The following is a 250728-nucleotide window of genomic DNA, read 5'->3' as shown; positions in this document are numbered from 1 at the left end:
GAAACCAGGCTGCACAGCTGGAGGTGAACAGCGAGTGAATCTGCACATACAGGGATCTAGGTTGCATGCTCCTGTGCCCCCCAGCCCCATGGAAAAAGTCCATGAAACATTCCTGGTGCCAAAAATGTTGGGTATTGGGGATGTAAAGTTACTAGAACCTCTCAAACAAATTACCACTTCCATTTTTTAAATGCTATGTTCACATAGCATGTAACTTGTGTAACTGAATCATTTCTTCAACCCAATATTCTGGATATGCATGGGATATTGAATTACCTATACTGAGTTCACACAACTAAGCTAAAATGTAATTGGCCAGTGTTCTATAGTCAGGCAACCATATAAATTGAAGGGAAACACAGTTCTTTGTTGTTGCTAAATGACATGTCAGTGTCAGGGATGGGAAGAGATTGAGAATTCTAGAAAATCAAAATTTCTCACAACTGAAGAAATTTTGAATCAGCAATGTAAACTAGCCATTTCCACTAGATGGAAGCCGAGGGATAAAAAAAAGCTCTACTATGTCTGGCAGTTGTGGGAATGTTTGCAGTCCATATAGAGTAGCCTACAAAAGCATTGCTTGTTCTGGGAATTTAGTCAATTTTAGACATGAAACAAACCTCATTTAAGACCGCAAGAATACTCGATATTATTAGGAAACTATCATCTTGCGGTACAAATAGTTCACTTTAGGGGAAAAGTGCTTCTCCGGAAATAAATTCAATAATTGAATTGGAAAGGTGGAAAAGCTCTACAGAGTTAACGCCACTTTGTGGTGGGTTTTTCTTTTCTTTTTTTGGATATTATAATTTTTCAAACGCTTCCAGCTCAACTCCTTTCCTTCGTGGCAAAACGGAACAGAAACGACCCTTTTCACAGTTGCTGGCCAGCTGAAAGCAAGGCAGACTCGCTGTAAATTCCTTTTCTGAATGGCTTCAGTAATTCTTTGGTTCCCCGTTTACGAATAAAACAAGCTCCAGGCGAGCGGCGCAACCAAGCCAAGTGGTTTTTAAGAGCCCGGTGAACAGCTAACGCCGAGCTCTTTTGTGAGAGGCTTCGAGTTTCCTGTGGGAAACGCTGACGGCCAACATGAAGGGTTTTCTCACTTCCTGTGGGCGAACTACTTAGGGGACCGACGGCTGCCTTGCGGGGGCGACTCCCTGCCCTCGCCTGTGATATTGATGGAGGAAGGGGGTCTCCATTTCCTGAGCGGGCTTCTGATGAGGTTTCCTGTGTGGATCATCAAAGAAGTGGGCGAAGACCGAGGCTTTTTGCGCGTGCATTAGGCGGGGTACGCTTCCCCCGAGTGGCGGAACAGCAGATCATAAAACGCCGAGCATTTGCTGCTTCCTGCAGGGATCCCCAAGAGGAGGCAGTGAGGTCGGAAGCGGCTCGAGCGCGTTCTGGGGTGGGAAGCCCGCCGTCGGGGCGCTTGTGCCCGCTTGTTTCCGCGGCGATGCTGCAGTTGCAAGAAAGGGGCATCTCGCCGTTTCGCGCCTGAAAAAAATTAATGTGGAAATTCAGCGGTCCTAGAGGCGGCCCTGGAGCTCGGCTCATTGTTCTCCGCGAACATCAGTCGCCTCTCGACGGAGCCCTTCAAGCCGCGCCTGCCCTGCCCTTTTAAATCCGCCCAGCTCCTCCTCGCGGATTCACGGGACGAGCCCAGAGCCACCTGGGGCGTTGAGAGTTTCCCTCCCCCGCCCGTCCCTTTCCACGCCCCCTTTTGAACTGACGCCCAATCCCCAGGGACTGGGGAAATCTGTCCGTGCCGCGCCGGACCGGACCGGCACAGTCAGTTGGAGAAGATGTGGGGGGAGGGGTGCATCTTCTTCCATTGGCTCAGGGTCACAACCAATGGCGCGGCAAGGGAAAAGTGCCGTCAGGGAAAAGGAAAACCCTGAGACTGTGACGTAAAGAAACGGAGAGGAACAACGGGGTCGGGGGAAATGGAATCCCGGGAGAAGAAAGACTAGCGCTCAGCAATAGGTGTGTGTAAAGAACGGAAACGGGGCAGGCAGGATGCCCTTAGGGCTGTGGAGGCTCGAGAGTTTCCAGACAAGAAAAGACGCGCGACAGCGATGCCGCGTGTGTGTGTGTGTGTGTAGGTGGGAAGGGAGCTGTGTTTGGATGTGTCAAAGGAACCTGGGACAGCGGAAGTTAGGAGGGGCCGTTTTGGTGGGGGGGGGGGTCTAAGGGAGAACATGAAAGTGGGGGGAGCATTTGCGAGCCACCCGGAGATTTCAACCGAAGTGGGGGGACGTGGCAGACGGCGATCTCTGTGTATCTGGAAGGGTTCTAGGTGTAGAAAAAAGCCTTACAGGCTTAATGGGAGAAGGAAGGAACGACTTGTTCTCATTTCAACCTGTTTTTTTGCAGATTAAAAAATTCTTTCTTATTTAAAGCAAAGACTCGTTATCTGTCATCGGGAAGTCTTTACTTACGTTTCCAGAAACTCTTCCCAAAGAGAACCTGTTTTTCAAGAATGAGCCATTTTATTTCGCTAGCATCGGATAATTTTGTTTTGTTCCTCCTACGTCCTTGAATTAGTCACTGTGGTATAAATGAAATCTGAATCTTAAGTTGAAGAAGCTATTACAATTCCATATTTGTATTCAACACGGGCACGCAAACTCTACAAAACTTGTATTTAGGACTACTGGCAAGTTGCACAAGCATTTGCATTGTTCAAGATTTTGCAATGAGCTCGAGTGATTCACTGAGGATCTTTTCAACTTGGTAAAGCCTCCATCTTCAGGAAGTTTGTATGTCACAACCCTAAGCTAGTTTTCAGACTAGTTCCAGCAAAGTACTTCTTACTCATGCTTACGCTTCCTGAAACATGCTATTCCATTATCTATAAAAGAATCTTAAGTAGTCTAAATATGCATGAAGAATAAGGATATTGCTTAACATTCTGCACAAAGGATTCTGAAATACTATTTCAGAACTATTTAGCAGTGAAAAATTCACATTGAATTATGTATGCTGGTTTCCTAAACACAAGGAAATGCAGAACTGACAGGTTTCTATCGCAAGCTTGTGTGCTGCCCTGACACATGTTAGTGACATTACAAAAACACTGAAGACAGCTTCTCATCCTGTTCTATAAGTACCTTATATGTTAATCACTTAGGCAGTGATTAAACCAAATTGCCCATGAACAAACTTACCTTGTTTCTATTACCTTGCTTTTCTATTTTGTAAAAAAGTGGATCTATTGTTTTCAGGGTTATGAATGCTGTATTTTTGGAATTTAAGTGAGACTACTGTATGTTTGATTTCTATCCTTAATAAAGATCTGTCACTAACACTGAAATAGTAAGTCCACCTTAATAAAGTGTTGTTCAATTAAAATCCTTTTTCTTGATTCATATTTTAACTGGAACATTATGCCTTTTGAGACCTCTCACTCTTCCCACTTGCGTTCCCTTCTTTTTTTGACATGGGAATGTATTCCCTTTTCCTTTGTAAAAGTCTCTCAGAATATCTCATCATGAATCATGCCTCAATTCTGGTTGTATTTATCTCTTCTATTTTTCAAGATAATATTATTTTTTTAAGAAATTGAATGAAAAAGGAGGCCTCTCTCTCTCTCTGTGTGTGTGTGTGTCACACACACACACATTAATTTGAAGTCAAGACAATCAACTATTAAGAATACAGTTCTGAACAACCTGCCATAGTATATAAAAATATAGACTATGCTAAAGATTTTTTCCAAATTAATTAAAATGAAAAAACGATCAGGATCAAAAGAATATGGGATTAATTTTGTTGCTAAGTATTAGTGTTTGTCCTCCCTTTCCCCATATCTGCTTAATTAACAAATTTATGTATGCATTTAATGGGCATAATTCATTTCTAGTATAAATCTCAGAAGTATGTAGGCTAATATCTAAAACCTCACAAAGCCATAGCTAAGCACTTTATGTACTGATAAACACTTAAATTCAGTTGGCATTTAGTGATACTATCAATATATTTTTTATTTTTATTTTATTTATTTTATTTTGAATTTGTATACCGCCCTTCTCCCTGAGGACTCAGGGCGGTGAACAGCCAAGTAAAAACATCAAGTACAAATATTAAAATACAGTTAAAATATACATATATAAATTTGGCCCCATTAATTAAAAACAATAAACAAAACACTTAAAAACACTTAAAAAATTAGGCCAGCCCGGCTTGCTGGAAAAGGAAGGTTTTAAGGGCACGGCGGAAGGCACCGAGGTCTTGGATTCTCCTTATCTCTGGAGGCAATTGATTCCAGAGGGTAGGTGCCCCCACAGAGAAGGCCCTCCCCCTGGGGGTCACCAGCCTGCACTGTTTGGCTGATGGCACCCCGAGGAGGCCCTCTCTGTGGGAGCGCACGGGTCGATGGGAGATTGTCGGTGGCAGCAGGCGGTCTCGAAGATAGCTAGGCCCTATGCCATTGACAGCTGGGCAAGATAATATTTCTCCTGGTCTTAAATAATCTTAAACCTTTTCTCTTGAACAATAAGCTCTTAGATTGTATTATATTTGATACCTTGGTCTGAACCTCTATGATTTAATTCTTATTTTTCTAGAAGCAGGTCTCAGTGAACTCATATGTTTACAATTGTGTTCTGTTACATTGAAACAAATTAATTACTCATTAGTAATGTCATGATTGAAAAATATTTATTTGAGACTTGTATGATCTTAGGGAACAACTTGTGAGTGGTTCACGATATAAGAGGCTTTTAATCAATCTTTAAGACAACATTTATTGCTGATATATGACTTATCACCTATTGAAAGTCCAGAGTTCTGAATTCAGCTGAAATGTAAGAGAGGGTGAAAAGTGTTGAATTAAGAGGAAATATCATCCAACAGATCCTAAGTGATAATGTAGCAGACAATGAAATTATACACTTTCAGTTTAATGCCAACATTCTCTAATATAACTTTATATTCATGCAGTTATTTCATATAATTCTCAGAACATACAGTATGTTATTGAATATTATGGGAAAATAGGTAATCTTGCATCCTTTCAATGGACAATACTGTGGGTGGTATAGGTTTATGGCCAATCCATTCTGTTATATTTAAGAAATGACATAAAAAGTTTTGTGTTACTATGGAAGCAAGTGTGTTAGATAAGAAATTGCCTCCTACTTTTGTTCTGGTTGCAGTCATCTTTTTCTTTATTATTAATTGTAAAAAAAATTGCCCGCTTTGTTCCAAGTAAAATTAATAGAATGAACAATATTCCACTATTTTATTTAAATGGACCAACTGTAACAATGTAGCTTTTCTAATGGATGAACAATGAAGGTTGGTTGCTTTAGTTGTGAAATCAGAGTTTAAATATAAATATGTTAAATATGCTTCAAAATAGTCTCAAAATCCATACAGAAACCCTTGTCTGATTTTAGATTGTACAATGATTCCATCAGTTGTGATTTCTTGCTAAGGGCATGTATACCACAAATAAGTATATATGTGTGTGAGTGAATGAGTGATATTATAAGGAATGTGAATAAACAGACATCTGTATTTGTAACATAAATCAATTTAAATGCCTCTAAAACCTTCTTTCCTTCAGATCCAAATTATAGTTTGCAGAGGGCCGTAATTGATCAAATGACTGGTACAATAATATATATATATATATATATATATATATATATATATATATATATATATATATATATATATACACATTACAGATTCATCTTTTTGAAAATCATTTTTTTTTAATTTTATAATACGTAATCCACTGCAGTATCTGTGGTCCATTAAGAAATTGTGTTTCATGAAGTGCTTTATTCCAAAACAGCAGATCAATCTGGCAACCTCTTACTACTTCATCCCTAAAGAAGTTTCTGCTATTCATTCAAAAGAGTCTGTTTTATTAAGTGCTGGCTACCAGTGAATGCTGGAATTCCTGAACAGCATGCATCTGAAGACTAAACCAAAATATCAGTATCGTTGTATACTTACCACAAGAGAAATGTGGATTCATGCCCATTTCTGGTCATCCGTATGTATAGTATTATGTTAGAAATTAGAAGCTACTTTGGGGTAGGGAGAGGTTATATATTAACTCTCTGAATGTATGGACGTGTATCATAACCTGCTGTAAAGCATATCCAGTGCCTGCTCTGAGAAAATCTGAAATGCATGGATCATAATAATAACTTGCACTAAGGAATTTCTGATGGCAGTGTAGAATGGCAAAAAAACTTGAAAATACTTATTTGAAAATGACACCTGTAAACTGCAAGAAATGAAAGAAAGAGGTGAGTGGAATAGTACAGATTGAATTGTGACATGTTCTTAAAAGACTGACATGTTAGTGTGAACTGGGGCAATAGATGTGGAATTCACAGCATGGAAATATGTGTTCAACAGATGTGGGATACCCATGTTTAGCAAAAACTATAGCCAATATACTCTCAGACATAATAACCCAAAAGCTATCTTATATGACCATTGAAAGAAGCACATACTAAAATATGTATTCATGCTGATATATATGAATATTACATGATGTATCTGTATACATATTAGTTAAGCATCTTAATCTATTAGAAATCAATGAACTTAGGCACTTAATTGAAAAAAATTGCTGGACATATTTATCTTATAATTAGCTAGTGTGACTTAACAGGAATTTTTTGTAACTAAATAAAAGTGTAACTAATGCTTAAAACACTGTTATATACTACTGCATTGTAGAATAGATTTTATATATATGCATTATCTTAGTCCTAGATTGAGGGGCCCTACACATCACTCATTCCCAGGTGATCTCCTGATTGGACTATTGCAATGAACTCTATGTGGGGCTGCCTTTGAAGATTATTTGGAAACTTCAGCTAGTACAAAAGTGCAGCGGCACAGGCAGTTATGTGTGTTTTGCTAGAACACATTACACTTCTGCTCTGTGAGCTTCATTGGTTACCATTTGTCTCAGGATCCAAGTCAAGATGCTGGTGTTCACCTTTATATTCCTAAATGGCATGTGACTGGGTTATTTGAGGGTCTATATTTTGTTATCTTCTGCAGTTCTTTCTCTTCTACTCTGAGGTCTCCAGGTATTGCCACGTCTACAATCCAGCCTTTTTTGTCTTTCTTATTAACAATTGTTAAGTCACGGGTGCCTATTATGTGGCAGATGCTTGTTTGTTTGAATTCTAAAGTCCCAGAGCACTTTAGCTCCTTCATTTTCTATTTCTTTCTCTATTTCATGTTCCCATCAGTTCTTGCTTTCTGACAAATAGTATTTCTTGTAGATCTTTTAAAGCACCACTGTTGCTACTTTGTCATGCTATTGTTTGTATGAGTCTGTGCAATCTTCTTGCAGCAGCTAACCAGGTAATCCACTGTTTCTTTAGCTTCTTTGCAGAGGTGGCACTTGCTATCTGTTGCTGTTTTCTCAACAGTTTTCTCTCTGGTTTTGTATGAATTTGTTCTTAAGGCTTGATCTTGTGCAGCCAGAATAACTCTCTCTTTCTTCAACTTTATTGCTCTTAGCCATTGTTGGATCTTGCTATTATCTGTTTCCCCCTACTTTTTTTTAAATATACTGGTTATGTAATGCTTTGCCTTCTAGTGCCTCTTTTCTGTTCTTCATTTGGTCTTTTTTTGTAGGCCAGTTTGGTCTCTCCAGTACTGAGTCGGCCTTCTTGGTATTCTACCATAGCTTCAGTGCACCTTCTTCACTGTTGTTTAGGTATCCTTCCAATGGTCTATTTTTTTTCTTCAACAATCTGATGTACTTACAACATTCCATGCCCACTTATTTTCCTTGACAGTAGAGTCAAGGATGCTTCATGGATGAAGGGCATGATTCAGAATAAGAGAATAACAGAGTTGGAAGGGACATTGGAGGTCTTCTAGTCCAACCCCCTGATTAGGCAGGAAACCCTACACCACTTCAGACAAATGGTTATCCAATATCTTTTAAAAAATTTCCAGTGTTGTAGCATTCACAACTTCTGGAGGCAAGTTGTTCCACTGATTAATTGTTCAAACTGTCAGGAAATTTCTCCTTAGTTCTAGGTTGCTTCTCTCCTTTATTAATTTCCACCCATTGCTTCTTGTCCTGCCCTCAGGTGCTTTGGAGAATAGATTGACTCCCTCTTCTTTGTGGCAGCCCCTGAGATATTGGAACACAGCTGTCATGTCCCTTCTTTTCATTAAACTAGACATACCCAGTTCCTGCAGCCATTCTTCATATGTTTTTTTTAATCATCATCATCATCATCATCATCATCATCATCATCATCATCATTTCATTATTATTATTTTCCTGGTTATCCTATCCAGGGCTTTTAGTTATGCTTGAATCCATTTCACTATTCCAGATGTGTATCTAATGACTGGAATTGCCCAGGTGTTAATTGTCTTGAAGGTATTGGTTCCATTAGTTTGGACTTTAATATCCTTCTCACTCTCTTGGTGTATTCATTTCTAACCTTGTTCTTGACTTCAGTATGCTTGGTTTTGTCACCTTGAAGGATGCCCACATATTTGTAATGATTTCATCCAGACCCTTAATGTGATTTCCATAGGGCATCTGGACATCACTATTTTTCCCCATTGGATGGTAAACATGCATGTTTGTCCAGTCCAAACTCCATTGCAATATCTTGACTGTATATATGGACAGTGTTGAACAGTAATTCTATTTCAGGTGGTGTTTATGGTTTGTTGCACAGTCAGCCAGAAATTGAGACTGAAATTGGCATTTTTATCCATCTATCGAGTCCTTCCCAAGGATCTGGATTAGGCAGATGTTTATGTTTGATAATGTTAGTGGTATCATTGTATGGTATAAACTATTCTAAGCAAATCTGCCTTTTGCAATTATTATTAACTATTTTTTAGATTTTTGTACATTTCCCAGAGTAGTTTGTTTTGTGAAATGAGCAGCCATGTACATTTGAGAAATAAATAAATAAATAAAATAAAATTATGCTGTACTGTATTGCACTGCACTACAGTATATACAGGTAGTCCTCGATTTACATCCATTCATTTAGTGATTGTTCAAGGTTACAATGGCATTAAAAAAAGTGACTTATGACCATTTTCACACTTACGACTGTTGCAGAATTCCCATGGTCATGTGATCAAAATTTGGATGCTTGGCAACTGGCATGTATTTATGACAGTTGCGGTGTCCTGTGGTCATGTAATCACCTTTTGTAACCCTCTGTCAAACAAAGTCAATGGGTAGCCAGGTTCACTTAATAACCATGTTACTAACTTAATAACTGCAGTGAGTCATTTAACAATTGTAGCAAGAAAGTTCATAAAATGGGACAAAATTCACTTATAACTGTCTTGCTTAGTAACAGAAATTTTGGGTTCAATTGTGATCATAAGTTGATGAATATCTGTATCGCATTGAGATTCCTAACTCATTGTTTACTACATTTGTCTTGCTTTTCTATCAGGAAGAAAAAAGTTAGTGTGCTGTTCCTCCCACTATTTACTAGTGGCCTAATGCCTAGTGCAAGAGCCAGTTTGGTTAGTGGTTAAGGCATCAGGCTAGAAACCAGGTGACTCTTCTGCTTTAGGCATGAAGACAATTAGGTAACCTTGGGCCAGTAACTTTCTTTTAGTCCTATGAAGAAAGCAATGGCAAACCATTTCTGAAAAACCTTGTCAAGAAAACTGCAGGGACTTGCTCAGACAGTCTTTGAGACTCAGATATTATTGATTGAAAGAAAAAACATGGCTTGTCTTTCATACTCAAGGTAATAAATTGTAGCTTGAACACTTAAAATGTATTCACCATTGTTTGTTACACTTGTTTGAATGTTTGTACTTAAACACTACTTTGCTAACTATTTTTGCCTGTTTATAGCTTACAGCCATCTTAGGTTTAGGTATTCAGTGAATAGGGTTGTAAGACTTTAATATGAAATCCATATCCATGACAAATTGCCTATACAAGTAGTTCTTATTTAACAATAATTTTTTAACTGACCATTTGAAGTTATGGTAGCAATGAAAAATTAACTTTATGACTAATTCTCACTTTTATAGCCTTTGCAGGCCTGTAAAGCAAAGGAAAACTGAAGTAAGATCATAGCTACAGTCATAGTTTCACTTACCATAGTAACTGCTTCATTTAACAATTTGCTGGTCCCAAATGTAATTGTTAAATGAGGACTATCTATAGTTTAGTTGCCTTTATCTTACATATGTACTGGTCTCAGCTCACAACCTTCTAACAGGCCATAACACAAAATTAAATCCTGCTTCCTATACAAAATTGCATGTATATCAATTATTCACCAATACTTGTCCAATGGAACTTAGATGTTCTAATAATTTCAAGTTGACTTAATTTTTTTCTTGTATGTTAAGTAAAACTTTTTCAATTCTTGTTGGAGACTTTTGTCTCTAACTTGCAAGAAATTCTATAAGATTAAAGTGAGTCTTTTGTCTGGAGATATAAAATATATGTTCTTCAGTGGTGAAATGCAAATGTTTTTACTACCGGTTCTGTGGGCATGGCTTAGTGGGCGTGGTGTGGCTTGGTGGGTGTGCAAAATCTCCATTCCCACCCCACTCCAGGGGGAAAGATATTGCAAAATCTCCATTCCCACCCTTCTCTGGGACCAGCCACAGGTGGTATTTGACAGTTCTCCAAACTACTCAAAATTTTCTTTGAACTACTCAAAATTTCTGCTACTGATTCTCCAGAACTTGTCAGAACCTGCTGGATTTCACCCCTGATGTTCTTGTTGTATAACATTTAGAGAAAATAAAAGGATTTGATTGTTTTAAGATTCATAAGTATGTTTCCAACTTTATATTACGTTTCTTGAAAACTGTGAAATCTTACCAGATGCCTCCTTAAACTGGAATCTATGTTTGCTACAAGATTGGTGGTAAATAAATAAATTCAATCAATCAGTCAATAAAAACGTACACTTTTTTACCTATTTTTGAAGAATGTTATATCTCTCTTGTTATCCTTTCTCAAGGCTAAACATGCAGCTTCTTCAATTTCTCTTTATAGGTTTTAGTTTCTAGTCTCTGATCATTTTTGTTGCACTTCTCTGATTACGTTCTAGTTTGTCTGAATGTTTCTTAAGTGCAGTACCCAGAAATGGAATTAGTAGTGATGGGATCTGATCAGTGCAGAATAAAGTTGATCTATGTGGTATACAGTATTTGTTTCTAATCTGAAGACAGGTTATTTCTGTCTTCTAGAGTATTAACTGTACCAATAAAGGACAATATTTGTAGCTCAGGATTGAAATTTTGATACTTTGAGCTTGCTTATTTTCTTGTAGACATTTCATTACCCAAACTGCATTACATCATCAGTGCTCTGCAAGAAAGCAACCAAACTCAGAAAGCCCCAAGGACCCCTCAGTATTAGCTGCTCCATTCAATTTTGTGTTATCCAAAATGTGATAAGGATTCCCCCATTTCTTAGTCCAACTCATAATAAAAAATATTTAAATAAGGTATTTGAACCTTCTTGTATTTCTCTAATTTGATGAATAACCATTGATGAACATACTTTGAATATTTTATAATAGTTATTCCTTTCATCATGCACCTAGTCTATATTTAACTAACTTGCTGCTCAAAATTCAATGGATACTTTTTAAATGCTTTGCTGAAATAAAGATATATTAAATGTATATCATTTCCACAATGATCATTTTCACAAAGCTTCCACAAAGCTTCTTTTCAGCAAATATATAATTATGGTAATTACCACATTGTTTTTAAGATGTTCATGGCACTGCTTTATAATTTGTATGAAAACTTTTCAGGTATTGATGTCAAATTGGTTAGTAATTCCATGTAGCTTCCTTTTCTCCATTTTTGAAAATAGAAATGATCTGACAAATAACTAGTCAATAACTAGTAGTCAATACCTTCAATACTCATATGGTCTGGACATCTAAGCAGTCAAGAGATAGTCCCAGACAATGTTTCTGACTCCCATGCTTTAATTCTGTCTCTTTCCTCATCCTACTTTTCACAAATTCTTGGTGATTTGCATACTTTTTTTGTTAGAGAGATTGAAGCAAATAGAACAGGAAGTTGGGTATGTTTAGCTGCTTTATTATTAGCATTTTGCCATTTTACTGAGCATTTTTACTCTGAATGTATCTTAAAATCTTAAAGTTACATGTGGACCATGCAACAGCTAAACTGGTAAACTTCAACATTCAATGCCTCAGCCACATAGTCAATCTGTGTTATTGGTTTATATTAAAAAGAAGCTTCCTATATTTTCATGCAAAAGTAAATTGAAAAATGTATGGAAATCCTGCAGGCCAGCTCAACTTGAGTTAGGTGGACCAATATTCCAATTTGATATCAGACACCATCTTCAGTGCATTACTCACTGAGCAGGTGCTTCTAATAATTGAGAAAGATATTTTAAATGTGCACCTGTTACTCTGTCAGTTTCACATATAAAAAACAGTGAACTAAATCATGAACTAAACTCTACCAGAAAAATAAGAGATGGTAGGAATGACAGCTAGCAAACATGGATTTTGGCGATTCAGACACAAGGAACTTGGAAGAAAATGGTCAATGACCTAACCACAGTATTCACCTGGACTTCAGGTCTGTTAACTTGTGTAGCCTATTTCACTCTAACTTCTGAAGGCGTATTGTAATACTTTCCAATTGAACTCTTTAAAAATGTTAAGTTTTGCCCTGTATAATTATAACCACATTCAGACACCTCACAAAAATATATTAAGAGGGCTCTCTTTTAGTGTTTTTAATTTGGGAATAGTGGGCACCCCGGCAATGCTTGTGCTTCTCTAATTCAGTCCACATACTAACAAGAGTTTAACATTTCATAGTCTTTACAATTCAGGGGGTATATAGAATTTCTCCCCCTGTATGTTATACTCAGGGATCTCTTGGGAGCCATAATGGAAAAAGAAGATGTCCTTCAGCACGAGACCATTTGTATTATGGAATTCACTTAGGGTATTTGGGCAAGACTCCCATGATTATTTCTGACAGATCCACATCACCCTGCATCCTGTCCTCTAGTATTTATTGCACATGCTGTACCACTGAGGCAGCCTTAATGTAACTTGGAAAGAGCATATCCAAGACCTCGTGTTTCTTGAAAAAAAAATCCACTAGGTTTGGTAGACTACAATCCCTATGAACATGGTCACGATGGCCCAAATATCGCGAAGGGATCAGACGGGGGAGAAATCGCCGTCCCGTGTTGAGGGATCCTGCAACTCCGCTGTTTTAACAGACGGATTCCCAGAAACCGGCTCCTCGCTGAAGCGGAAAATTCAAGATTTGCGAGAGGCTCTTATTTGCAGGTGCCTTTTTTTATTCTTTCCCAAACTCGATAACCGACAAACAAGTTTCCCTGCTCGTGAAGGTCGAAAAACTTTTCCAAGCCAAGAAGAGCAGCCTCAGCAGGAGCAAACTGCCGGCCAAGGCGGGTTCTGTGTTGGGCAGCTTAATGCTGCGTCTGCGGGAGGCCACGAGGACTCCGGCAAATGCCGCCTTTCCTTTCGGGGTTCTCGGGCAATAGCCCTTGAGGCAAGTAGACAAGGAAGGGCGCCGCTGCCGCTTCTGTAGCGGCACGTTAAACTCGACCTCCTCTTTCCTCTCCTCGATGGGCGGGAGGGAAGGAGGGAGCGATAGGAGAGCCGAGAGCCGGGTGTTGACTTGTCTGAGCGCTTGTGTCCCCAGCGCCCTGTCAACATTTGACGTCCCCTCCCCCACTACACATCTTCCCTGCGTCCTCCTTTCCCGGGAGAGGATGGGAGGAGCTTCCTCTCGGACTGAAAAGGCCACCGCGAGGGGGGGGGAGGTTAGTGACCTGACCCCTTCCCCCTCCGCTTTTTAGGAGGTCTGGATTCTTGCATAAATTATGCCAGCAGTTGATGACGTTAGGGGGCGGGGCCTGGGGAGTGCGCGCTCTTTCCTCCCTCCCGCTCGCCCACGGGAAGGAGGGTGGATAGTGGCGTCGGGGGCGCGCCTCGTGGCGGGCGGAGGGAGCCAGCGAGCGGACAGGCAGGGGGCGGTAGCAGCGGCAGCCGCCTGGCTGGCTGGTGTGTCGCTCGGCTTCTGCGGACGCGCTCGGGAACTATCGGATTAAACTTGAATCGAGTGAAATTACACAAAGGAGGGAAGCGGATCCGGGACCCAGTGGAAACCTCGAGGACCCTCAGTGACCCCCTGGCCGGCCCGGATCAGGGGTATCCGCCCGCCTCGCTTTGATTGCCCGGCCGAAACCAACTCCCGGTGCGTGTGCGCCTGTGTGGGTCTCTTCTCTCCGCGCTTGCTTGCTTGTTTGTTTGTTTGCGGGGAAGAGGTGCTCCCGGGCGCCCCGGCTCTCCTCACCCCCTGCTCCGTTTCCGAAGACGGCGCTCAGCCTATCCCGACTCGGTAAGTGACCTCGCCTTGAGAATCGGGGAGAGCCGGAGGGCAACGGCGCACCGGCTCTGGAGCTGCTGCCCGGCTGGCCGGGCCCCACAGCAGGTCGGGGGAGGGGTAAGGAGAGCAATGGAGCCAGTGTGTGCGTGCGCGGATCCTCGCCCGGTTTCCGCCGGTGCTGCTCTCTGGTCCATGTGCATCCCCGGCCGAGGAGCTTTCCAGGATGTGGGGGTTGGGTGGGGGGGAGGCGAGAGAAAGGAAGGAGGAGGAGAAGCGAGCACACCGGAGAGCGGGAGCCGGAGCGACTCCGGCGGCGCTTCTCTTTCTGACCTCTTCTCCCCTTCCCCCCCCCCTCCCCGGTTCTTTCCTCGAGCGCAAGTTTGGAGGGCGATTAAAATAGGAGGAAAAGTTGGACGAAAGTCTCCTTGAAGGCAGGGGGAGAAGCGGGGCTGGCTGTGGAATCGAAGGGGGCGCGGAGGGAGGGGGGGCGCGTTGGGTTGGTGGAGGCGGAGGACTGAGGGACTCCCGGGAACGCTCTCCCTCCGCCCTGCTGGCCATGCCGAGCGCTCCTGGCCCTGGCAGCACAACAAGCGCTAACAAAAGTGCGGGGGCCGGCCCTCCCCGCCTCCCGCTAGCCTGATCCGGGGGCTCATCGCGCGGACACATGGAGCCGTTGGAGGCGGAGGGGAGAAGTGAAGGAGAGAAAGAGGAGAGGGAGCCGAAGGAAATGGAAATGGAGGTGATGGCGGGGGGGGGGGGTGGCTGGGTGGGTGGGGGAGAGGCACGAGGTTGCGCCGGGGTTATTTGTCTTCCCTGAAGAGGAGCGGGGAGGTTGGCGGTGGGAGTGAAACGGGAGTCACACGCGGGGGACGGTGCGGGGAGGGGTTCCCTACTGTTTCCTAACAACCCAAGAAGAAAACTGAGGGGGGGGGGGAGAGAAGAAGGGGGGGAGAGAGAGAGAGAGAGAGAGAGACGCTGTCTAAGCGGGCTGGCGGCGGCAGCAACAACAACATAATAGAGACTTAACCCCGCGGACCAAGTCTGCTTCCCTTTCTCTCTCTCCGTGTATGTCTTTCTCTCCACCCCCGCCACCCCATCGCCACCTTTCGCCTGCGCGCTTCTGTCTCTTCTTCCCTGGTCAGAAGCGGGTCGCCGAGAAGCTTTCTCCGGTGTCCATAGTTTCCCCCTCCCTTCCCGAAACCAAGGCCATTTTGAGGGTGAGCGGAAAAGGTGGTTTGAGGCCAGGCGGTCAGGGAGTGTGTCTGTTTAGGTTTGATTCAGCCGAGGACGCGGGGCTTGCCAGGGATTTGGTTTCTGTCGGGCTGGGGTGGGTGGGTGCGTTGGTGCGGGGCGCTGGGCTGGTGGAAGTGAGAAGCGGACGCTGGAGGGGTGGATGTTGGCGGGGGGAGTTGATGAGGGGGGTGGGGAGAGTGTTGTGAGTGGGTCTCGGGGAGAAGGAGCAGCCATCATTATACTGCATTCATTTTTTTTCCCCTTGATGGTATTGCATAAGGGGCACTTTCTCTCTCCTGGAGCGTTTGACACCCTCTTAAACTGAGAATGGGGGCAGTCCTGGGGAGACATCAGGCTGATGGGACGGGTCTGGGTAGGCAGTAAATTGGAGAGTTTTTCCAAAGCACTTTTGAATATTGCTCACGCTTTGCTTGAAAGTAGTTTCTTTAAGGAGACAATAGACAAAAGAAAAGTAGCAGGACACGGGGAGTTTCCTTTGAAATATTAAGGGAATGTTAGGTGCAACAGCCTACTCTTTCTAGTTTGCCTTTGTTTTTGTTTGGTGATGTGTTCAGTATGCTTTTTAGTAGGCTTAGGTTAAAAATAAAGTGATTTCCCCCCCACTACTTGGTCCTTGTATATTTCAGTTTGGAAAGTTAAAATCTCAAACCACTAATTGCCCCTGTCCTGCAAAAGAAATGAGTTCCTTAATTTTATTTCCTGAGCAGTACCGGTAACTCATCTTTTTAATTGAAGAATATCTATTTTTATATATCATAATATGCACAATAAATACAAAAATAAAAGTTGAATGAAATATTTCTCTTTTCTCACAGATCATCCTGTGTAACGGAGACAAAAAATCATAGTGACTATGACTCTAGCAGCATGGGTAGCTGATTTATCCCAATTATAAAACCAGTTAGTTTGCAGTAATGTGTGAGTATTATTAATTTTAAAAATCAGTGTTGTTAATTATTTTTGTAGAAACCATGATTTATAATTTCCCAGTTAGAATACTACATCTGTTGCTTGAAGTGTGCTTGTTTTACTGCTGAACAGCAGAGGCTCTCAGTCTTTAACCTAAAATGGCAGCTTAATTTGACTAGGGCCCCATTCATTGACAATGATAATAAAAAGGCTGAAAGCTAAATGTAGCTGAATACATTGTTTAGAATACAACTGAGAATTCTGCCTTCCCTTATAGGATATGCAGAGACCACAACTTGTATCAAGACTATGAAAGTTCCCCCCAAAAAACTATGGTAAATGTGGGATTGATTTATGAAGAACACATGGTTAATAATTGGCAAATAATGAAGTGATCATGAAATAACCAGTTCTAAAATAGAAAAGGAAAAAAGTGATCTCTTTCAAACCCCTTTTCACTGGGTTTGAAGTTGTGAGATATATTTATATGTTAAGCATTAAACAGGTGAACTGTCACTCATATTTAAAAACAAAATTGCTTTTTTGGCCATCATTTTAATAATAATTCAAAATGTAACTTTTTTTGACAAATTTGTTCTTTTAAACATAAGAAAAGCAATCATTGCAAATTGACTGTAATTCTTACTGCAAGCGTATCGTTTCAAAAAAAATTTTTTTTACTCTTCCTGAACTCAACATTTTTAGAACATCTGTATACTTAAAGATACACAAATAACATATTTTTACTATTATATTTTACTATGTTACTACTTTTAGGGAAGCCCATTTTGTAAATGTTATCAATTTCCTAAGTTTAATTAGAAATATACAAGTTTTACAAACTCTTGCTACCTTTTTCATGCAATTTTTAAATAGGTTATTGTTGAAAATGTTTTTATTGATTTTTTCAAATAAATGGTTGTTGAAATAAGATACAGGACATATTTAAGATCTGTAAATAAATGAGTCTTCAAACGCAATGCATCACATCTAAAAACTTTCTATGAGTGAAGAGATATTTTAATCATCTCTATTGTAGCAAATAACTCACAGTAACTTGAGAATTTTATGACATTATTATTCTAAAACTCTTCCAAGGCAAGAAGATTGTATTGATTGCTGATTTTGAAGATTGATAGAAAAATTCTCGAAGATTCAGACTGCACTGTTATAACATAAAGCATTTATTTGTTAATTTTGTTTGAATCTGGAAGTTGAACAGAAACTCTTTCAGCTTATGTAGAAAAAGAACCTTGCAGTTTCCCACAGTTCACATTGCAGATTTAGGAAAGTTGAAAAATCTACAGTTTCTAAATGGGAAATATTCTTTCACATATAAAACAATAACCATTAGGGAAAAAACCCATGATATTAGATATATGTTATGTGGCTGAAGATTCACAGATGTAAAGCTAAAAGCATCTTTCAGTTGCTGAAAGTTCAGGTGGAGGTAGATTCTTGAGAGGCGTTTTAAGGTTTTCTGCAGCACAGGACAGGGAAATACCCTTAACCATTTTGAATGTCTGCCTTATCTTTACAGTTATGCTCAGCCTTTGAACTTAGCATAATATTCGAAAATAAAACAATATCTTTCCCTCTAAGAGACAGTGATAGATGTAAATTTTGGCTGATTTCTAAAGGTAATAGAATTTGAAGCTCTGTGGTATTACTTGCTGGGGAGGGCTTTTGTAAGCTATTTTGGGGAGATGTGAAAAATGGAGATCAACAAAGCATTTTGTAGGGATTTACCTTCAAGTTTTGATCTATGAATCTAGTCATTTCAGTCATGTTGGGTTGTAGAAACTTCATATCTACCTCAATATGGCTCTAGATTTTATGTGGACATTCTATTTGCCACATTTTGAGCAACCGTGCAAATTATGCACAATCTTAGACATCTGTACATAGCTCCTGAAACTAAAGTTCAATAGGAGATTCCAGTTGTATGTGGGTGTTTTGAAATTGCATATCAGATTTCATGTTCTTTTGAGGAAACACAGTTGAACCCACAACAAGCATGATTACCACATAGTGCAGAACAATTCTTGCTGTGGAACATACCAGATACCCTCAATTTAGGAACTTTTATTCAGTGATATGTCTGGCAGCAATTTTAATGTTTTGAGGTGATTAGAACAAGTACTGATCCCATGCATTACAATCAACCATATCTGAATGGTCTATTTGTTTTTAGTTTATTTCAGAGAGATAGTCAACATTTTTTGAAGCAACCATTACGTTTTATACATAATGATTTAGGGGCAAAAGAAATATTGTATCCCAGAAATGTTCTTTTGGATAATCATACTGTATTGATGCTTTATCATATTTGTCTATTACTATAAGATTCAATTACAACTATATACATTCAGTGATAACTGAGATAACAAGTACAAAATATACATAATATTCAGAAAGCCATCACTAGAATACATGCTTGCCTCTTTTATTGTAAGTCCCCCCCCCCCTCCCCATTGTAATGGAAGTGTATATATGCTTTTTCAGTACTTATTTCTGGGTAAGTATTTTTAGGATTACAGCCTGAAATATTTAGGTACAGTATTTGATTGGAAAGATTATGTAGTTTTTCTCACCAGCACATCTTGTAGCATGACCTTATCATCTTATGTTCAAAGCAGATTAGTTGTTAACAATGTATTATGGTTTCTTAAATAAGCTACAACTGTCTATTTATCCAACTGCAGACCCAAACTAATTAGATCATATTATAGAATATAATAAATTATGAGTCCATCCACTGTTTTCACATTAAAATAGAAGTAAAATACAATATTCTTTTATCCTGAGGATCAATGATTTGTATAATTGCTAATATCTACAAAGTTTTCTGAATTAAATATTCTAAAGTTTGAAATACATTCCAAAATTCTTAAGCACTTATGTAGTGATTCATTTCTGGGTTTCAGTACTATCTTTTTGATTCTGTAAATGTAAATTTAGGTGAATACTTGAAAATTTTAGACTGTTAAAAAGTATAATTGTGATCTTTTAAAATCCTAAATTAAGAATAAAGACTAGGTAGTGTCCACCATATATTAAAATGGAATTGGTTTGGTTATTTTCTGTAGGCTATATGCTATATAAGATTTATTTGTTCATTTGGGACTTTTTAATTCATTTTTTAACATTTATAGTTTTCGTAACAACCATATGAATCAGAATTTCTGATATTGTGGTAAATCAGTTTGAAATTAGATCAAATCAGTTGAATTATAAAGCTGATTCTACCAATATAGTACAGATAGTCCTCAGCTTATAACCACAGTTGTGTGCAAAATTTATCTTGCTAAGCAAGACAGTTGTTAAGTGAGTTTTGTCCCATTTTACTCTCTTTCTTGCTACATTTGTTAAGTGAATCGCTGCAGTTATTAAGTTAGTAATATGGTTGTTAAGTCTGGCTTCCTTATTGACTTTGCTTGTCAGAAAATTGCAAAAAGTGATCACCTGACCCAGGGAAATTGCAACTGTCATGTTTGTTGCCAAACGTTTAAATTTTGATCACATGACTGTGAAGGTGCTACAATAGTCATAAGTGTGAAAAATGGTCATAAGTCACCTTTTTCAGTGTTGTAACTTCAAACGGTCACTAAATGAATGGTTGTAAATCGAGAGCTACCTGTATTTTGATGTTCGCTAAGCCAAAATATAGTGTTTGACCTCATGAGATCCTTGAATTTAAACCTAATTGCCAGTATTTCATGCTTGTCTAATTGTTGGCAAAGTTTCCCTGTTTGGGCTTCAAGTATTCCAAGATAGAGTGTATGGAATTATAATGTGTACATAGAAGGAACAATATCTATCCATAACTCCTAAGCAAGTGAATCTGGCTTATATAACATACCCAAAAAACTATGATATATGTTCAGATAAAAGACGTAGTCCTGAATTAGAAAACAGAGGTTTGAAATTAACACACTAAGGCAGGGCTGTCAAACTCATGGGCCGGATGAGTCACGCCTGGCCACGCCCAAGTACAGTTTAGCGAAGAGGGGAAAAGTCCCGATACGTCACATGATGCTGCTGTGATGATGTGAGTTTGACACCCCTGCACTAGGGAATATCAGTTCAGCAGGAACTTGAAAAATAGTAATGGCAAAAATAGTACTTATCCTAGAGATTTCCATGGTCCCAAAACCCAAGTCCAAAGTTAAGAGCACTGAATTTCAAATTAGAAAATAGGAATATGATAGACTGAACAGTGAAAAGCGCATTTGAATATTGAAATTTGTATTTATTCTATCTCAGACATAGAATGAATATTCAGAATGAGTAAACCTGTAAGAGTATTTGATGAGATCTTTCTGCAGACATGGAAGAATTTTCACTATAGATGTTAACTTGATCAAGCTTGTAAAAATTTGATCTTAGTGCTTATGTCTGAAATGATAGCAGTGTTCCAATATTTGAGGGGCTGCCACAGAGAAGAAGGGGTCAAGCTATTTCCAAGGCATCTGAAGGCCAGACATGGAATAATCGATGGAAACTGATCAAGGAGTGGTTCCACCTAGAAACAAGGAGAAATTTTCTGACAGTGAGAACAATCAACCAATGGAACAGCTTGCCTTTGGAAGTTGTGGGAGCTTCATCACTAGAGGCTTTCAAGAAGAGATTGGACTGCCATTTATCGGAAATGGTGTAGAGTCTCCTGCTTGGGTGGGGGATTGGACTAGATGACCTACAAGGTCCCTTCCAACTCTGTTAATCTAAAAATATGTGGAAAGTGGTATACGTGTACAGAAATTTTGGAATTTGAGTTTCTCTGTTTTACATAGCTCAGTATCATTAACTATGGACAGTTTATTGAAACTGTACTGACACTGAATATCTTTTTGACATAGTGCATTCTCACTGTAGAAATTCGTATAGTATCTGTGAGAGAAATCTATCTACCCTCTTTTTGAATACATACACTGAAGGAAAACTTGCTACCTTGATTGCTCCTAAATTTTGCCTACAATTTGCTTTTCTATAACAAGACATTGTTCTCTATTCTGCATTCTGGAATTATTTAATAGGTCTTGATCTCCCTGCTGCCTTTTCTCTTAGTTTCTTCTCATATGAAATTTCCAGTATTCTTCTTGTAGTTTATCTCTGCAGCTTTTGGGGGTTTTCTGATTTGTTTTTAAAATTTAGTTCCCATTAGGGATAACAGAACTTGAGCTGAGTTAAGCAATGAAAGATATAATAAAGTGGTTCTTTTGATTTGAAAATATACTTTTCTTGCAGCTTAACATTACTCCATGTAGTTATTTCAGACCATTTTAACCATCAAGAATATTTTCTTTTATTTCTTCCTGCTAGATAGATAGAATCTATCTTGTCCGGTTTTGTGCACTGCAAATTTAATTTACTTCATTTCTTAATTCAATTCATTAATAAAATAATAGGAAGAATATATTGCCCTGATTGAGAGGCACACCACTTGATACTTTAGTTTATGAAGAACAGCTGATTAACAATAATTGATTGTTATGGTCAAGTCAATTGTGCTTTTACCTACTAGACATGATATCTAGCTCATATGTAAGTAGAATGCTAATCAGAATATCTTAAAAGTTTTTGTCAGATACTTTACTCAGTTAAGATTCAGTTGAGCATTCCCATAATCTACTAAGGAATTCAAAGTAAGATTAATATGATGATATATATTCTTACAAATTCATGCTGGTGTCTGGTAATTACTGGTTACAGATTTTAGGATCTGCTGTACAATCTTCAGTTATTTATTTATCTGTTTATTTATCTATTTTCTCACGTTTATTATTTTTATACATGTTTACAAATAACTCAAGGTGGCACACATTCAGCACACCTTCCTTTTCTTATTTTCCCCACAACAACAACTCTTTGAGATTGGTTCGGCTGAATGAGTGACTGGCCCTAAGTTAACCAGCTGGCTTTAATATCTAACGCAGGATTTGAACTTATGGTCTCCTGCTTTCAAGCCTGGTGCCTTAACCACTAGACCAAATATTGATGTCAGACTGACTGGTCTGTAGTGTTCTGAACCTTCCTTTTCTTTCTTTTTGTAGACAAGACCACACTTGTTATCTTCCAATATTTTGCAGAATAGGCAATTGATTATTCCTCTCTCCCTCATTTATAGTAGTAATATTTGTGTACCAAAGGCTATGAGTGACCAACAATCAGAACCATATTAGAAACTCTTAATACAAATAAATAAAATCACCAAGGGTTTTTTATATTTATATAAAAATATTATATAATATTTAATATGCAATATAAATAATATAATATAATAAAATATATAATATAAAATTTAAAAAATATGATTATAACAGCATCATAAGATTAAAAAAAAAACCCAAAGTCATATGTTCACTAATACACAACAATATTAAAAGCATACCTTTCTCTTGGACTAGAGTGGAAAGGCAGCTCTTCTGAAACTCGGGACAAAAGAATAGACTCTGTCTCAAAAGGGAAGAATTCTAGAGCATGTGGTCAGCGATTGAAAATGCTCATTTTCTAGGACCTGAATGAAGTTGATCGTGGTCAATCTGTTTGAACAGGCAGATGAATATGGGAAAAAACAGTCACTCATATAACCCAGTCAGGAGCCATTTTGAACTTTAAAGGTGATAACCAGCATGTTGAATCGCACCTGGAATCCAACTGGAAGCCAGTTATGCTACCTTGGATTCACTTGATCCATAGTCTCAAAACTGCTGTTTTGGAGAGATTAAATCCCAGTCTGTACTGATAGAATATCCTCTTTTCAGAAAAGATGTTTTGATAGTGGTTTTCTAGCTTTTCTAAGAATAAAAAAAAAACACGGGAACATAATGTTTTTTTTTATTATTATTTTGATTGAACAAAAAGTTTGATGTTAAAGTATGATAGAAACAAGTATATGAAGCCACATGCAGAATCCTAAGTATGTTTTCACACACTTATCTGTTGTAAGATTTATTAGAACATCTGCTAAATGAACAATGATGTTTTCAGGACTACTAATTATATGTATATGTATGGAAACTTAATTGACTACAATTTAATAGTTTTTAAAATTATGTAAGAGTTCTCATTGGTACATTTTTTATATTTTTCTTCAAATGTCCTCTCTAGTATACTTAGGTCAAGTTTTCCCTTTTTGATGCTGAGCCTCATTAATATGCAACTAATTTTAATTGGCAATCTGTAGGGAATTGGTCTGCTCATAATACATAGGCGTGAATCATCACATAACAGTGACAGTATTCATCACTGAGTAGCACTGCATTCCTAAAACTCATGTCTGTGGTCAGGTCTGTCTTATCATAAAGTAGACCCCACTGACCACATCCATTGGGTTAGGTCATTTTTAATGTATTAATTTTTTTTAGAAAAGCGCATAAACACAAATAGAAAATAGAAAACATAAACACAAATAGAAAATAGAAAACAGATAAAAAGTACAAACAAAGCATAAATAAGTAAACAAGGGAACTAAAAAATCAATGAGGTTGTGACTTTCTAGTATCATTACTGTAATAAATTATGAAAATTGTAAATAGCTTAAAACATGGTTGAGGTATAAGCAAAGGTAAATAGAACCATAGTCAACATAATATACATCACCACCCCACACAAAAGCTACAATACAAAGTCAAAACTGAAAGTATGTTTGGATTTAAATATCCCATAAAAGAAAGCAGCATGAACACTCTATATAATCCCTTCTTCCTTCCAAAATATTGGTTGAGGTCAGTGGTGAAATCTAAAATTTGTTACTATCGGTTCTGTGGGCGTGCTTGGGGGGGGGTAATGTGACTGGGCGTGGCCAATTTTTTTTTTTTTACTTTTAAAACCATTTTTTCTACAACCTCTTCGGTGAAGAGGTTGTAAAAAATGCTTTCAAAAGGCTCTGACAATCCCAGCTGAGTTGCCTGATCGGCAGAGGCTTTTTTTCTTTTAAAAGCCTCTGCTGATCAGGCAACTCAGCTGGGATCGTCAGAGGCTTTTAAAACCATTTTTTCTACAACCTCTGAAGAGGTTGTAGAAAAAATGCTTTTAAAAGCCTTTGATGATCCCAGCTGAGCTGCGCGATCATCAGAAGCTTTTTTTTTTTACTTTTAAAAACATTTTTTCGGCCCAAGAGGTTGTAGAAAAAATGCTTTTAAAATAATAAAAAAAAGCCTCTGATGATTGCGTGGCTCAGCTGGGCATGGGGGGGGCAGGGAATTTTGCTACCGGTTCTCCGAACCACCAGTAGCCTCCATTGCTACTGGATCGGGTGATCTGGTCCGAATCGGGAGCATTTCACCCCTGGTTGAGGTAGATATCAATATATCAGATTATTGTCCAGTAATGATTTCTACTTTGGATTAATTTTGATGTGAGATTTAAAGTGCAAAAAATCATATTCTCACAATTTAGTGGGAGAATTAAATGATCTTTCCAGTAAGAAGCAGAAAATAACCTTGTGGCAATTAATGTGTATAAAGGTAATTTCATTATACCTAGATTAAATATGTAGTTTAGCAAAATTTAATAAGTGTGTCAGTTTGGAATAGGATTTCTATTTCTACAACTTGTTTCATTCTAATATGAACAACGGTTGACAACAAATATTGTTTCAAAAGTTTTGCTATTTGAAAAACATTTGGTGATTATGATAGACCACCTTCAAGCTGAATACAAATATAATTTCAGAATAATTCTATTATGTAGGAATCTTGAGAAATAATGAAATAAACTTTTAATAACTGTAATATATTTAATTGCATAATGTTTTCGACGCTGCATGAGTTCAACAGGAATAAAAGAGTATTTTTGTTGATTTCATTTGTATTTGGTGCAGTGTCCAATAATATAGCCAGCCAGCAATGAAGAATTTTAGTTGCTGTGATGCTGTTTTTCCATTGTGACAGTGTGCTGGTGAAACCTTTCACCATTTTCATCACTGACTGCACTTAGATTATAGGGAAAGAAATTCAAGTGTGAATGCAGAAAATGGATCTTCAGTGACATTTCATAGTCTCCTATGGTGTAAGAAGTTTGTCAACCAGTGGAATGTACCGTATTTTTCGGAGTATAAGAAGCACTTTCCCCCCCCCCCCCCAAAAGAAGGTGAAAATTTGGGTGCGTCTTATACATTGAATGTAACTCAATTCCACCCGCTAGCGCCCACCCTTTTGGAGCTTTTGGAGGCTGCAAATGCAGCCTCCCAAACAGAGAGCCTCTCAAACAGCCTCCAAAAGGTCCATTTGAGAAGCTCCCTTTGCAAAGAGAAGCTTCTTTAGCTTTTGGAGCTTTTGGAGGCTGCCCCTCAAAAGGAGAGCCTCTCAAGCAGAATTTTTTTTTCTTTTTTTCCTCCCCCAAAATAAGGTACCGTATTTTTTGGAGTATAAGATGCACCAGAGTATAAAACGCATCTACCTTTTTTGGTGAGGAAAAGAAGAAAAAGAAATCTCCCTCTGCCTCTGAGCAATTTTGCCTTGTTGCAGCAAACAGCCTGCTTTACTTTCATTTTCGTTTTCAGCATAGTTTGGTTAGCACAAGGGGGAAAAAATCTGCTCCAGCAATTTACCTCTTTGCAGCAAGGAGCAGAGCCCTGCGCAAAACAGCTGAGAGCAAATCAACTGAGAGTCGGGAGGCCGATTCAATCAACTTGTGCTAATTAGGTTATGCTGACGCTGAAAGGAGCAGTTTTTTCTTGCTGTTTGCTTGCAAGGAGGTTGCAAGGAGCAGCTTGCAACTGCTGTGAGGCAGAGCCAAAGGATGGGGGCCAGTGGGTGGGCGGGCTACATTCAGTGTATAAGACTCACCTAAATTTTCACCCCCTTTTAGGGGGAGAAAAGGTGCGTCTTATACTCCGAAAAATACGGTATGTTTTATACTCTGAAAAATACAGTAGTTGGTGTTCTGTAATTGTCAAGAAAATTTTCAACTACATCCATGAATGGTTTCTAGGCAAATTTCTCTGGCCCTACTAACAAATCTTTGAACTGCTAGTCATTGATGATATATATGATTTATGGATCAACAAAAATGCCTTTTTTAATCTTGGCATCAATTATTCTTCGAAACTTCAATCTCAAATAGTTTAAACTTCACTTTCCTTGTTCATCACTTTAACAAAATTTTTCATCATTGCAAGTGGATGCAAAATATCTTTGTCAGGTCAACAGGTTCATGAGCCACATATTTCTATTCTGGAATCAAATTGTTTCAAAATGGCCATTTTACAGTTTAATGTAATGTGATTCTCTTGCATGACTTCCACATTTGCATATGTAACATTATTTGGTATATCCGAGATGCATTCCAAGCAGTACAGCCACGACTTATCTCCAGTATCTGGTATACTAGATGTACTTCAACAACAGTACCATGTTTTTATATGTTTCTTTCATATGTGCCAATAGGTATTGAAGGATGTACATTGCCAAGGTACAAAGACGGAAGATTTCTATAAAACAGTATTTGATAAGCTAAGTTACAAGTGATTTTCACGATTAGCAGCCAAAAATCTGTAAGATACAAAATCTTTGTTATTCAGTGTAATTTTCAGTGTAATTGTTGAGCTTTAGAACGTTGCCACCAGATATGGAAAAAACGATCTGACTTGCTCATTATATTTCCAACAATTTTTAGAGAAGAAATTATCCAATTTCACAATCTATTCAAAATAAATTTAATATTCTTTTTACCCTGAAATTATTATTTTCCCATTTCTGTTAATGCTTTCGGGCTCTGCATTCATTTGATCATGCAGGTTCAGATTCTGAGATTCAGATTCTTCAGATTCTTGTTCAGATTCTGACTTTATAGTTCACCAATATACAATAAAGCAGGATAAATTGCATGCTATAAGACTGTGATGGCGAACCTATGGCATGCGTGCCAGAGGTGGCACACAGAACCTTCTCTGGGCACGCACCCCATCGCCAGCTGCTCTTTTGGTTTCCAGCGCTGGTCTTTGTGCACGCTGGAGCACCAGAAACCTGAAGACCAGCTAGCCGGTGCAAATGCGTGCACCTGCCAGGTGGTCTTCGAGTTTCTGGCACGCGCACACATTCCATTTTGGGCACTCAGTGCCAAAAAGGTTCACCATCACTGCTAAAAGATTTTAAAATTAAATCTTTTACCCTTATTTCTACAATTTTAGCGCTGTGTTGTACAATTCTAATGTTGTGCTATAGTGCTATGCTACTTCTTTGAAGATAAAATGTCAGGTAAACTAGACTATTTTGAAACAAGAGTATCAAAAGGTTGTATCTTATGGTAACGAAACTTCAGCAAATATATGTATGATTACAAAATTATCTCTTTAAAAAATTGATTACAAAAAAATATTCACTTTTTTCCAGTATCCAGTTTTTTTTCTAATCATTAAAACCACAAGTCATAAGTGCATTTTTTTCCATTTCATGCAAATCGTCTATAAGGGGTTTCCAGGCAGCTCTAAATGTAGATACTGTCTTTTCTCTGATCAAGGAAGTTAAATTAGCTGTCTTTGCAAGTTACTTCATCATTTTCACCAATCAATCCTCCATTGTGGGTGGTGTTGAATCTTTCCACTTTTGAGGATATAATAGTCTCATTGCAGTTATCATATATAAATATTGAGTTCCAATGACTGTTTGTAGTTGTCTGTCACCATTGAACAAATTTCTTAACACATTTTTTAATAAATGGACATTTAATAGGAAGTGAAAAGAGAGAAATCTGGACTTACTATTTTTCTATGTTCGTACCATCAATATATTATTTATTATTGCATGATCTCTTATAAATCGTTTATTTCTGTTTGTATCAACCAGAGATATTTATGCAGACCATCTGGAAATCTTACACCTTCTATAGAATTAGCTGAGCCATAAGGAGATATAATCCACTCTGAGACCCATGTTAAACAAATTAGCATGGTAATACAGTTTAAAGTTCAGAACTGCTAATCCACCCTCTATTTTGAATAATTTTGGATTTCCAGTGGGTTGTATAGAAATGAAGACTTGATTTGGTTGGTTGCTCCAAAGTTTACAAATTCCATTATAAAATGTAGTATTCCCAGTATAAAGAATTTCTATCATTTATGTTCTTGATAAAGAGTTCAGAAATCATCCCTCTAACTAGCAAACAATGAAAATTTTGAGCATATTAAATAGACTAGTTATTTTATTTTCACTATGTTTGCTTTGCATCACATTTATTCTAACTTTGCAATTAATTTGGTTGATAGAACTCCATCTTATTTACCACATAATGTATGGTAAGTGAAAAACTATTTTATCATTTCCTCTTCTATAACTATGCTATATGATTTATATATTAGTAGAATAATAAAATTTCATAGTGTGTCAACATTTGTGTAAAGTTTATTTTAACTCAAACTGAAGGAGAAAGTTTCTAAAATAAATTAGAAAACAATTCGTGCATGGAGTTCTGAATATTTTAAAATTAGCTTTGAATGAACTAACGGAATAATGGAACTATGATGAATTATGGAATGTTTCTCTAGCTTTGACTTAGTTCATTTACTAATTGTATGACTTTAAAACTGGTTATGTATCTAATTGTAACATGACTTATACTAATGAAAAATATCCAAAAAATGCTGAAAAAATGAAATATTTACATCTGAATAATCTACCTCTGAGGCATTGCCAATTTTAACTAAAAATTTAGGATGCTTGAACAGTTATATACAACTGTCATGCTCTTGTTTATAGGGGGTAAGTACATTTTTGAATAGAAAAAGATATAACTTTCAATGAATAGCATCTGAAATTGGATAAGGACATTTCTGAGAAATATTTGGAGAACCACTGCATTTTAAGTTGAGACAGAGCTAAGCTATATAGACGAATAGTTCAACTTTATATAAGACAGCTTTTTAAAAGTACGTTTGCCTGCCCCATTTGTATGCAGGTTAACTTGATATAGGTACTAAATATAGCTAGGACCAATTTATAAAACCTTTTTCTCACAGGGAAAGACTGTGAATGGTTAAAATGTGCATAGTATTCAGATTGCTTGATGACAAGTATGCACGTGGAAGGATGAGGTTAATTATACACTGAAGTTACTGTCAGGTGAAATGTTATGGTTCCTAAATTATAGTAGGTTTTTTTTTTTAACAGTACCTCTTCAGATTTAATCTGAATCTGAAAGACTCCAAGGTTTCCTTAAAAGTAGTCACTTGAAAATTTTGTATATGAATCTTGGTGTTCAGACCAAGTGGGAAATCCATTCTTTCCCATACTTAACCCTAGCCTTTTCTATTTCTTCCCTTTCTATTCTATTTCTTCTACAGCAAATGGTAGCTATAAATTATGCTTTCTTACTGAATGCAAAGTTTAGAGATTGAGCAGAGTCACTCTTTGAGGGAGATGGGCAGTTCAGAAGTGTGAAAAATAAATAAATATGTATTTCCAGTGGAATATTTAATATCTCCAAGAAAAGTTTGAAAGAGTGTGATTCAGCTGCCAATCAGAGTGGACGACATTAAAAATAATAATAGTTTTATTTAAGTTAAGAGGTTTCTTTTGTTAATAAATAACGGCTACTATAAGCAAACTTTGGCCTAGATGTGTAAATCATACAATGATTTGCATGCAATCAGAAAGATGTAATAAAATAATTTTATATAAGTAATCCTCAAGTTATAACCACAGTTGGCACCAGAATTTACTTTGCAATAAGTCTCTGAGCTGCAATGCAGTGTAATGCCACAGCTGCCCCTCAGAGTGTCTGCTGCTCCAGTCTAACCCAGCAAGCTGGCACAAAGCCACAGCTTCCTGGGAAGCACAATGCCCTAGGACCGTGATGGCGAACCATAGGTGGCACGCAGAGCCCTCTCTGCAGGCACGTGAACCGTCGGCCAGCTCAGCTCCACTGCGCATGTGCACGCGCCTCCCATCGGGCAGCTGATTTTTCTGCAGCGGGTCTCTGCAGCGGGAGGCGGGGTGCATGTGGGAGATGTGCATGCATGCGTGGGGGGCGGGGCGGGTAGTGTGCATGTGCAGGGGGTGGGGGGAGTGCAGGGGGAGTGGCGCACCCTTCCCCACACCAGAGGTGAGATCGAGGGACATCCGCAGCACTCCATCCCACTGTCTCTCAGTTTGTCTGTGGCCACGCTGAACAAGCACTAGCACAGGGCGTCGGGATTGCCTGCCTCCCCCATGCTTCTGCGTTGACCTGCTGTCGGTGCCTACAAGCAGAAGCCCCATGCCCAGAAAAAGACGAGTGAAAGTCATGCTGCCAGCTGCGCGCGGTTTGCTCCATTGCCCGGCTAGGAAGGCAGAAGGTGGAGCTGCGCGTAATGCCCACAAAACCTTTCCCACTCCTGCTGGGTTAACACACAGCTCCTTGCCTTCACTCTCACTCCCCCTCGCTTCCCCCTCACAGAGCCCTCACCCCCCCCACCTGGCCCTCTTTTGACTCATTGAGGGGCGTAGCAGGCAGCGCTTTCCCCAGCAAGGCTTGTGCGCCAGGCAAGCTGATCCACCAACTCGCAGAACTGGCAGTAGCAGCACGTTTCACTTCCTCAAGTAGCGGCATTTTTGGGACATGGCAGGATTCTGAGGAGCTTCCTCCTCTTCTGCACAGAGAGCTTATTACTGGTAGTGAGGGCTTGCGGAAACGTGCCAGTTTCCTTTTCATGGCAACTGGCTTAAGAGTGCTGGGTGTGGGAGAAGACAGAGAGAAAACCTCTTAATTCCTGTGCATGTCTTTTCACTTTTCACTAAGTTTAAAGGTGTGTCTCTCTGTGTGTGGTGGGTAGTGGAGCTCTTTCGGAGAAGAGACACAACGATTGCTGTGTATTTTCAGGGCAGTGAGAAGACTCAGAAAGAGCTCTGCTACACACACACACACACACACACACACACACACACACACACACACTTAAACTTAGTGAAAAGGCTTTCTCTCTCTTCTCCCACACCCAGCGCTCTTAAGCTAGTTGCTGTCTCATGAGGATCCGGGCAGGCATGCCTTGTCAACAGTGGGAAGAATGTAGTGAAAGTCAGCTGGGTTGGAGGGGAATGTGGAGTGCAGCAGACCAAATGTCATAGATGGCGGCAGTTGAAGCACCCCTACAGTTGTAAGTATGGGTATGTAAGTATGCCTGAATTTTGATCACGTGACTGCAGGGACGCTGCAATAGCTGTAACTTCGGGGATCGGTCACTGAAAGAATAGTAAGTAGCAAATTGAGGACTACCTACATAACCTGGCCTTTTAAAATAGGCTATTTTTAGTTGGTTTACTACAGATAATTATAATCCTAATCCATATGATTTATGTACTAATGGATAGATCAAGAATTTTGAAAGAAGTGTCATTCTAGCTTTATTAGTTAACATTTCTATAATAAGTGATATAAAATGTGAAACTTGCATTCTTTTTAATCTGATAAGTTTTTTCAGTATGAAATTATCTAAAAGAAGAGCGATTTCGTAAATTGAACGCATCAGAGAGATAACCAAAATAATTTTTGTTAGTTGCATTTACAGCCTCTTCTTCCTGAATTTTGCAGTAAGACCTAGAAGGATCACAGCTTTGTAAGCTTAATGGCCAACAGATGGAGCTGGGTTTGCATCTCACTGCTACTTCAGGATGCAGGAATAGTAAAATTCATAGTAAAATTTATAAATGGATTTCCAACAAATTGTAGAGAATTGAAAATGCAATACAGAACTGTATATCTGTCAAGTTATATGTAAGTGACAGAACAAAGCAACTTAACTCAGTGAGTTATATAGGTAGTCTCTCGACTTACGCCACAATTGAGGTCAAAGGTTTAGTTGCTAATCAAGAAAGTTGTTAACTGAATTGTGCCCCATTCAGTTGTTAAGTGAATCACTGCAGCTGTTAGATTAGTAACATGGTTGTTAAGTGAATCTAGCTTCCCCCTTGGCTTTGCTTGTCAGAAGGTCACAAAAGGTGGACACTGCAATCGCCATAAACATGAACCCAAACAGATGTTTGGCAACAGATGTTGCCAAACATCTGAATTTTGATCATGTGACTGCGGGATGTGGCAACAGTCATAAGTGTGAAAAATGTTCATAAGTCACTTTTTTCAGTCCCATTGTAACTTAGAATGGTTACTAAATGAATAGTTGTAAGTCGAGGACTACCTGTACTTTTTCCATTTTTATTAGAGCAAACAGAGAACTCTTTGTACCGCAATAAGAAATATTATTGCCTTTGTAAAGTATACCACCAATTCACTTTACTACTGATGATGGTCTATAAAGCATTCTTTATTTAAAAGCAATATTAATTCCCATGGACAGCATTCCAGTTAGAGAACTCCCATTTACCAAAAGATGAACTCATGAGTTACATTTCCAGGTTATTTTTCCTGACATGATGCTATGATACTGTTCTCCACACCAACTTACTTTTTGTCTTTTTTGATAATGTGGACACACTTTAAACAAACCATTGGTTATAGCCTCAAATCATTATTTTGGAATCCATGTGAAATATATATGATACTGATGGCTGGTAACACACCTTTCCTTGCAGACCATTTCTGTCATGTTTCTTTGTAGAAAAGATCTGTAAAATATAAAAAAACGAAGCAGAGTATCCCACCTGTTATTAGGAGCACACTATCCATCTGGAAGCTGTGCATATAAGATTAATCAAGCCATTCAGGATGGATACCACAAACAACCAGAACTGAAAATCTGATGGAATCGCCTTTTAAAATACCAAGTTGTACAAACCTCAAAATGGGCAGGGAATTCGAAAGCATAATGTCACAACAGAACACCTATCATTTAGTCCAGTTTGCCTTAATTTCACATGGAGGGGGGAACTCTCAGGACCTTCTTTAGATGTTTTTAACTATATAGCTTTGATAAGGTGATATCTGATTTATTTTCATTGCTACACTATAAAGCTTTACATTCATGGCAATGCTTTGTATTTGATCCAGAAGCCCCTTGGTAGTTAGAACAGTGCTTTCCTAAGCAATAATACATTCAATAGTGGGCTTAACCTGCCAGCCACCTAGACACTTTGGATTTGCTGTAGATTCCTTGTCATCTCCGAAGACTCCCCTTATAGTGTACATTATGAAAATCTAAAGTAGTTTTGATCAAAACATGGATTAGTCGTTTGCAGGATGATCATCTTAGTTCAGGTATGATCACAACCTGACTATCATAACTAATGCACCAGCCAAAGCTGAGCAAAAGCCAACCTCATTGTAGCTTCCGTCTACTCTTTTAAGCAATAGACATTGACCAAGAGAATCAACAGATCATGAGCCAACTCCTTCAGGAGGAACATAACCAGAATAACTACCAAAACGTATGTTTCTTGATATTTAATAATATACAGCAATCCAGTTTTGAAGGATTAAATATGAGCTTACTTCACCCTTTCCGCACCACTACAGATACAGGCTTAACCTTAGATAGATCCTTGGCTCGATATGGGGTGATGATATGCAGTTGAATTCATACTGTTGAATTCTTACCTAAACATATGGAAGACTTCTTCCTGCTGCTTCATATAGAAGTTAAATAATATAGGGAAGAATATTGAACCTTATGGCATACTAGAGCAACCATATCTTTGAGCACTCCTGACTAAAAAGTTACACTGGGCCCCTTTCTCAGGGCATGGAAATATCTTGTGGAACTTCAATCTTGTGAGTTCTATCACAAGCAGCAGCTTGTGGAGGATCATTAAATGTTTATTAGTTGTAGGAATTTTAATTATATTCTGAGGCTGTATGCCTTTTAATAATGGATTCTAAAGGGATAGTACTGTTGTGTTCCTACTTTGTTAAGAGTTCCTGGACAGGTGTTGTCATGATTGGAAATTATCTCATTCATCAAGAACCCAGTGATTTTATATTAAAATAATTCCCACTTACAGTAACAAAAAGTATACCATCAGAACATTTTATTTATGAAAAGTTTAATCAGAATAGTTGTTTTTACTTTGAAGGAATACTCTATTCACATTTGTTTATCCAAGTGCTAGAAGCCATAACAATATCTCTTTCCATTTATGTTCTTTCAGTAGGACATGCTAAAAATATACTTAGAAATGCTGATTATTAAAATTTTAATGATTAAAACAGCAATATATACCAATAAGGGAGAATATTCATAGCTCAGAATTGACATGATAAGTCCTTGGTGTTGTCTGAGCTTGAGTGCCAAGCTTGGAGTGCATCAAGGACCCCAGCAATATACACATAAATACAAAACACTTGATCCAAACAAATAAACTTGCAGGTTGAAACTAAAAATCTCAGAGTAATAACAGTTCCTGGCCCCATCCATGGGCAAAGATTGGGATCAATCTAATCTCCAGTGGTAAAATGCTTCACAGAGCAAGCTCCATGACTGGTGCTACTATTCATATTGCTCACTTTTGTCGTTGGACTTGAGAAAAATATCAGGCAGGAAGGCATTATTTCTACCACAGGAGGATGCTTTTGAGTCTGTTTCTGAAAGTAATACTATATTATTATCAGATACCTGTCCTTTCTTCCTATCATCATTTTATAAAAGACATTACAACAAATCCTAGAAGTATACGCAAAGAAGTCGAAAGAGGCTTTTCTTTTGTAAGAAGGAAAACATACAAAAAGAAGCCCACTTCCTAATGAGAATCGTAGTAATGTTACTCAAATATATTTAGTAATGGTGTACAGTTCTTCAAATGTAAATGATGCTGTGCAGTTTTTCAATAAAAAGAGAATAATATTATTATCCATACATAGACTTGCATATTCGTATGACTTTTTTTTCTTGAAAGAAAGCATAGAATTAGTCCTGCAACCTCTACATAGTGACATTATTTTAACTGCATATGAAAACCAAAGTGGAAAAATTCTGTAAAGTTATTTCATATAAATGTTGACTTCAGGTTTTTGAGATAACTTATTATTAAATACTTAAACTTCATTAATGCCAGTTAATCCACCCGGACTATAAATCCTCTTAATTCTTTTCAAGTTTTCTTGTCTCAACATCATAGGTTATATAAAACAATTATTGTATCATGGAGGCAAGCTGTAAAGGCTGCAATTAGGCTGATATTAGTCAATGGACATCAAGCTGCAGCTGGATTGTTGTCAACTGGGTTCCTTTGCTGAGATATTTTTAAGCTTACGGTTCTTGAATTAGATGAAATATCTGGGCTTGGAAAATATTTTAGTTTTGTAATGTTGTAATCTACATTCAGAGGTTTTTAAAAATATATAATTTGTTCTACATTATTATACATTATAAAATATGCTTTTTTTCTGGGTTCCTGGAGATGATGGCTTTAAGACAATAAATTGACAAAGCACAAAATTGTATTTTCTAACATTGCTAGCATATGCCCGTGAAACCCACCTGTCCCTTTGTTCTGTCTGATTTTTAAAATTATTAGGAAGCAATAAATAAAACTTTACTAAATGCTTGTTTTGTGATTGAGCATCCTCAGTGTAACAGCTGATTTTTAAATAAGATTCTTTGCCTAGCTAATAGCTGCTTTGTGACACAGTCTTCGGACTGATCTGAAATTTTAAATTTGCCATTGGTCCAAAAAGTATTTTATAAAGTCTAGATGATAGTTTGTTCAATTTAAATTGAAGTTACTTGGCAACTATTGTACAAAAACCAGAATAATAGCAAGAACTGTAAATGCAAGCAAGTTTTAAGTTATTTAATTACGTTGTTCGTTCCAAATCTTTGTGATCCAATGGACCACAGTGTGTTAGAACTATTGTATTTATGAATATTCTTGTTTTGATCAAATTCATCTGTCAAATATTTTGAGCAAGGCATTTTTCTAATACATACCAGACAACGGTAAGGAATCAATATGCATGCTTTGCATCCATTTTTGCTCTTAGAGGGCAAAAAGAGGCTGTGGTGAGTGACCATGTCTTGAAGTGGAACTAGCCAGCCAGTATAGAACTATATGAGCTGAGCCTAGTGTTTATCTATGTAAAAATTTTACTTATTGGCTGCTTAAAGAATATTGAGAACTGATCACTACCTAGTTGGTAACAAGTATGAATGAGCTTCAGTGATTTCATTTATTGTATAGCCTAATCATTACTTTTTAAAATTCTATCAATACCACAGTAATAAACAGTTTCTATTTCTGCTCAAGATATTTTTTTGAAGTAACATTTTTGTACCGTCATAAAACAAACTCAGTGCAAGAGTATTTATGGTTTGTTTAAGTAGCAGAGTAGTAGGTGTATATTTATGGAATTACTTGGTACACTGTAAATGTAGCACTATTACCCACTACTGTCTTGGAAATATGTGCGAGGTGCCACAGGAGTCAGTGCTCTCTCCAGTCCTACTTAATATATACATGAGTCCACTTGGTGAGCTCAGCTGTCATATGCTGACAATACCCAACTATACATCTCTGCCCCTGCTGAACTAAACAAAGCAGTGGATGCTTTTCTCAGTTCCTGGAGGCTGTGAGGATCTGAATAGGGTTGGGGGGTGGGCAGATTTCAGCTGAACCCTGGTAGGACTGAACGTCTTTGGATTTTGAGGTCCTCTGGTTCTAGTATTATTCCATCTTTGGTGCTGGATGGAGTTGCACTGCCCCAAAGAGATCCTCTGCTTAATCCTAAATTCATGATTCATACTTCAGCAGCAGGTGGCAGTCATGGTTAAGAGGGTCTTTGCTCAGCTTAGTGTTGTGTGCCAGTTGCATTCCTTCCTAGATCAAGGAACCCTATTCAGTCACTTATATCCGAGTCACCTCTTGATTGGACTACAGATACTGGACTACAGGTATCTGTAAGCTTCAGCCAAGGCCGAATGCAGCAGCGTGAGCAGTTATATGTTGCCAGAAGAGCACATTAACATCTGTGTTCCACAAGGTGCATTTGTTACCAGTTTGTTTCAGGTCCACTTTAAAATACTGTTCTTGACCTTTAAATCCCTAAATAGCATGGGACTGGGTTATTTGTGTAACTATCTTTCCCTGATTAAATCTGCCCATCAGACCAGATTTCAGTGCAAAGGGCATGTTGCAAGTCCTGTTGACAAGGGAGTTTCATTTAATGGGTCCTAGGTGGTGGGTCCTTTCTGCTGTGGACCCCAATTTATAGAACATCTTTCTCCCGAATTGAAGCTGGCTTCATCCCCCAAAGCTGATTGTGTCAGCAAGCATGGGGACTGGTGAAATATTGAGATGGCTCTTGGGTAGTTAACACCTCCTTTTCCATGGCGATGCTATGCAATTCATCATTGGGATCCTCTCATTCCTGTCTGATAGGGGCTGAGAGTGTACTGTGCCTTTAAATCTTTCCTCTGGCCACTCCTCCCTGCTCTGTGGCTCATCAGTTATTTCTCTCAGCCTTAGTATAGGGACGTGAGTATAGTTCTCTCACACTTGTGAGATTTTGCCTTGTAGTTTTTTTTTGTTAATATTGTAGATAGTCTTGTATATTTTTGTAGATATTTTTGTATATATTTGTAAATAGTTTAAATTTAGAATTGGGAGCGTGAATGTGAGAGGCTGCTGCTCAGGCAGCTAGCCTTTAGCTGCTAACGTGGGCGTCGCTGGGAAGCCGGCTTGACTGTCCCGTTCTTAATTGCAGCTATCGGAGCATCTTTTGAAGTTCCGAACAGCTTGACAGCTGAGTTTCTTGGCCGCCGGCGTGCGCTTCGGGATTGCTGGTCCTCTGGTTGTTCCTTCGCCGCCATTTCGCTCCCTCTTTAGTTGGCGGCTGCAGAGTTCCTGCTCGGGGACCCGAGTTCAAACTCTGCTTTGGAAATTGCCTCGCAGCGCTTAGGGGACTGCTGTCTCTCGCGCCTTGGTTACCAAGCCTTGAAGAGTCTTTTTTAATGCTGGCTGTTTGAGGAAAGGAGCTGCTGGAGTTTCGCGTGCTTTTTCTGAACGCCATTTTCTCTGCTGAGAGGTTGCTGAGCCGTTTGAAATTTGGTGCCATTTTGAGGACTCCTTAAAGCGAGACTGCGCTTTCAGGGACTGTCTGCCCCTGGTGCCTTTACTCTACACTTACCAACAGTGACTTCTTTGTCGTGAGTACAGACTTGGTTTTGGGACTTGGTGGACTTTTAAAAACAATTTTTTATTGCCAGTTTAACTGTTGGGGCTGCAATCTTAAAGGACCTTGGTAATCTTATTGCAAGGTTTGGCTACCTTCTAGCACCTGGTGTTGTGCCTGGGACCTGGCCATAGCTGATCAGGAATTTTCATCAGATCCTGAAAAGGTGCCTGTTACCCCTAGGCCTAAGAAGACTTCCAAGAAGAAATCTAGGTGTCATTCCACCACTACAGGACATTCTTCCAATGGTTCTTCTACCACAGGCAGGGAAGAGCAGAGAAGGCACAAAGCTCTGGAAAAACAATTTACCAGAGCTCAGAAACAGGCTCAGCAACGGGGGGAGATAGTTGAGGAATCCTCCCAGCAGATAGTGGAGGAGCAGGATTTGGATTTGCCCTCCCCAGACCTCCCAGATGACAACTTCTGATCCCAGGGGTCCTTTCCCTGGTTCCTCTCAAGAAGCCATACCAGAGGGTAGACCAGGACCTTCGGCTACCTTTACACCCACTGCAGCTGGCCTCCGTCCTCCAGAGGGTCTGGTTTAGCCCCCTCAGTTGGACTTTCAAGCTCTGTTTACAGATGCTTTGGCCAAGGCCATTACTTCCGGCCTTCAACAGGGGAGGCTTCCTCAGGTGGATTTGCCTGCCTGGCAGATGCCTTTGCCACCTCCTCCAGTCTCAGCTCCTTTACCTCTTCCTCCCATGCCTCCTCCTCCTCCTCCCATTCCACCTCCTCCAGTGCTAGCTCAAGTACCTCAGGTCCCAGCTCAATCACCTAGTGAGGACTCTTACACTGCTGAAGGAGATCAGGTTGAATCTGAATTTTCAGATGATGATGAGGCTCCCCCGGAGAGACTGGCATTTACCACGTTGTTCAGGCCTGCTGTATTTAAAACATTGCTTAGGAAGGCTAAGGCTGCAACGAACATGGGCACGATTGTTAATCCGTCTGCCCAGGGGTCAGCAGAGTCACACCCTCATGGCGAACTTTTTGCCATACCCTCCCCTGATCAGGACTTTATTCCATGTCCTGATCTGTTTAAGGAAGTGATTAAGAGACAATGGGATTCACCAGGGGTATTCACCAGTGGGCATGACAAAAAGCTCTATTGTACTGACCCGTCTCTGGAAGATCTTCTCAGTTTGCCTTCTGTAGATCCACCAGTCGTTAGTCTCTCCTCATCTGCTGTGCTGTCATCGAACGCTGTGGAGGTCTTGAAGTCCGACGAACGTAAGACTGAAATTGCCTTCCGGAAAGCGCATCAGGCTGCAGCTTGGGCGGTGAAAGCCGCGACCTCCGCATCTTTCTTTAACAGAGCTATATTGATTTGGCTCCGGCAGTTGCAGGAAAGGTTGCCTCCTGAGGACACCAGGCTTAACCAAGACCTGAACAAGTTAGTGGCCGTTACTGAATATTCTGCGGACACATCTTTGGATGCGGCCAGATTTGCGGACAGAGCAATGGCATCATCTGTCACCTCACGCAGGCTTCTATGGCTTAAGCCCTGGAAGGCCGATTCCAAATCAAAATGGAAGCTGGCATCTGCCCCTTACCAGGGTCCTCTCTCTTTGGAGCAGCTCTAGAGCCAATATTAGTAGAGGGGAAAGACAAAAAGAAGGTGTTACCTGTAACACTTAATAGACAAGAGCGCAGGTTTACCCCCTATAGCCAGAGGCACCCCTTTCGTGGGGACTCAGGACCCAGGGGGTCCTATTACAATAGAGCATCTCCACAAGGGTATGACCGCTTCGCCAACAGACAGGGCGTAGTGACAGAGGAAGATTCCAGTCCACCTCAAGACAGCCTTTTAGAGGTTCTGGTCCTCGCTCCGCTAGACGGGGCAAATGACTCTCTTCCTCTCACTCCCATTGGGGGGCGGCTCCTTCATTTTCTGCCCCAGTGGGAGGCATCCACGTCCGATCCCTGGGTTCATCGGACTGTGGGAGTTGGACTAACACTGGAATTTCATACAGTGCCCCAAAATTTTTTCATTCGTTCCCCAGTGTCCCGACACAAGGTCAAGCAGGACAATCTCAGGACAGAAATACAACACTTACTGGGAATAGGGGCAATAGAGAAGGTCCCGACTTCTCAGGAAGGGAAGGGAGTCTATTCGATCCTATTTTTGGTACCAAAGTGCTTTGGGGGGGGTGGAGGGCCATCTTGAATCTCAGACATCTCAACAAATTCATCCGATACAAGAGATTCAAGATGCAGTCCCTCAAAACCATCTTGGGTTGTATTCGGAAAGGGGACGTAATGACTTTGATTGATTTGCAGGAAGCGTACCTACATGTCCCGATATACCCTCATCATCGCAAGTACCTCAGATTTGTGTACACCGGGCAGCATTACCAATACCGAGCGATGCCGTTCGGTCTCTCATCCGCCCCGAGAGTTTTCACCAAACTGTTAGCAGCAATGGCGGCCACCATTCGGCAGATTCCCATCCACATATTATGTTACCTAGACAACATTTTAATTTTGTCCAATTCTCTTCTCCAAGCCCAGCAGGACATGAGGACCATGTGCCGGGTCCTGGAACTCCATGGCTTTTCCATAAATCGCAGGAAGAGTCACTTTCTTCCTTCCAGGTCCATCATCCATCTGGGTGTTCGGATTGACTCGGAGGCGCTCCAAGTGTTTCTTTCGGAGGAGCGACAGGAGAACATCAGGGACTTGGTCCAGCATACCCTGGCTTTGAGGCGAGTGTCTCTGATAAACTTATCTCGGTTGCTTGGCAAGTTTATTCCTTGTTTAGAGATCGTGCCATGGGCTCACCGTCACTCGAGACCACTCCAGTGGTTCCTTCTGCCATTTCAGAGACTGGGCCAGGGCTCATACAGGACTACAGTATCGCTTCCAATTCAGGTACGTGTGTCCCTCAGGTGGTGGGCGTCGGGGGCCCTGACAAAAGGTTGTTACTTTCATGTGCCAACCAGGATAGTTCTCACCACGGACACGAGCCTCTCCGGCTGGGGGGGGTCACCTGGAAAATCAGGTGGTCCAAGGAACCTGGACGCAGAAGGACTCTCAGGACAATATCAATGTTCTAGAGTTGAGAGCTGTGTGTCTGGCCCTACTTCATTTTCAGCAGTCCCTGTATCACCGCCATGTCCTTGTCCTCATGGACAACATGTCAGCAAAGGCCCACATAAACCGGGAGGGGGGCACCCAATCTCTCCCTCTTATGCGGGAGGCAGAAGCACTATTGGACTGGGCGGAGATTCATCTGTTGACTCTGAGGGTGGAGCATATTTCGGGAAAGGCGAATGTCAGGGCAGACTGGCTCAGCAGACAATGCCTGGATCCATCGGAGTGGATGTTACATCCAAAGTTGTTTCGAGAGATGACTCACCGCCTCGGCTAGCCTCTGGTGGATCTCTTCGCCCATCAGGACAACGCTCAGTTGCCCAGGTTTGTCACACGGTTCCCTTGCCAGGGAGCCGAGGCCTACGATGCTCTGCGATGCCCGTGGCCGCCGGGCCTGCTTTATGCATTTCCCCCCATCCCACTCATTCCGGGGGTGATCCGCAAGCTGTTGCTGGAGAAGGCGGAGCTGCTTCTGATCGCACCTCACTGGCCTTGGCGCCCCTGGTTCGCCGACCTGATGAATCTCTCCGTGGAACCACCATGGCGCATTCCTCAGGCCCGACTATCGCTCAGCCAGGGGGCTGTACTCCATCCAAACCCCCAGTGGCTACAATTAGCCGTTTGGCGCTTGAGCGGATCCGCCTGAGAAAGGATAACATCTCAGGGGATGCCATTCGCACTATCCAGGCGGCTAGACGTCCATCAACGACTCGGATTTACGATGCCTCATGGAAGGCTTCCTGCCTATGGTGTGGCTCTCACCATATTGACCCTATGTCGGCAGAAGTTCCTGTCGTTATAGATTTCTTACAGGTGGGTTTAACGAGGGGTCTCGCTCCATCCACCCTCAAAAGACAAGTGGCTGCCTTAGCAACGGTCCTGGGCCCAGGGGACTTGCGGTCTCTCACCCATGATCCCAGAATCAGGAGTTTTTTACGTGGTGCCACGAATCTTCGTCCTCCACCCAATCACAGATATCCCACCTGGGACTTGTCCCTTGTTTTGAGGGCCCTCACTGTTTCTCCATTCGAGGCCCTGGCATCAGTTAGCCTTCAGTTTTTGACCCTGAAATTGGCTTTCCTCCTTGCCATTACATCAGCAAGGAAGGTTTCGGAACTAGCTGCCCTATCTATCCGCAGCGACCTATGTATATTTAAACCCAATATGGTTATCCTCAGACTGGACCCTTCCTTTGTCCCCAAAGTAAATTCCGTTTTTCATAGACAACAGGAAATTATCTTCCCTGATTTTTGTCCCCATCCTTGTCATCCATTAGAGACTCAGTGGCATACGCTAGATGTACGGAGGGCCTTACGCAGATATATTGCCAGGACCGCTTCCTTCCGTAAGTCAGAGGCTCTCTTGGTTTCCTTCCATCCGGCATCCATGGGCCAAAAGGTGTCATCTCAGACTGTGGCCAGGTGGATTAAGGCGTGCATCTCCTCGGCCTATGGGACTCAGGGCAGGCAGCTACCTGGGCGAATTTGGGCACATTCAACCCGTAGCGCTGCCACGTCGGCTGCTTGGTCCACGTAAGCTTCCATTCTTGACATCTGTCGGGCGGCTACATGGACATTGCTCTCTCCATTCATCCGGCATTACAAGCTCGACACCTTTGCTTCGGCAGAGGCCTCATTCGGCCGAAGGGTTCTTGGGCATATCCCAATGATGAATTGCGTAGCATCGCCATGGAAAAAGGACGTTGACTCACCTGAACGTTCCTTTTCTTGGCGATGCGAAGCAATTCATCCCACCTCTCAGGCTGTCTGGGATGGGGAGAGGGTTTCTTCTGTTTTGGCTTTAGATCACAACTTCTGTCGACCGACTTCGAGAAATAACTGATGAGCCACAGAGCAGGGAGGAGTGGCCAGAGGAAAGATTTAAAGGCACAGTACACTCTCAGCCCCTATCAGACAGGAATGAGAGGATCCCAATGATGAATTGCTTCGCATCCCAAGAAAAGGAACGTTCAGGTGAGTCAACGTCCTTTTTCTTCTAATCTCTTTTTATGCTGTTTTTTGTGACATAATTTTAAATTGTTTTTAACCTCCTTGTGCACTGCCCAGAGTTACTTGATTGTGTGATAAGAATTTATATGACTTATAAATAAACAACTAAAAATGAACCTACCCGGATTGTTTTTTTTTTCTTATTTTTGTCTTTATTGATGTTTCTTAATGGAAGACTTTCCTTTCATTCCCTTCCCAATATAAATACAGTTGGTATGCATTTAACAAAAACAATTATTAAATGCATACGAAATAATCAGAGATATTTTTCTTCTTCTGATAGCTCTTATTTATGCTCTATAATTGTCCATGACATAACTAAAAGTTGTTAGGGAATGCCTTTACTTCTCTTTTATTGTGTTGGTGAGCTACCAGCCAATAACCTTGTTTAGGGTAGCCAATTCCCTGTTGGGGAAAGGCTATAAATTAAATGGCCTGCATAACCACTGGGACCAATTTGGATCGCATAAAATTGCTCAGATTTGCCAGTTTCTTGACATTTCTTGACATTTCATGAATGAAATCCTAGGACAACTGGAACAACATGTGTTATCTGGAATTCATTTTGCACTGGATAGGATGTTCTCCTATTTCTCTTCAACTACCTGTGTTTTAGATTTATGTCCCTCTTTGTTTCTTCATGGATTAAGGGGAGCTATGTAGAGTTGGTTCTCAGTGTATATTATGTTAATCCCTTGCTTTAGGAAGTGGTACTGTAGTTCTAGAGCCTGAAAGGTGATGTACTTCCTGCCTAATATGCCACCCTTAACTTCACCATCTTTGATTATTACTTCCATCTCAAACCTCTTCTTCTGGAAAATTATTGAGATTCTCCTGCAAGCTCCCAGGAGTGGCCAAGAATGGGTTGAATCGTCTGTTTCCTGTTGAGACTGAGCTGTCTGTTTCTTTTAGCCATGCCTCCTTCCACCTTCCTGCCCCAGTTTTGGCTTGGTCTTAACCTGAACGAGACGTTTCAAAGGCCACTCCTGGCCACTTCTGAACTGCAGGATCGTGAGAATTCTATTTCTTTATTATTCTTAGATGTTTTGTCTTTGAAGGTGATGGCTGCTTTTTATAGCAGGGGCTTGATGCTCCGTGTTTTGCAATCGGCCTTTTAAACCAAGGGCTGAGCAACTGTGGGCTCGCAGTTGCCAGCAGCCGATCGCTTCCAGCAGGAAACCGGCAGGATCGTCGGATTTCCTTCTTTCAGGCCATTAGTGGCCTGGATTGAAGCGGCGCTGCGAGAGAGGCCAGGGAGCTGGCGGGACCATTGGCCCCCTTTGTTAATCAGTTGGGCTGAGCGAGCCGTTGGAGGCCCCAAAATTAATCACAGCAGCGCGATAAGAGTCCCTGCCTATCTTTAGCTAGCCACACTTGTACTGAAGGCCCCCAGGTGCCCAAATTTGAGGGGATTGCTTGCCTGGCCCACAAATCGAACAGAGGAGTCGGGTGAGTCGTTGCAGGCCTATTTTCCTTGCTGGAGTGAGAAGGAGTCCCTGCCTAATTTTGGCTAGGCACACTCAGTAGCTGAGACCTCAGGAGAAGTGTGGAGTCCCTGCCCAGTGGCTGCTGAGCATACCCAGGAGCCACAGCCTCAGTGGAAGCCATTGGAATCCCTGCCTAGTTTCGGCTAGGCATACTCAGATTTGCCCCTGCTAGCCTGGTAGGCTTTAAGTCCCTGCCTAGTCTCGACTAGGCATACTGATTGCAGGAGGCCTTTGGGCTGTAGGAGTTTGCAAGGAGTTTCTGCATCGGTTGCATTTTTTAAACTGCAAAAATGGCGGGAAGAGCTGCTGGGCATAGATCCAAGAAGCAATGCTCCAGCAATTCAGCTCTGGATACAAATGTTGCAACCCTTCAGGAGGTCACTCCCCAATCTGGCGCCCAAGGGAAGCAAAAGCATTCTAAAGCTTCTGAAAAAGATGCCAGCAGGAGACATAAAGCTCTGGAAAAACAGATTCACAGAGCAGAAAAGGTCAGTCCCAGCAAGCCCCTAACAGGGCTGAAAGGGGAAATTCCAGCTCTGGTTCTGCTGACAGAATTGCCCAACATTTGTCACCAGAGGGGGCAAATGAGCATTCCTTTAACTTGTCTCCTAATACTGATACCGCCTTTGTGCGAGATTCCGTTTTCTGCCCAGCAGCTCCTCCTCCTGCATCACAGCCCTCCACCTCTGAAAAGGAAGTTTCAGCGACATTTACACCGACAGCAGCTGGCTTGAGGCAAGGTGAGGACTGTGTTTCTGATTTACCTGCTGATCTTAAATTGCTCATTGTGCAAACAGTCTCTCAAGCAATTGATGATAAATTGCGCAGTATCCCTAGGCCTGCAGCCCCTCCAGTGGAGGCTTCCACTAGTCTCCCTCAGGGAGGGCATTTAATGAGGGACCAGTCCTACTGGCAGGAATCCCAATCACAGGATGAATCTTCTGATGGAGAGGATTCATTAATTCAAGAGGGGAGTCAAGGAGAAGTAGAGTTGTCAGAGGATGAAGGATTAATGCCCGATGTGCCGGCCTTTTTCAGCCTTTTTCCTCCTGCCATATTTAAATCGATTCTACACAAGGCACGGGTGACTGCAGGGACGAGGTTAGACCCCTCAGTCAGCTCACCGGGACCTACGAGCCCCAGTGACCATCTTTTCTCTAAATCGGCCACTGTGCAGGAGGATGTTCCAGCTCCACAATTGTTCATTGATGTGGTGCAACAACAATGGCCTCAGCCAGGGTCCTTCTCTACTCCAAGCAGCCTTGACTGCTGTTTTTACCATCTAGCTCCAGCATTGGAGGACCATCTACAATTGCCCAAGGTTGATTTGCCAGTGGTATAGCTTGTCTCTCCCTCATTAGTATCAGGCGATATAGAGGAGGGACTGAAGCCGTAGGATAAGAAGGTGGAGCTGACATTGTGCAAGACGCACCAATCCTCAGCCTGGGCAATTAAGGCTGCATCTGCAGCCTTATTTTTTAATCACACTTCGTTACTGTGGTTGCAACAGATGCAACAGAGGGTTCCAACCAGGGAAACTGGGCTCTACCAGGACCTAAATAAACTGATTGCCGCCACACAATTTTCTGTGGATGCAACCTTATCGGCAGCTAAGTATGCTTCTAGAGCACTGACCTCCTCCGTAAATCGAGGAGGATGCTTTGGCTCCGCAATTGGCAAGCAGATGCCAAATGCAAATGGTGGCTGGCCTTGGCCCCTTATAAGGCAGGCACCCTCTTTGGGGAGGCCCTAGAACCAGTCCTGATAGAAGATAGGGACAAACGAAAGGTCCTTCAATCCTCCTTTAAAAAGGGGGAGAGGTGCACTACTCCATATTATCGCAGGTCCTCATATCGATCTGTTTCCAGTCCTTCATTTCAGCAAACTCAACATTTTTTTCCTCAGTGAGTAGAACGCCAACAGGATAGGGCAGGGTTCTGTGCCCAGCCCAGGCAAAACCCCCAGAGCAAATGGCCCTTTCAAGGGGCAGGAGGTCGCGCCTTTCGTAGACCACGATGACTCCGTGTCCAGAGTCCCCATTGGCTGATTGGCTCTTTTTGCGACCCAATGGGAGATGATAACGAGCAACCACTGGATCCTCAATACAGTGAGGCTCGGCCTCAGCTTGGACTTTCTCTCCACTCCCCCGAACCACTTTGTGAGCTGCCCTGTTCCACAAACCAGCAAAAAGGAAGGTCTGGAAACCGCCATCCAGTACCTGTTGGAGATTCAGGCAATCGAGGTGGTCCCGGAGTGCCAGAGGGGTCAGGGATTTTACTCCACTCTTTTCATGGTTCCAAAGTCTTCAGGGGGTGAGTGGGTGGAGAGCAATTCTAAATCTAAAAAAAAAAAAAATTGTATCTGGTCTACAAAAGGTGAACTTCCTCGCCACCATCCTAGAGGGGGTTGAGGAGGGCAACTTCCTGGCATCAATAGATCTTATGGAGGCTTACCTCCATGAGCCAATCCTCCTGGCAAATCGCCAGTATCTTAGCTTCTGCTTCAAACAGACTGACTACCAATACAGGGCCTTTCCCTTCAGACTAGCGTCAGTGCCCTGGGCCTTCACCAAGGTTCTGGCGATGCTAGCAGTTTACCTTCGATCAATCTCTATTTGTCTACAATGCTACTTAGATGACATTCTTGTGCAAGTGTCCTCCTTTGACGAGGCCAAGGAGGCATTGCAGACAATGATCACCGTTTTGCGACGGTGTTCTCTGTGAACTCCCCAAAGAGTCAGCTGGTTCTGGCCATGAGACTCTTACACTTGGGGATGGAAATCGACACCAGGCTGGGACAGGTCTTCCTCTTCCAAGACAGCAAGAACAATCTGACTGCCCTGCTTCAACAAGTAAGCTCAGAACATTGGGTTCCCATTGCCCTACTAGCCAGGCTGTTGCGGATGTTTGTGTCATGTATCTCAATAGTGCCAGGGGCGAGGCTGTACGCCAGGATCCTTCACTGGTTCCTGCTCCCATACCAATGGTCAGGCAACAGCAGCTCACGGGCCAAGGTGAGTGTTCCCCCAAATGTGTTACACTCCCTCCACTGGTGGAAGTCTCCAGCACTGGACAAGGGCTGTCTCTTCAAGGAGCCCAGTTGCATCATAATAACATCAGATGCCAGCCTTTTTGGCTGGGGAGCCCACCTTCAGGGCCACATGGCTCAGGGCCGCTGGACTCCAGTGGACCTGACCCACAACATCAATTGGCTGGAGCTTCAGGTGGCACACCTTACCCTTCGCCATTTCAACACCAACACATTCTCATTCTCACGGACAACATAACGGCCAATGTGGACCAATCTTTTTCAGGAGCTGACAGTCAAATTCAGTCAGCCACTAATGGACCTGTTTGCCTCCCAGCAAAATGCTCAGCTTCCTCGATATTTCACCAGGTTCCTGTCACAAGGGGCAGAGGGGACCAATGCCTTATGCAGCCCTTGTCCCAAAGGCCTACTTTATGCTTTTCCACCTCTTCCACTCATTCAAGGAGTCATATGGAAGGTAATACAGGAGTGGGCGGAGATCCTTTTAGTTGCTCCCCACTGGCCCAGATGCCCGTGGTTTGTGGACCTAGTGGGCCTCTCAGTGTCTCGGTCCTGGAGAATTCCTCAGGAAAGGATCTCCCTCAGCCAGGAGGTCTTACAACATCCGGAGCCTCAGTGGCTCAACTTGACCGTCTGGCACTTGAAGGGAGATTCCTGAAGAAATGTGGGTTTTCCTCCAGGGTCATTAGAACCATCCAGGCTTCCCTTAGGTCATCTACAAATCATATTTACGATTCAACATGGTCAGCATTTACCAAATGGTGTGGGGTACAAACAGGACCTAGAAAAATGGGAAAACTTCAGATATCATTTCTAGGTAGGATCGCAGCAATAAAGATGAGTATTTTGCCCAAGCTGATGTATCTGTTCCAAACCATCCCAGTCAAACTAGACAAAAAATTTTTCCTAGAACTTAATGCTATTATCAGAAAATTTATTTGGGGGGCAGGGGAAGAAACCAAGGATAGCGATTAGAACCTTGCAAGATAAAAAGAATAGGGGTGGGTTTTGGCTCCCAATATGGGAAATCTACTATAAAGCAGCAAATTTGGTATGGTTGAAAGAATGGGCAACCCTGGAAAATAAAAGGCTCCTGGCTTTGGAAGGGTATGATCTCCAGAAGAGCTGGTATGCCTATCTCTGGGATACAGGAAATAGAACAAGAACTTACTTCCATAGGCACAAAATAAGGGACACACTAATGCAGACATGGGGAGAAATAAGATGGAAACAATATACGAAAGTTCCAAGATGGCTCTCCACAATGGAGGCCATGATCTACCCTAATATGCTGGAAATGGGGAAAATGTTCAAGTATAAAGAAATATTAGATGGGGGAGGGAACCTCAAAACAATTGAAGAATTGAGAGAACAGGGTATTCTTATTGATTGGTGGCCCTACGCACAAATAAAATCCAGATATAAAAAGGACAAGGAGGAGTTTGGCATAGAAATAGGCATTAACGGATTTGATAAGATTTGGATGGGAACCAACAATAAATTAATAGCCAAATTATACAATTATCTGCTGGAATATGATATGCCAGAGGAGGTGGCCAAAAATTCAATGACAGCATGGGCTAAAAACATTGGGCACAACATAAATCTAAACGGATGGGATACAATTTGGAACAGTAACCTTAAAATGACTAGGGTGGTAGCTTACAAGGAAAATCAATATAAGATGCTACATAGGTGGCATCTAGCCCCCGCCAAGATTGCCAAAATTTACCCTAATATGAGCCCAAAGTGCTGGAAATGCGACCACCATCAAGGCACCTTCTACCACTGTTGGCTCCAAAGCCAAAAAATTTTGGAGAACAATTTGGAAATGGATCTTGGAAACGATAGAAGAAAACATAAAATTTTGAACCAGAAATTTTTCTCCTGGGAATCCTGAAAAAAGAATATGAGAAGAAAAAGAGGTATCTAATCATACACATAACAACAGCGGCTAGAATAACGTATGCTCAGTATTGGAAAGAGGAAAAAATACCACCGGAAGAACATGTAATCAGTAAGATATTAGAGTGCGCCGAAATGAATAAACTAACACTTGAGATTAACGAAAGAGAGAATACGGAATATTACACTGTGTGGGAAATGTGGTATAAGTGGATGGAGAAAAGAAACAAAATGCATAGCATGAGGGGCACAAGGAATAATCAATAATGATTAAATAGAATTGAGCATTACCATTTGTACTATCTTTTAAACTATAACCAATGCAAAGATGCAATTTTATGTAAATAATATGTAAATAACATGTAAATAATGTATATATATGTGTTAACACCACGGAACCAAAAAACGTTGAATTGTGCTATTATATATTACAATATATAATAAAAAAAAGAAATAAAAAAAAAGAAAAATTCAAATACGCCCCAGGGAAGGTCATGATTCAGGTTCCGTAGAATAGAGCTGTAATCTCCCATTCATACTTCACTCGAAACAGCCAGTCAAATAGGAGCCAAACCACTGTAAAACAGTGAACTGAACTGAGAAGATTTTCATGATGTATGGAATAAATAGGTTAATGAGTGAACCTGTTAAATGCTATATATTTGAGCCTGTCTCCCTCTGGCTTCATTGGTTTTGTTTCTGAGATCTCTAGATGTTGTTTTTAAGCCTCTATAACAGGGGTGTCAAACTCCGGCCTGTGGGCTGGATGTGTCATGTGCTGGCCACCCCCATCCCCCTTTTAACAAAGGGGAAAAAAGTTGTGATATGTCACATGATGATGTGTCATTGCGAATTTGATACCCCTGCTCTATAAGCTACCCAGAGATGCTTGGCAAGTGGTACCTTGGAAACTGAATAAACAGAGAAATGAAGAATTCGATTGCATGTTGTCTCACACATAGCTAAGATCTTGCTATCCCAAAGGGGTCTTTGAGAGTTTATCCTCTTTTTGAAACATTTCTCATGACCAATATGTTTTACAGATAAGATATTTTATTAGGCCAATTGAAGGTTATTAAATAATATGCACACATTTGAGCTTCTGTAAAAACATCCAGGCAAGTTGATTTAAAATCCCAAACTCAACTGGAGGAGAAAATGGTAGCACACCTTCATCAGTTTCAAATACGGTAATGGCTTTGAGTTGCACCAAGGACTCTCCCATGTTATTTGGAGAGTTAAATCTATGTTCATTATAAAAAAGTTTCAATGGAACAAAATTGGATAAGATTACTTTGTAATGGAAGAGATTACATGTAATTATTTCACCCATAAGTAGTCTCTCAAAGTTATTTTAGGGCTGTGCATTGGATTTGGCCAAACCTCAGACTTTAGATGGAATAGGCTAGTCTAAACCTGCTCCATTCCAGTTTCAGACTCATCTTCTGATCTGTATCTGCAGTTTAGAGATATTGTAGGAGTAGATTGAAAAGACTGTATTTTATATTTTTGCTTCAGCTCCATTGAACTCTGGAAAAAAACCACCATTTTCATACGAACAACTTTTCATTGTACACTCATCCCTCAATCAGACATTTGGCATGGAACTATAACTGCAATAAACTTTTTCACTGTCTGTCTCAAAGGCACAGAGACATTCATTTAAAAAATTGACTTTTTTTCAGAGAGAGAATAGGTCAAAACTCATGTTCCAATTTCTATACAATTTGGCATGCTTCATTGTTTCATAAACTTCTAGCCAATTTGCAAACTTCCTGCCATTCTGCTGAAAAAACAAAAGTGACCATTCAAGTTTTTCTATTTTAGATTATGGGATAGTGAACACTTATTTTCCCTGTATTGTGCTCTGGAGCCAGACAGTGAGTCAGATGAAACTATTCTGGATTGTCCTGAACTGGGCTGTTTTCATAGTTCCAAATTAAGTGGTAATTTTCCATACATAATTTATTCATATAACTAAATTTACTAGCAGTTCAGTAGATTGACTTAAAACTCTTTTTCAGGTTTTATAAGATGAAAATTGAATTCATATACACTTATTAGTAAATAGTTAGCACTTGATCTTAAATCTTCCCACAAAGTTACTGTTTTCAAATTCAGATTCTAGTTTGGCCTGTCTTATTTTTAGTTAGTAATTGGGCTATATTTACTTTTTCCTTTACTTTTGCACACATAGTGCATATGCTTTATGTGCCAAGATTTTCTGGTTTATACAGTGGTTTGCAGTATTGTTGTTGTATATAGCCTTTTTTTGAAATATTATATTGTATGAATGGGCATTTGTGAAATAAAACAATAAACATTGCACTGTATTTTTCTATTATCTTGGCTAAAGCAGAGCATCAAAATGAAATAGCATATATTTTGTATTCAGGAGCCACAAGAAGCCACTTGTTTGGGCACCTACAGAAATTGAATGAATGAATGAATTTATTTTGGAATTTAAATTTTTGGTTGAGGAGAAATACTTCAATGCTCCATAAATACTTTCATGTAATATTGTAGCCAGGGGTGGGTTCTACCTACCTTTACTACCGGTTCACAACGGGATCACTCGCTCGCAGATCGCATATGACGACATCCGAGGCGGTGGGTGGAGCCTCCCTCCGGTTTTACTACCGGTCCTTGTGAACCGGTCGGAACCGGGGGCAACCCACCACTGATTGTAGCTGATCAATTTGTTCCCCATATAGTCAGTATATGTTTTACTAGCCATCTTCTACACTTTCTATTTTAGGTATATGGTTTAGTACATTGCATTCAGGAAGTGTACATTTTGGGGCAAGTTGATAAAATTACAAGCTGCCTCAATTTCTATAAAAATAATCAGAAATATTTAATAGTTATATTTTACAACATAGTGCTTCTGGATTGATGAATATTATATTAACGTGGTTCTGCATTGCAAAGAAAAGATTTTATATAAAAAAATATAGGTTGGAATCTTGAAGCCTTGCTGTTGATTTTCAAAGGCCATTTAAATTTTCCAGTAATTAAAGAACACTAGGTAATAAGACTCTGACTATAACTGTCCTATCCAGTGGTGAAATCTAAAATTCTTTACTACCAGTTCTGTGGGTGCGACTTGGTGGGCATGTGACTAGGTGGGCGTGGCCAACTTGACATCATTCACTGTTAGAGCCAGGAGCTGCACATTCTGAAGCACTTTCTGCCCTTCTGAAGCCCCCATTGCTTTGAGTTTCCCTCCGCCATCTGGCTTGACTGCCCAAGTGAACCTCGGAGCCTTCTCTTGCCCCACTCTCCATCCCGAAGGGACCCACATTCCCCCCGCCAATCCTCTGTACAAACCGCCCTTCCTATTTCTGCAAAGGCAGAGACTCCCCTTGCAGGGCAATCCAAAGAGGGGAGGGGGATGCTGCAGAAAAGGCTGCCTTCCACCCATGCCTCCCGTGCCGGCTCCGCGGGGCTTCAGGCTCCGAAGCAGCCCACTGGATTCCCACCCGGCCAGCTGCCTGCCAGTGCCACTCCAGGAACTCGGCCTCATTTCGTGGCGAAAGAAGGAAGAAAAAGAATGGTGGCTGTGCAGCGGTGCTCCGGGAGAGCAGCTGGGCCACAGACGTCCTGGGGCTGCTGCGCATGTGCAGCAGCCCCGGGACGTCTGCGGCCCGCCTGCCCTCCCAGAGCACCGCCACTGTTCACTTTCGTCCTTCTCCCGCTGCAAAACAAAAGCAAATGACATTGGGGTTGCTTTGGGAGATTGCTTTGGGCAGGCAGATGTCTGCAGCCAGGCAGGGAGGGAGGGTGGTGAGAGCAGCAGCGCCCCCTTCTACGCACAGCGCACGGATGTGGCGGGCAAAGGAGCGCCAAGAAGAAGGTAAGCGCCACTGCCCCGGCCGAAGGGATACCTATATAGGGATGTTCTATAACTATATCTGTTTAATAAATATTAGAGCTATTCTTTTATGTACAATTATCAACAAGTTACATTAATATTTATTTATTTATTTATTTATTTATTTATTTATTTATTTATTTATTTATTTATTTATTTAAATTTTTATACCGCCCTTCTCCTACTGGACTCAGGGCGGTCAACAGCCAAGAATAAAAACATCACATACAAAATTTAAATTCTTTTTTAAAAGAATTAGACAAATTTTGACCCAATAAATTTAAAACACCCCAACTAAAATCAATTTACAATTAAAAATATCTAAAAATATCTAAGGGGGGAGGTTACGCCAGCCCAGCTTGATGAAATAAAAAAGTTTTAAGGACACGGCGAAAAGCATGGAGATCTGGTATCTTACATATCTCCGGGAGCAGGTCGTTCCAGAGGGCAAGTGCTGCCACAGAGAAGGCCCTCCCCTTGGGGGTTGCCAGCCGACATGTCTGGCCGACGGCACCCTGAGGAGTTCCTCTCTGGGAACATACAGGCCGGTGGGAGGTTATCGGTGGCAGAAGGCAGTCCCGTAAGTACCCAGGCCCTAAGCCATGGAGCGCTTTAAAGGTGGTGACCAACACCTTGAAGCGCACCCGGAAGACCACCGGAAGCCAATGCAACTCGCGCAGGAGCAGTGTCACATGGGAGTGCCCCATCACTCCCATAATCCCCCGCGCGGCCGCCTTCTGCACCAGAACTTTACAAGATAATTTAGTTAAATTCTTACATTTCTAATATTTAGGAGTCTTAGTGTGTGTTACATAGCAGATTGTAACCTGCTTATGTTACTTATGATTATGTTACTTTTATAAATTAAAACAAGCAACATTAAGCAAGAGTTTAAATATTTGGTTTTATATGCCAGAAAATAGATTAACATTAACAGCCACTACTTAGTACAAAATCTCCAGCTCACTGTTGTAACCTTTACCTTTTTGTGTCCTGTGACACTCATTTTATCTTTGTGCTCCAGTTTATTCATGATGGTTATGTTTTTCTCCCAATCACATATGTGGTGTTGTTACAGAGAGAATAGATAAATTATTTTCAGCAATGCCAAATTTGAAAGAAAAAATGTTAATTGTGTACAAGAAAAGCTTGTTTAAGATGGGACTTTTCTCTTGTATGCTGAGGACAAGAAGAAATCCTCTACAAAATTAAAGAAGTTGGTTTTCAGGTAGTTTTTAAATGCTGTACAAGTAGGTAGTCATCAGATGACTTAGTTAATGAAGATAATGCAGTAAGCTAGTTTGTGTGCCTTGGATACCATGTTTTCCCCAAAATAAGACCCTGTCTTATATATATTTTTTGCCACCAAAAAAGGCACCAGGTCTTATTTTTGGAGTGGTGTTGGTGTCATCCACTGACTCACGTGTGCATCGCCCCCGGTCTCCTTTTCATTGTCAGAGACCTTCAGGAAATTCTGAGGCCCGCAAGGCTTTTCTGAGGACCTCTGCAGCCAATAACAGAGCTCTGGATCGGTCCACTCAGAATATAGCTTGTATCTGAATTTTTTTTCTAATTTAAATAAGCAAAAAGAAAGTAGAATAAGATAATAATGAATTGAATATTTTACTGCATTCAGTAACTGTATAATAGTTTATCTGTAAGTTTCCTTTTAAAATCATCCTACATACAGGCTATAGTCTAAACTTCAGTTTAGAGTATGAACAACCATGGCAAAACTTTAGAATAATTACAATGGCTGAAAATGTAAAAGGTACTTTGAAACTTCAGCTGCTGCCATAATTATAAACAAGCATTGTGGCAAGGCATAATGTCAAACTGTTAATCTCTTATTTTTCAGGAGAAGTGGGTAACCACAGGTCCTGTTACATAGTTTAAAGTCTTAAAATATGATTGATTAGGTAAAAGTCTTTCTAAATAGGATTGATTAAAACATCAGTTTCATGGAAAATGGAAAATACACAAAAATACCCAAAAATTACCGTATTTTTTGGACTATAAAATGCTCCTGACTATAAGACGCACCTAGCTTTTTTGGAAAAAAAAAAAAATTATCTGCCTCTGCCTTCCAGGAATTTGCCTCCTTGCAACAAACAGCAAATAGCCTGGTCAGCTTCAGCATAGTCTGATTTAGAAGGAGCAGCTGATTGGTGGTTGGATCGGCCTCCCAGAATACTGCCAGTCAGCTATTCCAGGCTGCAGTGATTGCTGCCGTCACTGCCCACCACTGTCACCACCTAATTGCCCCGTTTTCAGTTTCTGCGGGCCCCATTTTTGGCCTCCTGCATCCCATATTTGGCCTGTTTCAGGTGGTGGGGATTGCCGCTGTCACCTATCCCCACCTCCTGGAACGGGCCAAAAATGGGATGCGCGGAGGCCAAAAATGGGGCGTGCAGAGGTGGCAATGAGTTGCAGCAATCCCTACAGCCTGGAACAGCTGATCAGCAGTATTTTGGGAGATAGATCCAACTGCCAATCAGCTGCTTGTGCTAAATCAGGCTGTGCTGAAGCTGACCAGACTGTTTGCTGTTTGCTCCAAGGAGGCAAATTGCTGGGAGGCAGAGGCCGAAGGGTGGGGGCCGGTGGGTGGGCGGAACTTCGGCAACATTCACTCTAAGACGCACAGACATTTCCACCCATTTTTTTTGGGGGGGGGGAAGTGCGTCTTATAGACCGAAAAATACAGTGTATGCTACCTTTATAAACAAAGCCCACAATTCTGCCTATACATTTGATGTGGTCTGCACAGTTTATAGACCCTATCAATCCCTCTAAAGTGTTAATTGTGGTACTTGGCCAACACATATACAAACAAAATAAAAATTTACCCACCTCTCTTTTAGGAGTAAACATCATTCCCAGATAAACTGTGGCAGATAGTTCATCCTGCAACATTATTTCTGTCTTCTTTTGATTAAATTTGCCTTATTTTAATTCTATCAAATACCTCATAATTCCATCTAAATTCTAATATTAACTTAAATCTGGGAGTCAAAATGAAGCTTCTAGACCAGGGGTGGGCAATTAGTTTTTCCCAAGAAGCCATATAAGAAACTAGGATTATTGTGTAGAGCTGCCACTGACCCACCCCTGCTGCTTTCCTGCCTCTACCCCACCCGCCACTCTCCTGACATGGTTCTCCACCGTTGCCACTTCGCCCCCCACTGTTGCTGCCATGGGCCAGACAGGGACAACCAAAGGGCTAGATGTGGTCCATGGGCCCTAAAATGCCTGTTCTAGACAAGATAGTATAAGAATCGCACCTCCAGTCTGCAAGTATGTTTTTTTCTTCTCTGTTGGTAAGATACAAATAAACTGCTGTAGAGTATGAAGTGGGATTTGTGGGTAGCTCCTACCCAGATGGAACGAGATAAAATGCCTACAGGGCCTTTATGCTGTTATCTATCCTATTATTGCAAGAAATATCCTTTGAGAATGTTCCAAAACTTCAGCTAGTGCAAAGAATGGGCAGGCTGCTTTCTAATACAAACTTCATTGACCATAGAACATCTGTCTTGCATTATCTGGGTAGTTCCTATTTTGTTTTCAGTTAGGCAGAATTACACATGTGGTTTCTTTCCTATAATTCCTCAAATTGCTTGAAACCATAACATTAAAATGCTGTTTCCTTCTATACAGTCATCTCTTAATTAAAGATGAGCTTATCTACTTATCACAAGAAGTATCTGAACTAGATGGCAAAGTCCACCATAGATAAAAGTAGCAAATGTATTTCCCTCATTCAGCCAGAAATGAAAGACATGAAGTTTCATAGAAGTATTGAAGCAGCCTGACTCTTCCACAAGCATGAAACATTCATGGAGTACATATAAAAGTATAAGGGGTTGGGGGGCAGAACCAACATCAAATAATGTTCCCTGGGAAGCAAACCTTAAATACTCATGTCATACTTAGTGACAAGAATTGGAAGTAAAGAAATTGAATGCAGTAGTTTTGATCCTTCAAAAATTGCTTACTATATACTATGATGCTTATGAAATGGTGAATTAGAGAGATGGGAAAGAAAAGTTCCCATTGTTTTTTTTAATGTTTAAGATCTTTATTTTCTTCCTAAAAGCTATGCAAGTTATTGACATATTATTAGGAGTGTGCAAAGACGATACATAGGAGCCTTTTCTTAATTTGTTTACACAGGAACCTTTATTTTTACTTTTAGTTTTCTGGTTTTTATAATTCTGAAGTTTTTAATATTAATATCTGGCCTCCAGCTGCTTTTATTCAGGCCAGATCAGTCTGCAATAAGGGCTCTCTTATGACAGGGCTACCTAGCGTGTATTACCAAAATCTGGCTGGGTCTGGTAAAGTGGTAGCCATTTTGGAAATATGTAGAGTGGGGTTTGGGGTGTGGTATTAGCTGAAAGTCTGTGGCAGGGGAGTGAGTGAGGCCTTTGTTATCCAGGAAATCTTTACTTTTTCAGGAACACTGCATTGCAGGTCATTAAGTTGGGTTATAGAGATCAGTTGGGACTGTTGACATTGTACCAGCCTCTCTCCCCCACTCATAGTCACCTTCCTGCTGGAGCGCCTTGACACCATTTTGGGGTTGGCAATAGAATTACCCAAACTTACGGTTTTAGGGGACTTTACTATGCCTTCTCAAATCTAAGGTGATTTGGGAGTTTATGGCCACCATGATGGCCATGAACCTATCCTAGTTCATTCAGAGCCTGAGACAGGACAGGCATTACATTCTGGCTATGTGATCTGAAATTGGGGAAGCTGTTGGTGTCTCTCTTGCCATGGTCTCCATGGGATCCTCTTGTGCCTCTATTCACTGCACGAAGGCTAAACCTGTTAGATTGATCCATGCACTGGTGATTGATGGATAGGTATCAGAGGAGGCTGGGGATTGTTCCTGTGGGTCTGTTGCATGATCCATCAGAAGCCTTGGTTGCCTAAAATACAATAAGAGGGTGGCTTAAAGTGGTTGGATCATGCTTTCGTGCTTGTGAAAAATAGAAGTAATCATGGGATGTGAGAATTGTAATTCAAACAGTATTGTATGTCATTAGATTAAGCATTGCTAGTACTAGTATAAATATTGCAGCAAGGTTTCCCTGCTTGGACACAAGACAATTAGTTATCAGAAAATACTGTGATTGCTCCCTGGTGATTGTGTACAAAGGCACTTTTTGGAACAGTTGCTTTTTCTTCTAGAAGATGATGATTTGGTCATTTCAGGAATGGTTGGTGACTTTCTGTAAGTAAATCTACAACAGGAGGTGCCTTGTGTTCCAGACACAATTTGTGTTGCTAATTCTTGACTTAAGTAATAGTCTTCAAAAGTTTTAATTGATGATACACAGGTAGTCTTCAATGTAAGACTTGTTCTTAAGTTAAATTGCCGCATGCCCACCATGATAATTTGATTGCATTTTGGTTGCTTGGCATTTATGGTTGTAGCAATCCACAGTCACATAATAACATTGTGATGTTTTTTGCCATTTTCCAACATTCACTGGACAAAATGGATTCTCTTAAGGGCCACATGATTCACTTAACAATCAACACTTAATGACTTTTGTAAAAACTAAACTTAAGACCTTAATGATTTATGCCCCAAATTCCAGGCTCAATTGTCATTGTAAATTAAAGACTACCTGTAGAGAAAGGTTTAGCAGTGCTACAATACCAGAAGAAAAATACTGTCTTTTTCCCTGTCTCCTCCTCCTGATAGCATAATATTGAATGTCTGTCTGTCTGTCTGTCCATCTGTATCTATCTATCTATCTATCTATCTATCTATCTATCTATCTATCTATCTATCTATCATCTATCTATCTATTGTGTTTTCCTGAAAATAAGACCCTGTCTTATATTTTTTGAAACCTGAAATAAGCGCTTGGCCTTATTGCCATGCACTCAGAAGCCCGATTGGGCTTATTATCAGGGAATGTCTTATTTTGGGAGAAAACAGGGTATCTAATTTTTTTATATCTCAGCAGGTGGCAACACCTGGCCCTGCCTTATCTACACATAATTTACTTAGAGTTTAGATGTAGGAATTCCTAGAAATGTTCTATGTATGAAGTTGAAAAGAACAGTTGAAAGATTACAATACAATAATGAGGTTTTATATTGTAGGCCAGACAGGAAACACAACCAGATGATCTAATTCTACTTTATGGTAAGACTACATCAAGAGACTCTTGCAAGCCTGGAAGTACAAATCTCCCACTATCTTTTTTTCAGCATGAGAATTTGGGGAATCTCTTTATACGCCTATTATACAGCTATGGTCTACATCCTCTCTTACCAGGAAGCATCACTCCCCCCCAAGGTCATTCCCACATACTATTACATTTGTTGTCAATATAACTGCATGGCTATATCCATGTAATTATCTGGAGATAGACCTGAATTAAAGACATCTGTCCCTTAGAACACAAATAAAATTATTTGATTTAATTAGTTTTCAAGAGTTATAGCCTGCTTGTTCTTTCACATAAGACAACAATTCAGACTCCAGGTCTATTTGTCTGTCTTTCTATCTTTCTATCTTGTATGCTGTCTGACACCCAATGACTTTCACTGACAATGAAAATAAGAGAAGTACAATAATAACCCACAAAAAGAATAGATAGTGAGAATGATAAACCAGATAGGAACAATTAAAGGGTTTTTAACTCTCCCGTATCAAAGGCCTGGGCAAAGATCCCAGCTTTATGCATTACATTAACAGGTATATTTAAATTAAAACAGGTTTTAATTTTTGTTTTGGCTTTTTTGTTTAAATTATGCATGTATTGTACAAAACTTAGGGATATAAAAATTGTTTGCACCAAAAAATTTCTCAGATAACTTGAATGTTTGCATAATATATTATTTTGAACAGATTTTGTGTTTGCTACATATGCAAGAGAGTTGTTCATCAGTTAAAGTGTCTCTTATAAATAGCTACAAAAACAAATAAAAAATAATATACATATATCCAATATTTTAATGAAGTTGCAATATCAAAACAAAAATAAAATAAAAATAAAATAAAATAAGATAGATGCATAGATTTTTTTTTAAAAAATGAACATGCTAAATTGAAATAAATGACCTAAATTCATATTTATTTAATCATTTATAATCATGAATTAAATTATTCATTAAATATAGATAATATTGACTTATAAAATATATGCCAAAAGGAAGCATGTTATGACATTCTTTGATTAGTAGAAAAAAAATACTATATTCAGTAATTATTAAATGAAAAATGGAAAAACACCACAAGATGAAAAAATAATTAAGAAAATACTAGAGTATTTGGAGAGACTGACATTAAAAATGAAACAGAAAGAAGATATGGAATATTATCAAACATGGAATCTATTTTATCAATGGTTAGAAAAAAGGGGTGGATATTAAGAACGTAATATGTATTGTTAAGCAAATTGAATACCCAGACAACACAATATTTATTAAGCACTTAGAAATGTAATTAATTAAAAATTAATTAAAAATTAATTGAAAAAGAAATTATTAAACAAATCTATAATTATATTATATTTATATATTTATATATATATTACATTTATAATATATAATATAGATTATATAATATATAGATTATATATAATATCTAAATATAACCTAATTATATTATACATTTCTTGCATCCAGTGTTCGGTATTTGGAGAATAATACTTTTCTATTAATATAATTGATTGTCTCTTCTCCATTCCCTGTATAACCAATATTTCTAAGAAAGTGTAATATTCCATAATTTTGGCATATAATTCAAGATGCCATTAACTTGGACAACATTTACCCATACATCTCTTAAATGTTACAAAAAGAAATCAGCAGCATACATGACTAAATCATGAGTTTATGGACCTTCACATTTCTTATGCCACCACAAACAAAATTTATAATCCAGTCCATATTTTCTGAAAGATTAATTTGGATGTATTGAGGTTCAATTATTTGGTATGCCAGCTTGTTATTCTATAAATCATAAGTGTCAATAATTTTGACATTAATGTTTTCCAATTTCTGATATAATTTTAGTCAGTTGTTTTCAGACATAGACTCTACTAAAAATGATAAGCTTTTTATATCTTGAGGCTGCTGACACATGTAGTTTAATCCTAATTGAGAAATTAAAAGTTATTTATATTGCCACTGATTTGTGTATTGGACAAATAAAATTCTAATTGCAGTAGTTGAAAATCAAAATAATCATTACAAAGTAATTGATTTAAAATAGCTATTCCAGATTCTGCCTTGTTTCCAATAAAACACTTATGTTTAACACTTATGTTTAAAACCTTTTTTTCCATAATGTTAAATGTTCATGAGACTCAGAGTTAGAACCCTGTCTGTGTCCTAATAGGGTCCAAATATATCTAGCTGCACATAAACCAGAAAATGAAAGACCATTTTTTTCAAAATGTTGCCCTGGGTAATTGCCATGATTTTAACAGAGATGTGTAATAACGTTCCAAAAGAGCCCATACATGTTGATAATCAGTTAAATGTGATCTGTTCTTGTTGAAATTTTGTTTTCTTAAATTGTGTTTGGACTAAATAATTTATTTAAATTGACATTCCTTTCATGAAAACCATTTTATTTATTTTGATATTTTAAAACTTACTAACTGAAATTCTGGAATTTATTATGTTCAAAATAAATCATTTTATCTATGTAGAATGAATTTCTGCATACTAGGATGCTAAAGTTTTGAAAGGCTTGATTTGAAGGAAATTAGATCATATCAGTCCTTTGAGTTGAATCTGCAAATCAATGTAAAGGTTCAAATCACATGCTGCAAATCACTTCAGGGACATTTGAAGGAGGCTCAGTGATTCAGTTTTCCAATTTCTTGGTCATTATTAAAGTTTCTTTCCATATGTGAATAAAGGGAGAGTCATGGCCTCTTTGATGCTGACATTGATGCTGACGTGCATAATGAGCCAAATCTCATTATGCACCTCAGCCTCATGTAAACAATGTCATGCAAGCAAGCCTGTCTGTTCAGGAAACAAAATGGTCAAGAGTGGTTTCTCCTTGATGTTTTGGATATAAATGTGAACTTTACACATTTTTATTTTTAAAATAAAGAACTTCCTGCACTGGATCATAGTTTCTCTGTAGGGTCTTTGCGTCATAATTTGGAAACCCCCCCCCCCCATCATCTCTGGTGTCTTAGAGATACATGGGGAATATTTCACAAATTTGTGGTGGAAAAACCCAATTTCTATTTCTATCCTGCCAAAAAAATGAAATACTTGAAGGCATTTTGATAGACTAGGAAGTGAATATTTTACTGAATCCCAAATTAGCTTGAAATTTAATCTTGTTACCATCGTGTTTCAGATTTGAATATTGCTATATCAGATCTCAAAACTGAACTGTGTTTTGACCAATTCATACATATGTATTATATATGTGTTCCATAATTTTCACATGTTTCCACTACCATTCAATTTCTTATTTTCAAGGAATAGTGAAGAGAAGATATAGCCTAAAAATGATTGACAGAGCAGTCAGATGTTAGTCCCAAACAGTTTATTTTTACCAGATGCCATTTTAGTGGAAGATTTTAAAGGCATTGGAGAGGCACCTGGTATTAGGTAATGTAAGTAATGTTTTAGTTTTAGAAACATTTTAGAATTTAAATACTGTAATGTATAACTGTAGAACCATAAAATTGTTAGGAGGTATTTAGCACAAAGTAGGCCCTAATAGTGGCTTTAATCCATGTAATCTCAATAAACCAGGGGGAGTTTTGAAAACCTTGCATAATCCAGTCCAAAGCCCTGTCTGCTCCCTTATCCTAGTGACTACCAATCTTGTTTAAACCATACAGAAGACCCTCTGGAATAACCCCAAGTTACTTCTGGAATCTAATCAGACACTACTAGTCACCTAATTAACTAAGTGATTAACTAATTATTTTAACTAACATTAGCCTAGCAAGATTTATCTTTGATAAATTCAATTCTGATAATTAGCCCATTGTTTTCAAGATATTTAACAGACTGTTCTCTGCTCTAGACAGCAGCATCCAAGCGGGTACTGGATCCTCCTTTATAGTTTTTAAAAATTAGAATCATCATCTATCTTCAAATCATTTATCACTTCTGTAGGATTTGCAATATTACATCCACTTATCCAACATCCTAATATATTCATGTGATAATGGAGTTTAAAACATTTAAAGTTGTGTTTCCTGACCATGTTTATATCAGTCTCAAGCATTGGTCCTGCCCCCTGATTCTGTTTTCACTTTTCTTATTATAGTTGAAAATTGAACCAAAAAAAGAAGTAATCATGCCTTTTCTTTTTTACTTATTAGCATTTGTCATTTCTATAGAGCATTTCTTTTTCTTTTTTGTTGTTCTTAGTATCCTTTGCTACTCTTGGCTCATTTTGAGCTTTTGTTTTTATTGAATTATCACCCGGCAACATATCATGAAACTGCAAACTCCTTGAACAAACATATTGATAATAATACAAAAAATAACTGTATCTGCAGCAGGTTATACCAAAAGGAATAACAGCAACCCTACCTGAGTTTAAGAGTAGTAATCTTGTTAAAGCACAATCTTAATTTCTTCCAGCCTGTAATTCCCAACAACTCTTCTTGTGATAACATAATCTTAATTTGTCTTGCAATACACAGCAGCCCAATCTCAACCCCCTTTGAATGATCAATCATCCATTTGGAAAACTCCAGGTTTTTTTGGGGGGGGTCATAGAATGACAATCACTCTCAGCAGAGCCACAGGGGATGACACTGTTGATAATTCATTGTTGAGTGTTTCCTATATACTTCCTTCTTTGGAACTAGTTGTGCAGATGACACAGGGCTGCTTGAAGTAACAGGATCAGGTTGGCAGACTGCCTGCCCAGCTGTTCCACATGTCACTTTTAAACCTGCCCATCTGCCAACTGCACAATATAGGAAGCAGGTTCTGGAACCCTCACTATAGTAGATGGAATCCATTGTGATAAGCATGCACAAAGTCCGGTGGATGAAACAAGAGTAACTTAAGTTCAAGAATCCCTGAAGTCCTTCAAGAACTGAATCTACTTCTTCTCTTGAATTGTGAATCTCTGACTTGTTTGCACTTATGCTTTTAATATTTTCTTTAGGAGCCCCACCAATTTTTACTTCCTGTTCCTATTACTCTTCTACCATGGGGTCCTGCTTATCCAAAATTTTATTTATTTATGTATTAATACTATAAGGTACAGAAATACAAAAGAAAATAATAGGAAAGATAGGGAATATGAAGGATAGAACCTACATACGCATACAGTCCTCAGTCGTCTTATGACAATTTAATGATGGCTAAAAATTTCTACAAATCTACAAAAAGTGACTAACAACCTGTACTCTTATTTATGACCATTATGTCACCCCTTGCAATCATGTGATTGCAATTAGGACGCTTGACAGCCGGCTTGCATTCATGACTGCTTGCAGTGTCCTCTGGTCACATGATCAAAATCTGTGACATTTCTTTGCAGATTTCTGGCAAAAAGCATTGGGAAAGCTCCATTTGCCTGATGACTGTGATTTGCATGGTGTTTTGCTTAACAACTGTCATAAAAATTGTCATAAAATTGGGTCTGACTCAACTTACAATCACAACAACTTAATGATGGAAATTCTGGTCCCAATTTTGGTTGTAAGTTGAGGACTACTTTTACATACATTGTGATGTGCAATAAAATGTAGCAGTGTTTATTAGCTGTTTATTAGCTGAATTCTGAGCAAAAAATACTTTTAATTTAATGGGAAGAAAAAAAAACCATAAATATTTTTAGGCCTTTCCCTGTTATGCTTTTATAGCAGTATAGGGCTTAAGTTTGGGACTGCTGTCAAGCCTGTGCCTGATAATTCAATTCTGATAATCCTTTGTTTAAATATAATTTTTATTAAAAGAAATGTTTACATAAGATTAAAAAACTATGGAACAGAAAAGTAGAAAACATATTAAAGAATAAAAGAAAAGTGAATAGTAACAAAATAAAAAAGAGAAAAAGAAAGATATATAAAGAAGTTACTTCTGACTTTCTTTGGAGCAGCTACAAAAATAGTATATTTAGACTTTTGGTCTAAATCTTGTCCTTGAAAAGGACTAGCACCCTATAATATATTTCTTGTCTCCTTTATTTTCAAACTATAAGTTTTTGCCTCTTTTGGTCCTCCTATCCAATAGTTTTCTTTTACTCAAGTGAATTATTTGATCAGGTAGGTAACATTTTCCTAGTTATATAGAGGTGGAATTGCAAATCAGAAGATTTACAGTTTAAATGTTTCCTTTGCTGAAAATGTTAAACAATCTTGAATCCTCTGATGTGAACTTTGATAGATGACCAAAGACAAGGTGCAGTTTCTCACTCTCAGTTCTCTCTATCTATAATGTGGAAATAATAATTCTGATTAATTGGTAGGATTATGCATGGGAATACTTGAAGGTACTAAACTAGTAGTATTAAACTTTAGTACTATATTACTCAAACCAGTATTTGTTTGCAATTTAGTTATTTATCAGATCGGATTTACATGTTAGTCAAATGATCAATAAATTGAGGGAAAAATATATTGGGGGAATCTAACCATAAGTACTTGCCAGATCACTTTTTAGTTTTTTGTAACATTTACTTAGGCTTTCTCTTTTACCAGATTACATAGTTTGGGAATATACGGTTAAGGACATGTTGTTAGTAACTAGAGCATTTTCAGGATTTTGTTCAGCAGATGGGCTGTTTGCTTATATTCATGTATTATACTGCCTGCTGTGCAGCTGCTTCAGCTGTCTGTTGTGTTCTTTTGTTCTGTCCAGGAATGGAAGATAAGAAAGTATAGGTAGTGGATTAACGTAAGATTACTGTTTCCTGCCTTTTGAATTTTTTATATAATATATTTTCCTACCTGGGTAAATAAAAATATTAAACGCTTCCATGTGACATAAATATAAAGCTCTGATATCTATAATAATGACTTGGCTTTTTATTTTCAACCGATTTTTGTATTTTTTTTTTTTAGGATTGGTAACAAGCTGCCTGACACTCCATGATCCACAAAATTAAGGAAATATGGAATGACATTAAGGCATTTGGTTGATGACTAAGGCTCTGAAGACAAACATCTTGGTGAGGTGAAGCACAAACTAGTATTCTAGTTATAAGGCACTGCATGCTGCAACAAAGATGGCAGATCCAGGAATGATGAGTCTTTTTGGAGAAGATGGGAATATTTTCAGTGAAGGACTGGAAAGCCTAGGTGATTGCGGATATCCTGAAAATTCAGTAAACTCTATGGGGCAACAAATGCCTATTGATCAAGGATTTTCCTCACTACAGTCATCCCTTCATCATCCTACAACCAGTCAAAATCAAGCAAAGTTGACCCACTTCGATCACTATAATCAGTATGAGCAACAGAAAATGCATTTAATGGATCAGCCCAACAGAATGATGAGCAGTGCGCCTGGCAATGGCATAGCATCTCCTCATTCACAATATCACAATCCTCCAGTTCCTCATGGTGGAGGTACTGGTAGTCAGATGGGAGTCTATTCTGGTATGCAAAATGAAAGACACGGACAACCCTTTGTAGATGGCAGCTCTATGTGGGGGCCAAGGGCAGTACATGTGCCAGACCAGATACGGGCACCATACCAGCAGCAGCAACCACCACCTGCCCAGCCGCCATCAACACCATCGGGACCACAGGGACAGGGACATCCTCAGCATATGCAGCAGTTGGGAAATTACATGGCTCGTGGTGACTTTTCAATACAGCAGCACGGTCAACCCCAGCAACAGAGGATAAATCAGTTTTCTCAAAGCCAGGAAGGTCTTAATCAGGGAAATCCTTTTATTACCACCTCAGGACCTGGCCACATGTCTCATGTGTCCCAACAGAATCCAAGCATTGGGCCTTCTTTACGACACTCAGTGCAACAGTTTCATCATCATCCCCCCACAGCTCTCCATGGAGAATCAGTAGCCCACAGTCCCAGATTCTCTTCCAACCCTCCTCAACAGGGTGCCGTTAGGCCACAAACACTTAATTTTAGTTCTCGGGGCCAGACAGTACCTTCACCTACTATAAACAGCTCAGGGCAGTATTCTCGTTATCCTTACAGCAACATAAATCAGGGATTAGTAAACAATACAGGGATGAATCAAAATTTAGGCCTTACAAATAACACTCCAATGAATCAGTCTGTACCAAGGTACCCAAATGCTGTAGGGTTTCCATCTAACAGTAGTCAAGGACTAATACACCAGCAGCCCCTTCACCCTAGTGGCTCACTTAACCAAATGAACACTCAAGCTATGCACCCATCACAGCCTCAGGGAACTTATGCTTCTCCACCTCCCATGTCACCTATGAAAGCAATGAGTAACCCAGCAGGTACTCCTCCACCACAGGTCAGACCTGGTAGTGCTGGAATACCAATGGAAGTTGGCAGTTATCCAAATATACCACATCCTCAGCCATCTCACCAGCCATCTAGTGCCATGGGAATTGGACAGAGGAGTATGGGCCCTCGGAATATACAACAGAATCGTCCATTCATGGGTATGTCTTCAGCACCACGGGAAATGGGTGGTCACATGAGACCAAATGGTTGTCCAGGTGTTAGCCTTGCTGATCCACAAGCAATACAAGAACGATTAATATCTGGTCAGCAGCATCCCAGTCAGTCATCTTTTCAACAGCAAATGCCAACATGTCCTCCCATGCAGCCTCATACAGGAATTCATCATCAGTCTTCACCACCACCACCACATTCTCACCATCAGCCTTGGGCACAGCTTCACCAATCACCACAGAACACACCGCAAAAAGTGCCTGTCCTTCAGGTAGGGAATGTATTGAATAAAATTTAACTTAGTGGACCATTTTCAAAATAATCCTATTAATTTGTGGTGATGCACCTGTTTTGTTTGTCTTGTAAGCGCTTTTATGGGGAATTGCATATACATTAGTGAATTCAATGATGTATTTTGATTGTGAACAAAATTAAGTTATAGTCATATGTATTTAACAATCACATATTTTTAGCCAAATGATTTTTTGTATATTGTTTCTAAATATTTTACTTTTTGTGCAGGGCTGTAATATAAATATGCATTTCAACCTGCAAAGTCAAGAAAAAGTTGCCAAGGAACAGTTAATTTAATAGTCTCCTATAAATTCAAGTGTATTATGATAGGGCCATAAATTTAAGAGTATTTCATGTTGGAGTTCATTTGCCATCAGTAGTTTTTAGTTGCCCTTCCTTGTACTTGTCTTTTTTAAAAACTGAAACAACCAACTGATACTTGAACTTTTTTTCTACTTAATTTTTATCCTTTGTGTTAAAAAGCCTAAGTGAAAACACTATCTTCTATGTTTTTTTAAGTCATTGTTTTGGCTGAAAATGGTCCAATCATATTTCATACATCTGACGGTGAAGGGGTAACAGAATAAATGATAAGGGGAAACATCAGATATGAGGGGAAAAGGAGAATCATACATTGAATAGGGAAGGGAATGATAACAAGCCACATTAAGACTGAAAAGAAATCTATTCCCTGCATCAAGACATGCAAGATTTCTAACATTGTCTAATATTTGGGATATGATATATAATGCAAAACTTTAGAAAATGTAAGCTTGCTCAAGACCTGTAAAAAAGAAGGAAAGTTCCACACCTTCTGAGTCTAACTAAAAAAGCTACTCAGATTCAAACCTGCTTTTATTCTGAGACTATAATTTAATGTCACTAACGATATTAATTTGATTATTTATTTGAAACATTTATCCTTTGCCTTCAGCCTGGAAGATCTATAAATATTTTGTAATATAATAATAGTGAAAGATCTCCATAGTTTACAAACTAAAAATGCATGCCATGATTCTCTGAAAATAAGACCCTGTCTTATTTTCTTTTGGGCCCCAAAATAAGCACCAGGTCTTATTTTCAGGGGATGTCTTACCTGCTTACCTTAGGACCATCATAGCGACACCTCCCATGCCACGACACCTGTTGTACTGCTGCCCAACTTATTCGGCCACTTGCGGCCAGATGCCACATGGCTCGTTGCACAGCCCGTGCAAGCTGTCTCCGAGCTGTAAAGCTGTCTCCCAGCTGTTTTTCAGCTGATTAAAACGGTTTTAACTTCTGGAGGTTTTTTTTTTTTTTTTTTTTTTGAGGAAATAATGTTTTAAAAAGCTACCATCAGCTATCCTTTTCTTTTTGGATAAACTCCTCTAAGTCCACTCCAACCATTTCCACTTGATTGCACTTTCTTTCAATCTTGCTTCCCTTCTGAGAGGGCAAAAAAGAATGCGAGCCAAGTATGCATATGGTATGCTGCCACTTGTGGCAAGAGGCTGTGTGGCACATCACGCCGGTGCCGCTGGTGAAGGCAGAAGGCTGCATGGCACATTGTGCTGCTGCTGCTGCTCGTGGCAGGACACCACGAGGCTCATCATGTCAGTGCCGCTGCTCGCGGCAGGATGCAGCATAGCATGTTGTGTTGTTGCGCACATGAGCGGCGGCCCCGGCGCCTCTTAGTCTCCTGCCACGAGTGGCAGCATACCATACACATTCTTGGCTCACATTCTTTTCTGCCCTCTCAGAAGGGAAGCAAGAGTGAAAGAAAGTGCAGTCAAGAGGCAATGGTTGGAGTGCACTTAGAGAAGTTTAGCCAAAAGGAAAAGGATAGCTGATGGTAGCTTTTTAAAACATTATTTCCTCAAAAAAACAAAAAAAATCCTATAGAAGTTAAAATTGTTTTAATCAACTGAAAAACAGCTGGAAGACAGTTTTACAACTCGGAGACAGCTTGCATGGGCTGCGCGACGAGTCATGTGGCATCTGGCCATGAGAGCAGCGCAACAGTTGTCAGGGCATGGGAGGCCTGGCTGCAGGAGTCCTAAGGTAAGTGGGTGCAGGGCACGTGGGGCAGCTTCCCCCTGTCCTAGCTCGATTTTTACGCATGTGCCTCACCCAAGGCACATACGTAAAAATCTTGTTAAGGTGGGGCTTAACAAGAGCTTAATTTTGGGGTAGGGCTTATATTAGGCACATGCATGAAAACCGGGCTAGGGCATATTTTCAGGGAAACACGGTAACACAGGAAAGGTGAGGAAAGACTGTGAAAAAAAGTTGAAATACTAAGGTTTCATTATTTTTATTATAGAAATGGGCCACTCAGAATTAACAGCCCCACAGCCCAGCCTTCCCCAAAAACCCACCAGGCAACAGAATCACCTTAATGCCTCTGCTGCTTTTCGTCATGTTGGCCAGTCCTGATGTCTTATGATATGTTGAAAATTTCAGGTTATTTCTCTATAATCAGTGGCTATATTTGGAGCTCTGTTTAAGAAAGTTGTCTCAAATTCTACATCTCATGGGACTAATTATAAAACTTATTTGTTAACCACAAAAATTGCTTTCTAAAACAGGAAAATTATGCATGGACTAAAATGAATTTCTCATAGTTATTTCAGATACATGATTTATATAAATGAAACAGAGATATATTTATCTTAAGAATTATATCTGTTTAAAGATTTCTAGTAAAGGTCTACTATCTCCTAAAGCGATCTGTTCCACTATTGAATAGCTCTTACAATCAGATAACAGCAAACTGAAAGCTGCCTCCTTATAATTCAGCTCATTATGTCTTGTCTTTTCCTCTGGAATACCTCTGAATATTTCTTCTCTCATTTTTTCATGTTATAGATCTTCAGATTCTTGAATATCATTATTACGCCTCCTTGCAGATCTTCTCCAGGCTAAGCATTCCCAGTCCTTCCTATTCCTCATATGGTTTTCCTTTATATCCCTCATCAGCTTGGTCATTTTTTTCTAGAATTTCTACAATTTGAGTATGTTTAGAAAAAATGACCAAGCTGATGAGGGGTATAAAGGAAAACCATATGAGGAATGCAGTGCCTAGAACTAGGCGCAGTATTCTAGCTGTAGTAAGACCAATGTGAGAGAAAGAGGAATTAAGATTTTTCTTGATCTTGAGCTATACATCTGTTTATTCCATTTAAGATGACTTTTTTTTTGTAGTTACAGCTGCCCATTATAATGACCATGCCTCCTGTTCAATCTTTGTTGTAAGGCTTTGTATTTGTGTCTCTTGAAATTAATCTTGCTGGTTTTTATTTCTTATTTCAACTTTTCCAAGATGTTTTTGTATCTTGACTGTCTTCTAAATTCTTTGCAATCCACCTATGTTTGTGTTATTTGCAAACTCGATAAACCAGTATGATTGTTCAGCCAACTCTGTATCCCTCTAACAACAGCATAATCCATTACTTTACTATAATCTCATTGTAAGTTTCTTGAATGCTTTGCTGAAGACATGGCGTTCCTATCGTTAAGTAAACTGGTCAGTCTATCAGGAAAGAAAATAGGGTTAGTTTGGCATGATTTATTCTTAATAAATCCATGCTGGCTCCTGCCAAACATTGGATTTTTTTCTAAATGCTCACAAACTGGCTACAAGTAGTCTTCACTTAATGGCCAGTCACTTAACAACCGTACAAAGTTACCAGGGACTTTAAAAAAGCTTCTTACGACCCATTCTCAAAGCTAATACTGCTGTAGAACCCCACCCCACCCCCACACACAGAGTCATGATCACATGATCATCTTTTAGGTGCTTGGCAAATGTCTTGTCCTTGTCCATGCACGCATAACACCAAGAGAGTTTGAAGTTTTTATTGAGATTTTACAAGCCCCTTAATGTTATTCCGCAGGTCCCACTCACACGGAAACACAAGTCCCAATGAATCAAAGTCACAAGCAACACAAAGTCTGAGGGCAAGGCATAAGTCTGCAAATCCACATGCAAGGTCCAAGGTCCAGATCAACAATATTCACTGAAGAAACTTACAGGCTTGGCCAAATTGTTTTTCCAACAGATGTTCAAGTTGTTGAAGTCTCCTATTATTATTATAACACTATATCTATATATATCTATATCTATCTATCTATCTATCTATATATATATGTATGTATGTATGTATGTATGTATGTATGTATGTATGTATGTATGTATGTATGAGGGGTATAATTCTTAGGCAAATCTGGAAAGAAAAATCTGATCTACAGTAATTTAGAAATACGCTTTCCAATTAAAGACTTTGGATAGGAATTGTACAGTATTTAATCTTGCCAAAACTCTGCTTTCTTTTTTACTTCATTTGATTAAAAGGAAGAAAATCTATTAAAAGCAATAATGGGCACAAGGTTAGGATCAGGAGTCTCACCCTTTTTTGACATAGAATTTTGAACACATACATGGCAATTCGCAAAAGGTAGCTGCTATGGGGAATAAGGCAAGTCATAACACTCCCATTTACCAGAAGGTAAACAATTGAAGTTATTCCCAACCACCTCTTTTAGGTTTGCAGGCTATTCTTTACTATTCCAGCAGGGCTTTGTTTCTGAGGAAGCATGCATGCTTCTAAACATTGACTTACAGCTCTCTTTAATTTGGATTTTGAGTAAATTCCTGTGAGATATACAAGATCCAGCAGTATTCTTGGAAATAAAGGTTATATTTAAGGCTGGGACTGACCAAAAATCTTAATGGAAAATGATATTTCTTGAGTTCAATTTCAACCTACTTTGTCCCATCCAGACTCCTACAGCTTCCAGACTATAGGAGCAAGACTTCTAATGCATCACTGGGCGGGATAGTGTGGGGGGAAGTAAAGTATAAGTGGATATTGATGTTACTACATTCCAAATTGACAGGAAATCTATCATCTTCACATTGGTGACAGCATCGGCAAAGGACCGAACCATGAGGCACTTCACATATTAAGGGCCAGGGACCAGCTTTTCTTCCCTTCTATATCACCACCAGTTATAACTGCCCACTAAGAGAGTGTTTCCCACTTCCAGTCCCTACTAGTGGCCTGAAGGATACCATGATTGATGGTATAAAAGCTGTTGAGAGTTCTAATAATGTAGAAAACCAGGCAGATAACCTTGAAGCAAATATTTAGGAACCATTAGTAAGCAAAAAGGACAAAACTGATTTCTTAAGTCCTGGGAACAGAGATAAGTATTAACAAGATACTCAGTTTGGCCTCTTCCTCATTCACAGGAGTGCAAGAGGGAGGGGATGAAAAGCACAATCAGTGTTGTAAGATTATGCTGTTATAAGCTATTAATTACATATAAGAGCCAGTTTCAGGTAGTGGCTAAGGCAAAAGTTTAGAATCCAGGAGCCTGTTAATTCTACTCCTGCCTTAAGCACAAAACCAGCTGTGTAACCTAGGACCAGTCACTGTTTCAGCCTAGGAAAAAGGCAAGGGAAAATTACTTCTGAAAATCTTTCTAGGATTTAACACTAATTTGAAGGGACAAAAAACAATTTTAAAAAATATATATAATTCTGGTTTTCCTGAGAAGTTGATTTTTGGGTCCGCTCTTTTGGGGGTTGAAAAATAGGACTGGGATTAGTGTACTATTATGTCTTGATCTTGACATGATCTTCTACCATCAATGTCCATGCTTTTTCTATCCCAGGCTAAGTCTTGATTTACAAAGGTTTAGATAATCTGTTTCTTTCCAAGTCATTTTTCATCTATTTTGCCATCCTCTCAACAACTTTTCCCAAAAGAGAGGGTTTGGAAGTTGGACAATTGTATTCAAATCTGGCTGAATGCAAGGAAGGTATAAAATAAGAGGGAGCGTACCTCAAATTCTTTCAAGGCTGCAAGTACCACTCCCTCTTCTAAAGAGGTATTGATAGTCTCCCAGATCCTAGACAATTACATATGTGCCTCTATTCTAAAGAAGCTGCAAGGATGGGAGTCCAGAGCACAGGCAGCAGACCTCTACCTAGAAAACATGCTAGCCACTTCATCAGAGTCTTCAGGTCAAAAGGAATGTAAAAGATAACATGGTAACACATCAACTATTGTCCTTGAGGAATCAAGGTTTGGACAAATCTGAGTTATGCATCCCTAAAAAAGTATTACTTTTGTCAGGGCAACAATGGAGAAGTTGAAATCCTTTGCCTCCCTTAACACTATCATGTAGGCCCAAACCTAGGCTCATATCTGTGGTCACTCAAATCTACTTTTTATCTTCTGTATTGGTGTTCCAGGGATTACATCTGCAGCTTCATCTCCCAAGGTTCCTTAGTAAACCAAAAAGCCTATAAGCTCACCAAGTAAAGAGAGGCCACTTAGGGATGATCATATTGAAAGCCTGGGTTGCTTCTTCATCTCTGATACACAGAAGACCCAGATTTCAACTTCTAGGGCTAAAGGAATATTTTAGGGGGGAACTACCCATTCCTGTCTGCAAGCCATGGATGCAATTCCCTCTATTTTTTTCAGCTTATTGTGTCCTGTTATAGATCTCTTTTGCTAGGAATATATGTACAGTGAAAATATTTTCTTAGAAAAAAAGAAATTACAAACCTGAAGAAGGTGCAAATCTGAAAGTAGTTCAGAGTATTAAAAATATTTATGTTATAACTTTGCTTTACAAAAGAAAATTCAAGAGCAAACCCAAGAAAATAAATAATGAATTAAATAAAAGACAGGTTTTTGAAATAAAGGACTGTTCTTTATAATAAAGGATATATGTTCACTAATTATATATGCCAGTTTCCCAAAAAGATAACTTGCCTCCCACTTTTTAAAAAAGGAATAATGTCATTCAACAAATCCAGTACTTTCGCAGGATTTTGTATAATAAAGCACCTTTGATCTGATCTAACTACAATACAAATTGGCATAACAAGGTACTATCCAAATACTTTGTTTTTTATTTTTATAATAACTTTATTAGAATTTTAAATAAGATAAAAAATTAATAAAAATCAATGTTTAGAGTAAAAGAAAGAAAAGTAAAGAAAGAAAAAAGAACAGGCAAAACTGTAGAAAAAGAAAAAAATGAAGTAACTTCTTATTTTTTTGTAGCAGTTATAAGTACAACTGTAAATAACTTTCCTTATGATTACAACATAAATTTTTTTTCTGTAATTTCTTTTAGTTATCAAAACCACGTATCATAAGTTCATTAAACTTAAATCTCTTCTCTGATCAAAGCTTTAAATTTAGCCATGTCAACAAGTTCCATCACCTTCACCATCCATTCTTCTATTGTGGTTAATACCAGTTCTTTCTATTGTGCATATAGTCTTGCTGCAGTTATATATAAAGACAAAGTTCTGTGAGTTTTTCTCAACTTTTTGTCAAAAGAAACACACTTCACTTCAATTGTACGTTGATCTTTAAAATCTTCTTAATGTATATAATTGAAACCATTTTTTAAAAAACATTTTTTATACCTCCACCCAAGCTTGGTAAAATGTCACCTCTTGTTGTTCACACTTTGAGCATAAATTCAAAGTAACCTTTATACATTCTAGACCGAGTATTGGCAATCCATGGCTCCGGAGCCGCATGCGACTCTTTGGGCCCTCTGCTGCAGCTTCCTGTCCCATCACTGGCTGGCCCTGCCCCTCACCCTCCCCTACCCTCCCTTGCCTGGCCTGAGAAGGTAAGAGCGACGGCGGGGGATGGAGAAGCGGCCGGGGCTGATTCTCTGGCACCTCACTCTTGTGGAGCTTCTTCTGGCCCTTGTTGGTGCTGGGTTTGCCTCAATTGCTTGGGGAGACGCGCAATCTGCTCTCCGCCCTGAGACACTGGCCTGGCCTGGCCTGGCCGCAACTGATGCCGGCCTCGCTAACATGAGGGCTGGCGCGGTGGGAATGGGATCCAGGAGGATGGGATGTCGGAAAGGGGGCTGGGCCAGCAACGCCCAGCCACAGCTTTAAGAGGTTCAGGGAAAAGGGAGCTGGCCCTGCTGAACCTCGCACACCCAACCGGGGGGTCAGGCTCGGAGAAAGCCCTTGCCAAAGACGCTCTCCAGTCAGTTGATCTCCCCCGCCCTTTCTCTATGTCTCTATGTGTGGATCTTTCTTTCTGTGTCTGTGTCTCTTTTCTCTCTCTCTTGAAAAGCTGCGGCTGGGCCAAGTCAGCAAGCTCTCCTTGGGGCCCTTCGCTACTCCTTTTATTTCTTATTTTTAGAAATCTGGGCTGGCTGAGGAATGATCGCCAGCGGCTTCCCTTTGGGCTTCCCTTTGGGCGACCTTCCTTCTCCTCTTGCGACCCCCTGGCCGGCTGTGATGGGACCAGGAGGGTGCGCACACGTGGGGAGACCCTCCTCAAGCGAGTGCCAAAGTGCAACAAAGGTGTGAGTGGGTGGCCGGCTGCTCGCTTAAGGAGCATCTCCCCGCACGTGCCACCCTCCCGGCCCCACCACAGCTGGCCAGGGGGTCACGAGCAGAGGAGGGGGGAGGAGGAGAAGGGTCGCTCGAGCCTTAGTGCAGGAGGAAGCGGTCCTGTACCTGCCTTCACTCCACATTTGCGCGTAAGGTAGCCTTCGCTTCCTGGTGCTTCGGGCTGGAGCTCGTGCCCTCCACACTCGGCTGAAGAGCTGCCGGGGGGACGGCGATGGCTGGAGTCTTAGTGCAGGAGAGAAGCCACGACCTGTTGAAAGGGGCAGAGAGATAGAGAGATACTGTCTAGTGATGCATCCCAGAATTTTGTTTTATTATTTTATTCCTTGGCCATTTTGAAAGCTTGAATAATCTCTTTCCATGTGGATTTCCAATCTGTGCTTTGTTTTGCTAGTATCTGAAATTAAGGACACTAATTTGAATATTCTGCTAAATCTCTGTTCTTTGATTTTGCTAAGTAGACTAACTTCTTCCAATACATTGGCTACTGTGTCATTCTCCAGATTTGCTGGCATGTTTTAGTTAGAACCTTTACAGATTTTTTTCTTGGTTGCAAGCTTGCTGTTTCTGTACAGTCGATATTCCATCTATTCCTATAGTCTTCTGACTGGGTAATAATCAGAATTTTATTAATAAGTTTTATATTTTTGACTTATGTGTAGAATTGTGCTATTTTTATCTAGTTTTAGGACTTGTATAGAGAACTGATCACACTAAGTCATATTTATGCAGAAATATTGAAAATTGAAAAGCATTCAAAAACTTTTAGGCACCACCAAATATCTTTCCTAATTATGAAAGCAGTGCAGTTTCCTCTTTGTTTTTCATGTCTTGCATAGTAAATGCTCATCCCTCCCAGAAACCTAAATCCTAAATCCAACCATGGTTTTCCTCACTGAACAGATGAAGAAATTATTCCAAATTTATCTATATATTGAGAGTCATAAGACTCAAGGATTTTTATGACATAATACATTAGCTCACTTTAGTTGATAATGTAATTGGCATTTAGTAGCATTTGCATTGAGGGGAAAGGGGGCATTATCAGAAATATCACATCATTTCAGCCTTTTTCTATGTGCATTGTAATGTTGCATGCATTCTCAAAATGCACAAGGAGTTACAGCATGAGGTTTACTCCCATCATTCCCATCATGTTTGCATTTTTTTTGCTTCCCCCATCAGCTGATATTTATGTTACCTAGTTCTATTAGAGGTTTTCAGATTCATGTTTTTTTGTTTCTTGTTTATATGTGATCATCTGTGAGATATAACATATTGATTCACATCTCCCACAACTAAAGCTGTCCCATGTTATAAGCTCTACTGCAGCAACTTTTTTTATATCTTTGTACTTTAAAATGGAGCGTTTGAGAAGAGATGAGATGTATGTGTGCAGTGCATTTTATGTTTTTCATCATTTTTCTGCTACAGCACAATGATCAATAACACAAGTTATTAATAGCTTTGCCAATTAGCTCATTATTTGCCAAAACAAGCCATTCTTTCAGCTCCATTGCCATGCGTTCTTCTATAATAGTGACTTACTAAGGAGTAATTATAAGAAAACCCACTTAAAATGCTTATAAGTTGAGGAAATATTTCTAATTATTACTTTCCCTGTTCTTTCTGTCTCTTCCCAGAAAGAGAATTCACATTTTCTTCCTGCAAAAACAATAATTTAATTACAGTAATTAAAATATTTGATGACTTCACAATTCAGAAGCACAATTTCACTGATATGAATTATTATCCATGTATTTGGGTCTCTCTTTTCTTAGTCTCTGCTTCTCTAATGTACCTCCTTAGCCCAGTAGTCAGTATTATGAATCTCTTTTAGCAGTCTCTAGGGCTTCAGATAGTCATACTCTTATATTTTTTGAGTAATCTAGTCTTACCCTTAATCTCCCCACACCATTCTGTAGGTCAATCTCCACCATCTGACTAACTTCTCTCCAAATTGTCTTGATCTTGGTGTCCAATTTTCCAGGGGAGGCATATGTATTGCTGTTCTTTTTGAACATGCAGCCAAACATTTCCAGGATTACAGTGGTTATACTATATACCAGTTCATTGACTTGAATTGTGATCGTAGTAGGTATTGTCATGAGGGCAATCTTTCTTCTGTCATACCATCAGATGATATTTTTCCACTGAGCCTTGGTAATTGGTATTGAGAATTTATTATATCTACTTTATCCTTGATCAAATGTTTCATTTCAAGTGCTGTGCTCTGTAATAGAGGAAGTGGCAGTGATGTTCCAGCTTCAGATGTTAGCTACATATTCAATTGATCTTCTGGGTCTTCTTGAGTCCAGGATGTAATGTGTAATCGGTCTGCCTCAAATTATTAAAACAGCTTTTTCTTCACGATGTGAAGAATTGAGTAATTAGATGTTTCCAGCTATTATTCGCATGGATGTAAGTCTTTTGCCAATCCATAGTTCCCTCATAGTTTTCATTTAACCCATCTCATTAAGTCTACTGTTACAGTAGCATTCCATCAATTCCAGGTTCTATTGTCTTGTCCAAGTTGGCATGATTCTCTTAGTTCATGTCACTCTTGCATCCGAGGTAGGCAATGAAATGTTAGAAGGGGTCCAAGAACCCCTACTGGTAGGCACCAGCTGGGATTTGAAACCTAGTCTTTCATATCAAAGGGCAGCATTCTAACTGCTATGCTATCCAACAATTTATTGGACATATTCATTACAAGTAGTTTTGATTAACAATCCTAATTGGGACCGGAATTTCCATTGTTAAATGAAGCGATCATTAGGCAACACATTACATGACCTCACTATTTAGCCATGGCAGTTCTAGCACTCCTGTTTGCAGTTGTTAGCCAGAACCTCACTGTAATTAGGTGAGTATCTCATGCTTCTCCTACCCTGCCCTGCTCTGCTTGCCTCCACTTCAACTTCTCCCACCTGCCTCTCCCCCCTCCTTTTTGGGCTGCTCTGCACTCAGGCTGGCTACCCTTGCAAAGCCCAGCTGAACTTTACCATATTTGTCCTCCTTGGTATTGAGAGTTTGTAGCGCTGGGCTCATCACCACTATTGTCATTCCAACTGCCAGGCTCCTGGCAAACTTGCATCACTTCAGCAGCCTCAGCTAGCCGCAAATTCCCATATGCACATGTGATGTGCCTGCTGGAGCTCTGTGCAACAGAGGCAGCTTGCTGTCTCCTCCCAGCTACTGGCCATAGTCTTGCAAAGTAGCCCCTCATTCACAATCGTCTACCCTTAGTTACTTAGTCTCTTTTGTTCAGTGTCAGCCTGCTTCTCCATTGTGGTGGAGATAGCATCCAGGAATGGGTTGACTTCATCTCTTAGTTGATTGGACTGAGTTTATCAGAGCTGTGAGGACATGCCTCCATTACCAACGGTCCCCAGATTTTGACTCAGTCCCTCAGTAGGACAGACATGTCAAAAATTACTCCATTCCTTTGAGGTGGAATTCTTGGATTTTTACAGCGGAACAACTGAACTATCTTACTCAGCTGGCTCCCAGTCTGACTGGTAGAGCCGCCGGACCTTTCCAGCGTGAAGAGCTTTGGCTTGAGCCCACTGAAGGCCAACAGATCAGGCATTTGAAGGTACAGTGCAGCAGTAGCGTGAATGAGCCTAGCTCCACGCTGCTAACTGCCAGGGTCTCAAAAATGCGAAAGGAGTCTTCATCTCCTTTAACGCGTCGCCCAGCCTGAAGGGCTTTTGCCCGGCCTGCTGGAAGTCACAGGAGCCGGAGCTGACAGAAAAGCTGAGCATTTTGAAAAGGGTGTGAAACGGCTGTCAGTCTTCCCTTCGAAAGAGCGATCCGACAAGACCCCCTAGCTCTTCCCTGACGCTCCTGCAGCCATCAGAGCCCCTACCCGTTTCCCCGGCATACTCTAAAACTTCTGAGACTGTGCTGGCAGCAGAGCTCTTCAATGAGCGAGTCTGCCTGTCAGATTGTCAAAAAGATGGCGGACGCGACGGTGGCTCACAGCTGCGAAGGGGTGAATGCCGATGAGGTCAGTGAGTCACCGGCCATTTCCTGCACTCCCGGGCTGAGTCCTTTAACCAGATCGGCAGCGCAGGGCACTTCACAGAATCGAGCCGCAGTTGCTCGCAAGAGCTCCAAGGCAGCCAAGAAGGATACACACAAATGGGAGAAAGCCCTAGAGAAGCTGTGTTCCAAAAGGCAAAAAGAGGCTGCCAAGGGAAGCCTGCAAACACCACCCAAGGGGAGAATGACAGGTTCCTGCCATAACAGTGATCAACCGTTAGAACTGCAGAACGAACCAAGCCAAACAAGGAGGCTATACTCATAAGACTTGCCACCAGGAGGAGCTGGAGAGCAGACTTCCCTGCCAGACACTTGAATGCCTGTCAGCAAGGCAGGTTACTGGAGCTCCCTGTCAGATCTGCCTGCGGCTGCAGGAACTTGCGAACAACCCTGCAAAGAGACTAGGCCTGAAGCAACATTCACCCCCACAGTAGTGGGGTTGTGCCCAGAGGAGGCGCCAGAGCCTGTGCTTTCCTCAAGTATGCAATTGATCATTGTAGATGCCATCAGACAGGGCATAGCTGCTGGATTAGAGCAGAGCAGGTGGGCTCCTCCTGTAGCATCTGGATTCTCTCTAGATCCAGGATTAGGCCAGGCAGCCCAGCTCCCGGGGGAGCTTTCAGCCTTTCCAGAGCCCTACTCCCTTGCTACCTCCCAGTGGAGCCAGTCATCGCTCTCAGGGGAGGAGGGGCAAAGGGAAATGGAGCTCTCTGAAGATGAGGGACTGACACTGGACCAGCCGGTTTTTACAGGGCTATTCCGTCCTGCCCTGTTCAAGTCCCTCCTCTTTAAACCTAGAAATTTGACCTGCCTGGGGACAGATCATTCAGCTCCAGATACAGCTGTGGGCTTAGCTGATCCCACTGACCCCCTCTTCTCTGAACAGACGACAGAGGCAGAGGTCAACCCCTCCCCGAAAATGTTTATTGATGTCCAGAGACAATTGACTTCACCTGGGTCAGGTCCCAACCCATCCTCTTCTGACAGGAGATTGTACAATGTGGGTCCAGATCTCATTAGGGTGCTCCAGATACCAGCAGTGGATGTCCCTGTGGTTGCTATGCAATTCTCTTCTGCCATACCTGGCAATCCTAAGAAAACCCTTAAGGCAGAGGACAAAAGAGCGGAATAAATGCTCCAAAGGACCCATCAGGCTGCAGCCTGGGCGGTCAAAGCCTCCACGGCCACCTCATTTTTCAACAGGGCCTCATTGATCTGGTTTCGCCAGCTACAAGGGAGGATCCCAGTAGGTAACGTGAGGACGCATCAGGACATTAACAAACTTGTGGAAGCAGCGGAGGTCTCTGCTAATGCCACACTTAATGGAGCCAAGTTTGCCTCCAGGGCCATGGCTTCTTCCATAGCATCGTGCCACCTGCCCTGGCTATGTCAATGGCAGGCGGACACCCGACATAAGTGGAGGCTAGCCTCGGCCCCTTTCAAAGGGGAGAATCTCTTTGAGCATTCTCTGGACACTGTCTTTGTAGAGTCTAGAGACAAAAGAAAAATCATACCATCCTGCTCTAGACAGGGCGAATTTCGCTCTACACTGTATTTTCGCCACCCGTCCTTTCGGGCAATGGACGCAGGTGCGGGATTTCCACATTCCCAGAGACCCTACATCCCCAGACAAGAACAGCAGCAGGATTGGTCAGGTAGAAGTAGGCAATTTCAGGCCAAGCAACTCTTTCGTGGTGGGGGAAGTCGGTCTTTTCAAAGTGACTGCCGGTCCAACCCTCCCATCGGGAGTCACCTGGCCCTCTTTGGAGATTGATGGGAGGAGATTACATCAGACGCCTGGGTCCTGGAGATGGTGAGGTCTGGCCTCTCCCTAGAGTTCCTCTCCAGACCCCTGAGGTTTTTTATACGTTGTCCCATTTCAAGGGACAAGTCAAAGCAGGTCCTCATGGAAACCGCTATTCAACATTTGTTGGACATTCACAAGTTCCAGCTGGTTCCAGAGGGCCAACAGGGAATGGGATTCTATTCCATCCTCTTTGTCATACCAAAGACCTCGGGGGCGTGGAGGGCAATTCTGGACCTGAAAAGGCTGACTCGCGTACTAATCTATAGGCAGTTCAAGATGCAGTCGCTCTAATCCATCCTGGAGAGTGTCAGACAGGGTGACTTCCTCACGTCAATAGACCTGATGGAGGCCTACCTGCATGTCCCCATTTTACCAGCGCATCGACAATATCTCTGCTTCCATTACGCCGGCTGACACTTCCAGTACAGGGCCCTACCCTTGAACATCCAGGACATTCACACAGCTGTTAGCTGCCTTAACGGCACATTTCTGGGCTCTTCCCATGTGCGTCCAGTGCTACCTGGGCGATATCCTGATACGGTCCTCCTCTGGCCTCCAGGCAAGGGAGGACTTGTGGATCATAATCCAGGTGCTCCAGGACCATGGCTTCTCAATAAATACAGACAAGAGCCACTTGTCACCAATGAACCATTTGCTCCATCTAGGAGCAGTAATAGACACCAGGGCATGCAAGGTCTACCTCTCCCAGGAGCGACAGGCGAGCCTAAGGGACTTGGCAAGTCGAGTCAGAAGAGATCGTACAGTACCACTGGCCCTTCTCTCCCAGTTCCTGGGCAAGATGGTATCTTGTATTTCCATCATCTCTTGGGCATGCCTGCATGCCAGATCCCTACAGTGGTTCCTCCTGCCTTACCAAAGGTCAGGCAGGAGCAATTCACTGGCCAAGGTCAGGGTTCCACCGGGAATGATCCTTTCCTTCCAGTGGTGGACTTCCCAGACAATTACAGTAGGGTGTCTATTCAAGGAACCAGGCCACCTGACTGTTACTACTACGCCAGCCTCTTTGGTTGGGGGGGGCTCATCTCCAGTCCAGTCCAGGTTCAGGGACAGTGGTTGCAGACAGACCTGGGCCACAATATTAACTGGCTGGAACTCAGGGCAGTTCACCTGGCCCTCAGGCAGTTCCAGGACATGGTATTGGGCAGACACATATTGATCTTGACAGACAATGTGGCCACTAAGGCCCATATAAATTGCCAAGGGGCCACCCATTCCAGATACCTCACGCAGGGGGCTGAACAACTAGGCCTCTGGGTGGAGAGACACCTTCTGTCCATCTGGGCGGAACATATTTCCAGAGTGGCGAATGTGCAGGTCCACAGTCTACCACTCGGAGTGGCGCCTGCATCCAACATTATTCCAGGAGCTGACAGATTGCTTTGGATGGCCTGCCGTGGATCTGTTCACCACTCAGGACAACACACAACTGCTCAGATTCTTTGCAAGGTTTGCAGTACCAGGGGTGAAGGGGATCAATGTTCTTCGAAGTCCTTGGTCCCAAGGATTTCTCTACACCTTTCCTCCTCTTCCCCTCATTCCGAAGGTGATCCAGAAAGTACCTGCTTTTTGCACCTCACTGGCCCAGATGGCCATGATTTGCCGACCTAATCAACCTGTCAGTGGCCAGACTGGAGGATACTGCAGGACAGACTTTCCCTCAGCCAGGGGGTCTTGGTCCACCCAGACCCACAGTGGCTCCAACTGACCATCTGGCATTTGAGCAGAGACTTATGAACCAGGACAATTACTCCTCCAGGGTGATTTAGACTATACAAGCCTCCAGAAGGCCTTCCACCAATCGGATATATGATGCGATCTGGAAAGCCTTCTGTTCCTGGTGTTTCAGGTTGGGATTGGACCCTGCATTGGTATCTGTGGCCCAAATACTGGAGTTCCTCCAGGAAGGGCTGGACAAGCGGCTATCACCCAACGATATCCGTCGACAGGTGGCTGCCCTGTCCTCAGTCCGAACCACCTGCCGCCATTGCTACTGGATCGGGTGATCCAGTCCGAACCGGGAGCATTTCACCCCTGCATTACCTTCAAAGTAACCTGTATGAAATTGGATTTTCATTTATGTTTCAAAATGTTGATTAGTGTGACTTTATGTGGATACCTTTTTTGTTGCACAGAGATTTATTTATTTTGATTGAAGTGAAGGTGCTTGAATAACATCCACTAATTTGTTAAGGCTGACACATGTACCACATTACATGAGTATATCTTAAGTGTAGATTCCTGTTATATTTTATACAATTAACTTTTTTCCATGAAAGACATGAAGGATGGGAATAAGACGAGTGCAGAAAAGCATCTGGTTCATTCATCAACAGAAGAATGATGAAAAGGGAGTCACAAATGCTGGGGAAAATTTGAAAATTAGGAAGACTGCAGGCATAGATGGTAGAATTTAATAACAACAACAACAACAGCAACAACAACAACAACAACAACATTGTCATTGTACGTGCATACACAGTATACTCATACAACGAAATTCACTTAACACCCAAAGACCAGGTCCAACACACACAACAATTCCCAAACACACCGCCACCCACCACAAATTCCCTACCCCTAAACCACCCAAACATCCATACAACAGATCAAGTAATATCATATATAGTTGTGGCTTGCTTATGGAATAGCTGTGCAGCTTGTTTATTTTATAGATTTATGCTGCTCCAAGATTGGTAAAATGGAAAAGTAACCACTTTGGAAGTGGTTAGTAGATTAGGAGAAGATCACATCTTCATCCCATTTACATTACATCCTTTTTATCTAGTTTTTTGTTAATTGTTAATGTTTCAATTTTTAATGCTTAATATTTTTAATATTCTAATTGGTTTGTTCTTTTCTGATATTACAGGCTGCCCACAGTCACTTGACAGTGAGATAGGCAGCATATACATTTAATTAATTAGAAGCCAATGCAATTTGGGCAACAGAGATTACAAAGGTAGGCTCATCCATCACTGTGTGTACCACTACCAAATTAGGAACTAGTTGTAACTTTCAAGTGGTGATAAAGGGCAGTCCCATTGCAGTAATCCACATGGGAAGTGACCAGTGCATGAGTGATCATGAGCAAGGGTTGCAGGAAGGGTGAAATGCTACCAGTTTGGACGGGTTCGCCTGAACCAGTAGTAATAAAAGCTACCGGTTCAGGTGAACTGGTATTTCCGACAAATCTAAATCGCGCAGCACATCTGTTCTCCCCCGCTGTTCTACTTACCTTTAAAAGGCTTCTTAAGCCTCATTTTTCAGCACTGTGCGGTAGCACCTGTGGTGCGCATGTGCGCAAACCATGCGCTTAGCATGCACTGTGCATGCATGTGCAAAGCATGTGTTTGGCGCACCACGCATGCATGTATGCAACAAATTGGTAGCAGACCTCGAAGCATTTCACCCCTGCCTGCAGGTCCATGAAAGGATGCAATTGGTGCATTAAATAAATCTGTTCCAAGATGATAAATATGTCACCTCGCCATAGCTGTCATCTGCTGCTTGAGCAGGAGCCATGCTATCTTCCCATCTTTTTCTTTGTCTTCTCTCTTTCCCTTTCTCCTTTCCTATCCTTTTTTGCATGCTCAAATGCAAAAGGGGAAACATTTCTCCTTTTGGTTTGTTTTTAGTTTGTTTTGCTAGTCATGGAAAATGGAGATTGCGGGGGCCGTGTGCACTCCTGGGCCCCATTTTTGGCCAGGAGAGCTTTTGAAACCCTCTGCCAGTGAAAACGGAGGTCAGAAGGGCTGTGTGCACTCCCCCGGGCCCCGTTTTAGGCTGGAACAGCCTCCTGCAGCCAGCCTGTCTGCCAGCAAAAATGGAGCTCGGAGGGCTGCACATGCCCTCCCATGCTCCATTTTTGCTGGTAGAGGCACTACAGGCCGGCCCTTTGCTGTTTCCAGGGTGACTTTGTGGCCAGATCTAAGCACCCTGCGAGCTGGATCTGGCCTGTGGACCTTGAGTGTGCCACGCCATCTAGAATCGAAGATGAAATAACAAAGAGCCATTCCATTTTTCCAGGGTTGAGTTGAAGTCAGTTCCTCCCCATCTAGACTCTTATTGCCTTCACGCAGTCGGTCAGCATTGCCACAGTATTATCTGTGCAGCTAGGCATGTAGATATAGATATACTGACAGATGCCTCCCCAGCAGTGGAATAGAGCAGAGCAGAGCAGAATAAAAAATAAAAAGTAAGTTGAATACAGATGAAATAAAATACTTAAGAAATATAAGAAAATCAGCAAAAAAGTTTGGCAGTCCATAATCTGCCAAAAAGTCTGGGTCCATAGTCATATGGATGATGCCCAGTTGCCTGCTAATGCAGTCTAAATCTCCTTACTGAGATGCCTGGAGGCTGTGCATTTATGGATAGGGAGGAGCACACTTTGGCTCAATCCGAACAAGACTGAAGAAGCTGTGAGCCCTGAGAGCCCTCTTTCTTTGGGGATCATACATTTTGGCTTGGATGAGGGGAGTTGTACTTCCCCATTCAAGACTGGGGCACAACTGGGGGTCATCTTTGACTCACAGCTCCTGATCAAGGAGCAGGTAGCAGCTAGGGCTAAGAGGACTTTGGACAAGTACACCTGGTGCATCAGTTGCAACCTTTCCTGAACTAACGCTTTAAGCACATCATGAATGAATCGCTGCAATGTACTCTACATGGGACTGTCCTGGTCCAGAAGACAGTAGTGTGGGCATGGTGTCAGCGTTCCAGCGCTGGCATATGAAAGGAGGGGCCATATTAAATCTGTGTGACTTCACTGCTCTGCAAAATGCAGTGGTTGCCTGGTCGTTTCAGAGTACAATTCAAAATCCTAGTTATCATCTATATGGCATAGGTCCTGTCTCTGGTTATCTCTGGTTATTTCTTCCTGTCTGGTATGATTGGAGTCAGGATAGGAAGTGGATTGATAGTTTTGAAGTGTGGTGTTGTAGAATATTCCTGTTATGGGCAACCAAGAAAGCAAACAAATCAACTCTAAGTACTCACTCAAGTCACAAATGACCAGGTTCAAATTATCAGACACATTAACCAATTTGGACACATTTTGCAAAGTCCTAGGTCTCTGGAGAAGACTCTATTGCTGGGAGAGGGAAGAGAAGACGGCAACTAGCAGCAAGATAAGCTAGATGGACTCAGTTACAGGGCAATGAATACATTATTGGAAGATCTGAAATAGTGACAAATTGTTATGGAGAAAATATATATGTTCACCAAGAATTGACAATGGCTTGATGGCACTTACCGTATTTTTCAGAGTATAAGACGCACCAGAGTATAAGACACACCTTAATTTTGGGGGAGGAAAACAAGAAAAAAAGAATTCTGCCTCTGCCTACCAGCATCAGGCTCAGCGACATCCTCACTTCCATTCAGATTTTGATAATGAGTAGCACAGATCTTTTTATCAGTTTAAAACAAATTCTATCACTCTATTTAACTGGAATGGGTAGGGGTGGGGTGGGGAATAATTTTCATGGGGGCAGAAGAGGGACTTGGTACGAAAGGCTCCACTCTCGAGACACCCCTGTCTTCCTACCTATATCTGTAAGCATTGAAAGCCTGGCTTTCTCGCAGCAAGGCCCCCATAGAGACACAGCACTTCAGTCCTCCTGGACACTGTCATCTCATAAACACGGTGCTGGGCTTCCCGGCAAGCCCCCTGCACCTTTGCTGCCTTGGTTGAAGCCTGATTCTGGAAGCGGCCCGGGGAAGTGTGGAGGTCGGGACTTGGTTGGTGAAGTAGGCCCTGCACAGGGGGCATAAGGGAAGGCGCTGCCACCCAAAAATACTGTTGCCGCAATCTCCGCTACCTGGAGATCTCCATTGCCTCCCCGATTTCAAAAGGGGGGTGTGCGGAGGCAAAGAGCATCGCGTTTTTGGGTGGTTCCAGGCAGCGGAGATCACGGCAACAGTTTTCGGGTGGCAGCTCCTTGTCTTACACCTCCTGTGCAGCGCCCAGCAAGCCACCAGTTCCTTGAAGATGCAAGCCCACTCAGCAGACCCAAAGCCTGCAGGTGGTCTAAACTGACCATCCACATCCTATGCCGCACAGCAGCCATGGGGGCAGAAATCTCGGGAGGTTAAGGAGAAGTTTACTGCTATAGGGAATGGGGATCTCTAGTCCTCGCACAAGTTGTGAAGGCAGCCATCAGAACTGCTGGAGCTGCTTCCAGGCAGACCTGGGAGAACTCGGAACTCTCAGTGGCTAAAGGGGAAGAAGAAAACTCTGGGCACATTGAGAAAACACATCCTCCTGTTGCTGGAAGAAGGGGAGAAGGGCTGCTTCTCCTGCAGTCCCTCCCCCCATCTTTGCGCCTTCCCTTGCATCTACATTCGTCCCTCCTCAGCCACCTTCTCCTCCCAAACGGTCATCGTGCCCAGAAGGGCTCCATCCACAGTTGAGGTTGGTTCCCCCCCCATTCTCTTAAATTGAACTGCATTGAGGGGGGTGGCGTGAAAGAGAAATGTCTCAGCTCCCCAAAGCCGCTTGGTGTTTTGACCACCCGAAATGGATCAGCGCCGCCTCTGCAGTGGCCGGCTGCTACTTTCTCCCAGGATCATTTATCAACAAGTCAGAAAAGCAGTGCAGTTCAGTTTAAGAGAGCGGTGGGGGGGGGAAATCAACTTTGACCTTCTTTCAGCAACAGGAGTGTGTCTCTTCTCAATGTGCCCAGAGTTTTCTTCTTCCCCTTTAGCCATAAAGGAGGAGGAGGAGCACACGCGGCTCTGTGAATTGCATCGGTGAATAGGGGAGGAAAACGCCGGAAAACGCAATGCATGGAGGCAATGCTCTTGTGAAGTGGGCACTTCTGTGTGAGAGGTGTAAGGCAAGGTGCTCGCCACCTGGCCTGCCCCTTTTCCAAATGACCCAGGCTGAGGGCAGTCGACTTCTGCTCCTGGCCTGGGAGATGGATCTGGCCAGGAGGAAAGAGAAAGTGAGACTTCGGAAAAGGAGGAGGAGGGCGTGTGGCTCTGCGAATTGCTTCGGGGAATTGAGGAGGAAAACGCAATGCATGGAGGCAATGCTTTTTTTCCTCCCCAATTTCCTGAAGCAATTCGCAGAGCTGCGTGCCCTCCTCTTTTTCTGCAGTCTCACTTTCTCTTTCCTCTTGGCCAGATCTGTTTCCCGGGCCAGGAGCAGAAGCTGACTTCCCTCAGTCTAGGTCGTCTGGAGAAGGGTCAGGCCTAACCATTTCCGCTGCCCATTTCCCAGCGTGTGGAGACCGAAAATGTGATGCTTATTTTTGGCAATGTGAGGATCCCCGCCGCCTGAAACCGCCAGAAAATGCAACGTACGGAGGCCGACAACCTCTGAAGGGTGGGGGCCGGCGAGTGGGTGGGGCTATATTCGGACTATAAGACACACCCAGATTTTTACCCTCTTTTGGGGGGTAAAAAGATGCGTCTTATACTCTGGAAAATACGGTAATCAAAATGAAAAAGGGTTAACAATAAATGCATTCAATTAAAATGGGTTGAATGCAAAAGAAATAGTTTAGGAGGTATGATGGGATAGAGAAATGAACAAGGATCAAATTGCAAAACAATTGTAAGGGCTGAAGTTGACAAGGAGGAAACCACTTAACAAGGCAGGAAATATTGCACATAAATGCCAAGCAACTGGTTTCCAAACTGAAGTCTGTTAATTGAGCAGTAGAGGAAAAGTTCTAGGATTTATACCTGGAGTAAACACACCCACACCCACAAATACACACACATACAATTTCTGTCCTGTGCTGGAGGCTGATTTCTCCATGTGCTTTACTTCCATTTTGTCTGCGATAGTGCACCTTATTTAGTCGTCACTGAGATTCTGCTATAAACGTATCCTTCTGTATGGGATTAAGTGTGTAGAGAAGTTTATTGCCAGTCCCAGCATGAAGTCTGTCAAATAAAAGAGGAATGAATGGCTTGAGAAGAAGAATAATTTTAAAAAAACAATAAAAAAAACAATAAAATGAAATAAAAAAATATATGTAGTTAAGGAGTTCCTCAAAAAAAGTGGGAAACTTAACATGTAGAACAAAAAAAAATGTAGCAATTCCTACATGGACATGGGGGGTGGGGGAGGGAGAAAAATGGTACAAATTTGTTTCCAAATGTTTGGAAACATTTTGAATGAATATAACAGCATTGCAGATCTCTATTTTGAATGTATATTTAAGCTCTACTGTAAGAAAGGTGTATGTTTTTAATGTATTTTTTAGCTTACCTTTACTGTAATTTTCACAAATAACTTAAGGCGGTGGGTGAACATACCTAATATTCCTTCCTTCTATTTTCCAGATTGGAAAAGTCAAAGTCAGCTTTCACTAAGTTTTATCAAGAGGCTTTATAGTTCAAACAAGCAAACTTGTTATCTTAATTAACTTGCTTTTAAAAACTCATTTTAATATATTGTTGCATTACATATGCATAAATTGCCATCTGTCCTTCATTAAGCCTCTGAAAAAGATGTTTTCTAAACAGAATTTGCTTCCATGTCAGCAAATGGTATTATCTATGGTAGGCATGGTTGGAGCACATATACTTGATGCCAATTTTAAATACTGCCACTTAATTTTCTTGTGTTTTAATCTCCATTTGAGTTACAGACTGATAGAACTCATTTCATTTATAATGAGTACGAGTAATGAGCAACAACTAAGCTGCTGAAATGTGTAATTGTCAAGTGCCAGGGAAATCAGGAGATTCAGGCAGTTCAAATAAGTATAAAATTTATTGCAATCTCTACAAAAATCTGATCTACTAATGATCAAAGAAAATGAGAGGGAATAAGAAGGCATTCTAGGTGGGCTGGACTTAGATCTCTTTTGGTCTTGTGACTTACGATGCGTTTGACCAAAGTCCCTTGGGCTCAGCTTGATCATTTCTATGACGGCTTTTAAAATTGTTGTTAAAAACTTTACTAGTTTCTCATAAAATAAAATCTAAAATTAATTCAGATTAGCAAACTATATACTATATTTTTGCCTTTATTATATATTAAATTTATATTTTCTTTAAATTTCTAGTTTCACATTTTCTAGAAATAAACCTTGTATAGTATTAGATCCATTTAGAAATAAACTTTGTATTGAAATTGTCTTATGAGTTTATACTTCCATTCTTCACCTTTTAGTTGGTAGGGGAGGGAGTAAAAACACATTGTTAACTACAAGAAAAAGGGGATTTCCTCATATTTCAGAGGGTGATTATATTAATATAAGAATCAGTATTAGTGTCTGGACCTTTGCTTATTTTTCTTCAGGTTTATAAGTTGGAACTGGATTTATGAGAAAAATGAAAGTTATAAAGATTAAATTTCAAATATTAAAAGCTTTTTCTAATATAACTCATTTTTAGATTAATTATTAAATATTAATATTGCAATGAACAAACAAGGTAAATTTGTTATAGAAAAGTCATACAACTGAGTATCTAGAGAATTGTTCTTTACATGTGTATTTTGAGTATATTATAGGAAACATCACTGAGAGAAGCTTGCTGTTTGTTACTTTTTTCTACTTGTTAACTTTGTAACTCTAATATTGTATGTGTGTGGGGGGGTTATTTTACTGACATTTACTTCCCCTTTTATGGTGTATAACATGAAAGAGAAAGAGAGAGAGAGGTATGATCACAAACTTACATCTTACTCTATGATTACAAAAAAGCTCACTTTGTTCTATTATCCATTTTTTTCTAATCAAACCACAACTCAACAGTACACTTTTTTCTGTTTTTCTGTTTCAAACAAGAAGTATATAATGTGCTTACAGTCAATCCTAAATATGGATAATGTCTTCTGTCAAAGAAGTTAATTTAGTACCAACCATTCCTCTTTTGTGAACAGTGTTAAATCTTTCCACTTTTGAGTGTATAAAATCTTGCTGCAGATGTCATATATATAAAGACAAAGTTCCATGATTTTTTTCTGGTTGCCTGTCCATTAGTCCAAACAAAATGCCTCTGGTTCCAATTGTTCTTTAAAGTCTTTTGAATTAATATACATATTTGTTTCTTTTCTTTTTTTTCACTTTTTCATACCTCCACCAAATATGGTAAAATATCCTTTCATGCTGTTCATGTTTCCCACAAAGATTCAAAGTATCATTGTACATTCCAGGCAATTACTCTGGTGACAAATACCAACAATACATCATTTTGAGCCATAGTGGTGCAGTGGTTAGAGTGCAGTACTGCAGGGTATTTCTGCTGTCTGCCGGCTGCCTGCAGTTTAGCAGTTCAAATCTCCCAAGCTCAAGGTTGACTCAGCCTTCCATCCTTCCAAGGTGGGTAAAATGAGGACCCAGATTGTTGGGGGCAATATGCTGATTCTGTAAACCTCTTACAGAGGGCTGTAAAACACTGTAAAGCGGTATATAAGTCTAAGTGCTATTGCTATTTTATTAAAAAAATCTGTTTAAAGTTAGAATATAAAGTAAATTTCAAATCTTTCAGCCATATGTTTTCCAATTGTTCCATTGCATATATTATAACCAATATTATTAACCCTTTTTATCATAGAGGTAGTCCTCGAAATACAACTTGGTCTCTTAACAGCATACAAAGTTATGACAAAAGCTTACAGACCCATATCGAAGTTACAGCCACTGAAGCACCCCTGTGGCCATTTGCCCTTATGATTGACCACATGGATGCTATAGCACCCCCTCTCCATCCCCCCTCCTGCTCCTCCAGGACCCTGGAAGACTTGGGGCTACTCACCACATGCCCATCACCCATCACACACTTATCTCCAAATCTCATGTTGGGGAAGGAGGCCAGGCCAACATATTCCTGGCCACATAGCTGTCTTCAAGAAGTGGCTATCATTTTCAGCATGCCCAAAATTTTAATGACCAAGTGACAGACTGCTCCATTTTGCTGCCTTAATGTGGTGTACACAGTAATTTTAATATTAATATCAATTTCTTACATTTTAAATATTAAAAATATTTAATGTATTTGTTCAACGTTCTGTTGAATTGTGGGGAAACTGCTCTCAGTTACTTCATTTTCATTTGCAGCACCCCAGGACCATTATTTGAACTGCATATAATATAACTTCAATGAATTGACCATGTTCATCAATTAATAAAACTTCTGGATTTAACTGAGGGTTAATATTCAAAACAATTCCATTTCTCTTTTTAATATATGCTGAAATAAATTCTTCACCCAAAGGTCTCTTGTAGACAAATAATGTCTTGCTTTAATTTTTTTCAAATAATGATTTCCTCCCCTCTTTTAAGAAGCATGTTAAAACATTTATAATTCATACTCCAAGAATTTAGAAAAGTCCATACCTGTAGTGCCTAGTTCAGTATCATCTTTTTCCAATTCCTGTTGCCTCTACTGTGACCATTCTGTTGATACCTATGAAGCCTCCATCTCCAATTCTCCTTTCTGTCTTTCTAAAAAATCTCTTGCTTTATGGACAGAATTCAATTTAAGTCTTTTGCTTTTAAAAATAAAAATTGTGATTTCCAATATATCTCATTGAAATGAGATCTGTTTCTGTTTTAATTTTTCACTGAAGAAGGATTTTCTTTTCTCTTACACAAAATCCTAATAGGAATCCCTTTCAAAACAATTATATTAGTATTATCCATTTCAATCTTGTATTAAAATACTGCTGCAGGACTTGATTCCTTGTTTTCTTTCTAACAAAATGCACTAAAATATCCCTAGGGACATTCCTCCATTGTTCAAAAAATTGCTGAAGTATATCTTGTGTAAGTATTTTTTTCCCCACAAATTGCTCCAATGATTCTCTTTTCTCTCTCTTGCTATTTTTCTAGTAGTCATTTTTAATCCAAAAGTAAAGATGTCTCAAGCAGGCAAAATAAAAAGATAAGCCTCTTTTTTCCCTTCTTGTTTCAGACACTTTCATTTTAGTAGCTCTGGATACCTTCAGTCACAACAAGCATCACATCTCCATGGCAACTAAAGTCACAGTCTGATTCTTTACCTTATCTTTTTTTATGCAGATTCCGCCAATTACATACACAATTTAAGTATAAACAGCAAACCTGTCTCTTTAACAGGTTTAGAGAAAAATTATACCAAAGCACATTCATCAAAAGTATGTAATAAAAATAAATATAGGAAAAAAGAAAAATACTGTTTGCTTCTCCATTGAAAAACTTTCTTAGATCTTCTTTTACTTAAGGTGTTTACAAGTCTTGAATATTTAAATCATAGTCTCATTCACTCTCATTTGTAATCTAGAAAGATTTACTTTACCACAGAGTTTTATCTTTATGCAAAGAAAATCATTCTTCATCTGAAGTTAATTACTTCCCGAAGTGTTTAGAAAGTGAGGTAAGCAAGGCTTTATGTCACTTCATTCAGTTGGGAGAATAAATGGAATTTCAGGAGTCCTGGCATCTCAACTCCCAAGCCGGTGCAAAACTTTTTCGATTTCTGCAGTTAACTTGGAAGGAACTGCGATCTAGAACACATATGGTTTATCTCTTGATCTCCCTTTGATCTAGGGAGATTACATTGACCAGAATTTTACTTCCAGATAGAATTCACAGCTGAGGTGGCTCTTCTCACCTTTGAAAAGATTGCCATGATTCCTGACCAGAAGCTACCATTTCAGTACTTTCTAATGTGTAAAATAGCAAAAGAAAATATTTATAAATCTATACTGACTCAAAATGAAATCAGGTGCTTGTAATGAAGTAACTGATTACATATAATACTTCCCAAAATCTGATGGTGAATATGAATAGGGATTCAGAATTCAGGGATTATAATGACCAAAAAGTCAAAATGAATGGCAGGATATAAATGAAATAAAGTGTCCTTGGGGTCTGCTTGTAACATTTCCTTATTCCCAAATGTATTCTGTGTCTTCATCCCTACCCTGTTGTTTATGAGATGCCTAAAATCTTTTTTTTTAATTTTTTTTATTGAAAAAGTTTTACAAATACAGATTTTCCCTCTTCCCCCCCCTTTCCCTCCCTAGCCTTTACCCTCCCCTCCCCCCATGGCTTCCCCAGGATGAAATCCAAATCCAAATCACATTATATAATACTTTACCGCCCATCTACTCTACCCCCTGTGTAGTACACATTTCTTCCTGACATTCTAATATTCTATCCCCTGTACTATACATTTCTACACAACATTCAACTAAAAGTTATCTGGTACTTCCTAGTTTAATATTTATTCTGCACATAATCTATCCATTTCTTGCACTCCCATACATAGATCTCTTGGGTCCGATCTTTTATGTATGCTAATATCTTCACCATTTCTGCGAAACTGGCCACCTTCAGAGTCCATTCTTCAATAATAAACATAACATCCCTTTTCCAATATTAAACAATCAGTAACCTAGCCTATCACCATATACCATATCAATTTTGTTTCACCCACTTTCCTGCAGGTCCACCATATATAATAATTTATAGCATCTAAACAGTCACATCAAATCCTTCTTCCAACAGTGTATTTGATGTCTTTAGTTGCCATCTGCCCCCATCATTGAAGAATACTTCTATATTCACCCCCCGAGTGACTTTATATTTATATTCCGTATGATATCTTCTATAAAGTCTTTCATCTAGATTATTAATTCCATCGAGCATGTTAGGGTAACAACCAGGTCAACTGCAAATGCCCTTGTTCCATAATCCTCTTGCCTCATGACTGTTCCCTTCAACGTACAGATAATCCATCTTTCTTAAAATCTATAATAGAAAGTTCCAATTCACTCGATTACAGGCCTTCTCCACGTCCTAAAACACCAGCACTGCAGGGATCTGTTTATTCTTCTCAAGATAGTCCAATAAATCTATAATTTGCCTCACATTGTCTTTCATATATCTGTCTTCTATAAATCCTGCTTAATCATGAATCAGTTCTTGAATAACTGGCATTAATCTGTTGGCTAATAATTTTGCAAAAATTTTATAATCCATATTCAAGAGAGATATTGATCTAAAATTTTCTAGTTTTGTGGAACCTGCTTCTTTTCTTGCCTTGTGCTGGCTTAGACCTCTGCTGTTGTTGTTTTTCTGGAATTTGTTTGTAAGATGATCGAGTTATGCGCTGGTCTTTAACTTTGTAGGACATCAGATCAAGATCCAAAGCCACTTCTCTTGTATTTTTAGGTGGTCCACCTATAACCTTTAAAAGAAGATCCGGGAATGGCTCATCCAAAAAGCCCCCTATGGTTCCTTGTATTTCCATTGGCTCCATCTGCATCCACTGGATTTCAATCTCTTGTTCGATTTGTTTTTCTTTATCACCCTCCTGTATTCCTAACAGTGAAGATGTACGTGGAGATGCTGGGCCAATTTTAAAAACATTAAGATAAAATTCTTCCGCTTTTTCAACAGTATTTAATCGATATTTTTCTCCTTGATACCTCAATATTATGCCAATTGGAGCATCCCATCTAAATGGAATTTGTTGTTTCTTTAGTTCAGTCACCAAAAATGCAAAATCCTTTCTGTCTTTTAGCATCTTAGGCGGCAGCTCTTTATAAATCGCAATCTCCCTTCGATCCACTTGTAGGGTAGAAACAAAAGACTTTTGCAAGATGTCATTTCTTATTCTTCTATCTGTGAAGTATATCACCACATCTCTGGGCAATTGCCTTTGCCTTGCCACCCAAGAATTCACTCTGTAAATCTTGTCAATTTTGGACAAAACCTCTTCAGGGCTAACCTTTAGCATCACAGCCAAAGCATCAGCACAAATCCTTCTCAAATCTCTATTGTTTTCCTTTATCCCCCTCAGTCTTACAGCAAACTCCATAAATTTGAATTGCATCATTGTCACTTCATTTTCAATCCTTTGCATTTTATTATCCACATTGTAAATCTTATAATCAGCTTCCTTCATTTTAGACTCTACTTCTAAACTAATTTCTTCCACTTTTTTTTATCAATCTGGACAATTACTTCTGAGAAGCCAGTCAGAACTGTCAAAATATCTCGCTTCATCTTATCATACTTTTCTTGAACCACCTCCTTAGTTTCCTGTTGAAATTTTTCAAATTTCTGGTCCATAACCGCATCTTGTTTCATCAGAGCCAGAGTAATAAATTCCTTCAAGTCTTTAAAATCAATCTCCTGTCTCTGGCTCTGGGTCTGCAAACTTAAAAACTGCTTTTGTGACTTATGAGTGGGGGAACCCCCCCCCCTACAGCTTTGTTGTCTGGCTTTGAAGCCATTCTGTCACGCAGACAAACTAGATGCCTAAAATCTTTTGATCCAGCTCAGTGACATCGTTATGGTCAGTCGTGGATAACTAGAAAAGCTAAATAAGGTCAGACCTGATTAGTACCTGAATGGTAACGCACTACAGAATCATAGGCTGTAGCTTTGACCAAAATAATATTAATATTGAGTTATATACAATAGTAAGGAAATGATAAACCATTTCCACCTGATAATCACTATTTTGTTGCCAAGAAAACAATGTGGACAAGTCCACAAAGGTCACCTTATTTCAGAAGTTTAGTGGCATCTTTTATTTTATTGAAAGCCGAAAGGCTTTGTGATTAGCAATTCTCCATTGTGGGTGGAGACAGCAGCCAGGATGGGTGTGCTCATCTGTTCAGGTTGCTAGACTGAGCCTGTCAAAGTTGTTAAGTCCCGCCCTTGTTACTGGGCAGACCCAGCTTTTGGCTCAGTCTGTCAGCCTGGACAGGCGTGTGGGACTGTTCCTCTTGCTGGTTTTTCATTCTTTATTGGCTATTTATCTCTCTTGATAGCTAATTAGTGTTGGATTTATTGGTTTGACTCGGACTGTGACTTGGACTGCATTGGACTTCGCTTCGTTTTCTACATACTGTAAGATCCTCTACCCCAGTAACTGGCTTTGCTAGTTATCTGGGGGGGAGAAGTCCTTTTCCCTTAACCGGGATCCATTTTCCCTTTCTTTCTATCAGCTGTGGGACTTTTGGGGCTTTCTGGAGGTTTCTGTTCTCATTGGTGACATTGCTGGCCGTCCCTGGCTTGTACGACCATTTCGTCGTCTGTGGAGTTTTGCGCTCCCCTTGTCAACCTCCCGGTGGCCATTTTGAATTCCAACCAGCCGTTAATTACTTCTGCCGCTTGCTATCAGCGAGGCTGCCTGTTCGCCCCTTCGCATTAAGAACCGGCAAGTGGAGCCTAGCGCTCCCTCCTAGAGCCTGAGGGGCGCGAGTTTTTTTCAGTTTGAACGGATCGCTGGTGGCTGAGGCGCACAATCGCTGGGGACAGTTTTTTCGGCGTGAAAAAGTTCGTCAGAGGATCGTCGGCTTCACGCTTTCTCCTGTCAGCTTGTGAAGTGCCGCCTGTCTGTGGATTGCCGTGTGGCAGAAGTGCTAATTTCAGCAAGGCTTCGCGCCTCCCCCCCCCTTGGGACAGCAACGTTTCTCTTGTGGACGGTTCCTTTGGCTGGTGGAGTTTTCGCGCTCCCCTTTTAGTGGATCGGCAGAATTTCAGGTGGGGTTTGCTGGTGGAGCTTCGCGCTCCCCCTTTGACAGCGCAGCCGTCTCACCTGTGAGGAGTGCCTTTGATGGTGGAGTTTCGCGCTCTCCTTTAACAACAAGGAGATCCCTCTATGGACAGTTTTTTTTGCTGGTGGAGCTTCGCGCTCCCCTCCTCCTTGCCTGCGCCTTGGGGCTTGTCGCCTTTGGCTCATTTGTCATCCCAGCTGTTATTTAGTCGGCACATTTCTCCATTGGACAAGTGGAGCTTCTGCGCTCCCATTTGCAGTTGCCCTGTTTTGGAGGCCTCCAGGCTTTGGTCTGTGCCTCTTAACGACTGTTTACCTCTTTTGCAACCTTTCTGACATCTGGGACTTCAGTCCATTGTCACATCTGGGCTGTTCTGCCTGATCATCAATTATGCCCAAAGCTTCGCACAAGTTGAAGCACGGTCGCAAGGCGGCGCGTTCTCACAGCCCTCATCATCAGGGGGCTTCCCCTTCTAGGCGGGATGTCACCTCTGGCTCCGCCTCTAAGCCAGCGGGTTCGGAGCTATCCAGACCCCGCCACAAGTCATCTCTCCACTCTCTACCTTCTCGTGAGGAAGCCCGCCGGGATAAGGTGCTGCAAAAGATCTGTGCCAAGGCCAGCGGGCACCAGCCGTCTACCAAGGAGACAACTACAGTCTCTCCTCGTGCTGCTACAGCTTCGGACTCTGGGAAGCAGGCAGATCAATTGTCCCTTCAGGATTGTCCTGCGGTTATTCAGACGGCTGATCTGTGGGGTTCTCCCGCGGCTCTGGTTCCTCAGCCTATGGCAGAGCCTTCTCCAGCTCCACAGCTGACATTGGATTTATCTGGACCGACTTCTGCACCCCCCACTGTGGAAGCTGGGCCTAGTGCGGCTCAACAAAATAATTTTTTGTCTCCGGAGCAAATTCAGCGCCTCATTGCGACTGCAGTGAGTCATTGGCATCTCAATTTTGTCCCGACAGCAGGATGGCTTCGGTTCGGTCTGGCGCATCTACTTCTCGCGTGGATGTCGAGCAGGAGGATGCTCTTTCAATTGAAGCCCTGGATTCTCCGGTCTCTTCTATTGCGGGGCGCGCATCTTCTCTAGTCAATAAGGGACCTCGGGATTTGGAGCTTTCTGAGGACGAGGATCTTCCTCCGGACCTTCCTCCGTTTACGGGCTTGTTTCCCCAGGCCTTGTTCAAATCTCTGCTACACAAAGCAATTAATACGGCCCAGCTCAGCTCTCCATCTCCGCTACCAGTGCCCCGAGTATGGCCAAGGGGGCTCTGAATTCCCTTTTCGCTGAACCATCCAGGCCTGTAGACTCCATTCCTACCCCTCCTTTATTCCTCGATGTTATCCGGAAACAGTGGTCTGCGCTTGGTTCGGGGATCCCCTTGAAGCATTCCTGACAGAAACGAAGGACAAAAAGAAAGTTCTTCCGGTTGTCTTCCATAGGGGAGAATCAAGGTTCCATCCGTATCTGGCCCGTCACCAATCTCGTTCGTATGACGGAACTAACTTTAACTCTCCTTCTGTCAGACCACTGGGGAGTTTTCAGTCTAGGCAGCGGGGCGCTCAGGATAGGGCGCCCAGAGGTAGGACCTTTCTCTCCAAACGGCCCTTTCGAGGGGGAGGAGGTAGTTTCTCCAGGCGCTGTCGTTAACTGCATCCCGGATCCTCCCATAGGGGGCAGATTGGTCCTCTTTGCCCCTGTTTGGGAAGGTATCACTAATAATAGATGGGTCCTGGCCACCTTACAATCTGGGTTGGCCATTGAATTTCTCTCCCCCCCTCCGATGTTCTTTGTGCGCTGTCCGCTTTCTCATGACATCGAGAAATGGTCCCTTATGGACTTGGCGGTTCAGCATCTCCTTTCTATCAGAGCTATTCAACCGGTACCTGGTGTGGAATGAGGGACGGGATTTTATTCCCGTGTTTTTCTTGTTACAAAGTCATCGGTGTGTGTGTGTGTGTGTGTGTGTGTGTGTGTGTGTGTGTGTGTGTGTAGACCTATTCTGGACGTTAAACGTCTGAACCGGTATGTTATATACTGCAAGTTCAAGATGCAGTCCTTAAAATCTATCCTTGACGGTGTTAGGAGGGGCGATCTCCTCTCTTCCATAGACCTCACTGAGGCCTATCTCCATATCCCCATCCTCCCTCCCATCGGAGGTTCCTTCGCTTCTGCTACGGGGGGCGCCATTACCAGTATCGGGCCCTGCCCTTTGGCCTCTCCTCTGCCCCTCGTACCTTTACTAAGGTACTGGCTGCCTTAGCAGCATCTCTCAGGGCTAAATCTATTCGTCTACAATGCTATTTAGACGATATCCTAATTTTGTCTTCTACTCAGCAGCAGCTGCCTCTGACCTGCAGCTTACTCTTCAGACTCTGGCGGCCCATGGCTTCTCCATTAACTTGGAGAAGAGCCACCTAGTCCCTACCACTCGTTTACTCCATCTGGGGGTCCTGATTGATTCGTTGGCAGGCAGGGTCTATATTTCGCGCGAGCGACAGGATAGCTTGAGGTCCCTGGTTTCTAAGGTTGAACGGGCTAGGTCAGTGTCTCCCCTTGTACTGTCTCAGCTCCTGGGAAAAATGATATCCGCCATCTCGATAGTTCCCTGGGCTAAGCTGCACTCACGGGAACTTCAATGGTTTCTTTTGCGTTGCAGAAGGCGGGCAGAGGCACTTCAACTACGAACATTCCCGTCCCCAGAAAGGTGATCAGGTCCCTGGGGTGGTGGCGGTCACCAGCTATATCCCGAGGCTGTCTCTTCTTCGAACCGCAGAGAGTGATGGTGACAACTGACGCCAGCCTTCAGGCCTGGGGGGCTTATTGTCTGGGCCAAGTGGCACAGGGCACCTGGAACAGCACCAACGCCCGTTGCCCCATCAACTGGCTGGAACTGCGGACGGTCTACCTGGCACTTTGAGCCTTTTGACACCTCCTCTCCAACTCGCACATCCTGGTTCTAACAGACAATATTACGGCGAAGGCTCATATCAATCGCCTAGGGGACACACGGTCCCTACCCCTAGTCGGAGGCGTTGAGATTGGGCGTCTGGTCGGAGAATCACCTCACCTTGCTGCGGGTGGAACACATTTCGGGCGTCGCCAATGTTCAAGCGGACTGGCTAAGCCGTCAACGGCTGGATCACGCAGAGTGGCGCCTTCATCTGCTCATCTTCCGCCAAGTTGCTGCTCGCTTCGGAGCTCCGGTGATCGACCTTTTTGGCACGTCGGACAATGCTCAGCTTCTGCGCTTCATCTTGTGATACCCGTCACCGCATGCGGAGGCCACCGACGCCCTTTGCTCCCTGTGGCCACCGGGGCTGCTCTATGCGTTATCCCTTGGTCTCACTGATCTCCCGAGTGATTCGCAAACTGTTGCTGGAGCAAGTGGACCTCATCCTTCTGGCCCCGCATTGGCCATGCAGACCTTGGTTTGCGGACTTAGTGTCGCTGTCAGTAGCCCCCTCTTGGCAGCTACCTCAACTGGAGGATGCCCTGACTCAAGGGGCTGTGTGATACCCGGACCTGCAGTGGCTCCGTCTGACCGCTTGGCGGTTGAGCGGCATGCCCTCGGGGATGCCGCCATCCCGGTAGATGTGATACGCACCATTCAGGCTTCACGGCGGCCAAATTTACTCAGCCACCTGGCGGGCCTTTTATACATAGTGTGAACGGACCGGGGTTCAACCCCTCCAGGCCTCGATTGTCAACATACTAGTATTCCTTCAGGAGGGTCTTTCCAAGGGACTTTCTCCTAATACATTGCGGAGACAGGTGGCGGCGATCTCCTCGATACTTACCTTCGGATCGTTCTCTTCCTTGGCACAGGAAGAGAACTCTTCCTTTGATTCGCCGGTTCCTGCGGAGCGCTACCAATCTATGCCCTCCTGTTCTACATCAGTACCCAACCTGGGACCTCTCTGTAGTTCTTAATTCTCTTATGGGTGCCCCGTACGAGCCCTTGCAGACGACTAGTCTGCGGCTCTTAATGTGCAAAGTTGCCTTTTTGGTGGATATTACCTCAGCTTGCAGCATCTCGGAGATGGCTGCCCTCTCCATCCGTGATGACCTCTGTGTGTTCCATGTGGATCGTGTGGTACTCCGTCTGGACCTTACATTTGTCCCCAAGGCCAATACGACTTTCCACCGGATACAGGAGCTGGTCCTGCCCAACTTTTGTCCTTGCCCGGCTCACTGACTCGAACAGCAGTGGCACACTCTCGATGTCCGGAGGGCACTACACATTTACATTAAGCGAACTGCGGACTTCTGCAGAACAGAATCTCTATTTGTCTCCTTCCTGCTGGTTTCTTTAGGTTGCAAAGTGTCGTCACCGACCATCGGACGCTGGATCTGGCAGACAATAGCCAAGGCCTATGAACTACGTTCCCTACAGAGATCTCCTTGCCTGACTGCGCACTCTACCTGCAGTGCTGTGACATCAGCGGCTTGGGCCACACAGGCTTCACTTCTCGAAATCTGCAGGGCGGCGACGTGGACTTCGCCTTCTCCATTCATCCAGCACTAAACTGGACAAGTTTGCTTCGGCAGATGCCGCTTTTGGTCGTAGGGTGCTGCAGCGAGTTCTCTCGAGGGAGGGTACTTCGGACCAGCCTGGTCCTCTCCAACTGTAGGGACAGTATTCTTTGGTATGTCCCATCCTGGCTGCTGTCTCCACCCAAGTGGAGAAGGGGTGTTGGTCCTACCTGAGACGCACCTTCTCGTTGGGTGGAGACAGCAGCCAGACCCTCCCTTTTTTTGCCAGTCTGGTCTCTATGTCTCTACCTTTCTCTCCTCTGTTCCTTGGTCTCCCACACGCCGAGCCTGTCTTCTTGTCTTCGCCAAAAGCTGGGTCTGCCCAGTAACAAGGGCGGGACTTAACAACTTTGACAGGCTCAGTCTAGCAACCTGAACAGACAAGCACAACCCATCCTGGCTGCTGTCTCCACCCAATGAGAAAGTGCGTCTCAGGTAGGACTAACGCCCCATCTGTTCCTTCTTTAAAGACTTGAAAAGAAAGATTCCATTGCTTCTTATTGTTCCTTCTCCTGGCTCAGCGGTCTGCAACCTTAAACACTCCCTCTCATCTCTCTCCCTCTCTCCCCCTCTCCCCTTTTCTCCCTCATCTTTCTTTCTCTCTTTCTTTCTCTCTCTTCCCCCCCCCCACATGTCTCTCTATGTGTGTGTTTATGTGTCTGTCTGTCCCTCTCTCTCCCTCTCTCTCTCTCCCCCCCATTTCTCTGTCTCTTCTCACTCTCTAGGAAAGACCTGCATGCTTTTCTTGGGGCTTTTTGCTATCTGTTTTTCTTTCTTCCTTTTGGAAATCTGGGCTTGCTGAGGAATGAGCGGCGGAGTTTCCCTCCTTCCCCTCCTCCTCTCGGGACCCCCTTGGGGCCGGGAGAGTGCACACAAGAGGAGGAGGAGGGAAGCCTCTGCCACTCATTCCTCAGCAAGCCCGGATTTCCAAAAGGAAGAAAGAAAAACGAGTAGCGAAAAGCCCCAAGGAAAGCACACAGGGCTTTCCGAGTGAGAAGATACACAGAGACAGGGAGCAAGAGAAAGCGACACACACACACACACACACACACACACACACACACACACACACACACACGGAGATTGGCTGATGGGTGAGCGTCTTTGGTGAGAGCCGAATTGAGCCGAATCTGTCTCTTCCCCTCCCCCCTCTCTCTGTCTGACTGACGGGAAACAGTGGGCGACTACCCCAAGAGAGAGAGCTGCCAGGAGCAAGCGGGGCAGGGAATGGGCTCCCCGAGGAGGAGGGGGAATCCAGTGTCCCCCATTGTGAAGCGTGCTAGCTTTAGCTGTGCTGTGCCAGGTGCTGAGAGCAGTGGGCAGGCATGGAGCGGGTATTAAGTCTTCCTCCCATCCCACGCCAAAGGGAGGATGGGAAAGGATGGGATCCTTCCCTCCTACCCTTTCCTCTGCTTCCTTCTACCCACTCAATCCTATTTTGGAACAGTGAAGCGCGCACTGGAAATGCATCTTCTGACCCTCCGGCGCTCGCCCGCAACTCTGTGCTCCTCCAGGCCTAGCTTGCTGAGGGGGGGATCAGCCCTGACACCTCTGCTGCCCCCCCATTGCTGCCTGGGGAAGGCACAGGCAACAGAAAGTGTTCCTCTGTGAGAGCTGGGCCAACCAACTTGCCAATGGGGTCACTTCTACCAGGCCATGGCCCCCCTTCCCCCAGGCTGTTGTGCTCGGTGGGAGAGGGGAGCACTTTCCCATGCCACCCCCTTCTTTCTCTTGACCACGCCAACAAGAGAGGAGGAAGGCCAGCTTGGGGGATGATCCCCACCCCGCAAGATCCGCCCCACCATTCTTGCCCACCGGCCGAGTGCAATGGGCGCAGAGCGTGTCTCCCTCCCCTGTCATTTGCAGGCAGCCGTGATGAGCTTTGCAAGGCCTGTGGGCTGGAAGGTGAGGCTGACGGCGCTCAGGCCCTTCCCCAGCCCACATCTCCACCCGGACTCTCCACAGCACAGCTGCTGGGGCAACTAGGGACCACGTGGCTGCGCTGCCAGCATCGCCCCTACGCCAGCCAGCGCCGGCCTGCGCCCTTCAGCCTTATCTTAGCAATGAGCAAACCCCTGTGGGCTAGAAGATAAGGGCGATGGCTGGGAAGGGTGGGGCGGGGCCGGGGCCTAATCACCACTGCGCACGGGCCAGATAGATTGCATCGACAGGCTGGATCCGTCCCACGGGCTGTAGTTTGAGGATGCCTGCTCTAAACTATGTCTACCAGGCATAGAATCTATAACTATAGATTCATAGACCTAAGTACCCCCGTTTAATTTTGCCCCCCACAGCCCCCGCTCCCGCCCCGCGAGGTGAGCTTCCATTCTCCTTTGCATTTCGGAATCACTCTGTGAGTGAAATAGGCAGTTTTCAGATTTAATATATAAATAAAATAAATTAAACATCTAATCTCTTTCTCTTTTCAAGGATCTCATCAGTTCCATCCAACTACAGCTTTGTTGGTCTTCCTCTAGATACATTCACTTTTCCTTCATATATTTGTGTGGTAACTTCAATTTTCATTCATTCTCTCTGTATGAGGAAATCATATCAAAATACTTCTTTCATACTGGTCACACATTTTAATGTTTATCGCCCATTCTAACATATGATGCAGTAAATCAAAGCAAGTATTAGGACAGCTTGCTCCACTCCAATAACATAAGGCAGTACCAATCATACAAAGCATATTCATCTCACCCTATGTTACCAGTGTCAAACATGGACACTTACAACAAAACATAAATGAAAGTAAGTCACCATGGAAATGAAATATTTGAGGAAAGCTGCTGGAGTGATCAGAAGAGGTAAAATAAAAAAATGAGACTGTAAGAGAAAGAATTGGCATAGTACTAATCTTAAATTACAGAAAAACAGCAAATAAAGTGGATTGCTCGCCTGGAGAGGATGTTATAGGATTTCATACCACACAAGGTACTGTATTTTTCGGACTATAAGACGCGCTGGACTATAAGATGCACCTAGTTTTTGGGGAGGAAAACAAGAAAAAAAAATCTGCCTCTGCCTCCCAGCAATTTGCCTCCTTGCAAGCAAACACCCTGGTTAGCTTCAGCACAGTCTGATTTAGCATGAGCAGCTGATTGGCGGTTGGATTGGCCTCCCGGAATACCACCGATCAGCTGTTCCAGGCTATGGGGATCGCCCCATTTTCGGCCTCCGCGCACCCAATTTTCAGCCGCCGCATGTCCTATTTTCAGCCCGTTCCAGGCGGGGATAGGAGGTGGCAGCGATCCCCACTGCCTAGAATGGGCTGAAAACGGGATGCACAGAGGCCAAAAATGGGGTGCGCGGAGGCAAATGATTGGTGGCGGCGGCGGCGATCCCTGCAGTCTGGAACAACTGATTGGTGGTATTCTGGGAGGCCAATCCAACTGCCAGTCAGCTGCTTGTGCTAAATCAGGCTGTGCTGAAGCTGACCAGACTGTTTCCTACAAGGAGGCAAATTGCTGGGAGGCAGAGGCTGAAGGGTGGGGGCTGGTGGGTGGGTGGGGCTTTGGCAACATTTGCTTTATAAGAAGCACAGACATTTCCACCCACTTTTTTTTTGGGGGGGGGAAGTGTGTCTTATACACCGAAAAATATGGTATATACAAAAAAGAGAAGGTCAAAGAATACGAAGCAGATCCAGAAGAAGATGGACAGACAACACTACAACAACATCAATTAACAATGGTTGATGCTGCCAGAAAAGTAAGAGCCTGAACTTTGTATCTGCTTCAGATCCTATGATAAGAGGAGGAGGAGAAGAGGAAGAAGCAAGAAAAGAAGACCTATTCAGTCTTGATCCTCTCTCCATATACACATTGATACCTCCTATTTCCATTATAGGGGTACTGGGCTAGAAACTAGAGCATTATGAGTTCTAGTTCCACCTTAGGCATGAAACAAGCTGGTGATTTTGAGCCAGTTCCTTTCCCTCAGCCCTAGACAGGAGGCAATGGCAAACCAATTCTGAAAGAAAGCTGCAAGGACATGTTCAAGCAGTTGCCAGGAGTCAACACTGACTTGAAGGCACACGCAATAATAATAAAATAATATGGTAATGATGATTCCCATTGCATTCAAATTTTAGTTTTTTTTTAGTTTTTCAGAAATTTATCAAACACTTTCCTAGAGAGGCTTAACCACCTAATCCCAATAGCCTTTTTAATCTTTCATTTGTATATTGGAACAATAATAGTATTTTAAGATCAAGAGGCAGTTATCATATATATATTTAGTAATTGGATAGCGCTGTAAGCAAAACCACATTTTAACCTTCATTTATACTAATGTAGCTTAATCATTTTCAATATTATTGTAGTATTTCATTAGTTTTCCTTGAACATTATTATTTACAGGTAGTCTTCTTAGCTACCACAATTGGGCCCAGAATTTTGGTCATAAATAGTCATTATTAAGTGGGTCACCACATGACCTGATTTTTCAATTGTTTTTATAATGGTAGTAAAGCAAATCACAACAGTAAGTGAATCACAGTCATTAAATGAACCAATTAAGAGAATTTAGTATATCCATATTTTTGCTGGAAAATGGCAGAAAACATCACAAGTTAAGGTCATATGACCATGGGATCCTGCAACTGATCATAAATGCAACCAAACCCTTCCTTAACTGATCAAATGGATATTCAGCAAGAGCAGATATTCTTTGCTTTCTCCCTACTCCATTTCTTTGATAAAAGATTGTATTATGCTGCAATTGTATTATACTACAATTATCAGTTATATGTTGTCCTTTGTTTGAAAGAAGAAACATTACAGATCAGTCATAATAGTCAATGAGGTATGACTCTTGGTGTCTTTCCATAAGAGCAGATGTCAAAAACAGTATTTCTTTTTATCATACTGTCAGTTTGCCAAGCCTTAAAAGGTAAACCTGTTACACAGCCTCCCTATTTAGATATTGGGATATGCTTCTCTGGTGCTTTATAACTGACCTAGCAAATATCAAATACCTCAATGTTATTCTGATGGTAGTTGACTTACACAGGGTGGTGGATCCTGTATTGTATTATTGTTAGAATGCACAGCCTCTCTTATTTCTGGATGCACCTCGCTTTTTATCTTTTGTAGTAATGATATTATTATTATATGTTGCCAGAGTCATCCTGGAGTTGGACAGCTTTATAAATTTAATAAATAAATAAATTTTCTAAAAAAGGCCTATTCCATTTCTTCTTGTGACATCCCCTCATCTCAGAAAGCTTTCTGGAACCACAGTTGGTTCAGTATTTTTATTTCTCACAGAGACTTTTTTGTTCTTCTTTTCTATCTCTCACCTATAATGTATAGAGTAGAACCAGGATTTTACTCTCATAAGATGCATGCTTTATTGATGGAACCCCATCCAGTCTTTAAGAAGCCAAGATTATTAATTCTTTGTCATTCTTCTAAGAAGGTAAAACCTATTTTTAAAATTCATCTAATTTAAAGTATCAGCTTTAAACTTAACATAGCAGCTTTAAAAAGAACAAAATATGCACATTAGAAAAATAAGCCAGTTTCCTCATTTTTAAAAGTTCAAACAGACTTTGTTATAGATCTCTACTTTGAAATTAAGTCCCTGAAGTTAAGTCTATTTATCTGGCTATTATTTTTCTTTTCCAAAGTTGGCTTTTAAGGAGTGCAATTTCCCATGAATTAGAATGGGATTCCTACTCTAACCTCTAATTATCTGCTTTCCTGACTCTTAATTTGGGTCATCACTTTTTCTTTTCAATAATAATGACATAACCTTTTGCAAGATACTCTACAAACAGCTACTTTTTTTCTTTATTAGCCCTTTTATAATCTACTGGCTGATAAATTCTGTCAAAATTTAATCTATGACAAGTGAGTAGTCCTTTTCCACCACATAGCTGCACTGATTGAACGAAGCAACACCTTCATTATTTGGTAAACTAGCAGCAAAATAATTGACCTGAAATTTTACATACAGCTGAATTTAATTACAATACCTAAATTCATCCCTTCACTCAAATTGTTTCAATTTCAGACCAATTACTATTATGCCCGTACCTAGTGCTGAATGCCTTCCAGTTTTGCAGACTCCTGTTTTCTCCACAAACTTCAGGCTTCTTGGGCTTTCTTAAAAGTAAAAAAGTAAAAAATTCTTCTACAATTGCTCTGCTGCAGGAGTGGGTTCTAAATTTTTTTACTATCGGTTCTGTGGGCATGGCTTATTTTGTGGGCATGGCTTGGTGGGCGGGTAATGTGGCCACATTTTTTTTTTTTTTACTTTTAAAAGCATTTTTTCTACACCCTTAAGAGGTTGCAGAAAAAAAGGCTTTTAGAAGCCTCTGACAATCAGGCAACTCAGCTGGGATCGCCAGAGGCTTTTAAAGGCATTTTTTTTCCTACAACCTCTTCAGCTGAGCTGCTCGATCATCAGAGGCTTTTGTTTTTACTTTTAAAAGCATTTTTTCGGCCGAAGAGATTGTAGAAAAAATGCTTTTAAAAGTAAAAAAAAAAAGCCTCTGATGAGGTGGGCGGGGTAAGCAAGCGGCGACCGGGCTGGGGACCGGTTCGGGGGCGTGGCCAGCCAATGTTATTACCGGTTTTCTGAACTTACTACCGGTTCTTGCGAACTGGTGTGAACCGGGAGCAACCCACCACTGCTCTACTGATATTAGCATCAGGAAGCATCATTGTCGAAGATCATGAGTGACTTTCTACCATGTTTATACTTCCACATAAGAAAATAGATGTCAAATTTGTTGGGCTGTTTCCTGTGATGACAGAGATTAACCATTGCAGCTTCTAGTCACACTGAAAATATCTACAGCTTTCCATCTTTTCTTCCTGATCCAGGAATGCCTTCATTGTGTGCTTCTGCCTCTTTTCCACCTCCTATTTTGGAGTGGAGGAAAGATACTGTTGGCCTTCCTAGGTAAACCATATATATAGGAACCATATATAGGAAACAACTAGATTAGCTAAATCTACTTTGTTATAAGGCTACATTAATACAATCTTGCAGGTACAATTTTTCTGCCTATTACTTTAACTGCTAGATGCATTAGGGCTGGTCCTTCCTAACTTTCTTTGACTGCTAAATAAGTATGGACTCTTGTCTCTATCGTCTGATGGTTTTCTAGGCAGCATCTTCTCTCCCCTTTCCTCAAGGTTACCCATGCACTCCATTACATCGAATTCGGGATGAAGCGTATTTCATACTTGTGGTATTGAAGGGGCAATCATGTCATAGCTGCCTACCTGGATAGGTAGAGAAATGTCTGTATATTTCAGTGGTGTTGAAAATTAGGAGGAGGCAACAGTTGCATGACTAATAAGACATCTATATGTTTTCATTTGAAGTTCAGACAGGGACTCCTGAAATAAAAAGAAGAAAGAAGTATTAGGTAAGATAAAAAGAAATACTGTATTTTTCAGAGTATAAGACTCACCTTTTTCCCCCCTAAAAGAGGATGAAAATTTAGGTGCGGTTTATACATCAAATGTAGCCCCGCTCAGCCTCTGAAACGGAAGTTTCAAAGGCTGAAAAAAGTCTCTGAAATCTCCATTTGAGAGGCTGAAAAAAAAGTAAGGTCGTTCACAACCAACAAACCTGTTGCTAAAGTTTACCTCTGGGAACAGTTGATTGGGGGTATTCCAAGGGGCTGATCTAGCCCCAATCAGCTTTTTTCTTATTTTCCTGAAGATCATCTAGTCCAGGGGTGTCAAACTGGATTTCTTCGAGGGCTGGATCAGCATTGTAGTTCTCTGTGGGCTGACGGGGGGGAGACATGGGGGGACCAGGTGGAATGCCTCTTGCAGCTCCCTACGAGCCAAATGGGATGCGGGGGGGGGCACTTGCAGCCCCCTCTGCCCCATGAGACTCCACACATCCCGTTTTTGGCCAGCAGAGTGCTTCAGGAGGCCATGGAGGGTGAAAACAGTCCGCACAGGGGCTGCTCGCAGCCTGTTTTGGCCAGCAGAGGCACCACAGGCCTGTCCTTTTATAGTTCCAGGCCGGCCCTACAGGCCGAATGTAAGCACCCCATGGACCAGATCCAGCTCATGGGCCTTGAGTTTGACACCCCTGATCTAGTCCAACATTTTGTCAAGTGAAGGAATCAGTTCTATGGCATCAATAACAGATAGTTATCCAATTTTTCTTTAAATGCTTCCAGCACAGGAGAGTCCATACCTTCCAAGACATTCTATTTCATTGTTGAACACCCCTTGATATTAGGAAATATGACTGGGTGTAATTTAAACTCATTATTCCTTGTCATGTCTTCTGCAGGCACCTGTGAATAATACTGCTTTTTTTCTAAACGAAGGAATGAAGGCCAGTCAGAGATACAAAGACAACTTTCATATTTCTTTTCATCTTCTCTATTCTAAACATCTCCAGCATTATTCTCTTCTTAAGTTTTTCCTTCCAGGTTGTTTCTATAATCTTCTGACATTGCACTTATCTACCATAATTTCTCAGAAATCACAAGTCTGAGATATTCTCAAGTTCCTTTGAGATTCAGATGTAATTATCTAGTCCTGGAAACACCTGTTGATGCTAGTTTGGTGTTTCCCAGCTATTTCTTTACTTACTTAGGATTGCCACTCTTTTTATGTCATTTGTTCTGCTTACATCCATTTGAACAAAGTTCCCTTTTGGGGAGAAGCAACAAGCAAAGTAAGATTTGAAATGCTCTTCATTATCCCGTCATCTGTTATTCTTCTATAGTCTTCTCTAAGCAGTGGGTCAACTTTTTACTTTTAGCTTTCTGAAAACCTAAATTGCTTTTGTGCTTTACCCTTTTTTTAATTTCAAGTATTCAGGTCTGTCAAGATCCTTCTGTATCCTGGGCTTCTGAGGTGTTGGCTATTCCTGGCATCTTGGTGTTGTCTGCAAATTTGATGAGTTCCTCTTCTATTCCCTCATCTAAATCATTTATGAAGATATTAAAGAGTACTGAGCCTAAAGCAGAATCTTGGGGTACCCCACTGCTTACTTGTCTCTATGAAGACGAAGTTCCATTAGGGACTACACATTGAGTGTGTTTTGTCCGCCAGTTATGAATACATCTGGTGGTAATGCTGTCTATCCCACATTTTTCTAACTTACTAAGAAATAGGTTGTCCCAAAGGTGCTTTTTCAAGAGGCAACTGGACTTTTTGGTTTTTCTCTGAAGACGTTTTGCTTCTCATCCAAGAAGCTTGGAAAATTCTTGGATGAGAAGCGAAACATCTTCAAAGAAAAGCCAGAAAATCTAGTTGTCTCTTGAAAAAGCACCTTTGGGAGAACTGTGACCTGGATGACTGAGAAAACTTGGAAAAATGGAGTTAGGTAAAAAGAAGATAAATGTAAATATTAAAACAGTCACCAGAAGAAAGTATTTAGAATTTTATGAAACAAAAGACAGTATGAAACTAATTTACAGCTTGTACACCTTGCACCTATATATAAATTCTGAACCAGGGGTGAAATCTAGCAGGTTCTGACAGATTCTGGAGAACGATAGCTGAAATTTTGAGCAGTTCGGAGAACTGGTAGAGGAAATTTTGAGTAGTTTGAAGAACCGGCAAATACCACCTCTGGCTGGCCCCAGAGTGGGGTGAGAATGGAGATTTTGCAATATCCTTCCCCTGGAGTGGGGAGGAAATGGGGATTTTGCAGTAACCTTCCCCGCCACAGCCACCAAGCCATGCCCATAGAACCGGTAGTAAAAAAATTTGGATTTCACCACTGCTCTGAACATACCATATACGTGGAGATGCCATATTTCTATTGATATGAGAGGAAAATCCAATTTGTCAAATCATCAAAATGCTTGTTATTAGTTTGTTTCATAATTCCTTCTTTCATAGTGATGAAGAGCTGTAGTTTTGACAATACGTAACTGGATTTATCTTGCTTACATAAAAGTGCTCTTCATTTATAAACAGTTGATGAACAAGATATTTTCTATAATTGAGGTAAATCTGGAATCCTATGTGATTTGTTTCTGAAGATGAAAGAGAACTCATCTTGAAAAACCTGCACTATGTGGTGGATTAAAAGAGAATCTCAGAGTATGTGGCTTGCCATGAACTTCTATAATTACCACCAGTTGCTTGAGACAATGGATTTTACCCTGTTTCCCCTAAAACAAAACATCCTCTGATAATAAGCCCAATCGGGCTTTTGAGTGTATGCGCTAAAATAAGCCTCCCCAAAAATAAGCTCTCCCCGAAAATATTTAAACGCATGTGCAGCCAGTCCCCGCCATTTCCTCTGGTTTCTTCCACGTGCCCCAAAATAATAAGACTCCCTGAAAATAAGGCCAAGTGCTTATTTTGGGATTCAAAAAAATTTAAGACAGGATTTTATTTTTGGAGAAACACGGTAAATAGTGGTATCTCCATCCAGTAGATTCATCCCATCAGCTTTGTTCTTCCTGAGAAGAGCTTCTAGTTATATATTTCATTTTGTGAAGCAAAAGGAGGTGCTGTTTCTCTGACACTGTTTTGCTATATGGAATAATTTCCCCTTTGGAACTATGTTTACATTATCCCTCTTAACATTCTAGAAGTTGCTTAAGACCCTGCTCTGCTATAGAGTGTTTGGTGGCTAGTTAATAGTTGCCATATTTTAACTTTAATTGTACTGTTTATTTTTTCATATATTTTGGTTGTGTTTACTTTTTCCTTTAGATGCTTAACAAAGTTTGATTTTAATACTTATATTGTGGTCACTTTAAGAGGTTGTATCTTTTTATTGGATTGCTATCAACCGCTGTGAGTCTTGATTGGCTGTGTATATCCTAAAGAAATAAATAAATGGCCTAAATTCTTTTAAGAACAACAGATTACGATTCTAATGTAAGCTGTAAAACGGACAGAGGAGATAAGCAACAGGCTTCAGAACCATATATCATTTTAAATTGCTTTGAAATTTTATTAATTTTGAACAAATTAATGTTATGGCACATATGCCGGTGTGTTTTTTCAAATTTTCTTTTATAGCATTTTATTTGTCAGTCCCTTTTCAAATCATTGATGTACCGATAACAAACAGGGTTATGTGATTTTCATCAGCTATTCATTAATTTGAACAAGGCAATAAAGTCATTCTACATCTACAGTTAAAAGAATCATGTGTATTTTCATATTCTCTTACTTATATTCACCTTTTGCCCCTTTTTATTTAGGTTTGAATATACTGAAGTAACCCTATCTTTCATGTTTCAGTTCCTATTCTAGCAGAAATATGCTTCATTAACAGTTTCTAGAATGGCTTTCCATTTAAAACATGAAATGTATTTTCTGTATTGATTTATAACCTGCATATTTTCCATGAACTAATTTAAAGCATTTAGTTATTTAATGTTTATTTATTTCTCCTAGCATTCTCCATCAGAACCCTTCCTAGAAAAACCAGTGCCAGACATGTCTCAGGTTAGTGGACCGAATGCTCAGCTCTTGAAAAGTGATGATTACCTTCCCTCAATTGAACTACAACCACAGCAGAAGAAAAAGAAAAAGAAAAAGAATCATATTGTTGCGGAAGGTTCCAGCAAAGGATTTGGTAAGGAAGGCTTTCCTAGTGATCTTGATAACCAGGATCCTAGCAGAAAAGCCCTAGAAGGCTCCCAGGAAGAAAAAAAGAAAAAAAAGAAACCCAAGGTGAAAAAGGATCCGAAGGATTTGAAGGAACCCAAGGAGAAGAAGGAGCCTAAGGAACCCAAGACACCCAAAACCCCTAAGATCCCCAAAGAGCCAAAGGAGAAGAAAGTAAAACACACTACACCAAAACCCAAGACCAGCAAAAAAGCAAGGTATGGAATACAACAAATAGTTCCAGTGAAATACTGTTTTGCAAGTTTAATATTAAATGTTTAAATTAGTGAAAATGTTTTAAGATTCATTATAGTCCATTTTAATTTGTTTTATATTGATTTAGAATTAACTAGCACAAACTAAAATGTTTTTCTTTTGTGGTTTCCAAAATGTATTGAATTATAGGCTGATTTGGACCCAGCTATGGGGTAGAGAAACATAAACCTTAATTTCAATCAGAATTGCAAGTCTGAGTTTGAGACGAAGTTAATACAAGGACACTGACTTCACTAAGCTACCCATTCACTTTCTCTTAACTTGTTCTTAAGAATTGGTCCCTCTGTCATTATAGTACTATTTTGGCGGGGAGACAGGATATTTTCGGGCCTTCTGGGCCCACCAGAAGTAGGGAAACAGGCTGCTTCCTGCCTCCAGAGGGCCTCGGGGATGGTGGTGGGGAAGGACGGTTTTTCTCTCTCCCCAGGCTCCTGAGCCTTTCTAGGTGGGACCAAAAATTGGCAAACAGGCCATTTCTTGCCTCCAGAGAGCCTCCGAGGGGTGCGGGGGAGGCCGTTTTCACCCTCCCCAGACTCCTAGAAAGACTCTGGAGCCTTGAGAGAGAGAAAAAGGGGCCTACTGGGCCCACCGGACCATTGCGTGACAGGCGGGGGGGAGTGGTCATGTGCTCATGCATGGGGGCAGGACGCATAGAATTATGGGTGTGGGCACATGCATGTGTAATCCCCCCTGCGCTTCCCCTACTCCTGGCACGTGATGGCAAAAAGGTTAGCCATCACTGTTCTATACTGTTCATTCCAAATTTTGTGCTGTTGAAACTACATTGCAAATATAACTGGAACCCTCCTGGGCCCTATGGAACCAGGAGTTGACCTTGGGAATGAAGGAGCCTTGATAGTACAGTGGTCTACGCACCCTGTTATTAACACAGCTGCCTGCAATTTGCTACTGGTTCAAATCTCTCCAAGGCTCAAGGTTGACTCAGCCTTCCATCCTTTCTAAGGTAGGTGAAATGAGGACCCAGTTTGTGGGGGCAATAAGCTGACTTTGTATAAATATACAAAAGTATGAAGGCTATTGCTTAACGCATTGTAAGCCGCCCTGAGTCTCTGGAGAAGGGCAGCATATAAATCAAATTTAAAAAAAAAAAAAGAAAAAAAAAAAAAGGAGGAGGTCGAGCCTCAGGATCACCTTGTCCAGGTGGAAAATGCAAAGGTCAGCTCTGATGGAGAGAGCTGCCATCTCGGATATGCGCCAGGCTGATGTAACTGCAACCAGGAAAGCCACCTTAAGGGTGAAATATCTGAGGCTCGTTGTCCTCAGGGACTGAAAAGGTGTTTCGGTTTAGAGCCCGCAATACCCTGGGTAAATCCCAGGTGGGGTAGCGGTGAACAACCGGGGGTTGCAGATTACTTGCACCACGCAGAAACCTGTGGATGATGGGGTGGTGTGCTAGAGGTTCCTTGTTGGAACTCGACAAAATGGTGGAGAGAGCTGCCACATGTCGTCTAATAATGTTGTGAGCCAGCCCTTTGTTGAGGCCCTCCTGCAGGAAATCAAGTACCTGTGGGATAGAAGTTGAAACAGGGTTAATATGGTGCTTAGCACACCAGTTGGTAAATACCTTCCAGGTGGAGTTGTAAATCCTGATAGTGGACTGCTTCCTGTCTGCCTGTATAGTCCGAATGACCTTTTCGGAGTAATTATGCCTCCTCCAGAGGACCCCTTCAAGTGCCAGGCAGTCAGTTGGAGCCACTGAGGCTCCAGATGTAGTAGGACCCCCTGGCTGAGAGAGATCCTCTCTGGAGGAATCCTCCAAGGTCTCGATGTAGACAGAGCGACTAAATCTGCGAACCAGGCCCGTTGGGGCCAGTGAGGGCCACCAGGATGATTTCTGCATCCTCCGAGATGACCATTCGATTTACCCCCAGTATCAGGGGGAGGGGAGGAAACGTATAGAGGAGGCTGGGGGGCCAGGCGCAGCAGTGTGCGTTGGTCCCCTCTGCCTCCTGGGTTAGAAACCTCGTGAGATAACGAAGTTGGGTATTCAGGCGAGAAGTGAACAGGTCCGCTAGCGGTTGCCTGAACCTGTCGCATATGTCCTGAAATACTCCTGGGTGGAGGCGCCATTCGGCATTGTCCACCGTAGTCCTTCTCAGGTAGTCTGCCTGAGTGTTCGATGTCTCGACAATGTGCTCCGCCTTGAGGGAGAGGATGTTCTTCTCTGCCCACATTCCTAGTCACAGGGATTCCGCCATGAGGCGTTTGGAGTGGGTTCCCTCTTGACGGTTTACGTGTGCTTTTGCAGCCACGTTGTCGGTTAATATCAGGACATGTTGTCCCTGAAGAGATTGGTGAAAATATCGTAGAGCCAGAGAAATTGCCCTCAACTCCAACCAGTTGATGTTGTTGGTGAGGTCCTGTGATGACCAGCGACCTTGCACCACTTGGGAGTTGAGGTGAGCTCCCCAGCCATAAAGCCTGGCGTCCAATGTGAGCGTGATCCGCCCAGGCTCTCTGAAGACGGTCCCTTTGCCGAGGGCAGAGGATGTCCACCAACGGAAAGATCTCCTGACTGGGAGGGGAACCCTGAATTTGGTCCGAGAATTTGACGTGTTTGCCTGCTAATATGGCCATCGGAACCACTGAAGGCTCCATGCATATAGCTGGGCCCAAGGCACTATTTGCATGCATGACACCATCTTGCCTAATAACTCGGACAGTGTGAGTAAAGGGGTTTACCCCCAGGGTTTACCCTGGGGTTCTGCTCGATCGGAACTATCAGGATTCTTACACTGTCCCGTCATTCCTGGGAGAGGAATACCTCTCCTCGTTTGGTGTCTATGATGGTTCCTAGGTGAGTTATTGTGGGGTCGGGAATCAGATGGCTTTTTGAGTAATTGACTTGGAAGCCATGGTCCTGCAGGGTTCATATCGTTAATTTTAAATCCTCCTTTGCCCTGGGCAGGGAGGAGGCCTGGATCAATATGTTGTCCAAGTAAGCCTGCAGCCTCACCGGGATTAACCTCAGGCGAGCTGCTAGGGCGGCCAGGATCTTTGTGAAACATTGTGGGGCCGATGCCAGCCCAAAAGGCAGGGTGCAGCATTGCAGGTATTGGCCCGCATAGCAGAACCTTAGATACCACCGATGGGCCGGCAAGATTGGAACATGGAGGTATGCCTCCGAGAGATCTATTGAGGCCAGAAAATCCCCAGGACGAATTCCCTCCAGGATGGACATTAGGGAACTCATCTTGAACTTCTTGTAGATCAGATGGGAATTGAGGTTCTTGAGGTCCAGGATTGCTCTCCATCCCCCTGAATGCTTCGGTACAATGAACAGGATCAAATAAAATCCCTTCTTCCATTGGTCTTGTGGGACCACCTCTATGGCTTTGATGTCCAGGAGGTGCATAGCGCTCTCCATGAGATTCCGCTTGACGCAGCTGTTGGAGACAGGGCATTGCATGAAGTGGTTCAGGGGGCTGGAAAGGAACTCAAGTGATATACCGAGTCTGATGGTGGACAGAACCCAATTGTCCGTTGTTGTGAGCTTCCACTGGTCTACAAAGAGGTTCAATCAGCCTCCTGTGGGGAGGGGGGAGTTGACAGATGAGTCATTTTTGTCTGTGGAACTGGCAGTTGCCAGATCCATGAAATGGGCGTTTATGGGGCAAAAATTGTTGTGGTCTGTCACAAAAGGAATTTTTGTCAGATTGGTGGGGCTGGCCTTGCGGGTAAAATCTCTGCTGTGGTGGCCCTTCATACATGTTATAGCGAAAGGGCTGCCTTCTATAATAAGGAGCGGACCATCTGTCCGCTCTCCTCGCAGAGAAAGGTAAAACCTTCTGCCTTTTCCTGTCTTCGATAAGGAGCAGATCTAAGGATTTCCCAAATAGTCTAGTCCCTGTGTAGGGGGCTGCAGCCAGCCTCCATTTCCCTCGTAAATCAGCAGGCCACTGACAAAGCCAAAATAGCCTCTGGGAGGTGACTGACAAAACCAGAGCTCGGGAGGCATATTTTGCAGCGTTTAACGTTGCGTCAGCTGAGAATTGAGTGGTGGCGATTATTTTGTTGAGGTTCTGATGTAATCGTGCCTCATTTGGGGCCAGTCTAGCTTGCATTTGTTGGAGTCATATAAGGGAGGAAAGGTTGAAGAATGCCACAGTTGTGGCCTGAATTGCCCAGGCGGTTTTTTTGAAGGACAAGTTGAATTTCGTGTCTTCGGGTCTCAGGCCTTCAGAGATGTCCCCTGCCAAGAATGGCGTAGGGGACGATAGGGCAGCAACTGGACCATCTACAGGTGGAACCTGTAAAAACTGGGCAAATGCCGGTGCCGTGCTATAGTTCCTCCTGTCTGCCCCATTGGGGGTGGGTATCGATGCAGGGCTGGCCCACTGTTTTTGGACTACATCCATAAAAAGCTTGGGGGCCAGGATAAAAAGGTGCTCTGTCACTGGCTCAGAAAAGAGGCCTCGACTATGACCATGGGGAGGAGCCAGAGGCTCAGAGGTTGGTTCATTATCCTGTAGACTGGCAGTGGCCTTCGTCTTATGTAATAAGGACTTAAAGAGCCCAGGAGGGAATAGCCCCGTGTAGGCCAGGGTGTCAGGACGTAACCCCTCATCATCAGAGAGATCATGGTCTCTCTGGGCCTCTTCCCCCCCAAAAAAAAAAATCACTGTCCCTTGAATGAGAGGGCGAATGCTGTGGGGGTTCAATCAAGCTAGCAGAAGGTGAGGCCTGCAACTGACGTGAGAATGAGTTGGAGGCAGGCGAAGCGGAGCAATGCTGTTGGATCCCCGCTGCAATATCCTTAGTTATTGCCTGTGCAATCAGTGACTGTTCTCAGGTAATTCAGACAATTGAGGCCCAGTAGGCTCTGGGGCCTGAGTGGGCCTGGATGCCCTTCCTGTGATGTGTCAGGCAAAGGGATCGTCACCTCTGATCTGCTCCTTACCAGCCACAGAGGCTAGGTTTGGAGAAAGTGTACCAGCGCCCTCAGGTGGCCAAGCCTGGGGCGAGGGAGCAGCCTGCTCTTGCAGAAAGGGGCAGGAAATGTTCACTGCATAGTGACTGAGTTTCCATTTCAGCCTGTTTCTTCTCCGCCTGGGAGGTCTGTCTTTCTGGAGCTTTCTGCTTTGATTCCTTAAGCTCTGCCTTGGAGAGCTGTTTGTCCTTGCCTCCCTTATGGGATTTGCAGGATGCCTTCCTGCTTCCAGAGGCCTCAGCCTCCTCCCTGGGTCTGGCTCGGTCTGCCATTTTGAATGGATTTTTTGAAGTAAACTGCTTCAGAAGCACCGCCAATGTCGGGTGGGAAATGGAAGGCTCGTACAAGGGCCAAGCAGTGATGGCTGTTCTGGTTATACCGGATTAGCCAGTGCACACATGAGCAGGCTTGAGATGCTCCAAGGGTGGTGTACCTAGGGCAAACCTAGGAATTGCCAGCTCTTGCACCCTCCCCCCTGCGCGTTTGGTGCCCGGTGCCAAAGTTCCAGAGGATGCCTCCTTGGAAATGCTTCAGTGGTAGCTCGATTAGATTGGTGGCACTCCAATGCCAGTGGTGAGAAGGCTGCACTTCAGCTGATATTATTGAGAAGCGCGGAGAAACCGCGGCTTGCCTGGGGCGGCGTTGCACTGATGGTGGAGGCAATAAGAGGCCGTGCTACATATAAAACGGCCGCAGTTCGCTGGAGCGGCAGCACAGCAATGGCGGCAATGGAAGGCCATTCTACAGCTGATTGCGATGGGGGTGTGATGGTGCGCTTCACCTGCAAACGGCTGCAGCTCACTGGGGTGCGGCAATGATGGCAATAAAAGCCGCTTCACAGCTGATATGGGGTGGCTTGATTGCGGCAATCAGCCATGCGGCTTAAAGGTCCGGGCCGCTTGACAACTGGCCTCGTGGAGCTGTAGAAATGCATTGGCGGCCAAGGCTGAGCAGGCCAGCACGAATTGCAACGAGGTGACAGGTAACCTGAATGCAGAAAAAAAACCTGAATCTAGAAATCCAGAATAGTCCAGGAATGTTTGAAATGCAGCAACTGCCAAATATGTCTCTTCTCAGGTCGACTGAGTTGAAAACTGGGCCTGAGAGAGAGACATGAAGTTGTGGCCAAAAAGATTATGACTCAGTCTCTAGACAGATCTGACTGTATCAATCCATTCCTGGGCTATTCCACAGCCACAGAGAACAGGCTTTCAGATAGGACCAATGCCCCTTCCAAATTTTGTCCTGTTGCAACTATTTTGCAAATATAACTGGAACCCTGAATAACCTCATAAAGTATTTTTAAGTTTTTCGTGAGATAGGATCCCGAAAAAGTAAAAATGAAAAATGAAAGTTAAAAGAAAAGATGAATGAAAAATGATGAAAATGACTGTACATGTAAATGTGTTTATGAGAAATAAAAACATTTAAATAAAAATAAATAAAAAAAATGAATAAAAAAGGATCTTATTGCAGTTTTCTAAATTACCTTTATGAGAATCACAAGATTCTTGGCTAATCAATGAAGAAAAGGCAGGCAGGTAGGCAGACAAATATATATATATATATATATACAAGCAGAAGACATCCGAGATTTGAATGAATGAAATAGCTTTATTAAATACTTTGTTCGTTACATACAGTAGTTTTGTGTTCCCTTTAGTTGTTTGAGCAGTGTATAAACTACTGTATGTAAAGAACAAAGTATTTAATAAGGCTATTTCATTCATTCAGATCTTGGATGTCTTCTGCTTGTGTTCCCTTTATTTTTTTGAGCAATATATATGTATGTATGTCTGTCTGCCTGCCTGCCTGCCTACCTGCCTATATCTGCATATATATATGGCGTCGTGGCATATTCGGGTCTTTTCCCGTGTAAGATTGAGAGTGTCTTGGCGACGTTTCGACGAGGTCCCACTCGTCATCTTCAGGCTGGTATCTTCAGCTTCGTATCTGTGCGAGCAAAGCGTGATCGGAGATGCCGTGTCTCTAGAAATACTGATTGGTTGGCTGTGTTGTTACATCTTGATTAGTTGATGGAGTTGATGTTTGCAGATTAGTCGGTTGTTTTGTAACATCCTGTGTGGTCGAGGTCTTAGTTGTGTGCCCATTAGTCTTTTGTGTTATAACGACCTGGGTAATGGGTTGTGTGGTAGCATTCTGAGCTCTAGTGTTGTGACATCAACTCCATCAACTAATCAAGATGTAACAACACAGCCAACCAACCCGCCTGCAGCATCAGAGCCAGCACTCCACACCTCCCCACCAATATTTATAGAGACATGGCATCTCCGATCATGCTTTGCTCGCACAGACATGAAGCCGAAGACACCAGCCTGAAGATGACGAGTGGGACCTCATTGAAACGTCACCAAGATACTCTCAATCTTACATGGGAAAAGACCCGAATACGCCAAAACTTGCATACCTGTACCCATGAAAATCTATATAACACTATACTGTTAATAATGTGACTTTATTTGATTTGAAAAGAATTCTAAAGAAATTTAATGTATCAGGGGAGCAGATTTATTTCAGGAATATTCATGTGACAAGATTGTCCGTATAGAACAGGGGTCACCAACCTTTCGGACGTCAGGGATCACTAAATTCATAATTTTAAATCTCACGGACCACTAATATGAATTTTTTAAAAAGATAAATAATATTTAGTACTATATAAAAAATGCAAATAATTTTTCTGTGGCCCACCAAAATTTTCTCGCAGACCATCAGTGGTCCATGGCCACCAGTTCGTGACCGCTGGTATAGAGAAAACAGTTAGTTTTGCATTGCTACCCAATGACTCATTTCATGACCAGTATCTCAGAAGTATAGACCTTTGCATTTATTTATTATTTTGTTTTTAAATATTAGAAATGTAATAAATAAGGCACTTAAAAGATGGTTGCAATGACATATTTTTTCAGGAATAATGAAACCTGTTTTGGATACATTTATAGAGGAAGCTCGATCCTCATTTCTTTTATTTTCAGTCCCCTTTTCTTTCTACCCTTTAGCTGCATAACTATTTTATCATGTAAATCTATAATTTAAGGAACTTCTGTTAATTTTATGTATTTTGTGGAACGGAACCCAACATATTTTTTTAAGAAAAGCTTTGAACTATTAGTACACAAACAAGGTTAGGTTAAACAAATTAAGTATATTTTTTCCTATACATTGCATGTTCATGTTTTTAAGCTTGAAATCATTCAACTGAGTTTAAAATGCAGGCAATCTTTAAACCTGTAGAAAAAACTGTACTCATATATATTAAGGAGTTCCAAGAAATGATAAATCTGTCCAACAATATTCACAATTAAATCAAGTGGATCAATAAGCTAAGTGATTAATCTGTCAAACAAAAACTTTTGAATTCTTTAAAGATACTTCATTTATCTTTTTGATGTATTGCTGTGATACAGATAAGAAAAAATATGAAACGTATGATTGCTGTATGCAGCAAAAAGTACATTGTGATTATAGTGTAGTAATGGATATTATAGTTATTTTGTGTGTTCTGAACAGCAGATATGAAGCAATACTATAAGTCTACCACAGATTTGCAAGAATATGAAAGATAGAGATAACTTATATAGCTTTCTCTAGCTACTTTTTAGTCCCTGAGGCCCATTTTGTTGGGTTATTGATCCTTTTAATTATAGTTAGCTTCGTATATATTGGGAAAATGATAAGTTTTGATCTGGGTGAATTAAAGTGGCTGCAATTTTTCAACGGTTAATATCACACTTTTGTCAAATCCTTTGAGTTAAAGGTCTTCATTTCATTTACATCTTGAATGTTTCTTTTCAAATTCAGTGTGGTGATATACAGATGCCAAAACCTACCATTATCCTAATACAGTGATGGTTAACCTTTTTGGTGCTGGGTGTAGAAAGTGCGTGCGTGCGAATGCACATGTGCATGCCCGAACCTCCAAAATGCAATGCAAGCGCCCCTGTGCATGCACATGTGTGCGCATTCCCATGCATGTGCATGTATCCCTGCGCATGCGCCCCCCGCACATTTCCCCACCTGTGCCCTGCTTTGGCTTCCAGGTTGGTACAAGCAGCCTTCCAGGCCCAAAATGGGATAGGGGGTGCACGCAAACCACCAAAATGCAATGTGAGCACCCCCACGCATGTGCGGCAGAGACCTGAAGACCAGTTGGCTGGCAGGAAGCACACCCGCATGCACGGTGGAGCTGGGCTGGGGTGATGGCTGGCATGCTCGAGAGAGGGCTTTGCATGCCACAGGTTTGCCATCACGGCCCTAATACATACAAACCTGACTATAACATACTTTCATCTGTATCATGTCCACCATTCCCCCCCTCCCCCAATTCAAGCTAGTTTTAGGAAGGAACACTATAGCTGTGATGGCGGGCGAACCTATGGCATGTGTGCCCGAAGTGGCAAGTGGAGCCATGTCGCCTGGTACACGCGGCGTCGCCTGTTCCTGTTCCGGGTTTCTGGCATGCATGCACACGTGCCAATCAGCTGGCCTTTGTGTGTGCAGGAGTGCTGTAAACCGGAAGAGCTGGTCTTCTGTTTTCCAGCATAAACCTGTGCACCAACCAGCTGATCAGCGCGTGCGCATGCGCGGCAGTAATCTGAAGTCTTGCTTGCGGATGCACATGTGCATGCTGGAAAACAGCCCTGATGAGTGTGCAAAGTGTGCACGCATGCGCTAAGAGCCCCCTTTTCAGCACTCGGTGCCGCACGTGCATGCCTGCGGTCCCTTTTCGGCACTCGCTGCCGATAAGGTTCACCATCACTGCTGCATCAAATAGGTGGTCAGAAGATTTAAGTGCCTTCAAGCCCTATATTGCATGAAGGATAATCCATAGCATATATCTATCACATTAGGAAGAATCTAGTGTAATCATTACAGGAGGGAGGAATTAAATGTTCCTGATCTCAGTGCTAGTTGCTGTGTGTATCATGAATGCTATCTGCCTGATTTTTAAAGTCCTTACATAAAAACTCTATAACTTGGCATAGAGGTTATAGGTTGGGCATCATTGATTTTGTATGCTTCTTTATTCATAGTAAAAAAAAAGTAATAAAAAACCATTGTGGTATAATGATTAAGGTATGAATTAGAAGCTGGAAGACCAGGGTTCTTGAGATAGTGTTGAAACATAAGTTTATACTTTTAGATTTAAGCACATCTCGTAAAAATATTAATTTTTATTAATAATATGTTGCTTAGCAAGTTTTAAATTCCACAGTACATGAACTTTGCTTCAGAAATTTGACTAATATTTGATTGTCTTCATTTCTTAAACATTTGGTAACATACATTTTATTTTTTGTTAATTTCCTATTGCAATACCTTATGAAAGTGCTAATTAAACACAATTTTTAAAGTTAACTTTCAATAAGTTGGCAGTTTTAAAATTAAAAATATCTTACTGAAAAGACATGTCTAGTAATAAGTGTATGCATTACGCAATAACTTTTTTCAAGTCTTTGGTGTCTGTAAGTATGTAGATATAGGTATGCAGCAAAAAGCCCATGGGATTTCTTACTACTCCATCCTCCCAGTGAACTTCCAAACAGATTGACTTTATTTATTACAAATTATTTTATGCTACTTCAATCATCTGACTGGCTTACAGCACAATATACTATGTATAACATAACAATAATTCAATAGTTTATCCACATTATAAAAGTATAATAAATACTTTCAACATAACTAACATCATAAAAATTATAAAACATTATAATATCAAATTAATTCCTCAAGTATATTTCCCATTCTTGGCTCAGTTCCAAAGCACACATTTAAAGAGCCAAACTTTTAAAAATTTCGTGAATATTAAAAGTGAGGGTACAGTTCTTTTATTTGATGGGAAGGCATTGTGCAGGAGGAGAAGTTATGCAGAGAATGCTTGCCTCCAAGTGTCTTTTTTTTGTGCTTCATGAGGTATGGGGATTGTCAGCAAGTATGCTTTCGGGGAAGTGTTGGACGTACAAATTCTATTTGGGGCAAGCAGTCTTGCTAGATACAAGTAGCTTTCTCACTGTTGTGTGCAGAAAAACAAGTTTGTGGGACTAAAAAAAAAAAGTTCAACCAATCAATCAATTCCAACTTCACAAGATCTTTTTTTTTTTCACGAGAAGTTGGAATTGATTGATTGGTTGAACTTTTTTTTTTTTTTTAGTCCCACAAACTTTTTTCCCTGCACTCGATGTGACCGAGAAATGTGATGGACCTGGAAATCAGGTAGGCAAAGAAAGACTTGGGGGAAGTGACAGCATCTGGGCCAGGGGTGAAATGCTGGATCGCCCGAGCCGGTAGTGATGGTGGGTGGTTCGGAGAACCAGTAGCAAAAATTCCTGCCCCACCCCCATGCCCAGCTGAGCCATACAATCATCACATGCTTTTTAAAATTATTTTTAAAAGCATTTTTTCTACAACTCTTCGGCCAAAAAAATGCTTTTAAAAGTTAAAAAAAAAAAGCCTCTGACGATCAGGCAACTCAGCTGGGATTGTCAGAGGTTTTTAAAAGCATTTTTTTACAACCTGTTCGGCCAAAGAGGTTGTAGAAAAAATTCTTTCAAAAAAAATTGGCCACGCCCACTGTCACATTATCCCCCACCATGCCATGTCCACAGAACCGGTAGTAACAAATATTACATTTCATCATTGATCTGGGCACAAGGCGCTGAAATGGGCCCGTCTCTCTTCAGCAGTTGCCCAGGCCCACTGGAGGGAAGGCTGGCATCTACCGGCCCTTAAACGTGGCAGCATTCCAGCTCTGGCCAGGAAGGGGCAATCAGCCTGGGTACTGCAGGCAGGACACCCACTTGCTTTAGCATCCTCCCCCGACCCTCTGGTATTCCGCTGGTGCTTTGGTCCTCGGTTGCCACCTGATGCGCAGACCCCGCCCGCCGCCTGAGAGAGTTTTCACCTAATTTCTGAATTTTGGATAAGAAAAGGGGGGTCTTATACATGGGGGCGTTCTTTAGATGGAAAAATACGGTAAATAATAACATTTTTTAAGCCTTTGTGGATCCCCTGTGACCCCCAGTGTCTATGGACCACAGGTTGAGAACCACTGATCAATTCTACAATTCCTCCTGCAATTCCTGACTGACATAGAAAGAAGCATTGTCTTAAAAAAGCAGCTTTGAAAAACACCTTTAGGACATTGTCCTAAAAGTATGTTAGCAATATATGATTTATAACTTAATATGAGACCTTGGTCCATCAGTTGGTGTATTGGGGATTAAGATGCCAATCTCCAGGTTCAAGTGTGCAACTATGAGGCTGCAGGATGCCCAAGGAGTTATATACCAGCAGATGCTAGTTTCTTGGAGGTGAGATATATCTGCACCTTATGCAGAAAGCATTTAGCTCTATTCAAAGAAAAGTGCTGCAGTCAACTCTATTCTGTTGTTGTCTCACTAGAAGACAGCAAGATGGTTCTTATTTTTCCTTTTCAGGATAGCAGTACAATACAGGAGTATGGGCTTTACTGCATGCCAGAGGTAAAGTTGCTTCTTGGCTTCCTTGAAACTCTTTTCTTTGTTTGCTGGTGGAAAAGGTTGGCATCTGCTTCCAAAGCAGCCAATCTCATCACCACTGAAGATTTGCTCTGGCCTGCTTCCTCCAGAATCAGTAAGCCAATAGACCTTTGTGGGTTATCTTTGTGCTACCAGGATGGAGAGAGGGAAGTATATGAGGTTAGCTGTATTGACTGCATATCTCATTATGTCATTTTTCCCATCTGCCACTTAAGGAAAATGTTAACTATATTACGGCACTTGTTAAATTATTTTAGTAAAATAATCTATGTGAATCACTAGGTATTTAATAAATACTTACACTGTATAGTATTTCATCCATAATTGCACATACTGATAAACTCAAGGTTGCATGAAGTCTTGAAAGCAATTGTATTACCAAAAATTAACATTAAATTGTGATTTTAAAATAATACAAAGGCAAATTTATTAAATAGAGGGGGAATAATGTTAATTGTATTTAACTACTTCAATCAAATTTAAATAAATCAAATTCAGTTAGTAATCTGCTTTGAGTTGTGATCCTACACAACTCTGGAGGAGCTCTGGTGGCTCAGCAGACTAATTAACATCCACTTACATCTGCTGGCTGCAATTACTGCAAGTTCAAATCTCACCAGGCTCAAGGTTGACTCAGCCTTCCATCCTTTCTAAGGTAGGTAAAATGAGGACCCAGATTATGGGGGCAATAAACTGACTTTGTATAAATATACAAAAGTATGAAGGCTATTGCTTAACGCATTGTAAGCCGCCCTGAGTCTCTGGAAAAGGGCAGCATATAAATCAAATTAAAAATAAAAAAATAAAAAAATCCTAGTACACCACTTGCATGGTGTAGAAGTTGGATTAGGATTAGAACTGGAGACATTCACAGCCATGGAAACTCTTTGTTTTGGCTAGTTATTCTGTCTCAGAGAAGTCTATGTTGTCATTCAGTGGGATTGCGAAGTACGCCACCTTGAGCTCCTGAAGAAAAAGTGAGATATAAATCTAACTAATAAATAAATGACCCACATATGGTTGTTGACGTGGAAGATTTGTATTTCCCTAATTTATAAAATAGCAGTACTGTCGGTATCTTAATTTTCACATTCAAAGTTTAATTTGAGAAATGTCTGATTAAGTTCTTGCAGTCTAGTTTTAGTAAAATGTTTTAAAAATAGCTGATATAAAAAGTTGGCAGCATGGCAGTTTATTAATGTAACTTTAATAGAAAAAAGAAGGAACTGAAGGAAACTCCACCTCCATGAGAAAATAACTTATGAATAATAAGCAAATGGTTGCAAAACAAAGTCCCAGGGACTGCATATAATAGGAATCAGCCTAGTATTACTGAAACTATAGATTATAATGCTGATATATTTTTTTCCATATATTTACTATGTTCCAATGTTTTGATAATTTATTTGGCTGACTTAAAGTGTTTCTGAGTTATGAAAGAGGAATAACAATCATATATGGTTTTCCAGATGTATACTACATTATAGAACAAGATGCATTGGTTGAGTATATTAAGATGTGCAGTTGTTTATTCATATAAAGATGTAGTTAATGGACCAGAATAAGAAATAGTATTCTTAAAGAAAAGAGGACACACAATTTTGAGAGGAAAGCGAGGGAAAAAATGAATTGTTTGGGAAAGCTAGAAGTAGTCTTTGATTTGACCACTACTCATACAGTGACCTTTTAAAGTCATGATGGTGCTGAACAAATGGAATAACAATTTCCTAAATTCTGTCCATTGCAGAAGCACCCTGTGATCAAAATTTGCATGCTTCGCAGCCCAGCCACACTTATGATTGTAGCGGCACTCCAACCCTACCCCACCCCCTGCCTATCTTTCTAGCCTTCACCCTGCATCAGCTACCCTCACCTTCACTGTTTTTGAGATGTGCCTGTCCTGACTGCTGGGGCTGGCTTTGGGAGGGAGCTGAAAGCAGCTCTGCCTCCCCTTTTTTCACAATGCAAAGCCAGCTTCCTCTCAGCCTGGCTGCCAAGCCGGACATGCCTCATCATCAGCAGAACAGAAAGATGACAAAGATTTACTGAGGTGGCAGAGCATATGGCAGCAGGTGTCTTGGAGTGCAGGGTATCTGGGACTGTGTTTGGGCTGTGCATTTCTGGGGCTGCTTCCTGCCCTACAAGGCAGGATGCAGGACAGCCAAAAGGGCACAGATATGTGTGTGTGGAGGGGGAGATGGATGGGAAAGTTGGAGGCAGTCCTTACCTTACTGAGGTTCAGAACTAAATGTAGTTCCAGCCTTCCAGTTCAAAACATTCTTGTAGATAAATGTGAATTTTATTCTATGTGAGGAATGTTAACAGAGCATTTATATAAAAATATAGATTTTATAAAATATTTTACTTAGGTTTTTATTTGTGTTGTAAAAATTATCTTTGTGAACAGGACACACTTTACACACTCCCAATATGCTTTTATATAACCTTTATAGGCTTGTAGAAGACATGAATAAGAAAGGATGCCTGAAAATCCTTCAGCTGTATCTTTTTCCTCAGACAATTGAATAACTACAAAGGTTCTGCTTGTGCAGTAAAAGAAATTGATACTGTCCATATACTGTACCAAGAGTGCAAAATATTATGCCTAAGGGCCATTATACACCTTTGTGGTATACCTATAGCATTGTTTTCCCCAGATATACTGTAATGTATAGTATGGATTAATTAACAATACAGTGCTGTATGAATGCACCAATATCCTGAAAAGGCATCTGGAGAGTGAGATGATATGTAAGTATGTCTATAGTTATAGCGAGAGAGAGAGAGACCAAAACTCTCACAGGTCACCTAGTTTCGCAAGACTTATTCAGTAGAATTTTATAGGATTTTCAAGTTAAGAATGCTAAATTTTTGCAAGGTTTTGGTTTATTGTGATACATAAACATGCCATTGTAGAGATGGGGGACTTTAACTACCCTGACATCAATTGGAAAACTACCCTGACATCAACTGGAAAACAAGTGAGAAATTGAAAAGGTTCCTCATGTGCATACTGGCAACTTCATCTTCCAAAATGTGGAGGAGGGAACTAGAGGGTCAGCTTAATACTTATTAATAGGGATGAAGTGGTTGAGAGAGTGGAAATTGTAGAAAGTTTGGGAGAGAGTGATTATACCATACTATCATTCACCATAATGCAGGCAAGAGTAACTGAACAAAAACTAGCGGTCTAGATTTTAAGAGATCGGACTTTAACAGACTTCAACAAAATAACAGTTCAGGATGCTTGGGAAACTCTGAAAACAAGGTAATAAAGGCTTAAATACCACAAAGAAATTAAAACAGGACATTTGATGAGACCAGCATGGTAGTACAAAGAGCTTTTTGACAAACTGAAGGTCCATAAGGACAAGTGTAAAAAATGGAAGAGGAGTTTGTAACTACAGCAGAATACCAGCAAATAGCCCGAATCTGTAACATCAATCCATATGTTTCAGGAATATCTGAAAAGCTCAGGAGGATTTTCAACCAACACAATATACATACACATTTTAAACTCAAAAATACACTAAAGCAGAAGCTTGTCCAACCCAAAGATAAAACATCCAGACACAAACTGAGCAGTGTGATATATGCAGTACAATGCAGTGAGACATGTATAGATCTGTACATTGGAGAAATCTACTGTACAAAATCTACCTTCTGGACAGAGAGCACCCCTGGTTTGAAATAGGGTTTAAAGAGTCCATCTTCATTAAGATTGAACAGCCCTCTATCAGCAGAGAGGGAGATATATGATACTACCTACCTCCTGGTTATAACACAGTCCTTTCAGCAGTTCCAGTTGTCCTTTGAAAAAGCACATTGTGGACATACTGTTTCTATTACTGTGTTTCCCCCAAAATATGACCTACCCCGAAAGTAAGTCTTAGCTTGATTATTACATGTGCCCAATATAAGCCCTACCCCCCCCCAAATAAGCCCTAATTAAGACCCCGCCCACTCCAGGATGTACGGGTAAAAATTAAGCTAGGGTGGGGGTGAGGGGGTTGGAGCTGCCCTACTACTTACTTTTGGACAGTTGCAGCCAGGCTTCGTGCACCCTGACACCTGCCCTTTCTTATGCCTGCAAGGCTTTCCAGAAGGCCTCTGCAGCCGATAACAAAGCTCCAGATCAATCTGGAGCTCTGTTATTGGCTGCAGAAGCCTTCAGGAATGCCTTGCTGTCTGCAGAAGAAGTTCCTGAAGGCCTCTGACAGTGAAAAGGAGGCTGGGGACGATGTGCGCAGTTGAAGTGAGTCAGTGGACGACACCCCACCCCACTAAAATAAGACCTGGTGCCTTTTTTGGTGGGGAAAAAAAAGACCCAGTCTTATTTTCGGGGAAACACAGGTACTAGTGTGCTATTACTACAGCTACTTTATTGCTACTACTAATATATACCACTGTATTTTATTTTTACACAGCCTGGTCTATCTTTAAATCCTCTCCCTAATTCTTTTTTAGGATTTCTTTTATTCTTAATTTCTACTTTATTAAAGGCAGCATGTAAAGCATTGGCACCTTTTCAATGTTGGGCTTGGCTGTGCCTCTTCATTTTCTTCCAAACCCTTTCCTTGTCTGTGAAGAAAACACCTTTTATTTAGCATCTTTGTTTCTCTGTTGTTGTTGTTGTTGAGTTATAAAAACCCACATATCTCCTCCCCCACCTGTTTCAAACTTAAGCCTTTTATAAGCAATTCTGCTATGCTGAAGTGGGGTAAAAGACAACACAGGTACCTGCAATTTTCCCAGCAGTCTGTTCTTCCACACTGTCTACCTATCTATCTCAGCAGAAAATAAGTTAGCATCTATAGTTAGTTTTCTGGATAATTTGCAGTAGATCAAGAAAAGACTGCAGATCTCTAATATTTTTATGATTGGCGAGTTTGTTATCACTCTCCACATAGTTAGGGTTCTGAAATGAAGAATTCAGTGGTAGAAAACTATGTAAAAGACATTGAGCCCAGTCTAAATCAACCACAAGGCTTAAGTGCATCTTGTTTGTCTAGAGTCATTCCCTTGCTCTAGTTGATGGGTGTGGGTGATATTGATTAAAAAAAAAAAGCACAGCTGGTTCTGCAGACAATTCAATTCAGAGTGAAACTTCTTTCTGTGTAAGTACTTGAATTTTCTCTGTGTCTTAAAAAATAGAGAATACAAAGCACGTTACCACTTTTTAGCTTTTTAGAATATTAGCATGTTATCAAACTTGCTCTAAAGAATTCATCAATATGTCAAGCTAGCCACTCATAAGCAGTACTGCACACAAGGTATGCTAACCATTATTAAGCTAAATTGTATGGTCTGATTGATAGAGGTCACCAGTAAAAAGTAGTAACCTGTCAACTTGCTTTATCTGGCAACAGTTTAAGCACGACAGGCTTACCTTTGATTTAAACAAATTTGAGAAATATGTAAAGTTTGGGAAGCAGTTTTCCACTGATTTGATAAAAGAAACCACAAAATGCTGCAGCGCAGGTGTTGAAAATGTTTGAAAGCTGATTGAGGGAAGCAGATGGCTTTAGTCAGTGGCATCCAGCCAAAAGAGCAGGTGCTGGTCATGTGATCACTGGTTACCAGGGTAATCTGATTGCTCTTGGCGTGCAGATGAAAGGAAAGGGGCCCTGCATTCAGCTGTAGCATTGTATAATTTGTGGCAGTTAGAGCGGAAATAAATGCTGGAAATGGAGCCTCATAGTAGGGGAGGCTACTGTCCATGTAGTATATATACACTGGCATGGTTGGAAACAGAACAGTTGTGAAGATTCATTTTGAAGAAAATGATTGTCTTCTGACTCTTAACACGTATCAACCAATGTTTGGCAGTGTCAGAATTTTTTTTGAGCTTTTTGAAAATTAAATGTGTGTTTATAAATTGACATTTTGGAAGTATAAAGAATTTTATTCTTTACTGTTTGTAAAAATAATGGATTAGAATGATTCTCGATCAGTCCCTTTAGAAACCTATTTGTATGACTTAAACATAAAATGTCAAATGAAAACATTTAACATCTGACAAAAGTACACATACAGTTTCTAGGAATTTGACATGACATCTGATGGAGTTCTGTGAAATTGTGTATGTATTCATGTGTGTTTTTCAAGTTATTAAAGTAATTTCAGCTGAATATTCATGATTTTGTCTTTAAATAACATGTACATCTTACATCCAAATTTACTAATTTTTACTTCATCTGTTATGGGAATATTTTTCAGAAATCATACATGGAAGCAAAAATTGCCATTTCTGTCCTGAATACAATATTAATCTCAACAGATTTAACATTCTCATATGCTTACTTTACTGACATTATTATTGGCAATATGAAGGCATTATGAATGCTCAATGTTCTATTTTTATGGTTTTAGAAGTGCCTAAATTGTATTTACTGGAGACCAGTAATTTATTTTTTTATGTAAGTTCTTCATCTCTATCCGTGCCCCATTTTAATACTGATTTATGCAGTGTTGGGATATCTACCCTAGAAAGGAGAATTCTAAAGGAAGGTAATACAGGGTCAGTGTACGTGTACATGTATGATGGTTAAGATAAACTTATCAATATTTGTCCTTCAGTTACTTTTTTCAATTTGTTTTATTGTGTATACTTTGTTAACATTTTCAACAAACTGACTTTTTTGTATTTATGTCGGTTTTATACATATTGCAATTAAATGGGTCTAATAGCATTTATAAAATAATATTTGAATATTGAAAAGTTAATTAGATTATAGAAATTGAAACAGCAGAAATAGTTTCGGGAAATCTACTCCATTTCAGAAGAGGAAAAGATTTCTATATGCAATACTAATTAAAGGTATTTCTATTTCAGTAATAAGAAAGCAGAATCAGAATCTAGTGCAGTGAAGAAAAAGGTCAACAAGGGAAAGGAAGGTTCTGAAAACTCAGATGTGGAAAAAACACCACTAGGATCACCACATCCTGAAGAGGAAGATGATGCAGGAATTCAGGTACTTCCATTGGTCATTTGTTCATACCTGATTGTTGAGCACTATGGCCCCGTTCAGATATAATGCTAATCTATTATTTAGTTTTACAAGAAAACAAAAGCACACCCCTTTAAAAAAGAAACTGCTGATGAGGAGAAATTTGGAAATGTCCATTTGCTGTCAAGTTAATCGTGCCTCATTTTATCTGAATTGTACAATGCTCTATCATGAATAAGTTCGTTGAAGTAATTATGATGATGGCTTTTTTCAATTCACTGCAGTTGAATTTAATGAAAGATTAGGTTTGGAATATTATGGTAAATTGTAGTTAATAAAAAATAGAAATTGAAGTCCTGCTGGAATAGGAGATGGGAAATAAATAGTGTAGATATATGCCAAAAGATTGGTTTTGGGTGCCTTCAGATCCTGTGCCTTGTCTAGACAAGTCCCTGCAGTGTTTTTGGCAAGGGTTTTTTTTTTTTTGAAGTCCTTCCTCAATTGAGAGAAAGTGACTGGCCCACAATCACCCAAATGGCTTTGTGTCCAAGGTGAGACTAGAACTCATAGTCTCTTGGTTTATATCCTGATGGCCTAACCTACTACACTAAACTGGCTGTCAAGATTCATTCTTACTATTCCTATTATTAGTAGATCACTGCAGCAGAGCTTCTGGTACTCAGAAGCCAGAATTCCTGACCTAACTTGGCATGCTATGAATATTTTTTTCAATCTTATTGTATAAAAACTAGAGAATCCATTCTTTTGAACTTTCCTCCTAAACAATCTCGGTTTGTAAGCTTGCAATCTTATTATCCTTGCTTGGGCATTAATACATTATGATCATAGTTAAAAAGTCATCGAAAGCTAATGGTTCAGGTAAGCTAAGAAAGTTGAACTTAACCATATAATTCAAAATCAAATGATTTTATAATAAAGATTATAAAGACTTAAAACTCATGAAAAAGTGTCAGTCTGGCTTCCTATTGCATTATTTGTATTCAGGCAGGTTTTAAAATGTAAATTGATTTTACTGCTGATAGGGTTTAATGTGATGATGTCTATTCTTATGAATTTTTAAATTAAAGCTTTAGTTGAGTTGGATTTTATTTACATGTACACCTATTCACATACACATTAGCTATTCAATTTCAGAGTAAGAAGTTTATACAAAGTGTAAAAAAAGAGTAACTATTGAAAAAAAGGATTTGACGAATAAAATAAAATTAAATTAAATAGAGTTTTTAGCAGTGCAATTTCCTCTCTCTCCTTATATCTTTCTATTATTATGGCCTATTCTTGTTTCCATCATATCCCTATATCATATTTTGTTGTTTTACAATCTTTTTTGAGGCTCTCATTAGCTTTCTCCAATTATGACTTTTTCACTGTTTCTTCATATGATTGTTTTGGAATTTGAATCCTCTTTTATTTTCTTTATATGACCAAGACATCTAAACATCTTTTCTTTGTATAGGTCATTCAGTTTTATATTCATTCAACATCCATTCAGCATCTATTCATTCTTAACCTTATTTTATCAGAAAATACTTCTTAAGGACCCCATTCCTTCTCCATTCAAGTTTTATGTTTTTTCCAATATACTCAACTCTGAAATCCACTTAAAAAGTGGATAGAATCACACATATATATTCAAACAAGTTATTTTTCACAATAGCAATAGCACTTAGTGCTTTACAGCCCTCTCTGCACAGTTTTACAGAGTCAGCATACTGCCCCCAACAATCTGGGTCCTCATTTTACCAACCTCAGAAGGATGGAAGGCTGAGTCAATCTTGAGCTGGTGAGACACGAACTGAGTACTGTATTCTAACCATTGCACCACCTTGGCATCACAATGATCACATACTGTCCCATTACCATTCTAGTAGCATTTATACCTCTTAACATTCTCTAACAATTTTCCCATCTTAAGTAAACATACTGCCAAACTACACAAATTAATCTACTTTCTTTACTTTTCTGTTTTTATGTATAACTTCCATTTATTCACACCGTTTCTCCTATTAGGCACTGCTATCTAGATCAGCAGTATATATATTTTCAGATCCATATTTCTTACTTCATTATACAGTTTAGCATTTGTTTCAGTTATTCAGCTTCTCAGCCAACAACATAGCATTGTCAGCATACAAAAGTATTTATACATTGATGTCTCCACAAATATTCCTTGTACTGTATATTTAATTCATAAATATATTAAACACCCAAAGGGACATCACACATATTTGTCTTGCTCAGTACTGAATCATTTGCTAAAGATATTACTTATTTTCACATGCTGCTTCCATCATGTACTGCTTTTATTGCATCTAGTAACTAACTTTCATATTGACAGAAATTGTTGCATAATTCAAAATATACAGTAAACTATACAATAAATCAGCAAACATACAGTAAAATTTATTTCTCACCTTCATGCATTTCTCAACAGCACACTGAAGAGCAAAAAAAATTCTGGTTTGCATATACACTGCCTGACATAAAATTATTATATTTTCCAAATTTTGCTTATTGCAGATTATTGCCATCTATTGTGCCCTGTCAGTCTGAATTCTTCTAAACGTCTTCCCAAGTACACTAAATGAAGAAATCCTCTTGTGGTTTCTGCATTTATTTTTATTGTCACTCCTTTTACACAATGAAACAGTAGAAACATTTTGGGCATCTGGCACAGATGACTTCACAAACGCATTAAGTCACATAGCTAGTCAATAAGAAAATCACATACATGGTTTAACTACACCTGCAGTCTTCTGTTTTTCATTATTCTCATAGCCTTCATGACTTACATGTTAGCAGTTGTTTATATATTAACATTTATAATGTTAATCTCAATTCTAGTTATACCACAAATGTAAATCTAAAACACCCAAACTAGCATTGTTATTTTAGCATCTTCCCAAATTATTTCATCACTTTTATTCTAAATTTCATTCCTTCTGATGGAACAAATTTATGTTTATACACATCATAATTGCTCTGTATTTTCTTTCTTCCTTTTAATGTTAAGTGTTCCTTCCTTCCTTTGCACTTTTTATTTTTTGCCTGTTTCCTTACATCGTTCTATCAAGAATAATTGTTCATACGACCTATTAAAGTAATTCCTTACCCTTGTGTAACACTTTGTTTACATTATTGTCTTCACTTTGTTCCAGTCTGCTTCCACACATCATTCCTTGCAACTTCCTATGCATTTAATCTGTCAACTAATACTTCATACAGGATTCATAACTTTTCTTTCATTCTTCTTTCATTTTGTTTTTGCTTTTTTTCTTTTGTATAACTTTTCCAAAGATCTACTCTTGGTACTACCAAAACATGGTCTGTTCCAGATTTAGAATCTCTGATCACTCTTATAGCCTTCCCTAAGTCAGTGTTTCATAAACAATAAAATCAGCCATGTTTTTAGAATTGTATTCATTTTTCTTCATGTATATTTTGTGAATAGATTTATGCTTAATCCATATATTAAAAACTGCACCATTTTTTTCAATTTCACTATTCAGTAATTGTACCACACAATTACTACTAACCTATGCATTTCTGTGCATTATAGATCATACCAGTTCATATTTTCTAACATGTATTTTAACCTTTTTATCCATAATGAAACCATCTCGACTTCTTTGTATGCGAGCAAGTCCACTTCAGAGGATAAGCTTCTTTCAGATGTTACACCCTTTCGTTTTTTCTTAATTTCACAAACAGAATATTTTCATGAATATTATACCTTTTACTGTGTGCCCCACTTAAAGTTCAAGTTACAATATTTAATATGTCATGGGATCATCAAGGTTTTGATCAATTGAAACTTTTTTAAAACACTTTTTATAAGACAATGAAATAGTACACTAGCATACTAGACTTAAGTCATACCTATAGCCCCTGCAGCAAACCTTGCTAATACTAAGGACACAGCATCAATCAATTTTGAAACATTTTGGCCAGTATATGCCACAAGCACAACCAAAGTGCTCAGTTCCACTCAAGCTTGCTCATGCTATTTATACAAGTTAAGATCTCCAATATGAAGCCTGTGTTTCAAGCCAATCTTAAATTTTCCAGAATGTCACTAATGGGGTTGTTTTGAAAGTTTATTATTAAAAATTCACATGCTTCAGTTTTGCTGAAAAGGTGAGGTGGTGTTGTTAGTTGCAAAGTCGTGTCCGACTCATCACGACCCCATGGACAATGTTCCTCCAGGCTTTCCTGTCCTCTACCATCCTCTGGAGTCCATTTAAAATCACTCCTACTGCTTCAATGACTCCATCCAGCCATCTCATTCTCTGTCGTGTTGTCCCATTCTTCTTTTGCCCTCAATCTTTCCCTGCATTAGGTTCTTCTCCAATGAGTCCTTCCTTCTCATTAGGTGGCCAAAGTATTTGAGTTTCATCTTCAGGATCTGGCCTTCTAAAGAGCAGTCAGGGTTGATCACCTCTAAGACTGACCAGTGATTGCCTTGCAGTCCAAGGGACTTGCAGGAGTCTTCTCCAGCACCATAGTTCAAAGGCATCAATTCTTTGGCGCTCAGCCTTTCTTATGGTCCAACTTTCATAGCCATACATTGCAACTGGGAAAACCATAGCCTTGATTATACGTACTTTTGTTGGCAGGGTGATGTCTCTGCTTTTTAGTATGCTGTCTAGATTTGCCATAGCTTTTCTCCCCAAGAGTAAGTGTCTTTTAATTTCTTGGCTGCAGTCCCCATCTGCAGTGGTCTTGGAGCCCAGGTAAATAAAATCTGTCACTACCTCCATTTCTTCCCCATCTATTTACCAGGAAAAAGAGACGTAAACAAATGGTGATGCAAATATTGTAGTTCATAGGCCAAGTGAGCCTGTGTATTGGGATATTACATCATTCACATGTACATAGGATTCTCCCATAGAGATATATGAACTTGAGCATCAGCCCAACAAACTGAAGAAAACAATTCTGTATTAAAGAACTAATGTATGGGAATACTTATTATTGGCAACAAAGTAGAAGCATACACATTTATTTCTTATTTCTTTTTTAGAAGAGGCGTTCTAGCAGGCAAGTTAAAAGAAAGCGTTATACAGAAGACTTGGAATTCAAGATTTCTGATGAAGAAGTTGATGATGCAGATGCTGCTGGAAGAAACTCCCCTTCAAATAACTCTCAATCTGAACAACAGGTCTGTTCATATTTATGGTCTTCAAACTGAGGAATAAACTAAAAATTCTGTACAGTATTGTAGTGTTGCTTCCCTTCCAAGGGATTTCCATCTCAGTTTGGCTCAACATGCCAAAATAAATTAGTTATTTAGATTCTTAAAGTCTGTGTTCATTCACATTTTCTTTACATGCCAACAATATGTAATTTTACATAATTTAATGAAATTAATGGTCTGTGTTGAAAAGCTTAAAACGAGGCTCCAAAGAGACAGAATTTACCTCTCTGAATTCAGTGGTCTGGCTTCTATGACTTAATAAACCACTCAAGCTTGTCTCCTGCTGTCAGGTACTATAAGAACCCCTTTATGAAATTACTGTCTTTTAGTAAGCAGTGGGAAATGCTTGATTTTTTATGTAGTGTAAATGATGGATAAAATGAATTGAATAAAATGAATAGTGATGATATGAAATGAGTACTATTACAATGTTTAAAAAAAACTTCATATAACTTACTTAGGAAACCATTGGTGAAAATGGGCATACTGAAGTAATTATTGGTCAGTAATTATTTTTAAAAGCTTTCTTAAATCTTTTCCAGTGCTGTGTCAAATATTTGCAACAATTCTGCATTTGGAACGCTCCACTTGCTACCAGTTGCCTGCTAGACAGAATTTAAGGGACCGGCTTAGGACCTGATTATTTGCAGGGCTGTACCACTTCTGCCCTATTACTCAAAATAGCAGGAGAAGCTCTTCTGAAGAAGGCCCTGTTAATAGAAAGTCAACTATTTGAATATTCAGAAAAAACTAATAAGATGCATTTAGTGCGCATGCTTAGGAAAACAGTAAACACTGAGCTTTTAATTGATAAGTATAACAGTCTGATTTATTGTTTCATTTTAGTTGCATTAACTTTGTTATGCTTTGTTTTTCTATTTTTTTATATCATAAGACTTCTTGAATATTGAAATAAAACAAAAATGCAGTAAAAAGTTAGTAAATAAAAATAAGGTTTCTTGATGAATTTTAGCATTAAAAATATATAATGATCCTTTACAAAGCTAACATTTTCCCATTATATATTTATTTAGCAGAACTTATAGCAGAATGAGAAGACATCTTCTTTAAACCATAAATGATCTAAGAATGTGTTTTTTCCATTTGAAAAAAACAACTTTTGTAACAGAGCAAGTGACCTAGCTCCTTAACCTAGAGATAAATGAACTTCCCTTAGTTTGTTTCTAGCAATTGTAAGCAGCCATTTAAGAATTTAAAATTTAACTTGTAATTTCTGCTCTTTGGTTCATGAACCTCTTTATTTGATAGCTTCTGATATTTTTCTTCGTTCTCTCTTCTCTGCCCTTATTTCTCAATAATTCTTCCTTCTTCCTAATATGTGAAACACTAATAGAGCTATATGTATAGTGATTTTGAGATTTGTAATGGTATGTGGGAATGACCTGGAAGGATGAAGGAAATAGATGCTTCCTAGAGAAGGATCAGACAAGAGAGGGCGGAACCCCCAATGACTTAATGATCAGAGAAAGAAACTTGGAAAAGACTTGCACTATTTGATCAGATAGTTAAAAGAGACAGATTTTATTTTCAGACTTGAAATGAAGTCTTACGATAAACTAGAATTAGCTGGTCTGTGTTTCTTGTCTAGTTTACTTGGGAGGGCTGACAGGATGCTGAAAAAAAAAAGTTGTTCTAGTAAATTATATAACCTCCACTTCTCTGCATGTAGATGTAGCAATATTCTATAAAAAGTGGAGGAAACGACAGAAAATTGTAAGTTCTCTTCCAGAGTGGCTGCTGCACAACTGCAAGAAAATGATTGAGAATAGGAAATTCTTTCTTTAAAACCTGACTGAAAAAAGTTTAAAAGTTTAAGATGAAAAATATTCATCTTATATTGAAATCAAACATGGTGAAGTTTCTATGGAGATTCTCAAATCATCCAGGTCATAGTTGTTCCAAAGTTGCTTTTCCAAAAGGCAACTGGACTTTCTTGATTTTTTCCTTGAAAACATTTCACTTCTCATCCAAGAAGCTTCTTCAGTTCTGAAGGATGGTGGGGAAAGATGATGAACCTTTAGAAATAATTTTTAAACCTGGAATTTGAAAAGTTCAATATTATATTTGATACAATTTTCTCCAAAGTGACTTTTTAAACCTGGAATTTGAAAAGTTCAATATTATATTTGATATAATTTTCTCCAAAGTGACTGAGAGTTATGCAAGTTCAAGTTAAACATTTCCAGAGGGCAATAATAGAGACAGATGACCAGTCCTGACAATATAGCTGTTCCTTTCTGTATTTTTATCAATAGTTACTATAAAATATTTCATTTTAAGGAATCTTCTGATGCTGAAGGTCCTGTGGTAGAAAAAATTTTGAGTAGCCGCATAATCAAGAAACAGGTAATGTTTATTATCTTAATCTTCATTTTTAGAATAGTTTGTTCACTGTAAATTCTTTCACAACTGTCAATTGAAAATTAATTATTATTGGTGTCTATGTTTTTTGGAAAAAAGTTAATAGATTTCTAAATTTCAGCTTTACCTAATCTGAGAGATTAATTTAAGGGTAATATGTAAAGAAATTGGAAATAGAGCAGAAATGAATTATAGAATATATGCTATTTTTGATAATTCTTCATAAAGATATTAACAATAGATTGAAAATTATTATTACCCATTATGGGTATGAAATTAGAATTATGCATTCATAGTAGTACATTCAAATTTAATATTAGGGATTTTGTTTTAAGGTGAGATTATTTGCTCATTAAGAGTCTGTATCATCTGTCTATACATTTATTTATCTGCTTTAGGTCATATAGAATAAGCTATGTTTGCTTTGCTAAATCCAATGCACTGAACTCATATCCTTATATTTTGTACCTTGGGTTCTATAGAATATTTTGAATCTTCAACAGGAGGAACTGCCTATCTCTAAATACTTTCACCTCTCTTTCAGCCTCTAATATAAGTGATTATATTAGAAAAAACATAAACAATACTGTCGTGTTACCAGGGCCAAACCAAAATGTATATCATCTAAAGCATCTGTTGCCCACATTTTGTTACCTTGGCTAGATTCTTTTGCCCTGCCAGTAGTTTCTTAACAATATTTATTAGGGAGTGATTAATATTCAGGAGACATTTTTGTGAATAGTGACCTTCAGACTCCTCCATTATCAGTGAAAAGAACAACCTCTTTTCTGGTTCATGGGGGAGCTGTTAGAAACTAAGAAATTCTCCACAGTAATTTAATGGGAGTTAAACTGATTCTAAATGGGAAATAGTCCAGTTGCTGAATTTGTTTTCACCTATCCCTTTCATCATAATAGGTGATAATCTTGCTAGGAAGAATTATTTTTGGTTGAGACAGCTGCCAAAGAGACCTGACAGCCATATCCAGCACCGCAGCCTGCCTTATTCTGTAGAACAATGCTTCTCAAACATGGCTAATTACCCAAAATTGAGTAACATATTTTTACAGATAGTCCTTGACTTGTGACCATTATTGTCGCAAGTCATGCTAATCATTAAGTAGGTCACTACATGATACATGCCTGATTTTATGATCTTTCTCACAATGGTTGTTAAGCAAATGCTGCTGTTGTAAAGTGAATACCATGGTCGTTAAGCAAATCCATTATATGAATGGGTTTGGATTTTGTTTTTGTTTTTTTGCTGAAAACTGGAGATAAAGACAAGTTTCTAGCAAAAAAAATTGCTTAACGTAACAATGTGCAGCATAAAGCTATTAAGATTTTGCAGAATAAAAATAATGGTTAAAATTGCTGTGAAGGAAACAACAGACTCGGATACATGGAGTTATATTACATCTATCAATTAAAAAGTCTATTCATTAGATTACCATGTAGTATAAATCAGTTTAACTAAAATAATTAATATTCTAAAAAAGAAAAAGGATTTCTCTTAGTTACACTAAAACTATGAGGTGAAAGGGTCATCTTTAAGTGCAACCTATGCCAGAAAAATTAGAAAGGAACAGCATATATTTAGTATAAGAATATTTTGTAGATCATCTCTACATGCATAATCACTATAATAATTCACAATACTAAAAGAGGAATTTAATTTATGCACTAGCTGAATTTAAATTAATAAGATTTTTACACTTAAACTAGATTTGGCATCTGTTACAACTTAAGACAATTTTATATATTTTCCTCAGTGTACTTTAAAGATCCAAAGTGTTGGGTTGTTCATATCTCAAAATTATCTGCAAAGCTCTGAATGTATGCATTGTAGTTATTTAGCTAATGTCTTATTAAATAATTTTTAGTCAATATATGAAAATCAGATTATATATTAATAACTAGGACTAAGAATATTTAGAATGGTTATCCTGATTAGAAATGGGGTATATCGTTTACTATATCTAGAAAATTCTAGGTTGTAGAACGTAAGCAAACTTAAGAATGGAGTTAAAAAGTGGTATATTTCAAAAAGTAAATGATTAGGCTTTCAAAAATGTATTTTAAATTAAAGAATAAACAAATTGTAACATTGGTTAATGCTGGAAGAAGTTTATGGCAGAGGAGTACTTAGATTTCTTTTTTGAAAAATTTCCTTTCAATCAGTTTAGAATAACACAAAAAAGAATTTCAAACTATAAAAATTAAAACTTTAAAATCTTGGCCATTCTACATCCTAAAAAAATATTACTAAATACTTGCCAGTGTTCCCTTGGGAGATTTCTTCCTTTTTGGGGATAGCAAGTCATCTACTCACTTCCTCTGTCTCTATCAGATAGCCTTTTGAAAGCTACAAGAAGAGGGGAAAAAACTTTCCCTCCACCTTTACTCATTAATACCAGAAGCTATATCCAAATTGTTTTTGACCATTGCCATTGATTTCTCCTTTCGCAAACCAACTACAAGTAGTCCTTGACTTACGACCGCAATTGTGACCAGAATTTTTCTTGTTAAACAAGTTGTTGTTAAGTGAGTTGGGCTCACTTTTTTGACCTTTTAATCACTATTGCCACAGTTGTTAAGCAAATAACTGCAGTTACTAAGCGAATTACACTGTTAAGCATATCTAGTTTCCTGCATTGATTTTGCTTGTCAGAAGCTGGCTGGGAAAGTCAAAAATGGCAGTCATGTGACCTGGAACCACAACAACTGTCACAATACATGCTGGTTATCAAGTGCTCCGACTTTGATCAAGTGACCACAATGGTTGTAAGTCTGAGAAGCCCTGTTCATCTGGATTGTATCCACACTCTTTAAACACAGAATTGTAACTTAAAGTTGCATCTCAAAGTCTAAAATAACATTTTAGATACGATATGCCATCCTGCTTAACAGGATTGTGTTAATTAAGCAATGGAAGTAGCATTTGGGCTTTTGTTTACCTACTTGATATGCAAGGACTTTTTGCCAAGCTTCGTGTAATTGCACTATCAAGTAAAACTATATAAAAATACATTAAAACAAGAATAAGACATTTAAAGTCCAGCTTAATATGAATATTTATTCAGCAGTACTAATGCTGTAGAAACATAAACCATATTAAAACACTACTTGAACAAGTCACAAAACCACAATATAAAGTTGTCAAGAGCCAGCCAAAAATAATACATAAGGCATTCAGGAGTGCAGTTGCTAATTGGGTGCTGCCTGAGAAAATGGTACACTTGGCTTCTCTGTAGCACTGTGGGTTTGGCAGAAAGCCATTTTGGGGTCAAGTTGTTGTGAATGAAGCTGTGTGTGGTTAGGGAGGAGTTACAATGATTCATGTGTTGGAAATTGTAATAAGTAGAATTTTCAAGGCTTAAGTAAATTCAGGGAAGTTTTTGCATTTCTCTCTCTCTGATTTTCCTTTAAAAATATATAAGAAAATTTTAAAACCTTTTTTTATTGTTACTGTTAAATTTCAAACACATGCTGTTTTTGAGTAGTATTTTCTATTAACTGTAAGATTAAGGTGATATTTACCACAGTTGTTTGTAATTAAAACCATTGATCTTTCTTTTTATAGATGGATAATGGAGAAGAAACACAATCAGAAGAATTCTATGTAAAATACAAAAACTTGTAAGCAAGCCCTGTCTTCAGCATTCTTTAAACAGTTCCACAATATGTAAAACATAAATTACAAATCTCTAAAGATTAAGTACAAATCAATTACAAATAATGTTCTCCATATGAGTAGCAATACATAATATTAATTTTAAGTGTTTGGAAGGAGAATATGTGTCCTTATGGAACTTCTCTGAAGGACACCTGTCTCCATTTATCTCTGTTGGTTCAGTCAAGCAGAAGAAGGGCACTTCGTATCCTATTATCGTATCCTATTACTGTCATTTTATTTATTTATTTTATTTGATTTCTATACCGCCCTACTCCCGAAGGACTCAGCCAAACAATAAAACACATACATACAAAATTTAAAAGTAGAATAAAATCAAATTAAATAATTTTGGCCCCGACAAATTTAAAACCCCAAACTTTTAAAACCAATTTAAAATTGAATGTATAAAATACTAAAAGATATTTAAAAATTAAAAATCTTTTATAAAAGAGGGAGAAAATTAGGCCGGGCCCGCCTGAAATAGTAAGGTCTTTAAAGCACGGCGGAAGGTGTGCAGATCCAGGATCCTCCGTATTTCTGGGGGGAGCTCGTTCCAGATAGTAGGTGCCCCCACAGAGAAGGCTCTCCCCCTGGGGGCTACCAGTCAGCATTGTTTGGCTGACGGCACCCGGAGGAGCCCCTCTTTATGGGAGCGTACCGGCCGGTGGGAGGCTATTGGTGGTAGTAGGCGGTCCCGCAAGTACCCAGGTCCTAAGCCATGGAGCGCTTTAAAGGTGGTAACCAAAACCTTGAAGCGCACCCGGAAGACCACCGGGAGCCAGTGCAGCTCGCGCAGGAGGGGTGTTACATGGGAACGCCATGTCGCTCCCATTACCACCCGCGGTCATCTTATAGGATCCAAAATACACAGCTACTATGTTGCAATTCCTGACTTCTGAAATGGTATACATACAGAGTTTTATGTGGTTCCCACCGGTATATTGTTGAAGAAACTGGAAGCCCTTTTTGTTTCTGGGACTTCAACAGTTTCTTTAACAATGTATAGATGGGAGCCACTTGAAACTGGATAGATATCATTCCAGAGGACAGGAATTACAACATAGTAGCTGTGCTTTTTTTAATCATATAAGATGACTTTGCTTAAGTAATAGAATACAAATGTGTTTCTAATTGTAAATTACAAAAGTTGTTTGGGACATGAGTAGCCTATTTCAGTGATTAAAAATATTTGTAGAATTGTTCCAGGAAAATCTACCTATCTTTATAAAATGGATAGATTTGCTGCCTCACATGCAAATTTTGGCCATGTTGGGTTATCCAGGGTCCTACAGAGTTCTTATAGCATTACATAAACTCACCGAAAAGTATTATTGTAATATTAGGAAAGGTGCCTTAAGTCTTGCCTTCTAGCTCAAAGAGGTGGAGTCAGCCCTTTCATATCCTATAGGGTTCATTTTCTGCTAACCATCTGCTCATAACATTTACTATATTTTAACAGTTTGAATCCAGTTTATTTCTTTATCACTTATAATTTATGGGCAAAATTTTATTATGAGCAATGTAGAACCAAGGTTACAGTGAGATGGGTGTTGTGGATAATTGTTAAATCTCCCAAACTGCTCACTTCTGCCTGTATATATGACTCCTTTTTAAAACAATTGAACTATGCATAAAAAGTAGTGTTACCATGCATAAAAAGTAGTGTTACCATGAAGACCAGAATAAAAAGAAAGAAAAATTCCAGAGTCCATATCTTTAATAACTTTAAACATAAAAGACCAATTCAAATTGTCAAGTTTTTTCTTTATCCAGAAAAATCAGTGCCACTTGCAGGGAGGCACGATAGCTTAGTGGCTTAATGATGCTGGAGGTGGTCTTTGCTCCAGCGGTTCAAATTCTAGCACTGCATGGTGGGGTGAGCTCTCGTCACTTGCCTCCACTTCCGTCCACCTAACAGTTCGAAAGCATGTACTATGTAGGTAGATAAGTAGCACTTTAGTACCAAGATGAGAGGAATCCTGCTGGCCCTGCGCCTCCCTGTTTGTAATGCCTGTTTGTGAAGTGGCTTTGATGGAGGGAGAGAATCTTGGATGATGCTGCAGGAAAGCCACTTGTTTTTTTTCTGGTGCGGAGGTAGCTCGCCCTCCTGACATGCACCTTTGGAAACATGCGAGCGTGAACCAAACAGAGCTAGCAAACAGACAGCCAAACTATATTCTGCAATAGCATTGCAGTTTCCTGGCTAATATAGCATCACCATACACTAAATAAATAAATAAGTGCCAGTTGGTATGTTGTTGTAGATACTTTATTATATCCAATACAGTTCTTATACTATTTCTTAATTTTGTGTAAGAACCCATATTGATCATCATGAATAAAATCTTGCACAACCTTCTTTAATCATTTAGCCAAAATTGATATAAATATTTTATAGTCATTATTCAGCAATGAAATTCAACAGTAACTCTTAGTTTAGATTAAATCTTGTTTTTCTTTTGACAATAAAGCAATATTAGCTTCTTTCCACAATTCACATAACAGATCCCTGCAAAATAGAATCCATCACACATTGAAGTGGTTGCAAACGTTGGTCTTCAAAACACTTACAGTATGAACTTGGAAGTCTATCAAGCCCTCATACTTTCCCTATTTTAGTAGTTTCTGAGTTGCCCACATCCAACTCTAGGAATTCCAAATGTGCTCTCTAGTCCCAAAAGTTGTGGTAGAAAATATTTAATCGGGCAATATCTGATTTAAATCAACCTGACTTGGAACATTTTTATTCTGTTAAAATGTTTATGTCAGATTAATTTAAGTAGATGGTCACTAAATGTTATGAGTTAGGTTTATTGAACACATAACAGCTGTGAATTAGTCACAAAGCTAAGTCATAGCTCAATTCAATACTGTGTTAACCTAAACCAAGCAAATCACATTCTGCTATACTCTCTCATGCAAATCAGGGATTTTTTTTAATGAATTGAGTTATTTGTTTCTCCAATCACAATGATTATTACTGACAATATCCACTTAAGTTCTAAAATATTTTTTTCTCTTAATATTTAGGGAGATGATAGTAAAAGAGGAAGCATAGTATCCTATCTTTGATATTTAATCAAAATGTCCATTGCAGTTATTTGCTAAATGATACTGTAAAACTGTACGGTTTATGTATTATTTTAAGACAATTATTTTAATAAGAAAATCGGTTTGCATAAATATTAAGCTGATAAATAGTGCTATCATTATTTTTCTTCCTTTTTTTTAGCTCTTACCTCCACTGCCAATGGGCATCTGTGGAAGTACTGGACAAAGACAGGAGAATTCAACAGAAGATTAAAAGATTTAAAGCAAAGCAGGCTCAAAATAAGTTCCTTTCAGAGGTATCTTTTTATTATTTCAATTGGATTAAATCATATAGCGAGGCTGAAGTTCATTGATAATTCCATCAAGTGAAGCTCAGTCATTTCTATTCAATGTACCTACAATTTCTTTTGAAAACTATTTGCAAGGTAAGCAGGTGTACCATGTGGTAGCTTATTAGTGAAACAGTAATCTGGATCTCATATATCTGTAAATACTTACAAGCCTTGAAGAGATTACACCTCACATATTGTAAAGATGGTCTCCCATAGCCTCCTTTTTAATAATACTTTATATAGGCTGGATAAATATTTTTTATTAAATATTTTGAAAACAGACTTTTAGGCACTTAGTCTACTGAAGTGGATTGATGTTTAAATTCTCTTGATTTTTTAATGGTCTTAGCTCTTGTGTTCATTTATTTATTTTGGATTCTACTTCATTATGCTGGCTTCTTACATTGTTACAAGTTTTAGACTTTATTGTATTATTATTGTTTTAAAACAATTGAATGATTCTAAGGAACTAATTTTATAGATATATGTACAAATAAATAATCTTCCCTTTCCCCACAATGTTGTCACATTTTCCAGAGAATTTCTTAATTTCAGTCTAGTCTGTTTCAAGCAAACTAGAGCTAGCTGAGGCTTAAATTTACAGAAAACTAGTGATCTGAGCAATATGTCTCATACATCATGTCCAATCAAATAGCAAAGGAATATGAGCAAAAACATGTTAGTCCTGAATCTTTATTTCATGTAATATTTAATATTTATTTAAATCCTATTGTTTGTCTAAGCAAACTGACTAAATAGTGGTTTGTCTGTCACTTAGTATGAAGCCTGAGCTGCCCACAAAGTTACTCCTGATAATTATGTTTCAGTATTGAAATCTCATTTAGTAGTTGGTAGATGGTGAGTTTTATGGCTGCCATATCTAGGTGAAATAATGGGAAGATCTAATTTCACTGCCGTATGAGTTAACACTGGATATCCCCTCACTTTACAGTGTCACTGGGACTGAGTATTTACACTGAAACAGAAGAAGAAGGAATAAAACAGCACACTGTGATCCAAAAAATACAGGAGGTTCCCCACTAGGAAATATGGAATTATATAACTGGCCAAGAATTAATGCATTTTTATTTATTGTTCTGTCTCAAAAGCTATAGATAGAGATAGAATAAGTTTATTGTGCTGTTCTTTAGTAAATATGGTTTGTAGGACTACAAATCCTGTCTCTTTTCTTTAAATCTTTAAATCAAACTGGTAGGGAGCTTAGAAAATTGTTAGCAACAGCTGGATATCAGCTGCAGGCAGTGCTTGAAAACAAAGTAGCTAAAGATTTCATAAGCAATGTTGATTTGTTTGGGTGCTGTTCTCAGTAGACTATGGAATTGGTGTCTGGAAGTTGACAAACTGAAGTTTAATCTAGGCAAACCAGTTCTAATTAGCATAAAGTCACATGCAACACATGCCACATTCACAAACCATTGCTGGTTCAGAATACTACATGCAGTACTTTCTGGAGATTATTTTTTTTTACTAAATTATACCAATTTTCTTTATTTTTTTCTCCAGTTTTTGTGTCCAAGATTCCAATTATTTCCTATTAAAACTTTAATTTGAGATTGCACTTTGATAAACTGTGTCCTCTATTATAAACCATCCCATAAATTATGAGTAGAATGCTCTGTTGCAAGACAGTGGTTTTTCCATGATTACATGGAAATTTAAAAGATTATGGTCACCTTCTAGACCAGTGGTTCTCAACCTATGGGTCGCGACCCCTTTGGGGGTCGAATGACCCTTTCACAGGGGTCGCCTAAGACCATTGGAAAACACATATTTTCGATGGTTTTAGGAATAATTTTATGGTTGGGGGTCACCACAACATGAGGAACTGTATTAAAGGGTCGTGGCATTAGGAAGGTTGAGAACCACTGTTCTAGACAGTTAATAAAGACATATTATGCTATCATGTATTTATTTACTTACTTACTTACTTACTTACTTACTTACTTACTTACTTACTTACATGCTTGCTTATTTACTTAACTTTTTCTTACTGGATTTATGGGCCACCCATTTCGCCAAAGGCAACTCTAGGCAGCTTACAATCATTCAATAAAAATGCCATATAAAACATTAAACAATAAATAGGGATCTTAAATTTAAAATTCAGTTAAAATTAAATAAGATGGAGAGGAAGGGAGCAAAGTACCCACAGGGAGGAGGTGGTTTGTTATGTAATCCATTAACCACTTCCAGAATTTCACAGCCCAATTAGGACTTAATCCAGTTGGCAGAGCCATATCTTCAAGCTCTTTCGGAAGGCCAAATGGGTCTCATCTCAGGGACTTACATTCATAGAATATTAAAACTGCTTCAAGGTCATGACCTTGATCTTGATAGATATTTATTTTGTCATGATGTTGAAGCAATTTTCATGTTCTTACTCCATTTTATCCCACCTTTATTATAAATATCTTTTTAGACCAAGATAGTACAAAATACGTTGGATTTTTCAGCATTTTCCCATGTCTGCTGAAAAAGGTGTGAGACTCAGATGTTCCCAACTAGCTTTGTCAAAGTGGTATGTCAATGGCTTCTGCTTATAGGCAGCTTCATAAATTCCTCATTACGATCAGCAGGTGAGAATGAACAAAGTTAATCCACATTAACAGGGCTACATAACAACTTAATTAATCAACTCACTGCAGTGAATTAGCTACTTAATTTGCAGAGAAATGTATTGTTTCATCATAACTTCCAATAATTCCTCAGTCATGATGGAATAATATACTTTTCTCTGCAAATTAAATAGCTAACTCACTGCAATAAGCAGATTAATTTTTTTTAGAGACAGTCCAATTTAAAACACCATGTTATCCAAAACAGTTTCTCTGGGTGGATTCCCCCCCCCCCCAGTTTCATGGTATAATCAATTAAAATAAGTTACAACTTAATTGGTTAGATTTGGCATGAATCAAGAGAATATGTATGCTCCATTCTCTTCTGAAACCATCTGTGATCTATAGAACATCAGGTTCCATGGTGGAAAGTTAATGGAAAGTATACTTAGAAGTAATTATTAATGGATAAAGTTAGCTGCCATGTAAGAGATATATCAAGCAATGACCAAGTAGCTATCCAAAAATGATTGGCAAGATCTTTGCCTTTAGAATATGCCAATCCAACAATTAAAATAATATATCTGAAAATCCTTGAACTTTTCAGCTATTCAAAAAGTGCTATGTGTGTTTGCCTGTTAGCTTGTAACAGTAAGTACATGAGAGCCAGTTTGGTGAAGTTGTTAAGGCATCAGACTCGAAATTAGGAGAAAGTGAGTTATAGTCCTGCCCTAGGCACAAAGCCAGCTGGGTGACCTTGAGCTTGTCACCTTCTCTCAGCTCTAGGAAGGAGGCAATAGCAAAGCACTTCTGAAAAATCTTAACCAGAAAACTGCAGGGACTTGTCCAGGCAATCTCTGTAAATCATTGATTTAACAGGTAAAACCAATACACTACATCATATAAGAGGAAAAAGTATGTATTTATAATAGACTTGATTTGTACACAATTATATACCAGTTCTCACATAAATTTAAAATATATAAAAAATAAGATCATTGCCAAGATAAAGTAGGAAACAAAGAGGGTATCTAATTTATTTCTTCAGGAATATTTTTTTCTGAATATGATTTAAGCAGTAATTAGGTGACTTCTGAGGTTTATTTCTACAGCATATAGCTTTCATAGTTCCAACTTCTATACTGCAAGCTTCAATCTTCAAGAATGCTAAATGCAACATATGCTATAAACGTTTTAAGCTGTTCGTTAGTGAATTGTAATTTCCCATGATTTAAACAAACGATTCGTTTAAAATATCCCTAAACATTTCTATTCCTAAACATTCTTGCACGATAAAAAGTTTTACAGTGTGATTAAGAGGCCCAGTTAACAAAGCGAAAGAAGTTCAATTTCCTCAGAAATACTATCGTTCTGGATTGTTGCACTTCAATTAATGCTATAGTTTACCAAAAATGTATTGTGTATTACAGTGTCCCTACTGTTTTATTTACTGATTTTTTTTTATCCATGCTTGTCCTTGAATAGATAGATGATGAACTTTTTAATCCAGATTATGTTGAAGTTGACCGAATAATGGATATTTCACATAGCAAAGATGATAATGGAGAGGTAAATTTATTTATTTATTTATTTATTTTTAAAATTGCACTTCTTTGCTAGCAAAATTAAATGAAGTATGTCATACATTGCTAAAACTATTTTCATTTTAATTTATTGTAATGGGTATTTCTGTTACATTTTTGGATATGCATTAATTTTTAAACTATACTGCAGGTAGTCCTCGACTTGGTTGCTTAACAACCATTTGAAGTTACAATGGATCTGTGGGTAGGCTACTTACAATCCAGATTTGAAGCGCCAATGGTCACCACTCCCGCAATCAAGTGATTGAGCTTTGGCTGCTGAGCAGCTGGGTCTCATTGATAGCCATTTGCAGCATCCTGCAGTCATGTGACCACATTTTAAGATAGTTTTGCTGAAAAACTATGGGTTTTTACTTTAGTTTTTTGGCAAAACAACGCTTTTAGCAAACCGTTGGTTCACTTAATGACCAGGGAGTTGATCAGAAAAACTTTTAAAATTGGATCACATAACTGAACTGTCACGATTTACAGCAATGATAGGTAATCTCTATTATGGTTGTAAATTTAAAGATTACCTATACTTTAACATCCATATCCTTCACCTGGACAAAATGTTGCTCGCTCGCTCCCTCCCTCCCTTTCTTTCTCTCTCTCTCTCATACATATAGATATAAATATAGATATAGATATAGATATAGATATAGATATAGATATATATGTAGGTCTTTGGTTATTCGGGTTTTCTCCCGCGTTTTGACGAAGTCTCATTCGTCATCTTCAGGCTGGTGTTCTCGGCTTCGTGCTTCTAGGAGCAATGTGTGTGATCGCAGCTGTTTCTTCCTTTTAACTGCCAGTGGGGGTGTGAACTGATTGGGTGGGAGCTTGGCTGTGTTCTGATTGGGCAGAGGTGTGTTCTGATTGGTTGGGGGTTTGGCTGTGCTCTGATTGGATGGGGGTTTGGCTGTGCTTTGATTGGCTGGGTGTGTGTTCTGTTTAGGTGGGGGCTTGGTTGTGCTCGGGTCAGTCTGAGTAGCAGGGGGATTTGAGCTGGTGAGCTGTGTTGCTGTTGTTTGGCTTCGCGTTCGTGGCCGTGCTATCTCTTCATGGTGGGTGTCAGTCTGCTTCATGTATGGATTGGAGGGGTTTAAGGTGGCTAATGATGCAGCTGTGGTCTGGCTTCTGGTCCGGGGTCATCATCAGTGTGGGTTTGAGTCTGCTTTCTGCGTGGATGTGTGGTGGTTACATCCTGTGTGGCTCTCGTGAGTGTGGGTCTGGTGTCATTCTTTGTGTTAGGGACTCGTTTGTCAATAAGGGCGGGTTTCCAAATGGCTGGTAGGCGGGAGGTATCATCTCGTTTATTCATGCTGTGTGGACGTTTTTCTATCTCGATGGCTTCTCTGATTATTCTGTTGTTAAAGTGTTCAGTTATGGCGATAGTTCTGGTCTTTTTAAAGTCAATATCATGTCCTGTGGCTTTGAGATGTTGGACCAGGGAAGAAGTTGGTTCCTCTTTTCTGACTGAGTTCTTGTGTTCTTCAATGCGTGCACTTATTCTTCTGTTGGTTTGTCCGATGTATGTGGTGGGGCAGGCGGTGCATGGGATTTCATATACTCCTTGATTTTCTAACTCAATTTTGTCTTTGGGGTTTCTTAGGATGGTGGATATTTTTCGGTTTGTGCAGAATGCTGTCTTGATGTTGTGTTTGTGGAGGATCTTGCTGATTCTTTCTGTGGTGCCTTTTATGTATGGGAGGAGGGCTTTGCCGTTTTCTTATTCACTGTCTTGGATTTTAGTGGGGGTTTCTTTTTGGATTAGGTTGGTAATCTTATTTCTTTGGAATCCATTGGATGTTAGTACGTTAGTGTGTAGTTCGGTTTTTAGGTGTTGTTCGTCAGCTAAGCGTTTTGTTCTGGAGATGAGTTTCTTGGCTACCGAGTTGATCTGTGCTGGGTGGTGGTGTGAGAGTGCGTGCAGATAGCGGTTTGTGTGTGTTTTCTTCTGGTAGATGGTGTGTCCTAGGGAGCCATTGGATTTTTTGTAGACTAAGACATCCAGGAAGGGAAGTTGGTTCTTCGCTTCTGTTTCCATGGTAAACTGTATTTTGGGGTGTAGGCTGTTGAGGTGTGTGAGGAAGTTGTCCAGTTTTTCTTTCCCATGTGGCCAGATTATGAAGGTGTCGTCTACATATCTGAGCCAGAGTTTGGGTTTGTGCCAGACCACAGCTGCATCATTAGCCACCTTAAACCCCTCCAATCCATACATGAAGCAGACTGACACCCACCATGAAGAGATAGCACGGCCACGAACGCGAAGCCAAACAACAGCAACACAGCTCACCAGCTCAAATCCCCCTGCTACTCAGACTGACCCGAGCACAACCAAGCCCCCACCTAAATAGAACACACACCCAGCCAATCAAAGCACAGCCAAACCTCCATCCAATCAGAGCACAGCCAAACCCCCAACCAATCAGAACACACCTCTGCCCAATCAGAACACAGCCAAGCTCCCACCCAATCAGTTCACACCCCCACTGGCAGTTAAAAGGAAGAAACAGCTGCGATCACACACATTGTTCCTAGAAGCACGAAGCCGAGAACACCAGCCTGAAGATGACGAATGAGACTTCGTCGAAATGTTACCAAGAAACCTCCAATTTTACACGGGAGAAAACCCGAATAACCAAAGACCTACATACAAACACCCGCGAAAACCTCAGAAAACATATATGTGTGTGTGTGTGTGTGTGTATGTATGTATATCAAAGACCCCATATATATCAAAGACCCCATACCTTTATAATGCTTCATGATATACTGTTCATGATATACTTCACCCAGTAAACAAAAATTTCTGTAATGTAGACTAAAACCCCATCAAATAATTGTAGCAGCAGTGAATGTGTCAGTTTTAATTTTTAATTCAGTAAATATTGAAATACAACCCACATAAATTGAACTCCTACATTGTTTTAAAAAGTGGGGAGCTCGTGAGAAAAAAAAAGTTCAAGAAATACTGTTAGAATGTATTTTTGTTTTTAAATCTGTGGGGAAAATAATTTCACTATTTTCAATATTCAGGAAAACCTTTCATTATTTTAAAGTGTTACATCATCTTATTCATTGTGGGCATTGTGGTTTACTATACATATTCTCCTCATGAATATTATCCGATACTACATAGAATTCAAATGTAAAGTTTTTGGCAGGAGACTTCTGTATTCCAGAGCATCTTCTATAGCAGAATTTTGGCTTTGATTCAAAGAACAGTTCAATGTTCCAGTGATAGTTCTTGGCAGTTCATTTTGGGTGGGTTTTTGTTGTTTGTTGTTTTTATTTTGAAATGGACTTTGCAAATGCCAACAGTCTGGTGTTGCATCCCCACCAAAATTTTGTTTATTGGTATTTCTTCAATTCCAGTTTTGCATTCAGTTCTGCAAATATTGGCCCTAACACTAGTACCACTTTTATCTTTATTACTATACTTTCCCTTTTCTAATCTTGTAGAGAAATGTACTACTCGATAGTGATGGGCTTCCTGACTTGTTTCCTATAGGAGACAAACGTGACCTCACTTAAAATTTGTTGTTATATAGTCCAGTATCAGTTTCTTCATTAATTGGAGCAGATCACTCTTATCTGTACTTTCCTCATCTTTTGGATGCAACACATCATCAATATTGATATGATATTTATATCACAGTCTTCTATAATTTCTTCATATTGATTTCCCCAGATTTGTTTCTATTGTGGCCAGTTAAATCAAGGCAGAAAAAACTTTTTATTTTCATTTTTGCCTTTATCTCTTCCATCAGCATATTTCTGGACAACGGTAAATATAACAAATAAGAAAGATACTTCTATGGATTGAGTTTCACTACCTATTTTGTATCACATCCAAAACGAGCAGTCTTAGCTATAGTTCATCTACTGTAGGCTTCAACCAGTTCTTGGTCAGACTTTCTTATATTTGTCAGTATCATTAATATGATTAGTCCTTCTTTCCAGGTGGTTGTGCATAGACTACCACAGTAGATGAGAAGTGTAAATCCAGTCTTTCCAAATCATGTAGAACAGGAGTCCCCATTTGGAACCGGGCTGTTGAAGTGGCAGGCGGGCACACACGCAAAATTCCATCCCGCCACTCACACAATTGGAGCTGCATCAGGGGTGAAATGCTCCCGGTTCGGACCGGCTCGGGCGAGTAGGTAACAATGGCGGCGGGAAGTTCGGAGAACTAGTAGCAAAAATTCCTGCCCCCGCCCCCCATGCCCAGCTGAGCCACGCGATCATCAGAGCCTTTTTTTTTCTTTTAAATGGCTCTGAGAGCTCAGCTCTGACGATTCCAGCTGAGTTGCCTGGATCGCCAAAGCCATGTAAAAGAAAAAAACTTTTTTCCTTTTAAATGGCTCTGACCAGCCAAGCTCTGACGATCCCAGCTGTTGCCTGCTAATTGGTAGCAAAAATCCCCCCCTCCCCCCCTCAGCTTGCTTACCTTAGCTGCTGGTCGCCATGCCTTGCTGTAATCCCTGCAATCGATTGAATCAGCAAGCAACTGTATCTCCCTGCATGCAATCAAGCTGGCAGAGAGTTGTGGACTTCAACTCCCAGAATTCCTCAGCCAGCAAAGCAAAGCTGGCTGAGGAATTCTGGGAGTTGAAGTCCACAAGTCTTAAAGTTGCCAAGGTTGGAGACCCCTGTTCTATTGGGTAAGTTTTTTTCCCCTTTGGGAGCTTTAAAAAAAACAGTTAATTGGGGTTTTTTTTAGTTGTTCTTTATTTTAGACCTAGCCATTTAAAGTTTATGAAGTTTTAAATTTAGCTGCTTTTATATAAAAATAAAATAAAGTAAAATAATATTTGTGCAACTTTCTGAGATTTTGTGTGTTTCTGTAGTGTTTCACTCTAACTACACAAACACACAAAATCTCACAAAGCTGTATGTGGAATTTTGTGTGTCTAGCACAGCTGCTTTTACATTGTGGGTGAGCCAGTTGTGTTGTGTTGTGTGTGTGTAAAGTGTGAAAGTTGGTTTTTTGGGCTTTTTGTGGCTGTGTGAGGTTCCTGCTTGTTGCAGGGGCCATTTGGGGTCTAGCACAGCTGCTTTTATATTGTGGGTGAGCCAGTTGTGTTGTGTTGTGTTTTGTAGGTTAAAAAAGGGCAAAGAAGTGACATTGACTTGGCCATGCCCACCTGACCAACAAGCCACGCCCTCCTAGTCACCTTACCATTAAGCCACACCCACTAATTAAGCTACGCCCACAGAACTGGTAGCAAAAAATTTTAGATTTCACCCCTGAGCTGCATGTACTCACCCACTGCTTCCATGGAACTATCCTCTTTCTCCCCTCCGCCAATCCACAAAGCCAAAAAAGTTGGGGATCGCTGATGTAGAACATACATTTTTGCTGGTTTTATATGTATTTTTATAAAACTCACATACCTACATACCTATATACACACGTGTATGTATGTATGTATGTATGTATGTATGTATGTATGTATTATTTTTAACCCTTATGATCTGCCCATGTTTAGTGAGTGAGTGATTGATTATATAAATTGAAATAAATTGAATGCAGAAGTAGGGAATTAAGCACTGATATTGTTGGTGAAATCATTAGATCATACACTGAAAAAAATATTTGAAATGAAACATTGTTCAAACTATAGATAGACCATTCAGGATGTGGTATTTTTAGCTGGCACAAGGTTCCATAGTGTTACTTGTTGGCCACAGATTCTTGCTTAAAATGTGCCATATGATGAATCAATCAATCAATCAATCAGTCAGTCAGTCAGTCAATCAGTCTTGCTTAAAACAAAAGTATCTGCAAGATCCAAGAGTCTTGAAAACCTGTATCAGGTGCTGGAGGAGTCAATAATAAAGTCAATAATACTTAAAACATCTCAACCTTAGTAGCCATAAACTAGCAATATTCAGGTCTGGTGGAAAACAAAGGGAGAAAACCTGACTGAGTAAGTTGGAAATTTTATTTCACTTCATTGTTCCTCAGGACAATAAATTACTAGACTTACCTTACTAAATACTTGCATTTTCCTTATGAAAAGATTTCCTCTGTCTTCACTTCTATGTTTGATTACAAGGAGATAACAACTGGTGAGGGAATTTACATTGCTAAACAGTAAATGTTGTTCATCCTTCCAGAGATTGTGCTGCAAAAGCCTTGAGTAGTTCAGTTGCTCTTCAGCACCACACATGGCTTCATTTCAAAGAACTCTCATAGGACACTCAGATCTGAGTTGAGGATTTACTATGGTATAGTTAGTTAGAAGACCAGCTAATTATGAGCATGCTAGGCTGTGTCCATAGATACAAAATTTTTGTGTTTATGGAAGATGATATTGTTCAAGGGAAGATATATGCTATTAGATGCATCAAATCATAGGACATTTTTCAAATCAGCTAGATCCATGCAGCAAATCTATAGGAGACCAAGCTGGGATTCCAAGTAGAACTTTTGATTCTTTTAGTTCATTCTGTTGGAATTTTATGGTTGGAATTCTATTATAGTGAATTTATGAATAGTGATCTCCCACAATAACCACACAGACTATTTCTGTTCTTCTCTTTAATGCCTGGTTTAAGTCACAGACTGCCCTATGCAAAAAACTAAGGTTTGTTTGCCATAGAACAACTTGAAAGTGAGTCTCTCTGAATTATTTTAAGGAAGGTTTTTATTCTACTATTGAAAAAAAAAAGATCTTTATCAGATTCCTCATCTTCTGGATGCAAATACCAATCTGCAAATAGCCAAATTTCATAGGTTTTATTTTAGCTTTTCTTTTTAAATGAAGCTGGTTTACCTCAATAGACTGGATTGATACTTTGTTTTACAATTACATTGCTCCCACCATCAGCAGTAAATTATAAAGTAGTCAGAGTGCTTAATAATCCATATTAATTTTCTGCTGTTCCTTGAAAAATGATGGCTCTCTAAAGTTTTGCTGTGTGATAGAGAATCTGTTCATCCAGTGAATAATCATGTCTTTACAGTATGTCTGGATTTTGCATTGTTGATGGGACTTCTGCTTCAGAGACTTAAAGCTAATGTCCATTCTGTTTTTCTCTACTTAGAGAATGATTGGGTTTTCTGATTAATTATAAAAGAGTCACAGTTTTCTCCCAAATAGGTTATATATTTCATTAGAATATTTTAGATATGAACAGTGGGATTCCTTCCTTATTATTACTATGTCCATTGGGGTCTCATCTCAAAATTAATTTGCAGCTACCGTCTTTCAAGTGAACCTATCCCAATATACTTGCAATTAGTGCAATTATGCCATTATCCAGAAGAGGATATTGTGGGCCTGTTTTTTCTAGAAAGCTTCAATTTAAACAAAAGCCAACTGCTGTTGTCTTTGGTCACCTCCTTATGTTTCATGGGCTTTGCATAGCAGAATCTGGATTGTTCTCGCTTTTTGTAACCCCTTTTCTATTGATAATGGATACTAATGCTTCAAACACTTGGTGGGGAATACACTGTCATCATGGCAAGTGCAGTGCCCTTAAATCAGGCAAGAGTCTCATAATTATATAAACTAAGTGGAACATCTAAGAATATTCAAGGCACACCAACTTTCAAGTTTCTTCTGATAGAAAATAAGGGACTATTAAAAGTAGTCCAGATTAAGCAATTCTGCACCCTATTGATTCTCCCATTTGGGTGATTTTTTTTCCGGACTTTCAAATTAGATATTATTAAAAGATAAGATAAGATAAGATAAGATAAGATAAGATAAGATAAGATAAGATATTGGATATGTATTGGTTCATCCATATGCATACAATGGCCATTTCTGAAAAACCTTGCCAAAAAACAGTTCAGGAACTTTCCAAGCAGTCTCCAAGAATTGCACATGTTTGAATAGAAGAAAAATGGTTCATCGAGATGTGATGGTGCTCAGAAATATGGTTTGGAAATTATCAGTTTCATGTTTCTCACTTGCAGTAGAACACATGTGACCTTTCACAAAATATTCCACACAGAAAATTTATGCTTAAAAAATAGAAAAAGTATTCGGCCTGCTAGAGCCTTCAGAGAGAACTCAACTACATTTTTGTTAAAGTTTAAAGGAAAAAGAAAAGATCTAGCTGTAGTTTCAACTTACAGGGTATGATTTTCAGTTCCCCAACTTTTATAAGGATTACTATTAAGCAGTTTAAATGTTTTTTCTACCTCAGCTATTTATTGTTTATTTATTATACCCTAAAGCACTGTGAGGCGGTATATAAGTTTAAGTGCTATTGCTATTGTGCTGCCTTGGAATCTTTTCCCAGTGCTCAACCTGACCCATCTCAAAACCATTTGAACTTCTGGTTCCATACTCATTGCAATTGCTCTCTTGGAAAACCACTTTCCTTACTGATTCAGCACACTTATCTGTAAACTTAGTGTATTCTTCTGAGAGCCTTTACTTAGTTTTCTAGGGTCAGTCATTGGTGAATTCACAGATAGTAAAAGAATTGGAATTATGGGTTAGTAATCAGTAACATTAAAAGTGATGTAACAAAGTACTTTCTCGGTTTATGTGCTGTTTTTACATTAAAAATAGAAGTTCAATGAAATATGCTTTATTTAGTTTACAAAATTACAATGCCATTGATCATATTCATTGACTTTCATATAATCATTTTATTTGCTTTTTTCCCTTAAAAAAGCCTGTGATTCATTATTTGGTGAAATGGTGTTCACTTCCATATGAAGACAGCACATGGGAATTAAAGCAAGACATAGATCAAACTAAGATTGAAGAATATGAGAAACTAGTGGCTAGGGAGCCAGAAACAGAACGTGTGGTAAGGTTTAGCTTTCTATTGAAAATGTTTCTTAATAGTAGCTTAATAATGTGGTTTGTGGAAACCACTAATACGATTTGCTGCATTTGAAATAGGAACGACCTCCTGCTGATGACTGGAAGAAATCAGAATGTTCCAGAGAATATAAAAACAACAACAAACTCAGGGAATACCAGTTGGAAGGAGTAAACTGGCTTCTTTTCAACTGGTACAACACGTATGTAACATGCATTCATTGTAAAACAGTATAGTTTGTTCTAATTTAATATCCCTGAATATTTTAAAATACAGGGTGTTTTAATGATCTTAGTTAGTAAAATAGCAACTTCTGTGACTATATTCTCTCTCTCTCTCCCCCTGCCCCCACCCCTGTGTGTGTATTTTTTCTGTACATGAATTTGTATTAAACCTTGAAGTGGGTTTTTTTTCTGTTTTAAGAAGGACACTATTTAATTCTTAAAAGTAAATGTCCTTATGATACATAGGATTCTTACAGTCAAATAAATAAGGAAGTGGTTTGTAAATCTCATTTGAGGAGCTGAATTATAATTTCAGAATTGAACATTTATTCATTGCAGACGCAACTGCATTTTAGCAGATGAAATGGGATTGGGGAAAACTATCCAGTCCATTACATTTCTCTATGAGATATATTTAAAAGGAATCCATGGTCCATTTTTGGTTATTGCCCCATTGTCTACAATCCCCAACTGGGAAAGAGAATTCCGTACTTGGACAGAGTTGAATGTTGTTGTGTATCATGGGAGCCAAGCCAGTCGAAGGATGATTCAGACATATGAAATGTACTTCAAAGACCCACAGGTAAATGTTATTAGTATAATAAAATATGACTTCAAATAACTATTTCTTCTTGTTGGTTATTGCCCTTCGTTGTTTCAAAATTTAAAGTAAGGATTGGAAAAGAGATTGCCAAAGGGAAATATTTTCCATAAATTCTGCACACATAAATATTACTCTATTAAGGTTTCCTAAATCAGGAGATTTAAAACAGTAGAATACAGTTTTTCCACTCTGATTAAACAAAACTCAGAATGATTTATCAATACATTTTTTTATCATATCAAAAAATCTGGAAGAGTCTGGTAGCACTTTTTCCAACTATTAAAAAGCATAAGCTTTTGGTGCTGCAGTTCCCTTCATTGGGATATAAATTTAATATTATTTTTAATATTCATATTTATCATCCTACTATTTTAATGTTTTACTTTGATGTTTTTACTCTGTAAGCCACTGAGTGGCCTCTAGGCTTAAAGGATGGTATATACATTTAATAAATTAAATTAAATTTTAAAAAATTAGGGTGAGTGGAGTGGGGAGAGTGCAGATTGTTTATGCAGATCCAAGTTATTAATATGGCTCTCTTTCCACATTGTCACATTATCAGTATTCCACAGAACATTTGATACTGTTGGTAACATTTATAAAGAATGCACAATGTTGTAGTAACTTTCAACTTCCAAAGTAAATTCTTTGAGTTTAAGAGGTTTAGGTTCAAGAGCAGGATTTCGGTATTATCCACAATTCTATCATCATTAGTCAGTGAACCTTTTTGTTTTGAAAGAAAACATTTGAATCAGTGGTGGGTTTCTACCGGTTCGCCCCAGTAGCGGCGACTGGAGGTTCCACCCACCCGCCCGGATATCTCTGTGCATGTACAGAAGCTTCTGCGCATGTGCAGAAACATTGCACGTGTGTGTCCACAAGCGAACTGGTAGCGACGGGATTTGAAACCCACTACTGGTTTGAATCATGCATAAGGTTGTTTTAACCATATATAATAATTACATAATAATCTCTATGCTTTTAGGGTCGGGCAATTAAAGGATCATACAGATTTCATGCCATCATTACAACATTTGAAATGATTTTGACTGATTGTCCTGAGCTCCGTAACATTCCGTGGCGATGTGTGATAATTGATGAAGCTCACAGGCTGAAGAACAGAAATTGTAAGCTGCTAGAAGGGCTCAAAATGATGGACCTGGTAGGTATTTATATTCTTAAATCTCAGAGAAAATTCTTTTAATTCTCTCCATTTGAATTCCAGTTTTGTTAACATTCTTGTCATTACAATTTTCCTGCTTAAGAGAATGCTATGAAACACTTACAATTCATTTGCATACTTTAAACATCTAAAACAGTGGTTCTCAACCTGGGGGTCGCGACCCCTTTGGGGGTCGAACAGCCATTTCACAGGGGTTGCCAAAGCCCTCTCTCGCCCCCCCCACGCCTTCACTCACCCTCACTCTCTGCTCTGTTGGATCGCCGGCCGTTCGCTTACCCCGCCCACTCCCAATCTGTTGCTGCCTCCTGAGTCCCAGCTGATGGCTAGAGGAAAAAAAAACTTTAAATTCTTGCCGCAGGGCTTCAAAGGGCCGCCCTATAGCCAGTGTTGGGATTCTGCCGGTTCCGCTCCACCCCTTGCCCATCCCTCTGCACCACTATTTATTGCCAATAAATAGTGGTGGGCGAGGGGCGGGCGAACCAGCAATTTAACAAACAGTTTGGTGTTTTTTTGTAATTTTATTGGCCCGCGGAGCTTCAGCATAGGCAAATTAGCCCTTGATTAGATCGGCTCCCGACTCTCAGCTGATTTGCTTTCAGCTGTTTTGCTCAGGGCTCTGCTGCTTATTGGAGCAGATTTTTTTCCCCCTAGCTATGCTGAAAAACGAAACTGAAAGTAAAGCAGGCTGTTGGCTTTGCTGTTGCTGCATCGTTGGAAAATTAGGCAGGCAGATTTCTTTTCTTTTTCCTCACCAAAAAAGGTAGGTGCAAACAATGGGAAATTTAGGGAAAAAGAGGAGAGTTCAAGATTTTAAAACACAAAAGAAAAAAAAGCTCTATTTAACTAGGGAATTGTAATAATTGAGATACTATTAATTGTATATTGTGTTGAAAGCAGAAATGGTTAAGTTGTGGTTTGGAGGAATATATGGGGGAAATTATTTGGTTTATTATTTTTGGTAAATATAATTAATTGATTTGTAAGAAATTGGATTACATGGAAATAATTGGAATATTCATGTTCATATTGATTAATATACAAAAAAGGTAGTTATATAACTAATTGATTTATATTAAAATGTTGAATTTATATTAAACAACTAATATTACATAATTAACCAATGTGAGGATGGATATAAAAATAGATGACAATGGGAAGGGGTATAATATAGAATAGAAGGGAAAAATTGAATTTGATTAAGATTAGAGATGAGGATGAAGGGTAATATTGTTTTTTTACAAAAATAGATGAGGAATAAATATGGCAAAAAAGAAATATAGAAATTGTAAATTTAATTGAAATGACTAAACACTGTTTAAATTTGTGAACCGGCCAAATAATCTGTTCAAAGAAAATAAATTGTATGTATGTGTGTTTCTAATTATTGCTATTTATTCATATTTGTTCTCTTTTATTCTTTAAAGTTTAACAATTCATTCTTTATCTTAATATCTTTATATTTGTTTGGGGTTGGCTTTCTTTCCTTTCATCTTGTTTATTGTACAGCAATCTTTCTCCTCAAACCTACCACCTCTCTCTTTTCTTTCCTTCTTACTTTCTCTTCCTCCCCCTCTTCTTCTCCTCCCTATTTCCTCTTCCTTTCTCCTTCTCCTCCTCTCTTCCTCCCTCTCTTCCCCTCACTCCTACTCTAATTTCCCTTCCCTTCCTTCATCCCTCTCTATTGCTGTATCCTTTTATGCATATGGACTACTCAGAGGGCTGAAAAAGTTATTTCTGACTGGTCCTCGCACTTTTGACCAGTCCTCGAACTTACAACTGTCCTCACATTTTACGTTTTTGCCCTATCTTGTCACCATGGTGAAGAGAAGCAGTTGTGAAATGAGTGACACAGTTGTTAAGAATGCTACAATGGGCATAAATGATGACCAGTCATAAGTGCGAAGACCGGTCAAAAGTGTGAGGACCTGTCAGAAATCACTTTTTTCAGTCCTCTGGGCAGTCCTTTTGTGCACATGGACTACTCAGAGGGCTGAAAATGTTATTTTTGACTGGTCCTCACACTTTTGACCAGATCTCGAATTTACGACTATCCTCACATTTTATGTTTTTTGCCCTATCTTATCACCATGGTGAAAAGAAGCAGTTGTGAAATGAGTGACATGGTTGTTAAGAATGCTGCACGGGCATAAATGTGAGGATGGTCATAAGTGTGAGGACCAGTCAAAAGTGCGAGGACCTGTCAGAAATGACTTTTTTCAGCCCTCTGAGTGGTCCCTATACACATAGCCATGGCCACCTGGTCACATGACCAGCTAGCCACGCCCCACCTGGTCACATGACCAGCTAGCCACGCCCACAAAATAAGCCACGCCCACAGAACCGGTAGTAAAAAAATTTAGAACCCACCCCTGGTTGGGGGTCACCACAACATGAGGAACTGTATTAAAGGGTTGCGTCATTAGGAAGGTTGAGAACCACTGATCTAAAATATCTAAAATGCAATAGGAAAAAATGGACATGAAACAGATCTTCCCTTGTAGTGGAGATGGATAGCATAAAAATTTAATAAATAAATAAAAATACAAAATAAATGAATAAAAACGTTTTCATTGTCTTATTTTTTGCAGGAACACAAGGTGCTTCTAACAGGGACTCCTTTGCAAAATACTGTAGAAGAGCTTTTCAGCTTGCTCCATTTCTTGGAACCAAGTCGTTTTCCTTCAGAAACGACTTTCATGCAAGAATTTGGTGATCTAAAAACTGAGGAACAGGTAAATTATTCCACAATATTTCTTTCCAATTATAATAGTCACCAATTTTGAAAAATTCCTTAGAGTAACAGTTTTGTTTTTATTGGAACTAAACTATTTTACTTATAGGAGGTTTTACACTTTATTATTGTCAAAATGAATCTAAACTTAAAAAAAAAATATTTAACTTTTAAAGAGATTCTGTGTAAATGTAAACTAGTGAACTTTACTGGAATATAAGAGTCAGCCTATTATTTAAAATGTATTTATATTTATAAAGGTAAAGGTTCCCCTCGCACATATGTGCTAGTTGTTCCCGACTCTAGGGGGCAGTGCTCATGTCCGTTTCAAAACCGAAGAGCCAGCGCTGTCCGAAGATATCTCCGTGGTCATGTGGCCAGCATGACTAAACGCCAAAGGTGCACAGAACACTGTTACCTTCCCACTGAAGGTGGTCTCTATTTTTCTACTTGCATTTTTTACGTGCTTTCGAACTGCTAGGTTGGCAGAAGCTGGGACAAGTAACAGGAGTTCATCCCGTTATGCGACACTAGGGATTCAAACCACTGAACTGCTGACCTTTCGATCGACAAGCTCAGCGCCTTAGCCACTGAGCCACCATGTCCCTTATTAATATTTATAGTGATACTTAAAACAAAGCAAAATAATACCAAGTATTTAAAAGCAAAACAATTTCTTAAAAACATTTAAAGCATTTAAAACATTTGAACAATGTCAGCTAGGAATCTAGCTGTTAATTCAGTACATCTGGAGATTATTAGATCAAATACATCTCATAAATAGGCTTTTTAAATGAAGTATGCAAAATATTACCAATATTTTAGCTCATACAATAGCAATATAAAATGTTATATCCCATTATAGAAGAAAGATAATATATTGTTTAATAAATATAGTGCAGTCTACAAGGATTTGGCTGTACTATTGTATCACATGAGCCTTTTTATTTACTATAATTTAATTATTCAATTATTGGCATGATTAAATCTCATACAATTAAGACTTCTTTAGTCATGTAATATCTCCAGTGCATGTTAATTGCTCTGAATGTTTGAATTATAGTTCTATGTTACTACAATCTTTTAGTACATGTTAATATAGTAAACAATCTGTTTAACAGATCTCTTTTTACCAGACTTGATATAAACAAGACAAATGTTCAGTTCAGACTTCATTCCATTAACAAGATAATGTGCATTATATCAAGCATGTTTCTATTAAATTGGGGTTTTACTGCAAATGACACCAGTCATGTCAATTATGTAATTATGCAAATGATGTAAATTCTGATTTAATGGATATTTGGATTTAACAGAAACTCATTTCCCCAAATCATCTGTTAAATAGAGCATTTACTGTAATGAAGTTATTCTTACTGTAATAAAGTTATCCTGCAAACACTGTTGATAAATGATAATAGTAAATATGGAAATATTTTCATTTTTCCAAAAATTGCAGCATAATAGAAAATTATGGAAATATGTACATATTATATAAAGATATTTATAATAGGAATTGAAAATTGTAATATAAACATTTATTTTATCAGGTTCAGAAACTTCAAGCAATTTTAAAACCAATGATGTTAAGACGACTGAAAGAAGATGTGGAGAAAAACCTGGCACCCAAGGAAGAAACTATTATTGAAGTTGAATTGACAAACATTCAGAAAAAATACTACAGAGCTATTCTTGAAAAGAATTTCGCATTTTTGTCAAAAGGAGGTGGTCAAGCAAATGTTCCTAATCTGTTAAACACTATGATGGAACTGAGAAAATGTTGCAACCATCCATACCTTATAAATGGTATGCTGGTTCTCTTATTTTATAAAAACATTGTGTAAAGACTGTAGTTATCTGTGGATTATGGCCGCCCATCTCACTTCCATATGAATTTCGGTAGCTTACACAGTTAAACACAACTAACAATCAACATTATTTACAGATTTCAATTTTAAAACAAATTGTATTTTTGAGGAGGCTGTAAATCTCCAAATGCCAAGTTTAAATACATACCAACTTACTTGAATGATTGCATCAATGCCTTATGACAATAATCAACTGCCTTTCTTGTATCTTCAAGCCAGGTGTCATTATGTTCATCAAAGAAATGATTTCCTTTTAAAAGGGCATTTATTTTTGTCATCAATAGGCTTATACATCAATAAATTTAGGACTGCCTAGATACGTCAGACATGTGAACTGAACCACATAATAAAAAAATCATGTCAGCTTGTTAATATAGATAATAGCAATAGCACCTAGACTTACATACCTCTTCACAGTGCTTTTCCTTTCTGCTGTCGTGTCTAACACACACTATATTAAGATATACAATAGAATTCTAATGCTTCATTGCACAAATGTTACTGCTATATGATACAGCTTATTTCCTACATTAAATTACTTGTACTAATTTTTTTCATTTATAGAATGTGTGTGTCATTATGTTCTTGTTTTCAATATTAAGATAAAACTAAATTACAACAAAAACAAATCGGCCATATTTAGCAAACACCCTTGTTATAATGATTTTAAGATGTCCTGAGGTTTTTTTTTAATATACTGCTCTCCCATATGATCAAACCTCCCAGATTCTGACTGAATTCCAATGAGATAACTCATATTTAATGTAGTGGTGGAGGAACCATAAATTGCTGTGTGTGGCCCTTATTTTGTTAGTTTTTATCTATAACCTTTTTTATTGGGACATTTTTACTGTGATTATGATCTACACTTAATTTATTTTCCCACAAAGTAGTCTTTAACTGGTAGATATTGAAGTCATTCAATTTTGAGATGTGTTTCATACTAAAATTCAGTTAAAGTAACCTATAGTTTTGATGGTTAGTAACAGTATGTAAAACACTTTCTGGAAAAAAAAATGGTTTTGTCATTACGTTCTCTGTTCACTGTTATATATATTGTACTTAATGTTCTTAATTTGCTAATTAATTATTCAGTCACTCACTGCTCCCTAATTTGTTATGACTTCTGGCTTGGCACCTCTATGTTGTTGTGAAACTTGTTTGCTGGAAGCTTTGCTTTTATTGTTTGTACTTATTTATGTATTTTCCATCTTAAATTTAAATAAATATATAAATACACATTTACACATAAATGTGTAAACTCTTAGACATTGTATGGGGAACTGGAAGTAAATTCATAGTTTTATCAATAAAACCTTTAAAATATTCACATATTGCTGTCCAATCTCTGCAGGTGCTGAAGAGAAAATTTTGGAAGAGTTTAAAGAAACACACAATCCTGACTCTCCAGATTTTCAGCTCCAGGCAATGATCCAGGCTGCTGGCAAGCTAGTACTGATTGACAAGTTGCTGCCAAAATTGAAGGCTGGTGGCCACAGGGTGCTTATCTTTTCCCAGATGGTGCGCTGCTTGGACATACTGGAAGACTACCTCATTCAAAGACGGTGAGAACAACAGTATAGTTTAAGTTTAGGAAATAAATTCTATCAATTATTCTATTAAGTATTTAGTCTCTGTTGCACAGAGAAGGAATATTTTACAATAAAGTAGAAGAATGCCTAAACAAAATAATACTCATTAATTATTTTTGTTCAGAGTCATAGTATATAACCTTTTACTTTAGACTTTATGATTTATTTATTTATTTTTCACATTTCTAAATTGCCCATCTCCCTCAAAGAGTGGTGGGAGCTTTGCTCAAAGCGATAATGCTTTTAGAATAAAACATGATTAAAACCATTTTCTATTATATGTAACAGACTCTAATAAAAGTCCATAAAACAGTCATTAATAAATCTTAGATTTTCAAAAATGTTTTCTTCTTTTTTTCAATTGGAACAATTTTCAGGCTCTTAATTCTGGGTCAGACATAGCCAATTAATTATATCAGTAACATTTTTTTCTGTAACTTTGTGTAATTTTCAGCAATTTGACATACATTTTTGAAACAAGAAATCTTATAACTTCTCTTTCTGCTCACTGATTTCTTATATACTTATATACTTCCTTTTACAGCTAGAACAGAAATTGAGCTGCAAAGTTATAAAATCTAGTAAGAAAAAAAGATGCATTTTCTGAGAACAATACTTTCAGTCTTGAATTACTGGCATGGAGGGTATATCTTATTAATATTGCTTTGTTTTTGTAGATATCCTTATGAACGAATTGATGGCAGAGTAAGAGGCAACCTTCGTCAAGCAGCTATTGATAGGTTTTCCAGACCTGATTCTGACAGATTTGTTTTTCTATTGTGCACAAGAGCAGGTGGCTTGGGGATTAATCTTACAGCTGCTGATACCTGCATTATTTTTGATTCAGATTGGAATCCTCAAAATGATCTTCAGGTAATATTGTAAAAGGTAGTTGACACATTCAATTTCCCTAGTGCCCCCCTTCTCCCAGAATTTATTGCTCAGATAATATATTTTCTTTGAACACTTCAAAATTTTTAAAACAACACATTGTTCTAACATTTGTTCATTTTACTAGCTATTTTAATCTGCTTAAAAAAATACATCTCATTTCATATTTTTCCAGGCTCAGGCTCGATGTCACAGGATAGGACAGAGCAAATCAGTGAAGATCTACAGATTAATAACAAGGAATTCTTATGAAAGGGAAATGTTTGACAAAGCAAGCTTAAAACTTGGTCTTGATAAAGCTGTGCTTCAATCCATGAGCGGAAGAGAGAATGCTACAAATGGGGTAAAATATATATGCCCCTCTTCTTCCCTTCCCTTTTATATTTATAGCTTTAAAAATAGTATAAAGTTTTCCTTGAGTAGAGCTTGACTTCTGATGATTACACACATATGCCCATGTTGTTTTATCTGCAGTAATATGGAATATGACAGTCACGCATATTCTTTTTTTATGTTATTTATTTAACTTCTGAGTTCAGTCTACGGCTGTGGGATTTCCTGATTGTCGTCGATATCTGGAGATGTGTGTGTGTGTGTGTGGATATATGGATATATATGTGTGTATACAGTGGGGCAAAAAAGTATTTAGTCAGCCACCAATTGTGCAAGTTCTCTCACTTAAAAAGATGAGAGAGGCCTGTAATTGACATCATAGGTAAACCTCAACTATGAGAGACAAAATAAGAAAACAAATCCAGACAATCACATTGTCTGATTTGGAAAGAATTTATTTGCAAATTATGGTGGAAAATAAGTATTTGGTCAATATCAAAAGTTCATCTCAATACTTTGTTATATATCCTTTGTTGGCAATGACAGAGGTCAGACATTTTCTATAAGTCTTCACAAGGTTGGCACACACTGTTGCTGGTATGTTGGCCCATTCCTCCATGCAGATCTGCTCTAGAGCAGTTATGTTTTGGGGCTGTCCCTGGACAACACGGACTTTCAACTCCCTCCAAAGGTTTTCTATGGGGTTGAGATCTGGAGACTGGCTAGGCCACTCCAGGACCTTGAAATGCTTCTTACGAAGCCACTCCTTCGTTGCCTGGGTGGTGTGTTTGGGGTTATTGTCATGCTGAAAGACCCAGCCACGTTTCATTTTCAATGCCCTTGCTGATGGAAGGAGGTTTGCACTCAAAATCTCACGATACATGGCCCCATTCATTCTTTCCTGTACACGGATCAGTCGTCCTGGTCCCTTTGCAGAGAAACAGCCCCAAAGCATGATGTTGCCACCCCCATGCTTCACAGTAGGTATGGTGTTCTTTGGATGCAACGCAGCATTCTCTCTCCTCCAAACATGACGAGTTGTGTTTCTACCAAACAGTTCTACTTTGGTTTCATCTGACCATATGACATTCTCCCAATCCTCTTCTGGATCATCCAAATGCTCTCTAGCAAACTTCAGACGGGCCCGGACATGTACTGGCTTAAGCAGGGGGACACGTCTGGCACTGCAGGATCTGAGTCCCTGGCGGCGTAGCGTTTTACTGATGGTAGCCTTTGTTACGTTGGTCCCAGCTCACTGCAGGTCATTCATTAGGTCCCCCCGTGTGGTTCTGGGATTTTTGCTCACCGTTCTTGTGATCATTTTGACCCCACGGGGTGAGATCTTGCATGAAGCCCCAGATCGAGGGAGATTATCAGTGGTCTTGTATGTCTTCCATTTTCTAATTATTGCTCCCACAGTTGATTTCTACACACCAAGCTGCTTGCCTATTGCAGATTCAGTTTTCCCAGCCTGGTGCAGGTCTACAATTTTGTTTCTGGTGTCCTTCGACAGCTCTTTGGTCTTCACCATAGTGGAGTTTGGAGTGTGACTGTTTGAGGTTGTGGACAGGTGTCTTTTATACTGATAACAAGTTCAAACAGATGCCATTAATACAGGTAATGAGTGGAGGACAGAGGAGCCTCTTAAAGAAGAAGTTACAGGTCTGTGAGAGCCAGAAATCTTGCTTGTTTGTAGGTGACCAAATACTTATTTTCCACCATAATTTGCAAATAAATTCTTTCCAAATCAGACAATGTGATTGTCTGGATTTGTTTTCTCATTTTGTCTCTCATAGTTGAGGTCTACCTATGATGACAATTACAGGCCTCTCTCATCTTTTTAAGTGGGAAAACTTGCACAATTGGTGGCTGACGAAATGCTTTTTTGCCCCACTGTGTGTGTATGTATGTATGTATGTATGTATATATACACATACATACATACACATACACACACACATACAGAGAGAGAGAGAGAGAGATGCTGTTATTTATTGCCATACAGTATATTCTAAATTTCATTTATTTGTTAATTGAAGAAAGGTTTTTTTTCCTAGTATCTCTTTTACTATATAATATGTTAATAGTGTGTACCTTATTCATTTCAAAAATAATTGTCACCTGATAATAGTCTGTATTTTATTCAAAAAAGATTTGACAGACCAACTACATAATCCCATCCAAGTATTCCATCTAAATGTTCTAATTAAAAAGGAACTAGTACATAAAAATCTGGATATAAAAAGTCTACCCGCTCCAGTTAAAATGCCAGGTTTTTGAGATGTAACAAATCAGACCAAGATAAACTCTTTAAGAATTATATCCATCTTTAATATAAGATTTAAGCTGTACAAGTCAATTGAAAAACAAACTGAAATTATTTAGTGGTGAAAAACAAACTAGAATAATGTGCCTGTATAAGTGTCAACACCCTCTTATAAGTTGGAGTGTGACTGTGTTCAGAATTAATAAATTCAAACTGATGTTAAATAGTAGTACATACTTCCCATCAATTAAAGTAACTCTGATCAAGCCCATATAAAGTTCAACTATTCAAGTAAAATTTTTCTGACATTTACGCAGTTGCCTCTTACAGCAAAAGAGGTCAGGTGTCTGTCAGGTGCTACTGCCAGCAGAGACAAGAGGTGTATTTTTAAGATAGTCAAGAATGCCAATAAGGACTGTGATGTTAATGCTATTCATCTTGGCACAAATGATCTGTGCCAAAAAGATGTCTTTTCTTGCAGAACGATTTCCAGAGCTTCGGGTATGAACTTAGTAGTATAGGTTGTAGGCTTATCTTTTCAGAGGTTTTACTGGTATATATGGAACAAAAAGGGAAAGGCCAGCATGTAGCGGAGTTTAATGTGTGGCTAAAAGAGTGGTATAAAAGGGAAGGTTTTGGTTTTATTAGTCATGATATCTGCAGCTGGTCCAATGAAAAACTGTACAAAAGAGATGGTTTGCATCCATCAGAGAAAGGGACTGAGTTATTTGGCATTAAATTCACAGATTCTCTGGATAAACATTTAAACTGAACAGCGGGACAGAGAATTAATTGATACAGAACATTTCTGTCCCCAGCAGTCTAAAATTAATAGGGTTATCAGTGCATGTAACATAGATGTTTGTGTGAGTAGGATTATCAACTTTGCTGTCAAGCAAAACCAAGCATTTAATAGTGCGATACCATGTGCACTAATAAAACAGGTGGCAAGAAAGTAGGGGCAGTCAGGCACAACACAGGTTATGTAGACAGTAAACACAGGGTCAATCAAAATGGACTCAAATGTCTATACACCAATGCAGAGTATGAAGAATAAACAGGAAGAATTAGAAATTCAAGTAAATGGGGGCAGATGTGATATTGTTGCCATTATGGAAACTTGGTGGGATGAAACTCCCAAATGGAACATACAGCTAGAGGGTTTTAAATTATTTAAAAGAAATAGACCAAATAAAAGAGGAGGTGGAGTTGCACTATATATAAGAAATAATTACATCTCTACAGAAATAGAGCATAACAATGACGAAAATTATCTTGAATGCATTTGGGTCAGTATTAAAGGGGGGGAAATGACATTGCCATAGGTGTATACTATAGGCCACCCAACCAAACGGGAAATATATGAGCCTTTTGCTAGACAGCTAATTAAGGTATGTAGGAAGCATATCACAATAGTAATGGGGGATTTTAACTACCTTGACATCAACTGGGAGACAAACTCTGCACCAAGTGGAATATCCAACAGGTTCCTAACCAACCTAGCAGACAACTTTGTTTCCCAAAAAGTAGAAAAGGGAACAAGGGGATCAGCCATTTGGACTTAATTCTCACTAACAGAGATGAAATGATAGAAGGTGTTGAAGATACAGGAACCTTGGGGGCGAGTGATCATGCTGTATTGGAATTCAACATTATGCAAGCACAAGCAATAGAACAAAGTCAAACTAGAGTCTTGGACTTTAAGAGAGCTAATTTCAATAAATTTAGAGAGAGCTTGGGACGGATTCCATGAATGAGAATCCTCAAGGGGAAAACGGCTCAAGAAACTCAGGAAATTTTGAAAAGTGAGATTATAAAAGCCCAGTCTAGTACAATACCAATGAAGAAGAAAAATAACAGCTCTCAAAAGAAACCAGCATGGCTGCATATAGAATTCTCTGACAAATTGAAAGACAAAAAGGACAAGTATAAAAAGTGGAAAGAGGGGCACATAACTATATCATGCCCAGAGTATCCCCTCTATAATGCCGACCCCTCCAGGATCTGACTTTGCCTCTACAGGCCTCCAGATGCGAAAATTCAGACAGAATAAATGGAGACCCGTTCTTCTATACCGCACCACTGTGATGTCACCCCGGAAGTCCTGTTATTCTGTTTTCTGTCATGATCTATTAAGAGCTTACAAAGCATCAAAAGGACCTCATTGTTGCAAGATATCAGTCAGGAGAAGGGTACAAAATTTTTTTTCAAGACATTGGATATACCATGGGACCCAGTAAAGACAGTCATCAACAAGTGGAGAAAATATGGCACACCAATGACATTACCAAGAACTGATGTCCCTCCAAAATTAATCAAAAAATAAGAAGAAGGGGCTGCCAAGAGAACTAAAGCAACATTAGTTTTTTGCAAGTACTGATTATGTACTACATATGACAACAATCTCCCATATTTTTCCTATGTCTGGGTTATGGGGTAATGTGGCAACACAGAACCTCCTTTTACAAAGAAAAGCATCCAGGTTCAGCTACATTTTGTAAAAACCTGACAAAAGTATCTGAAAAAATGTGTTAATATGAAAAGTTCATAGATTGAACTTTTTTGCCATAATTCCAAAAAACTGTGTTTCTCACCAAAACAACACTGTGTATCACCAAAAATACACCATACCCACAGTGAAGCGTGGTGGTGGCAGCATTATGTTTTGAGGCTGCTTTTCTTCAGTTGGAACTGGGGTTTAGTCAAAGTGGAAGGAATTATGAACAGTTCCAAAAAGCAGTCAGTTTTGGCACAAAACCTTCAAGCTTCTGCTAAACCTTCAGGCTTCTGCTAAAATGCTGAAGATGAAGTATAACTTCACCTTTCAACAAAAGCATATCTCCAAATCAACAAAACAATGACTTACCAGAATAAGATCAAAGTTTTAGAATGGCCCAGCCAGAGCCCACACCTGAATCCAGTTGAGAACCTGAAGAGGGCTGTGCACAGGAGATGCCTTTGCAATCTGAAAGATTTGAAGTGCTTTTACAAGGAAGAGGAGGCAAAGATTCCCAAGGCAATATGTGCTACACTCATAGACTCCTATCTCAAAAGACTGGACACTGTCATAAAGTCAAAAAGTGCTTCAATAAAGTATTAGTTTAACACACTTATGCAGCCACATTATTCTAGTTTTTTATTGTTATTTTCTCCCCTAAAAGATTTCAGTTTGTTTTTCAGTTGAATTACACAGCTTGTATGTTATATTAAAGATGGAAAAAGTTAAGTGATCTATCTTGGTCTGATTTTTATATATATATATATATATCTCAAAAACCTGGCATTTTAATTGGGGCTTGTGGATTTTCTATATCCACTGTAAGTAATAAGAAACTATATTTATTGCAATACCTTTCATGTTCAGTTGCTTTGAAAAAAAATTCCATCCTTTGATATACATTGAAATGGAATAAATGTAGTCAAATTATTGCTTTATTTTGAATTTGGAAGCATGGCATAGAAATGAGAAAGGCATGATCCAGAAACATCCAAGTTTAGGAAAGGTGGCCTCCTGAACCAGCAAGAAGAAAAGTACCATTTTGAATTTCTCCTTCTGACTTCAAAGGAGAAACAATACTGGATAAAACCATAAAATTGTTTCCTTATCCTAATTATACTTATTAAGATAAAAAAGTTTTAATAAAAAATAAAAAGGCAGTTCCTTTTCCTCACAACTTATAGGTTCAGCAGCTCTCCAAAAAGGAAATAGAGGATCTTTTGAGGAAAGGGGCTTATGGTGCTTTAATGGATGAAGAAGATGAAGGATCCAAATTTTGTGAAGAGGATATAGATCAAATTCTTCTGAGACGAACACACACAATCACAATTGAGTCTGAGGGAAAAGGCTCCACATTTGCAAAGGTCAGTAAAAAAGTTAATTTTTTAAATTAATCAGAATCATGTATGAATGATCTTTCCCATAGATAACCCCAGAATATAGACTTGTCTTTAGATTCTACTGTAGCAGACACTGGAATAATGTTGTTCCAAATCAGAATCTAAGTAGTTTATTCGCTGAATCCGTACAAATATGCAAATTGAAACATGAATATAATTTGAAAGCAATTCCCCTGCTATAAAAAAATTGGATACTTTATAAGAAAGCCCTGTAGAAAAACAGAAGAATTCATAAAATATCTGGAATATCAAATTTCATACCTTAAAACAAACATCAATGTCTATTCAGGGTATACAAGAAATAAGGTGTTTTAGAGAACCTGTATTTCAACTGAGAATGCTCAATGGGGAACATTCAGGTATGTTCGAAGTTTTGTGTTTTGCATCTTTAACACATGATATGGAGAACTACCTAGTAGCGATACACTTTGTGTGGAATATTTATTAGGAAGTTTTGTACAGTACTTAAGGGAAAATAATTTATTTCACTGTATTCCAATGAATGCTCCCCATCACTGGTTTTAGAAGAAGGATGCAGTCATTTGGAAAGTAAAATACAATTTTTAAAGGATTCATTTGACCCTTTGTGCTCCAACCCTGTGACACTGCAGCAGATAATAAAGAACATTGTCTTTTTGTCACAACACTTTCACCCAGAGAATAAGAATGCTCCTTTTTACTTCAAATGACATTTTGCATCTTAATAATATTTATATGTTTAAAAGGCAGATATTTAGTTATTTCATTTGTTTCTGTCAGACAGGAATTTGTCATTGTTCTCATCTTGAGGATACTGCTGAATGAAAGCAGTAGTGTTGAAAAGCAGTAGTACATAAAGCATTTAAAGTTGGCATGTTTTGAGTCCCATCACCCAATAAATACTTCTGGTAAAATCAGATATTTGAAAACATTTCATGCACCTCTGATCACTCTCTTTTTCTTTGGATCTCTGGTGATTCAGAACTACCTTTTTTTTTTAATCTTTCTGTTTTTATTTCTGTAGACATGCAAAAACAGTTGAACAAACAAAATAATTTTCATTGCATAAGTGTGTGTATATTGCAGCCTTTAATCAAACTATTATATTGTTTTGTTTTAGGCTAGTTTTGTTGCATCTGGTAACAGAACAGATATTTCTTTAGATGATCCTAATTTCTGGCAGAAATGGGCAAAAAAAGCTGAACTTGATATTGAAGCCTTAAATGGAAGGGTGAGGAATTTAAACTTACCTGTTCTACTTAATTTGCTAAAATACATTTATTATTACTTTTTAAACAAAAATATTTTTTTTATTTTTGTTACAGAACAATCTAGTTATTGATACTCCAAGAATAAGAAAGCAAACTAGATTATACAGTGCAGTCAAAGAAGATGAACTGATGGAATTTTCAGACCTCGAAAGTGATTCTGAAGAAAAACCTAGCATAAAACTTCGTAGGCCACAGGACAAATCCCAGGGATATGCAAGGAGTGAATGCTTTAGAGTAGAAAAAAATCTGTTGGTCTATGGGTAAGTAAAATGAACTGGAAAATAAAACAGTATTCAAGGCTTTATATTATTTGATCCTTTCTACTTATATAGGGTTGTATCTTATTGTACAGAGAGACTGCAAATAGACGTCTCATGATATAACAGATGTCATTTCTTGGAATACATTATTTTCTTTGACAGTGAACTGGAGGAACTTGGCTTGCATGCCTTATTCTGAATTGTTATATTCTTCAATTTCCCATTCATTTATCCATTCATACCAACGCATGATTTCTAAACAAAATTCATTATTAAAAATCATTCTAAACTGAAAAATAATTCACTTTAGAAAATGATTTACAAAAAGTAAAAAAGTCTAAATGTTGTTCATGATGGCAATTATGATTATGCAACTTGGTAGGATCTCCAGAAAAACAAGATTATAAACAGCTAAAATAATGATACACATTAATTAGTAAATAGCAGAGATTTAATTAGCAGATTAGGTAAATAGGTACATTTTAGTTAATTCTAAAAACTGACAAGATTCAGGGCCAATCATAGTTGAACAAAGAAAGAATTCTGTTAATGGGAGCTTATCTTGAAAATATTCTTTCTCCGGTCATCAGATAGCAAATCATTTGTCAGACAGAGTCCCTACTAAATCATAGTTGACAGACATATAGTATATTTAAGGGAGCAGTTGCCACATATACTTTGTATTCTATTACAATGATATTTGATGTACCTTCTGAACATATGTTTGTGATAACCAAACACATATGTTTGTGATAATTAAACCTCAGTCAGCTTTGGAGTAAGTCCAAATATCCTGTTTTCTTCCAACAGCACATGTAGCTATATATTTACCATCTTTTCAAGGATAGATTATTGACTGGATGAACAGATTAAGAACCAAATGATTCAAAGTGGGCTTCTTAAAGTGGAAGTGCGCTACCATACATCTCAAGTTAGCTAATTCAAACTTTATCGATTCAAACCACTTATTCTTACTCAGCTGATTCAGATCAGACATGAAGAACAGGAATTAGGAAGACATATGATGGAAGGCTCAGACATTTTGTTCAACCACAGTGTTTGAATCAAAATACAAAAGAATAATTTTATCTTGCAAACGCCCTTGTGAGTGTGCTTGTAGTCTCCAAGAGTCTATTTGTAGGAATAGAATTTAAAAGTCCCCTAACAGCACAATATTATTTTGCTAGATGATTAGAGATGAGAATATGGAATGATGGCTATAAAGAAACTCTTCTTCATTACCTTTACTGCTGCATGTTAGCACAATGAATTTATCTTCAGATTTGATTTTCACTATTTGTGCTCCAGCCATTTTGTGATATGTTTCATTACCCATAGGCCTTCTGAAGTCCAAAAAGCTTTCCAGACTTTACATTGGCAGAGATGTTAAGAGTGATTTAGTCAGCGATCCATTTAATCACACTATTAATATTCAAGTTAGGGTCTCAGCAGAATTGTCAGCCTTGTCACCAAGGCATTCAAGAATCTTTAACGTTACATAATTACCCCAAATCCAATGATCCTAATGGATCCTCCAGCCTACAGGGAGGTAAAAAAATCTGGCAGTTCTAATCTTATCAGGAAATGCTTAAGCATGGCAAAAAGAGGATGACGGCTCCCTTCACTTTTAGACCATTTTCTTCCTATTTGAATGCAACCAGATGAAGAATATGTTCTGTTTCCTAACGTGCAGTCAGTGGTCCATTAAGACAGTTCCATGGTTTACAATTGAATCCAGCACAACACAAGCCAGGAATCAAAAAACAGCCCTGAAATGAATGTTAAAATCCCGATGGAGTGCATTATTGGCTTCTCCACTATCAGAAATCACCATGACTAATTCAAGAAATAGTGGAATGGTCAATACACAAACATTCTGTTTCTATAGCCTAATACTAGGACAAACACCTCTAAAACCAGCAACAGAGTTGAATGGTCTGCTGGTAGACATCAAAGATCATCTGTGGATCACAACCATTCTCTGTCTCTCTCCCCACCCCCTCCAATTTATGCTTGTATCCCCAAGATAGGCAGTGCTAGATCAAATCAACCCTGTCTGGTTTCATTAATGCACACCAAGTGAGCTCTCTTTTTTGTGAATTATTTTGGGTTGATCTGACATTTATTAACAGCGCTGCCAGATTAAAAGATAAATTGACAGGCAACTGTATTCTGGAATATGGGAGAGAAACACACTGATAGCACATTTCAACCAGTATGCATAGTGCAAAACACCATCACAGTTTAGATTGTACAGTTCCATTTCTTCTCCACCCATCTCTCCATATAAATTTGACATCAGAGAGCTGCAATAGATAAGGTAACCATTCTGCAAACATCATACACAGTATCTCCTACATCAACCTTCTCCCACCTGGCATCTAATGTACATGTTTAGGCTGCCACTCTTACAATTTTGTCAGTGGTAAAATTGAGGCAACTACTGTAAAAACCTAGATTTTCTTTCAAGCCCTTTAGAAAATTCAATGATTAAAAATATAGTTGCATAACCATAAATAATACAATTGTTAACTAATCACATACTAGAAATTCTTAAGCTCATTAACAAAAATAGATTTCCCTTTTTAAAAAGAAACCTGCTTCTGTTACCATCATTCCCAAGATCTTGTGCCATGTAGTCCTTAATTTATTGTCATGGTTGGGCCTGGAATTTTGGTCATGTTAGCCAGTCATCAAGTCAGCCACACACGACCTGGTTTGATTTTATGACTGTTTTTCAGTGAAGTGAGTTATAACTGTTGTTAAGCAAACCATATGGCTGTTAAAGAAAACCAACATCTACAATTGGTACTTTCTGCCAGTTTTTGCCAGAAAATGGCAAAACCCATCACAAATTGTGGCCACATGACTATAGGATGCCGCAAATGGTTGTAAATATGAGCAGGTTGCCAAGCATGTGAAATAAGATCATGTGACTGCAGGGGGGCAGACCATTTTACAATGGTCAAACATGCTTTAAAGGCTGTAAAGCATCAATTCTGAGGCCATCATAACTTCAAGTGTTTGCTAAGTAATGGTAATTAAGCAACACTATCTGTAAACAAAAAAAACCTACAACACAGAGCAGTAGTTAGAATGCAATACTGCAGGCTACCTCTGCTGACTGCCAGCTGCCTGCAATTTGGCAGTTTGAATCTCACAGGCTCAAGGTTGACTCAGGCTCCCATCCTTCCAAGGTTGGTAAAATGAGGACCCAGATTATTGGGGAAAATATGCTGACTTTGTAAACTGCTTAGAGAGAGCTATGAAGCACTGTGAAATGATATATAAGTCTAAGTGCTATTACTATTATGTTAGAGGTGTTTATGATAGGAATGGACTGGTAGTTAAAATATTAGATTTTGTGCTACAGCAGCATTTATTTTATAGTAAACTCATAGTTCTGAAAATTTGATAATTTTCAAATTAAAGGTATGCTTCCATCCTTTATTGAATTTAGTAAAACAGCCTTAGTGAACGATACTAAGGTGGTATTAAAAATCTTTGTCTTAGGTTTTGTTCCTGTTAAGAGCTAATACAGATAGAATATTACAGAAATGAATTCAAATTCATGTTAAAATCATAAAATTGCAGAAATTGCTTTGGGATATGAACTCCTATTCAGAACTTACGATAGCCATTTACATTAAACACATGCATTTTATTTTTTCTACTATAATAAAATATTAGTGACTTGCTATTTGCTTAGTAAAATATCTTACACCCACAAAATACATACAGTATGTATGTATTTTAATACAAAAATTCTGCAGTATAAGTAGTCCTTGTCCTATGACTGCAATTAAGCCCAGAATTATGCTCATCTATTATGACATTTGTTAAGTGAGATCTCTTTGCTTAATTACCACAATCCCTGCTCTCTTCATTGCTCCATTAAACAGAGCATGGGGTGCCTTGGAGTGGGGGAGAAGGTCTAGAAGGCCTGGAGCAGGTTCAGGCCCACACTGCAGCACCTTATTAGGTCATACATGGCCTGTCCCAGGCCTCCTCAGGCCTCTCCTGGACTGAAGCACCCTGCTTCCCACCCTGCTGGGACCCACACCCTCCCGATGGGGGGAGGTCATCATGCTTTGGTCTATTTAACCTTTTTTGAAGATTGTCTTTGGAAAAGAGAAGTGTCCAAAGGGATAGGCAGATTGTCAAATTCCTGAATTTTGTTCATATACCTGTGGGAGTGCTGTAGTGGCTATAACTTTGGGTACATGTCTAAGTTCCTTCATTCATTGCCGTTGTAAATTTTTCAACAGTTGCTGAACAGATAGTTGTAAGTTAGGGCTACCTGTTATGCCAAAATGTGATTTACTTTTTTTTAATATAGTTGGGGACGATGGACTGATATCCTTTTACATGGACGTTATAAGCGTCAGCTAACTGAGCAAGATGTGGAAACTATTTGCCGAACTATCCTTGTATATTGTCTCAATCATTATAAAGGGGATGAGAATATCAAAAGTTTTATCTGGGATTTGATTACTCCAACTGCAGATGGACAAACTCGGGCCCTAGTTAATCATTCTGGTATGTTATCTGCATCTTATTTCATATCAAGTTTATCAAGTGCTGTTGAAGCCATAAAACATTGCTTTAAATCCACTGAGCAGTAATTCTGTGATCTTGAACAAAGCAAGTATATAGATCTGTACTTTTATGTGAAATGTCTTTCAGTGTTATAGTTGTTAATCTTATTCTCTGTCACTGGGAATTACACATGAGGGTCTTCATCTGATATTTCAATGCTAAAAGTCCCTCTCTAAGGTTTATCTTGGCCATCTCTATAATAAGTATGTAAAAGTCCAGAGATATCACTGTTCTTTTGTAAGTTAAATGTGGGAAACTAACTACCAATATGACAGACAATTGGTGTATCTGGTTCATTACAGAAAAAGACAGTCATTGGAACCATTTTTTTTTTTGTCATTAAGCAATGCATTTGTAAAGCACAACATCATGTAACCATGCCCCTTAGCGAAAGAAATTCTGGTACTTCCAGTTGGTGTAGTTAAGTAAATCCCATGACATTGTTAAGCACAATGTCATGTAGTCAGCATTTGTGACCTTCTGCCACCTTCCCCATTGACCTTGCTTGTGGAAAGCTGGCATTCACACAGCACTGGTCACCAAGTAACCAGATCTCAATCATGTGACTGCAGATATGTTGCAACAGCCATAATTACAAGGATTGGTTGTAAGTACCACTCATTCAATGCTGTTCTAAGTTTGAAAAGTCACTGAATGAGTGGTCATTAAGCAAGATTTATCTGTTCTCTGAATGGCAATGACTCTTAAGATATGCATATAGAATCTTTCTTGGCTGTATAAGTAGATGCTAAAGTTCATAGTTAAGACCCTTTCTATGCCAAAAAAGATGCTCTGCAATTGAGTTGCTACTTCAATATTTTCCTCCAGTTAATAAATTTAATCCTTGTGATCACATATACTTTGTTGGAAAAATATGTGAAGCTTCAAATTTATTAATAGATGGACCTCTTTTAGAAGTTTCAGCCAAATACTTCCTGCATTTGTTGTTCAATCCTGTACATCAGCTTAGAGGTATTTTGGCCACTCCTCTTATTGAACTGCTTCATCTAATTTTTGGACTGCCTTACATGAACTGCTCATTAAAGTTATGCCCCAATAGTTCATTTTGGTAAAGATTGAAGCTTTGATTTGGCCATTCAAAAAATGAAATTAGTTCTACTTCTGCTTTTCTATTATAGTTTTACCTGCGTATTTAGCATTATTGTCCTTTAAGATTTACATTCATTTAAGATTCAACTCATGAACAATTACTGACAATGCCTTGTACAATGTATAGTACAAGTCATAGTCCATTGCCCTCTCAGTTATAGTGAGCGATCTGAGGCCTGAATTTGTAAAAGGATCCCAAACTATGATATTTCCACCATGATGCTTCATGGTTATGTTCTTTTGTTGGAATGAACTATTTTCTCTAAAATGAACTATTGGAATAAACTGCTGGGTCATTTAGGGTTTTTTATATATATATTTGAGATGGATGCCATACACTTTTATGAGAAAAGTGGTTTGATCCATTATACCATTACATGCATACTACTTTTCTTAAATAGTTTCCTAACGGTAGACTGATGAATACTGATATCAGATATGCTTGTCTGAGCAGACTTTGACTGTGGCCATAAAATGCAAAAAAAATTTAATAGGGAATGGGTTCTCCAATTCATATTTGATGCTCATCTCATTTACTGGAACATATGAGTTGACCTTCCCCGTTAAAAGATTTGATTATCCTTGAACATCACAAACTCTTTCCAACAAAGACAGTGAATATTGTCTCAGTACTGTATATTCAATAAAAACATAACACCGTACAGTTAATCAAGAAGCTTGTTAAAGAGAGATCCAAATTGGAACTATGGAGAAATTTCCTGACAATGAGAATAATTAATCAAGAGAACAGCTTGTCTCCCAGAGTTGTTGGTGCTCCATTGCTGGCGGTTTTCAAGAGAAAATTGGACAACCATTTGTCTAGGATGGTTTCCTGCCTTGGACATGAGGTTGGACTAGAAAACCTCCAAGTTCCCTTCCAGTTCTACAATTCTATGATTGTTTATTTAATCAGAATCTCTCAGATAATTCTAAAGGATTCACAAAGTTTCTTTTACCACTGTATCTGCTGCATACAAATCTTCAATGTCAGAACCCTAAATGTAATTTTTTCTCTATAAAATGCCATTTTGTTTTAATTGCAAATGATTGCTGCTTAGCTATATATTCCCCTTGTGCATTAAATAAGATTTTTGTACCAGCATATGTTGCACAATTCTTTAGCATTTGCTTCTGTGTGGGAAAAGGTCACTGGATTGTTCTAAGCGAGCAGTTTGTTTCAGAGTTGCTGAAAGGCTATAAAAGTGATGGTGAACCGTTTCGGCACCAAGTGCCAAAAAGGGAATGTGCATGCACGCGTGCTTTGTGTGCACATGCATACGTATGGCACACAATCCGGAAGAGGAGCTGCCCAGGGTGCATGCGCCCACCCGAAAATGAACTTCCGGTTTCAGCTACTGAACTTCTGGTTTCAGCCAACTACTCTTCCGGATTTCTGGTGCACATGTGCATGCGACGATCAGCTGGCCTGCGCGCATACTCAAGAAAATGGAAGACCAGCTCTTCTAGTTTCCGGCACTGCCGCATGCAAAAAGGCCAGCTGATTGTCACACACGCATGCGCGCCAGAAACCCAGAAGAAGAATGGGCTACGTGGCGCATGTCAGGCGACATGGCTCTGCGTGCCACTTTGGGCACGTGTGCCATAGGTTTGCCATTACCGGGCTATAACATTATTTTAAGTTCATTGTCAGAATAATGGGATGTAAACATTGAGCATGATCCAGCCACAGTGAAACATTATTACATCCTCTCATCTCATATGTCATGTTAATGGAACTGAAGTACTTTTAACTTTGGCACATATTCAGCTAATGAATGAAATTCTACAATAACTTTAAATTACATATATGTAGAATATGCTGTAACACATTTGTTATTCTGCAACTAGCACTTTTCCTAATTTGCAACACAATTTTAGCTATGCCTATTGAGAAACAGAGTTAAAACAGGATTAACACCCAGGTAAGTGCATAGGATTTTAAGCAGAGTGCTTAGGAGGGTAAATTGTACAATAGCATTTTGTGGTTTTCTAATTGTTTTGAATTACTGCATAGTGTCTTTAACTATGATACTGTCATCATGGAATGGAGTAGCATAAAGTACGACCTAGTTTTCTAGAAGTCCATACCATAATGATAAAGGGCTGTGAGAAAGTGATTTCACAGGCAGATGGCCTCCTTTGACATGGTGTCAGAGTTAATGCTGAAAAACCATGCATGTGTACATTTCTTAGGCTTGTCTGCTCCAGTGCCCCGGGGGAGAAAAGGCAAAAAAGTAAAAGCTCAGAGTTCACAACCAGTGCTTCAGAATGCTGACTGGCTAGCCAGCTGTAATCCAGATGCCTTGTTTCAGGAGGACAGCTATAAGAAACATCTCAAACATCACTGTAATAAGTAAGTTAATCCATTAAATTAATTTGACCCATTTTGACTTGAACTTGAATGTTTCATGGAACTCAAATTCTAGGACCATAATATAGGTCATGTAGATTACTATAAGGATAATCTTTAAATTATGCTTCATCATTGTCACTGTTTAATAGTATAGACCCATACACATTCTTATTTTGGTTAATGCTTAACATTTTTTCTTAGAATACAGATTACTGTTTGTCCTCTCAATGTGGTCAATTTAAGTTGCTGTCAGTATTTAAGATGTGGTTGGTCTTAGTTCATTGAATTATTGGAACTTATTTTTTTCATGAGCCTGGTGTGTGGTATTTAATCTTTACATGCTAGTCAAATAAAGTGTTAAATTATATGTTCTATGGCATTATGAGGTGAGATAAAGGCTGTAACTTTAATCATATTTAATTTGAAATTATCCCTGTTGGAAATGTTGCGATTTTGAACAACATATGTGATGAAAAAACTGTATAATTGTTGAGGTTATTCAGGGCTTATCTGCCTGATGAAAACGAATCATGAGCAATAAAAAACATTTAGCTCATTTATGTATTAGGAAGTATATTGTTTTCTTTAAAACGTAACTGTCTATAAAGTCTGAATAAAAGTCTATTCTATAAATCATAATTTTTAATTGTAGTTACATATTGTAATTCATTTATTGTGTATGATATTATTATTATTGTACTGGCTATGGTTATTTCTTTTGTGCATTTTCTTGACCTTCTGGAAGACTGTTAAGACTTGTTTTTTTCCTCCTGCATAGGGCCAGGGTGTTAGAGGAGCCCTATAAACGTGTCAATTTTTGCAAGTTTATGATATGGCATTTAGGCTTTTTTGTAGTGGATTTTTTTTTTATTGTTAGAGGGGTTCATTTTATATGGTTTCTCTTACATTTTTTTTCTTATAAACTGCTTTTTAATCACTCAGAATTATGTGTTTAAGATGGATGGCCATTTAACATTTCTAAATATGATTCTTAAAAGTTGCTTTGCATGAAGTGATTAATAAATTCATAAATAAATTTACAGTTACATCTTCTGTAAAATATAATATAGTCAGAATACTCTAGCCATCCCTCTTACAATCATCTTCCTCCCTCTCCCCTTCTTCTCCCCTCCCCCCACCATCTCTCTCATGTTCTTTCTCTTTAGACTTATAGGCTGACCAACTCAACATTGACTGTGTGTGACAGATTTTTTTTTTAAAAAAATGCAGTATCAGCAAATATTGCAGGGTATATTCAATTGGATAACATGATCCCAAGTGAACTTTTGGCTATATAAATTGTAAATAATTAAAAAGGTGTGTAAAAGGGAAGAAAGAAGTAGAAAAAATTTGAAGGACAATATAATTCCAAAAGGTTCCATTAAATTAATATTAAACTTTTTTAAAAAATAAAACAATATTTGAAATCAAAGAGTAACCTAGGCCCATTTATGTGTAGAAATGGCTTGTTTTTGGCTAAATACAGGATGGCCAACTCCTTGAAGTTGGCGGTCTGGTTCTTTCCCAACTAAGTTACTTATTAGAATTTTGAACCCAATAATGCTGAACTCTAATTTCTTCCATATTGGTATGTACTTGACCAGCTGAAGAACCCTTGCAGTTGTGGTTGTTAAAGACCATTAAGTCTCTCTGTTTTTTAAAGACAGAAATGCCAGTTATTTGCCAGGGCAGTTGAAGTCTAAGAGCCGCACAGCTGTTTAGCTAGCATCACATACTTCCTCTATACAAAGACAAATCCACTTCAGGAAGGTGGTGAAGACCTGAATTTTTCCACAGGCAGTGTTAACGGAGTTCTGGCATGGTTATGTGGGATCTGTAGTTATGAGACTTTTATTGGAGCCTCTGTTGTCCTTTTTGTTCTTTTGTTCTTTTGTTCTTTTTCTTTAAATTGTATTATGTTTTCATGTTTGTTTGTCATCCAGATGGACAGACATGTGCATTTGTTTCATTTATTAATTGATAGTAAATATTATAAAAGGCAGCTATGCTCTTTCTTTTAGAAGGTTCTTCACTAGGTGCTGTCTATGTTGAAAATAGTTTTGCATTTGTGTAGAATGATTTCTAGATTAGAAAAAGTGTCCCAGATTTTATTCTGTAGGCATACTACATTAAAAATTGGTGTCCCAAAGACTTTTACAATATTACAGATGCTTTAGGGTGTCTTATTATTATGCAGAAAGGGCTGGGATAGAAGCTGCAGGGGTGTTACCCAAAGTACTAGATTTACATGGCTAACCAAGTAAAAGGCAGGAATACCTTTGGGCTTTTTTCCCAGTTGGACAACATTATTCTGTGGGGATGAGGAGCTTCAGAAAACGAGGGGGTGGGGGCAGATGTGGCACACATATTGCCAGTTCATATCATTAGCATTTCAAGTAGAATATGTTTTTTCGGTGTATTTCTTTTAATAGTTTTCTAGCATCTAGCATGAGAATGGAAGAGAGTAGATGTTTAATTACATCAATTTGGTCTTTGAGTATGAATATAGGATTATGGCTCCAAAATAAATGTTTATATTCTTTTAGAGGAATTACACAGTGAAGCTAAATATGGTATATTCCATTGTCTTCTAAGATAATAAGAGAAGTAAATTTGGCAAGAACTTTTTACAAAATAATTTCTTAAGAAAACACTGACTTTTTCCTATTTTTTTAAAGCAAAGGTTTGTGTAATCTAACAAGTCTTAACATTCCATGCTGGGGGTTTATTGTAAGGTAGTAAAACCAGATTTTATATCTCGTTTTTTCCTACAACTTCTGATGTGCTTCCAAAAATGGTATTAAGGCAGCAGCTGAGGAAATTTTATGAGATAATGAAGCAGAACAGTTACTGAAAGCCATCTGCTCAGTTGTTTACAAACTTGCTTCAATACTTCAGAGGCAGTGGTAGAGTACGTGTCTAAACTTCACAAGCTGCACTAGGTAGAACTAAATGAAATGCGCCTGGGTTGGGCTGAGCTCGATCCCTCTCTGTGCAGTCTAAGCGGTTGCCAGGCAGGCCTGTTGGAAGCCAGCAGAAAGCACCACACAGAGGTGATTATGTGCCACCATCTGTCACGCTTCAAGCCTACCATACAGCATGGCTAATCAGCCTTGGCAGGATGATGGATGAACAGCAGCAGCTGCCAAAAGCCACTGTTGGCAAACAGTCCTGAAGTTAAGAACTTTTTCCCCTCTCTGTTTTCCTCTCCAGGGTCCTGCTGCGTGTCCGCATGCTGTACTATCTGAGGCAAGAAGTTATAGGGGACCAAGCTGACAAGATCTTAGAGGGTTCTGATTCAAGGTTAGTGCAAATTCAAGTTTATTTGTGCTTCATGATCACGGTTCGTGTGAATATTTATGATCATAAAAAAGTTAAAGATTAAACATATCTGATTATGCTCTTTTATTATACTGCTGCATATTTTGGTTATTCATTAAGGATGAAGAATTGTTAATTTCATGAAATAAACTATTTTGACAAAATATCAGTGAACACTTTAATTTATAAATCTAATGTAAAGGTTTTAAAGTGGAAGAAAGTATACCGTTTGGGGATTTTTTTGCATACTTCATTTTTTATTTAGTTACAGTTATACAAGTTTGTTCCTTTGATACTTATGCCAGCATCTAAAATTATTTGGAAATGCTAACTCTTTTTTAGTGAGATTGATATTTGGATTCCTGAACCATTTCATGCAGAAGTTCCTATGGATTGGTGGGATAAAGAGGCAGATAAATCACTTTTAATTGGAGTGTTCAAACATGGTGAGTGATGTCATACTTTGAACAGAGCTTCTTGGTAAAGCTTTCTGTTACACCAATATTCAGTCATAATATTAACAAGTATAGTTCCAAAGAACTGTTGGCTTCTGTTCCCTTTTTTCCTTCTGCATTAAAAAAAAATGTATTCGAGTTGTAAATATCAGATGCTGTTTTTGAATGTTTGCAGAATATTTCAGAAGAAAACATTACTTTCTTGGCTATAAATAACACAAAACCATATTTGTTTAAATAATAGCCAAATAGTTTTACAGTTCTCCAGAAACTCTGCTTCCAACATTGTTCACTTACTAATTCTGCCAGTTAGTGTCAAAGTGGATGGTGGGCTTAACCTCTGCTATTAATCTGTACAAGTGCCTCCTGGGCTTTGTTCCAAGCAATATTTCACAAATGTCAGTGCTGAAAACTATGGGCTCCCTTGAGTGGGATGAAGCCTTGTTAACTTTGAAAGACTAGGGAAGTAGAGTTGGCATGATATATACAGTGGGCAAATCCTGATTATAATCCCAATTCTCTGGAGTTCGGTGCAGCATTCTCAGTAGCCCAGATTATCTAAAGGAGAGAATGAAGTCTTATGAAATCTTTCATGATTACAATTTGGCTTGACACTGTACAGCAGTTAAGGAGAGTGTATTGTGGAATAAATCCTAATTGAATTGTGCTGCTCTGCCTATATACAGGAGTTCTGTTGTGGGCTCAACTGAGGCAAGTCTAGCCTAAAAACCACGTTGATGCCACACACTGCTGGGATCTGCCATTTTCCATCTAGTCAATGTGATCAGTAAGAAAAAACAGCAGTCTGAAAACTATGATGGGATCAGTATCATATTATAGACAGGCATCATCCTACATATTTCCCTATGTATGTATCTCCAGCATAATGCCCTGGTTTCATTGAGACGTGAACAACAAAAGAAGGTAGTTTGGTTGCATGTAGTGGAAGAGGGGCAACTCATAAGCACTTTTCTCTAGGTGTTCAGTATAAATATTTATCGTATTTCTCTTTCTCTATCACTTATTCACACATTTTTCGGGATCTTCATTGGCAGTATCACTGCTTGAAGGGATTTTTAAAATAAGGTTTTCTTAGTTTATGATCAGTATAAAAGTATAATCTGTAAGGATTCTTGTTGATAGATATTGGTCTTTTTATGTTTATCTGAATGCAGGCTATGAGAAGTACAATTCTATGAGAGCAGACTCTACTCTATGTTTTTTGGAACGAGTTGGCATGCCTGATGCCAAGGCCATTGCTGCTGAGCAGAGAGGGACAGATCTATTAACAGATGGTGGCGATGGGTAAGCAGGACATTATAAAAAAATTAATAAACGTACTGTATTGTGTATGCTGGCCTGACTTCACCTATTGCATCACATTTGTGGATTCTCATATATAGCAATGTTTCAAAATAATGTTTATGTTGAGGACAATTAAAAAATAATCATTTTTTTATTGTAACAATAGGTTTTGCTGAGGAGGATTTCCTTTTGCTTCAGGATTCTTTTCTTTTTTTAATTGTCTATCATATGCTGCGTAATAAGCATTGGATAATGTTTTGAGTTATTAGCTCTGATATTTTCTGGATTTTATTTCATTTAGAGGTGATTTTGATAGAGAAGATGAAGACCCGGAATATAAACCAACCAGAATTCCATTCAAAGATGAAATTGATGTAAGATGTATTAATTTATAATATACACACTTTATAACTAGGTTATTTTGAAATAGTGTGATTTTCATGATTGAATATGTTGTGTATGTGTTGGAATTTAATTCTTGTCCTTAATGAAACACTATTATTCATTACATTTTCTTTTTTGTCAAAGGAATTTGCAAACTCACCTTCTGACAAGGAAGAATCTCTAGAACTCCATGCAGGTAAGATTTTGGAAAACCTTGGTGATGAATGGAAGAAAAAAGAGGATAATGATAAAAATGTGATCCAATATATTAAAGTTTTTTTCTAGTTGTGCTATAGAATAGGTGAAAACTATGTTTCCAAGTGTATACAAAATGACATAAAGTGGATTGAGTATGAACATTTCTTTTTGGGTTATCTGCCATTGGAATACAGTTAAGAAAATTTTTCACGGTAGTAATTCAAAGGCCTTTTCATGAAATTTCGTTGAACTCTGACGGATTTATTATCAGAAGTGTTTTTGTTACCTGTTTTTATGATGATATTTTGTGAGCTAGTATTTGTCTTTAATTATAAATACCTCTTATCTACCTTGATAATATTCTCCAGGCAAGCACAGTGAAAATAGTGCTGATTTTGGTCAACTCTACTGGCCAAGCACTTCAACCCTGACTACTCGCTTGCGCCGTCTCATTACTGCCTATCAACGTAGTTATAAAAGGCAACAAATGAGGCAAGAAGCATTAATGAAGACTGACCGGCGTCGACGGCGACCTCGTGAAGAAGTGAGAGCACTGGAAGCAGAAAGAGAAGCTATAATAACAGAAAAACGTCAAAAGTAAGTTTCTTCAGGCTTCCTCATAGATGAGTATTGCCTTGCAACATAAATTACTGTCTTTAGAATGCAAGCGGATATTCATTTGAACTTTTGGAAGTATCCTGATATACTAATCTTTTTGTTTTTAGGTGGACAAGGAGAGAGGAAGCAGATTTTTATCGTGTTGTATCTACTTTCGGAGTTATTTTTGACCCTACAAAGCAACAGTTTGATTGGAACCAGTTCAGAGCTTTTGCCAGACTTGATAAGAAATCTGATGAAAGTTTGGAGAAGTACTTCAGTTGTTTTGTAGCTATGTGCAGGCGAGTGTGTCGAATGCCAGCCAAACCAGATGAAGGCAAGCCCATTGTTTTCCATAATACTAAAAGATACTTTAGATAGTTTAAGATATTTAAGGATCCATGTTTATTTTCCCTTTTACCCTTTCCTTTTTTCCAGTAGTTGTGATCATACACGTGCTATAAGTTTGCAACTGTAGCATTCTAATGAAATAAAGTTAGGGGAAGAAAATTTCATATTAAAGATCTTTAATTTTTTTTAAATGTGAGTAAAGACTGCCTTCATGCTTCAGGTATTGCACCTACTAGATTTTTAACACTCAAAGGAGTGGATGCATTCCTCTGTAGAACAATTGTGACTAATAATAGACTCTTTAGAAGCTCTATTCCCTTCTCTGAACTATCACATAGACCTAATAGATTATTTATTTATTTACTATTTTTGTTAGATTTATATCCTGGCTTTCCTTTAGGAGCTTGAGGCAGAAACGATGTCATTCCTCTTCTAGATTTTCCCCACAATATATTTCTGTGAGAATATTGTGAGTTTGGGCTGAAAGAATGTATCTGATACAGAGCCACCCACTGCTAAGAACCTCTCCAGTGCTAGTCCAACATTTTGACCACTATGCTACACTATATTTCAATAAAGGATAAAAATGAAAATACATAGCAACTGATTCTAACACTTCAGCAACTGAGCTGAGGCCTTTAAGATCCCAAGCCAAGTTTGAAACAATTAAGAGCAATTGAGACTCTTTGCGTTTGCAGAGAATAACTATAAGTACATTTGCTTTAGTTTAGGGGCAGAGTTGCTGATCGTGTTTATTTCAATTTGGAAATTATTTGAAACCCAGTGATAATTTATATTATAGAACTTTTAAAAAACCTTCTTCTTAAAATTTTGCTTGATATGTAGTAATTTTAAAACTTTCCTAATTTCTATGTACTCCTTTTTTCCTTATAGAACCTCCTGATCTTTCTACTGTGATTGAGCCTATCACTGAAGAACGTGCTTCCAGAACTTTGTATCGTATAGAACTCTTGAGGAAAGTCCGAGAGCAGGTTCTCCATCACCCACTATTGGCAGAGAGGCTAAAATTGTGTCAGCCAAGTTTGGATTTACCAGAATGGTGGGAGTGTGGCAAACACGATAAAGATTTATTGATTGGAGCTGCTAAACATGGAGTCAGCAGGACAGATTATCACATTCTCAATGATCCTGAACTTTCTTTTCTTGATTCTCATAAAAATTTTGCTCAAAATAGAGGTGGTGGTAATCTAACTACCATATCTCTATTAAATCCACTGGGTGTTTGCTGTGGTCAGTCAATGTCTATTATCCCAACCTCACTAGTACAAGATGAAAAACCTACAGAACAAGCTGAGGTTAAAGTGGAAGGAGCTGAAAAAGTACCAGCCAAAGAAAAGTCTGGCGAGGAGGAGGAGGAGGAGGAGGAGGAGGAAGAGGCAGCAGATGTTGCAATAAAAAGTGATAAGGAGGAGGAGGAAGCTGAGGTTGAGGTTGCTCCTGTAAAATGTGAAATAAAAAATACAGAACTGAGTATAGAAGTTGATCCTAAATCAATTTCTGAAAAAGGTTCGGAAGATGATGAAGAAGAAAAACTTGAGGATGATGACAAGTCAGAAGAATCTTCACAACCTGAAGGTAATTGTAGATGCAACCTGAATTAAGAATTATTTTGACTATACTTGGCAGACCAGATCTTAGCAGTTCTTTCAATGGACTTAAAATTTTCAAGTCTGATCTCACTCAAACTTTTTAAAGTGCAGTACTAGGAATGCAAGACTTTAATATTTTTCTTTTCAATAAACCTTTCCACCCCAGCGATGCCCTTGAAGTGATGGCCCAGTGCCTGGAGGCTGTACGGATCTGGATGGGGAGGAACAAGCTCAAGCTCAACCCTTCCAAGACTGAGTGGTTGTGGTTCCCGGCATCCCGATATAGTCAGCTGACTCCATCACTGACTATCGGGGGCCGCCGTGGAGAGGGCGCGCTATCTGGGTGTCCTCCTGGATACGCAGCTGTCCTTAGAGGAACATCTGACGGCTGTTGCCAGGGGGACCTTTTGTCAGGTTCGCCTGATTTGCCAGTTGCACCCCTTTCTTGATCAGGATTCCGTGCGCACAGTCACTCATGCCCTCGTCACCTCTCGCCTGGACTACTGCAACGCTCTCTACATGGGGCTCCCCTTGAGGAGCACCTGGAGGCTCCAACTGGTCCAGAATGCGGCCGCGTGGGTAATTATGGGAGCTACTTGGCGCTCCCGCATAACACTGCTCCTGCGCGAGCTGCACTGGCTCCCAGTGGTCTTCCGGGTGCGCTTCAAGATGTTGGTTACCACCTTTAAAGCGCTCCATGGCATAGGACCTAGTTATCTTCGAGACCGCCTTCTGCCACCGACGACCTCCCATCAACCCGTGCGCTCCCACAGAGAGGGCCTCCTCGGGGTGCCATCAGCCAAGCAATGCAGGCTGGTGACCCCCAGGGGGAGGGCCTTCTCTGTGGGGGCTCCCACCCTCTGGAGTCAGCTGCCCCCAGAGATAAGGAGAATCCAAGACCTCCGTGCCTTCCGCCGTGCCCTTAAAACTTTCCTTTTCCAACAAGCCGGGCTGGCCTAACAAATCTTTTAAAGGATTTTAAATTTGTTTGTCTTTTTAAATTTTGGGCCAAATTGAGGTATTTTCTTTTAGTCTGTTCTTAATGTATTTATTATGTGTTTTTATTTGGCTGTACACCGCCCTGAGTCCCTAGGGAGAAGGGCGGTATATAAATTTGAAGTAAAATAAAAATAAATTAAAAAAAAAATTTCCTACCAAGGAATTTCTACATCTGTCTACAAATCCTTATTTGTGTTATATATTTACCATGTTCTTAAGGCACTTGCCAAGACTGTTTGACCTCATTATTGCTTTCTGAAAACTAAGCACAGGCTTAATCATCAACATCGCTGTGCTGTTGTAAAGAAAGATCAATAGAAATGGTCAAGAGAGCTTGAGAATACAGTTTGATAGCTACTATTTTATTTGGTTCTAACAAATAAAGGATACCATATAAATGTTTTAGAAATAGCACTGTCATCTCTGTTATTTATTTTGAACTGCAATAAAATAGAATATAAAAGAACAAAATTATATAATCAAAGTAAGAAAGCATCCTAGAAAATTATTGAGATTTTACTAAATAAAATACCATAAATTTATAAATTTTACTAAAAAATTATAATTTTTCTAAGAGAATTTCTTGGAGTTTTTTTCTTCTAACTTCATCTTAGAAATAAAATACATTTGTCCATTATGATGTACAGAAAATTCCCAGTACTTAGTTCAATCAAAGCTTTAATGATCGTATAAAATTTATTACACTATAAATAACTGTCCTATTTGGGGGAACTAATTTTTGGTGATTGTTATTTCTCGACAGGAATGATTTCTCGGGGTAAGAATTTTGATGAAGAAAGCAATGCATCCCTGAGCACTGCAAGGGATGAAACGCGTGATGGATTTTATATGGAAGATGGAGACCCATCAGTAGCCCAGTTGCTTCATGAAAGAACATTTGCCTTTTCTTTTTGGCCTAAGGTTTGTTCAATATATAACATTATTAATAACATTAACATAACTTTCGTTATCAGCTATGAATAACTTAATAGTGTATATCATAATTCAATTCTGTAAAGATATAGAACAGATTCTCTTCAGGAGGGATGAGAGGCACTCAAGAAGAATATGAAGTATTTACAGGTTTGGCTCTCAGCAGCTAAACATATCTGATTTTCTCAACTGAAGAGGATTCAATTAGAGGTATTCTAGCTTTTCTGCATAATAATAGAACAGGAAAATAAAGTAAAATTTCAGACTGAGACTTCCTTTTCCGTTGCCTATCACCTAAGGGATATGTTCTAGGCCTGTTATTCAGAAACCAACAACTTAAAATAAATATTATCGTATTTCCTAAATGTTGTAATGTAAATGGATTATTATTATTATTTTTGTAATCTTAAACAAGGCTTAATAGACTATCTCATAACTTTCATTTTTTTTAAATAAAATTCAGAATAGATAAAGTTCTCATAGTGAAATTGTATTAGCCTCATATACATCTCAGTTTCTGATTTCACTGGGTGCTAGAGAAAAATAAAGTAGTAAAAGTCTTAAGCTTCCTAATCACCATAACGGGGCCATCTGGATTAGGGGAAAATAACCTTGCTATAATAGGCTTATTCCTGGGGAAAACAAGCAGCTGGCTGCAGCTGCTGAAATCTGCTGGCAGCTTTTATTCTATTTTGTAGTTTAGTGAAGATTAATCCTATCTGGTTATCAATCGATAATTTCCAAATATTGATAATTACTTTGGACAAGTATTTGTGATTCAAGATACTGTTAACTGTGTGTTTCCACAGAAAGTAGCTTAAAATTAACGTATTGCTAGTTTACAATAAACTTCAAAAAATAATGTAAATCAATTAATATAGTACGGTACAAATGTACAATTCACACCACTAGCAGAAAATATAATATGTTCATGTCAAGAACAGCACACAAAAACATAATCTTTACAGCATTCAGATTTTAAAAGCAAATATTAGCCAAGTAATTTAACTTTCTTAAATTTCTTAATTTAACAAAAATCAGAAGGGCATTATATAAAGCATAACATTAAAAGTTCCAAAAATATGCAATTAAGATTCAAAGTATTTTCTATGCAGCAGTGCATGTTTTGTATTTGCTTTTATTTTGAGCATGCCGTAATTAAATTGTTTCAGTATACATGCTTGAGTGGAACTTGAAGTGATAATGGGTGTGGAATGAGAGCTGACATTTATGGGATGTTCCGAGATTGGTACCCTTTTCACAAAGTTGAACTTTATTAATAGTGACACTAATAAAGAACCACTTCCTAGGACAGAATTACAGATGGTCTTGTCTCTGACCTACCTAAGACAAAGTTGTTGAGAGTAAAGATTATATTATTCATTGTGTAGTAGTTGCACTATTACTTGTCAATTTGGCTTGAGTTTTAAAATGTCTACGTAATAGCAAACACTCAGGAAAAAGTACTGCACATCCAACAGTTTGTTTATTTTGATTACTAACAGCAATGATGTTTGTTCTTCATTTATGTGCATTCAGTTTAATTTCAGGGTGATTGGGAATACTTTTCAGATGCAGAATTTCAATTATAATTACTTTGGATCTAAAATTAGTAAATCTGTTAAACCATACAATAATGCAGATTTTGTATTTCCCTTTTGCAGGATCGAGTAATGATCAACCGATTAGACAGCATCTGTGAAGCAGTGCTGAAGGGAAAGTGGCCAGTAAATAGACGCCAGATGTTTGATTTCCAGGGGCTTATACCAGGATATACGCCAGCAGCTGTGGACAGTCCTCTACAGAAAAGAAGCTTTGCTGAACTCTCCATGGTTGGTCAGGCCAGCATCAGTGGCAGTGAAGATGTCTCTGTATCGCCTCAGTTATCTAAGGTATGTTTTGTTTAACAAAAGGAAACGGGCCAAAATAGCAGCAAAAAACACAATAAATTCCACTTTTGCCAGAAAAAATAAACAAAAATAAATAACATTTAGATTGAAAGTAGTTTTTATGACACATTTTTCATTAGACAGAAACCATAATTAATTTATCTAATGTTGGTCAGGCCAAAAAATATTATTGATTGGGACAGTGCCATCATATTATGCTTTTTCCATTTTTCAAAAATGCAGTAAAAATTGAACACATTTCTTTAAAAAAAGCAATGGTAAAATCATTGCTCATAATGATATATGTTAATTTTTCATTAGGAAGATGTACTCAATTTATCAGTTCCACGTCAGCGGAGGAGGCGGAGGAGGAAGATTGAAATTGAGGCTGAAAGGGCAGCCAAGAGGAGAAATTTAATGGAAATGGTTGCCCAATTGCGGGAATCACAGATTGTCTCTGAAAATGGGCAAGAAAAAATTGTAGACTTATCAAAAGCCTCACGGGAGGCAGCAAGTTCTACCTCAACCTTTTCAGCTGTTCCTTCAAAGTTTCTGTTATCTACTGTTTCGACACCAGTATCTGATGCCTTTAAAAGTCAAATGGAGCTGCTACAAGCAGGCCTTTCTCGCACACCCACAAGACATCTGCTAAATGGTTCCTTAATTGATGTCGAGCCACCCATGAAAAGGAGAAGAGGAAGAAGGAAAAACGTAGAAGGTCTTGATCTTTTATTTATAAGCGGCAAGCAAGCATCTCTGACAGCAGTAAGAAAATATTTCCATTATATTATTTTCAAAAAAAGAAAATACAGCATAATTATGATAAACATAGGGTCCAACCTGTGGACCCTATGCATCTCCCTAGCTGTTCCCAGAATATTTCAGAATATGTAAAATAGAATATTTAACTTACACCTGAAGCATTTGAGAGCTGATTTTTCGTATTTGGAGAAATTTAAAGATACATGTCTCTTCTTAATTCCTATCAAAATGCAAAAAAGGGGGAAAAACATTCTGGCAGCAGCTATTCTATGAATGTAGGAAATAAATCTGGAAAATCTTGTAGAAATCTTGTGGTATTGTAAATATTAATCAGTTGATTATAACAGGCTTTTATGGATCATAGTTTGCTTCATCAGATGAGTCACAGAAGATTTACTTGCAAAAGTTTAACATGGCTGCGCTGGAATGTTTCACTATATGTAGGAAATAAATCTGGAAAATCTTGTAGAAATCTTGTGGTATTGTAAATATTAATCAGTTGATTATAACAGGCTTTTATGGATCATAGTTTGCTTCATCAGATGAGTCACAGAAAATTTACTTGCAAAAGTTTAACATGGCTGCGCTGGAATGTTTCACTTAAAACAATGCTTATTGATCACATAGGTCTTTTTAGAATAAAAATTGAAAGTTGCTTGCAGCCAGATGTTTGCAGCCAGGTGCCCATCTAACCATTTAAAATAGAAGAGCGTGAAACTGTGTACAGAACATTTTGGTAACTTAGTGTTACAATACTAGTTATATGCTTCATGATCTAAAAATTCCAGATATGTCCACCAGTCTAAATAAAAGTTGTCTATCCTTACTATATAGCCATATGTGTCTACTTTAAACCACAAAGATACCAGAATGACTGCCTTTATGTATTTTTTGCCATACATGGCATCATAACATGCTTTTTACTTGCCTTTCCTCACCTTGTCCTTAGAACTGTACAGTATGTATAAGCAATGGTGAAATAGCTATGTATATCTATACATACTTACAAGTACAAGTACTTACAAGAAATAATGTCTGTTGTTTGTTATTATTGTTTAAAAGGCTAACAGTACTCCCCATTTAAATTAAGTGTTTTATGCATCACTCCTGTTGAATTAGCATTATGTTGAAAGTTAATAGAATTTTGAACTTTCTGCAGGAAGATGCAGAAGTGACCAAAGTGTTTGATGAAGAAATGGAACCTCCTCCAGCAAGAAACATTCCATCTCCTGGGCAACTGGATCCTGATACTCATATTCCTGTCATTAATATAGAAGATGGGACCAGACTAGTGGGAGAAGATGCACCTAAAAACAAGGATTTAATTGAATGGCTTAAATTGCATCCCATGTATACTGTTGATATGCCAAGTTATGTACCAGTAAGTGAATACTTACCTTCTATTTTATTATTTTACCATTTTATTTATATGTGACAAAGTTCCTCGGATATTTAAAGAAAACACTTTACAATAAGTACAGTAAGCAAACCAGTTGTAAATATTGAAAGTGTCAAATTATTTTTGTGGTCTCTGACCTATTTGAAAAGCTTAAGCTTAGATTCTTGTTTTGGAATTCTATTACTCTGTTTAGTAACAGAAGACTTTGTAAAGTCTTAGTTTAAAAATATTACTGTTAAACATGTAATAGTCTTGATGCTACTGTTAATGTTTATTTCAATAATAAAATATACTGTACATATAGTTTTATAAATTAAGCATTCATGTCTAGGAAATAATTGCCCTTTTTCCTTTCTTTAGAAGAGTGCAGATGTGCTGTTTTCCCCATTTCAGAAACCGAAGCAAAAACGGCACAGATGTCGAAATCCTAATAAATTGGATATTAATACCTTAACTGGAGAAGAGAGGGTTCCTGTTGTAAATAAACGGAATGGGAAGAAGGTAATGCACTGACTAATTTCCTCTATGACTACCCATTGTTTCATTTAATTTTCAGGTAAATGCTTTTATATTACTTTTCTATAAAACAGCATGCCTCAGTCATCTCAAACATTTTGTATCATTTTGTTTGAAATATCGGTATTGAATCAACGATCTCCTTCATTGAAGATTTTCTGGAGGAGGCCAGATCGTTTCTAGTTTGACTTCTTATTTCTCTTTAGTTTTTCACATCATGGGATAGGAGAAATCTTCATTCTATTAACATTTTGGATTTTAAGTTGCAATATTCTTAAGCTATTTGACAATTTTTTGTACTTTATTAATAATGATTAATAAGTCATTTGTCATTCAGATTATCAGTGACAGTATGTATAAATAAATAATAGGCTAGATTTGTTAAACTGCATACATTATGAAATAGAGATCTTTTCTTTAATTAAAATTTAATATATATTATTAGATGGGTGGTGCTATGGCCCCACCAATGAAAGACTTGCCAAGATGGCTGGAAGAAAATCCAGAATTTGCTGTTGCTCCAGATTGGACTGACATTGTTAAGCAGTCTGTAAGTAATAGGAGTTTTTTTTAATTACACAGTCATATTTATTTAGTTCAATTTTGGTGCTATCAAACTCCAGAATTCTTTAGGCCTCTCACAATATTAAAATACTGTGGGACTGTTTAAATGAGGGAACACAGACTGTACCTAATCTGTCACCTTTTACCACCTGCAAAAATTGCAGGATGACAGGCAGTTCCTCAAATAAGTGGGCTCCGTGACTTTTAAGTGGGAACCAGCACTTTGAAATGCACCCAGAAGTATATTGGGTAAACAGTACAGCTTGTTAAACAGATCAGCATACCACTGCTCAAATTGCTGCACTGTGGACCAGGTGCAGCTTCTGAGCGCATTGGTGACAAAGACATGTGAGACAGTGGAGAACTACACAATGAAGAAAGCATAAGTATCTATGCTTCATGTAACTTTACCATCTCTTTTTCTTTCCTATGATTTATTCATTGGTAAACCTATTCACAGGTGAACAACTCAGCACCATATTCCCATGTAGTTCCCTCAGTTATGCTGTTGATATTTAGCAATGTCATATTTTGGAGTAAAAGAAAACCAGAAGACGTATATAATGCTTCTGCAATGCTTCACACATCTATTTTACCTCTTCATATCCCCAATTGAAAAGAATCAGATAGAAAATTTCAGTCATGCTCTTTGGACATTACATCTTGCTTCTCTTACAATTGTGTTCCTTGGATTTAATCTGATGTTAAAAACCTAATTTTTTATTAGGGATAACTTTTATAACTTATAGATTTTAAGATCAAAGGTAGACAAATAAGATGAGTAAATGGACCCCTTTATTATATACAATTGTGAATCATATAAGCAGCATGATGTAAAATGCTCAGTATAAAGGCATCATTATAAATGAAAGCATAATTGTATGCTTGTGCTTTTCTCCCCACTTCCACTCCCACCCACCCCCCATCATCTAGGGTTTTGTTCCAGAATCCATGTTTGACCGTCTTCTCACAGGTCCCGTGGTGCGAGAAGAGGGTGCAAGCAGAAGAGGGAGAAGGCCAAAAAGTGAAATTGCCAAAGCAGCTGCAGCAGCTGCTGCTGTAGCTTCAACATCGGGAATTAACCCACTGATAATGAACAGTCTGTTCGCTGGAATGGATCTCGCAAGCCTTCAGAATTTACAAAATCTACAATCTCTCCAACTTGCAGGTCTCATGGGCTTCCCTCCAGGACTGGCGACAGCTGCTGCTGCTGCTGGAGGTGATTCTAAAAATCCAGCTGCTATGCTGCCTCTGATGTTGCCAGGTATGGCAGGGTTGCCCAATATGTTTGGACTAGGTGGATTGTTGAATAACCCAATAACAGCTGCTTCTGGAAACACCACTATGGCTTCCAGTCAAGGAGAAAGTGAAGATGGCACTTCAAAAGTAGAAGAAAAGAAGAACGAGAATGAAGAGGAGAACAAAGACTCTGAGAAAAGCACAGACGTTGTTTCAGCTACTGACTCTGCAAATGGATCTGTTGGTGCAACTGCTGCTGTGGCCTCTGCTACCACCACAAGCAACACTGGATTGCCTGCCAACCCTCTAACCTTCAATCCTTTCCTTCTGTCAACGATGGCCCCTGGTCTGTTTTACCCTTCTATGTTTCTACCTCCGGGATTGGGAGGATTGACACTACCTGGTTTCCCAGCATTAGCGGGACTTCAGAATGCAGTGGGCTCCAGTGAAGTGAAGGTTACGGATAAAACTGAAGAAGCTGCCTTTAAAGATGAAGAAAATCTAGAGGGCAGTGATGCAGAGGAGAGCCTTGATAAAACTGCAGATTCCTCTGCTTTAGAAGATGAAATAGCACAGGGTGAAGAATTAGACTCACTTGATGGGGGGGATGAAATAGAAAACAATGAAAATGATGAATAAGCAGTACAAGTTACTGTTCAAGTGTTTTAAACTTTTGACAAGTGGTAGTCCTACTGTTTACACTCACAGTTAATGTCCATACTTAGTTTTATAAGCTGTTCTGTAACATAGTGTAGCAAACAAAAAGTCATGTTATACAGATGAGTCAAAAGGTATCTTGGTCATTAAGTATTGTGCAGTGCATTATTTATTATCCCTAGAAGAGATGAAATGGAGAGGTGACCTTATCTTTTTAAGGAAATTGATATAATGCTCTGCTTTTTTTTCCTTTTGGTACCATTGGTATTATAAAGCAGCAACTTGTAATAGAGTGGCACTAAATAGAAGGAAGTGCTGCTGAAAGGAAGTATGAAGTTTTATATTTAATTATTAATTTTTAATTTTTTGCTGTGAAGGTCAAGATAAATTTTAACATGCATATCATTCTTACATATCATTTTGACTGTATGGAAATTCACTCGTGCACAAAATGTGCACATGCACACCCACACATATATACACACATTCTCTGACAATCTCCATGATAGTGTGAATGTCTCTCTGTCTTGAGACACAGCAATAATAAGGCAGCTGTTGAATGTGAAGAGTACCTTTTGGAAATTACCCATTGAAAAGGTTCTTGCAGGATAAAACTACAGTTAAATCGTCTCGTGATTTTGTAATGCACTGGTAAAACAATTTTTTTTAAAAATCAGGTACCTTTTTAAATTAAAGGACTTTGTTACTTTAGCCACAAAGCTAAACAGATTACCTCAACTCTAAAGTAGCCTTGAAGTTTACAGACATGACTTTGTAAATGTATGTTTTTCTTTTTTTGTGTGATGTCTTTTTATTCCCCCCCCCCCCCCACCTTGGAAATTGCTATCATGTAAGATAAGATGTAAATTGCTGCCAACTGTAGTAATGATGCTTTTAATAAAAGTGACTCATGATATGTAAGGTGTAATTCCTAGAATATAGTGATCACAACTGATTCATGCTCAACAGAAACAAATATATCACTGCAGTCTTCCCCCTGTATCTTTCTTTACCAGCTTTTCTATCTCCAAATATACTAAATTAGTCGTCTGGGAAAAGACAAGGGGAAAAAAGCCTGAATTATACTCATATTGTTCAACCCTTACTGAAGCTTCAGAAAGATGCACAAAGACCTGCATTACTCCCTCAACATATTTTCAAATGTGTTCTGTGTGTGATAATGTGGTACATTAAAGAACAAAAGGGTAAAAGAAAAATGAGGCTTTGATAGGCATGATATCTAGGTCATTTATCCTTGGTTAATGGGTAGAAAAATACAATACTGTAGTTTGAGGAAGGAACATAAAGGCACTGTGGTGGGCTGTAGATTAATGTCTGTGATGCTAGAAAGCCCTGTCAAACATCCTACAGGAAACTAAAACTGACCCACTTTATAGAACACCTAAGCTGCTTCTGAAATGCTGCTGGTTTGCACCTTTTTATGACCTTGGATAATGTAGCTTTTGAGAGTTATGCTTTCACAGTGCTGTCACCAAAATGAACATATAGCAACCCTGCCATGAAGTTAAAGAGGTAGGCATTTCACCTTGGAAAGAAGAAAGAGAATTCACCAGGATGCTCAGTTCCATTGATTGATCCATTAGATCAATCCTTTAGACTACTTGAGAATACTATAGCAATTATCAGGAAAACAAAAAATAATCATTTAAGCTAGCTAGCTGTGTATATTTCTATAGTTCTGTTAATAGCTGCTAATAAAGTTTAATGAGACTATTTTTTAAAATAACCAGTTCAGTTAGAATTGAGTGTGGAGAGTGAAAGTGTTGCCATAAACAATGAAAACAAAATAATGAACAGCTAGTAACTAAATATTGTAAGACTGAAAGATATGCATTGCTTGAATTAGTCCAGATCAAAATGTCATGTAACCTCCATTTTAATAGATCAGAGTAGCTAATAGAGGTCAGGATTTTTTTTTCTTTCTACATGCTATTGCACAGTCAACTGTGTTGTTATTTCCTGTCAAATTCACATACAGCGTCTGTTATAAAAATCTAGAAATCAACAGAGGGGCCATCAATCTGATTGGGAGTGGCATACCTTGTATCTTATTCATATCTGCCTGCTAAATTTTCACTAATGGCTCATTTTCAACAAACTATGTAGTTTATGGTAAAAGTAACACTATAAAATATTATTTGTCTTTGCATAATTTAAAGCATTCTGTTTTATACTGGCAGAAAGTAATTTAATGAAGGTTAATGATATCCCTGGGGAAAGGAGTTTTAATTGTCAAGAGCAAAGGCAATTAAAAAATAGGGGCACATGCACTATCTGTCTACAGAACATTTTATTTCTGGCTACTGTGTCCATTTCTGAACTGTACAACTTGTCTTACGGTGCCCTAAGTTGTCAGTACAAAATAGGCCTCTGCCTGTTTTATTAATAAATAGTATTTTTTTATAAAAAACACCAAACATCTGTGAAAAGACTTTTTTCACGTAGCAAGTACAAAGAGGCCATCCTTTCTGTTAGAAAATCAGGTGAAACTATAGGTCCATGTTTAATGTAAAGAATGTTTTGGTTCCATTTCAAAAAGATTTCATACAGAAAATTTATGGTATATATTTATTTTTGAACATATGCATAATATTCCATTTTTCTTTCTTGGACATGTGTTTAGAGGAAGCAGTCTGGACATCAGTTTCCTTACAGTGCTATCTGCTAGTATGAAGGGTCATAGATCACTTGCATAGACCAATACCAAATAGATCAGGGGTGTCAAACTTGCATCATCACGGTGGCTTTTTTCCCCTTTGCTAAACTGTGCGTGGGCATGGCTAGCGTGTGACGCATCCGGCCAGCGGGCCACGATTTTGACAGCCCTGAAATAGATACATAGAAGGCAAACACCAAAAGTGCCTTACATACTCCTGTACATATATTTGTATGGCAGGTGAGAGAAGCAGTACTATTGAACTCCACAGAACATCCTTTTACACACCCCACCTCCAAAAGTTATGTCAATAATCTATAACGTTACCTTATTTGTTTGAAATCTAAGCAAATAACATGGGAAAAGCAAAGCAAAGGAAGACTGGAATGATGTAGACAGTAGGTAGCATTCTGTGGGTATCCAATGACTCAATTCACCTATCAGCTGTTGATTAATAAAAACTGGCCATGTGGGTGAGTGGGTCTTTAGCAGAAGTGTAGGAATTTTGAGATAAGGGGAAAACAAGATACAGAAGTTTTTCTAGCATTGCTAGCAAAGCAACATCTTGTGGTAGAAAGGTTTAATTATGAAAAAGGCTGTTTCAGAATTGCTGAGTCTGAAGTTTGATAGCAGTTTTGGCATGGAACAACCAGAAATCGAAAAGAAATCCATCCCTGTAGAATAATTAAACTTAACAATATATTCCAATATTTACTAATAAAATTGTAGTGTCTAATTTGCCAATTCACTCTAAATAATTTCCAGATTGGAATCTTTTTTTTAAAAATAAACTATGCAACCAAAATGAATTAGTTATCAATATGGAGGTACAAATCTGTATAATTGGCATAGATTATTACAGTACTTGCAATTTGATTACAAATTTGGTTTCAGTGGTATCAGTTTATTACTCATATGCTACAAAGCTTATGTATAAGAATTTGGGCAGAAGTATTTTTTTTAAATGAAGTATATTGCTATATATACAGTATATATGATAGCACTATCTGTGTAGTCAGCAGTTCATTCTTTACAAAATCATATTTTGGTGTGGAATGTAGGGATGGGAGTGTGCATGTGTGAAAATACTCATCTTTTCTCTTAGTACTGACTACTGTGTATGTTATATGTACTAAGGAAGAAAACACAAAATTATTTGTACTAATACTTTCTGATATCTTTTTCCCCTAAAAAATAACCACAAGGAGGGGAAGGGTAGAGTTTGGATAAGAACAGTTCTCAGAGATAAATTGTTTAACCAATTGCCTTGAACCATTTTTTTTTCTAATGAAAATCACTCTATTGATCAATTAACAGATTACAAAATGTGCTCACAAATGAAATGTATCACTATGAAGACTTCTTTCTGTACTATATTAACATAATTTGGAAATACTGGTAGTGGCTTCTGTTTTTATTCAAATAGTGATATTATTTTAGAAAATGCAAAGAATTGCTGAAGCTTAGCTATGACTCTGCATGTAATTATTAAAATGGTTTAACTGAATCAGGAACAAGATTATTGGCCAGCATTCTTTGCCTCTCTCAAACATAAATTGAAGCCCAAATAAATGCATGGTTTTAGTAGCATGTCCCGCTAGCTGCCTTCACAAAGTACACTTAACCTGTTACTGATTAGCTTCATTTTGGGATTTGTAGAATACATTGAACCATGAATTAACTAAATGAGTTTGGATACACATAATGCTAAGCCACAAAAAAACCCTAAGCCATTTTAGCATTAGTGAAGCTTGTTGAGTTGTTCAAATGCATCTACTCTGTTTTCCTTAGTTGATTAAGTTGTGTAAATATGCCCGATTAAATATTTTTCATCTTAGTTTAGTTTCACAACTGTAAAGGCACCCAGAATTTTGCTATTACACAAGTAATGTAATGGATTGTTTATGTTCTTGGCTCTTTGCAAAGTTGAAGATTTAATGCAATAGAACTCCCTGGTTCTTATTCCCCTGAACCTACTTTTTATGTCTTGTGTGTTTTCTGATATTTTTTTTTTAATTTTAATTTTGGAGTGTGGGTGTGGGGATTGGACCACAGAAGAAAACTTGCAAAACTTACCAGATGGTGCTCCAGAATGGCTTTACTAAACAGTTAATGCATAACAAGGATCACAATGTGAAAAAGAAAATTAAGAAACCCTGCTCCAAAATGAATCCTTTTCTGATACTGGAAACAAAAAGCGCACTCAGCTTTATTGATGTAGTGATGTGTTTGTGTTAGTGGCCGCTTGGGCTGAACACCAATTTACAGTGTGACCTTCAATGAACCAGCATTTTTCTTAAAGGCTGCCTGGAGAGCCATGACAGATTACATCAGCCTAATTCGTTTCCAGATACGTTCAGCTCTTTTAGACAAAGGAGAAGCCATGCACTACCTCCAAAGCTTTAAATGGTAAATTCACAACTGGACTTTCTGATGTAATTGCCATTATTTCTCTCAGTTGATCAGTCTTCAACATTCTTCAAGAAAGCTGGCCATCTGCCAGTTATGTATGGCGAATGGAGACTTCAGACAAGATGAATGCAGAGGTCACTACAAATGCCTATGTTTATACACAAGTGTGCTGACCTACATTACGTTTATGTTTAAAATGTATGTTTTGGCATTCATAACTATTTTAGAGATGCTTAAAATGAATTTTAAATGTGCAAAATAAGCCATTTTAATTATATATAAAGTATTTTAAATTTTAAAATAAAAAATATGCAGCATATAAACAATGAAAAGAAAGGCATGGGCCAGGAATGGAGAATTCTATGGCATCATACAAGTTAACCAAATACTAGAATTGAGTGCATTAAAAACATTCAAATGCAACAAAATAGTTTTTGTTCTGGTCCCTGAAAAGTAACAAAGCAGGTGCCAGTTGTGCTGCCCTTGGAGGTCATCCTTGTGAAGGCTTTCTAGCAGCTACCTGCTGGACCTCAGCATGATGGAAACCTGCAGCAAGGGATCTGAGGATAAATTTACAGCGTATGTAGGAATAAACAGAGGTATTTTCTCACAGACTGATTCAAAGCAGTGAAAGCTCGCTAGCACCTTAAATTGGGATCAGAAATTATTTGTGCTGCAATGAAGACAGCGTACAACTGGTATAAAACGTTCCTAACTTCTAGTGGTGCTTTCCAGTCTTATTTTGTAATACCTGAAGTTTCCAGTCTGTCTTCAAGAACATCTATAAAAAATATATAACAATACATACAGTATCACTTGATGTACAGAAGACTAAAATTGAGACACTTCTTAAATTTCTTTGTAGTTGGGATGAAAATCTGGTTATGTATCCTGAGCACTTCCTCTTGTACAATATCTTTCGCGAATTGACACCGGACCCTACCTTCCCTTCTTTGCATTACTTCCATAGTGCTACCAATTTTAGAACTCTGTGGAATAACTGTCGAATCAGATAATTTCTTTGGTAATAAATAAATTGAGTGAGTTACAGTTTTAAAAATACATGGAAAAAAATTCACAGCCAACAAGGAGAGCATACTATAAACCACCTACAATAGAAGAAGGCATCACTGTTACCCTTTCCCCAAGGTATGGCAGAATAGTCAGGTCGTCAAGTATTTCTGAAAGAACATAGAAAATGGCATCTTTGTGATTCTCTGGGGATTCATCATTCTACTGAGCAGGTGCTATAACAGTTGGAAGTCTTAACTTCCTCATTTTAGGACCAATGTTTTTACAGCTTTTCATGTCATTTTGAGAGTGCGGGCCACTGTTTAATTGTGAGTGTCCTTTAATTGTCTGAAACACATGGACATACAATCTTCCTTCTGGAAACTCTCCAGCTGAAAGTAACAGGACAGATTTGCAATTCCTGGTCTCTTGTCTGGATGACAACTGAGTACTCGCTGTGTATTTATATACCATCAAGAAGACTACATATAAGATTGTATACCATCGAGAAGACGGTATGTTGAAAAACACAGAGCAGACCTAAATTTACAGTTACTGTTTTCTTCTTCCTAGTGTTATTTCCATGCTATGGCAAGGCCCGCTTGTTGGCAAAGCTGTCTTCATTTGGGTTGAATCAGGGTGCTTTCAGGGGTGATCCCCAAGTATTTCATGGGTGGATGGATCAATCAAGGTGCACAGTTACTGAGTCTATTACTCTAAAACTCCACTCTCCAATACAGCTAGGAATAGGTAACAGGTAATCTGTATGTTGGACTTCTTGGTTTTAAAATATAAGATGAAATGTAAAAATGTTTGCTACTGATTCTGTGGGTGTAGCTTGATGGGCGTGGCTTGGTGGTCATGTGACTGGATGGGCATGGCCAACTTGACATCACTCACTGTTAGAGCCAGGAGCTGCACATTTTGAAGCACATTCTGCCCTTCTGAAGCCCCCAACACTTTGAGTTTCCCTCTGCCACCCAAGCGAACATCAGAGCCTTCTCTTGCAGAAGCAGAATCCAGGCGCAGAAATGGTAAAATGAGGGGGGGATGGGGAGGAGAAGGTGTAATTAGCAGAATCCAGGTACAGAAATGGAAAAACGGGGGGGGGGGGGAATGGGGAGGAGAAGGTGTAAGAAGATGTTTCCTTAGATCGCTGATGCTCCCAACAATGAGTTTGGCGGCGATCTAAGGAAACGTCTTCCAGCTCTTCAAGATCGACTTTAAGCCAACAGCAAAAGTAGTTGTGGCAGGGGGGGGCAACAGGGGCGTGTGTCCCTCCCTCCACAAGGACTTGGAGGCAGACACTGCCCCTCTGAGGAAACGAAGAGGCGGCGAAGCCCTGGCTGTCACCTGGGAGAGGAAGACCACAGAGGGACACACACACACACACACACACACACACACACACACACACACACCATCACCCCTGCTACTTTTGCTGTCGGCTTCTTGGTACTCTTAAAGTCAGGGAAGCATGGCAGGGCTGCGGGCCGTGGTACGGTTCGGGGGCATGGCCAGCCAGCAGTTGCTACTGGTACGGTGAACTAGCCCCAATCTCCGCTACTGGTCCTCCTGAACCGGTCCAAACCAATAGCATTTCACCCCTAGATAAGACCCTCTTAGTTGTTGGCTCAATGGTACTCAAAATGACAAGATTTGCTCCTTGTAGCTTTTTAGTGAAAAGCACAATACATTCTGTTTAGAACTAATAACCAGCTTAATAATTAGTAATTATGTTAGGTCAAGTGCTTACTTTCTAAAAGACTTTTTCTTTATTTCAATGACATTTATTCCCTCATTATAAACAATTTATTTGCTCATTATAAACAAATAAAAATAATAGTTCCTTCCTCCATTTACAGGTAGTCTTCAACTTGCAATCACAATAGGGCTTGGAAAATTCATCATTAAGTGGTGCACTTAATGTAGTATCACCATTAAGTGTGGTATCATATGACCGTACCTGACTTTTTTGCCCTTTTAACATATTAAAAAGAGATGTGTAAATCTCTTTTGCCTGCTAGCTTCCTGTTGACTTTGTTAGCCAGAAGTCATCTGGGAAGTACATAAATGGTGTTCATGTGACTGCAAGACACTGCAACTATTGTAAGTGCAAGCCTGTTGTCAAGTGCCTAGATCACAATCATGTAACCATGGGCATGCTGCAACTGTTGTAAGTGTGAGCAGTTGTGAGTCACTTTTTTCAGTGCTACCATAATTTCAAAGTCTCTAAATGAATGATTGTTAAGCAAGGACTACCTGAAATTATATTAAAGAACAAGGAATCCTCCACTGACTCCACCAGATGATTTGTTAATAGCTCCAAAGGAGATAACAAGGGCTACAGAACAGCAATCAAAACCATTGCTAAACTATCAGTATCTTGGAAGCCATTTCAAGGGCTATAATAATGACAGTCAAAATAGAAAAGGAGATGAATGAACCCAGTGCAGTCTTAAAAGATCCAAGAGTGGAAGGAAATTGGAATTATGAGAAGGAAGATACTTCTATATACAAAAATGTTGACTTTAAGAAAAGCTCAAAAAGCTTAATCTTTCTTAACGTACATGGGATTGTCTTTTAAAGTCAATGCTTTATTTTAAATATATCGTGAAGTTTCCATGAAAGTAGTTCAGGAGAAGAGCCTTCTCTACCATTGGACCTGCCCTTTGTAATATCTGGCCCCCCACATTGAAGTTGACTCCAACCCTCCTGACCTTCTGTAAGAATCTGGTTCTGCTAGGCGGCTTAGGGCTCCAGTGGGGAAGCATCATAGTGGAGGTGGTTGATCGATTAACAACATCTGACATTAACATTAACAACAATCTGACCTCCCCAGCTTGCTCCCACCCTCCCCGTCTTTTAATCGGGTCACCATATTTGGCTGTGTGTTGTATCTTATTCATGCTTTTATCTCTGGACAGTTTTAACTTTTTATGACTCTAAACTGCCCAGAGTTACCCTGAGGTAAGATGGGTGGCCAATAAATTTTATAAATAAACGAATAAAATTCTTTTCTGCCATATTATGTAATTCTCATTTGTTTCAAACTCTAAAGAAACATTTGCACTTGTCAAGTAATTAGAGAAAGAGGCACGTTTTCCCTTTGCCAAAGATAGAAGAGCTCTTTCAGGTTTTCAGCAATGCTGCAATTGAAGCTTCAGCTGTTTTTGCATGTGTGATCTATGTAAAAAATGTCTCACCATTGTGGCTTCATATTGACTTTTTTGACCATACTTTGTAGTCACCCCTGCTTGGTAACAATACAGAAGTGATTTCCCATTGCAATCTAACAGGTTGGTTTTTGAAGACTTGTTTAAAAAAAATAAATAAAAGAATAAGGGAAATTAGTGAATAGTGAAAAAAAGAAAATAGTAAAAAAAAATCAATTGGAAATGTAGAAAGGAAAAATAAAGGAGATAGGAGGAAAGATTGTAAATTTATATTTTATAAACATTTTAGTCTTTATTCTTATTTTATTATATTTTATTCTCTTTCTCTAAGGTTACATCTTTCTTTCGTTTATCTATATCAATTTATCATCTATTTACCCCTTCTAATCTTCAAATTTATAAATCAGTAGTTCATTTTTTTCTTTTTTCAGCAAAAAGTCCATAAGGGGTTCTAGTCACTAATAAATGCAGCTGTTAATTTGGCCATCTCTGCTAGTTTTTCATCTTCACCAACCATTCCTCCATTGAGGGTATTTCGAAGCCTTTTCATTTTTGCACATACTGTGTAGTACTCTTGTAGCAATAATCCAATGTGAAAATAATCTACTATGGCTCTTTACTAATTAATTTACTAATACTATGGCTCTTTACTAATTGGGGGGGGGATCTAGTTTCAATTGAATGTAAAAATGACCAATTTGTCCACATTTTCAACATAAATTTGAAGTACTTTTATACATTATAGGCAACACTTTTGAGTCATACATCATTGTATAGAAATTCTTTTAAAGTTATAACTTGTGAATTCCTATCCTTTTAATCGCATATTTTTTCACTGTACCATCAATATGTTATGTCCCAAGTACTTAGATCATTTTATCATAAACTTTTTCACTTCTTCTGTTTCAAATTTTAATAAAAGTTTATACATTTTAGCTGTAAAATGTATTTTACATTTTAGCTTGATGAACTACATGTTCATCAATTATACATCGTTCAAGTTTAAATTCTGTCTTCTGATGCTCAAATCCAAGTGTTCTATTATCTATCTTCAATCTTTCTTGAACCGTGCATATGAAATCACTGAAAACTAAACCCCTTCTTGACAAAGCATTATTACAGAAATTCTTCCCAATGATGTCAATTGTAATTTGTCCCATTTTAATATATTCTTCTTAATTTAATTCCATGACTTAATATAACTATTCTGGTATAATGTACAATTTATATTGGTCATAATAATGCTGAATTATTTCACCTTTTCTCAATCTCATGCTAGGTTAAAACAGTAGACTTTGTTCTTTCTCTGCTATCCATAGAGTTAATGTGAAATCCTTCCTATAAAATATCCTTACTCCAAATAAATTGAGGCATTTTCCCTAGACAATTCTATTAAATTAGAAGGATGCTCTGGTTTCTAGGAATGGCACCAGCTGTTCTCTCTCTCCCCTGCCCACCTTCCTGGCAATATTTCTTTTTATCTTTTAAAAATTCAGTGCAAACAAATCCAGCAGGTAAAACTTTCCTTTAATTTGCAAGCTTTTCTTCACTTTCTTTAGTACTGAACAAAAATGTGAACAAGAGACCCTAGGTCCATGATATCCTTAATGGGACAGGCAGGGGAAGGGGAGTCTGCTGTTAATTAATTTGTTGCATATTATGTATTTATTCCTAAATAAAAATACTCAAAAATACAAATAAATATATTTATTCAAAAATATGACTCAAGACAGCAGCAAAACACAGAATCAGATTAAAGTAAAAAAATAAAAATCCAACAGAATGCTAATTACTAAAACTATCTAATTCAGCCCATTAGAACTCAATAAAGCAAACATGACTTAAGTATCTATTTAGGGCCATTAAACAGATGGGTTCCCCAGGCAGGGCATTCCAGGGTGTAGACAACCAGAGAGGAAGGTCATAAGCTGCCAAACATGTAGGACAGATACTCTAAATATTCCATTCCTAGGGAACTTGGTTGAAGATACAGTAATTACCTATGGACCAGCCATGAAGGGCTTCAAAAGTAATAACCAACAGGTAGATTGGGATCAGGATGCAAATTGGCAACCAGCTTGCAACTGTAGCACTAGTGTGAAATTGCTACACCTGTTTCTCCCATTTCTCCCAGACAGACCATCACATTCTGAACCAACTGTAACTTCCAAATTGTCTTCCAAAACATCAGATGTAGGTTGTGTTGTTAGTGTCAAATAAGGAGGTATTGATGACTTACTGTCATCAGTAACTCTTCTTCCAAAATGCCCCACAACTGGTACATAATTGGTGCAGACCTCAACAAAAGACTCTCTGACAATAACCATTGCTCATTGCTCTTGATGGACTTGCTCCCTGTGACCTCATCTAGAATAAAAGTTGAACCACAGCTGAGCCAAACCAATCACCAAAGAAGAGCAATTTTACCTTACAGAGATTTAATCTGAGTTTATTTCAACCAATTTAGTTCTCACCACTTCCAAGGATTGGACAGGACTTCAACATCTCTTGCCTGGTCTGAAGGCTGATAAACAATGGTGTATCTTCATCATACAGTTGAAACATACTCCAAGCATACAGTCGGATACTGATGATACATTACTCCAAGTAGCTTCACCAAGATGTTAAATAACCTGATGGAGAGGGCTGGGGTACATGATACTCCCTATTGGTTGCAATCAACTACTATTCCATGACCTTTTTCACAATGATCATCAATAAATATTCCTATTTTATACCTATGTACTTGATTCTTGTTTCCTGTGTGAAAAACCTTGTAGTTGTCTCTGTTAAATTTCATTGTTATTTTTCAGCACATTTCTCAAAATATCAAGATAATTTTGAATGTCATTTCTGTGGAATTCTTAGTTCCTCTCTGAGCTTGGTTATATGCTTGCAGACATTTCATTACCCACCTAGGCAAAATTATCCATTTCATCCCTTTGAGTACCAAAAGAGCAGTGAAAACAGAATCTTCAGAAATGGATGGTGTTCTTTCACTCTCAGATAACTGACAACACGTTTGCCAGCTTTGATTCAAAACCGTTGTTTTCTTACTTGAGTTTTCCTGAGCTTCTTAAAGATGATCTCCATCACTTCATTCCATCCTAGCAGCAGTACCAACTCCAGTTGTCTGTAGAGCCAAATCCACACCTTTCATCCAGGGGCCGGTTTGCTGCTCTGGGCTGAAAGGCTGCTCCCTGTTCTCTACTTGGCAGTTCTGATTTTTTCAAATACAAATTTCCCCCCATTCCCCCCCCCTCCTCCCTACCCCCCTCCCCCTCCCCTTCCCCTTTGACTTCTTCATAATAAAACCCAAATTCATAACAGATTATATCATACTTTACCATCCACTTACTCCATCTCCATATGCTGACCCTTTCTTTCTAATAAAATTATCATATCCCCCTTATACTATACTATAATATACATTTCAAGATGACATTCTATTATAACATTATCTAATAACTCCTAATTTAACATAATAATGTTATTATATCTCCCATTATTATATTATATCTATCTATCTATCTATCTATCTATCTATCTATCTATCTATCTATCTATATCCCATTCTTCAAACTACTGACACAATAACTATATTTATGATTATCATATAATCATCACAGCAGAGAGAAATCAAATTGAAGTAAAGAACTTTGTAAAGGATGTTGGAAGAAATATCCATCTAGTTCATTTCCAAGTGGGGAGAAAGACACTGGAAACATGGAGGCTGATTGGAAAGATGGTTTATTGATGAACAGGACCACATGGGTCTGAAATCCTGGGCAGCTGACCACATGGAGTTGAGAGAGAGTGTTATTTATACCTTCTCTTGGGATTTGGGTCTCTTTGGGTCCGATAGAGAGGTTCCATCTTTGGCTATAGGGTGTGAAATTTTGCCCCCTGTAGACAGGGCAAGCAACTTGGGTGTCCTCCTGGACTCCTGGTTGAGTTTAGAAGATCATATAACAGCCGTGACCAGGGGGGCGTTTGCCCAGGTTCGCCTGGTGCACCAGTTGTGCCCCTATTTGGACCGAAATGCCCTACGCACAGTTACTCATGCGCTAGTCACCTCCTGTATTGACTACTGCAATGCTCTCTACTTGGGGCTGCCCTTGAGGACCACTCGGAGGCTTCAGCTAGTACAGAATGCGGCTCCGCGGGTTGTGATGAGAGGGTCCTGATACTCCCATGTTACACCTCTCCTGCGTGACTTGCATTGGTTGCCGGTTGCCCTCCAGGTGAGATTCAAAGTGCTGGTGATAACCTATAAAGCCCCACATGGCTTAGGCCCAGGATATTTGTCGGGCCATCTGCAACCAGCAACAGCTTCCCATTGCCCGGTGCATTCTCACAGGGAGGGCCTACTCAGGGTGCCATCGGCCAGACAAGTTTATATGTACCTGCTATAAACAAGCCTGGAAGTCACTTTATTAAATATCTTTAATTTTATCTTTTTACATAACGAGGAGGAAAAAAGCCAGAGAGTATTTTTGCTCTCCTTTTGAGAGAAAAAATATTACTGATGGAGATACTCCGGTGTCTCAATCCTTGGGGTGGGGAGGGGAAGCTGCACTTAAGGAGGCTGGCTGAAAAAGGTCCATTCTGTGATCCAAGCAGAAATCCAATCTTGAATTTCAGGAAGGAGCTTTTTCAGCAGGCATCCAGAAACCAAGCAGGTGGTAGCTGTTTGTGATCTTCCCTGCTGGCTTTCCTGTTGACTTTCTGAGGAAGCAGGCAGGGAAGATTGCAAATGGTGATCACATGATTGTGGAGCACTTGGCAATCCATTGTAAATGCAAACAGGCTGCCATGTTCCCAGATCACAATCATGTGACCATGGCTGTAAGTTTGGACAGAAGTTGTAAGTCTCTTCATTCACTGCTGTTCTACTTTCAAATGGTCAATGAACAATGGTTGTAAATCAAAGACTATCGATAATGAAAGTCATGGAGCTCAGTGAAACAAATCTGATTAAGATGAAATAAAAAGAAGACCAACTAATAACAATACAGCAACCTGCCTTAGAAATGACAGTAAAAGCCATGAAGTGGTGGTAGTCAATTTTAAGATTAACTACTACTAATAAAGAAAAATAAAGAAACAAAAAGTCAAGAAATGTTCTGTTGAGCATTTTATATTTATTTGTTTGTTTGTTTGTTTGTTTGTTTGTTTGTTTGTTTGTTTGTTTGTTTGAATTTCTATACCGCCCTTCTCCAATTAGGACTCAGGGCGGTGAACAGCCAAAGTAAAAAACAGGACATACAAAATTTAAAAACAGTTTAAAATAATTAAATATTTTGGCCATAAATTAAAACAACCCAATTTAAAATCAATTTAAAATTTAACTCAAGCCAGCCCAGCTAGTTGAAATAAATAGGTTTTTAGGGCCCGACGAAAAATCCGGAGGTCTGTTATTGTACGTATCTCTGGGGGGAGGTTGTTCCAGAGAGTGGGCGCCGCCACAGAAAAGGCTCTCCCCCTGGGGGTCGCCAGCCGACATTGTCTGGTGGACGGCATCCTGAGGAGGTCCACTCTGTGCGAGCGTACTGGCCGGTGGGAGGCTATTGGTGGCAGAAGGCAGTCTCGTAGGTACCCCGGCCCTAAGCCATGGAGCGCTTTAAAGGTGGTCACCAACACCTTGAAGCGCACCTGGAAGACCACCGGGAGCCAGTGCAGCACGCGCAGGAGAGGTGTCACATGGGAGCGCCTCGTCGCCCCCATAATCCCCCGCGCGGCCACGTTCTGGACCAGCTGGAGCCTCCGGGTGCACCCCAGGGGGAGCCCCATGTAGAGAGCGTTGCAGTAGTCCAGGCGGGAAGTGACGAGTGCCTGAGTGACTGTGCGTAGGGAGTCCCGATCTAGAAAGGGGCGCAACTGGCGTATCAGGCGAACCTGATAAAAAGCCCCCCTGGCCACGGCCGTCAAATGATCTTCTAAAGACAGCCATGCATCCAGGAGGATGCCCAAGTTACGAGCCCTCTCCGTGGGGGCGAGTGATTCGCCCCCAATAGCCAGCGATGGCGTCAGCTGGCTATATCGGGACGCCGGAAGCCACAGCCACTCGGTCTTGGAGGGGTTGAGTCGAAGCCTGTTTCTCCCCATCCAGGCCCGCATGGCCTCCAGGCACCGGGACATCACTTCAAGGGCATTGTTGGGGTGGCCTGGGGTGGAGATGTACAGCTGGGTGTCATCAGCGTACTGATGGAACTCCACCCCGAAGCCACGGATGATCTCACCCAGCGGCTTTACATAAATGTTGAACAGAAGGGGCGAGAGGACCGACCCTTGTGGCACCCCACAAGCAAGGTGCCTCGGGGTCGACTGCTGCCCCTCTGTCAACACAGATTGTGACCGGTCAGAGAGGTAGGAGGAGAACCACCGCAGAAAGTGCCCCCCACTCCAACCCCGCTATATCAAAGCAATGAAGACTATGGAAAAGATATTCAGATCGTGTGATGTGTCTATACCTTCAAATATCAGCAGCAGAGTTGTTGCAAGAAATTTTTGAACTTTGGTATTACAGAAGATTCATGAGAATACCAAGATAGCCAAGAAAACAAACAAATGAATCACTGAACAAAGTGACCAAGAGTTGTTCTTTGAGGCAAAACTGAGTAGGCTCTGATTACCATATTTTGGCCACATTATGCAAAGATCCACTCTCAAAGAGCATTTTATAATGCTAGGAAAGGTAAAAGGAAAGAGAGGAAGAGTAGTGAAGCTTGATTTAAAGTTGCTTGTAACTGTGTTATAGTCATCACCACATACCTATGCTACAAAGAGGTTGATGATAGGTTGCAAATGGTTGCAGACAGGCACACGCACACCTCCTAAATCCCAACTGTACATTGTTTGGAAGTGCGTGTCCTGTATCCTGATTGGTCAATCCAACTTCTTGTTCTGTGCTTTGCTGTTTGAGCGTCCCCTAGCCAGAATAAACATTTGTGTAAATGCAACACAAATAGAATAACAGAGTTGGAAGGGACCTTGGAGGTCTTCAAGTCCAACCCCCTGCTTAGGCAGGAAATACTATACCATTTCAGACAAATGGTTGTCCAATATCTTCTTAAAAACTTCCAGTGTTGGAGTATTCACAACTTCTAGAGGCAAGTTGTTCCACTGATTAATTGTTCTGTCAGGAAATTTCTCCTTAGTTCTAGACTGCTTCTTTCCTTGATTAGTTTCCATCCATTGCTTCTTGTCCTCCCCTCAGGTGCTTTGGAGAATAGATTGACTCCCTCCTCTTTGTGCTTTGGAGAATAGATTGACTCCTCTTCTATGTGGCAACTCCCGAGATATTGGAACACTGCTATCATGTCATCCTTCTTTTCATTAAACTAGACATACTCTATTCCAGCAATGATTCTTCATATGTTTTAGTTTTCAGTTCCCTAATCATCTTTGTTGTTCTTGTCTGCACTCTGTCTAGAGTCTCAACATCTTTTTGAGACTCCTATGCAATGGTCTCGGAATGACAAATGCATGTTTCCTGATGTGCATTGACAGAGAGATGGACCCACTTGATTGCAGTGGTGATGGATGCACCATTGATTGCCAGGTGGGAGACAGTGCCTTCTGGAGAAAATCCATCTATGTAGTTGTTAAGAATCAACATGGATCTGATGGCACATAGTTATTTATCAATATTAAATATTACGATACATTTTTATCTCTGCTTTTTCCCACCTCTAAACAGTAAGAATCACACTGGAATCTGCAAACGGGAGCTGTCGACTGCTTGAGCTTCTGCATTTTTGAGCGATCTTTGGAGCAGTTGGACAGCTCCATACCTGGCTGATTCTTACTGTCAGCAGCCCCGCAGGGATACCAAGAGATCAAGTTACACCAGGTCAGATACTTCGGTCTCTATGGCAATCGGCAGAAACAAACAAACAAACAAACAAACAAACAAACAAACAAACAAACAAACAAACAAACAAACAAACAAACACACCCCAGTGCTGAGACAGTGGTAAAAAGTAAAGCAAACACCCAGAACAGCAAATGTCTATGGAGATTCTCAGTCATCCAGATCATGGTTGTTCCAAAGGTGCTTTTTCAAGAGGCAACTGGACTTTCTGGTTTTGGGGTTTTTTGGATGAGATGCGAAACGTCTTCAAAGAAAAACCAGAAAGTCCCTTTGCCTCTTGAAAAAGCACCTTTGGGACATCTAAAACAGCAGTTCCGGACTTCTTAAGGTTTGTTTTTTCCCCCCTTCACCCCGCCACTAGAAAAGCCGAAGAGCTTTTTACGCGGGTAAGCGGGTCCGCCTCCCGCGTCCTGGACGCCTCTTTTGAGCTTGTTTTATGTGGCGAAGCAGATTATGTGTGAAAAAAGGGCCCCATTCGTGAGGCCGGAGGAGAGGAGAAAAGAAGGGAGCTTGCTGAGGAAGCAGCTGCCCTTCCCCCGGCAGCGGGAGCGGGGAGAAGGAATCAATATGCAAGGAGAAGCTCTGCTCTGAATGAAGGGAGCCTGTATACTTCAAGCTGTTGGCACGCAGGCACCGAATGACTGTGGTTGTTGGGAGAGGATGCTGAGGGGGTTGGGGGGGGGGGAGGAAGGGGAGGAAAGAGCGGATTAGCCGCTCCCTCCCCCGCCGCGCTAGTGACAGGCGCCGCGCCCGTCCCAGCCGGAGCATCTCCTGAGGGAGGGAAGCGGGGGGGGGGGGAGGAGTGGGGGGAGAGACGGCGCTCCCTCTCCCGTTTTAGAGCCAGAGCGCTGGGTGGCAGAACTTGCAGCGACGCTGGTGGAAAAGTTTGTTATCGCCCGCAAAGCTGTGAAGAGCCATGACGCAGCTAAAGCAGGCGGTATTATTTTCGTCTACAGGTACCAGCTGTTAAGTGCCGAACAGCTGACAGAAGACGGCTCCGACTCCCTCCTCCCCACCCCTTCTGTCTCTCCCTCGCGCCCCCTCCCCTTTTCCAGGCAATACAAAACAAAGAACTCTTCCCCGGCCTCGGCGAGGGCACCTTCTCCTCCCAGCACCCCCGACTGCTTTTCCGCCGCCTGCAAACAGCCAGAAATTGCATTATTGCTTCATGTTGTTAGAGAAGCTTGACCTAGGCTGTGCTTCTAAACAATCTTAGCCTCCCTCTTTGTTTACAGGTCAACATTTTGCTTCTTTCATTCCTCATAATGGCCATTTTAAAAAAATTCAATAAGGTTTCTATTATTCTCTCTCTCTCTCTCTCTCTCTCTCTCTCTCTCTCTCTCTCTCTCTCTCTCTCTCTCTCTCTCTCTCTCTCTCTGTTTTGTTTTGTTTCTGGCAAGCTGATAATTAACCCTTCACACAACAAGGTTTATTGCACAAATCACCACCCAGCAAATGGGGAGCTACTGAGGGGAGCAACATGGCACAACAAACATTAGACGAAGCAGCTTGCTCCAGACACAACATCTGCAGAATGAGTCCATTTTTCTGTAACTCTAATCTCATAATTCATTGTTTGTGTGGTGTTGGTTACAGTAGCTGAAAGGGAGAGAACAGCAGGTCAATTTGGCAGGGATTCACATTTGAATCTGAAATGAGGGCCTAGCTCACCTTATGACAGGCAGCTAAAATGTGGCCAAATAAAGAAGGGAAATATGCTTTTGGAAAGTATATCAAAACATACTCTGAATAGGAAATGTATGATTAAGAGGAACATAAAAATACAGCTTTAAAATATCTGATTTGATCCTGAATTCTTACAATGTGCTTACTTTTACTGAAATGTATTATTTTCAACAGTACATTTGATTCATTAGAAGAAAACGCTTCTCATTATGTCATATACAGTACATTTATTTTTTGGGAGGAGGGGATTGCTCTCCCGGTTGGAATCTCCTTTTTGAAAACGTATATGGACCAAAGTTGTGCCATTTCTATTGATAAAATTTAACTGTCAACCTTCCCAGTCAGGTAATTTCCAGATGTCATCTCCAACATCTCCCACAATTCCCCAACCAGTACCGCCAGTGGGATTATGGGAATGGAAGTCCAGTACATCTGGAGGACATCATATTGATTAAGCTGACAAAGTTCCTGATGGATTTCTCCCAGGAGACTAATGTGCCTGTTAGTGAAGCAGAATTCTATTCCTTGGTTTGGCCTCTCAAGTCCTGTGTGCTAATTTCCACATAAGTGTAGGAAAAATCGGCTAAAATCAAGAGGATGGGTGAATCTGCAGCTGTGAACCTTCAACAACCATAAAAATATGTATCTAAATGAACATTAATTTTACCTGCAGAATAAAAAAAATGAATAGATAACATGACTAAAGAAAAATAATTTGACTTCTGGAAACACTGACTTCTCATTTTAATAGTTTAAATGAACTACTAGATATGGGGAAAATGTGGTACTTCAATCACTTTCTGAATAACCAAAGGGCCCTTCTCTTCCACAAGCTGAGCAAGCATGGCAGGCTTACAATGCCAAAGAAAACACTCTGTACATGTTCAAAGGAGGAGTGCATTTATTTAAGTAGGCGTTCATTCTTCATCGAAGGAAAGCTCTAGAAACACTTGTTCCAATTTGACCTTAGGAGAAGCTTTCCCTCCATGCCCTTGCTATACAGCTGGAACAGGACATCTGCTCTGGCCACTTGTTTCCAACTGCTTTAAGCATGACAGAACAGCCTGTGTTGTCCTCATCAGAAGTTCTACTTTAGCAGGGTGCAGGGCAGCCAGTGCCACTACAACTATCCAAATCCATTTGCCTTTGAAACCAGACTGGAACAATAGCCTGCCTTATGCCTTCTCGGAGACTCTGTGTCCCTGTCCTTGCAGCAGCTGGTGCTTCTACCCGTACTAAGCTCTAGTGAACAAGGTCAGCTGAAAGCCTCCCTCCTCTTCAAGGGCTTCCCTATCCACTGGGGCCACTATCAGTTACATGAAACATTTGGTTTCCAATAGAGTGTTTGTGCTGGAAGGGATGGGTCCATTTGAGCAGCAGGCAGGAAAGTCTTGCCCTGTGCTGGCTGACAACAGTTTTGTCGGCACAGAAAAGTGCAATGGAGACAGATCGTGCACATGACAGGCTGCTGGCGGCTCCAGGGAATCCATAATTCATGATGTTTTTCTTTCCAATCCGGTTTTGGATTTCACAAGCTGTCCAGTTTCCTTCCCATTCTTTGCTTGCTTTTGTCCCTCCTTTTAAGAGATTGAACTCAAAACGCCGCACTACAAAAGGACAGGAACAAAAATTATTCTAGGGAGGGTAGCTTTGTAAGGTACAGGAAAGATTCCAAAGCCTCTAAACCTGTTTCGTGGAACAATTCAGTGACTGCATATTCATTTGTTTGTTTCTTGATCTACATCCAAAACCTGTAAGAGCAGCAAAATACTATGCACTGATGCCTTGAACTGAAGTTCATCAGGTCATCTGGTAAAAGCAGGGATAGGGAACCTTTCAGCAATTGGCTGATTAAAGAGGTTAATCAGGGCTTTTAGGGATTGTTCTTGCACAGATAAGAACAAAACGGTAATCTCCCCTCATTTATAACTGAAAAGTCATATTCTTGTGAGAAGAAAAGTTGCTATAGCTCACATACCACAAAGTTGTTGTGTAGTAATTTTCCCTACCCTTTTCTATAACTACTGGCAACTTTTAGTCTCTGAAAACTGGCGACTGAAAAGTTTAATGCTGAAAAAATCTAATTGTTGCTGAAACGTCTCAGTTGATTATAGGATTAAAGGCCCTATAAATGGACTCTCTGGATTCAAAAGATTAAGGTTTAATCTCTGGTATTGCTCCAAGTTGTGTTGAGAAAGATTTGTAAATGGAATCTTGGAGAACTACTACCTCAAAGTGTCAACAGTGAATGAGATCTGGAGCCCCCAAACTGGGAGTTGCAAAAAATTCTAAGCGGCTGGAAGGATGTGAAATGTTTTAAAAAATATTTAGCACTTTTAAATCCAGGACAGAGTGCTTTTTTGAAAGAAGAAACTAATATGTTAGGATGATGAATAGGAAAGATGTCCTGCTGAGTGAACGAAGCTGAGCAAGTGGGAAAGTGGGAAGAATACATATTTGTTTTATTTTTGCTATTTTTAGGGTCAGTTACATCTTCATTGAGATTTTGCTAGGAAAAATATTTATGCTTGTTGTTAAACATAAAGTCTACATTTATTTTTTGTGTTACTTTTTAATTATTAAGAGGCTGGGTTAAATAAGAGTTGGAAGGGTTTAAAAAACATTTGGGAGGCTAAATTAGATGGACCAATTCCCCTTTCCACGTTGGTTTTTAGTTTGATAGTAAGAATGTTCTGTGTGCTCAGAGCAAGACAAGGTTACTTCAAAAGTTCTTTTGCCTTCAAAGCACTTCCTGGATTAACTTCATAACCACATTGCTTTATGTGGTTAGTTCAGATTCTTGTTATGAGAGAAAAAGACAAAAACCAATAATCTTAAATATGATCCATTTCACACTTTTTCAGTGTTAAATTGGATTTTTTTCTCTCCAAAGAATAAATAAATCTAACTACACTTCATTTTTACAGCATTTGTCCATCTACTACTAGCTGATAAAATTCTTTCCCTGATAAAATTCTTTCCCTATCACTTAGTTTATATAAAATTTGCTTTATTTTGATACTCCAATCAGTATTAAATTTCTTGCATAAATGTTGAAACAATCATTAATTATATTATGTGTGATTTCACTTACATTATTTAGCACAGGATGACTAACTTGCAAGCATTCACAGAGAACGCCTGGCAGGATAAATGTTAACACCTAAGTAAAGTAGCATCTCTTTTCTACTGAAAAAAAAACTTATAAGTTCTATGAAACTTTTTAATGGAAATGTATAATAATTGCTTTATATAGGCCCTAACAAAATATATGAGCCCTACAAAAAGTAAACAATCATTAAGATAAATACTCTTTTTTTCCAGGTATTGGTTTTTAAATTAGATTTTTAGCCCACCTTTATTATTTATAAGTAACTCAAGGCAGTGAACATACCTAATATCCTTTCCTCCTCCTATTTTCTTGGAACAACCACCTGTAACGTGAGTTGATCTGAGAGACGGAGTGGCCCAAGTCACTCAGCTGGCTTTTATGCCTTAAAATGGGTTAGAATTCTCTTATAGAACAGATGCTAACCCTCATTTTTAATTCTTAGTCCAATCATGTCTTTAAGGTAATCTCATGTTATGCTAGAAACTAGATGAAGAAAGACTGTTTTAATATTATATTTGGATATTAATTGATGGCTAATATATGCTATATTTCTTATGGCCAGGGGCAGGGCCGGATTTAGATGAAAAGAGGCCCTAGGCTATTCCACTTATGAGGCCCTTTCACCTATAGTGAAAGTGTAATTTTAATTTTGCTAACAATTTGAATGTAGGCCCCTCTTGATCTTGAGGCCCTAGGCTGAAGCCTAGTTAGCCTATAGGGAAATCTGGCCCTGGCCAGGGGTGAAATCTAAAATTTGTTACTACCCGTTCTGTGGACGTGGCTTGGTGGGGGGAGGGGGTAATGTGACTGGGTGGGCATGGCCAACTTTTTTTTTTTAACTTTTAAAAGCATTTTTTTCTACAACCTCTTTAGCCGAAGAGGTTGCAGGAAAAAATGCTTTCAGGAGCCTCTGACGATCAGGTGATTCAGTTGGGATCGCCAGAGGCTTTTAAATCTCGGCTGAAGAGGTTGTAGAAAAAATGCTTTTAAAAGCCTCTGATGATCCCAGCTGAGCCGCATGATCATCAGAGGTTTTTTTTTTTACTTTTAAAAGCATTTTTTCAGCTGACAAGGTTCTAGAAAAAATGGTTTTAAAAGTTAAAAAAAAGCCTCTGATGATCGCGTGGCTCAGCTGGGCATTGGGGTGGGGCGGGGCGCAAGGATTTTTGCTATTGGTTCTCCGAACCACCTGCCACCATCGTTACCGGATTGGGCGATCCGGTCCGAACTGGGAGCATTTCAACCCTGCTTATGGCATAATTAAAGACTGAAGTGAGAATGGTCTCTTACCATAGACCAGAAGAAGTGCAACAAATTGCAAGGCTCTAATCAAAGTGTCTAATAAGCAAGATCAAATGAGCTATTAGGGACAGGAAAAATAAACTAAAAAATCCTTCATCATAAATATATCAATGAGTCAAGTTGTATCCATTCTAGTAGTCTTAAAGATTAAAATGTGAACAAGAGGTAATGTTGACTTCTTTTTAGGGTTAGCATCTGTTCTGGAAGACTGGAAAATAGCCAGTTTCTAAAAGAAATTGTTCTGAAAGGGTTAATAATCATTCCATATCAAAAGATAGGAAGTATTAAAGAGAAAATATTTCTCTTTTTCACCAATTTTCTACATATTATCTATGATGAGACCTAAGGGTATATATATATTTTCAAAGGGGTGCTTTATTTCAACAAAGGTTTTGAAAGAAGCAGTTTTGTAAAGTGCTGTGTCACTTCACTTTTAACTGAGAGAGCAGTTGCAAGGCTTTGCTCATCAAAACTGGATTCTGCATATGTTCAGTAAATGAAGAAAAACCACTTCCTTTTAAGTGAAGTAGCTGATGGGGTGGTGGGGGTAGAGGTTTGACTCTACCTCAAACCTCAGACATTTGCAGAAGAACAGCAGCGTGCCCCATCAGGTGCTTGTGGTGCTTGCAAAAGAGAGATACAGTTCAGTTGGCTTCTTGCAATCCACTATTTTAGTGGCAATAAAGTAGTTATTGAAGCATATGCACATGTCTCTCCAAACATGTAGTACTTAGTAGAATACACGAGATGCTCATAGTCCAATTGGCTTTCTTTTCAAAGCTGCTTTTAGGATTTAGGGTGCATTTTGTATGAAAATATGTTTCAAATAAAAAGTGAAAACATCAGGTATCTTCAATTCCTCATCCTATTGTTAAATTTGCTCAGTAGTTTTACTCATTTATGCATTTAACTCTCAAAAGAATACTTTCTGTTGGGTTGGGTCCAGAGTCTGATGGAGCAGAACTCCACAATCTGGGAGCTCCGAAGTATGAAAAGGGGAAGGGAGACAATTTTCACCCGCTCTTATTCCCTTCTAAATCTCTTTGCATCTCTGAAAATCTGCTTGGGAGGATTGGGGAATCCTTTAGAATGGTTTCTTAGTGTGCATGGAATAAAGAAAATTGACATTAATCATTTCTTCTTTCAAATACATTTTGATATAGCACAATAGACAGAACTTATTTATTTTCCTGTACTTAAATAGAATTAATTATTTTCACCAATTACTACAAAATAAGTTAATCATTTTTATAGTTTTCTTGATTCTGTATTTTGTAACAAAGTATATGTGATGGCTGGATTCTTTATATTTTACTTTTAACCAGTAATTTTCATGACTAAAATCTTCAACCACTGTGTATTGATTTGGTATTTTTAATCATGGCTAATGTTCAGATTTTCAGTCTTAAATGTCATAAAACAAATGCAAATAAGTATACATGTTTTGAATAATTATAATTTGGAAATAATTGGAGAAGTATTGGTTACAATTATATTTTAATTGTTCTTGTACTTTCTTATATATAAGCACATAGCCCCCTTGGTACATGGAATACAAAGAAAAAGGGCAGAAATGTTTATTTATTTAAACCATTATATGCTGCTTATAGTTACAACTCTGAACTTCTTATACTAAGAAAATGAAATATTCATAAAATTCTCACAAAAGCCATAATAGTAAAAATAATTTAATGCTGTTAATAAATATTATGAGGATAACCTCATAAAAATTAAAAAGTATGTACATGTATATTTCTGAGTTCTTGCTTTAGTTACAGTATGTGTATAATTGTCCTTCCACAATGTGCCAAAGGTAAGCAATGCCATATGTTCTCCTTAACATCTCCTGCTGTAGAACTCACTTTTCTTACCAGTTACACTACTTTATCATACTGAGTTACCTGATGGTTCATTATTCTAATTCCAGTAAACTTCCTGCTCTATTTTTTTTTAAAAATTCACAACAAGTCCTTGCTTTTGCAAAAAGTTTGTTTCTCTATCATAGGTACTAACATATTGTATATTCATTGGGTGGATTGCTTTAATAAACTGATAAAATTTTCATTAGTCATAATACTAACATGTATATTATTACCTAGAAAAGGTGAGGTCATGGAGCATTCTTCCATCACTGTGTGTTGATTTGGTATTTTTAATTATGGCTAAACTGATGCTATTATCAATGGTTTCTACTGGTTCTGTTTTGTGTTTTGTATTTTGTAGCTGGAGTTGCATTGGATTATATTATTCTCTTGTAGGTTCGCACCTGTGCATGATCTCTGGTGAGAGCAGGATGGTGGCCACCTTCCTGGCTTTTCTTGACCTCTCAGCAACCATTGATACCATTGACCGTGGTTTTCTTTTGGGCCAATTGCCCAAAGTGTTTAGGAGTGAATCCTCCTCCTCCATAAATGTCTGCTGTTCAATGAAAGTTCTACATGTTACAAAAAGATCAATAAACATGTTTTTTAATATATGGAGAATCTTTCCATTTGAATATATTTTATTGCTGCATTTTAACCATGTTCATTATCACTGTCCTTTGTTTATCCTTTCTTTAGCCTATTTAAAAGGCACAAAATGGCATATTATACAAAAGTAACATTCATTATTTATCATTATTTAAAAGTTTGCAATTATTCCTATTGACACCATAGAGTGGAACATTGGTTTTCAAAAGATCAAATTTAATGAATAATAATGTATTGTAAATAAGTAGACTTTATTTGGGGATTTTTAATTTGGTTTTAATATTAATATTAATTTTTACTTATTGTCAGGTGTTTTTATTGTTGTGAGCTGCCCCGAGTCCTACGGGAGAAGGGCGGCATATAAATCTTGACAAAATAAAATAAAATAAAATAAAATAAATAAATAAATAAATAAATAAATAAATAAATAAATAAATAAATTTGTAATCTGCCATCCATTTGACTATACACAGTGCTCATATTGATACAAATGACTATATAAATTCATTTGTGTAGGCATTTCTGCCATTTTTAGGGATTCTAAACATTTTAAGTATACAAGCAACAGCAAAAAAAGTGTAAATCTACACTTTTAAGATATATGTTATACATATATCCATGTAAGAAATAAACTTCCTGAGTTGCACAAAAATTTAAGCATGGAACTTTAAATATCTTCCATTACTTTTATTTTCATTCCTCCTGTCTGTTTTCTCTCAGACAATTGGACTTACCGCTATTCCTTTTTTCTTTTGGTTGTAATTGAAGTAGCCGGAGGTTAATTATTTCTCCAGCAACTGACAGTCTTGACTAAGAGGCAAGTGCTCATATGCCTTAAGTGCATAGAATTCCTCCCCCACACATCATATTAGGACCAATGAATCTGTTCTTTCTCCTCTGCCCAGGACCTAACATCTCTCTGTCTGTGGTTTCCGCCAAGTACACATGCAACATATGGTAAGTGAGAAAATGTGACAATTGCCTGTAAGAAAGAAAACAGAGATGATCTTGACTTAAGCTGTTCACAGCAACAAGGAGGTGGTTCTAAGCATAGATATAAGCTGGTGCCCTATAGTTTTTCACATTTTTCAATTTTTCCTGCTGTATTTTACCAGCATTCAAAATTATGGCATGTATTTTTTTTTTGAATATGAGGATTTTTAACAGACTGGCATCCAAGATGGGATGTCCAATTTCTTTTCCTCTGAAGTTTGTTCTTTAAAGTAGCTAATGAGAAGAGCCTACCATTCTCCATGCTTCCTGGGGAAGCATGGATAATAATACTTCAAATTTGTTTTCCAAGCCTCCTCCCTCCCCCCTTTAGATCTGCTATAGAAGATGATCCCTTGGTCTCTGACATTGGCATTTTCTTCACAACAAAAGTGTAGCCCAAATGCATTAGGTGTGATATGTAATTTGGATTACCTCTTAAGGAATAAACTTGACTGACTATTCATATGATTTGTCCCAAATGATGCTTACCTAGAAATATGATTCAGAATTTTCATTTTTAATTTATAGGGAAAGCAGTATAGTTTTATAATTATATACAATAACTAGGTTATTAAAAATATGTATACAAAGTTTATAGGTATAGTTTCTTGCTAATCTTAAAGTAAAACTAGAAGTCTGATCAGTTTTCCCATTTTTCCTCCAACTATAAATGCAGGCTTAGAGAACGTTATTAGAGCTGGGCTGCAAAAATTCAGAACAGCAAACTCTCTTTGCTGCCCTCAGATTGTCATTGGATTTTTGTGGCTCACATTTGGTAGTCCTAAATTTAGGGAAGGTGAATGAGAAAAGCACCTGCAGAAAGCCAGGAGAGTTGACAGGTAACTAAATCTGTTGGCTTAGCTACCTGTTAAACCATATCTCTTTCCCAGCTCCATCTCAGGTTATTGAGAGCAATTGGTGAATGTTTTCCTACCAGCTAGTGTTATTTATTTATTTATTTATTTATTTATTTATTTATTTATTTATTTATTTATTTATTTATTTATTTATTTATTTAGTCACATTTCTATGCCACCCAACTACCAAGGGACTCTGGGCGGCTTACAACAAAGAATAAAACAATGTGAACAATCCCATAAAAAATGTTAAAAAGAAAAACATTAAAACATTAAAAACTTTAAAAACGTTAAAACACCTGCACACCCTAGTATTGGGGTGTCAAACTCACAGCTCACGGGCCTGATAAATCATGCGCTGACCATCCCCACCCCACCCCCAGTTTAGTGAAAGGGAAAAAAGTCACGCTACATCAGGTGATATGAGTTTGACACACCTGAGCTAGTGACATTACTATCTATGTGGTTGCTAAGAGTCAACAGTCAGCAATCAGTCAATCAATCAATCAATCAATCAATCAATCAAGTTTGCTAAGAAGAGAGGAAAAGACAATTAGGGAAGTCCACCAATCCATATTCTTAACATGCTTTATACTTATAAATAAGAATAGTTCCATCAGTCAGGACTGTACTTCTGGCAAAATAGGGATCACCAGTGGGACAACAAAATTTTGGGAGTTCTGCAATTCAAAGATTAATAAATGGCACTTAATTTGGTCATGAGGACCTTCTCCAATGTTGTTCAGTGTTCTTCAAATTAAACCATAGTTGTTTAGAGACAACTAAATCACATACTTAATTTTTTACATAGATATGGCAACATATTGCTTCCTTAGTTTTCCAGTCTTGGCTATTACAGATTCTTCATTTCACTATATGTCCCCTGATTTTGTAGTCTTCTGACACAAACATTTAATCAAGCCCACCAAACAAGCTGAGTCATCATTATGTTATTGGGATGTATATCTTAGAGAAGATTTCACACTGTTTACACTGCTACAGATCTTCAGAATCAGACAGAGCACATTGTTTCTTTCAGCTTCAGGTTGCTTAGGCTTCCAGAAGAAGCAAGTTCTCTGTGAGTTTTACTCCAGGTCAAAGGGTTGCAGCCTTCGTCATTTTCAGGATGATCCCCCATTAAATGTTTATAGGAATGCCAGCCTATATACTATATAGGCCGGCATTCCTATATAGGTCTTGGTTGATGACAAACTGGCAGGATATGGGGTGAAGGAGTGGCTGTGGATATATCGCACACAGTAAATTATGGAGCAAGCCATAGTGGAGGGATGAGGCAGTGAAGGAGCTCTCCAATAGATTCCTTCAGATAAAAGACCCCAACTACCTTTCTTTCCTATAATGGCCCCTGAGGCTAATGTCTTAAAGAGGAAACAAAAGAATTGTTTTACATCACATAAGCAGGCCAGAGACACAGTGGGTGGAAGAGGCACTGGAGTAAGGCAGGCACGCCAGAACTGCTGAGTGCAAAGGAGAGGCGAGGGTCTGGGGGAGGGTGCCGCTGTGAATAACTTCTGTTTTGCTGTGTGGCCTATGCTATCACACCTTTAACACCTTCTTTGCCATTTGGGAGAATAGAGATAGCATGCCTGTTTCAAGCAAGGAATAGCAATGGCAGATTCAAATCTGGTCTTACAATTTTATCTATCCATACAAAACCAATTTTCTCTATTATTCCAATACTATGCAGATGTAAATGTAAGAAACATTGAACACTTCAATATTCATAGATTTGATAATGGTGATTTTTAGTAAGAGCTCTGTAGAAAGGAGGTACACCAATAAAATGGTATGTAATGGACTACTTCATATGGCTTCATCCGTGCAACTTCATCTCCTGCTCTGGGTTTGAGAGGAGAATAGACAGGTATGAAGACAGAGCAAAAGAGCAAAAGACTCTAGCAATCCATTCTATACCTACAAACAAAGGGAACACTTCTGTCTCTTTTAAATTATCTCGTTCAATGTTCCTAAATTGACGGCTTTAAAAAATGGACTATATATTTACTTCCTTGGGCAGTACTTTCCATCTGTTTTTGATTAATGCAAGATTGAAATGTCAGTGACAGCTGTTCACACTGAACTGCATTTTTAAGGGAGGAAGTTCTATTCCTTTAGAAAGCATAATATGAATGACTGTATTGTATCAGCTTTAATACCCACCCAGTACACTATTTCATTCATGGCTGATGAATTCTGAGCCTGAGAGGGCTTCTGTGATTTTTAAAAATTTTCCCTAAAGGCAAATCCTCAAAGGTACTGTTTTTCTCCTTTAGTAAGACAGAAAATAGCAGAGAGAAAATTCTCTTCTGTGTGATTTTTTTTAAAAAAAGTGTGAGGTCTTTCCCATGTTCTAATATTGGCTATAAACTTTTCATTTTTTTAAGGGCTCAGTACACAGTTGCACAAATTAGGCCCAGAGCTGTTTAGGACCTCCAAAAGCCTTAGATGTGGCCCCAAGGATTCCAGATTGATTAAATAGAGCAGGGATGTCAAACTCCTGGTGTCACATCATCACATGGCGTATCGTGACTTTTTCCCCTTCGCTAACCAGGGTGTGGGTGTGGCCAGTGCGTGATGCATCTGGCCTGTGGGCCGTGAGTTTGACACTCCTGAAATAGAGAATGATAAAAATATTAAATACATGGATGAAGAATAACCATGTTACTCTTTAAATTAGATTTAAATGTAAATGAAATTAAAGTTAGGTCAGCCAATATAGGGGTGCTATTGTTGGATGGTTTATCCATTCAATCAATACTTTTCAAATTTCTCAAAACAATTATATTAGCAATCATTCATGCTCAGTATAACCAAAGTTTCTAAGAAGAGTCAAGTCCTATGTTTTGGAACATAACTGACACTCATATTAAGAAATTTCCCTGTAAATCTACTTAAATATTTATTTTTAAATATTGTACAAAATTGGACTTATTGAGCAGGAATCTCAGTGAATCTAGGAGGAACTCCAGATTGTAAACCAGGTCTCTCTGGGGCAGTGAAACCCCATCAAACACTAAAAATGGCATAATTTTAGAACTAGTAGGCCCCCAAATCCAGAGCCACTCAGTCTTGCCTGGGTTCAGCTGAAGTCTGTAGTTACCCATCCAGATTCTCACAGCCTCCAGATACTGGAATAAAACATTCACAATATTGCTCAACTTGCCAGGGATATATCATTGGGTATCATCAGTGCACTGAGGGTATCTCACTCCATGGTGACAAATGAGCTCATGCAGATGTTAAAGAGAAGAAAGCACCAAATCCTGTGGCATCCCGCATAATAGAGGCCAAGGGTTAGACCTCTCCTCCCCAATCATCACTGACTGGAATCAACTCTGAAGGAGGTAGGCGTACCAGCACAACTGTGCCACCCACCCTCAATCTCTGAGCTAATCCAGAAGATACCATGGGTGATGATATAAAAAGCCACCGACAGGTCAAATAGGGCAAGGATGGATACACAACTCATATTCCGCCCATACCATGGTTCATCCAAAAGCGTGACCAATGATTGTTTCCATCTATACTACAAACATAATGTTGTATTTACTTTAAGAAATGGGCTCCATCAGAGTGGATTTCACATATTTGTGTACATAATAATTATGACTGTACAATAGGCTCCAACAGATGCTTTGGAGCAGATAATAGTATAAACATACCACCTATCTGTAACTTCTTAAAGAAACAGTGTCTTTTTCTGCGGTCAAAATCTGAAATACCATTCAATCCTATAGATAAGCGCTCACAAAGAATCAGTTTTTGATTTCCACCCATGACTAAATTATTAGAGATCTAACACCGTGGCTAAAACTCTCAGATGATCCTGTGTCATTTGAAAATAAAAAGATGGCATAGATTGAGCTTACTTATTCAGCAGCCAACTGATGATTAGGTAGTGGTATAGATGCTTAAGAGTATAGTTTATATACAAACTATATGATTTTGTGGGGTATTTTCCTATCCAGCTTTTATTAAAGTTCAACTTTACATTAGATGCAGTTGATAGCTCTATATTGAATTCATTCTCAATGTCACTTCAAAAGCAGCCACAAATGCTGCTGTGATCTCTTAATGTACTTCTGGTATTTTTATTTTATTTTATTTTTTATTGTCCATCTTGTTGTGGGGCTACTCTGGGCAGCTTAAAATGTATTAAGCATCTTAAATGTCTGAGATTCTGGATATCACATATTCCTGAATTTCAAAGCAGAATAATATATTAGAAAGACGATTGAAGTTTTGCCTAGAATTCTCTAACAATACCCATCCAGACACTTTTCTTTTAAAACCAGAGTTCTGAGCTCTAGACTGCATGAATTCAGGCAATACAAATTTTAATAGGATTTCCCCAAATCTTTGCCACCATCCACCAATTGTCTGGATTTTTGCCGCTTAGATATGATGACTATACTTAACACTAGCTGATCATTCTGATGCTGTTGGCACCGGTAAAGGGTATGACTGTATGCTGCCAACTGGCATGCTATCTGGCATGGGAGCTAAGTGGGGAAAAAAAACAAGGGGAGACACAATAATGGGGTCTGTAAAAGACCTATGGAAATAGAAAATAGAATGGGTCATTCTCCCGCCTTTCCCCACTTAAAACCTGAAATATGAAGCCAGTGACATAATTCAAACTACTGTGAAGAGCTTACAACACTCTCCCCCAGGGACTGTATTCTGCTTCTTTGGGTTTTGGTTTATCCTATCTTAACCCTTACTGCACCTCAGTTCTCTCCCTTCGCCATGACTACCCACTCCTGCACTCTTTTAACTATTACTCTCAGGAAGCTGCCTTCATTCTGGTTACAAGAATTGTTGGCAACTGTGGGATTCACCCCACTGAAGTGTGAACTTTATTTCTTCCCTTTGCAACTATTAAAATGCTAATGTTGAAGTTCAGTATGTTTTCTAAAATAGAAAGGGAAAAGGGGAACTTAATCTGCAATCCTTTGCCCACTTGCTTCCAAACAGAATCAGGCTGCAGAACGGTTTATTAAACTCCTAATGTCTCTTAACAGTTAGGGATAATATGGATGGAAAGTCATATATTACTATCCTACAACACTGAGAGCAGGTAGGCACCACCTGATCTGCTCTTCCAATTTTAGCCGTTGAAATGAATGTGCAGTATATAATGCTATAACATTGTTGTTGTTTTTTTCTGTTGAAGGAAACATGAAAGGATACTGACATTTTATATTTCTTGGATTTGAATTTTAATATTTCCCTGAGATTTCCCTCACCATCACTATTGTCATAATGGAATTGAGATAAGGTTCTGCAGCTCTGAGTACAAAGAAAGCTGTTCTGTTTTTGCCACTGGATGCAGCCCAAAAAGGTAGTTTTTTCCTAGCTGTTTAGTTTCCACACTGATTCTCACAGTGTGGTGCCCAACATCACAATAAAGGAGACATTGAAAACCTGTTTTGGATTTACAGGGATGGGATGACTGAGAAAGGAATGGAATGGTGACTGTGATATTGGCTTGCCTATTTTAAATCTACTGGATGAAAAAGTACTTGATAATAAGAAAAAGGATGTTGTGCCTCAGGCTGCTGAAACCGAGAAAGTACTGTGTGCAAAAGTGATTTTTATTTTCAACGTAAGCGTGCTAGTGTGTGAAAGTTATTTTAAGCACATTTCAGAGATTTGAAATTGAAAAGCTTCAGTATAATATGTTAACACACAAATCAAATCCATAAACAGTTGAAGAATATGAGCCCATTTCCCATATTTGAAAGTTTTATTTAATGACCAAATCCAGGAAATATGGATGCTATTTGAATAAATATAACCTGAACAGAAATATTTGTATTTCTAGGCCTGTGCAAATGATAGCCAATGTTTATAGCAGTCCAGGAGAATATTTGATCATCTTTTTCTATATTTGGTAGCCTCTGTCTATCACATGAAACATGCCAACAAGACTGGAAGATTTCAAATGACGCAAGCTGTCTGTTTCAGCAGCAGTTCCTCTGGGAGAATTTGCAACTTGAGAAAGAGTGACTTTTCCCATTATGTTGTTCTTTTCAGGAAAGAAAAAAAAAACTCTGCTTGTACTCAACTATTAAGAGCACACAAGCTGATGTACTTTGGTGCTTTATGGTTGAAGATGGCTCCATTGCTAGGAATTCTCAGGTTTGCCTCTTTTTCCTCAGCTGCCATATAATTACAGCATGGCCATAATACTTTTCCACCTGCTTTCTGAAAACATCTAGGGTTTTTGTTGTTGTTGTTGTTGTTGTTCCAAGGCTTAGCTGACCACCATATCTTACATGAGCTTTGATTCCAAGGCCCCAGCGCAAAGCTTTGGTTTTTTGTGTTCCTGGCACTTTGCCTTTGTTCCTTCCCTTGATTCTCTATGCCTGTGATCACCTCATTATTATGTCATCTCTTTCCTTTCCTGACTCGGCAGGAATTGGCAATAACTTTAGTCTCCATCTGGTGCTACAGAAGGTGTCTATGTCAAATGCTATCCTCCCCCAGATAGTTTTCCCCTCTCTTGCTGATATCTTGTATCTTTCATACCTTCTAAAATATTCCCTTCCTTCCTTCCTTCCTTCCTTCTTTCTTTCTTTCTTTCCTTTCCTTTCCTTCCTTCCTTCCTTCCTTCCTTCCTTCCTTCCTTCCTTCCTTCCTTCCTTCCTTCCTTCCTTCCTTCCTTGTTTCTTCATGGGATAAAGAAAATGAGAATAATGTAGAACTCTGTGTCATTTGCCTTTTATGAGCACGCCAAAGCCTATTACCCTTTGGCCTCTTCTTCTTTTATTAACTCAAGTGCAGCTGGCAGCAATACGTCTAGAAAATCTCTGCTTGCTAAAAACGCCTTTTGTCCACAAGTTAATTTTCTCAGTTCAGACCCATTTGTTATACAGAGGCCTGTAGTTTTTCTTTCTTGCCATTTTTGTCTATAATCTTGGATCTTCTCTGACTGAATTTACCACATTGAGAGGAAGGAAACATAATTGGATGAATAAGGACATGCATCTTAAAACAACTTGTGCTTGAGAAGACCAGAGTGTTTGGGATAGTAGACGGAGGTTTCCTGTTTCAGCAAGAGGAAAGGAGTGTCTGCCATTTGTCACAGATGGGGAAGCATCCGGTTTCCTTCATGAATTCTGCTCACAGCAACTCCCGCTCCGGAAGATGTGAGCACAAGCAATTTTGCACATGTAGCTTGGGACCCTTATCTCACAAAGCGTTGAGCTTCACAACCTTGGAATCCTGAAAATGCTGAAGACCAGAACAGATACCTCAGATTTGTCAGCCCCCATGAAACTATTTAAATTGCAAAGCAGAGCAATTACATGAATTGACCCTTTCCTGTTTCCACATTTTTTTTATTGCCCTGGAGGTTGACTTATTTTCCTCTTGTTTTGAATAAACAAGGTCACACTCTGGAGAATTTCCCAGCTTCTCAGGCAGTCCTTCTGGCCATTTAACCCGTTGTGTTTGCTCTAATTGCAGAAATACCCTTCCTTTGCCCTTAGACATGAATTCCAAGAGCAAGAAAGTGTGTTGCACTGCCTGTCCTATTGCATCGTGGTCAATTAAAGCTGCAAGTGGCAGAAAAAATGTGAGACAAGTCTTCATTTTGCATGTTTTTTTCTTTTTACTGACGTTAAAGCTATTGAATGGTTTCTTGCTTAGCCAATATGACTTGTATAGTTTGGCTTTGCATATTGTGTGAACAGCATATTTTGTAAACCTAGCCAACCCTAATCCTAATCCTAACAAGTCACGGTTAAATAAACTCTGTCAATATGTAATACAGAAAAAGAAAGCACCAATAGACAACCTTGTGGCTTCCCTTGGTTCAGCCAGTTTCCTGTGGGACTATTTCCTTCAGCCTGGTCCCTGACCTCTTCACTCACCCTGCAGCTCTCTTTTGGCAGCAGAGGAAAACAGAATTGGCTTCTGCATAATTTTTTTTTTTTAAATGGATTGGCTGACTGGTCACCAGGAGTGTGTGAAGTACTGACACTGAGTAGCCAATTCCTGGTTTGAGCCATGTAATTGAAAGGATTTGGCTTTTGTACTTCTATAGCCTGCCTGCTAGGAATTTTCTTTCCCATGGCCCCTGTTCCCAGAGTAGCTCCTTATTTGCTTTCCACACGTCATGTCCTTAGGGCAGTTTAAAGCTTTCCCCCTGATTCCTGTAGCAAAACCTCTTTCTCAAGTGCCCGCTCTTCAACATCACTTATCCAGCAGTTGTATCTCAAGTACACAAATCCTGACAACCACTAGCCAGGAGATATAATACATAATATATAATTCCATGTGCTTCCAGTGTAAACAACCCCACTTATCTTGAACAATCAGACTGTTCAGTTTTTTCCTTATGCTCGGGCTTATTCTGTATGACACACATTGCATGCTATGGCTGTGTCACGTTCACTGGAAAATAGTGCAGGTTGGAAGCTGCATTACTGTCATTTCCCTGCTGCTTTATTCCACCACCTGATCTCTAGATTTCCCTTTTCTTTCATTCTTTTTCCTTTGTTTTATTGCTTTAAACAGATCAGAGAGGTGGCTTGAATTTGAAAACTGTCCGGCATTTCTCCTTTGCAGAAAGAAGGACTATGCTTCCAACACAACAGTGATTTCCTTTCTATTTTTTCTTCTTAGTGTTTTCCCACAACTGCAGGGTCTGCTTTTTTTCAGATCGAGCGTTGATCCATCAGTTGTGACAGGAACTGACTGACCAGTTTGTCACCGAAGCCTGACCCTGTGGGCTGAGAGACAGTGTGACTGGCCCAAAGCCACTTAGCCAGCTTTCATGCCTAAGATGAGACCAAAACTCAGACCTCACAGTTCTAGCTGGTGCCTTAACTCCTAAACTAGTGTTTCTCAACCTTGGAAGCTTGAAGATGGGTGGGCTTCAACTCCCAGAATCCCCCCGCCAGCTGCTGGCGCTGCTGGCGGGGGGATTCTGGGAGTTGAAGTCCACCCATCTTCAAGCTACCAAGGTTGAGAAACACTGCCCTAGACAAAACTGGCTCTCTTCCAATTCAGCCCTGCTTCTGAGAAGCAAATCTACTTCTTACTCTCCTGGATTTACTTTGGGTGACTCATTCAGTACTTGCCGGATGCCTTTATTGTTTGAAATGTCAGAATGATGGAAAACTATCTGCTTGAGCTCTTATCCCTGGAAACTGCTTTTCCCCTCACAGCTTCCCCACTGGGGAGGTTTGAGGAGCAGTTGGATTTTATTTTGATATCTCTCTTTCTGCTTTCTACAGAATGGGTGGATGCAGACTGAGAGGATCTTATTGGAAGAAAGGAAGAGGGCCGAGGTCAATAGAATCTGTTCTCTTTAGTTGACTGTGCCCTGTGCTGTCTCTGTGAGACTTTATCTGAATAGTAATTAGCTGGCAGGAAAAGACAAGCAGCTGAACAGATAGGAAGTGGTTACTCTGCAAGATCTGAGGTCTAGTACTAATGCAAAGAAGAACAGAACAAAATGAAAGTTACACCTGCCCCATAGAGACTGCTGAGAACTCGAGAAGGGGAGAAGTTCTATCCTGTAATGACTCAAACAACTGCTCTCCTTTTTCCCCTCTTTAAAAAAAATACCACAACCTCCAGCATCCTCTTCTCTTCATATATTATAACATTATACTACGATTATATGAGATTGTGTCATTTTTCAGAGTAAAATAAAGTAAAAAGTGAAATTGGAAATGAAGACGTATGTAAATAGAAATCGGGTCTGCTTGAATACCATCTCAGATTGAATTAAAAAAGGAAACAACAAAGGAATGGAAAAGAAGGGAGGAGTAGAGAGGGGAAAGTAGGGGAGTTGGGAGGTGAGAAGAAGTGAAAAGAAGAATGGGAAAAGGAGAGGAAGAAAGAAGAGGAAAGAAGAGCAGGAGAGAGGGTATGAAGGGGAGGAAGAAGAGGAGAGGGGAAAGAGGAAGGAAAGGAAAGGAGAGGAGGAATGAGGAAAGAAGAAAGAAAGGAGGAGAAAGAAGGGAAGGGAAAAAGGAAAGGTTGTAGTAAAACAAAAGAAGGAAATGGTAAAAGAGCAGACCTGAACAAATAATTAATTAATTACCTAATGGAAGTTAAAGAAGAAGATGAACGGACAATGTATAAGGATGGATAAAAGACTACATTTAAACATGTTGATGAAAAATAAAAATAAAAAACTTTTTTCAAAAAAAAAGAAAGAAAGAAAGAAATTGTGTCATATGAAGGATTACATGTGTTTGCCTCCTCAAAAAAACATTTTATAAAACTCATGGCTAATATATTTCTGCATATGTTTTGCTTATTGTTTTCATAGGCAGTGTCTCAGAGGTAAGAGACATATATAAATACATATAAATATGTACGGAGGCGTATTTCTCTCAAACCCAGACTCTGAGGTGGCCACTGCCTAGCATGACCCAATTATTCCTTTCCTTTTTTCTTGAATGCCAGGTTTTTGATGAATAAAAATTATATCTCTCTGCATTGATGCCAAATTTAGACCGCCTAATCCATATCCTCCCAATTCAAATACATAAACACTATGCAAAATTTTACCAATGGGGAAGCACTTTTATGTTCAAGCTTCATCTGCTGGTGTTTTTTTTTTTTTTTTTTAGCTAGCAGCCTTGTGCTAACTCTGAGATGTAATACTGTCTTAGAAGTTTGCTTTTGATATCCCTGTGCTTCTCTATATATTTATATGAAATCTAAATAGCTGCAACTTATATCTATTACTTCTTGTTCTAGTTTCTGTGGCCATGGAAAATAGTTTTTGACCATCTTATTATAGGTATACTGTACAATCATGGCTATCATATCTCTTCTGGTTTTTTATCTTCAAAGTGACCATTATAAGTTTCTTCAGCATTCCGGAATGGATATATTTATTTATTTATTTATTTATTTATTTATTTATTTATTTATTTATTTATTTATTTATTATTTTTAAAATTTTTATACCGCCCCCTCTCCCAAAGGACTCGGGGTGGTATATCTTTAAGTCTCTATATTTTGGCTTTTTTTGAATCCTCTCTGACTCATCAGGATTCTCCTGGAAATATGGTGCTTAGATTCATACATAGTTCTCCAGGTGTTTTTTCACTAGTGCTGAATAAGGAAGAGAGATTACATTACATATGTCTTTGATACCATGTGTCTTCTAATGTAGCCCAGGCCTGTATTTTCCCGCTAGCAGCTGTCTGAAACTGCTGACTCATGTTCAGCTTCTTGTCAATTACCACATATAAGTCCTTTTAGCTGTCATGTTTCCAAACAATGGAGTTATTTTATATGCAACATTTCTCCCTTAAAATACCTTGCATTTATCTCTGTTGAAGGACTTTATCCCAGTCTTCCAACTTGTTCAGGTTTGATTACAAACACATTCTGTCATCCCGGATATTGGCCAGATGCAGGTTTTTTAAAAATTCATTTTAATATGGTTTAATTTCTCCAAATATATAAGTTTCTATAAGAATTCTGAGCTGATTCAGGAGTATAGCCACAGGAAATCTACTTTCACTCATTACTGTACCTTTATGGTTAAGAGAGATTGAAAGAAAAGAGTTTGCACAATCAAATTATAATCAAATCCTAGCCATTCAATAAATATTTGTCTACAGACCTATGCACTATTGCTTAAAGCAAAATCTTTAAGAGGAAAAAGCACTTAGCAATGCTAATAATAAATCTACTATTATGTTGTACTGGATACCTGATTTACGTCAAATAAAACTGTTCTGACATACTTTTTTTGCTGCAAACCTCCCCCCCCCGTGTTTTAATTATCTCTATTTTGGAGAGTTCCAGATACCTTCAATGTGCCAGTTTTGAGGCTTGCAAAAATCTGTAACAAAATTGTGATGATGGAAAAAAATAGTTATGATCCAAACCCAGTGGTGGGATTTAACAACCGGTTCGGCCAGGGTCAGGTTGGCTGTCGCAGGAGGCATGGCCCAACCTGGCCCTGGGCAAACTGGTTGCTAAATTCCCCCCCCCCCACACACACACACCTGCTATCAAAGTGGATCCTGGTTACTGCGCTGCAATGGAGAATCGGGCAATGAAGCGGCTGGCACAAGGGGAGGAGGAGGAGCAGGGAGAAGAAAGAGGAAAAGCGTTTTTCTCCTTCCCTCACACCGGCCACTCTGTTGCCCGTTTCTCCATTTCAGCACAGTGCCCAGGATCAGGGATGAAATCCAGCAGGTTCTGACAGGTTCTGGAGAACCGGTAGAGGAAATTTTGATTAGTTTGGAGCACCGGCAAATCCCACCTCTGGCTGGCCCCAGAGTGGGGTGGAAATGGAGATTTATTTATTTATTTATTTATTCATTAGTTTGATTTATATGCCGCCCTTCTCCGGAGACTCAGGGCGGCTTACAATGCATTAAGCAATAGCCTTCATACTTTTGTATAACTGCTTAATAGGGCTTTTTGCCCCCCCCCAAGTGGTGTTCTATTTTATACAAAGTCAGCTTATTGCCCCCACAAACCGGGTCCTCATTTTACCTACCTCGAAAGGATGGGAGGCTGAGTCAACCTTGAGCCTGGTGAGAATTGAACTCACAGTAATTGCAGGCAGCTGGCAGCTAAGTGCTACTTTAAGAGCAGTTTTTTTTTTTTAGTCCGCTGCGCCACCAAGGCTCTTGGCTCTTGGAGATTTTGCAGTATCCTTCCCCTGCCACGTCCACCAAGCCACGCCCACTGAACTGGTAGTAAAAAAAATTGAATTTCACCACTGCCCAAGATCCACTTTGATAGTGGAGGGGGGGGGGGTAATTTAACAACCATTTCACTCAAACTTGTGCGAACCGGCTGAATCCCACCATTGTCCAAACCTATTTTCCTCCTTGTGGCACTTGCAGAGGATAACATAAGGTGATGTGGTAGACTTCCCTGCTGATATAAGACATTTTTACTCACATTCCTCTTCTGCAAGTTACTTTGCACTTTGTGTAGGGAACACATCTGTTATGGGTGTTTGTGTGTCAGCTGTCAAGTCTGCAGTTATTTGTGTCTTAATTGTAGAAAAGTAGATCCAGAATAAAACTAATGCTTATCGTGCAATAAAACCCCTTTAACTTGCTCATACCATAAATTCTGGAAAACATTTGATATTTGATGGCAGAGGGGAGAAAGGTTTCTGGAAGGTTACTTAACAAAGCAAGGACAGGATTGTTATGAAAACCAGGCAGGAATACAAGTGTATCTGATGCATTTTGCTACCTGGAATATAATAGTGTAGAGTAATGTAATTGAAAATACCCCTCTCCACAAAAAGTGCTATAGGACAATCAGAAACATGACACTGAGCAGCTAACAATAGTTAAAACAAGATAAATAGAATAGAATAGAATAGAATAGAATAGAATAGAATAGAATAGAATAGAATAGAATAGAATAGAATAGAATAGAATAGAATAGAATAGAATTCTTTATTGGCCAAGTGTGATTGGACACACAAGGAATTTGTCTTTGATGCGTATGCTCTCAGTGTACATAAAAAGACAAGATCCATTCGTCAAGAATCATAGGTACAGCACTTAATGATAGTCATAGGCAGTGGTGGGATTCAGCCAGTTCACACCACTTCGGGAGAACCGGTTGTTAACTTTCTGAGCAGTTTGGCACACTGGTTGTTGGAAGAAATAATTAGGGCAGAGAACTGGTTGTTAAATTACTTGAATCCCACCACTGGTCATAGGGTACAAATAAGCAATCAAATCATACTAGGTAACAATCAATATCAATATAAATTGTAAGGATATAAGCAACAAAGTTACAGTCATGCAGTCATAAGTGGGAGGAGATGGGTGATAGGAACGATGAGAAGACTAATAGTAATAGTAATGCAGACTTAGTGAATAGTTTGACAGTGTTGAGGGAATATTTGTTTAGCAGAGTGATGGCGTTCGGGAAAAAAATGTCCTTGTGTCTAGTTGTCTTGGTGTGCCGTGCTCTATAACGTTGTTTTGAGGGTAGGAGTTGAAACAATTTATGTCTAGGATGCGAGGGGTCTATAGATATTTTCACAGCCCTCTTTTTGACTCCTGCAGTATACAGGTCCTCAATGGAAGGCAGGTTGGTAGTAATTATTTTTTCTGCAGTTCTAATTATCATCTGAAACTATTATATTATAATATAACTATTATTATAAAAACTATATAATAAAATTATGAACAACCTATTTAGCAGCTAAGAAAAAGCAGCTAACAATTAGCATAAGCCTAATACAGGCTCAACCAGACATCCAGGACCTGAAGCTCCATGCAAAAACCACATCTTCAGGGCCTTATCAAAGGCCAGTAAGGCAGGGCCAGTGAGATCTCCAGGGGAATGATGTTTTAGGCCCCACGACAAAAAGGCTTTCTTCCTGAGTCTTGGCAAATGACATTCCCTGATAGATGGAATCCTGACCATCCCTTTCCAGCTGGATCTAACAGCCAGGTAGAGTCAACTAGGGAGAAAGAAATCCACTAATGTGGTGCCATTCTGTAATTATGTATATAAACATGAAGAATGTTATACAAAAGTTTTAGAAAGACAATAAAATTGTATCCTACAAATAGACTAATATTAGTTCTATTAAATATAGAAAGCAGCCATCTATTGACAGCCATCGCTCCGTTGATTTGCAGGCCTAACTAGATGACAACCAGAACAGTTTCTAACCAAATGTGTGCACTCCTGAAAAAAGTTTCAGTTACTTTAATGATTTAAAAAAAAAAAGGTATTTTGAATGAGCTCCCCCAAGTTTTAAAGTACCTCTTTGGAAAAATTTGCATAGCCCTATCATTTAACACCCATTTAATGTCAGTAGTAGGTCAAGGGCTATTGAATACCAAGGACTTTGTCTATAGAATAATAGTCTCTTCCTGCAATTCCAATACTAATATATGCCTTTCCCTACATGAGCCTTGAAAATAATTAGGTGCTCACCTGCTTCTCTTGCCTGCACTGCTGCCAGTCTCTTTCTCCCCGTGCAATTACTATGCAAGTGTGTTTATGCCTTTGTTTCTTCTAATCTCAAATACCTGCTCTTCCTCTAGGAATGCAGCTTACAAATATATTGCTCAGCTGTTGACAATTTTACCTGCTGCCAATTGTTTACAAATGTAATTCATTTTTCTAGAACAAGAGGTTGAAGATATCCGTGTTGATCCCAGATACTTTTCATTTGGTATCTTACTTCATTGATTATTACGGTTTTACACCATTTCAGATCTGAAAAGGAAAAAATAGTCTTTGGAGTATGCTGGGATGCCACTGTAGCTTTCCTTGCCCCTTCTTAAACTAGCAGCATTTTCCCTGGGGTTCTATGCCTGTCCTTTGTGGCTGCCATGTGATATGGTAGGTTTAAGGAACTGCTGACAGGTGTTATTTAGGGCCCCCAAGGGTTCTGAAGTAGGTTTTTGCCTTCTAAACTGAAGTAGTACATATTTACCAATAAATAACATCAAGTAAAAAATATTTGGCTTTCATGATGTATTAAATGTGGAAAAACTTTCCTATAAAATCCTGATTTCTGATTGCACCAGTTGTGGGTTGCCCTGTTCTGCCCCAGTTACAGACCCCAAAGAACGCAGCACAAACAAAGTCTGTACAAAACTTAATTTATTAAAATAACTCAGTCTTTCTCAAACAAAGGCTGTTAATAAACTTTCTTAACAGCCTAAAGACACCAAAGATAAAGTAATCACAAACTTACTATGGTTGGCAGAAAGCCCAGAAGCAAGGCTTCTGCACATACGCAGAATGTGCAGATGCGAAGGAGACTGAACTAAAAGTTGTTCCCTACAAATTGCTTCAGTCGGCATTCCTCCTTAAATAGGCTAAGGGAGTGACCAATTAGCCCCAAGCCTTACTCTCGAGGAAACCTCCTCCTGAGGACCCATTCCTGCCTTTTGGCAACTCTGCGTGCCCGTGCATCAAGAAGAGGCTCCTCCTCTTCGTCCTCTTCACTTAAAGGAGCTTCTGGAGGTTCTGAAGGCCCTGGATGAGTCCCTGCCTCTGGCACCACATCTTGTCCAGCCTCCTCATTGTCTGACTCGAGTGCCAGCTGCACAGGCTGCTGGCACAGCACTACACCAGCCTCCTCATTGTCAGAATCAGCTACAATCTGCACAGGCCGCTGAAGGGCCACAACATGCTCCCGGTTCGCACTGGTTCTATAGAACCAGTAGTAAAACTGGCGGGAGGCTCCGCCCACCGACCCCATCATCAGAATGCTTCTGCGCATGCGCAGAAACTTCTGCACATGTGCAGAAGAGCGTGCGGTCCCATTGCAAACTGGTAGTAAAGGTAAGTAGAACCCACCCCTGGATTGTACCATGCCTTTTTTATATTTGAACTTTCTTTTCTTTTGAGAATGAAGAGAGTGAATTGTGATATTGCTGTCTCCTATCAAGATTGTATTCAAAACATTGTAGAATAAATTTTCTGCAACTTGTCACAAACCACATTTGCCTGACAAGAACACGCCAGCAGGAACTGCGGTTAAACAAAATGCAGAGCTAGTTATGATCTTTGATCACATATATGACATTAATATACTATATATAATATATATTAAATCTCATGATGAGATTTAAATTTCACATCCATTTGTAGGGAGTAATATTCATATTAAGTTTAAAATGAAAATTTGAAGTAGTGGTCAAGGCATCAGACTAGAAATGTGGAGAAGGTGAGTTTTAATCCTGCCTTAAGCACAAAGTCAGCTGGATAACCTTGGACCAGTCAATCACTTTCAGCCCAAGGAGCAAGAAATGACAAACCACTTCTGAAAATGTTACCAAGGAAACTGCAATGACTTATCCAAGCAGTCACCAAGAATCAAACTGACATAAAAATGCTTAGGTGTCCATGTGTGCATGTGTGTGTGTGTGCGCACCCACCCACAAGTTTTAACAGCATTATTGCTTAATTGTTGACTTAATTAGTTCTGTCCAAATAATACCTCATATTAAAAATGGTTGTGAGTGGAGTTTATGCTATTGTATTCTCCATACCAAAGATGCAGCACAAATTCTGAATTAATAAATCCCAGATTGCTGCCAATTTTCCTTGGTAGACTTGCTATGAATTCTACATGCTTAGCAAAATATTTCTATGGATTAAAGATAATAAGATATATTTGAAAATGTCTATGATATATGAATATATATAATATATAATATTATATGATATATATATATATATTATATTATATAATATATATGATATATATATATATATGAAGACAAGTATGCCTACCTCTGAGGGGTAGTTCAACCTTCTGCCCTGTCACTAATTGGTCTCAAAAAGAGCTGGGATATTCAAAACTGAGAGGTCTTAGGTGGTCTCTGAGCTTGGTTGTTTTCTTGAAGATGTTTCATTACCCAAAGTAACATCATCAGTGATGATGAGCTACAAATATTTTCCTTCATTGATATTCAACATTCTTCAGATTTTCTGCCCATTGGAAAGGATTATGAGGCACATTCATTACAGTCGACTGAGTTTCCATTTAGATGAGGTGAAAGCCAAGCTAAGCCCATTAGATCTAAATGTTGTCATGTGTCAAGAATAAAAGTATTTTCTAAAATCTATAATCAGTTTCCATTGCAGTAGTTTCCCTGAACATGCACTGAATGAGAGTTATTTCATGTTTCTTGTCCACTATGCTTAACTAGCACTCTTCCCATCGGTGAAATTCCTGATAGGTTTCTCAGAACTTAATTGAAAAGCATAATTTTAATTAAAATGAATGAAATAAAGG

At 39.3% G+C, this 250728-nt stretch overlaps 1 protein-coding gene across 3 annotated transcripts; it reads left to right on the top strand.

Annotated features, from left to right (window-relative positions):
• Positions 1 to 14003: 14003 nt before the first annotated feature.
• Positions 14004 to 206262, top strand: CHD7 (chromodomain helicase DNA binding protein 7). Of its 3 annotated transcripts, none has more exons than XM_070940526.1 (39): positions 14004 to 14250; positions 16452 to 16554; positions 67034 to 68862; positions 115508 to 115938; positions 135324 to 135462; positions 140483 to 140620; positions 142958 to 143023; positions 146621 to 146676; positions 149946 to 150060; positions 154158 to 154241; positions 162902 to 163039; positions 163135 to 163256; positions 163618 to 163861; positions 164868 to 165044; positions 167654 to 167797; positions 169347 to 169602; positions 171019 to 171229; positions 171934 to 172129; positions 172323 to 172490; positions 178428 to 178607; positions 179743 to 179853; positions 179948 to 180153; positions 184493 to 184692; positions 188056 to 188215; positions 191429 to 191518; positions 191879 to 191982; positions 193167 to 193296; positions 193598 to 193670; positions 193825 to 193876; positions 194247 to 194475; positions 194604 to 194812; positions 195721 to 196422; positions 198199 to 198356; positions 200033 to 200260; positions 200579 to 201022; positions 202179 to 202400; positions 202779 to 202919; positions 203380 to 203484; positions 204432 to 206262. In XM_070940526.1, the coding sequence occupies exons 3-39, from the start codon at positions 67198 to 67200 to the stop codon at positions 205374 to 205376; spliced, it is 9039 nt and encodes a 3012-aa protein (XP_070796627.1). In that variant the 5' UTR covers positions 14004 to 14250; positions 16452 to 16554; positions 67034 to 67197; the 3' UTR covers positions 205377 to 206262. The 3 variants fall into 3 exon arrangements, with proteins under 3 accessions (XP_070796627.1, XP_070796628.1, XP_070796629.1); XM_070940527.1 differs by having other exon boundaries at positions 14004 to 14394; XM_070940528.1 differs by lacking the exon at positions 14004 to 14250 and adding an exon at positions 15531 to 15599.
• The last annotated feature ends 44466 nt before the right edge of the window (positions 206263 to 250728 follow it).

This window comes from Pituophis catenifer, unplaced genomic scaffold (genome assembly GCF_029215685.1).
Source record: "Pituophis catenifer annectens isolate HBS135680 unplaced genomic scaffold, rPitCat1.0.hap2 SCAF_3, whole genome shotgun sequence".
NCBI classification, from domain to species: Eukaryota; Metazoa; Chordata; class Lepidosauria; order Squamata; family Colubridae; genus Pituophis; species Pituophis catenifer.
Note: the sequence above shows the minus strand (reverse complement) of the source record. Positions and strands in the feature narration are given on the sequence as shown.

Bases quoted from the DNA above. Each gene is read 5' to 3' on its own strand.
- CHD7 (XM_070940526.1), top strand. From the start codon at position 67,198: ATGGCAGATCCAGGAATGATGAGTCTTTTTGGAGAAGATGGGAATATT. The intron at 169,603-171,018 runs GTATGCTGGTTC...CAATCTCTGCAG, and splicing joins CCATCCATACCTTATAAATG to GTGCTGAAGAGAAAATTTTG. The intron at 193,297-193,597 runs GTAAGCAGGACA...TATTTCATTTAG, and splicing joins TTAACAGATGGTGGCGATGG to AGGTGATTTTGATAGAGAAG.